This window comes from Geotrypetes seraphini, chromosome 13, assembly GCF_902459505.1.
Source record: "Geotrypetes seraphini chromosome 13, aGeoSer1.1, whole genome shotgun sequence".
Lineage (NCBI taxonomy): Eukaryota > Metazoa > Chordata > Amphibia > Gymnophiona > Dermophiidae > Geotrypetes > Geotrypetes seraphini.
Window position 1 is genome coordinate 36,501,229 of NC_047096.1, and position 288,358 is coordinate 36,789,586.

A 288,358-nucleotide genomic window follows, 5' to 3' on the forward strand; every position below is an offset into this window, starting at 1 on the left:
ATAGGCTGTCTTGAGCAACTGAAGTAGTATTGCCGCTTTAAGCACCCGAAATAATTTCACATTCCATTTATTTCGATATATAGTAACCCTGTTCCGGAGGACGGGTCTTTTCCAGATAAGCCCCGCCACTAATGCAAAAAGTGCGGAGCCCCCCCCCCCCCCCCCCTTGTATATCACTTTCCCCAAGTATTCACTTAGCATGGTGTTAGCTAAAACTGTGGCGGGGGTTAACTTTTTGGCGGGGCTTATCTGGAAAAGATCCCGGAGGACAATCAATTATATAAAGGTAAAACATGATTATAATTATTACTTTTAGAAGTCCCCAAAGATTGCAGTTTCCTGTTTGACTTGTCAGGGCATAATTATGGAAGCCGTTTGTTAGAAGAAAAATCCTGGGTGTAAGGATGGTCGTGGGTACAATCAAGCAATACAAACAGGAACTCAAATAGCCATCTGACCGCACCCACGCTTACCTCCAGTGGTAGAAAGGTTTCAACTCTCAGTTAACCGGCACTTCCCACAACTAGAAAAAATTGTCGGCATTAATTAAAAAAAAAAAGTGTCCTGCACTTCTCAGACAATGTTCAAAGTCGTGCTCCTGACCCAACACTCCCCTCCCCTCCCTCCAGCCCCAGAGGCATCAGCAGTAGAGGAAAGGTCCTGACAGGGCTGGCCAGAAGCTGACTGTTTATGGGCACTTCCTCTGCTTGCCTGTAGGAGGAAGAAAAAGTGGGAAAGTGACATAGAAAGGAATGGGGGGAGAAGGAGGAAGAAAAAGTGGGAAAGTGACATAGAAAGAAGGGAAGATCAGATGGGGTGGGGGTGGGGGTGGGGGGAATGACAGAATAAAATGGGAAGGGATACAAAACTATTTTTTACAGTAACTCTCCAGCAACCAGAAACTACTGTTATGTGGTTTCCACCAATCCCCCAAGGTGCCGGATAGCTGAGAACCTATTGTACTTAGATAAATGATTTTTGGGAAACTGCACTTGTCCAAGATTATTCTTGGAGAGATGGTGTTTGATCAAGATTGTTAGGGTTGGGGTGGGAGAAGAAACCTAAAGATTTAATGGAAGGAGAGTCAGCGCAGTCTTCAATTGCCCTGGTTATGTGTATATTAGGCCTCAGAGGAAGGCTGAAAGTTTGCCAAGGGTGTTTAATATACTTGCACCAGTTCTAGATAGATTAATTATATACTGTGCTATGTGACCAGGTAAGACCTGGACTGGAGTAGCCCGAGCCCTGACCTGGGTCAACCAAGCCTCAGCCGAGCAGTTGAATGAGGCCTGGAGGAGTAGAGGTGTGTCTGCATTAAAATAAAAAGGTCCAGTACAAGTGTTTAGTGTGAATTTTAAGATGACTTTATTTTCTGGCCTTATATTGTAGTGCAATTCCAAAACATACAAAACAAAAATTCTCATTGGTGGCTAAACAGCCTGTTAGCCCACGTTTTATTCATTACTACAGTATAAGCAAAACACAAAAATAACTTTTCAATTTCAAGTCCTGGAACCTGCTTGCCCTATTTGAATAGGTTCCCCACAGTTCTCCTGCAGTATGAAAATGCAGAAGCAGTGATTCTTAACTCTTCTGTTCACTTAATTCAGGGGTGTCCAATGTCGGTCCTCGAGGGCCGCAGTCCAGTCGGGTTTTCAGGATTTCCTCAATGAATATGCATGAGATCTATTTGCATGCACTGCTTTCAATGCATATTCATTGGGGAAATCCTGAAAACCCGACTGGACTGCGGCCCTCGAGGACCGACATTGGACACCCCTACCTTAATTACATCAGAGGCAGCAATTCTTAACTCCTCCAATATTCTTAGTCTTGTGAGGCAACACCACCTTATCAGAAACAGCATTTTTACTTTCCCCAAACTTTACTCTGTAATCATGCTCTTAAATAAGCATGACTCCTCAAGTTCCATTTCAACATCATTTGTAAGCATTTCTTCTGAAATTTCTGTATTAAATTCATTATTACCTTCAGAAGAATAATTAGAAGTTTCAGTCCTGAGGTTTACTCCTTGCATTCTGTGGGGAATGCTGGTTTCTGTCCTCTGAATCCTGGCTGGCACAGGTTTGCTTCTTTCCTAGGATACAGGTATCCTGTAAGTGTGTGGCTCTCTCGGCCTTCCTTGGCCTAGAGAACACACCTTTTTCCCTAGCATGGGCTGATTGCCCCTCACACTACCTGTGATTCTCCGGTGCTTTCCTAATGAGCCTGGATAGTGTCTCTGCTCATTAGCCCTGACCCCAGCAGAGCTGATTGCATGAGCTAATCCCTTTGTGGGTTTTTGCTATCACCTTCCGGTGCATGCTGGTCCTAGTAGTTTTTTACTTTTAGTATTCCCCGCATTAGAACTGGGCAAGTATAATTGGGTTCCTTTTAGGTTACCTTTCACTGGGGATAAATTCTGCAGGGCAGTTTCTAGGGATAGTTTTAGAGCACAGCAGGGTTTCTTCCAGCATGACAGGACTCTCCCTGTTACAACACATAACCAGTGCAATTGAAGACTATGCTGACTCCCCTCCCATTAATCTTTAGGTCTCTTGCACCCCCTCCCCCCCAACAATCTCAATCGAACACGATTCCTCCAAGAATAATCTACCTGGTACCTTATTTCTTTGAATTTGTACAGTTGTCACAATCTATTATTTTGCTCTGACCACGGGTGTTCCTTTGGAACCCCTTCAGAGGCTGCCACCATAACAACTGCTTAGTCTTGTCTATTGGTTGTGCTGGTCTATCTACAAGAGTTCTTCAAAGAGTTTCCGCACTTTCATATTTTCATGGGAGGTGGATGGGGCGGGAGAAGTGATGGTATTAAGAAGTTAGTAGGACGTTGGAAAAAATGTATCGCAAAGCAGGAGGAGTATGTGGAAAAGTGATGTAATTTGCTTCTGAGATATTTAAGTGTTTAAAAATAAGTGTGGAAACCTTTTGAAGATCCCTCGTATATACAAAGTTTAATATTTAAACGTATGATGCCTAATTTTGTATTTTTGCACGATTGTTGTGAAGTAATAATGACTGTAGAATTTATTATGAAAGTATTGGGGGGGGAGGGGTGCCAGGGTAAGTTAGGGGCCCAGAGGTTTTAACTGATAGAGGAAAAACAAAGAACTTGTGGAGAGCTGATGTCCAAGTTGATGGCTTTATTAAAACAAATAAATCATCCACATAAATACATCTATGGCCGGAACCTCTAGAAACATTTGGACCCTACACGGTCCATGTTTTTACACAATTGTCTTCTTCAGGGGTCCCTTTAGTGGCCATCAGAGGTTTCTTGTATTGTTGGAGACCTCTGCGATAGAGGGTTATAAAATCATGAATGGTGCAGAACAAGTTAACTGAAATCAATATTTATCCTTTCAGACAATGCTAGGTCGAGGGGATATGCAAAATTTAAAAATATATCTTTTTCATCAAACACACAATCAAGTTTTGGAAGTTGTTGTTGGAGGATGTGTTCAAGGCTATTACATAGTATTGGCGGTTTTAAAAGGTTTGTTCACTTAACTGACCACTAGCTGTAATTTTTGCACAGAAAAACAATGGCCTTTGAAGCTTTGCAAATTTAAAAAAAAAAAAAAAAAGCAGGTCAGAAGGAGGTTTGATTTAATACAGGGGTCTCAAAGTCCCTCCTTGAGGGCCGCAATCCAGTCGGGTTTTCAGGATTTCCCCAATGAATATGCATGAGATCTATGTAATTTTAATATGATATCAAAGTGAATACTGATGCTGCAGTATTTTCATCATTTACCCCTAGAATATAAATGATGATTGAAGGAGCCTATTTACAAAAGTACATTAAATCAGTGGTTCCCAACCCTGTCCTGGAGAACCACTAGCCAGTCAGATTTTTGGGATATCCCTAATGAATATGTATGAGAGATTTGCATATAATGGAGGGGACAGGCATGCAAATCTGCTCCATGCATGTTCATTAAGGCTGCCCTGAAAACCTGACTAGCTAGTGGTCCTCCAGGACAGGGTTGGGAACCACTGCATTAAACAGTTGGCTTGGGCTATACAGTAGTACACTTCTCCCTCCGTATTCACGGTTTCAGTAATCGCAGCGGTACCACTTTTCTCTTTTTCGGTACCTGTGGTGCAGCTCTACGCTCAGGAGAAGTAGATGCTGATGACAAGGCAGTGACTTCAATAGGAGCGGAGCATTTACAGGGCCGGCGCGCGGTCTGCAGGACTTGGCTCACTGCTTGGTCGACCGGCGGGCCTAGAACAGTAGGGGATGGCTTCTTAGCCGGCTTACCTGGGGGATGCGACACCGAAGACACGTCCTGCGGTGTCGAAAGGGCCGGCGCTGATTTCGAGGACGCCGCCGATGCCGGGGTCGATGCCGGTGGACCCTCCATAGCGGTACCGAAAAGAAGCTGTTGTTGAATTTGGCGATTTTTTAAAGTTCTCTTTTGAAGAGAAGCGCAACGGGTGCACGTCGAAGTCCTATGATCCGGACCCAAGCACTGAAGGCACCAATTGTGCGGGTCGGATAAAGATATAGGGCGTGCACACCGCTGACACTTCTTAAAGCCCGGTGAAGGGGGCATGAAGGGAAAAACGGCAGTTGCAAAATCGAAGGTCGAGGCTTCGATGTTGCCAACAGGCCCCGCCAGGGCCGACCGAAAAATAAAGAAAAAAAGATATATATTTTTTTTTAGTTATGGAAAACAAGAAAAGGAAAAAATGTGAACAATTTCATGAAAAAACACGCGAGCGGGAAGGCGAAGAAAAACTTTTCAACAGCCGTTGAAAAAAAACGCGTCTTCTTAGCTCCGCGGAAACTAAGAAACTGGGGACCGCGCGCCTCCGTCGGGTGGGAAGGCACTCGCACATGCGTGGTGCGGCATAATTAGAACTTTTTAAGTTCTTAGAGTGCAATCACTCTAAAATTGTCCGTACCGGGGCTCCGTCGGTGCCGTCACCCATCAGTTAAGAATATGCTGCCTGCTTGTCCTGGGATAATCGCAGTTTCGATTATTCATGGTTTTTAGCTTGCTGGCTTCGCCCCCCACCCCCACCCCCAACTTATGTCAGCTTGTATAGAGAAATCGCTGATTCCTAGCACATTCTTCACAGTGTTTTGCCTCTCCTTCAGGAACAGGCCAGGTCTCCCACCATGTTATTCGCGGTTTCACCATATTCACGATGGTTTTTAATAGAAAACCGCGAATAACATATGAAAAAGTTATTTGCGGTTTTTCTGTATTTGCGGTTCTGTTAATTCCCTATCACAGCGAATACGGGGGGAGAAGTGTATAAGCCACTGCCATGAGCTAAAACCAGTTACTAAGTTAAAATGCTGCACCAACTCCTTGCTGTGTTGTGGGTTGGAACTGAACAAGTTATGAGTGTAGATATGAAGTCCATCGCACAACTGGCATGGTCTCTAAACCCATATTAGGCCACTTAGCATACCAATTCACCCCTCTGGTCAACATTATCACCCATCTCTAATACCCTGCCCCTTGTCAAGTACCTGAACCCACTATAAGGGGGCGTCGTGATGAAATATAGACCTAGTTGTGCCCCCTAAGGTGTTCCACTGCTCTGCTGGCATGCGCATGTGGCCAATCCATTAAAATGCTGGCTCCTCCCATGTCTAAATGGGCTTGTTTTGGATGTTTTGATTTTTGAAAATGGCCAAAAGAGATAGACGTCCTAAGAGCTAGAATGTCTTGATAGGTCATAAAAAAAATGATGTGCAGTTTCAAAAATGGTTATTTTCTCAATCCAACTTCTGACCGTCCTTCCAGAGATGTCGAAGACAGACTTAGACACCCTAATGGGCAAACTCTACTGTATTCAAGGAGGGGTCCCTTGTGTTATCATTTTGGAAATCTGGCTTCTCTCCAAGAATCAAAAACTGGATGAACTTTATTTTGATGGATCAGCTGCAAAACAAAATAATACAACCCAGACTTGATTCTTCAAATGCAGGAAAATAAGAGCCACCATTCATCCATCCTTTACCTCTGGAAGCCGAACAGTTAGCTTTGTATTCTAAGGGTGGCTCAATTTTCAGGATTTATTTACTCAATTTAATCAAAAAGAAAACAGATGGATTGTTAGGTAACTCAGCAGGATACATGCATGATCCAATACAGACAATGATTACAGTGAAAAATTGAATGGTCAGGCTCAATCTCCATCCATTTTTGTAAAATATGTTTCTTTAATCTCAACAAAGTGAAAAATGGCACATTACGTACACATTTCAGACAATACAAAGATAAAACACAGTTAACCCTCCATTGCCCCAAGTGCCATAGTTTGATTGTGAGCCTGGCAGGAAATTCTTAGAATACCCGATAGGAAAAAAAATTGAACACTGCCCTGAACGTCTCCAAGATAGGGTGGTCTAACCCAGTGGTTCCCAACCCTGTCCTGGAGGACCACCAGGCCAATCGGGTTTTCAGGCTAGCCCTAATGAATACGCATGAGAGAGATTTGCATATAACAGAAGTGATAGACATGCAAATCTGCTCCATGCGTATTCATTAGGGCTAGCATGAAAACCCGATTGGCCTGGTGGTTCTCCAGGACAGGGTTGGGGAACCACTGGTCTAACCAGTGGCATAGTAAAGGGGGTGCAGTCTTCCTTGAGGTGCTGGCACCACTCCTGCTCTCTGCCCACCCCTTCCCACTCCTCCCACCGGCATGAACAGCCATGAACTTGCTGCCCGCGTCAGCTTTGGTGCTCCTCTGACATCACTTCTGGGACTCACAGCTAGGAAGTGGCATCGGAAAGTGCCGAAGCCAATATGGACAAGTTTGTGGCTGCTCGCGCTGAAGTAAAAAAGGTATAGGAAAGAGGGCGGGAGATGGGCATCACCACCACGGGCACCGCTAACCCTCGGTACGCCACTGGGTCTATCAAATCCCGATAAACAAACATCCATATGTCACCCAAACCTAAATACGGATGCTATATAAGCCCTGATTTCTTCCAGACACGGACAAGTTCACATAGTAGAAAAGGGACTTATGGATTCACAGCTCTGTTCTCCAATCACTGCCTTCCATCCTGACAATAGAAGCCTGGATCTTTCAGTGATGAGATTTCCTCAGGTGACAATAGTCCCAATTCTGGCAGTAAGGCCCATGTCTAATTGTGATATCTGCATCTAACGAGGTAGTCTTGTTTTTATAAGACATCCTGAAGCTGATTAGTAGATGAGTGATGAGACAGGCACAACAGGACAGCAAAGGAAAAACAAGCTGTTTTACCCTGCACCTGAATGGTTAACTAAAGCTACCCACGAAAGTGAAACCTTAAATCACAAAACATAACTATGGCAAAGCTCTAGGTTAGCGTTTTGCTCTGCTTTAACAGAAATACTCTCCGTTGCTAAATAAAATAAGCTAACAAAAGTATCACTATCCAACCGGCGACAAAAGGGCGTAATTCCATAAAGGTTACCAAAAGTTAGGTAGTAAGCGCAAATTCTATATTGGCAGCTACACTAGTAATCTGTAACAGCAATTATGTGTGCAAATCAGCATTTTAGCACCTAACTTTAGTCAGGAGAAGTAGTGTTTGGGACAACTTGCTGTTAGCGCAGAAGTGCTGGGAGATGCCCCTGACGTCCTCACCATCACTCCCACCACCACCCCCTAGCAGGCACACGGTAAAGAAATTATGAGCTGCAGTTATAGAATACCGACTAAGAGCAGTTATGCACATAACTGCAAAATAGAACCAATCGGCACTAATTCATTCCGATTATTGTTAAATTGTTAATGGCAATTAGCACCTAAGTTATGTGTGTAACTGCCCTTATTCTATAATTTGCATGGGCAATTTTGTGCACTTAGGGCTAGAATCTATATATGACACTGAGTTGCGCGTGCAAATTTGGGCATCTGCAAATTTACACGTGCAACTTAATTGCTCAACTAGCCAATCAGTGCCAATTATGTGCACAACTTTCTAGACATATTCTATAAAGTGGTGCACATAAATGCCAGTGCACAGATCTCAAAAGGGGGGATGGTGGTGGCTGGGGAGGGGCACGTTGAGGACATTTCTATAAATTAGGCGCACAGTTATAGAATGCACTCAATCTGTGTATTTTCATTGGCCCAAAAGGCTGCATCTAAATGCTAGTCGCAGTCAGGTGCCATGAGAGGAGGAGCAGCCTAGTGGTTAGTGCAGCGGCCTGAGAAACCCGGGGAACTGGGTTTGATTCCCACTGCAGCTCCTTGTGACTCTGGACAAGTCATTCAAAACAAAGCTGTCCAATTAATATTTAATTTGAAAAAACTCAATCATGTATCAGAATATTACTGAATTTTGCATTGAAGCAAGATTATTATTTAAATTTGGTTGTATTTGTTACAAGGCATTGCATGGCCTGATGCCTAATTATTTTTCTGATCACCAAGTTTGTTAATAGAAAGCGATTTACTCATGACTTCAGACTATTTGCCTTCCCGCCTGTAAAAGGTTGTCTTTACAAATGATTTTTTAATAAAATCCTCTCCTATTAGGCTGCCTTGTGGGACAAGAGCGTTAGTAATTTAATATTAAATTCTAGCTCTTATTTAACTTTTAGAAAATTATTAAAAACTTTTTTGACAACTTTTTAAATAACTGAATTGTAATGCACTGTGAACGTACAGTATCTTGGCATTGTAAACCACAGTTACGGTATATAAATGAATTATGTTATGTCACTTAACCCGTAGACACAAAAGGAGTGGAGGAGTCCAAATAAAGACTGGTGAGTTCCAGATGTTTCGCAAACAACCCTCCTTTATTTCTTAATATCACACCACAGACTCGACATGTACATGTTTTGGCCTTACGGCCTGCATCAGGAGTCTTGAAGTTTGATGTAAAAGTAAACAGATTAACATCCGATGTTTACTTCAAAAGTGGATAAAAACAGAATAAAAAAGAAAATCGCTGTGAAAAATGCCTCCAATAGCAATCACAGCAATTTTCTTTTTGTATTCTGTTTTTATCCACTTTTGAAGTAAACGTAGGATGTTAATCTGTTTACTTTTACATCAAACTTCGAGACTCCTGATGCAGGCCATAAGGCCGAAACATGTACATGTCGAGTCTGTGCTGTGATATTAAGAAATAAAGGAGGGTTGTTTGCGAAACATCTAGAACTCACCAGTCTTTATTTGGACTCCTCCACTTTTGTGTCTACATATTGTGATTGTGGATTTGATTCTCCTGTTACTCCATGTCACTTAACCTTCCATTGCCCCAGGTACAAAATAAATATCTGTATATGTAAATCACTTTGATTGTAACCACAGAAAGGCAGTATATTAAGTCCCGTTCCCTTGATTCTTTAAACTGTGCCTAACTCCGGAAGCAGTTTATAGAATCATGCTAAGCTCAGATTTGTTCCGTGATGATTTTTTTTGGGCACTACATATAGAATTTGGCCCTAAATGCAAAATGTACAAACATACACAAGATTATAGAATTAGGGGGCATATGCAGAGTTGAGAAAAATTTCTGTAGACAGTCAAAAGTCAGTTCACACCTACAGTCAAGTGGGATGCTTGCCTTCGTTCTGTAAGCTCCAAGCTCCATCTACACTTATTTATTGTGGGAGGCTGGAAGTAAGATGGTTTCTGGAGCTGAGGGAGGGCAGCCTGATCTGAGCCCCCACTCTGCACAAGAACTGTAGAAGTCTAACATGAACAAACAAGGGGCCAAAGGTGCTTTGGCAATCTGACAACACCAAGCTTTATAATACCTAAACAAGACTGGCAGTTTGGTAAACAGAATCATGCAATTTGGCTGATTTGTGACTATGAAATCTATTTGCATACATGCTTTGCCATAAAAGGACATATTTTTTTACCACACTGCCAGCAAGCCTGAGTTTGATGGGGGAAGTTTACTTTTCTCTTGCAGATGTCACAGGCAGGAGACTTTTGGTTGCTTGGCTTCTGAAGAAGTGTCTTCAATTCTGCCTCGATGGTGGCATCTGCTACATGCTGCACATCAATCACCTCAATTCTATTTGGGTCCCAAACACAGTCCTCCTCTAGGCCACTAGGAACTGCTTTCATGCCACATTGTGGGGGTACCCAGGCAGTATCGTAGCCTTCTGTATGCCAAGTTTTCTGCATGGGATGGTTATCCTGGTCAATTTTCTTGACTTTGCCTACGTTCACTCTGAGTTTCAAAACAACTTTGTCACTTAGAGAGGTGTTCAGGGGGTACCGCTGGGCCTTCTTCTTATCCCTGCTAATGTAGACCCCAGGGCCCAGCATGCCCCCGCTGGACTGCTGGAATCCATTCTGTATGATCATTCTGGCAGTCTGAACTTTAGTTCCATGGTACATGGTGTATATCCTTCCAGACTGAGGCTCCTGGTTGGCGTTTAGGTGATGATTGTCATCATAATGAGCCTCCCAGCCACAGAAATCAACCGACATCATACAGAAGTCAACCCTGAAAGAAAACAAAAACACAGTATATTATGTTATATGTGATCTTACATCCCGCCAAATCCCCCAAAGCAGCATTCAAGATGGGTTACAGCAACATTACCATTTCGTAGAAATACATATATATTGCAAGTTAGGAGTCCCAATCTGATTCTAGCAGAGATTTCTGGTATAGTGGGTTACAAAGAGCATTTTCAATTCACAAAGATAGACATACAATGCAAATCAGGGTCTTCCTAAACCTTTAATCAAGATTTCTGGAAGAGCCTTTCTTTCAAATTTTTGCAAAACAGAGCATACGTACACCATAGTAGCACAAATTTATATGGGTGGTATGTTCCATACTTTTTGTAGTTAATAGTTAAGTGAGTTACACTGAATCATCTCATATCTTACACCTATCATAGATGGAAAAGATAATATCAAACGATCTGAGTTGTGATGTTCAACAGATCTGCCTAAGAGTTTAGTGACTCTGGGGAAACCGTCAGGAGTCTATACAAGTGATCCTTAAGCACAAACCCTCAGATTCTGTATACCATGCCAAGTCATATGTATTCCAAGTTTGGTTGAAGTCTCTCCATGCATTCCAGAGGAACATCATCTCAGCGAGGCCAAAAACTATGAGTTAGTTAGACACTAATAAGCGATATATATTACCAAGTTTGGTTGAAATCTCTCCATGCATTTCAGAGTTATGCTGGACCATACATAAATACCTACACACACACACAGATACATCCGATTTTATATACTGTATATAGATTGTCTCCTGTCCATTTGATTATGTATTTTTTTAATGTTCCTCCTATTTTACCTTTGTAAACCGCCTTGAAGTCTGATTAGGCGGTATAACAATTTTAATAAACTTGAATATGTGAAAAATGACAAAACTTCAAGTTTGATCAATCATGTGGAAGACTTCTGGGTCGCAATGGATTTTACCACAATACCGTAAATAAGATAGCAAAAAGTTATTCGCGGATTTCTTGGTATTCATCTTTGAACCTAACCTCTGCGGATTTGAAGGGAGAAGTGTATTTCCAAGATCCCCTGCCCTGAACTATGTTTTGAGAATTATATTGATCAGAAGATACTATTTCTGTGTCAAACAGTGTTATGTTTGGAAGAGCATCCATTGGGAAACCCCTTGTGTCCTGGATCTTGTAAATATCTTTACTATGGAAAATAAACAGAGCTCTTTGGAACCATATTCTTTTCTTTTTTTTTTATTTACCTAAAGTCAGTTTGCTATCAAGAGAGAAAAAGCTGCTCCTAGAATTCTGCACAAAAAAACACAAAACACCTGAAAATTGCACACAATATTTGGAAAATCCAGCAAAATTCTACACAGGCTATTCGTAATTCTCTTGTACAGAATCATTATGCAGTGGTGTAGCCAGAAATAAATTTAGGGGAAGGGGCAATAATTACCTTTAGAGGAGCCATAGTCTGACCAATTGCCCTCCTCCACCAGAACCATATTTAAAAAATACAAAATTACCAAAATTCCTTAGCTGTTGGGAATCTCCAAGTCCCACCAGCTGAAGAAATCGGGAACCTGTCCCAAGCCAGCTATCCAGCGCAGTGAAAAATTGTGGCAGTCAGTGGAAGCACTTTGAAGTACTGATACTGGCACAGCAAGCATGCTCAATTCTCATGGAACGGGATCCTGCCACTGAACACTGTGCTCCATATTTCTTCGGCTGGTGTGACTTGGTAATCCTTGCCAGCTACACAAATGGCGAGCCAGCTGCTGGGTAAGCTTAAAGTAAAAGTGGAAGGACATAGGCCCATGTGTGGCTATACTCCTGCTATAAGGGCCAACTCCTTCCCTAGCATTCAATGCACCTCCCTCTGCTCCCTCCCAAGCTCCCAGCAAGACTCTAGTTCTGTTTACCTCCAAGATCTCTTCCTCCTCAAGGCTGCCTCAAGGGACTATGGCACCCTCTCACCCGCAACTGATGTCTCCCTTCAATACCCCTCTCCCTGCCAGCTGTACACCTCCTCCCCTTCTTTGCAATAGGAAGGGAGGGAGGCCAAGCTGCTGAGCCATTGTTGCTGCCTTTGCAGAATTCCCTCTGGAGTAAAAGCTCCATCCACAGAGAGGTCTGGTCAAGCCTGTTCAGCAAATGCTTAATTCCCTAGTCTACTATTACATCTGATCAACCAGAAATCTAAAAAAAATCCTAAATGCAGTCATGCCTCAGTACCCTGAATATTCCTTTACACTGAAGAATAATCCGGGCCAATCACTGGATACACTGAGCCTGAGGCCCTAGTCATATAGGGCCAGGTTCAATAAATGGTGCTTATCACTATTCTATAACAGTCACTCTAGGCCAGTGGTCTCAAACTCAAACCCTTTGCAGGGCCACATTTTGGATTTGTAGGTTCTTGGGAGAGCCTCAGAAAAAATAGTTAATGTCTTATTAAAGAAATGACAATTTGGCTAAGTCTTAATAATAATATTGTAATTTATAGCTAAAGAGATATATGATCAAGACACTTTTATTTTACTTTTGTGATTATGATAAACATACCGAGGGCCTCAAAATAGTACCTGGCGGGCCGCGAGTTTGAGACTACTACTCTAGGCTAAGCACCCTTTAAAGCACAGGTGTCAAACTCAAGGCCGCGGTCTGAATTCGGCCCGCCTGGCCATTTATGCGGCCTGCAGTGTGATGCGGCATTTTCATTGTCACCCCCCAGTGTTATCTTCTGGCTGGCTCCCTCTTCCTCACTGTCGCAGTGTGCACAAAGCTGTGGATGGCGCATCCTGCGCCTGAACTGGAAGCCTCTCAGACATCGCAACTTCATAGGGAATGGTTCCAGATGAGGCACGGGACGTGCGAGGAGCAACCACCGCCTGCGGCTTTGAGCACACTGTGGCAGTGAAGAGGAGGGAGCCAGCCAGAAGATAACACCTTGGGGGGGCCACAATAAAAACGGTGCATCGCACTGCAGGCCACATAAAATGGCCAGGCAGGTGCCGGCCAGAAGGTAAGACACCCGCCAGAGGCAGGCACCTAGTTGAGACACAGCATGGAGGGAGGGAGACAACAAAGGTAGTTGAGGCACAGCATGGAGGGAGGGAGACAAGAAAGGTAGGGGGAGATGATTTTATTTTCAATTTAGTGATTGAATTGTGTCAGTTTTGAGAATTTACATCTGCTGTCTATATTTTGCACTGCTCAGGAAGAAATGTACTTGTTTCTTTTTCTCTGGGGTTGTACTGCATGTAGAGTCTTGAATCTTAGGGACTCCTTTGTATATATTAGTACTTTTAGTCCCCAAATTTGCATAGGGGTTATCTGTGTTTTGGTAGGAATGAATGTTGAGAAGCATACAGTATGCTTTGTGTAGTTTAATTTTGTGGTTAACCATTATGTGTTGTTAATAAGATTATATCATGTGTGTATATATGAAAAAAATGAATAGAAAAAATGGTGTTACAATTAGTACTATTAAGGGGTGGGGGTCTGGGTTGGAGATTGGTTCTGGCCTATGACTTAGCCTGTGTTTTGGATTTCGGCCCCTTAATGTGATTGAGTTTGACACCCCTGCTTTAAAGAATAGTGTGAGTGTCAATTTTTGCATCCATGTTTGGGCACCAGAATGTACACCTGCTGAAACTAGGTGTAATTCTAAGAGGAAGATTCTCAAATTTTCGCGGTAAAATCTGACGGACTGCTGTTGCATTTACTACTGTAACAATTTCAAATACCCAAGTCATTCTTAAAACTGCACATGCAAATGAGAGTTGCGGAGGGTCGCTAAATTTGCATGTTCTCATCGCTGGTGACACCAATTGGCATATGCACATAATAAATACACACACACACACAAAAAAAAAAACAAATTGAAGACTGGCAGGGGGGATGCCCATTCCCTCCCGCCGCCGAAATCAAGCAATCGCCACTCCCCTACGGCAGTGAGAGAGATGACTCTCCTGCCTCCAAGCAACTCCCCACCCCCCCCCCAACACTCCTTTGGCAGTGGGAGAGATGCCCATTCCCTCCTGCTGCCGCTGTGCCTCCGATGATCCTAAGGCTCCGATTGGCCCAGGATGCTTAAGGTGTGTAAGACAATCAGAACCCTAGCACTTTCCCGGATGCACTGGGGAGAGGCTTAAGACTCTGGCCAAGACGCCTAAGCAACCTGGGCCAATGAGAGCCTCAGGCCTCTTCCCAGTGCATCTGGGGAGGGGCCTAGGGCTCTGATTGCCCTACACACCTAAGGCCCCTCCCATAGGAGGGGCCTTAAGCAACCTGGGCCAATCAGAGCCTTAGGCCTCTCCCCGGCATGCCCCAGGAAGGCCCACCATTTTGAAGAGGCTGGCCAGAGGGAATAGGCATTCCTCTGACCAGCCTTCATAAACAAGGTAAGTGGGGGCAGGGGGTCATCAGAGGCATGGGGGAGGTCGTCAGGGGTACAATGGCACGGTGGGATGGAGTGAACATCTCTTCCACTGCCAGGAGGTGTCGGGAGTGTTGCCTGGTGGTGGGAGGGAGTGGGCATCTCTCCCGCTGCCAGGGGATGGGGGGTGTCAGGGGTAGAGAGCTGCACGGGAACGGGGACGACGGGAATCCCGCGGGACCCGCGGGCATCCCGCGGGTTCCCCCTTTGGGTCACGGGGATCCCGTGGGGACGCCCCCTAGGGTCGCGGGGATCCCGTGGGGACGCCCCCTAGGGTCGCGGGGATCCCGTGGGGACGCCTCCGAGGGTCCCGGGGTTCCTGCGGGGCTGGATGTACTCAGTCGCGCGGCTCTTCTCCCTACCTTCTCTGCTTGCAGCACAGAGCCGAACGGAAGTCTTCCCGACGTCAGCGCTGACGTCGGAGGGGAGGGAGGGCTTAAACAAAGCCCTCCCTCCTTCCGACGTCAGCGCTGACGTCGGGAAGACTTCCGTTTGGCTCTGTGCTGCAGGCAGTGCAGGTAAGGAGGAGAGTAGCCTCGCGGTTCGAGTGGCTACCAAGGGAGGGGGCGGTCCGCCCCGCCACACCCCGCCCCGGTTGCAGCACAGCCGGCCAGGTCCCCTTACTTTTGTGGCACTTCCCCGACCGACCGACAACAGCCCCGATCCGACAATCCTCCCTGCCCTGTAGCCGCGAATCTAAATTATCTTCTTACAGCAGCTGTAATAAGGTAATTTAGATTCGCAGTTAAGGGCAGGGAGGTTTGTCGGACCGGGGCTGTTGTCAGTCGGTCGGGGAAGTGCCACAAAAGTAAGGGGACCTGGCCGGCTGTGCTGCACCCGGGGCGGTAGAGAAGGAGTGGGGAGAAGGACGCTGAAAGGCCATGGGGAAGACGGGAGGGGAGGGGGGGAAGGACTCTGAAAGCACTTGAAGACAGAGGAGGGAGAAGGACGCTGAAAGCACATGGGGAATACAAAGGGGTGGAGAAGGACGCTGAAAGGCCATGGGAAGGGCGGGCGGGCGGGCGGGCGGGGGGGGAGGACTCTGAAAGCACTTGTGGAAGACAGAGGGGGGAGAAGGATGCTGAAAGCACATGGGGAAGACAAAGGGGTGGAGAAGGACGCTGAAAGGACATGGGGAAGACCGGGGGGGGGGGTGGAGAAGGACGCTGAAAGGCCATGGGGAAGACAGAGAGGGAGAAGGACGCTGAAAGGACATGGGGAAGCAGAGGGGGGAGAAGGACACTGAAAGCACATGTGGAAGACAGAGGGGGGAGAAGGACGCTGACAGGACATGGGGAAGATGGGGGGAGAAGGACGCTGAAAGGAAATGGGGAAGAGAGAGTAGGGAGAAGACGCTGGCAGGGAAGAAGACAAATGCCAGACTATGGGAGGAGCGGAGAGAAGAAGATGGGTGCCAGACCAATTTGGAAGGGGGAAGAAAGGGAGAGGCACAGTAACAGAGCAAATGGAAGATGCAGAAGGAAGAGAGACAGTGGATGGAAGGAATTGAATGAGAACATGAGGAAAGCAGAAACCAGGCAACAAAGGTAGGAAAAGAATTATATTTCTTTTTTTTTATTTTGCTTCAGGATAAAGTAGTATATTAGTTGTGTTGATAAAAATTTATAAACATTAGAGGCTCTGGTAGAAACCCATTTGCAAAGTATGTATTCTTCCCAATTCATATTTTCAAATTAATAAAGTCTTTTTGCTTATTTGTAAATGGGTTTCTACCAGAGCCTTTAATTCAGTAGCATAATTAAATGAAATAACTATTTCTGAAGTTTATAGGGACGGGTGGGGACGGTGGGGATTCCTCGCGGGGACGGGTGGGGACGGAGGGGATTCCTCGCGGGGACGGGTGGGGACGGAGGGAATCCTCACGGGGACGGGTGGGGACGGGTGGGATTCCTCACGGGGACGGGTGGGGACGGGTGGGACTTTGGCGGGGACGGGTGGGATTTCTGTCCCCGCGCAACTCTCTAGTCAGGGGTTGTTGGATGGCGGCGGGAGTGGGCATCTCTCCCGCTGCTGGGATGTGTGTGTGTGTGTGGTTGCTTGGCAGTGGCAAAATTTTCCGGCAGGTCAGAGATGTCAAGCCTTACTTTCCTGTCAATGCTTGAGCCAATCAGGACTCAGTCGCTGACCAGAAAGTAAGGCTACGACATCTCAGACCTGTCAGAAAATTTTGCTCACAAATGTAGGACAGCGAGGTTAGAGAATTGCCCAGGGTGTTTCTTTAAATATTAATGATCTCATCGTAATACATTTGCATGGCAGAGTCGGAGACTGCTAGGAAGCTTGGAAAAGAGCACCATAAGCTGTTTTGATAATCCACCAATAAAATACGTTAAAGTTTTGAGAATCTTCCGCTAAGTGCCTAATTTGGGTGCACATCCCTGGTATTCTATAACACTGTGTGCACATTTTCTGCATGCTCATGCCTCACCGATGCCTTTTCCATTGTGTGCTAAGGGATTTGGGCAATTATAGAATAGCACAGAGTCAGATGTGTGTGTGAATTCTAATTGCTGCCAATTAACACCAATAATTGATTTTTAGTGCCCAATTGCCATTAATTGGCTCATTAACCAATTAAATTGTGCCTGCATCTAAGAATCACATCCAAATTTTGGTTTGCAAATTTGAGCAACCAGGGGATAGGGAGTAATTTTATGTGATCAAAAACGGCAAAAATGGCCTCCTATGAAATGCAGCCTACCATAAAATTATTCCCCTTGCCAAAGGTGCCGGAACGAGGGGGGGGGGCACAGGAGCCATGGCCTCCCCCAAATTGCTGGTGGCAACTGGGCCAATGGTGAATCTACACAGGCGGCACTCCTTGGAGCAGCATCTTCCTGCCGGCCAGCATATCTGATAGTCGGTTCTCTCTGCCGCAAACCATTCCCCGCCATCGACTTCTCTCCCTCCCCCCCCCGCCCCGCATGTCTACTTTATATGTCTCTCAAATGTTTTCAGGAGGAGGAACCAATTCTCAGCGCCGCCCTACTGCCAGCATCTTCTGTTCACTGCCCGCCCCGCTTAGCCACTGCCCGCTTGTCGTTTTCATCTCTCTTGGTGCTAACCGTCCATCTTCCATCTCTTTCCTCTCATTTCCCTTCCCTCCCCCAGAGGCCTGGCATCTTTCCTTTATTTTATCTCCATCCCCACAGCTGCAGCGATGGACCCTACCATCCCCATATCCACCATCTCTCAACTACCCTTTCATCCAGCATCTCTCCCTCTTTTCCCACTACCCCAGGGTCTACCATCTCTCCCTTTCTCTTCCCAACTCCACTCCTATCCAGTATCTCTATCCCATCCAAACCATCCCTTGTGTCCAACTTCTCTCCCTTTCTGTTCATTCCCCTCCCTCCATCCTATTGTCCACCATCTCTCTCCCTCTTCTCTGTTTTTAGACCCATTATTTCTTCCCCTCCCCACCCCTCAGTCCGTCATATGCATGTCGCCCTCCGTGTACTTATACATCGGGGGCCCCCAAAGGCCTGCATGTTTCCCCTTTCTTTCTAGTGTCCTCCGGCTTTCCGGTCTCACCTTCAAACCTAATTACGGCAGCCTGCAGAGGATCACCGGTGCTGTAGTGATCCTAGCAGGCTGCTTGGTTTCCGCAGCACATTCCCTCTGCCGCGGTCCCGCTCCTCCTCTGACGTACGTGCTGCAGAGGTTGATGGCAGCCTGCTAGGATCGCTACAGCACCGGCGATCCTCTGTAGGCTGCCGTAATTAGCATTGAAGTGAGACCGGGAAGCCAGAGGATGCTAGAAAGAAGGGGGAAAACATGCCTTCAAGGGGGTCCCCTAAATCTGCGGAGCTGAGGGTACCCAGCACTGATGCCTATGCCGCACTTCCCAACTGACCCTCCCTTTCTGGCAGGCCAAATATAATTACACTGTGGGCCAGATTTGGCCCGCAGGCCTGAGTTTTGACACCCCTGGCTTAGAGGGAACACAGCCCTTGCCATTAAACAAAGCAGGAAACAGAAACAGTTAAAATGGTAATAAATAAAAAAAAATGCAGCTCTTCCAAACAACTCCCTCCACTCTTTAGCTTTCTGGAAAGTACTTCCTTTTACTGTAGCTAATTTGGGTGGCTCCTCCCTCCCTCTCTTCTCCTTCCTTTCCTTGTGAATTTCTTCTAGAAAAGCTTTATCAAGACCCCCGATTTATACCAAGACCGCAAATGCTTTAGAATCCAGCTTGTTCAGTTCAGATTCCGAAGGCAGCCGAAACGCACGGGGTGAATTCATCAGATTTTGGATACGCACAAGAAGACGCCCCAGAAGTGAGAACTGCTCCACGTTACGTGCGGTTTTGAAACAAACCTCAGTTACAAACATTTCTCTCCTACAGATAAGGGTACATTTTAAACTTACCTTCAGTACAGCTCTACCTGCCTCTCACTCCCCGATTCAATCGAGCCAGCTATGAACTCTACTTTCGCTTTCGGTTCTAGCGAAAACTAATAAATTTTCCCGGCAGACAATCGAAATCTTGGCACCTCTCCAACTAAACTCTCCTGTTTAAGGCAATGGTATACTCCATGGAGTGGTGGTGGGCGGAAGCTGCTTTCGCGGGGGCGGGGCCGCCGCCTCTCTCCTCCCCTGCGTACTTATTTAGAAGTTCGCCTGCTGCTGGCGCTGCCTCGGCTCCCTTCTTAGGTCGCTTGGGGAACATTTAAAGGAAGGGGGGGGGGAATGTCTGGACAGAACTGACAGACTTATATAAAAATAGCTTTACTCAATCAGACCAATGGTCCATCAATCCCAGTTGCCCGTGCTCACGGTGGCCAATCCAGGTCACTAGTACCTTGCCAAAACCCAAGGTGTAGCAATATTCCATGCTACCAATACAGGGCAAACAGTGGCTTCCCCCATGTCTTTCTCAATAACAGACTATGGACTTTTCCTTCAGGAACTTGTCCAAACCTTTCTTAAAACCAGGTTTGGTCATTAAAATGCAACAGATTATACTTATAATAGTGTCAGCACTCCTTTCATAACCAGCAGGGCTGGGACAAGGGAATTCGGTGCTCTAGAGATAAATTGTGCACCCTCTATTAACTTTTAGGTCTATTGGGCACCTCAAACCATCATAAAAGCCAATACCGCCTTTATATTAGAGCTAGGCAGTGTACAACATAGTAACATAGTAAATGACTGCAGATAAAGACCTAAATCATGGGTTCTTAACCTGGGATCCATAGATGGGTTTCAGGGAGTCTGTGAGGGTCAGATAAAAATTAACATTTATATTCACTATACAGCTTGAACTGTAGATTTTTCTTGCAGATAATGAGAGAGTAGAAGTAGTAGTAGTAATGGTAGTAGAAAACATAATACGGTAGTCGTAGATCTGTTTTAATTTGCACAAGAGGATTATATTTCACTAGTCTTATAGCCCATTACATTAACGGGTGCTAGAATATATGTGTGTGTCTGTCTTTATTTCTTTCTTTCTCTCTCTCCTTAGCCGCTTTCTGTATTTCTGTCTTTCTTTTTCCTTGGCTGTCCACAACCACCCCTTGCCTGCTCCCCCTGTCCATTCTCCCTTCCTTTTACCTACCCTGTCCTGCAGTAGGCCTCCCTTCCTTCCCTCCCACCCTGTCCATCAGCACCTTTTCCCCTGTCTATCAGCACCTCTTTCCTGCTCCCCCTTTTCAGCAGTAAGCCTCCCTTCCATATATTTTTTGTTCAAGATGGCATCCAATCAGGATGTCATCTACATTACTCATATTATTTATTGTTCTGTTTGGGTTCTGTTTGGATTGTTTACTAATTATTTTCTAATTTGTTTTATTTTTAAGTTTTTCATTTTTTTATTAGTACAATTTTTAATATATCTAATGATCTAAGAAAATATCATTAATGATTTTGGCCATTTGAATACTACCGTGAGAGACAGTTAGAGGGGCATAATCGAAAGGGACGTCTAAGTCCGTTTATGTCCATTTCGCAAGTCATCCAAAGTCAAAAAGAGCCTAAGTCCCATTTTCGAAAGAGACGTCCAACGTCCTTTGACTTTCGAAAATCGTTCAATTATACGTCCTGAAGATCTGATTGTCCAAGCCACTAAAACGTCGATCTTTAAAGCACATTTTCGTCCAACTGTCCGTCCAAGTCCAAAACGTGTAGAACAAGCCCTGTTGGACGTGGGAGGGGCCTGCAAATTGATGGACAGAACACCCAGACAGGGCACCTAGATAGTGGGGTACCTTGCAGGGCACTGCTGTGAACTTCACAAACAGGGTGTCATGTCTTCTCCTCACTACAGCTCCCTTATAGGTGACAGTGAGCCCCCCAAACCACTCCAGAATCCCCTAGACCCACGTATCTACCACCCCAATAGCCCTTATGGCTGCAGGAGCCACTTATAGGCCAGTCAAAAAGGGTTTTGGGGGTGTATAGGGCAGTGCACATCTTTAAATATCAATGCAGTGATTACAGGGCTTATGGGCATGGGTCCTCCTGTCTATGGGTCCCTAACCCACCCCCAAGACGACTTAAGCTGCCTCTGTGCTGGACGACTAGGCTTTCTTATGCCAGGCAGCCAGATGATGATGGTCTGGAAGCTGAATTTTAAAGTTGTGATTAAAATTTTTAGGGGGGGGGGGTCAGTGACCACTGGGGTAGTGTGTGGGGGTCTGTTTTATGTGTTTTCAGTGCATATCTGGTGAGTTTAGTTGGGTTTTTGTGACTTAGACCATGTTTCAAATGTCCTTAAACATTGGCACATCATCAGATTGACCATGGGGAATGAATATGGCCCGCCTACTTTTGCATTCAAAAGAGCAAAAAACTTGGGGGAACTCATTGGTCATTACAAACATAAACAAAATGAACCCTCTGTAATCAACGGTCATTATAGATGTAACCAATGTCAATGGTGCGAGTATGCATTGGTAGGGGAAACTTGGTCTCACCCCTACACTGGCCAGGTATATACAGCTAAAACGAGAACTAACTGTAAGACTGATCATGTTATTTATATGATTATTTGCCCTTGCCCAAAAATCTATATAGGGCGTACCAGCCGACCTATGCATATTCGACTTAATGAACACAAGTCACGTGTCAACACGGGTGTCGAAACTGCGCCCTTGGTCCGTCATTGGTCCCTAATGAAACATAAAATCACTGACTTAAAATGGCGTATTATTGATACTGTTCATGTTGGGTGGGAGGGAGGAAATTATGAACACAATCTAAACATCAAAGAATTGCGCTGGATGTTTAAGCTTAACACTATGTATCCTAATGGCTTAAATCTAGCCAGTGATTGGCTTACAGCGAGCATATGACTTTGTCTCTTGACATCGGTGATAAATAAGTAGAGAGTGTGGGTGTGTCTGTGGTATACAAGTTAAAGAACTGTGGGTGCAAAGTGTATTGGCCAGTTGTGAGTCACATGATCTAGTGGTTTAATTTATTAGCTTCCATTTTGCCGGTGTGCTTTCACTTCCGGCTCACAAATCATGGATTTAGCATTCAGCTAAGATAGTATACTGCTCTGGTAAGCTCTGTGGCATTGTTTAAATTTTAATATTGGCTGGGTTTTTAAAACTTTAAACTTTAAGCTAACATAAAGTTTTGCTCTTTACAGTGTTCTCCTTCCCCGACCCTGATGAAAAAATGAAACGCGTCGGTGGGGATTGAGCCAGACCCAGTTTACAAAAAAGCTAAGTAACAGCTACATTGGCTACTAGTATAGTATTAAGCAAGAGCACTTTTATAACTTAAAAAGAAACTATAAAATAATATATTGAAAAATCGCATAATATAAAAGTTCCTGTGAGGACAGCTACCATGCGTTAAAATCGTGTGGCACTCTGAGGAACTTTAAGCGAAGAATATGGTGGCTATCTTTAATTAAGTTTTGTTTCTTGATACGATATTTTGTGCACTTTTTTGTTTTGAATTTCAAATGGTCTAAGTCACAACATCCAAGTTCCATCGATCGTGGGCTGTATCACTTTTGGTTATACATGCTGTACGACTAAGTCTAAGCCGGCCCATGTCCCGCCCAACCCCCGCCCTCGACACGCCTCCCGTAACGCCCCGTTTACCTTTGGACGTTGAGTGGCACCATCAGGGCCTAAGTCGTTTAGAAATACGTCCAAAACCCGGTTTGATTATCGGCGCTTGGACGTTTTTGAGAAATGTTCGTCCAAGTGCCGACTTAGGCCGGTTTTTGGACATTTTTCTCTTTCGATTATGAGCCCCATAATGTTTTGTTTAGTAGAGGCCCTAATTGAATCCAAGAAGTGGGGAGAAATACAATAGCACTTGAATCTATTCAATATGGAATACTGAAACTGAGGCGTGTTACCTGCTGTCTGGGCTCGGTTGCTGGTGATTGAGGAGAGCCTGCTGGGCTGCTCTGGAGCACTGAATGCTACATCGAGTAGAAATCCCACCCCAGTTTGACATCATCAGGCTGCTTCTTAAAATCAAGTCTCCCCCACGAAGCTGCTTGTGACTTGTTGCCTTCTGTCAGGGTGCTGCTGCACTGCTGCTGATTGAAGGGAGCCCACTGGGCTGCACAGGGAATACTGAGCACTGCATTGAGTTGAAGTTCCACCCCAGTGGGCTCTCAGAAGACAGAGAAGGGGACAGAGGAAATTTTTTGGTGGGATCATTAGAAGGGCTATCTTTCTGGGCCACTCTGGGTAGGTGCGCCCGGGTAATGGCGTAGGAAGTCCGCCGCAGCCTCCCTCCCGATCTGTGCTGTAGCTTGTCCGTTGGGGAGAGCTCTTCTTTGCCGGCTCCGGAACGAAGGTGAGACGCGAGTGTGGGGCCGTTACTGCAGGGGCACGAGGTGGAGAGCAGGGAGGCTGTGGTGACGTAGTAAGCGCGCATGCGCACTCTTGCCGGCACAGCGCGACAGATCAGGGATCAGGGAAGCACGGGCTATGAGTGCGCATGCGCGCTTAGCGTTTTATTATTATAGATAATTAGAATGAGTGGCCATTACTTTTTGCATAAAAAAGAGTATTTTCTTTTTTTAGATTGTTTACTTTAAAGTTTAATAATACTTTGTGTATGTCATATATGTATGAGATAATCAAAGTTGTGTTTATGTGAATATTTCTGGGGAAGGGAGTCCATAGCTTTCATCAGATTCTTAAAGGGTCTGTGATTCAAAAAGGTTAAGAATCACTGACCTAAATGGTCCATCCAGACTGCCCAACAGTTAGACTCATTATAAAAATTCATGCTTAAATTGATTTTGGTTTTTTTTTTTTTAATTATTACTGCATCAGCAATGGAGCACTTTTTTTTTTTTTTTTGGGGGGGGGGGGACAAAAGCTTCACCCTAGCACCAGCAGGATCCTTCAGCACGACCTCTCTCTCCAGTTCCCAACTCCCCCACTTACCTTCCCCAGTTGCTGTAATTTTAAATCTTCGGGCAGCTGCTGCACAGCGTCAACGAGCAGGCCTGCCCTGGAAGTCTTCATTCTGCAGTGATGCTCACTAACGCTACATGGCAGCTGCCCAAAGATTTAAAATTACAGTGGCTGGGAGGAGGAGGGTGGGGGAGTAGAGCCACCCATAGCCAACCCTTCTGACCATGTTTTTGGAGCCCCTGTGGCTTTCCCCATTCCAACGCCTATGTACTGGGTGCTAGACTGTAGAAGTCTGCCCAGAACTACTGGAGTTACTGTCAAAGCTTGATACCTTGGGTTCCAACTACTGGAGCTGCTGTTGAAGCTTATTATAGCCTATCCAAACCATCACATCATTTGTGGGATACAGACCGTAAAAGTCTGCCCAGCACCTTCCTTATGTACATGAAAAAGGACATAGCACTACTCAAAAGGGTCCAGAGAAGAGTGACAAAAATGGTTAAGGGACTGGAGGAGTTGCTGTACAGTGAGAGGCTAGAGAAACTGGGCCTTTTCTCCCTTGAAAAGAGGATACTGAGAGGGGACATGATCGAAATATTCAAGATATTGAAGAGAATTGACTTAGTAGAGAAAGAGATTGTTCACCCTCTCCGAGGTGAAGAGAACCAGAGGGCACTCCCTAAAGTTAAAAGGGAACAGATTCCATACAAACGTAAGGAAGTTCTTCTTCACCTAGAGAGTGGTAGAAATCTGGAACGTTCTTCCAGAGGCTGTTATAGGGGAAAGCACCCTTCAGGGATTCAAGAAAAGGTTAGATAAGTTCTTGCTGGAACAGAACATACACAGGTAATGCTAGACTCAAATAGGGCACTGATCTTTGACCTAAGGGCCAGTTGGAGCGGACTGCTGGACACGATGGACCACTGGTCTGATTCAGCAGCGGCAAATCTTATGTTCTTATGTTCTAAATTACTGGAGTTTCCATTGAAGCCCTCTCCAGGTAATCCTAAACCGGATTGCCATATATGGGGCAAAGACTGCAAGTCTGCCTAGTACTGGTCCTTGTTCTTAAATTAATGTCATTCACTAATTACGAGGGGATGCTGAAAAGTTCTCGGTCCAACCAACTTCCTAAATTCTTAGTGTTATTTTGCCACTGTAGCTGAAAAATGTTATTTTATTTTGCAAAGTGCCAATTTGCAGGATTGCAATCAGAAGTGACACGGTAGAGGAAATGCCCTGCCAGGGCTGGCCACAAGCAGCCTGTTTACAGCGCTGCCTCTGCTTACCGTCTGCCACTTCGGGGATGGAGAGGGGTCAGATCAGGATTGGCTGCTTCGGGGTCTGGAAGGAGGGAGGAGGGGTTGGCAGGTGAGGACCGGCTGCCGCTGCTGCTGATTCAGGGGCTGGAAGGAGGGAGGGGGGATTGTTGGGTCAGACTGGTTACCACTGCTGCTTTGGGGGCTGGAGGGAGTGATGGGGATTGTTGGATGAGGACCAGCTTCCACTGCTGCTTCAGGGGATGGAGGGAGGGAGGAGGGGTTGTCAGATGAGGACCGGCTGCAGCTGCTGCTGCCGCTGCTTTGGGGGCTGGAGGGAGAGATGGGGGTTGTTGGATGAGGTCCAGCTTGCACTGCTGCTTCAGGGGATGGAGCGAGGGGAGCTGTTGGGTCAGGACCAACTGCTACTGCTTCTTTGGCGGCTAGAGGGAAGAAAGGGGGTTATCAGGTTAATACCAGCTGCTGCTGCTTTGGAGGCTGGAGGGAGGGAGAGGGGTTGTTGGGTCAGGACCGGTTAATGCTGCTCTTTCAGGGGCTGGAGGGAGTTAGGGGGGTGTCTAGACAGACTTTCCAAAACCTAGCAGTATGTCTGGGTTTTGGAAAGCCCCAAGCTCCAGCCGCATCTGGAGGGCCTCTGAGCATGCACAGATGATGTCACACGCATCCATGTATGTTCAGAGGCCCTCCTGACACAGCTTGGAGGTCAGGAAAGAAGAGACAAGGCTTTGTGGGGGGGGGGGGGGCTGGGGGCAGAACAGGGTGGGGCTGGAGGTGGAACAAGGCAGGCTAGGGCAGAATGGGTCAGGGCCATGTTATATTGCTAAATATAGTAACCCTAGGTGCACAACAAATCGTCCTCTTCCTCTCTTGTGATCTATTACAGACTGTGACCTGCAGCGGTAAGACTATTCTGTTGCATCCCCACAAACTGTGCAGCCCCCACCCACACATGGGCTCATCCATATACGTTGCTACAGGGATGATAGCAATTGGGGCTCAAGGACAGGAGATGTATGGGAATTGAGAAACAGACAGGTGGGGCTGAAGAGAGTACAGGAATTTTATTTTAAAATTTTCTATACCGCTTAAAACTATACGGTTTACAGAATTACATACATAATTAAAAAACAAAATCATCATAACATAGACATACAAATCATCCTCAGAAATCATATGTACAAACTAAAACCATGTTAATAAAGATCGTGAATAGTTCATCAGCTTTGCCAGGAAGGGCAATTATTGACTAGAAAAAAGGCATCTACAAATAGTTGCGTCTTGAGTAATTTCCTAAACGTGCGCTTTTCACGACAGTTTTATATTTGACCTACAAGGGAGTTCCCTATTTTAACTCCTGCGCAGCAGAAAGTCATTTTACCAGTCTCAACAAGGAATATGAATCTGTTCAACAATGCCATGAATACATCAAATCACCTGAGAAGAATATGTTTTCATAATACACCTCATTCCCTACTCTCAGGAAAAGAATAACAGATACAACACTCACATTTGCTGTTGATCAGAGGAAGTGAACATTTTTGATGCACAACCTTGACATCATCCATATGCACCTAGGTGCCAGATTGCCACTGGAAATAAAGGCTGGCAGCTTAAGATCTGTCCTGGGGTTTCTGACCATATCTTTGTTTGCCGTGGGTTTGAACCCACCATCTAGAGAAGACGGAATAAGAAGCCATAACCAATGAGCCAAGTCAGCTCTCTGATGCCTTAGGAGACTATAGCCATCTCTGTGTAAAAATTACTTTCCCTCTGGAGGGATCTCAAAAGTCCCTCCTTGAGAGACGCAATCCAGTCGGGTTTTCAGGATTTCCCCAGTGAATATGCATGCACATAGATCTCATGCATATTCATTGGGGAAATCCTGAAAACCCGACTGGATTGCGGCCCTCAAGAAGGGACTTTGAGACCCTAAGTTCTGGACAAAGGAAACTGTAGAGTGCAGACACAAACAACAAAGTCCTCTTAATGCCTGCCCACAAGCCCCAATCTCTTATATGGCAAAGAAGAGGCTGGGAAAGTATGGGGGGGGGGGGATTATATCTTGGAAAAAGAGACCGAGTAGCACATGTACCAGAGTTTCCTGTGCATATCTGTATGTGTTAGAAGATATGTAATAGTCCCCATGGGGAAGGGGACCCTTTCTATTATGGTTTTGATCAGTCTGATAGCACCCCCCCATACCCTCCATCTATGAATGCGTACACTGCTACAAAGAACCTCATTTACGAGGGCTTTTTCCCTTCCGAGTATGCAACGAAGAGGCTCATTTTCAAAGCGTTTAGACAAAGCTCCATAGTGACCTGTGATACTTTGTGTGTCTAAGTGCTTTGAAAATGAGCCCCTAAATGTTCATGCACTCTTCTACCTCCTTCTCAGATTACCGCAACAAGTTCTTGGTGGGTCTGCCGATGAACTGTCTTTCTCCACTACAATCGATTCAAAATCCAGCTGGGGGCCTCATCTTCGTTCAGTCGCTAATATCATATAACCCTTCTCCTCATATGAAAAGAAAGTAGGGGGGAGGACCAATAAAAAGTAAATAAAGGAAACCTTGGAATCAAAGTTTATTATTTAAAAAAAAAAAAAAGTTGCCAAGTTTACATAGACCCCCCCTTTTTTTTTTTTTACTAAGCCGCGGTAGAAGTTTCTACCATGGCCCGGGGTGCTAATGCTCCAACGCTGCTCTGACGCTCAAAGGATTCCTAGCATTTAGTGCTCCCGACCACTATAGAAACCTCTACCGCAGTTTAGTAAAAGGGAGGGTTAATTTTTTATTATAATCTGTTTTTGACTCCAAAGTTCTATTTTTTGTTAGCCCTCCCCTCCTTCCTTATCTTCTGTATTTTTTCTTAGGGGACTTTTTCTCCTTTTCAGTGGATTTTCATAGTTTCATAGATTATTAAAATTTGATAACACACTTAACATAACATTGCAAAGCGTCGTACAGTTAAAATAAAAAATAAACAAAAAACAAAAACAGTACGAAAACAGACTTACTTGGGGGGGGGGGAAAGGGGAGAACAAAAAGGATAGAAGGGGAGAAATTACAATTCTTAAAAAAAAAATAAAAACAAAGGAAAGAAACAGAGGGAAAGGATTGGGAAATCTTTTAAAATTGATAAAAAATGAAGATAAATTAAAAGGGCGTGGGATACATCAATCGTATGCATCTTTAAAAAGAAAGCATTTTAAGGTAATCTTGAATTTAGCCAAACTTTGTTCTGCTCTTAAATGTAGTGGAAGTGAGTTCCAAATAGAGGGTGCCGTTACTGAAAGATGTATGCACGGGGAGTGCCAATTATTTTTAGTGAAGGAACATTAAGGGTATATTGGGATAAGGAGTTCTGGGGGGATCATATGGGATAAGAATTCTGTCAATGAATGCTGGTGCATTGGTCTGTAGGGTCTTAAAAGTAAGAAGGGCGATTTTTTTAAATGATTTCCAAGTGTATAATTACAGGTGCTTTCACACGTGTTCTTAAGGGGTTAGTTTGGGTGATACAGATGTGGAGTTGCGATATACATGTATATTTTATATAATTCAAGGATGCACACAGAGAATAAGTACATTTATACTAACTTTGGAGCAGGTTTAAATTTGGGTCTGATTCTACAAGCGAATTTTATACAGGCATGTAAGTGACTATTTTGCCTTTCTAAATTAGGCTTAAAATATGTATTTTTTTGGATTTCAAGCATAGGCCTCCTGTACTGTCTCAAAATCTTTCTTCTTTTTTTGCACCAACACCAAAAGCAGACCCAGTTTTCCTCTCATTTGAAGTGGGGCCCTGGTTGTTCCTTGCGGAGCCCATTACTGCTTTTTCTTGCACACATGCTTATCCAGGAACGGGCAAACTTTCTTCTTGCATTGCCAGCAGTGTATGATGATATGGTGCCCTCTGTTCTCCTTCCTGCAAATCTTGCAGCTTCTTTTGATGTTCTTGTGGTTCTGTCTTGGATCTATCTTGTCCTGCTTTTTAATTAATTTTCCCAATTCAGTCTTGGCCTGAGAATCGGAGCAATGGGCAAGTCCTACAATGGTGATTCTTTTGGGATCCCAAACACAATCTTCTTCCATTCGTCCACCGACAGGAGGCAGCCAGGCTGTGTCATAGCCATTTTGGTGCCAGGTTGTTTGAAGGGTGATACCAACACCATCAATCTTTTTGACTTTTCCAACTCGAACTTTCAGGATGAACACAACTCTGTCAATATCGCTGCAAAAAGCAGGGTACCCCATGGCTTTGTTCTGATCTCTGCTGCAATACACGCCTGGCCCTAAAGTGCCACCGCTAGATGGTTGGAAGCCGCTAGTGATGATGGCCTTAGCATTGTTTTTATGAGTGCCATGAAACATTTTGTATCCATAGCCCCTCTTGGGCTCTTGACCAGATTTCAACTTCTTGGTGTCATCAAAAACTGTTTGCCATCCAGAAAATTTGAGGTCCATTTCACCACTTACTGCAAGAAATATGAAATATGAGACATGATAAATACCCAATATTTCCCCCCACATTTTGAATTACGACATAGGGTCAAAGGTTCATCAGAACCCAATTAGGCTCATTATATAGAAAATTTTTGATAGATTGCATTATTACATTTTGTAACGTAGGAATTCAGCAGAAGATAGCAGGTCACAATAAAGTACCACAGTGCGTATGTGTTGGGGGGGGGAGGGAGAGGATCAATAGAAAAAAGAAATACAAAAACAAATCATTGTCAAGGTAGAGGAAATACTACTTTTATGGAGAAGGTGGTGAATGCCTTGAACAATGGAAGGAGTGGAAGCACATGCTCAACGTGATTAAGTTTAGGAATGCAGGAGACAATTATTTATTTCCAATTTACTATACCGCCTCTTGCAAGGCAGTTTACAATCTTAACCCCCCCCCCCCTTTTTTTTTTTTTTTTACAAAAGCGTGGAAGAGGTTTTTAGTGTTGGCCGGCATGCTTAATGCTCTGTGCTGCTCCGATGCTCATAGGAACTCAATGACTGTCGGAGCAATGCAGAGCATTCAGTGCGCTAGCCGGCGCTAAAAACCTCTTCCGCGCTTTTGTAAAAAGGGGGGGGTAATTTTCTTATTATAAAGAAAGGAATTAGAAAGGTTGATAGGAGAGACATCATTCGTAATAACTCACCCTTAAAGCAATTAAAAAACAAACAAACCTCAAAACAAAATGTAGTCATGCCAAACAAAAAGTAGCAAAGGGGTGGGTGAGCAGTGCAGTTGAACCTCACATGACTCAGCCTGAAAATGCCTGCCTAAATAACTAACCCCCTCTTTTACAAAGGTGCGCTAAGCTTTTAGCGCACGCTAAATATTAGCATGCACTAAACATGCGCTAAACGCTAACCCGTGCATGTTATCCTATGGACGCGTTAGCGGTTAGTGCACATGTTGATTTAATGCATGCTATATCTGCGTTAAAACGCATAGCGTGCCTTTGTAAAAGAGGGCCTAAGTCTTAATTTCTGCCTTAAAACAATAAATAATAATAATAGCTTTATTTATATCCCATCATACCTTTTCAGTTCAAGACGGTTTACAACAAGAGAGGCAGTATGGTATACAGTGAAATGACAGCGAAATGACAATCCCCCTTGAACTGTCATAGGCAATGAATTCCAAAGCATAGATTTTCTCTTCTCTCAGGGTTTCCGCAGCTGGCATCGTGCTTGTTGCAGGTTTCTGGGTCTCGTTGCGTCTTGTCAGGTAGAAACCAACGTTTCAGCCACCATGCTGCGGTTTTCTTCAGGGTATGCTGTGACGTCTGACCCAGCAGAGGCATTGCTTATGTTCTTATAGGACAGACTACGCTACTGGGTTTCAAGAAGGGATTAGATGATTTCCTGAAGGAAAAGGGGATTGAAGGGTATAGATAGAGAATTACTATACAGGTCCTGGATCTGATGGGCCACCGCGTGAGCGGACTGCTGGGCGCGATGGACCTCTGGTCTGACCCAGCAGAGGCATTGCTTATGTTTTATAGGACAGAGTACGTTTATGTTCTTGTCTTTGTAAATAGTGGGCCCACTGACCTGATTGGGAACAAGGCAGTCCTTTGGTCACAAATTTGAATTTTAGTGGGAAAATCAGTTGGTCTCTTGTTTTTCATAGAATGGAAAAGTCTCTGGTCCAGAGTTTAAAGATGTTCTCCCTGTGAAGCTGGGTTTTATGTTCTCTTGTTTTTTTAGCATGAGGGCTAAAAAAAGAATGCACAGTGTTGCATGGACTCAAACTGTGGCACACAAGGATTGGGTAATACCAGGCAATGATCATTAATGGATCAAAATGTACATGAGGGAGTGTATGTTATTATCAGTTAATGTAAGTAGAAGGAAACTCTAAATCAGGGGTATCCAACCTTTTGGCTTCCCTGGGCCGCATTGGCCGAAAAAAATGTTTCTGAGGCCGCACAAACGCGCAAATGCTGCAGCAACACAGAGGAGGGAGCCGGCAAGACAGTAAACACCCAGGGGCAGCAGAGGAAAACACTGCATCGCCCTCGACCGAGGCCACACAAAATACTTCACTGGGCCACATGCGGCCCTTGGGCCGCAGGTTGGACACCCCTATTCTAAATGATAGGCCTTGAAAGTCAAGAGCAAAACCTTGAATTTTACTTTGTACTCAACTGGTAGCCAATGATGTAAGTAAAGGAGTCATATGAGCAGTATGACTGGAGCAGCGAAGAGAATAAAAGATGCTATCATAGACAACATTACAGTAATCAAGTCTTGACATAAAGTAGGCAAATATGAGAGAATGGAAGGAGCCATGGTCAAAAAGATAGCACAAGGAACAAAATTGCAGTAGGGTAAAAAAAAACCCAAAAAACCCTTTGCTTTGCAAATGGATGAAACCTGAGGGACAAAAGAAAAATGAGAATCAAAAATAATTCCAAGATATCAGAAGAAATCAGCCAGGGTAATCATTGTATCTAGCAACTGCAAATTAGAAGTTGGGCATGGTAAATGTCCTGTAAGCCAACCGATTTCTGAATAACCACTGAGAAATGTTAATAAGGGAAATGTGTAAAGGTTGAATATGTGAATTGTCAAAATTGGTAGAATGAAGGATAAGAATCACACAGATATAAAAGGAAACATTACATTCCTGGATAAGCAGAACCAATGGGCTTAGAAACAGATTGAAGAGTAAAGGAAAGAGGACAGATCATTAAGAACAGTGTAAACGATGAACAGCTGATTCAGATGATGAAGTAACAACAACAGAGGAAGTCCTATCTTGCAGGAAGGATCAGAACCATTGCCAAACAGCATCTGGTTAAGCCTAAATCTGCCAGTTGGAGTAATAATAATGAATGGTCAACCTGGAAGAATGCAGCAGATAAATCAAAAGAAATGGCAATTGCTATACAATTACGATTCAGCTGAGAGTTGTGGAGTGGCACTGGCAGACAGATGGCGCTGTGGCATGCTGTACTGGAATGGATAGTGTGCAAGAAAAAATTTGAATATGTTGTAGATTTTTTCTACATATAAGACACCTACTTTTCATATGATTCTGGGTTAATCTAGTTAGTAATACATTTATGGAAGATAAGGCCCAATTAGAAGCCTTTGAAAAGTGTGGTACAAAGAGATAAAAAATTTGAATATGGATTGCAGCAAAGGTCAGAAAAACACTAGAGATTATTAGTAAGGAAAAGTATAATAATATTCTCTTTATGTACTTTGCTGGATTAAGCAAGTCCATATATATATATATACATAACACACTTATAGAGAGAGGTATTAATCTCTCTATCTCTCTGTTCAGTATTCTTTTGTTTCTTTGTCTAAAATTATGTTGTGGTTTAATTGATAGCAGATGTTAGCTAGGACAATATCTGATTTCATATTCCAGTGCTGGGTAAAGAAGAAAACCTATAAAAAGTTCTTAATGCTCTAAAGCGGTAACACAATTATTATGGGATTATTATGGGAAACTTCAACTATCCCGGGATAGACTGGAGTCTTGGAAACTCAAAATGTGCTAGGGAGACCGGATTCCTGGAGGCTATACAGGACTGCTTCATGGATCAGCTTGTCAGAGAACCGACGAGAGGGAATGCCACTCTGGATCTAATCCTTAATGGGCTAAGAGGACCTGCAAAGGAAGTGGAAGTAGTGGGACCATTGGAAAACAGCGATCACAACATGATCAAGTTCAAAGTTGAAGTAGGAATATCGAAGGGAAAGAGAACCACAGCGACAACTTTCAACTTCAAGAAAAGAAACTACGAAGCGATGAGGGTAATGGTAAGAAAGAAACTTAGGAACAGCTCAAAGAATTGGCAGACTGTAGAGCAAGCCTGGTCTTTATTCAAGGACACAGTGAGTGAGGCGCAAAATCTGTATATCCCTAGATTCAGAAAAGGGTGCAAAAAGAGCCGAACTAAAGACCCGGCTTGGATAACTAAAGAAGTAAAGAAAGCGATAGGTGATAAGAATTCATTCAAGAAATGGAAAAAGGGTAAAACCGAGGAGAACTGGAAAGAACACAGGAAGTATCAAAAAGAATGTCACCTCGCGGTTAAAAAAGCAAAAAGAGAATATGAAGAGAGGCTAGCCAGGGAAGCCCAAAATTTCAAACTGTTCTTCAGATACGTTAAAGGGAAGCAGCCGACTAGGGAGGAGGTGGGACTGCTGGATGACTGATATAGGAAGGGAGTGGTGAAGGAGGAGAAAAAAGTGGCAGAAAGACTAAACACGTTCTTTTCATCAGTATTTACAAATGAGGACACATCCAACATACCGGAACCTGAACAAATCTTCAAAGGAGAACAAGCAGAAAAATTAACATCCTTAGAAGTAAACCTTGAAGACGTACACAGGCAGTTAGAAAAATTAAAAACTGACAAATCAGTGGGCCTGGACGGAATCCACCCTAGGGTACTGAAAGAGCTAAAGGAGGAAATAGAGGAACTACTACAGCAAGTTTGTAACCTATCCCTGAAACAGGTGTGATCCCGGAGGATTGGAAGATAGCCAACGTTACGCCCATCTTTAAAAAGGGATCAAGAGGTGACCCGGATAACTACAGACCGGTAAGTCTAACCTCGGTTCCAGGGAAAATGGTGGAAGCGCTGATAAAAGATAGCATCGAGGAGCATTTAGAAAGGAATAAACTTATGAAAACAAGCCAACATGGCTTCTGCAAGGGAAGATCGTGCCTACCCAACTTATTGAACTTCTTCGAAGGAATTAACAAACGGATGGACAAAGGGGATCACATAGACATCATATACTTAGACTTCCAAAAAGCCTTTGACAAGGTACCCCATGAACGCCTACTTCGGAAACTGAAGAACCATGGGGTAGAAGGAGACGTACACAGATAGATCAGGAATTGGTTGGTGGGTAGGAAGCAGAGGGTAGGAATGAAGGGCCACTACTTGGACTAGAGGAGGGTCACGAGTGGTGTTCCGCAGGGGTCGGTGCTTGGACCACTGCTATTCAATGTATTTATAAATGATCTAGAAACAGGGGCGAAGTGTGAAATAATAAAATTCGCAGACGACACCAAACTATTTAGTGGGGCTAGGACTAGAGAGGCCTGCGAAGATTTACAAAGGGACCTGAACAAACTAGGGGAGTGGGCGACGAGATGGCAGATGAAGTTCAATGTAGAAAAATGTAAAGTCTTGCACGTAGGAAACAGAAACACGAGATACAGCTATAAGATGGGAGGGCTGTTATTGAGTGAGAGTACTCAAGAAAGGGACTTGGAGGTAATAGTGGCCAAGACAATGAAGCCGTCGGCACAGTGCGCAGCGGCCGCTAAGAAAGCAAATAGAATGCTAGGTATAATCAAGAAGGTTATTACAACCAGAATGAAAGAAGTTATCCTGCCACTGTATCGGGTGATGGTGCGCCCGCATCTGGAGTACTGCATCCAGTATTAGTCACCATACCTAAAGAAAGATATGGTGATACTCGAGAGGGTTCAGAAGAGAGCGACACGTTTGATAAAAGGTATGGAAAACCTTTCATATGCTGAAAGACTGGAGAATCTGGGGCTCTTTTCCCTGGAGAAGCGGAGACTTAGAGGGGATATGATAGAGACTTACAAGATCATGAAGGGCATAGAGAAAGAGGAGAGGGACAGATTCTTCAAACTTTCGAAATCTACAAGAACGAGAGGGCATTCTGCAAAATTTAAAGGGGACAGATTCAGAACCAATGCTAGGAAGTTCTTCTTCACCCAACGGGTGGACACCTGGAATGCGCTTCCAGAGGGCGTGATAGGACAAGGTACGGTATTGAAGTTCAAGAAGGGATTAGATGATTTCCTGAAGGAAAAGGGAATAGAAGGGTATAGAGGAATACTATACAGGTCCTGGACCTGATGGGCTGCCGTATGAGCAGAATGCTGGGCATGATGGACCTCTGGTCTGACCCAGCAGAGGCACTACTTATGTTCTTATGTATTGAATGTGACTGAAATATGAATGAAATATGACGTGTGAGTGTGAGGCGTGTGAGTGAAGGGATGGATCCCAGTATGATTGTATGTATATGTGTTTAAGCATAAAATTGGTTTTGCAAACTGTATTTTTATATATTTTGAACCTTGAGAAATCTTGAGAGGTAACATCTGCAGTCTGATCTATCTGACCTTTAAGCTAGCCTACCATAGAAACTCTCTTAAGTCTGTAGATGTGAAGGGAGGACTCCTTTAAGCCTACATAGGAATTCTCATTAAGGGGGGGGGGCTCACACACAGAAAAAGCCCAAACCGACAGCATTTGAGTTCCTGACACAGAGAACTGTTTTGATTTTAAACTTTTAAAGAATTACTGAGAGGAGTTTGTTTTGAGTATATTATAATGTTTTATGCATATTCAGAAATTGCTTTAAACAAATATATAATTTGTGAAACTTTTCTTTAAGCCTGAGCTAAAAAGAATTTCTTTGTTCAAACATAAGGACAACCTCTGCTGGCTGATGATTGGTAGACTGAAGTGATGTCATATTTGGTCATTGCGAAGGTACATAAATGAACAAACCAGAATAGTTTCTCTCAGACCATATTGTTTCAGGAAAGGTGCATTTTTCACACCTGATTGTATTTGGCTCCATTGTACAAATGCCTTTTGATACAAGATTTCTGTTAATTTTTAATAAACAATATTTGATTGGAAATATTTGTACAATTATCATTATTCACGGGCATCTAAGGGCAGATGTTAGGCTAAAATCTCTGTTCAGAGTGCACTTTACCACATCCTGCGTTAGATCACTTTTTTTCACATTAAGTATTTGGTATTTATTTATTTAAAAAATTTTCTATTCCGCCTATCAACTAGGTGGATTACACATGAATGTACACAAAATGAGACCTACAGAGAATACAAATTCAATTAAAAACATAGTAAGAACATAACATCGGAGGGGATCCAAGATGGCTACAGTTGACTGAAGCTGTGTAGATGCCCCGGGATTTTCGCATCATAAAGCTAATTTCTTGGATAGTTTGATGCTCCGTTGTGAGCAAATTGCCTGAAAATGCTGAAGAGGCGCTCTGGGACCCCCTCTTTCGCTACAATTGATGCATACCTGAGATGCCTTCAGAATGACCCATTGATGTCGGAGCCTCGCCCGCTGGAGCCGCGGCGGTAAGCAGAGCTGGTACGGATCTCCCTGGGCCAGATACAACTTTGAGCCCTGACCTTAGAGCTCAACCTCCACAGCCCCAGTATTCCAGCTCACCTCGGGGTCAGGATGCGACGAGAGAAGCCGCATCTCTGTTCCAGGAGGCTGAAAGTTCTAGAATGGTGAGCGTGGACTCGGTCCCATCCCTGACGGAGGTGAGCCCGAAGATTCCTAAGCAACTATCACCGGAGGAAGTTGAGCAACCTCAAGCAGGGATTTGCGGGTGAGCAAATAGCAGCTACGCCTTTACAATCCTTTACTATGTTGAAGCCAACTGAAGTGACACTAGATTTCCTCTGGGATTTAATGATAACACTAGGGAAATCTTTAATACCGCAAACACAGGCATTGGAGCTTAAAATAAAAGAACACAATGAAGAAATAAGAGAATTTAAACAAGAAATGACTTCCTTTAAAACCCAAGGAGACAAATTGGATAAAGACCTGGTAGATATTCGTCGTGTTCAAGACACATTAATTAGAGATAATATTTACCTAAGAAGAAAATCTGAGACACTAGAGAATAACTCCCGTAACAATAATTTGCGATTTATAAATTTTCAGAAACTGTATACCTCGATGTCAGCATAGCTATTGCTAGCAATCAGCATTTTCAGTTGGCATAACTAATGTCAGCAAAGGCCTATGGGAAATTATATCAATCTGACTCTGGCATGTGAATGCAGATAGACCCTGAGGGCAGGGAGACGGTTTCAAGTAGCCCTGATTAAATCATGATTAGCTAAAAGGTGTTACTGTGTTAATGTCTGATTAAGAGGGTGCTTAGGACAATGGGTTCAGGTGCACAGATAACTAAAGTTAATCAGAAACTATTGTCAGAGACATATTGGAAATCACATATGACTTCAGCCTATTCTTCTCCTGTCTAGCATGTTTAAGTTCTGTTAAAGCTCAAAAGATTCTGGTTTTTAGAATAAGTTTCCAAACTATAAAAGCCCCCTCGCAGCATCACTCCCCTCTCTTGGCTCTTGGCTCTCTGGTCCTCTCTTGAGCTATCTTTCTATCTATCTGTCTCGCTCTCTCTGGCCTATCTCTGGAACCCGAAGCTTGGGACCATCACTTCCATCCCCCTTTTCTCTCTCTCTGTCTCTCTTTTCCTCTGAACTCTGTAAGGCAGGGAAACTGCTTTGCTCTCTACTTAATTGTAATGCCTATGAATACTACTTTTCTGTAAGCCTATTTCTATAATATATTCTTTATGCAATCACCTCTGGCTGTGTTTCTTATTTGATTCTACTCCTGGTGAATCTTCTGTGAGGGAACTGAACCTGGGACCTGGCGTGTGTAAGGGCGCCTCTCACATAACCCCACCAACCATACATTGTGGGGACCCCACTACAAACCTTACATTTTGGGGGCTCGTCCGGGATTTGAACCCGGGACGACTCATCACCTAGGGAGATATTAAAGAGATATTTCTTGGAAATACTGGGGATAGCAGAAGAATTAGTACCGCCCTGTACACAAGTATATTACCTACCAACTAAACTCCAACAGCCAGAGCAAGAGGAAGAAAAATTAAGGGCTCCTTTTATCAAGGTGCGCTACGGGGGTTAGCGCATCGGACATTTCATCACGCGCTAACGCCCACGGCAAGCCAAAAAACTAACTCCTTGTCAATGGAGGCATTAGCGACTAGCGCGGCACACGGTTTAACGTGCGGTATTCCGCGCCTTGATAAAAGGACCCCTAAATGTTACGGACATTTTGGAGAAATCTGACAGTGAATTAGTTCAACCTTCTACTTTATTGGTATCAGTAGCATTACTGTCAGATAAGATATGGATTTTGAAGTTATTTTTCAAAAATAGAATGAAAGATTTCCTGGGTCTCCGCATACAAATATTTCCAGATGTTTCTCGTGAAACCCAGAAATGTAGAAAGCAATTTTTACTTCTAATACCAAGAGTCATTTCGATTGGTGGAACTTTTTTTCTTACGTACCCATGTAAATGCTTAGTTAATTTTGGTTCTGTTAAATATGTGTTTCTTGAACCTGCACAATTGACAGCTTTTATATTTTCTAGACGTCTTGAGGGGAGTAATAACTAGAACATAGTTTATAATTTGGTCATTCTTTCAGCATTCTAGTCAACTTTGTTTGCTTTTAATAGTTACCTGATAGAGGAATAGTCTGCTTTATTTTATTCTTTGATCCTGCTTCTGTTTTTGTGGACTTTAGAAGGATAATTGATCGTTTTCATTTCTTAAGTAAATGTATAAATCCTTGCTTTAATTTGTTATAGACTATTATCCTTTTTTTCTGTACAAGAGTTAATTCTTGGTTAATTTTTGTAAATCTTATAAATAATAATAATTTAAAAAAAACATAGTAAAATACAAACTTAGTAAAAAATAAATTCAGCTAATAAAAACAAATTCAGCAAATAACAAGATCCTAGAAGTATATTAAAGCTGACATGACAGTACAGCTGGCCAGTGGCGTAGTGAGGGTGAGAAGTGCCCGGGGCGGTGGCACCCTCCTCTCCACTCCCCCCACCTCCCGCTGCTTCTGCACCTCCATGCCACACTCGCACCTTCCAACCCCTGTACCTCTAAATCTTTGTAGCTTCTCTGCCTGCTGCTGGCTCTTCGACCCAGAAGTGACTTCAGAGGGAGCCAGGCCTGCGCGAGCAACATGCTAGAGTAGTTGCTCGCGCTGGTGAAGATTTTAAAGAGGTATGGAGGGGTGGGGAAAGGAAGGCATAGAGGTGCCGGCGCCCTCACCAAGATGGTGCCTGGGAAGTCCCCCCCCCCTTAATACGTCACTGCAACTGGCAAACACAATGAACAAACTGAGTAGACCAAGCGGTAAGAAGTGGTCCCTGTTTCCGTTACTCGTATCCGCTATGTTCACCAAATATCCCCATCGTTCACAACCCAAAAATCAGAGCTCAGGATAATAAATTTGGTTTAACCAAATTTATGCCCCTAAATATTCGGCTGGTGGCGTGTTGAACCTATTCAATGCCGGGCCATATCCAGTCACTGGTATTGAATATCAGGTTTTTCTTAAAGCCACCCAGTTCATGCCTCTTAACTTGATATTCAAAGCTAACTAGTCATTCATTAGTGCATAACCCCCCCACCCTCTTTTACAAAGCTGCAGTAGCGACTGCCATGCAGCAAATGCTCCGACACCCTTAAATCCCTTTAAGTGCTGCAGCGATTATCACAGCAACAGCTGCTACTGTGGCTTTGTAAAAGGAGCCCAAAGATACTTCTGCTATATATACGGTCTTATTTATATGCTAACACTGGCTGGTTAGCTCTGGATATTGGGAGCTAACCATACTATGCCCTCAAAATAGCCGACTTGCACTTCAGTGCAAACTGGTCATTTCAGCAGAGATAACTGATTAAGATAGCTGCCAATAAATGAGTTAACTGGTCAGTCTGTTCCTGGCTTTGAATATCAGTTGCATAGACACTAAAGCTTGGCTAACATATGTATATTATTAATGGAAGAACAAACGCTAGATATGCATATTACCGGGGGTGGGGGGGGAAGGAGGAGGTGGCTGAAAAGTACTCAGCCAACCAACCAACTTCCTAAATTCTGAGCAGTCATTTTGCCATTGAAGTTAAAAAGAGAGTTATTTCATTAAGTGCCAATTTGTGGAAATGAAATTCTGCGGTTTTTTTTACATTGTTTCAGATCATTGATTGAACCATATCTACGTCATTCTCTTCTTGGTTGGGCAGAGAATTTTTCAACACCCCCTCGTACTGATGGAAGACTAAATTTATGATACTGAAAACTTAATTTTATGTTATTGAGAGAAGAGAAGATTTGAATACGATTCTGTGAGGTCTGCAAGAATTAAAACAAGGGTCCATAGAGTGAACGGGATCTGTGAGACAAGGATCCCTGCGGACCACACTTCATGGCTGCTTTTCTTTTTAAGGCAGAAGGCATTTGGGACACTGGGGTGCAGAAAAGCTGGGACAACAAAAGGGAGAATTAGGGTGAGACTGTAGTATTCAGTACTAGCAATCCCAACCACAAACAGAAAAGAAGCCAGCAAAGGTAGAAGTTAAAAAGAGGATCTTGCGGACCCTACAGAACTAAAATCGTATGGCCTTAAAAAGAAAGTGGCCATGGCATGGAGTCTGCAGAGATCCTCATCTCATGTTCACGCTGTGGCCCCTTGTTTTAACTCCTGCAGACCCAACGGATCCCGCTTGAGAGGGGTAAGATGAGAATACATGAGGTGAGTGAGATCCATTGGCGTAGTAAGATGATTGGTGCCCCTCCCCGCCCGAGCCCCCTTCCCTTTCCCCCGTACCTTTTTGACTTCTCCGGCGTGAGCAGCATGCCCACATTGGTGTCGGCTCGCTCTTTGATGTCACTTTTTGGCAAGGGTCCCAGAAGTGACATCAGATAGAGCGCTGATGCTGAAGCGAGCAGCAACATCACACCAGGAAAGTAAAAAAGGTATGTAGGATGATAAGGAGTCACGCACAGCAAGGAGAGGAACAGGGTGGGGGTGGAGAGGAGGAGGGGTGACACACCAGGGGCGGACCACACCCCCCTTACTACGCCACTTGCAGGATCTGTGAGTTCTGCAGGAGTTAAAAAATAGGATCCCTGCAGACCCCACACCACAGTCACTTTCTTTTTAAGGCCATGTGCTTTTAGTTCCATGGGGTCCATGAGATCCTCTTTTTTAACTTCTACCTTTGCTGGCTTTTCTGTTGGTGGTTGGGATTGCTGGTACTGAATACTGCAGTTTCACCCTAGTTCTCCCTTTTGTTGTGCCCAGCTTTTCTGCACCCGTGTCCCAAATGCCTTCTACCTGGAGGCCTCAGGGATCCCTCGGCGCTAAAGCGCACAACCTTAAAAAGAAAGGGGCCATGATGTGTGATCTGCAGAAATCCTCATTTTAACCAGGGCCGGATTAAAAGGTAGGCCCAGTAAGCACATACCTCGGGCCTGAAAATATCCAGTGGGCCTGCCGGTGTGGTGCTATGACCAGGGTTGGCGTTAGGAGATGGGCCCTGTTGTCCAGGCATCTCTTCCCCTTGTCAGGCCATATCCCTCCCTTCCCCTCACCTTCACAGTGCTTTTCCATAGTAACATAGTAGATGACAGCAGATAAAGACCCGAATGGTCCATCTAGTCTGCCCAACCTGATTCAATCTAAAAATTTGTTGGGGGGGGGGTTCTTCTTCTTCTCCTTCTTAGCTATTTCTGGGCAAGAATCCAATTCTCTGCCCGGTACTGTTCTTAGGTTCCAACTACTGAAGTCTCCGTCAAAGCTCACTCCAGTCCATCTACACCCTCCCATGCCCATCCTCCCCCAAACGGCCATATACAGACACAGACTGCAAGTCTGCCCAGTACTGGCCTTAGTTCTTCAATATTTACTATTATTTTCTGATTCTAGATCCTCTGTGTTCATCCGTCACTGTTTTCATCTCCACCACCTCTCTCGGGAGCACATTCCAGGCATCCACCACCCTCTCCGTAAATAAGAATTTCCTTGCATTGCTCTTGAGTCTACCACCCCTCAACCTCAAATTATGTCCTCTGGTTTTACCATTTTCCTTTCTCTGGAAAAGATTATGTTCTACCTTAATACCTTTCAAGTATTTGAATGTCTGAATCATATCTCCCCTCACGGGAACCCTGATGCAGCAGCCATTCTCACTAGCTGCACGTGCGCGGCTGCCCGAAGCTTCTCCTCTAACGCATTCCAGCAGAAACCGGAAGTCGCATCAGAGGAGGCACTTTGGGACAGCCACGTGCAGGGCCCATCTGAGAGAGAACTTTGGATTTTGAAAGCATCCGTGAAGTTGAGAGGAAAGGAGGGAGATGGCCAGATAAGAGGAAGAGGTTGAGTGGCGCTTTAGGTTTATTGTGTGGAGAAAGAGGAGGACAGATGCTGAATGGAAGTGGGGAGAGGGGTGAGAGAGGGGGACAGACACTGAATGGAAGTGTGTGTGTGTGGGGGGGGGGGTAGTGAGAGAGGGGGACAGACACTGAATGAAGAGAGAAAAAAGGGCACATGCTGGATTGGGGAAAGAGGATAGAATACTGGAAGGGGTGAGGGAAAGAGGTGGCAAGCTGTGGGCACACACAATGAAAGAGGGAAACTAAGGATTGAATAGTAAGAAAGAATTTAGACAAAGGCCTAGGGGCCCTCAAAATATTAATCCTGTCCTGGTTTTAACTCTCACGGATCCCGCTCACCCTCGAGATGCGCAGATTTTTAAAGGTCCGTGTTTTGCCCAGTACCTTGTCCCAGCCCGGACACCGCTCATGCTATATAGCCTGTCATTGCTGCCCTTATAACAAACTCGTCACAAACTTGGTATCTTACCGAAAGTCTTCAAATTCTCGAGATCTGGGCTGGGGCGCCGTGAGAGTCCTCTCCGGGTTAGTGAAACAGTCGCTCAGCTTTCACTTTCGTTCTATCGAACATGAATTGTACTTCCCGGAATGCAGCGGCCGGGTCCCGTGATCAGCGATGTCTTAATTTTTGCTGGATTAGAACGCATGCTGGGCTGGAAACTCCTGCTCTGTCCCGGTTTATGTTTCCTGTCAACTCAAGACAAGTTTTAAGGGGAAATGCGCCTGCAACACCTGTCAGCCCATGAATGAGTCTCTGGAAGAAGGTAGCAGACATTTTTTAGGAACGACTGTAAATAATTAAATCATCCATCTTTATATTCAGTTAGAATTGGAACACGGTAAAACCAGGATTTGCAGGATTCTCAGGATCTCCAGGATGTAGGGCAGACCACCTTAAGAATAGATTGCTCATTTTTTTAATGACTGCAAAGCATCAGATTCTGGCTATATTAAAACATAAAAGATTAAATAAATAGGAGAAGAAATCTTTTATAAATCAATTCACCTAATAAATAATATAACACTAAAAGTGAATCAAAGAATTTAAATTCTTTGATTCACTTTTAGTGTTATATATTAAAACATATACCTATAAACTATGCAATCAGATAGATACTAGTTATATTAAAACAGGCTCCTTGCCCGCCATCCTACCTCGAGATTTTGATAAATTCATCAGTCATTTATGATCAGCCTAACCCCACCTTTCCTGAATCCTCCTATAAGTATATATAATTGCATATCATACTTTTGAATTTGAAGTAGTAAACGTTGTTTCCTAGTGTCACTACTGTACTTTATGTGCCTCTGGGTTAACTGTAGGGGTAGGGGATGGAAATGCTAGGAGGCAGAGAGAACAGGGTTAGGGGCATGTGCTAAATTCTCCCTATCAAAAAATGCTCCTCCTCGGTATATCTGTATTGACGCCTATGTGTTTATGAACCATCTTCTTTGGAAACATTTTAGAACATCAAGGGACATTTACTGAATTGTGGTTAAGTTTTTCCACTTACTGCACATACAACACTTGAGGTGTAATAAATGCACCGTCTGTACCCTAATGCAGGGACCATGGCCAGCATCTGCCTTGCATTTACCACCCAGGGCAGTCACTTACTGCACAGGTCCATGTAACATGTTTTGGCCGATAAGATGCCTGTACCAGTGCTACCTGCCAAGGGATTGAAAGTGAGCCCTGGTGCTAAAAATGCAAGTCTTCTCCTCCCTACCCCAGCACATAACTCTTGATTGGCCTGCGTTCGAGGTTACCCCCCCCCCTAATCCAGATCCTTCCCCTGGACAGTACCCCTCCCCCAATCAGCACCCTCCTGGATGGTTTTCTCCCCACAATCAAGACCTCCTTATATGGCAGGTTGACTCCTGGCAACAGTGCCATTTTGAAATTCAATGACTTCCAGGTCAAGACTGGAGGAGAACTCTCTGCTCCACTAGACTACCTGGGAGACTCCTCGGTGAGTTCTTGAGTTGCTGGGAGGTGGGAGAAGGATCAGGAAACTGGGGGGATTCCTGTTGGGGTATGATCATGGGGCTCTTGATAGTGGGGAGGGGTACTGTCTGCAAAAGTTGCTGATACTCTCCAGGTGGATGCTGAGTGGAGGGAGTGGTACTGTCTGGAAGGGATCTGTATCATGGAATTGTGGGGGGAGGATTGGGTTGGGAGGCTGATTGAGATTTTTTTTTTCTATCTGCTTGAAGCAATTGCTGTACTTAACACCCTGTCTTGGTAGTCATAACAACTACATTGCGATAGTCGGTAGAGCGGTCCATGCCCAACCTCTGCCCAGAACCCTCCCCAACCCCACATTACATTACAATCTGACTTATATGCTGCCAAAGCCCTTACGAGTTCATGGCGGATAACAATATATTTCTATTACTGGGAACAAACCCAGTTAAATATAACGCAATGACAAATATTTAGGGGGGGGTCACGTGATGACGCGCTGCTGAGCGTTGGCTCTTCGCCTGAGCTCCGACCTTCCCCTGCTCTTAAATGCACTTCTACCATTGATGCAGTGCTAATTTCTGCCTTTTTTGCAGCGCATTCTGTGCCGCCTACCCAGCTGTGTTGGCGGGAGCGAGTACAAGCAGGTGGACCGAGTTTGCACGGTGTTATGCCGATCAAACTGAAGCCAACAACGCTGTCTCCCAAAATGGCGTTGGGGGAGACTCCGCCGCATACTACAGGAAGAAACTTTGCGGGAGCTCACGAAACATCTCTCTGCACTTATAGATGACAAGCTCACCAAATTCCAAATGTAAAAGTATTCTAAAAATAGTATATTAACCTACTGATCTTATTAAAATAAGGAGATCATTCCAAATTAAAGGAGCCTGATAAAAGAAGAAAGCCTTACCATGGGATTTTTACCATATGGTGGTCATTAGCATAGGCAATTCCGGTCCTCGAGAGCCGGAGCCAGGTCAGGTTTTCAGGATATCCAAAATAAATATGCATGAAATAGATTTACATCTCAAGGAGGCAGTGCATGCAAATCCATCTCATACATATTCATTGTGGATATCCTGAAAACCTGACCTGGCTCTGGCTCTCGAGGACTGGAATTGCCTACCCCTGGCATAGGCCTGTGCTAATGGTGATTATGTATTAAAATCCATGATACATACTTAATGCAATATCTTGAATATGCCAATAAGTGGGATCCAAGTACAAATCAGTTTTATGCAAGTCTCCTCTGGGGTCTAAATGCTCTAAACAGGAATATTGGACAGCAGTGTTTGCATGATTTTGTTTTGATTATTTAATAATTGTCTCCTAAATCTAAGTTAAGTTGTTTTTTCATTTGTTTTAGTTTGTTTATTGCCTCAGATTTGTTGTATGTTTCTTTTCATCAAGTATGGCTGGTATAAATTTTCATTAATTTGCAATACCTGCTCCCACCCCAGCCCTAGAAACACCCCTTCATCCTACCCCCTCATTCAGTCTCACCTCTCCCTTCCCTTCCCTTTCTCACCTCTCCCTTCCCTTTTCTTCTTCTCCCTGATCAGACTATTTACCTCACCAGCCAGTGATATAATTCTCTACCGCAGCTTGATAAAAGGAAGCCTAAGTTAGGTGTCACAAGGCATCTGTGATTAGGGCACCTAACAGCACCTAATCCAGGCACCGTTTATAGAATCAGTCTCGGAAATCAAAAACTGGATGTCCGTCAACAAACTGCCAACTGAGCACCTCCAAGCCCAAACTCCTTTGGATCCGCAAAGAATGCTGTGACCATGCTGGGACTCGACTACTATAACTGTGAAAGACCAAGTACGCAGCTTAGGAATGCTCCTTGATTGTAACCTGTCACTTTCCGACCATATTTCTCAGGTGGTATCTTCCTTATTTTACTACCTGCGACAACTCTGAAAAATAAGGAACTACTTTTCAGAGTCTAACTTTGCCCAACTACTCTATGCCTTAGTACTCTCCCGCATGGATTACTGCAATGTTTGTTCTCACGGTGAAGAACATACGTTTCCAGCATGTTCAAAATGCGGCAATCAGGCTTCTGATAAACCTCCGTGCCCGCGACCCAAGCTCTAGCGTCAGTTCACTGGCTGCCTGTAGCCAAACGTTATGTCTTCAAGGGCCTGATGCTAGTGTTCAAATACTTGCATGACACTGCAGCAGCCTACATGATGACTAAGCTTCCTCTGTATGTACCGAACCGGTCCCTTCTCTCCCAGGACAAAATATGCCTCAAAACACCTCCTGGTTGTGCCCTTCAACTGCAAACCACAAAGCAACAGTTCTACTCCCACTTCATACCGAGTCACTGAAGTCGACTGCCCCTGCAGATTAGATCCCTCCTCAGCATTAGAAAAGTAATAAAAACATACCTCTTCACCTAAATCCCTACCCTTGACCAATAGACTACAAAGAGATGTACAGTAAAACCTTAGTTTGCGAGCATAATTCGTTCTAAAACCATGCTTGGAATCCAAAACACTCGTATATTAAAGCAAATTTCCCCCTGAGAAATAATGGAAACTCAGACGATTCATTCCACAACCCAAAAACTTAAATACAAAATACTTTACGTACTTGTATTGCAAGACCTTGCTAGTTTAGAACAGTCACTACGCTCCTGCAGCGTCAGAGAGAGAAGAACCATCGCCTCTGTTGTGTTGATGTATACTGTATGTACTTGTTTTGCAAGACCTTGCTTGTTTATCAAGTTAAAATTTAATAAAATATTTTGCTTGTCTTGGAAAACGCTTGCATACCAAGGGCTCTTTTTACGAAGCCGCATTAGCGGCTTTGTTGCGCACGACTTATAATCATGCGCTAACCCCCGCGCTAGTCGGGAAACTACCGCCTGCTCAAGAGGAGGCGGTTGCGGCTAGCGCGTCCTGCAGTTTAGCGCGTGCTATTACGCACGTTAAACCGCTAACGCGCCTTCATAAAAGGAGCCCCAAGTTACTTGCAATCCAAGTTTTTACTGTATATTGGTACCAGAACAAGTATGTGTCACATAAGGATAACTTGTATCATACACTGTAACTTTCTGTGTGTCAAACCTTGAATTGTAAGGACAACCATAGCAAATTGTAACCAGTAAACGGTATATTATCATTAGCCTCTAGCATGTATGAAGTTAGGATAAAAACTTGTATCGTAAACTTGCACAGAAATGATGTATGTTATGTTACACCTGTAACCCGTTCTGGGCTCTTTGGGGACAACGGGCTAGAAAATGAATTAAAATAAATAAATATTATAGACTACTACTGTAGTACAACCCTAACATTTGGGTGGCCACATCAGCCACAGACCAGGAATATGCATTATCATACAATATTCTAGAAGTTACACATATAAGTGGAAGTTCTACCCATGTTCTGCCCACGTATATGCCCTCTGCATTTACATGTTCATGTTTATTTAAGATTTGACATACCGCTCCTGCATTTTATTGACCTAAGCGGTTTACAATGTATCAAACTAAAATGAAATTAAGTACAGTCAAACCTTGGTTTGCGAGCATAATTCGTTCCGGAAGCATGCTTGTAATCCAAAGCACTCGTATATCAAAGGGAATTTCCCCATAGGAAATAATTTAGAACAGTCACTACACTCTTGCAGTGTCAGAGAGAGAAGAACCAAGGTCTCAGTTGTGATGATGTGACACGTGTATACTGTATATACTCATATTGCAAGACCTCGCTCATTTAGAACAATCACTAAATTCCTGCAGTGTCAGAGAGAGAAGAACCATCGGCCTAATTGTGATGATGTGACACGTGTATACTGTATGTACTCGTATTGCAAGACCTCGCTCGTTTAGAACAATCACTAAACTCCTTCAGTGCCAGAGAGAGAACCATCGGCTCAATTGTGATGATGTGACACGTGTATACTGTATGTACTCGTATTGCAAGACCTCGTTCGTTTAGAACAATCACTAAACTCCTGCAGTGCCAGAGAGAGAAGAATCATTGGCTCAATTGTGATGATGTGACGCGTGTATACTGTATGTACTCGTATTGCAAGACATTTATATATCAAGTTAAAATTTAATCAAATGTTTTGCTTGTCATGCAAAACGCTTGCAAACCAAATTACTTGCAATCCAAGGTTTTGCTGTACTTGAGAAAAACTACCCTGTCTGTCCCGAAGGCTAAAGTACCTGATTAAAATAAAAATATGTAATACATTTCCAAGATCAAAAACCAAAGAAATAGAAATAATGAAAGAAGATAAAAAAAAAAAAAAAAAATTTAAGAGATAGAAAAGTCTCTGAGGTGGCTTGATAGTAAGTTCAGTCTGCAGAACCAGGTCAACCGGCCGCCACTGAAGAAGCAGGAGCAGGAGCCACGCCAGTGAAGACCACCATGACACCAGTCACCGGACAGGCAAGGCCAGGCGCTGCCGACAGCAGACCCCTGAAGTGAAGTTCAGTTTCCCTTCGATGTGTCCAATAACGCAGCTGCAGGAGTGGAAGTCCGCCGAGGAGAGGGGGAGAAAGGGCAGGCCACAGGAGATCCTCCAATGCCGGTATCAGTCCACCGCTGGTGATCATATTGAGGCCTTGCTGTATCGCGTCAATGGCTTCCCCCTTCTGCTGCTGGACAAGAGCCTGGAAAGGGAAAGCTGTGTTGAACCAGCTGATAGAACCCCCAGGAAGGGCGGCAGTTAGGAGAAATGAAAGAAATGCAATGTCACTTATGCAGAACAGCATAGAAGAACACAAAACTTTTAGTGTCATTTCAAATAGAGGAACTGTGGAACCAATGTTTTTAATGACAAAGTCTATTATAAAAACTACGATAAAAACAATCAATATGGCTAAAAATGCAGGCAGCTGCTGTGTACAAACATACATATAATCTAAAATGAACACATTGATGTATAATAATACCAATCCAATGAAGCTGCTATGAAAAAATTTGTATAAATGATGTGGACACAGCAGCAGTTACTTGCGTTTTTAGGCATATTGATTTTTTTTTATTATTGATGTATATTTTAATATATTTTTTATAATAAACTTTATCATCAAGAACATTGGTTCCACAGTTCCTTTTTTTTGTTTTGGATCTTCATCTTCCCTGTAGAAATTTTGGTGCTGTTTTTTGTTGTGGATTTCAAATAAAGGCACATCCTATCCTCTGCCACCACTAGCAGACTCAAACATTCGGTATATGATTTTACATTAAAATATAGAATTAGAAACGTCATAGAGTAATTAAACAGTTTCATACTTCCAGAAAGCGATACTTTTATTTTCTAAATAGTTTTTTAAAAAAACACAAAACTTCAGATATCTTGTGTGCACTGGAAATACCCCTTGTCACAGCCACCAATCTGCTGATGAAGTCATGGCAAATCCGTCTCCCCCTTAAAAGAAAGTGAATGTGGGTCTCTGTGTGCAGTGCAAGAGGAAATGCATAAAGCGTCTCAGGTTCAATACCAGACCTCAATGGCTTTGCTGAGAGTGATGTGTGCGCTGGCCCTGCTCCTCGGGAAAGGTAAGCTCGGTGCCTGTCATTCTTATACCCCTGCTGGATCTTAAAGCTTCTTCAAGAAACTGCTCTACAGATTCTTTAGCAACTCTGACATTTTTTTGTTAGGATGGGCCAGATGCTGTGTACTCCCCAGCTGCACTAAACCACAGTTCAGCTGATGTAAGAATGGCAGTGTATAAATATGAAAAAATGAATGCAGAGTATTTGGGGTTTAGCAGTACATTTAATAGAGTGTGGAGTCCATTGACTATATTTGTGACATCATAATAATTGTAATGTATTTATTTATTTATTTAGGTTGGTAGAATTCCTTACACATCCAGAGAAGGGAGGGGGGGAGGGAAAGAAAGATATTTTGTTTATTAAAATACTTAATTATAATAATATAATTACATAATTTGTCTTATTGTAGTAATTTGGTAAGGGGGGGGAGAAAATGATTGTTCTAAGTATAAATTGTATGTTTAATAATGCGTTTTATGAAATATTTATGTTTAGATAATTGTATTGCATTGTCAAAGTTTAAAAATCAATAAAGATTTATAAAAAAGAATGGCAGTGTTATAGACACAAAATAGCTGGAGAGCTAACTTAACTTAGAAATGGAATATGATGACAGATAGGACCAGAAAGCCCATCTTCACTGTCCGGTTCCATTCCTGTCACAATGCTCCAGACCTTGATATCTGGCTTTTCCTTCACTTCTTCATCACTAGGAATCCTTCGTGCTTATCCCAGGCTTCTACTACTGTTTTGTCCTTACCACTTGCACTGGGAAAACATTCAATAAAAAATATAGAACAATAACAAACAGGATATTAATATAATACTGTCTCATGCAGTTGACTCTAGAATGGCTTACAATAGGGAGGTAGAGAGTTCCACATTAAGGGAACTGCTGCATCAAAAAGATATAACAGTCATGGTACATGGGCTTGGCGTGCCACTGGGGCTTGCACGCATCTGTGAAGCTGAAAGCTAAGCCGTCGGTAGTTTCACTACCATCAGGGCCTCCCAAGACAGACAGGTTTCATCGGAGATGTCAGACTGATGATGACAACCTCAAATTTATACTGCGCAGAAGAAAGGCCCAACAGTCTACTTTTATATTCTGTATTCTGTCATTAGGACTCAAAGACGAGCGATTGCACCTAACCTAACCTGATAAAGCTAAACAAACGAGCCCCTTTTACAAAGCCATGGAAGCGAGTTGCGACGTGGCAAATGTGACGCAGCCCATAGGAATTGAATAGGCTGTGTTACATTTGCTGTGCGGCAATAACGACCACGGCTATATAAAGGGGTCCCTAACATAAGACAGTAAAAGCTATACTTACCATCCTCTTCATGCCAAAATAATTTTTAATGTTGCTCCCGAGTCTAGCTCCTTGGAGTTTCACATTGAAATCTTCAGTTCTAGAACATTCTTTTATCAGAAGGACTTGTGGTTTTTGTGCACTATTTATATCATGCAGATATTTGAATGTCTGTACCATATCCCCTGTCTCTTCTTTCCTCTAGGGAAGGAGTTCGTAACCAGTAGTGCTAGCACTGCCAAGGGGTGCAGAGAAGGGTCTTGAAATCTAGTACATAGTAAATGGTCATTTTAGTCAACAACGTTATGTACAATTGATGTAGCATTGTTGCTTTAAAGCATGACTTCATTGGTAGTATAAACTACTGTACTTTTAGCACCATATTGGCATTTAGTATGAATGCCTAATTCTGGTGCCAGGCAGTGGCATAGTAAAGCGGTGCTGGGGGGGAGGGACTGCCCCAGGAACTGTCTTCAGGGGGTTACCAGCGCTTCTCCACCCCCCCCCCCCCCACACACACATATCTCTTTAAATGTTCGCCGGCACGAGCAGCATCTTCCACTTGCTGCTCGCACTGACCTCGGCTCCCTTCTGACATCACTTCCTGGTCACGGGACTAGGATGTGATATCAGAAGGGAGCCAAAGCCAGCGCAAGCAGTAAGTGGAAGATGCTCGCACAGGCGAACGTTTCAAGAGGTATGCGGGGGCAGGGGCGCTCAGGCAGCAGGGAACAGTGGGGAGCGTCAAGGCAAGGCACCGACCTCCCTTGCTATGCCACTGATGCCAGGAGAGATAAAAGGTGGTTGGGGTTAGGTCCATGATACTCTCTGGGTGGTTGGGGTTGTGATTCAGCAACATATGTAGCTGTCAGCAGTCACTAATGAACATGTGGTTTAAGAAGGGGGTGAAAGGGTTTCAATGGTCAGTTAAAGGAGTGCAGGAATGAAAAGGTGAAGAAACCCTGCTCTAGGATATCGATAATGGCTTCCTTAAGTTTCGTCTCACATGACTTTTGGTGTAGATTGTGTCTGGGTTTGGTAGCCTCTCTCTCAATTGCCTCCATCCTGTGTATATCCTGTTAGAGGTATGGCTTCCAGAATTGGACACAATATTCTAGATCAGTGGTTTCCAACCCTGTCCTGAAGGACCACCAGCCTATCAGGTTTTCATGATAGCCCTAATGAATATGCATGTAGCAGATTGCATGCCTGAAACCTCCATTAGATACAAATCTCTCTCATGCTATCTAGGGCTATCCCAAAAATCTGACTGGATGGTGATCCAGGACAGGGTTGGGAACCACTATTCTAGATGAGATCTTATCAATGGCCCAACAGAGGCATCTTTTTGCTCATTATAGTTCTCCAAATACATATTCGTGTGCCTTTGGCTCTGCCCGGTGGCTGTTCATATTGTTGTGTTACCTGGGCATAGTCAGATATAATCACTAAGAGATCTTTCTCCAGTGCACATGTTTCTCAACTCCCTCTGCATACTGCTCCTTTAAAGTTTTGCAGCCCAAATGTATGGTTCGACATTTTTTTCTGCACTGGGCACTCCTCAAGTTATCTTTGGTCAGTTCTTATGTTGTTTACTCCCCCCCAGTGGTGTTTACTCTTTTGCAGACCTTAATGTCATCTACAAAAAGGCAAACTTTTTTTTCTTGTCTCTCTGTAATATCACCTACGAAGATATTGAACACAACTGGCTCCAGATCGATCTCTGATGCACTTCATTAATAATCCTTCTTTCCTCTAAATCAGGGATGTCCAACCTGTGGCCCCGTGAAGTATTTTGTGCGGCCCCGGTTGAGGGCGATGCAGTGTTTTCCTCTGCTGCCCCAGGGTGTTTACCGTCTTGCCGGCTTCCTCCTTTGTCTTGCTGCAGTGTTTGCACGTTTGTGCGGCCCCAGAAAAGGTTGGTATATTTATTGTAGTATTTGTTGAAGGTTTGCCAGTCGATAGTTGTGAATTGATCCCAGTTTAGGTCCGTTCTGGACCCTGGGTCTGGTTTGGACCTGTTCTTGTCTTGGAGGGTTGGAAAGTCCCCGTGGGGATTGGCAGGGGCAGTTATCGATTATCTTAATTTCTGTATTTTGGAGTTAAAGAAGTCTGCTAGGGTGTTGGCGGTTAGTGTGGGTTCTTCATCGCGGTTGGCAGTGACTGTCTCGAGATTGTAGAGATCGTTGACCAGTTTAAAGAGGTTACTATTGTTAATTGTGACATTTCCAATTTTTTGGGCATAGAAATTTTTTCGTTTATCCTTGGTTAGGGTTTTGTAGTTTTTTAGTTTGAGTCTCCATGCTACTCTGTGCTCTTGGGTTCCAGATTTAGTCCATTGTCTCTCTGATTTTCTGAGGTCCCTTTTTGCCTGTAGTAGCTCTAAGTCAAACCAACCCTCCTGGTTTGAAGATCTAATTCTGCTGGTTTTTAAGGGGGCTATTTTGTTTAGAATGTTTGTGCTGTCTTTGATCCAGGAGGTCATGATTTGGCCCGCTTCTTCGTTTTGTTTTGTGATGGTTTCGTAGTGGGACCAGAATTCGGTTGGGTCGATCTTGCCTCTAGTGGTGTGGGTTTTGGTGTTTCTTGCTTTTCTATTTTTGGTGGTTTTTTGTTGGTAGTGAATGGAGAAGCTACATAGTTTGTGGTCGGACCATAGGGAGTCTGTCCAGTTGTCTTGTTTCCATACGAATTTCGGAGTGGTTGGTTCTTTGGCGGAGAATGTCACCAGGTCTAACTGGTGACCTCTTTGGTGGGTTACGGTGGGTGGGGGTTTGAAGTAATCTAGCTGTGAGATTAGTAACCAGAGGTCAGATATATCTGGCTGATCTGTTTGCTCTAGGTGAATGTTGATGTCTCCGCATAGAAAGTTGTATGGACTTGCTAAAGAGTTGGTTAATAAAAATTCAGCAAAGTCCTCCCTGGCTACTGTCCATTTTTTTGGGGGGGGATATAGAAGAGGGTGATTGTTAGGGAGGAGGCAAAGGCCTTTGAAGTTAGTGAGGCGGCTAGTATTTCTAGGTTGGGGGAAGATTTGGTGTTGAGTGTGGTGCAGTTTAGTTGGTCTCTGAAGATTATTGCTAGGCCTCCTCCCCTTCCCCTGGTTCTGGCTAGGGACAGAATCTTGAAGCCTGGAGGGAGACAGTCTTTGATGATGATATCTGTGTCTGATAGCAGCCAGGTTTCAGCAAGTAGGACAAAGTCGGGATTGGTTTCGGTCAGCCAGTCTTTAATCAGGATGGATTTATTTCTCATCGATCTTATGTTTAGGTAGAAACCTTGAAGGTTCTGGTAGTTGGTGGGGTCTGTTGGGGAATTGTGGGAGTAGGCTAGTTTTTTCAGTGTTCTTTGTTTTTTCATGCGAGGCTTGGTTGGTTTGTAGGGGGGGGGAGGATTATGGGATGGGAAAGGGCCTGTATCTAGGTGGTCATGTGGTGTGTGAGGTGTGAGTGTGTGAGATCTGGATTTTACCAAGCGGTATGAGGAATAGTAAACTGGGATGGGGGCAGAGTGTATTGGGTCGGCTGTGCAGATCTTAATGGTGATTAGGTAGAGTAGAGCAGTATAGCGCAATGGTGAGAGTTGGGCCAGGCCATAGTGGCGCACTTGAAGGGGAAAGGGATTGTTGATGGAAGTTTGCGAAGGGGTGTTCTTACCATTTCTATAATGCTGAATGGCGTACGCAGTGCTGTTCATTTAACCCCCCCCCCCTTAAATTTCCACACAGGGTCCTCCCTTCCCCTTACCGGATTACCTTCTACAATTTGTTCCCTCCTGCTGCTTTTTCTAACCTTCAGCTGTAATGGCAAAACAAGAAGAAGCATGCACAGGGCCGCAATGCTCAGGTGCAAGCTGTCGGCTCTGCCAGTCTTCTGCCCCCTCTGGCATCAACTCCTGTTCCAAAGCAGAAGACCGGCAGAGCCGACAGCATGTGCCTGAGCACTGTGGATCTGCATGTGTTCCTTCCTGTTTTGCCATTACTGTTGCAAGTCAGAAGAAGCAGCTGTAGCAATGATGGCAGCAGAAGGGAGGTGACACCGGTGGTTGGAAAATGAGCACCCCTAGACAATTGCATCCTATGTGGCTGCACTGCTTGCGCAGCCTTTGGGAAGGCCCTGGGTTGACCTTATAATACAGTAGATTATGGTAACAGTTTCACAAACTATGAATTAAACAGCAGCGAGGAAAAATAGTCATTTGTACTATAGGTATTCTGAAAACCAGTATGCTGGAGTGTCTTCCTAAATTCGGAGTGTTATTTTGCCATTGTAGCTGAAAAGAGTGCTATCTTATTTCGTTAAGTGCCAATTTGTAGAAACAAAATTCTATGTTTTGACATTGTTTCAGATCACCGATTGAACCATATCCACATCGTTCTCTTCTTGGTTGGGCCGAGAACTTGTCAGCAGCCCTCATATAACATTCTTACATATGCAAAGGGGCCGCTGAAAGTTCTCGGCCCAAACAAGAAGAGAATGATGTGGAACCATGAAACTCACGTCATGCCACATTTTTTTTTTGACCCTTTTCATTTCATATCATGACTCCACACATCATTCTCTTCTTGGTTGAGCTGAGAACTTTTCAGCGGCTCCTCGTATAGCGACACAGTAATGTTGAGTAACCAATAGACTGCAAATTAAATTATTCATGCACTGTGGAATCGGTCTATATAAGATTTTAAACAAAAGACAGCATAATTTAAACGTTACTCTGGCCTCCTTTGGAAGCCAGTGTAAAGCTATATTCAGAGCCTGATATTTAGCCCATGCTGGCCAGTGATTTCTAAGGCATTGGCCAACATGAGCAGAATTTGTTCTGAATATTCAATGCCAGGCATAATCTGAGCATCAGTACTAAAAATCTGGATCTTGTCTGGCTGCTGGAAGGTATCCTGGTACTGGCAGATATTCAGACTGATATCTGGATAACTTCCTGGAAAAAGATTTAATTGATTAATCAAGGCGAAGCTGACTCCTAGCGACCATATACAGTCCATTGACTTTCTCCAGAATGTTCTGTCTTCTGTTTGTGTGTGTAGGCTTTTTAATAAAGCATACATTGTTGTTGTGATTGTATCAGTCCATCTTTTTGCTGGTTTTCCACACCTCCTTTTTCTTTCAACTTTTCCTAGCATAATTGGTTTTTCTAGGGACTCCAGGCGTTGCATAATATGACCAAGATATGATCATTTTAGTTTATTCATGCTAGTGAGAATTCAGGTTTTATTTGGAAATTGGTACGACGAGTGAGGTGATTAAATTTGCAGACGATACAAAGTTATTCAGAGTAGTGAAGACGCAGGAGGATTGCGAAGACCTGCAACGTGACATAAACACGGCCCTCTCACTCCTACTTCCTTTCAGCTTTCTTCTGAAATGGGTGCCATGACGTCTCGCAGCAGCTCGCGGTGCTACAGGAAATGCTGCGAGCAGCTGCAAGAGGTCGTGGCAGCTATTTTAGAAGGCAGCAGCGAGGAGGCAGGAGCGAGGGGGGCCGCACTCCACTTAGGCATCCTAAGAGTTTGGTGGCAAACTCTTAAATTGTTTAATTAATCTATTTTTGATTGGCTGAAAACTAGCCCAGTTAATTATCACACCGACTGAGCCAATGAAAACGACCCAGTGTGGGTAACTGTCAGCTCTACCCAAACTCCAGCCCCCAGACTTGCCATGGCACTTGTTGGATAGTGCTGTGGTGGTCTTCCCAGATTTTCAGTGGCACTGCCTGGTTATGGGCTGCAGAAAATCTGTTCAATGAGATTTAACTATGCAGAAATTTCTCATGCTCAGTTCAATCATTATAAATATCTGACTCTTAATTTTTTGCACTGGTACAGTTTCACTGGAATTAATGATGGACACCTTTTTATTATAATTTACCAATAGGCACTCTCTGAGGATTTTACAGATCTCCTCTGAGCTCTAACCTCAGAAGTCTGTGCTCATTGCCTACTTTACATACAGGCAGTCCCTGGGTTAAGAACGAGTTGCGTTTTTAAAGCTGTTCTTAAGTCGGATTTGTATGTAACTCAGAACTTGTAGATTTTAAGATTCTTGCTGCTTGCCTCTGCTCCCAGCTGACAAAAGGGCCAACTGTCCCTCTAAGGTACAGCATGCACAACCACGCACTGTTCTTAATGTGGCCATGCATCATTCCTGAATCTGCTGCAGGTGAAGTGTAGGAGTCTATGCCACTGGAAATACTGCTTAGTGAAATCAAATGAAGCCACAACCGCGTTCTTAAGTATGAGTCGTACTTAAGTCAGGTGTCTGTAATTTTCAAAACCATTTACCTGGGTAAATTAGTCTGACTGAAAATTGCCCTCCTTCACAATAAAGCTCATTTTCTAAGGGTATTTTCACTTTTATATGATGTTAAACATGTAAAATGTCTATTATAAACTCATCCCACGTGTAAAAGTAAAGCATGATGGTAAGAATGTGTGTGCTTCTAGGTGACTCAGATGTACGAGTGTGTTTGAGAGTGGGAGTTGGGTAGATTTGCGAAGATTTGCACCTACTCCCAAACAGATATAAATGTCTCTAGTTTCATTTTAGCTGCAATTTCTGCAGCTTTGCTGGGGCAGTTTTGGTCTGCTAAAAACACATACAGTAGGTCTTTATAAATAGGCTAAGAACAGTTGCCTTCCTGTCCTCTCAAACCTAGGTGACCTGTTTGAAAAATACCCACATCAAAAGGAGCATTTAGGGTGTATTTAGACTGAGGGAGGAATATAGCACATGCATGTGGCACAAGATATTTACCCCCTCTTGTCTAATCACATAGAAACATGGGTATAAATTGCACGGTAGTCTTAAGGCACATTCTACACATGAATTTTCAAAGGGAAGGCACCTACCTGTGCATTTTCCTTTTGATTATAATCTGCACAAAGTACATATATTAAAAGTGCTTGCAACTATCCTAGTTGTTTGAAAAGTGCTCGCTACAACATCCACAAGAGGGTGTTGATGACAATCAGCATAGCAACACCCCTTAGTCACTTGCTGGGCTAAGACCTAACCCTGCAAATTCTATAAATGGCGTCCAAAATTATACTTGTAATTGGATACGCAGGTTAAAATAAGGTCAGTTATGTACGTAACTTAGTTGTCTAATTAGCGCTAAATGTGCACTTAATTGGCAATATGTATCAATTGGCCTTAACAAAGACTAATTCGCAATAATTTTAGTTACACTTGAAACTGATTTATGCCCGTATTCTTTAAACTGAGTGTCTAATTTCCATGACGTGCAACTCCAAATGGGGCATACACCTGGGAGGGGCATGGGCAGGTCAAGGGCATGCCAAGTAATTACACATGATGTTATAGAATCAGTGTCATAGTAAGGGGGGGAGGCAAACCGCTCCAGGTGCTGTCTTGGTGGAGGCACTGGCACCTCTCTCCCCCTCACGCCATGCTCCTTCCCTCCATCCCTCCCCCTCCCCACCGTACCTCTTTAAATCTTCGCAATGCGAGCAATTTATCCGGCCTGCTGCTTGCACCGGCCTGGCTCCCCTCTGAAATCACTTCCTGTTACAGGGCCAGGAAGTGACATCAGATGGAAAGCCAACGCCAGCGTGAGCAGCAGGCAGGAGAATTTGCTCGCGCTGGCGAAGATTTAAAGAGGTATGGGGAAGGGAGGATGCAGGTGTGGCATGGGGGATGCAGAAGGAGTGGGGGGGAGGGTGCAGGGAGTGCTACCACCCCAGGCGCCTCCTACCCTCACTATGCCACCTTATAGAATACTGTCATTTATGTGCCTAACTGCCTTTGAGCGGGCATAAATGCTTAGGCATGAAAATACGGGCTCACACTGATTTTCTATAACAGCAGTTCCGTGAAGAACTGCCATTATAGAATTCACGCTTATCACACGTGATCCTAGTGCTTAACTTTAGGCAACCTGTAGAGAATTTATCCCTTGAATTCTTGACCTACCTTCTGAGCACAGGACTGAGGCACGTTGATGGAATGGAACATGGTATGGGGAAGTTTTGTCTATGCTCTCTCTTCACTATACCTGTAGATAAACGGGACACTACTGTTTTCAGTTTTGCTGGTCTGTCTCTTTATGAATATCCAAGCCGGTAGAAGAATCCTTATATATCTCATGGAATATATAATGGAATTATAAGTTCGGGGCTCTGAGCATAATTACTTGTACTTATCCCAGTTGCTAAATGTTAGCTTGGATTTCTTTTAACAATAAATTATAATGTGTAGCTCGTGCTGGGTTTAGGTAATTCTTCTTTTTGTAAAATGAACACAAACATTACCTTTGCACCAGCAGTCCTTGTAATTTATAGGATGTCTATTTATAAAGAGCATTGTAGCTAAAGGCGCATTAGCTGAGACTGAAATTAATCCTTGGGCATCCGAGAGTGATTTAAAGGACGCATAAAGAGCTGCAAAAGCCTGCCTGCCCGTAAGAGATGTCGAACATAAAATAAAAACCATAAGACCAAAACTAAAAAGTACATTAAAAAAAATAACCCTTTCCACTGCAGACTATGACTAACCAGCTTGGTGACTTCATATGCCACAACTCAAGATGGAGGGGACATCCTGGGCCATACTTTAGTCTTTTTAAGTTTTCTTGCCTGTGTAAATATGCTGTTTTATGTGAGGGGAATTCAATAAATAAGGTCAATTTAAGCATAGCATAAAAAACAGGAAAATCTCACCTTCATTATTGACTCCCTCACTTTGTAGAGAATTCAAGAGAGTGTGTACTTTCCTGATAGTGCGCACTATTAATGACATTGCCTCTCCAACAAAAACATTTTATAAAACCAAACACCTAATTTCTATGGCACGCACCTCCAGAGAGATTGCCTCTTACTCCTCACTTTCTCCCTACTTGCCACTTCCAATATTGTACCTACTCACAACCCACAGTACAATCTCTATCACTGATTGCCACTCATACTCTACTGTGCCACTTCTGGTCCCTGTCACTCTATCTGTATCCCTCCCTTCTAAGAACATAACATAAGAATTGCCATACTGGGATAGACTGAAGGTCCATCAAGCTTGTTTCCAACAGTGGCCAACCTGGGTTCCAAGTACCTAGCTAGATCCCAAGTAGTAAAACAGATTTTATGCTGCTTATCCTAGGAATAAGCAGTGGATTTCCCCAAGCCATCTCAATAATGGCTTATGGATTTCTCTTTTAGGAAATTACCCAAGCTTTTTTAAAACCCCGCTAAGCTAACTGATTTCACCGCATTCTCCGGCAACGAATTCCAGAGTTTAATTACATGTTGTGTGAAGAAATATTTTCTCCAGTTTGTTTTACTCACACCCCTTTGGATCACAAGTTGAAATCGTAACATTTGGGCCTTGGCAATGCATTGTACTGACACTCCAAGTCCTTAAGTGGCATGAGAAGATTGCATTGGGGGAGGGGGGACGTAAACAAAGCTGCTGTTGCTGGAGTTTCCTGGTTTCTCCACCAAAGTTTTGGTCTGGTTCAAGATCTACGTTGGTAATTCCATGCGATTGAACCATTTTCCAGCTGATTCTGCAGGGACTGCCTAATTCTGTGGCAAACATTTGTGGCTATGGTAGCCTGGAAACTCTGGCTATAGTTTTCTTATATTACACACCAAGTTCAGCTTTCAATTATTGGTTTGGCCTGTATATCTTCACAGTAGGTATGTTTTCAGCTCACGTGTGACTCTCTAAATGAGGATGTTTCTTGTGTCTGACCTTGTGTGAGATGTTTCCTACTGTTTGATGACTCACTTGTGCTACTACTGGGGAGCACACACAGGTTCACAAATACATTTGCATTTTTTTTTTCCAGGGGAATGTCAAAGCTCTCACACAGAAAATATAACTGTGGAGGAGGGAGAAATGTTAGCACTGAAGTGTCTGGTGTCTTTTGATGCTGAAGCTGCTCTGCAGTGGTCGACCCCTCTTGGGTTTGTTGTTTTCTTTAACAACCAGAAAGGTAGGTTGAAAGTTCAGACCCAAACTTTCCCTTTGTCTTCTGCGGGTCCAGATGAACATAAATGTTAACAGACAGTGGGGGGCTTCTGCCCACCCAGTATGATAGTGACTCATCCATTGCTTTACACACAGAGGAAATTTACAAACTGGAAATCACATCTCTGACCTGCTGGTTTAGCTCAAAAAATGTCCTGACCAGAATTATCTTCAGTCTTCTTCATAAAGTTAATGTTAGTGGTGGTACTAGCTGAGGGAGGAATAGAATGGTGGTTAAACTTATACATGCCACATTTCTAAATTTAAGAAGTTGGGAAGGCTAGTGAGCTGTAATGCATTCTGTTGGACTTCCACATGTAAAAAGCTTTTTTTTCCTTTAGAAGCTCACATGCTACATCTTTATGCTGTAATGGAAAGTATCAAAAGACTATTTTTCCAAGACCAATACAATTATTAGAACTTAAAAAATGAGAACCCTCATAAATACTAAAAATATATATTTTTACAATTACATAGAAACATGAAGGCAGATAAAGGTAAATAGCCCATCCAGTCTGCCCATCCACAGCATCCACTATCTCCTCTTCTCCCTAAGAGATCCCACATGCCTGTCTCACACTTTCTTGAACATGGACACAGTCTTTGTCTCCACCACCTTTACCGGGAGACTATTCCACGCATCTACCTCCCTTTCTGTCAAAAGGTATTTCATTAGATTACTCCTGAGCCTATCATCTCTTAACTTCATCCTGTGCGACATAGTAACATAGTAAATGACGGCAGATAAAGACCTGAACGGTCCATCCAGTCTGCCCATAAGTTATACCCATTAAAAAAAATACATGATTAAATTAACTTGTCTCTTCTTTGATGTTTCTGGAAAATAGACTGTAAAGTCCACTTGGTATTGTCCTAGGTTCCAACTGCTGAAGTTGCCATCTAATCAAGCCATTGTGACATCACTGCTGAGGTTGACTCTTAGGCATTGGTGGAATGAGGCATTATGACATCACAATCTCAGCTCTGGAATGTTGCTACTCTTTGGGTTTCTGCCAGGAAACATAGTAAATGATGGCAGATAAAGACCTGAACGGTCCATCCAGTCTGCCCATTGGTTATACCCATTACAAATACATGATTAAATTAACTTGTCTCTTCTATGATATTTCTGTAAAGTCCACCTGGTATTGTCCTAGGTTCCAAATGCTGAAGTAGCCTTCCAAGCTCACTCCAGTCTATCTAATCATCCCGTTGTTTGCATGATATCTACTGTAAAGTTTGGCCTGTAACGTCCTCATGTTCCAAATTAATGGAGTTCCCATTGATGCCCTCCCCAGCCCATCCTACACCGAATCACCATATATGGGACACAACTGTACAAGTTTGTCCAATACCAGCCTTAGCTCTTTAATTTATGCGTTAGTTTTCTAATTAGTTAATTAATTAATTTTCTAATTAATGCGCTCTCATTCCAGAGCTTCCTTTCAAATGAAAGAAACTTGCCTCATGCACATTTATGCCACGTAGATATTTAAATGTCTCTATCATATCTCCCCTCTCCTGTCTTTCCTCCAAAGTATACATATTGAGATATTTAAGTATACATATTGAGATATTTATGCCTTATGACGAAGACCATCTACCATTTTAGTAGCCTTTCTCTGGACCGATTCCATCCTGTTTGTATCTTTTTGAAGGTGTGGTCTCCAGAATTGTAAACAATATTCTAAGGGCTCCTTTTACAAAGGTCCGCTAGTGTTTTTAGCGCACGCACCAGATTAGCACGCGCTACCTGAAAAACTACCACCTGCTCAAGAGGAGGCGGTAGCGGCTAGCGCGCGCTATTCTGCGCGTTAAGGCCCTAATGCACCTTTGTAAAAGGAGCCCTAAATGTCTCAGCAGGCAAGTTATGTGCCTCCTTGCTGCATTCTTGCATCTGTAGTTGCACATGACCTATGGCTGGTATATCTGAGGGTGTGCAAATGTCAGCCATGTCAATGGTGGCTTACGCTAGTGACCACAGATTGTGTTTAAATGTAGGAAAAACAGAGGTGATATTTATTGGAAGGAGTGGGGAAGATTTATGGCCTGATTCCTTAATGTATTAGGAGTGACATTATCTGTGAAGAAAGAAATGACTGTTATAGGAGTTGTGTTGGATTCAAGATAGCGTAGCTGGTTTTAAGAAAGGTTTGGACAATTTCCTGGAGGAAAAGTCCATAGTCTGTTATTGAGAAAGACATGGGGGAAGCCACTGCTTGCCCTGGGTCGATAGCATGGAATGTTACTACTCTGGGGTTCCGGAATCTTTTATTACTCTTTGGGATTCTAGAATCTTGCTATTCTTTAGGATTCTTGCTACTCCTTGGGTTTTGGCCAGGTACTAGGGACCTGGATTGGCCAATGTGAGAACGGGCAACTGGGCTTGATGGACCATTGGTCTGACTTAGGAAGGCAATTCTTATGTTCTTAACAATGAAATGGCAAATAGTCAAGACTGTTTTAGACAACTTCACATGCTATATTGTTTGAAATAGTTGATCTCCCCTTCTGACTTCAGAACTTTTCTACAGGGAATGGTTTTGTCCAGACTGGACTACTGTAAAGCTCTGTATCTTGGGATTTTTGAAAAGCGAGAGAGAGAGAGCATTGCAGTTAGTACAAAATGCTGCAACTAGACTGGTTATAGGGTGTTGATTGGATGGCATTTATTATGCCGGTTTTGAAGAAATTGCATTGGCTGCCAGTTGCATACGGCATAAGGTGATTTTTGTGATTCATCAAACTACCATCAAGCAATATGGTATATTCGCCAACTTGTGGTTACCTTATCAGCCAAATAGATCTTTGCGATACAAAAATCAAAAGTTATTGTACTTGATAATGCGGGGGAGATATGCAGACCACTAGGCCAATGACTCTTTGTACTGCTGGCGCTAAGTTGTGGAATGCTATGCTAAGACTATGTTCAAACCGGTTACAATTTAAGAAACAGTTAAAAACCCAGCTGTTTGCTACAGCATTCCTGTAATGTATCTGGTTGATTTTGGAGTAGAAGAAATTAATTAAGAGTGAAGATTTTAGCATTTAATTTTGCGATGTTTATCTTATGTATCTTTATTGCTGTAAATCATTTAGTAGTCCTTTTACTAAGGCGCGGAAGCCGATGTAGCGCATGCTAAAAATTAGCGTGCGCTAAATGCTAACACATGCTAATGCGTCCACAGGATATAATGGACGTGTTAGCGTTTAGCGCACGCTAACTTTTAGCATGCGCTAAAATGGCTATTGCGCCTTGGTAGAAAGGACCCCTTAGTTTTTAGATGGTATATAAATTTTTAAATAAATATTGTATAATGCAGTGTCTTGCAAACTGTTTCCAGCCGTGGCACACTAAACAGGTGGCTGTGGCTCGAGGGCACCCAGAAGTGTGCAGCGTCGACATGACGACATCACACACACATGTGACATCATCATGTTGACGTCTACGCATGCGCAAAGACTCTGCAGATGGGGCCTTCAACCGGCAGTGGAGGGGGGGGTGCCGGGGAAGAGATGCACCGGCTGTCTACAGGACATGCCTCTCTCCGCAAGAGGCACATCCTGTGGGCAGTCAGCTGGCGCCAGCGACTCTCCTCCTCCCCAGCATCTCACAGAACACTTTGAATCTCAGTGTGGCACACCGTTTGCGATTCTCTGGTGTAATGGAATCTGGTCTATAACATTATAGAATAGGTTCCTAGCACATGTCCTTTGGGCACCTAAATCTAGGGATGCCAAATTTCCTTTTTACAAAAAGAGGATACCTGGCCCCGCCTCCAGCTCCACCCTGATCTGCTCCAGCCCTGCCCCCAACACGAACCTCCCTGAGGTCGAGGCTGTGTCTCGAGGGGCCTCTGCTGATGCATGGACTTCGACGCGATAACATTGTGCGCATGCACGCGTGCATGTGACTTCATCGTTTCGACATCTGCACGTGCGCAGAGGCTCTCCAGACGCGGCCCCCGAGCTCGGGGACTTCCAAAACCCCGACAAACTGCCGGGTTCTGGAAATCCCTCTGGACACCCTAACAGTCCTCTAAAAAGAGGACATGTCCGGATTTTCCTAGACGTTAGGTAACCCTACCTTAAATGGACACCTCCAATTGTAGGACTGATCCTAAATTCTGAACGTCCTTCTAGAATACCAGACCTGTGGTATCCCTTGGCAACATTGTGTATTTTTTAAGCTCCCATAAGATGAGACCCTAGCAATGTGCTGTGAGCCTGTGTGGCGCAGAGGTGGATGCAGGCACGTTTCTCAAGCACAAAATTATAAGTACTCTGGCATCTTGATGAGGTGTAAAGCAAGACAAAAGTCAGATTGCTACTAAAAGAAATCCTTGCCGTAGATGAATAACCGATCACACTGGTGGTGACATTTACAAAGTCCCTAGCAAGCTAACAAGCTACATATTGAGTTCACTTGCCTGCAAGCATTTCCTGTTACAGTCCTATACATAGAGCAACTTTGGTTCACAGTCTTAATCTTTCTTCATGGCATGCATTTCCTGTAAGAGCACTTATTATGACAATATTGGCTCCAGGTCTTGCTCCTTCCCGTGCATGCAGTTCCTACAAAGAAACTCACCTTATGTGAGCTGTTCATTTCTACCACATAAAGCGCACTGTACTCACAGGATTTCTTTTCTGCCTCCCCACAGTTTTAAAAGACAGAAGATATGAACTTATCCACTATTCACAGAACGAGCTATCAATCAGCCTGTCTAACGTAACTGTACAAGATGAAGGCCTCTATACCTGTTTCCACTATACTCATCCATTACAGAGCAAGAAAGTGTATGTCACCGTTGTAGGTGAGTTGTAATCAGCGAGAACAACATTAAGCTGTGTGGTGTGCCTCATATCACATTGCAATTTGGTCTGCAGCCACAAGGATCTCTTTATAAATGCTCAGCTGAAACACATCATAGAGGACTGGTCCAGTGCTCAGCGGTAAGTGCTGAAAGGCGCAATGTAGAAGAACTGGAATCAGTTTTTGGGTAGCCTTTTGTTAGCCAGAGCTGGGGATGTTGAAGAGGTAATGCTCACAGCCCTGGGACAAAGGAATCCTAGCCATCAAGGAACAGTGACATCTACTGGCGAGGTTTAGGACCCATAATTACATGCTTCCAAAAGTTGAACAGCCTTCACCAAAGAACATTCCGTAACAGAGCTGAGGCTAACAATGTCTATGGATAGTGTATTCCATTGTAAAGGGCTTAGGAAATGGAACAGTCTCCCTGAGTACAATCATTGGCAACAGAATATTCAGAATTTTAAAAGATTTCCGAAATGGCTTCTTTTTTGCCAGATGAAATACAGGGTGTGAGACTGTGTTGTTTATAAGGAAGAGATGATGACAGTAAGGTGCTGGTCACCTATGTATTTTATTGTTTGTATTTTTGCTTTGTGTTGTTATTATTGTCTGCATACTTATTGTTGATTTTGTATGTAATTTTACGGGCGGGATATAAATAAATAAACAAACAAACAAACGTTTGTTTACAAGGATGAGGGTAATTTTCTATTTATTTAAACCAGGGGTGTCCAACCTTTTGGCTTCCCTGGGCCGCATTGGTTGAAAAAAATGTTTCTGGGGCTGCACAAACGTGCAAACGCTGCAGCAAGACAGAGGAGGGAGCCGGCAAGACGGTAAACACCCGGGGGCAGCAGAGGAAAACACTGCATTGCCCTTGACTGGGGCCACATAAAATACTTCACTGGGCCACATGCGGCCCTCGGGCCACAGGTTGGACACCCCTGATTTAAACCTTTCTTTTATGCTGCTAGAATGGACACAGTCCATCCAGAGTGGAGTAGGAAAAAAAACACAACTCCCTCTCTCTATCGATTGAGTTGGGAGTGAATACAAAACAGGAAGAAAAGTGCATAAGTTATTGTGAATGAAGGTTTGTGGTGCCAGATCCTAACAGAGACTCATTCTGGCTGAGCAGGAGAAGCACTGTGAGAGCTCCAGTGTTGTGGTGTTTACTTTTAATTTGCGTTTTACAATTGTTTTTGTTTTAAAGATAAAGCAGTCGATATTCAGCCCGTGGTGAGCAGCAGCTTTGAAGCTGCTTATTATGGTCATGGGCTGAATTAACTTCTGATATTCAATACTAGGCCATGTCCAGGCTTCAACATTGAATAACCCAAGTATGTGCAGTCACCTGGATGATAACTGGGCACTGGCTGATATTCAAACTGGTACCTGGTTAGTTAAGTGGGTAAAGGTTGCATTCACTATTTTCACTGAGGAACCACATGAAGCAGGATCAGGTAGAATTTGCTCCTGCCCCACAAATTATAGTTAGGCTGGGGTAGGGGAGCCTATTATAGTGCAGAGTGAGGGCAGGAAGGGGGTTCTGATGCTAATTGGGTGGTGGGATGGGGGTTCTGAAGGTAAGCAGGGAGCAGATGGATGTTTTGATAGTGATCAGGGGACTGGGATGGGGTTTGAGGGGAGGTCGGATTGTGGATGGGGGCAAGAGCGGATAGCGTAGCTGGTTTATTGAGAAAGACATGGGGGAAGCCACTGCTTGCCCTGGATTGGTAGAATGGAATGTTGCTACTCTTTGGAGATTCCACATGGAATGTGGCTGCTATTTAGGGTTCCGGAATCTTGCTTAATCTTTGAGATGCTGGAATGTTGCTACTCCTTGGGTTTTGGTCAGGTACTAGGGACCTGGATTGGCCACCATGAGAACGGGCTACTGGGCTTGATGGACCATTGGTCTGACCCAGTAAGGCTATTCTTATGAGAGGGGTTCTGATGATAATCAGGGGGATGGGAGGGGGCTTAGATTGTGATCAAGGCCATGAGGGTGGTTTTGATGGTGCTTGGGGAGGGGGCAGATGGGGGTTTTGAAGGGTGATTGGAGGCAGGAGAGGACTTGGACCTTGTTTCAGGGGAGAGGGAGGGCGATGAGCTTTGGGCCACTACTGGGTGTTGGCTGATATATTAAATGACCAAGTTAAAACTGTGGTTTATGCTTACCTATATGGACAAGGACACTGAATATTTCCAGTACCTATAAGGCTCTCAACTCCTCCCCAGCTCTGCTTTCTGGAACACCCCTGGCCTGCCCATTTTCGAAATGGCTGGTTAGTGTTGATATTTATTGGCTAGCAGGCTGAGTATGATTTAAGCAGGCAGGCACCTCTCTGGATGCTTAAATCACTTTGAATATTGACTCCCTATGTTTCCAAAATCATAACACCTTTACAGAAGCTCATGTATTGTAGCGCCTTTGCAGAGGCTCATGTAGGCCTTTCTGAATTGACTTCCAAGTCATTAGTAGCGGTATAGAAGCTCTCAATAAACAATAAACAAAATGGATATTCCCGCCACACAAAGCCTATGCATTAACATTCATTTCTCCATGTATTGTAGAGCAGGCCAATTTAAGAGCATAACTCTCAACAGGCGATAGAATAGGTATTGTAAAGGATTTCAATCTCCTGGGCTCTTTCATAAATAAAGAAGCAACTAGCAGGGAAGAAATACTCTGCAGAATAGCACTGGGTTGCTCTTTAATGAAGGCTCTTGACAAAGTATTCAAAGGCAAGGGAATAACACTCCAAACAAAGATCAGACTTGTCCACACACTCATTTTCTCATTGGTCAATTATGGATGCGAAAGCTGGACACTACGGAAACAAGACAGAAAGAAGATTGACTCATTTGAGCTTTGATGCTGGAGAAGGATTTTATGCATGCTGTGGACTGCCAGAAGAACTAACAGTTACAACTATCTTATTTTGGTCACACCATCAGAAGAGAAAGATCATTGGAGAAGGACATTATGTTTGTGAAGATCGAAAGGAACCAGGCAAAGAGGGCGACCTGCATTCAAATGGTTGGACATGTTGAAAACAACCGTGGGGAGGACCTTACTGAACTAGCACAAAACCAATCTCTTTTTAGATCTGTAACTCATCAAGTTGCTAGGATTCGAGCACAAGTTGATGGCACCTAACACACACATAACTCTCAAAGGGGCCCTTTTACTAATGTGTGTTAAGCTGAATTTTTAGCCAACAACTTATGATCCTAACTTTGGTTGAAAATTGGGCACAAATTTAGGAGCTTAACTTACATAAAAACATAAGAGCCTTACTGGATCAGTCCAATGGACCTAGCCCAGTATCCCTTCTTCATGGTGGCCAATCCAGGTCACAAGTACCTGGCAAAAACCCAGATAGTAGCAACATTTCACACTACCGATCCCAGGGCAAGCAGGGGCTGCCCCCATGTCTATCTCAATAGCAGACTAAGGACTTTTCCTTTATGATTAGGAGCTCAGGTTTTTGTTTTTTTAAAAAATATATCAGGCCCTTTATTTTTTGTTGAAAAATAATCATACTAAAAGCTTGTATTTTTTTTATTTTCACTTTTTGGGTTTCAACACTTGTACACAAGAGTTAATGCAACTGTTTCCTAAAAACAAAACAAAAATATTTTGCTTTCTTTCATTTCATTTTTTTTAAATCATGCATAAGCATAAAATGTTATAGAGATCATTTTAAAAAATCTAATATTTAGCCAGCGCAGGTTTTATTGTGGCTTTTTTTTTTCTTGTTATCCTACCTGAAAACAGCAACTGAGTATTCATATACTTATCCAGAAATATGAAAAGCATATTTTTATTCTTGACTACTAGTTCAAGTTGGTGTACGTTAAACATATTGCTCAGAATATGACGGCCAATATGAATGGCAACAGCGTTCCTATCTGTCCATTTTCCCTTCCTATAATATCTATAATATCTCAAAACCTATTCTCTGGAGCCACTCACACTTCCAATTCACTAAGGCTCTCTTTTACAAAGGCGCACTAAGCGTTGTAGCGCAGATTTAGCATGCGCTAAATCAACGCATGCGCTAACCGCTAACGCATCCATAGGATAACATGCATGCATTCGCGTTTAGCACATGTTTGGCGCTTGCTAAAAAGCTTAGCGCACCTTTGTAAAAGAGGGGGGCAAGAGGCCCTTTTACTAAGCTACATTAGACACTAAAACTTGCCTAATTTGGGTTACCAGATTTTGCATCTGGTAAAGGAGGCCACGTGGCCCCACCCCATTCCGTCCTCAGGCCCACCTCATTCCACCCTAAGGTCCGCCCCATTCCATCCCTGGCTCCGCAACATTCTGCCTCCCAACCCCACTCTGGAATGATGACATCGTGTGACATCACCACGTCGCATCTGCGCCTGCGCAGATGCATGCCAGACTTGACCCCGATCTTACCAGCTTTTCAAAACCCGGTCAAAGTGCCAGGTTTTGAAAAGCTATCCGGATGCCTGGACAGTCCTCTGAAAAGAGGACATGATGTCTGGGTAAATCCGGACCTCTGGTAATCCTCTGCCTAATGGAGCAAAAATGGCCTAACAAGGGACATGAAAAAGTGTTGCACCTTAATTTTGTCATCAGTGCAAACTATGCATGTGGTATTTATTTTTTACTTTTTGGGGCAGTGGTTATGTCAGGGGTGGAGAATGGGAATGGACTCACTATTCCGCTAGTACACTAACATATAATATGGGAGCCCTTAGCACCTTCTAAATAGGAGGCAGTAAGGCATAAATTCTGTAACCAGTGCCTAAAGTTAGGCACCTATTTTGGAGGCGCCCAGCTAGATAGGCTTCATCTAAGGCAAGACAGTTGTTAGGTTGCATCCGTAGGAGTTTCGTCAGCCGGAAGCCTGAAGTCATAATGCAGAACCATGGTGAGACCTCATTTGGAATACTGTGTGCAATTCTGGAGGCCACACTACCGAAAAGATGTGCTGAGAGTAGAGTCGGTGCAACGGATGGCCACCAGGATAGTCTCGGGGCTCAAGGATCTATCGTACGAGGAAAGGCTGAAAAATTTGCGGCTGTACTCACTCGAGGAACATAGGGAGAAAGGAGACATGATCGAGACGTTTAAGTATATTACCGGCCGTATCGAGATGGAAGAAGAGATTCTCTTTCTCAAAGGACCCTCAGCCACAAGAGGGCATCCGCTCAAACTCAGGGGCGGGAAATTTCATGGCGACACCAGGAAATATTTCTTCACCGAGAGAGTGGTTGATCCTTGGAACGAGCTGCCGGTGCAGGTGATCGAGGCAAACAGTGTGCAAGAATTTAAAAGCAAATGGGATGCCCAGTGGGATCCCTTAGGGTTAAGCCAAGGGAACCTGTCACCAGGAGTGAGATCCCTAGGATAGTAGACTTGGGGTGGGTCAGTAGAGTGGGCAGACCTGATGGGCTATGACCCTTATCTGCCGTCATCTTCTATGTTTCTATGTTTCAATTGAATATCAAGCTCAATTAAGCTTTTTAATCAGCACTGATTGAAACCTAGGCGCCTATCAAGAAAGCTTGATTCTGTAACAAGGTGCCTCTAAAAATTTAGGCGGCCTTCCAAAAAATAGGCACTATACATGTTAGGCATGGGCGTGGCTACGTTTTAGGTGCCTTCTTACAGAATCACCGCTCTTAAGCATGCTTAAGTGCTCGCATGGGCGCCTACCTTTTAGTTGTGCCTAAAGCTGGTTCATTTAATGGGTGCCTCCAAAATAGGTGCCGCTCAGCGTGATTCACTAAACAGCACCCAATTTTACTTGAATCACACTGAAAAGTGCCTTATTCATTCTTTTTTATGGTCACACATTAATGCTATGAAATGAGAGTTTGACTGCTATAAATATATTTTTACGGAGTTTTTTTCGGACCAGTGATGAAACGAGTGACTTAGGGTACTGTTGAGTTCTGGTCACTCGTGGATAAGGCCTGTTTTTCGATATCTTATATTATTATTTCGATTTTCTGTCCATTGACTAATGATTGAGTGTGAATAAATTTTTCTGGTAAACTAATAACAATATGCATTGTGACTTTTTTTGTTGACTTTTTTACGACTGTACCCTTTTTCTTTTTTGAGTCACATTAGAACAGGGCCAAAAGAAAATAATAATAATAATTTATTTCTTATATACCGCTATACCGTGAAGTTCGAAGCGGTTTACAATAAAGATATAATTTTATGGACATTCTAGACATGTTCTTAGTGTACAGGAAAGACCCACATAAGGATGTGCTCTCCACTTACAGTTCTGCTAGTAGGAGGTGCTATCACATTTCCAGTGAAGGGAGCAGGCAACCTCTGCATGACTCCAGGGAATCTGCCTGACCCTAGTGACTGAAAACCCAATATTGAAGCATCAGCCCCCACTGGCAGTAATACAGTTGGAGGACTTCCGCTCAGCTTAGAGTAGGGGGTCTCAAAGTCCCTCCATGAGGGCCGCAATCCAGTCGGGTTTTCAGGATTTCCCCAATGAATATGCATGAGATCTATGTCCATGCACTGCTTTCAATACATATTCATTGGGGAAATCCTGAAAACCCGACTGGATTGTGGCCCTCAAGGAGGGACTTTGAGATCCTTCCCTGGCTTAGAGGGAACAGTGGATGTGCTAAGCTCATTTCTTAGCACAGCTTAGTGAAAGGCCCCTTATGTCCGCTACGCTTGCCCCAGACTTGCATGATTTCCAGTACTGAGGGTAATTGTACTGTATAACTTGGTGTTTGTATTTAGACATCGTAATGGGTCACACCAATTACATAATGGCACTTAAGCGTGCTCGAGCCATTACAAAATGCTAGCCCAGAACTGCTTTGATGTGCTGAAATTTAGATGCACTCACTTATGACAGGAGATTAATGACTGGTATAAGTTGGGGTGCCTAGGTGCAGGTGATATGCCATGGTCTACCTATGGTCCAAATGTATGCTCTCTCGCAGACACGAACTGTAGAACCTAGAGCATTTGTATGCGTAAGAACATCTATTAGTAGCAGCCAGCCAGCCATGGAAAAGGATAACAATGAGGAATTTATTTGAACTGCACAGAGCAATAGAAGCAATCTGAAACATATAATCACATAAACTATAAGATGTTTCTTTCCTTTTTTATGTTGCTTTAGCTCCTCCCTCTAAACCAATGCTGGAAGCATCAGTGCATGATGGGGAAGAGACAATAACACTGACTTGTTCCACTTTTGGAAGCAAACCTCCTCCTAAGATGAGCTGGCTCCTAGACAATGGAATAGAAATTTATGGTAAGCAGTGTCTAGGTTCTCATTAGCACTAAAGTGAACTAAAAGTCTCTGTTATAATGTTCACTCTTACTAAAGATGCAACTCAAATGATGGTGTATTGTAGTTGTGACTTAGCAATTGGGGATCAAACAAATTGAAGAAGTGTATGCTTCCAGTATAACACAAAAAGGTGGGTTTGCCTAGCCTTTGTATGTGTTAAGAGTTGCTCCCAACCATGTTTTCTGATTCAGGAAGCTACCTCACTCTCTTGACACATAGATGAGTTTAAAGGAGGTTTGGATGAATGTCTGCTGGACAAGTCTACTAATAGATATTAGCTGGAAAGATGTGAGAATAATCATCTCTCACTTTTGTGAGTGAGTGACATGGAATAGATCACTATACTGTATATATTGAATATCTGGTCTAAGCCAACCTGGCATGTATTACTTCTGTTGGGGGCTCTCTCCTTGGATGGGTAATGGGTTTAGTTGAAATTTGGCAGAAATGTTGCTCCCTGTCACAGAAAGACGATATATCAAGTGCATCACGCATACCTATAAGTGAGGGGGCCTCCCTCGCTTCCCTTCCTAACTGGAACTCTGAGGTGGGCCCTTATCCCTTGTCTCAGGCAGCAGATTGCCTTCAGCCACCCCTGCAATACAATCGTAGTCAGGATATGACAGCATCCAAGCAAAATGCAAAATGAACTTGACATGAGTTATTAATCACCTATGGTGGGTTGTTGGGTTTTTTGTTTTGTTTTTTTTTTGTCATTTTGCTATCCAGGTGAAATGGAACACCGGTTTGAGAGGGATGGGAAGAAATGTCAGACAAGTAGTGCCTTAGTGATTGGTGCATACCACAGAGGTGCAGTTGTGACTTGTGTTGTTCAGCACGAAAGCCTGAAACCAGGAACTCTCATAACAGACTTCAGGCTCACGTCTTTCTGTAAGTTTGCATTTAGCAGTACATAAACAGAAACATAGATGTAAGTTAATAGATGCCAAAACTACATCTTTTATAGGACAATCCCCCCCCCCCCTCCCTCCTTTGGTTCAGTGTGAGAATGATGACGAAATCTCAACAACTTGATCTAATGCAAGATGACCCTGATAAAAGAAGGATAGTGGCTAAAGAGTTTTGATATCTTACTATGAATCATATGAAAGGATTCATGTGAAAGGATTTTATTTCTGATAATGAAAAGGTGTGTTGGCCGTGTTATTCCACTCTTCAAGGTAATATGTAGAAATAAAAACATAAATAAAAAAATATATACCTTTTTTATTGGACTAAATTAATGTAGTTTATGATTAGCTTTCGAAGGTAACCCCTGATAAGAATGGGAGATAATTCTATTGTTGGGCCTCTATCTGTGACATCACAAAACTGCAAAAGAGAATAGGTTTTACAGGAATCAGAAGTTCTTTGTAAGATAACTCTGTAAAATTACACCAGATGAAATAACTCCCAGTATATATTGGGAGCAAGTGTGAGTCGAGGTATGCCGCCGTGAGGAAACACGACCACATCACGGCGGCATACCTCCACTCACACTGGCTCCCGATACAAGCAAGAGTACAATTCAAATTCTACTGCCTACTATTTAAAACCATAAACGGAGACAGCCCAGCCTACCTAAACAACCGCCTAATCCAAACTACCTCAACCAGACATAGGAGAACCCACAAACCGTTCACGCATCTCCCAATCAGAGACGTCAAATGAAAAAACTGTACGATGGCTTTCTAGCCACACAAGCAGCAAAACTAGACTACCAGCTCTCCAATTTACTGATAACGACCCCAGACTACAAATCGTTCAGAAAAGAAATAAAAACCATGCTATTCAAGAAATCCTTGAAGACAAACTAACACTGAAAGGTCACTTTGGGCAGCCTCAAAACTTAGAGACTTGAAGAAAGCACAGATGTTTATTAGCATACATATGTGACTCCTGAGCTCCAAGCTGGCTTCAGAAGTCCCGAAAAAAGGAAGTTACAGAGATATTTATACATTCTTCTGGCTATACAACTGAATTCTAGAAAAAACTTTTCACGTGTTACTTTTCTTAACAATCATTGGTGCTAAGCTCACACTAGCAGGTCATTAGCAGGTCACTTATCTAAGCCCTGCAGTCTTTCTGTTACATGTCGTTTATGCTGAGATAGCCATAAGAAGTTAGAATGTCCAAGCTAACACCCAGTGCAGGCAGGCTAGAACATGAGATAAGTTAGGTCTGCAGCTAAACATAATTCAGCATTTTATTAAAGAGAAAACTTAGTTCAACACTTAGGAAAACCAGTCCCAGATTCCTTCAACACCGCAAGACTCTTCCCAATTCTCTGAAGCAACTCACTCTACTCTTCAATTCCTCTGGAAATGGCCAGATAACTCCTTTTGTAATCCGCCTTGAATCGCAAGGTAATGGCGGAATAGAAATCACTATTGTAATGTATACCAATCTGTCAAAATGTGGATTAAAAAAAGTGGAAACCTTTCATTTACTTTGGGGGTTTTTCTTGATTTACAGCAACAACCGAAGTGCTGACAGATGTCCCAGAACTTGTCCCAGCCACTTCTCCCAGTCCCCAAAACTATACTGGTAGGTGCCAGAAATTCTACAAGCCTGCTACCATTATTTTCTGTTCTTTTAATGCAATTGTTGAGCAGCTGGTTCTGTCTTTGTTTTGCTTGTAGCGCATGTTCCTTCAGAGTCAGCACATACAGCAACTACACGGTCTTCAACTGAAGAGCCATCTATCAGCAACGCACTCACAAGCAATACCCAGGGGACAATTGAAGAATCCAGCCTTACCATCTGTACGTTCACATCTTTATATATATATACAGAATGGGACTTATATGTTAGGGTACTGGGTCCCCTAGGCCAGTGTTTCTCAACTCGGTCCTGGAGTACCCCCTTGCCAGTCAGGTTTTTAGGATATCCACAATGAATATGCATCAACTTGATTTGCATGCACTGCCTCCATTATTTGCAAATTTCTTTCATGCATATTCATTATGGATATCCTGAAAACCTGACTGGCAAGGACCGAGTTAAGAAACACTGCCCTAGACCAATTTTCAGCATTGTGTTCCCCCTAGCCCAGGGGTAGGCAATTCCGGTCCTCGAGAGCCGGAGCCAGGTCAGGTTTTCAGGATATCCACAATGAATATGTATGAGATGGATTTGCATGCACTGCCTCCTTGAGATGCAAATCTATCTCATGCATATTCATTGTGGATATCCTGAAAACTTGACCTGGCTCCAGCTCTTGAGGCCCGGAATTGTCTACCCCTGCCCTAGCCTTATTTACTTATTAGCAGCAATCTAGCACTCTCCTAATGGCAGTGGAGGCTCTAGCACAACACTTCCTCCTTTGAGAGTAGAAACTCTAGTACTGCTTCCTACTCTGTCGCTCTCCCTGCTCTCTTCCCAGCATTTTCCTCTACCATCACCCCCTCTGCCCAGTAGCATACTCCTTTTTCTCTCTCTTCTCCAGTCTTATCCGCCTCCCTCCGTCTCTATCACCCCATCCTCTGTTTAGCCCAGTGAGCTATTATTCAAATCAACTTTTTCAAGAGAGCAGAAGCCTCCCTCCTTTCAAATTCTTATCTCTTTAGCGCGCATCTCCCTCTCATTTATTTGCTCAGCATCATTTCTCTTGTCTTTTTTTTCTTTCCCACTGCATACTGTCTCCCCAATCCTGTTTTTCTCTCTCTCCACAGTAACAACCCCACCTCTCCTCCCTCCTTTCCTCAAAATGTGTTCCTTGCCTTTTCTCCCTTTCCCAGCATCCATCCATCGCTCGACATCTCCATTTTTCCCCAGCATCTGGACCCTGACTGCCTTTTTTTTTTGGCAAATTGAATGGTAGGAACTTTTGCCATGGCTGTCTAGCACTTTTCCTCTTTTTCAATGCTAACTCAAGACTAATGATCACGGGCTAGCACTTCTCAATTCTAATCTGTAATGCATGAGATCGGCACCAGAAAGTGCTAGTTTTGTGACCCTGAGTTATGAATATACCAGCATTAAAAAGGAGGAAGAACACTGGGGAGCCATAGCACAAATTTCCATAATTTTGTCCACCCGACTCCTTCACATTTTTCGCTGGTAGGACTCAGGAATCCCCACTAGCCCAATTCTTCCACCCTACTGCTCTGTCCTGAGCAACTTAACTTTGTCTACCTGGGCTCAGATGCAGCATTTTTTTTTCTACCCGCAATATTTTGGTGCTTTAGGTGTCTGCCTAGTTCACCTAATAGTAAAGCCAGTCCCAGTACACAGAAGCAAATGGTTTGAGTTAAAATGTGATGTGGCCAAGAGCAGTGCGTACACTAAATCCAAATCTGCCAATGAGCTCTGAAGGAGTGAATTTAGAAAAGCCCAGAGTGCTTCCTCCACACCACCACTGCACACACATAGAATAAGATAGATATTGGATCTGAGATGCAGTGTGAGTCTGGCTTTTCTTTTTTTTCCACTATATTATATCTGGGAGGCAAAAGTGTAATTGGATCATAGGAATCAAATGCTGCGGCTCATGTCTGAGCAGTATGAGTAGCTACTTATTCTAAAAAAAAAAAAAAAGATGGGGAACTTTCCTTTCCTCCTGTAAAGCACCCTAGGAAGTGGGATATCTATAGGGAGAGGGAGAAGCCCTTGGTTAGAGGACTGGTCTGGGACCTGGGGTTAAAATCATATTTCTTGTACTATTAGTGATCTTGAGCAAATCACTAGCTCCCATTGCTTCAGTCAGCCCTCCCTTCTCTCCCACTCCCAACTTGACCTGCATGTAATTTCTGATAAATTGTACTGATGTAGATGTCTATGTAAATGCCATAGTAAAACTATGTCTGCCAAATATATGCAGTTAGGTAAAAGACAAAATCATTTTACTTAGCAAAGGCCAGCAGATGATCAAAATGGCTCATCCAGTCTGCTCAGCAGTAGTTTGTCAACTTTGGGTCGATGCGGGTGTGAAACCCAACATCCACTTACCCCCTTCTTTCCTCGTTCCCTTTGCATCTTACCCAACCTTCAAACAAACCATCATCTTGTAATTGCTACTCTGTGCAAGAGACTCCTTTGCTTTGTTTACATCCTCTTGCCACTAAGGTTCTCCGGCGTTTATCCCATGCTTTTTTGAAGTTCATCCTTTCTGGGAAGGCATTCCTAGCATCTGTCAGATTTTTGGAGAGAAATAATATCCGACATTGCTTCTGAGCTTCATATTGTGACTCACTTCCCTCTCCTCCCCAGAATCTTTCCCCCCCTACTGGAACTTTTTTGCTTCTTTCAAATTGGTACATAGTTTCATAGTTTATTTAAAATTTGCTTACACGCCTATCATAAATTCTAGGCAAGAATACAATGCTAAAAAAGGTAAATACAGAAATTTGAGACAGAGACATATACAACTGACTACAAAGATGAAAAATAGACAAGACAGATTAACAAGAGGGAAGAAGGAGGAACTACAATATAGTCAAGAAAAGATAATATTGAAGGAATGAATGAAGGGAGAAGGGTAACATATTTTGAGCTGCATTAGTTCATTGGAGGAGAGAATCAGAAGATAAAGGAGAGAGGAAAAAGAAGAGGAAGGGATAAATGGCCAACAGCGTTAAAAGGAAAGAAATTAATGATCAAAAGCATTTTTATACAGGAAACATTTCAATGCACCTTTGAATTTCTCCAAGTTGGTTTCAGGTCTTATGTGTAATGGCAAAGAGTTCCAAATCGTATGTGTGTGTGTGTGTGGGGGGGGGGGGGGGGGGTGGTCACTGAAAATAATGTTATATGGTGGGTACCAATCATTTTCAGTGAGGGTACAAATAAATAGATGTTGATTTGTTGATCTTATGTTTATTAAAAACTTTATATACCACATAACAGCCTAAAAATGATCTAAGCATTTAAAAATAGGAAAGGAAAGAATAAGAGCAAAAGTTAAAATATTTTTTCATAAAATACTATAATAATCAACATCTCAATAATAACAATTCTAATAATAAAACAATAATACTCTGGGTGGATCATGTGGTATGATTAATTTATCGATAAATGCCGGTTCATTGGTTTTGGGAGTTTTGAAAATTATCATGGCAGGTTTATATGTTATTCTATGTGGAATGGGTAACTAATGAGCATCCTTTAACAGCTGCATATCTATATCCCCCAATCCCTCCTTTCCTCTAAGATATACATATTTAGACTTTGAGACTCATTTCATAATTCGTAGGAATTCTTCTGCAAACCCTGAGATAGGCACAATACGCGGAACACTTGAAACAGTAGCAACATGGATGAAAGAACACAAACTAAAACTTAACCCGGATAAAACAAGCTTCATCCTCCTTGAAAACTGCAAAACATAGAAATAAACTCGATCTCATACTCCATTAAACCCACGGTAAAACTCTTCGGAGTGCTGATAGACAGAGGTTGTACCATGCAACCATAAATCAACAAAATTATAAAAACATCATTCGCAACTATAAGAAACCTAAGACAAATTTGAAAATTCTTTGACAGAAAACAATTCCAACTCGTGGTTCAATCACTAATCCTAGGCCTAATAGACTACTGCAACATACTATATTTCCCCTGCCCAGCAACAAAGATGAAACAACTTCAAACAATACAAAACATAGCCCTAAGACTTATCTATTCATTGAAAAAATACAACCACATCACAGAGGCATACCACGACTCACACTGGCTCCCAATACAAGCCAGAATTCACTTCAAATTCCATTGCCTATTATTCAAAGCTATAAACGGAAACAGCCCTACCTATTGGAACAATCAACTAACTCATTCCACCTCTAACAGACACAGGAGAACCCACACAATATTCACACACCCGCCTACCAAAAATGTCAAACAAAAAAAAAAAATATGACAGCCTACTGGCCACCAGAGCAGCAAAACTGGACTGACAACTCACCAATCTGCTGACTTCAACCACAGACTACAAAACTTTCAAAAAAGAAACAAAAACCCTACTCTTCAAAAAATACATAAAACCAATATAACACAACCAATAATGTTCCAAACTCCTCCTGCATTACCAATCTACTCCTTAGCAAATTAGAAAATGTTCAAACTATTCCTCAAATACTTCTTAATATGTACTTCTTAAGATCATAACAATTCTTGTGTAATCTGCCTTGAACCACAAGGTAAAGGCGGAATAGAAATCACTAATGTAATGTAATACTGCCTCCAAAACCGAACACAGTATTCTAGGTGAGGTCTCATTTCCCTTATTCTATATCTGCCTATGGATCCCAGCATTGCTCTGGCTCCAGCCACTGTGTTAACTCATTGCTTTGTTACCTTGAGATTGACGGAAGCTCTGTGACCTCAAGATCTCACTCTTGGTCAATGTGCATTGGCTTCTTGCCTCCCACTGTGTATTGTCTCTTTGGATTTCTGTGCTGAAAGTGCATGGCCCGCACTTAAGAACATATAAATAGCCTTACTGGGTCAGACCAATAGTCCATCAAGCCCAGCAGCCCGTTCTCACAGTGGCCAATCCAGGTCACTAGAACCTGGCCAAAACCCAAGATGTAGCAATATTCCATGCTTCCAATATGGGGCAAGCATTCTCTGAAGTTAAAAGGGGATAAATTCTGAACAAACGTAAGGAAGTTCTTCTTCACTCTTCCGGAGGCTGTTATAGGGGCTAACATCCTCCAGGGATTCAAGACAAAGTTAGACAAGTTCCTGCTGAACCAGAACGTACGCAGGTAAGGCAAGACTTAGTTAGGGCACTGGTCTTTGACCTAAGGGCTGTCGCATGAATGGACTACAATGGACCACTGGTTTGACCCAGTAGCGGCAATTCTTATGTTCCCCCATGTCTTTCTCAATAACATTTAAGCGGGTTCTCTTTACTCATTTTGCTTGGATTCCTTTCTTCCTCTTTCCTACTGCAAGCACTAGATGGCAGCACATAATAGGCAAAAACATTTCTCCAAATTTACGAGGCCAGTGCACATAACACAAAATGGTCCACAAAACTACAGAAATGTTGTCTCTCTTCATTATCGTAACTCTTTACAGTCCCAGCTCCATGTGACTCCATGTCTCACTCATCCCTGGCTGGATCAGACTTCAACACCATGCATTTCACATTCATCATTCACTATAAGTTGTTAAAGAGAGAATCTGATTCCTTTGGTGAGGAACAATTAGAGGAGAGGGGAGTAAGTCTTATGAGCTACTTGAATCAGTTTGCTGACTTTCCCCACTTATGCTCACTCCTGTCCACCTCATGCTCTGTGGTTCAGGACCTTTTTAGTGCTTGCTACAATCAGTAGATGTTCCATCAGTAATCTTGAGTTTCACTGGAAATTAAACACTGATCTCTTGCATGATGGTATCAGGGACCTGTCAGAGTTTGCTTAACTATTGGATAGACAAGGCGATTGCCTAAGGTGACAGTTTCTGAGGGATCAATTACAAGTATTTTGACTATAATGGACACCAGATGCCTATTTATAGGCCGAATCACATTTATACAGAGTGTTCAGAGATTTTATTTATTAATTCAATTTTCTATACTGTTCTCCCAGGGGAGCTCAAAATGGTTTACATACATTTATTCAGGTACTCAAGCAGTTTTCCCTGTCTGTCCCGGCGGGCTCATAAGAACATAAGAACATAAGAACTGCCATCTCCGGATCAGACCTTCGGTCCATCAAGTCCGGCGATCCGCACACGCGGAGGCCCTGCCAGGTGTACACCTGGCGTAATTTATAGTCCACCATATCTTTATATGCCTCTCTTAAGGAGATATGCATCTAGTTTGCTCTTGAAGCCTAGGACGGTCGATTCCGCAATAATCTCCTCTGGGAGGGCATTCCAGGCGTCAACCACTCTCTGAGTGAAGCAGAACCTCCTGACATTAGTCCTGAACCTGTCCCCCCTTAGCTTCATTACATGTCCTCTAGTCCGTGTCAAATTGGACAATGTAAATAATCTTCTCTGCTCTATTTTGTCGATTCCTCACAATCTATCTGATGTACCTGGGGCAACGGAGGGATTAAGTGACTTGCCCAGGGTCACAAGGAGCAGCATGGGTTTGAACCCACAACCTCAGGGTGCTGAGGCTGTAGTTTTAACCACTGCGCCACACTCTCCCTAAGTGAATGAGACCAGTGGTGGAGGATCCTCTCTCAATCATAGCACTTCTGTCTATATTGGCTTGTACAGAATGACAACTGAAAGGCTTACTGCGATTGTACAATAAAAGTACAGTGTCACTTAGCTGTTGTGGTTCTTGAATCGCAACTGAAAAGCAATCTCCAGAAACTATTTAGCCAGGTAAATGGACTATTTTAAACCTTCCAACTTCTCTCCTTCAATCTAAAAGTTGCATACACTGACGGTGCGATGAGAGAGATAGGAAGAAAACCAGGAGAGAGCAGAATCTTGGAATCTGAGCGAACAGTAGCTTCATCGCATGCCCCCTAGTTCTAGTATTTTGGGAAACAGTAAACAAGGTTCCTAAAAGATAAGGGGATTGAGGGGTACAGATAGAAGTAAAGGTAGGTTATAGAAATGCTCAGAAACCACTTCACAGGTCATAGACCTGATGGGCCGCCGCGGGAGCGGACCGCTGGGTGCGATGGACCTCTGGTCTGACCCAGTGGAGGCAACTTCTTATGTTCTTACATCTGTCTGTTCCCCTCCACTCAGTATTTTATAGACCTCTATTATATCTCCCCTCAGGTGTGGATAATTTCATAAAAGAAAAGTCCATAAGTTGTAGCTCTATCAATTGATAAAACGTGGTTGTTGAAACTTTTCTTTAAAAACAGGCAAAAAGAATTTATGGGTCTTAAAGTACAAATGTTCCCTGATTTGGCATGGGAGACGCAGAAGCGTCGCCGTGAATTTTTAAAAAATGAAATCTGGGGTTACATCCATGAGTGCTACTTTTTTCTTACGGCATCCTTGTAAGTGTATTGTTTGCTATCGTGCTGTTAAATATGTCTTTTTTGAACCAAGTCAGTTGACAACTTTTTTGTCGTTATCCCGCTTAGAGAAGGAAAAAGCTTGAGCCCTAGTAAAATGAAATATGCACCTTCGTACTCAGCTCTATAGCCAGTATCAATCTTTAATATATTTTCTTCTTTGCTCGCTAAATCTTAACATTTTGGATCTCATTGGAGGACTTGAGCATAGTTAGCCAAAGTTTATTTTTCTTGTTCACTACTGTTAAAGTGGATACTTTAATGAAATATGTAAATGACTAATATTTGCTTTCTGTACAAGTTATGCTTGGAAATTAAGTTTGAAAATTAATAAATAAAGAAAACTCCATAAGCCATTATTAAGATGGATTTGGGGAAATCCACGGCTTATTCCTAGGATAATCAGCATAAAATCTATTTTACTCTGGGATCTTGCCAGGTACTTGTGACCTTGGTTGGCCACTATTAGAAATAGAATACTGGGCTTGATGGATCTTTGGTCTGTCCCAGTGTTGTAACTCTTATGTTATCTTCTCCAAGCTCTTTATCCTTTCCTCATAGGGAAGTCATCCCATCCCCTTTATCGCTTTTATTGTCTTTCGCTGTACCTTTTCTAATTCCACTATATCTTAACTTTGTTATGTGAGGGTATGTGTACGAGTGTGTGGGCTGATACAGGATTATTAGATGCCCTATTAGACCCTTAGATCAATGCTTCTTTACCTGGCCAATTAGGTTTCAGGATTTCCAACATGAATATGCATGTTGTAGATTTGCAAACGGTGAGTCTCCAGTACAGACAGAGCTATGCTCTGAAAGTACACTTGGGCTGGGTGTGCCTCCAGGAGAGGGTGAAGCTGCATTGTTCTAAGGGTCTGAAAGTTAATTGAGGGGTGACACTAGGGCACCTAATAATCTTTTTAAAGATGCTTTTAGTGTTTAAATTTTTAGACACGACATAATGCTCCAGGTTTTAACTCTCCCCCCTCCTCACCGTTTTGCCCTGCTTTGTTTTTTCCCCTCTCAGAAAGAATTGTAACTTTTCCCTCCTTCCCTTCCCGACGCATGTCTGTTTTATTTGTAAGAATTATGTTTCTGTTTTAGAAGGTTGTACACCGCCTAGCAAATTGAATAAGCGGTCCATCAAATAATAATAAAAACTTGAAACTTGTATCAGCCCTGGTGCCTGAACAATGAAATCCTCAAGAGTAAATACCCAATTCTAGCTCTTTGAGAGAACTTGTTCAAAGGTAAACAGAGAGCTTCAGAGTCATCGCTGAAAGTAGGAAATGCTGGTTTGTGTCTTAAAATATCTCTTTAGTCTGCAAATTGAATATTGCTATTTTAAATATTACTAGTGTAGGTATGTATGTTTTGTACTCATTTCCATGGATGACACATAAAAGCAATCTTTCCTTTTGTTTCTGCCCAGGGCCTGAAAAGAGCTCTGATGTAAAGCAGCCAAAGGAATTTTATCGAACAGACAAGCCAAGATCATATAGCTCCAGCACCACAAGCAGTAAGAAACCAGTTGTGTTACACAGCATTGTTTAATCTGTGAATTAACTGAAAGAAAACTGGATGTTCACGCAAGGCACTTATTGGTTTGGCATTTGAAAAAAGAGATACCTAATATGAATGGCATCATATTAGGTCTCTTCCTTGGTTGTACTGACACTTGTTAGTCTCCTTACTTTTCCTTTTGACCACTCCACATTATTAATGGTCTAATGTAGGGTTAACATTGATACTTTTTGGATGTAATTTACCCTTTCTTTTTATATATTTTTCATCCCTGTGTTTCTTTAACAAGAGTTTTGTCTTGTGAATTAAGTTCAAATACTAATAAAGTAAAAAAAAAATGTTTACATACCCATGGCAGAATTTGTCTAAGATGGTGTGTACCATTTGTGGAAAATATGAGTGATCGGGCAAAACATATTTCTTTTATTTTGAATGTGTTTCAGTTTAAACCATTATGCATCACAGAATAGCATAATCTTTATACAAACCGTAGCAATAAAGGAAGTAATAAAATGGTCCTTTTCAAAAGTTTGCATACCCTTTGTTCTTAATATTGTGTATTATCCCCATTTGCATCAATGACAGTTCACAGTGTTTTCTGATAGCTATAAATGAGGTATTTTATGTAGTAAAGCTGCCCATTCTTCTTGGTAAAAAAGCCTCCTGATCCTGTAAATTCTTTGGTTGTCTAGATTGAACTGAGTTCTTACCAAAATGACTCAATGATGTTGAGGTCAGGAGGTGATGAGGGCCACTCCAGAACCTTCACTTTTTAATGCTGCAGCCCCTGAAGGGTCGACTTGGCCTTATATTTCAGATCATTATGCTGGAAAGTCAGAGTGTGCCTTTCATGTGCAGCTTCCTGGCTGATGAACACAAATTCTTCTCCAATATATTCTGATATAATACTGCATTCATCCTGCCATCAATTTTGACTAAATTCCCTGTGCCTGTTTAGCTTCCCCTCCACCCCCCCAAAATACCCCAGCAGAGATCTACCGCTGTGCTTTACAGTAGGGATGGTGCGCTTCTCTTCATAGGTCTTGTTGACTCCTTTCCAAACATATTGTTTGTGGTTATGACCATAAACTTCAATTTTGATCTCATTACTCCATATTATTTTGTTCCAGAAGTTTTGAGGTAGAGAATGACATGGTGACAAAATTAATCACCGTTCCCGTCCCCGCGGATAACCGCGGCAAATAATCCCATGTCATTTTCTAGTGTCTATTTCAACCTCAGTCCTTCTAGACCAGCATTCTTCAAAGCAAAGCTTGCGGGTCAGTGGTTGTGGCCATTCATACTCTGATTCTTATGTGAGCCAAGGATAATGAAGCCATTGTGACATCACTGATGTGATTGGCTCTTAGGTACTGGTGGAATGAGGCATTATGACATCACAATATCTGCTCTGGATACCAGAGACTGTCATTCTTTAGTGTCTATTTCAACCTCAGTCCTTCTACATCAGCATTCTTCAAAGCAAAGCTTGAGGGTCAGTGGTTGTGGCCGTTCATACTCTGATTCTTATGTGAGCCAAGGATAATGAAGCCATTGTGACATCACTGATGTGATTGGCTTTTAGGCACTGGTGGAATGAGGCATTATGACATCACATTATCTGCTCTGGATACCAGAGACTGTCATTCTGTAGTGTCTATTTCAACCTCAGTCCTTCTACACCAGCATTCTTCAAAGCAAAGCTTGTGGGGCAGTGGTTGTGGCCATTTATACTCTGATTCTTCCCTCTCTCCTTAAAGAATGACATGAAGATGGTTTCCCGCGGTTATCCGCGGGGACGGGAACGGTGATGAATTTTGTCACCATGTCATTCTCTATTTTGAGGCTTTTCAGGCGCCGTTTTGTATATTATAAGTGGGCTGTTTTGTGCTGCTGGTGCAGCAATGGTTTTTTTTTTTCTGGCAGCTCTATCATGCAGCTCATTTTTCTTCAAGTATCTCCTTATTGTGCATGCTGAAACAGCCACACTACTTTGTTTCAGAGAAGCCTGAATACCAGTAGAAGTGTCTTGCTTGGTTTTCTTTGCATCCCTACAAAGTTTCCTGGCAGCTGTGTTTGAAATCTTTTTTTTTTTGTTTACCTGTGTCTCGGTATTAACATAACCCATAATTTTCTACTTCTTGATCAGAGTTTGAACTGTACTTATTTTTTTTATTGTTTAGGGCAATTTAATAACCTGTGTTTCATTGATTAATAGGGACCGGTACAATATTGAATACAGAAGAAACAACACTGATAGTGGAAAACACAACAGGTAGGTTTATCTTAAGTTTTTGATAATAAAGTCCCGATTAACCGCACTGGAAAATGAAACTTGGAGCAAAAGAAAGTCCATGGGTTGTTGACTGACTGCAAGTTCAATTTATTTGATACACTGCCAACATAAAATCAAGGTTAAAATTTAAGCAGTTTACAATATAATAAAAATATATAAGGGGATAAAAACTGACACTACAGACACCACTGAAACATGAGGAAAAAAGCAAGGAAAGATTACAATAAAGTCAAAGCATGGGAAAGAAAAGGGAAGGGAAAAGAAAACATGGAGGATATTAGGGTAAAAATGTTCTTATTCAGTAGTAAGTTCATTCATTAAAACTATGAACAATGGGGAAGATTCTGTATTGGATGCCGGTCTCAGCAGCTGCCTAAGAAGCAGCTGAGAATCGCACACCGGCGTCCTATACAGAATTGCGTCTGCACTAAGGGACAGATGCCTAACCCTGCCTAACTACCCTGATTCTCTAACTGGCGCCCATGTCACAGGCCTCCGGTTGGCCTCCTATAGGAGGGTCCTTAGGCATCTGAGCCAATCAGAGCCTTAGGCTCCTCCCTGGTGCATCCCAGAATGCACTAGGAAGGGAAAGCCTGCCATTTTGGAATGGTGGGCCTGCCGGCCGGAGGGTGTAAGCATTCCTCCAGCCGGACTTTCAATTAAAAGGTACAGGGGTGGGGATAGAGTTAGAGGTGGGGGGCCTGCAGCCTTAGGGGTGTTGAGGAGAGTTCAGCTTTGTGGGGTATCGGTGGTTCAGGGTGTTGAGGGAAGGAGGAGGTGGGCCTCTCTCCTGCCCGGTGTACTGGGGGGGGGGGCAGGGGTAGGAGGGAGTGGGCATTCCTCCTGCCCAGCTGCTTCCTGAAGGTTCAGGAGTTCGGTGGTAGGATTGGGCATCTCTCCTGCTGGGGACTTCGCGGGAAGTCCCCTGCCACGGCCACCACTCAGCTGATCGCAGCAGGGAAATTTCCTTGCCGTGATCAGCTCAGCAGCCACATCTATTCATTTCAGGTGTCTAGCATGACCCCAGGGAGATGCCTAGGGCCGCTTAATCTTATCCAAGGCCACTTCTGGGCGAAACCTTGAGTGAGCTTAAGTGTCCTGATGCGTCTCCCGTAACCATGATAGATGCTTACAGTGTTGGCGCCTACCTTGGGGTTTTATTTTTTAGAAAACGTGCATCCGGATTGCCTGGTTAGACAGCGGTAGGACACCTAAAAGAGGAAGGGAAGGGTTAGCACAGCTGTTGCAGTTGGCATTTCAATCATTAGGCATGTAGATAGCTGGGTGGCTGGTGGGAGTGAGGATCACCTGGTCACTTGCCTACCTGCTGCAAAGGTGGCGAACCTCATACGTCACTTAGATAGGATTTTAGATAGTGCTGGGGAGGAGCCAGCTGTCATGGTACATGTAGGTACCAATGACATAGGAAAATGTGGGAGGGAAGTTCTGGAAGCCGCTCTTAGGTTGAAAGCTGAAATTCAGATCCTCCAGGGTAGCATTTTCCGAAATGCTCCCATTTCCATACACAGGATCCAAGAGGCAGGCACAGCTCTGCAGTCTCAATGCATGGTTGAAATGAAGGTGCAGGGATGAGGGATTTAGATTTGTTGGGAACTGGGCTACTTTCTGGGAAAGGAGGAACCTATTCCAAAAGGATGGACTCTACCTTAACCGGGATGGAACCAGGCTATTGGTTTTAACGTTTAAAAAGGAGATAGAGCAGCTTTTAAACTGAGATACAGAGGAAAGCCGACAGGAGCGGATGGTTCGGTGTGAAGTATCCTTGAAGGATACCATTGAAACAGGATATTTAGGGAGTCCCAGTAGAGAAGTTTCAATAATGGTGAAAGAAAGCCAGGAGTGTTTAAGAGGAAGGCAGAGTAAAAGACTCAAATTTTCCCTGTCTTCTCAGCAGCCTATAATTACAAGGAAAAAACACAATTTGAAGTATCTGTATACAAATGCTAAAAGCCAAAAAAATAAAATAAGAGAGAGTTGTACTACTATGAATTATTTCTATAGCACTACCAGACGCACGCAGCGCTGTACAGAGTCACAAAGAGAAAGAAAACAGTCCCTGCTCGAAAGAGCTTACAATCTAAACAGGCAAGACAGACAAACAAGATGTCATGGCTACATTTAAGGGGAACAGTTAATCAGCTGGCTGGGTTAGAGGGCAGAGGAGTAGGGTTAAGGATTGAAAGCTAAATCAAAAAGGTGGATTTTCAGTCTGCTTTTAAACAAGGGAAGGAAAGGGGCTTGACGGATAAACTCGAGTAATTTATTCCAGGCATAGGGGGCAGCTAGATGACAGGAACGAAGTCTGGAATTGGCAGTGGAGGAGAAGGGTAACACTAAGAGTGATTTATCTGAGGAACGGAGTTCTCTGGGAGGTGTATAAGGAGAGAGAAGCGAGGAGAGATATTGAGGGGCAGCAGAATGAACACACTTGTATGTCAGCAATAAGATCTTGAACTGTATGCAATGGCAGATAGGGAGCCAGTGAAGTGACTTAATGAGAGGAGTGACATGAGCATAGCGAGGTTGGTAGAAGATGAGTCACACAGCAGAGTTTTGCACAGATTGCAAGGGGGAGAGGCAACACTGAGGGATACCAGTTAGGAGTAGATTGCAGTAATATAAGCATGAGGTTACAAGAGCTTGGGAAGGATCTGGGTAGTGTGCTCAGACAAGAAGGGGTGAATTTTGGTGATATTGAAAAGATAGAAGCGGCAGGTCTTAGCAGCTTGTTGGATATACGTAGTAAATGAGAGGTCAGAATCGAAGACGACTCCAAGGTTGTGAGTAGAGGAGACTGGAACAATGACAGTATTATTTACAGAGATGGAGAAAGGAGGAGGAGGATTTAGGAGGAAAGAGGAGCAGCTCAGTCTTGGACATATTTAGTTTCAGATGACATCCAGGGAGCAATGTCAGCCAAACAAGCAGAGACTTTTTCTTGGACTTTAGGTGAAATTTCAGGTGTAGAGAGGTAGAGCTGGGAGTTATCAGCATAAAGGTGATACTGGAAGCCATGGAAGGAGATCAGGGCACTGAGGGAAGAGGTGTAGAGAGAAGAGAAGAGGTCCTAAGACAGAACCCTGGGGTACACCAACTGCTAACAGGGTAGCAGCAGAAGAGGATCCACAAATACATACACTAAAGGTGTTTTGGGAAAGGTAGGAGGCAACCCAGGAGAGGACAGAATCCAAACGAGGACAGCATATCAAGGAGTAAGCTGTGATTTACAGTATCAAAGGCGGCAGACAGGTCAAGAAGAATAAGGATAGAGTAAAGGTCCTTAGATCTGGCCATGAACAAGTCACTGCAGAACTTAGTGAGGGCAGTCTCTGTGGAGTGTTGGGGGCAAAAAACAGATTATAGAGGATCGAGAATCTGTCAAGTTGAAAGGAAATCCAGGCAGCGATGGAAAATAGCATGCTCGAGTATCTTGGATAGGAATGGAAGAAGGGCGATAGTTGGACGGGCAGGAGGGGTCCAATGATAGGTTTTTGAGAAGCGACTTAACCATCGCATGTTTGAAGGCAGCAGGGACAGTTGCAGTGGAAAGAGATAGACTGAGAATATGGCATATGGGAGGGATAACAGTATATGAGACGGGGTCAAGAAGAGGGGTGGGAATAAGGTCTGAGGGTTATGTAGTAGGCTTGGCTGAAGACAGAAGTTGTGCAGTTTCTTCCTCTGTGATTATAGAGAAGGCATAAAAGTCAGCAGTAGTTGACGGGGGGAGAGGGGGAGGGACAAGTGGTCGGGGCCAGACAGGAGAAGCTTCCTGAGCTATTTGGGTGAAGGATGAAGGGGAGGTGCGAGGTTGAAGTTCAGGAGAGTGGATGGTAGGTAGGGGAGAAGGATGTGACTTTGTAGTGAACTCAAGGGCGATCTTGCGGACTTTATCATGGAAGTAATCAGCCATAATCTGGGGAGAGAGAGAAGGAGGGGTTGGAAGTGGGGGTGCTGTATTATATTGTTTGTCACTTGCTGATTTTGTATGTATGTATACACGGGTTACAAATAATTTTAAATAAATAAATTTGGTCTGGACTTCCACAATGGTATTTTTAAATAACAAAAATATATAGCCTACTCTGATTGAGAGGGGTCACAAAACATAAGCTAGTAAAGAAATGCCTGCTCTCGATTCTTACTTGCTGAACATTTTTTGTTAAAAAAGAAGAACCTAGGAAATTCAAAATCACATTGATTTAGTTGTTCCCACAGCACCTCTATTTTACCAATGTGCAGATTTCAACATGCTGTGTCTAGATTTATCAGGTGATATTCCTGCTTCTATAACTATACCAGACCTATCCCCCCCAACCATCTTCCTCCATGATCCTACCATTGTCCAAAGTCAGGGAATCATAGCTATAACTACATGCATGCTTGCACACACAAACATCTAAACTTCAAAATAGACACAGATACTCAGTAAGTCTCTCTATCCTACTGAGCTGAGGTCACTGAAAAAATACAATTTCCATTGCAGCAATAACAAATCATAACGCAAGGACTTTGCAGAAGAAAAGTGGTGTGCTGTTAATCATCCTTGTGGTTTTCCTGATTTGTGCTCTGCTCATCATTGTCCAGCTCTTTGCAAGGAAGTTAAGGAAAGCGCATCTTACCTGGAAGAGAGGTGAGTCATTCCCAACTAAGGAAGATCAAGTGATCTTACATGCTCTAGGCACATTTCAGAAAATAATACTCAAATTGATTAATGTTGAACTGTGCTAAAAATTATCTTCATGTTATCATTCTATTGCATTAATTATTACATCTGCCCTCTTTGAAGTGGCATAGTAAAGAGGGCAGGGGTGCTTTTGTCTCTCCTCCTCGGGCGCAGGGGGGGGGGGGGGGAAACATGTCTTAAATGCACTTTCTCCTCCTGTACATTTTCAAGTCTTCACTGGCAGTGAGCCAGAACTCCTCCCTGCTGCTCTCGCTGGCCCCAGCCTCCCTCTGACATCACTTCCTGTTCTCAGGATCAGGAAGTGATGTCAGAGGGCAGACTCAGCCAGTGCCAGCAGTGGGTAAGAGTCCCTGCTCACTGCCAGTGAAGACTAGAAGAGGTATGGGGGAAGGGGAGAATGCATTTAAGAGATCTTCCACCAGGGGAGGGGGATACTGGACGCCTTTGCCGCAGGTGCCAGCTTTCCTGCTGTGCCACTGCCTCTCTGATAGGATTTAAGTTCATGTTCAAGTTTTATTTCATTTAATATAGGAATCAATCTACATTCAGGTCAATCTTAAGAGGCACCTATCTGGGTTGGGGGAGTGGCCTAGTAGTTAGAGCAGCTGATTCAGCATCTTGAGGTTGTGACTTTGGGCAAGTCACTTAACATGTAAATCATGTAAACCACTTTGTGTAAACTACACAAAAAAAGCAGTATATCAAGTCCCATCCCCTTTAGTCAGTGGCACCTGCTATCCCAATAAGTAGTACTGACCAGGATATTCAGAAGTACTATGGGGCAATTCTATAACAAGCACCTCCTTATAGTTACCCTGATGTCATGCAGTAAGTGCCTAATTCTATAAGAGTATTTGGATGCCTAGATTCCATTATAGAATACCAGTGTAACCCAGCATTGGCGTACCTTACATTTATATGCCTGCAACTACATCATAACTGCAGTCACGTGAATGCGGCAAGGGGAATAGCTGTGGAGTCGGTACATCAAACCTTCAACTCCAACTCTAGCTCCTACTGATATTAGGCTTTAAATTTTTTGCTCTGGTACTAAAGTAATGGTAAATATAACTCTAGATCCAAAACAAAGATATGTATAAATAAGTAAAAATTATAAATTTGCCATATATTATAATGTTTTTGTAATTTTGAAGCTGGAGGCGGAGTTGGTACATTTCTACCGACTCTTGACTCCGCAGTCCTATGTAGAATTACAGTATTCTGTAAGTTGCATGTGCAAGTGGCAGCCCCGCCCATCCCCTTCTCATGCTCCGCCCATGTGAACACTCCCTTGCATTTACATGCTAGGCTATTTATGCACACCCTTACAGAATAGCACTTAGTTCTTTGCTGTCACTTATGCACACACGTGTTACATTTACTTGTGAAAGTGACAATATTCTATAGATTTACACACTCAAGTTGTGCATGAATGTTATAGAATTGCCCTTTATCTGGATAATTCTGCTGAATATCCTTACAGACTTATCTCATCACTACCCAGATAGAGCATGGAATTCCTTCAGAACTATTCGTTTTGATAAGTTTGAACTGAGATCTCTTCTTTTTTTCAATATATAGTTATTTTGATAAAGAGAGATGATTAATTGAGGTTTATATATTTTGCATTTAGAAAAACTATGTTAAGCTTTAACACAGGTTAATGTGCTTTCATGAAGAAGGTTCAAAGTCTTAGTTTAGAACGTAAGGAAAAAAATTCCTATATTTAAATATTCATTTCATTAATGAAATCAGGAGAAATAAAAATTGCCTGTTCCTTATGTAGGTAATCTATAATAATAAACTGCTAAGCGCGCATGCGCACTCTTATTGCTGTGTTGCTTGATCTGTAGTTCCATAACCAGCAGAGTGCGCATGTGCGCTTACCGTGCATCTCTCTGTCTCGCAACGGGCTTGCCGGCTCCGGCCACACAAAGTTCATTTTTTTGTTCAAAGCCCCCACCGTGGCTCCTCTATCGAACCTCACCAGAGTCGGAGAAGACTTCAGATTCTGGCGGGGATCGAGAGAGGAGATGCAGCGTCGGCTTTGAACTAAAAAATGAACTTTGTCTGACCAGAGCCGGCAAGCCCGCTGCGAGACAGAGAGATGATCGCATCTGAATATTAACGGAGCGTGGACGTAGGGGGCCTGGCTGGCTGGCTCCCCGGCTACTGTGTCCGGAACATGACGTCAAAAGTGGAAGATGGCGGTGGGTTGGCTCACCTCACAGCAGATGCGCAGGAACCGGCTCTAACAGGATCACCCTCCCTCTTCCCCGTGCTCTGCTCCTCTTCCGTGGACGGCATGTGCTACGGGGACAACGCCTGCTTCGTGGCCCGGCACCCGACGGCAGACGTGCTCGGTGAGTTTGTCTTCTAGGGACAGGGGAAGCACGGAAGAGGTGCTGCTGGACTGTGGGAGCAGGGAAGAGGGACAGAGGAGCACCGAAGAGGTGCTGCTGCACAGGGAAGTGGGGTGGGGGAGGGAAATGCTGCTGCACAGGGAAATGGAGGGGGAAGTTATGCTGGTACTGTACAGGGAAGTAGGGTGGGGAGGGAAATGCTGCTGGTGAGAAAAGGGGGCTGGGGCTGAAAGGGAAAAGATGGGAGAAGGGGGCTGGGGGGGGGGGGAAATGGGGACATGTGAGGGAAGGAGGCTTTACTAGCACCCGTTAATGTAATGGGCTTAAACACTAGTATCATTATATAATGTTAATGAGGTTGTGTGATTATCTATTAAAGAATATCTTTCAGTAAATGCTTCAAGTGCAACATGTCATATAATTTATATAACTTACCCAATACTAGAGAATGACATAGAGACAAATGTTTCCCCATCCCGTCAAGTTCTTTTCCAGTCCCTGCCCTGTTCCTAAAAGCTCTGTCCTCATCTGCAAAATCCTCAAACAGTTTAAAATCATAAGTGATCGAGGCTTGTGCAGTTAAGGCAGAGCTTACAGGAATGGAGCAGAGATAGGGACAGTGACAAAACTCACAGGGATGGGACCGGGAAATTGAGTTCCTGCATGGACTGGGACAAATTTGTCTCCGTGTCATTCTCTACCCAGTACCCTAGCTACTGAATGTCTTTACTATATTAAGTGGGTTCAAGCTTTTGTGAATCACTCTTGTCCTCTCCATGCAGACATGTTATAAGTGATAAGAACGTTCTCATTCATTCATGTCCAATCAAAAGAACTAAAATAAAATTAAGGAAGGAAAATGAAAAGCAGCAAGGTACAGATTATAATAAGGTTGATGACTTGTTCTACAAAAAAGGCAGTTTTTCTGCGGAGTGGGGTTCAGCAGGTGTCACAGTGAAATGTAATTATAATACTGAGATTAACAACTTCATGCTCCTGCTAAAACAGAAAAAAAGCAAAAATTATTTCTGTATGTTAAAGAGAGGTTATCGTAGCTGTATTGTGAAATATTCATAACTTACTGTGGGAGATTAACATATACGTACGATAGCCTCTCTTTAACATACAGAAATTTTTTTTTGCTTTCTTTGGATTTTGTGTATTCTTTTGTTGTGGATTTTCTCTGTATAAAAATACTCCCGCTAAAATAGAAACAGAAACATAAGGCATATAAAGGCCAAATGGCCCATTCAGGCGGCCCATCTGCAGCATTCACTATCCCCTCATCTCTCTAAGTCTAAGAGATCCCACGTACTGGTCCCACGCTTTTTTTAATTCAGATACTGTCTCCACTTCCATCACCTCCATCTGGACACTATTCCATGCATAATCAAATAACTAAGCCACAGGGCAGATATGAAATCAACTGATTCAAATTTTAACCAGGCTAAAAGGTCATGGATTTGATATACTTTTTCTGTGGTACAACCAAAGTGATTTACATTTATTATATTTAAGTACTTTCTCTGTCCTTAATGGGCTCGCAATCTAAGGGTTTTTTTTGTACTTTATATTCTAAATAAAGAGATACTGTGAAAAATGAAGTTTTAAATCACAGAATACTAACTGCCAAGGTATTCCTATGCAGAAACTGATTCTGATCAGACAGTGGAGAGCAACAAATCCCGATCCAATGAAGACAATCCTTGTCAGGACAGAAACGTACAACGTAAGTAGCTTGTATGCTTCTTTATCTGGACTGACTAGTGCTGCCCGATCCAATTCTGGTCCAATACATAACTATAACCGACGTGGCAGAGGAAAGACCCTGCCAGGGATGGCCAGAAACTCTCTGTTTACCGGCGCTTCCTCTGCTCGTCAGCTGTGTGAGGGAGGGAGGAGGGAGAGTGGGGGGTTGTCGGGACCGGCTCTGCTGCTTTGGGAATGGAGGGAGGGGGTTGTCAGAACCGGCTCTCCTGCTTCGGGTAAGGGAGGGAAGGAGGAAGAAAAAGTAGGGGGGGGAATGGGGAAGAGAAAGTGACCAAGAAAGAAGGGAAGAAGATGCTGGACCTACAAGTGGGGGATGATAAAGTGAGGTGGGGAGATACAACTATTTTTACATTAACTCTGAAATGACCAAAAACTACATATATCCAGCATCCACCAATACCCATGAGTGCCAGATAACTGAGGTTCTACTGTAATGGGTTTAATATGCTTGCTCATATGCAGTACTTCTATAACTCAATAAACAATTAAACAGAGGAAAAATAATGGTAATTTACTGTTAAATATTGTAAACTCTAAACAGAAATTCTTGAAGCTTTCCAGTACTTTGATTTTAAAAGGTAGATTAAAGTGTACCATCTTAGAATACACAAACTTGCGTCTTGCAAAGTACTCATTGCATAACCAAGGAAAATACGTGGAAATTTGCTATATCTTTTACTAAGAATACTGCATAAAAATAATATAAATTCTATTTCAAATCATCAGGAAAAGTATAAAAATGGTCTTATAAAATATTCCTTTATTCACTTTAATGCCAGCATATTCTTCATTTTCTTCCAGTTACCAATCACAAACCAATATCGTATGTTAATGAAGTATTTTCAGACACCATACAGAGGAGTTCAGAGGAGAATGTGGATCCTGTGAAACCTACTCCAGCAGATGAAACCATAATATAACGTTATCATTTATTGTTGCTCATGTTGATTGTTTGGGTTTGGCACTGTAAAACATTTTTGTTAACATTGATGGTTTTTATACTGTCACAAAAATATATCAGTGCTACAAATCAGAAATATGGCTAGTAGATGGTACCTAAATTGTACTGGCTTGGCGGTATGTGTAACTTTCCTTTACGAACATCATCAACTACCGTATATTTATTTCAAGTTCTTTCATGTGGAGGTCTAATAGCTGTATTGGTTCTAGAAAAAAAAAATGGATTATTTGCTGTCTTTTTTAGACTATTCAAATGCTGCACACCTGCAAGTTCATTTTGAGAAGGGAAGGTGCACAAGGGGCTGCCTTTTGAAAATGAAGGCCAGTGCACACTCTTCACTGAAACGGGTGCAATGTACTTTTCTTCATGCAGGCAAAAGAATACATGTTGTGAGATGGTGAACTGCAATTTTCAAAGGGGCTTTCTGTTCTGTAAACATCTGCCTAAATATTTTTGAAAATTGCCTCCTACATATATTGACATATGCAAATTTTCAAGATCATCTTGGTTCCTTCTCCAAAAAGTGTAAACAAGGAAATTATGTGAATGAATGCTCAGGTGGCTCAAATCGCTCTATACAATCTTTTGTTGATTAAATTAAAGAACCAAATTAACTTTGAAATGTATAGTGTGCTGCTGATGTGCATAAGGACACAATAGCTTACCTAGGCCCTCTTTTACAAGCCCGATTACCGCAGTAATTGCACTGAAGCCCATTGGAAATTAATGGACTTTGGCAGCAGCTGCTAATGCAGCTTTGTAAAAGGGAGGGTTAACTATATACATCTGCAAAGAATACATTCCTTATACACTACATTTCCTTTTTTTTTCTTTTAAATCTTTATTAATTTTCCTTTCAACAACAGTGCTTTAAAAGTATACATACAATTGGCTTCAAGATAGCACTATATACTGACAAATAAATATTACAATACATTTCATTCCCCCCAACCCAATGTAATTAGTTATTTATTTTAATATTTTAATATAATAATCATTATAATCAAACAAAAACTATTTCAGAACCTCAAAATATACCCTCCCCCCCTCAGGATCCCACCCTCCCCTACCCTGGATATGCAAGAAATACACTACATTTCCTGATCCACTGTTTCTCCAACCTCAGCCATTTTAAATGAAAGTAGTAAAACTATCATTGTTACACATAAATATACATCTGCAGTATCCACTATCTCCTTCTCTCTCTAAGACAGGGGTGTCAAAGTCCCTCCTCGAGGGCCGCAATCCAGTTGGATTTTCAGGATTTCCCCAATGAATATGCACGAGATCTATTTGCATGCACTGCTTTCATTGTATGCTAATAGATCTCATGCATATTCATTGGGGAAATCCTGAAAACTGGACTAGATTGCGTCCCTCAAGGAGGGACTTTGACACCCCTGCACTGAGATCCCACGTGCCTGTCCCATGTTTTCTTGAATTCAAACACAGTCTTTGTCTCCACCACCTCTACTGGGAGCCCATTCCACACATCTATCACTCTTTCTGTAAAAAAAGTATTTTCTTAGATTACTCCTGAGCCTATCACCTTTTAACTTCATCCTAGGCCCTCTCAATCTGAAAGAGACTTGCCTCTTGCCATGTAGGTATTTAAACATCCCTATCATATCTCCCCCCTCTCCCATCTTTCCACTAAAGTATACAGTACACATTGAAGTAGCCTTATCTGGACCAACTCCATCCTTTTTATATCTTTTTGAAGGTGCGGCCTCCAGAATTGTACACAATATTCTAAATGAGGTCTCACCAGAATCTTATACAGGGGCATCAATCCCTCCTTTTTCCTACTGGCCATACCTCTCCCTATGCATCCTAGCATCCTTCTAGCTTTTGCCATCACCTTTTTGACCTGTTTGGCCACCTTAAGCTTCTGCAGTTTTAAACCTGATGTCTAGAAAGATTCAGTATTTATAAGACTAAAAGCTGCTACTTTCTGTTTGTGAAAGGCATAAATACAGCAAAACTTTTATGCAACCATGATATCAAGTACAAAACAGGCCACACAAATGATCAAGAAAGCATGGGACATGCACGTGGGATCTCTTTAGGAGAAGAGGAAATAGTGGATGCTGTGGATGAGTAGATTGGCTAGGCCATGTGTCCTTTATCTCCAATCATGTTTCTAGGAGCATTATTAAGATTACTGGATTGTACTAAATTAATAAACTTATTAGTGGAGCTGAAGGCCTAAGAACAGAAGGCCAGAGACCAGCTGCCAAAAAGTGATCCCCTCACATCCCCAAAGGAATGTTGTTTTATGCAATTTGTTCATGGTTTTAAATGCAAATCAGTGAAACAGGGCCTTTTTCATGACAATGCTCTGCTCCAACCCTTTGCACTGCTCGAGATCAAATTAAACATTTTAGGGCAGATATACTAGGCGGTTAATAAATCCCAATAAATAAATGCATGCCTTTGTAAACTTGATCCAAATTTCACTTATATCACTGCATAATTCTATCCCTTCAGATGCATTCAACCTGAATAAAACAAGATAGGGTAAAAAATGAAGTCATAAATGCTTCAATGCATTCATGCTAACATGCACAAATGCAGAAAAAATGTTTTCAAAAAACCCATAGCTTTGAGCCTGGAGTTGTGCTCTTAGTAATTTTAAGAAAAGTTTTTTTTCATTTCCTTGGAAATGACAGCATATCAAATGTAATTGTACTGAAATGAAAGGTATGGAGTTGGAGAGAAGCAAAAGATGTGCAGGAAAAACTCTGCCTTTGATTGAATAGTCTGGGATAATCAATGGAGATCCTTTATATATGCTGGGCATACCATTCAATTGTTTGTTTCTAGAATTTTATTTTTTGTGAAATATATTTATATAAATGTATCTTTTAATAAATTCATTGTATATATGGAATGATTTGATATTTTTTCTGTAATTTTATATTCCTGTGATTATATATTTATTTTATTTGGATTTAGCTCCCACCTTTTCAGTAGAAGGTCAAGGTGAGTTACTGTCAGGTACACTAGGTATTTCTCTGTCCCAAGAATTTACTAAGGGGCCTTTTTACTAAAGTGTGCACTAAGACCCAGATTCTATAAATGGCACCTGAAGTTAGGCGCCTAGATTATGCATCTAGGCGCTTGTTTCCCTCACTCGCCACCAGTTCGTCACACACTGCTGCGGTTGCGGCAGAGGTAGTGCTGAAATATACATCTTTGGGTGGCGGGGCCTTTTCTCTATCCCTAATACTAGTACATGTTTTGAATCATATTGTGGCGGGGTGCAGGATCATCCAGAACCAAGCCCTGCCCTCAGCATAGCCCAGCCAAGCGGTAACTGGAGTGGCCAATGGGAAATTGCAAACCCAAATAAAAGAATTCAAAACATGTATCATTCAAAATCAAAAGTTCTTTATTGTTCCCTCTCAGGGATAAAGCTTCAAAGCAACTAAAGTCCATGAAAGTGCTTTGTCCTGCACATCATTTTTTCAAAAGGCAAAACATAACATGACAAAATATTTTGTAGCTTTTGTCCATATCATAATCAGGTTTCAGAGGTTACTTTGGCAGCACTGTACTTGTGCAGCTTTGCCACCTGTACTAATGTCCAAATGTTCAAGCAAATATTGCAATGTAGCTTTGAGGAACTCTCCTTCAAACACTGCTACTGCAATACTTTTAAGCACCTTAACTTTTGGTGGTTTTATTATCACAGTGCATTCCAATTATACATTTCACTTTGACTGTTATTATCTTATTGGCTTTTAAACAGGCAATCCTGACAGCAAGAGGCTTAGGTAGAAGGCTACTGAGTTTCCCTTCCCCCTTCTCCATAGTACTAGTTCTCCATAGTACATAGTACATGTTCTCCATAGTACTAGTTCTCAGGGTGTGATCTAAAAATGCTATGGGCTGGATTCATTAATCTGCCCAATCGGGCCCGATCCGGGCAGGTCTGATGAATTCACTAAAGTAAAATATGCATTGATTGAACCATATCAATGAAAATGTGGAATTTTCAAGTGTGGAACTCTGAACAATCATGAAGATTCTATTCCTGAAGAAGAAAACTCCAAAGGAAATCCATGAATGCATAATATAGACATTGAGTGACAAATGCCCATCATACTCCACAGTGAAGAAGTGGTGTGCAAACTTTCAGCATGGAGATTTCGAGACCGAAGATGCAGCCAAGTCTGAGAGGCCTCAAATGGTGTAAATTTCTGAAATTGTTGAACATGTCCATGACCTGATTTTGGAAGATCGGTGAATATCGGCTAAAACAATTGCTGAGACACTACAGATACCCAAGGAATGTGCTGGGTGTATAATCCATGAGCAGCTGAGTATGCAGAAGCTGCCAGCCAAGTAGATACCCAAATGTTTGAATGCTGATGGGACACGAAGTCGAGTGGACACTTTCAAGTTGATTTTGCAGCATTTTCAGAGAGCTGGTGCCAGCTTTTTGGAATGATTAGTTACTGTTGAAATATGGTTACACCACTATGATCCTAAGACAAAACAACAATCCATGCAATAGTGGCATTCAGGTTCTCCAAGGCCAAGGAAATTCAAGACCTAAAAGTCAGCAGGAAAGGTCATGGCCACAGTGTTTTTGGATCAGGAAGGTGTTGTAATGACTATATTCCAAGGGCCACACAGTTAATGCAAAATACTACTGTAACTTGATTGAAGGAAGCAATGAAAGAAAAAAGAAGAGGGGAGCTGTGGAAAGGAGTTTTCTTTTTACAAGACAATGCACCTGCTCACAAAGCTGACAAAACCATGGATGTTTTGACGCAGTTGGGGTTTTGGTGCCTAGACCATCCATCCTACTCACCAGATCTTGCTCCATTTCACAATTTTCTGTTTCCAAACCTTAAAGAGAGTTTGAAAGGGCAACAATTTTTAAGTGATTAGAGGTAATTGCAGCAGCGGAACAGTATTTCAGTGACTAGACATCAGAGTATTTTTGGAAGGGTTACAGCAACTTCAGACATGATGTGCCATATGTGTGGAACTAAGAGATGAATATGTAGAATAACTTGTAAGTTTCATGGCTCCACATCTTTCGCTTCTTGATTGGGATGAAAATTTTTTAGACCCCCCTTGTATCTCCAAAATCCAACCCTTCCTCCCTGAGCTTACTACCAAAATCCTTTTCACTTCTCACCTAGACTATTGCAACTTGCTTCTCATAGGTCTTCCATGTAACCATCTCTCTCCCCTTCAATCCATTCAAAATGTTGCTGCATGACATATTCTGACAGATTCATTATGCTCACATCACTCCTCTCAAGTCACTTCATTGGCTTTCTATCCATTTCTGTATACAGTTCAAACTCCTATTGACTTACAAGTGCAGCTCCTCAATATCTCTCACATTTTATCTCTCCCTATACTCCTCCCCGAGAACTCTGTTCATTGGGCAAATCTCTCTTATCTGTACTAGGGTTACCATATATGTTAAGTCAAACAAAGAGGACACATAACCCCACCCACACTCCACCCATATCTCCACCCACATCAACCATTTCCTTAGTCCCCCTTTCCATCCTTTGTACCCTTTTAGTGTTTATCTTTCTCTCTCTTCCTCCAACCCTCCTCCCCCATGGGTGCTTTTCTCTCTCTCTCCTTCCAATGTTCTCTCCTGCTATTTCTATCTCTCCCTTCCCATCCAGCACTACCCTACTCCAAGCTCTTTTCTCCAGCACTCTCTCCTTTACACATGCTTCTCCAGCCCTCCCTCCATGATGTTTCTCCCTCTCTCTCCCTCCCTCCATTCAGTTTCTCCAGTTCCCTCTCCTTCTCTCCCATATCCTCTCAGCTCCCGACTCCCCCACCTACCTCCTCCCTGAACCTGGCCGCTGTAACTGTAACAGCAGCAACAAGGTAAGCCTCCTACCGCCAGCCTGCTTTGAAAACCGCCTCTCTACAAGTTCCGCCTACATAGGAACAGGAAGTTGCTGCAGAGATACGGCTTCTGGGACAGGCCGGCGGTAGGAGGCTTACCTCATTGCTGATGCCAGCTGCCCGAAGATTCAATTATAGTGACTGGGCATAGGGAGGAGGTAGATGGGGGAGTCGAAGAGCCAGCTAAACCCAGACTCCCCCATTTTGAAAAAAACATCCGGGCACCCGGACAGTCCTTGAAAAAAAAGAGGACATTTCAGGGTTTTCCTGGATGTCTGGTAACCCTATTCTGTACCCTTCTCCTCTACTGCCAACCCCTGACTATGTTCTTCATCCCTTGCTACACCATACACCTGGAACAGACAGCCTGAATCAGCAGTCAAGCTCCTTCTCTGGCAGTATTCAAAACTAGACTAAAAGCCCACATTTTTGAGGCTGCTTTTATCTCCTAATCCCCCCCCACACACACACACACACTTGCTTGTATAGTACCCATATCTGAGAAACTATAAGCTCTACTGAGATTTCTTGATTGTTTTAATGTTCAACGTTGCATACGCTATATGTGATAAGTAGTAGTAATAAGTATACACTCACCAACCAATCGACTCCCTCCTCTGGTCTCTCGCGCCCCCAGCCCAGTTGCCTGTAACCAACCCCAAAGCTCTGCTTTTCCAGCGTCCCGCCCCCTGTAACGCAGCTTCTTTTCCTCCGCCCTTCTGATAGGGCGATAGGCGGCCGAGGGTAAAAGTGCGTCAGAGGGGGCGGAACGTCGAAGGAGGAAAGCGTCGCGCCGGTGCTAGGCAACCCCCACGAGCTGCTGCCATTGCTGGCGACCTCGAAGACAAAGTTAAAGGTAGGACGCAGGAACGGAGAGTTTAAGAGTGAGGGAGAGCTGGAGGAAGAAATACTGCACCGTGGATGGGGAGTAGAGGGAGAGTAGAAGAGAGCTGGGGGAGGGGCCTCGCCCCTTGATTACATTTGAAGAGAAGTGCTGTCTGCGTGTGGGCGGTCAAATGCGTGCGAGTTGGTATCTCTGGAAACTCGAAAGGCACTAAAAAGCCGGATCGTATCCATAAGGGTCGGATTCCTGGGCTTTGTTGTCTCCAAATCTTGCCCTCCCTCATCTTCTTGGGTGCCAACCAGGCCTTCTAGACCCTCTAAGGAAGGTGGACTGTAAGTCCCAGGATGCTCTTGGGTGCCGAATTGGAAACCCAGAACTGGCTCAGAGCGCATAACTGATGACTTAAGTCTGCCAACTGATTCAGTGTCAGTCGCAGTTAATCTAGGTCTGTCTTTATCTCCAATGCAGTTCTGCAAATAGGAAGGGTACATTCCTGCATGCACTTGGGTAAACTTGGCCTGGAGATAAATGACTGATTGCTATGGATAAACACTTTTCAAAGGGATCTGTCTAGATACATTTCATTATAAAGGATTAATGGTCCCTTCATCCCGTAATGGTAAAATATATTTTTGTCTGTGCTAGAAAAGAATAAGGTTAGGATGGAAGTGGAAGAGTACCTGTGAGGATTCCTACACTACAAGGGAGCACTAATTTTGGCTTTACTTCTGGCTTTTGAACCTTTGAGATTTCTGATACTTCTCCTCTTCCCCCTCCCCCCCACAATTCTTTGGGATCTGCTGTCTGGTGTTGACTGTGGCACCAACATTTTAATCCGGCTCTGGTAGCAGACCTTCAATTTATTCAAAGAGCTTTCTTAAAATTTTCCCTTTGTTATAGTTGTTTTCCACCTAGTCCTTTAGTATCCTCTAGGGCAGGGGTAGGCAATTCCGGTCCTCGAGAGCCGGAGCCAGGTCAGGTTTTCAGGATATCCACAATGAATATGTATGAGATGGATTTGCATGCACTGCCCGCATGCATATTTATTGTTGATATCCTGAAAACCTGACCTGGTTCCGGCTCTTGAGGACTGGAATTGCCTACTCCTGTCCTAGGGTTATCATATTTAACGACAGACAAACTAGGACACATGACCCTGCACTATTCCACCCACAGCCCTGTTTTGTTCTGCCTCCAGCCCTATCCCCAAAAAGCATTGTCTTTTTTCCTGATCTCCAGGCCGTGTCTGGAGGGCCTCCAGCATGCGCAGATCATGTGTGTGACATCATCCATGCATGCTTGTTGAAGTCCCTCCAGATGCAGCCAGAGCTCAGAGCTTTCCAAAAACTGGACAAACTGCCAGGTTTTGAAAAGTCCGAGAACATATCCGGGTTTTCCCAGACGTCTGATAATCCTACATTTACCATACCTTCAGTTTGACTTTTAATGCATAGTAAGGGCAAAATTTATTGCAAAGGGCTCGTAGTCTTACGTTTTGTATATTTCATTATTGCTCTCTTCAGAACATTTTTGGTAGTTATTACAGGGTTTCTTGGCTAGAACTAGTACAGTTACCATGGGTGATCATCTTTACATGACTAGGCTTGATAAGGTTTTTCTAAAGTATATAAGGGCAATTGTATTATGAATAGAAACACAATCTGTTGCTTTGGTTTGTTTTTTGTCATAGGTGTTGTTGGTAAACCTCTTGGAGTAGATGTCCTGCCATGATATATTGCTAAATCAATCCCTTTGGAAGTGCATTTTCCATTCATTTGCTTCTGCATATTTGAAACATGAATCAAAGTGGTCCCATGGAAAATGGTCACAACATCAAATCAGAAGCCACTGCCAATGCTGAATTTCTTTTTGGTGAAGACGTTCATCTAAGTTTGCACAGTTCACACGATTCTGAGTCAGAAAGCCTTGCTGAAGAAATAAAATACCAGTCTGAACTGCAGCAGTGGATTTTTGAAAATGGGGAGCTAGTGGACCACTCTTCTGATGAGCTTTATGACAGTTTAAATGAAGATGATGATGTTGCTGAACGTGTAAAGGAAGAAAAGTTAAATGCTCAGGGACATATGAAGATTTCAGGAAGCAGCAGCAGAAGAAGGTAATGCTGGGCAATATACAAACAAGTACCATTAATGTACACAACTGTGTTGAAAACATTTCAGATTGTAACTGGATATAAAAATACTATTTTATTTTAACCACTGGTTTAAAAATATAATAATTTAGAAAGCAAAGCATTTGGCTTAGTCAGATCCAGACTCCTGGACATCTATGGGTAATTTTATGACTGTCTGGATGCATAAAAAATATTTACATGTTTCTGAGCAAATATCAGTCAAAGATGTTATTAAAATCCAAACAGTATTGAGTAATAAAGGGGAGGAGGGAATGATCAAGGTATGTTAGAGCAATAACCAATGTTATTTGCTCCTTAAAATGACTTAAAGAGATAATGGTTACTGCGGATGGACAGACTAGATGGGCCATTTGGTCTTCATCTACCATCATGTTTCTATGTTAAAGGGCACTAATGCAATTGTCTTGCCATAATTCAGTATTTGCCACTGTAGGGTATATAGTAACAAGATTCAAAACATTCAAATGCTCAGTACTATATAAATGCTATACTGCAGCTTGCGGTGTGTTCCTGATGCACACTGCAAGCTGTGGTACAGCCTATGAAATAACTCCAGCTAGAATTTGGGTTATTTTACCACAGGAGTGCATCATGCCACAAAACCATAGACCAAGACATCTATTAAGGTCATCTCCTATGTGCCCCACCCCCATATGATAAATTTTCCTTGTTTCTAGTGGGAGGACAGTCCTTCCCACTTTCACCACTGCCAGGATCCAAAATGTTGCTTGCAACCCCTAGTCTTCTGGTCCCACCACAGGGGGTCATGCTTAGATGGTCAAAAATAAAATAGTGTTGTTAGCAAACAACTGCAATTGATATTCATCCTCCTCCTCAACTTGACTTTAGCCTGTTCTGTCTCTGCCCTTCTTTCGATCCACCCCAGGTGTTCTATTTAATAATAATAATAATAATAATAATAACAACAGTTTATATACCGCAGGACCGTTAAGTTCTATGCGGTTTACAATGATTAGAAATGTTACAGGTTGAGTGAATAAGCAAAGGTACAGATTGAATGAATAAACAAAGTACAGATTTAACGACAGGTGGTTCTTGTGCTCAGTTGATAAGGACTAAGATTGAATAGGTTGGTTTCCTAGGTATTTTAGGAATAGATGTGTTTTCAGGTGTTTCCTGAATTCTCCATAGGTAGTAGGCACAAGCAATTGTTCAAGGTCTTTACCCCATAATGCTACTTGATGTGTGAGAAGATGTTGATGATGACTTTTAAATTTACAACCTTTAACCGGTGGAGAAACGAAGTTCAGATGTGAGCTTCGCTTGTGTCTGTTGGTTGAGAAGGAGAAAAGGTCTGTTATGTATTTAGGGGCTAAGCCATAGAGTACCTTGAAGCAAAAACAACCAAACTTGAATTTCACATGTGCCTCCATCGGTAGCCAGTGTAAAAGTCGATAGGAAGGTGTCACATGATCAAACTTCTTCAGTCCACAAAGTAGTCTAACCGCTGTATTTTGAACTAGTTGCAATCACCGCATGTACTTCTGGGGGAGTGCCAAATAGGCGATGTTGCAATAATCGAGTTGAATCAGAATAAGGGATTGTACTAGAATTCGAAATGATGAGGCATCGAAGTAAGTATTTCTCCCTTGCTCTCCACATCACAGCATTCTTTGTTTCTCCTTCCCTTTATTCTCCCCATGCCTCCCAGCTCTATCTCTTTTTCCTTCCCTCTCTTTGTTTGTTGCCTCCCCTGAAGTATTCTGCCCCTTTCTCACCCCTCCCTTCCCTCCAGACACTTTCACTCCAGAAGGCATGCACATACTCGCTCTCTGTCTCTCACCCCCTTACACTCATCCTCACCCTGTACCTAAGTATCCCAAAGCATCTTGCTCTACTTCCCTTGTCAACCCTCCCTTCTCTTTGGTTTCCATAACACACCTATTCCATGTTTGAGCCAGGTTCTTTGGAATGCTACGGCTTATAGACTTCAGCTCGCAGTAGTAGAATGACTAGGGTAGAGTGCTCTCCAGTGACAGAGGCAGCCTTTCCTACCACTATTTTATATAGATTTAAAATAAGGTTGACTAACCACATAATGCTAGTACATACTGTTATGTCAAAATCCCCTATATTTTTCTCTGTGCAGGAGCAAGGAAAATTTCAAAATAAAAGTATGCACATACCTCCAATTTACTCCCTGGAATTTAGTACATATATTTATACTCACTCTTGACATGCATTAGTTTAATGGGTTGTGCAAATAGGGCTAAATGATGTATATGGTGTTGGAAAAATCAGCGTTAAATAAAAATGAGTCTAGTGCTATTCTATAACCACACCTAAAGTTAGGTGCAGTTTATAGAATATGTGTAGCGCCAGACTTGCAACTAAAATTTAAGTGCGACTATTTACGCCAACTAAAACCTAGTGTAAATGCAGCACTTAAATTCTGTATGGATTGGACATATTCTGTAACAGTGTGTAATATTTAGAAATGCCCATGGCCCACCCATGCCCCTCCCATGTCTACACCCCCTTTTGAGACCCATACATTAGAATTTACACGTACCACTTTATAGAACGTAAGAACATAAGAATAGCCTCACTGGGTCAGACCAAAGGTCCATCAAGCCCAGTAGCCTGTTCTCAAGGTGGCCAATCCAGATCACTAGCACCTGGCTAAAACCCAAAGAGTATCAACGTTTCCTGCTACTGATCCAGGGCAAGCATTAGCTTGCCCCATGTCTTTCTCAATAACAGACTATGGACTTTTCCTCTAGGAAATTGTCTAAACTCTTCTTAAAACCAGCTACGCTATCTGCTCTTACCACAACCTCTGGCAATGCATTCCAGAGCGTAATTATTCTCTGAGTGAAAAAATATTTCCTCCTATTGGTTTTAAAAGTATTTCCCTGTAACTTCATTGACTGTCCCCTGGTCTTCATATTTTTTGATGGAGTGAAAAAAATCGATCCACTCGTACCCATTCTACTCCACTCAGGATTATGTAGACTTCAATCATATCTCCTCAGCCATCTCTTTCCCAAGCTGAAGAGCCCTAACCTTTTCAGTCTTTCCTCATACGAGAGGAGTTCCATCCTCTTTATCATCTTGGTTGCTCTTCTTTGAACCTTTCTAGTGCCGCTATATCTTTCTTGAGATAAGGAGACCAGAATTGAATACAATACTCCAGGTGAGGTCGTATCATGGAACAATGCAGAGGCATTATAACATTCTTAGTCTTGTTAACCATCCCTTTTAAAATAATTCCTAGCATCTGGTTTGCTTTTTTGTCCGCTGCCACATATTGGGCGGAAGGTTTCATCATATTGTCTACAATGACACCCAGATCCTTTTCTTGGGCGCTAATCCCCAAGGTAGACCCTAGCATCTGGTAACTGTGATTTGGGTTATTCTTCCCAACGTGCATTACTTTGCATTTGTCCATATTAAATTTCATCTGCCACTTGGACACCCAATCTTCCAATTTCCTAAGGTCTGCCTGCAATTTTTCACAATCTGCATGCATTTTAATAACTTTGAGTGGTTTAGTGTCATCTGCAAATTTAATCACCTCACTTGTTGTTTCAATTTCCAGATCACTTATAAATAACTTAAATAGCACCATTTCCAGTACAGATCCCTGTGGCACTCCACTGTTTACTCTCCTCCATTGAGAAAAATGGCCATTTAACCCTACCCTCTGTTTTCTAATTCGATAACCAATTCCCAATCCACAACTGAACTTTACCACTTATCCCAAGACTCTTTAATTTTTTCAGGAGCCTCTCATGAGGAACTTTGTCAAAAGCTTTCTGAAAATCTAGATACACTATATCAACCAGCTCACCTTTATCCAAATGCTTATTCACACCTTCAAAGAAGTCAAGCAAATTGATAAGGTAAGATCTCCCTCTACTGAGCCCATGCTGACTCTGTCTCATTAAATCATGTATGTCTACATGTTCCACAATTTTATTTTTTATAATTGTTTCTACCATTTTGCTCAGCACTGAAGTCGGGCTTACCGGTCTGTAATTTCCCGGATCTCCCCTGGAACCTTTTTTAAAAATCGGCGTAAAATTGGCCACCTTCCAATCTTCAGGTACTACAAATGATTTTAGTGACAGGTTACAGATCACTAACAGCAGATCAGCAATTTCATTCCTTCCCTTCACACATGGAATTTCTATCCATATGGATTCCACACTGCTATCTATGTCATGCTGAATGTTTAGTTTTTTTGATTCAAGTCCCTCTGTAATATATAGCGCAACCCCTCCTCCAATCTGAGCTACTCCTTGCAATATAATTTGTACCCAGAATACACTTAGAAAGTTGTGCGCATAAATTCTAATAAGTTCCAATAATTGCTTGTTAGTGGCCAAAATTATTGGTGTCGATTAGTGATATAGGTGCTTTTTTTTTAGGCGCCAGTAAGCACCTATGTTGTTTTTTTTAAACTGATTTTACTTGTTTTTAAATGGCATTTTGCACTTTATTAAAGCATCGGTAGAGTGCCTACTAGTACCTAACTTTAGGCGCCATTTATAGAATATGGGTCTCTCTTCATTTACTGAGAAATACCTTGTCCTTCAAACAAGTGGCTCTTCCCCCTATCTACTTCACCCTTTCAGTCCTAAACCTATGTACACAATCAGAAAGTAGCAGGAAAGAAAGCATAAAGATGATGGGGGCCACCATAGAGGTTTCTAGGGGCCACCATTTGCAAACACTGGCATAGTGCTTTTGGGTGGATGAATGATGCTATTTGGTGCTTTTATGTGTATGAGGTAGAAAAGCGCACACTTGCAATTACAGAATTACCTTTATAAGAATATTTTATAAAGTCTGCACTTAAATGCTAATATTTCTCGTCTCCCATCTGAGAATATTTCTGCTCAGTCCAGGTAAGCTAATGTATATATACTGTAGCTCATGCTTTGACTGGTATGAATACTGTCTCTTGCCTTTGCCCATTGGCTCAGGTACTATCAAATAATTCAAATAACCTTCAAAAGATCTTAATTGCCTTTCACAACACATACAATTTCACACTACCAGTTGTTTAAAATCAGTTTAAACTTGTAGGTTGAGAGATATGTTTATAGTAAATAAATTTACAAATTGTTAAATTAACAATGTTTGCAGATAGGCTGTTGTGCACTATTAATTTCTCATTCTTTAAAAAACATATTCAATTAAGTCTTAATAATTTTGACTTTGCATTCCTATGTGTATGAGATTTTAATACTGTATAGGCTGGGAATAGTTTGGTCCGACAAAAAGATTATATTAAAACCCAATCAAAAATATAACATGCAATTTCAATTTAATGGCCTACTTTAAATAAAGTGGTGAACAAATCAAGGCTTAATGATTTATGGCATGTTTTGATTCGCTTGTCTCAACAAGCAAAATGGCCAGTTATTGAATATTTTATTGAGAGTGCAAAGGACATTAATTGTACTGGAAATATGCTCTAATTGTATTCATTTTTTGACTGAGGGCCATGTTGAATTGGAGGCTCTTCATTAAATGGAAATTTGATTTTATTTTGTTGGAAGTTATCATAGAACATACTCCAGTATAGTCTATTAATGAGTGAATATCATAGCTTATGCATATGAGCTGCTGTACTCATCCATTAAAACCCAGGAATTTGAATAGGTGGTCTCTGCATCTGTTGACTTGTTTGGCAGCAAATCTATTGTATATGTATCGTCCATCTAGCATTTATTTTGTCAGGAAAACAAAGACTGGTTTTTTTTTGTGTGCCAGTGATTACAGATATAAGGGGGCACTTCATATTATTCCAGTGCGGTAACCTGATGTGCTAGCACAGGCGAGTGTTGAAGCACTGGGCCTCTAAGAGGCCTGTGAAGAAACAAACTGAAGTATCTTGGCAAACAAAACCCCCTTTGCTCAGCTCAGGACATTAACGAAAATAGAGGAGCCACAGCTGAGCAACAAAAGGGTTCCTTGTGCCTAGATAGTCTTGTTTGGGCCTTTCTATCTTTTTCCCATCTCTGGGTTTTTATCTTTCCTGGCTGGAGGATGCCCTTCTGCCTGAGTTCTCCAGCCTTAGCTCTTTTAAAAATATCTTCCATCAGGCCACATTAAGGAGGATAAACGTTCTCTTATATGTTCCCTTAAATTTGGGTTTCTCAATGTTTCTCAATGTACTTGGACCCATTTGCAGCATTATGCAAAACAGAGCTTTCTCCAGATTCATAAATATTCTGTTATATGAATCCTTCCGTTTGTTACTAAATGATATAAAAGGCAATACCATAACTGGGTGCTTATAATTTTAAGTGCTTTCCTATGTAGAATATGTATATAAATGTTAGAGGGTATGAACTGAATCTTTTATTTTATGATACTCTGCAAAATTCTTATGCTTTAAAATCACAGGATTAGTACTCATCTCCAACTTAAACATTGTGTGCAGTCGCTTTTATGGAACTATAAACAGGACTTTACTGAATCTAAATTTGATGACCACTAGCCCCTGCAGACTGGTTGATAGTAACATAGTAGATGACAGCAGATAAAGACCCAAATGGTCCATCCAGTCTGCCCAGCTTGATTCAATTTAAATTTTTTAAATTTTTCCTTCTTAGCTATTTCCAGGCAAGAATCCAAAGATTTTCCCGGTACTGTGCTTGGGTTCTAACTGCCGAAATCTCCATCAAAACCGACTCTAGCCCATCTACACCCTCCCAGCCATTGAAGCCCTCCCCAGCCCATCCTCTCCCAAACGGCCATATACAGACACAGACTGTGCAAGTCTGCCTAGTACTGCCTTAGTTCAATATTTAATATTATTTTCTGATTCTAGATCCTCTGTGTTCATCCCACGCTTCTTTGAACTCCATCATTGTTTCCTCTCCACCACCTTTCTCGGGAGCGAATTCCAGGCATCCACCACCCTCTCCGTAAAGTAGAATTTCCTAACATTACTCTTGAATCTACCACCCTTCAACCTCAAATTATGTCCTCTGGTTTTACCTTTTTCCTTTCTCTGGAAAAGATTATGTTCTACGTTAATACCCTTCAAGTATTTGAACGTCTGAATCATATCTCCCCTGTCCCTCCTTTCCTCTCTAGGGTATACATATTCAGGACTTCCAGTCTCTCATACGTCTTCTGGCGCAAGCCTCCTATCATTTTCATCACCCTCCTCTGGACTGCTTCAAGTCTTCTTATGTCCTTCGCCAGATACGGTCTCCAAAACTGAACACAATACTCCAAGTGGAGCCTCACCAACGACCTGAACAGGGGCATCAACACCTTCTTCCTTCTACTGGCTACACCTCTCTTTATACAGCCCAGCATCCTTCTGGCAGCAGCCACCGCCTTGTCACACTGTTATTTTGCATTTAGATCTTCAGACACTATCACCCCAAGGTCCTTCTCCCCGTCTGTGCATATCAACTTCCAGTATATATGGTTCCTTTTGATTATTAATCCCCAAATACATTACTCTGCATATCTTTGCAATGAATTTTAGTTAACATAAGAACATAAGCAATGCCTCCACTGGGTCAGACTCGAGGTCCATCGTGCCCAGCAGTCCGCTCACGCGGCGGCCCAACAGGTCCAGGACCTGTGCAGTAGCCCTCTATCTATACCCCTCTATCCCTTTTTCCAGCAGGAAATTGTCCAATCCTTTCTTGAACTCCAGTACCGTACTCTGTCCTATTACGTCCTCTGGAAGCGCATTCCAGGTGTCCACCACACGCTGGGTAAAGAAAAACTTCCTAGCATTCGTTTTGAATCTGTCTCCTTCCAACTTTTCCGAATGTCCTCTTGTTCTTTTATGTTTTGAAAGTTTGAAAAATCTGTCCCTCTCTACTCTCTCTATGCCCTTCATGATCTTGTAGGTCTCTATCATGTCTCCTCTGAGTCTCCGCTTTTCCAGGGAGAAGAGCCCCAATCTCCCCAATCTCTCAGTTGCTAGGCATTAGACCATTCCTCTAACTTTTGCAGATCCTTTTTCATATTTTCCATTCCCTCTTCGGTGTCTACTCTGTTACAAATCTTGGTATCATCCGCAAAAAGGCAAACTTTTCCTTCTAACCCTTCAGCGATGTCACTCACAAACATTTTGAACAGGATCAGCCCCAGCACCGAACCCTGAGGGACTCCACTACTCACCTTTCCTTCCTCCGAGCGACTTCCATTAACCACCACCCTCTGACGTCTGTCCGACAGCCAGTTTCTAAACCCCCCCTCCATAAAGTCTAACACCACAGGGACTCCATCCATTGCATGGAGTGTTGGTCCTCTGGATTACAGACTTTGGTTATTATGATATTGAGAAGTTTTTGAGTAGTTTGTATTTGGTACCACAATTGGCCAAAAGTATGCTGTTACAGGAACTCCACTATAAATTCTTGTTGTGTATGTATATTCATCCTTCCAGGACAAAAAAGATGGGTCTCCCTTCAGATGGGACCTGTCTGAAATGTGGTGTAACAGAAGCTTCTTAAAAACATGTGTCAGATTGTGAGCATATTCAATGCTTTTGAACTGTCATATGGTCTCATTTGAGTGGTCTATACCGTTCAACGTGGAATCTGACCCTTAATATCTGTCTATTGGACAATACCACAAATGATGGAACTAGTACCTGAGACCTTTTCTTGCATAAATCTGCTCTCATTCCCAAATGTTGCATACTGCAGCAATGGATGCATGTCACTCCACCGACTTAGTAGAGGAACTATATGCAACCCTTTTTGTGCAGAGGAACAGCTAACGTCGTTCCTCTGCACAAAAAGGGTTGCAGAGCGGAGGCTGCAAATTACAGACCAGTGAGTCTCACATCAATAGTGTGTAAACTCATGGAAACACTACTTAAATGTAAATTAGACACGATTTTGGATGAGGGGAATCTAAGGGATCCTAGTCAACATGGATTCACTAGGGGTAGGTCATGCCAATCCAATCTTATCAGCTTCTTTGATTGGGTAACAGGAAAGCTGGACTCGGGAGAGTCTCTGGACATAGTGTACTTAGATTTCAGTAAAGCTTTCGACAGCGTCCCACACCGTAGACTATTAAACAAGATGAAATCAATGGGGTTAGATGAGACACTAATTGCATGGGTCAAAGATTGGCTGAGTGGAAGACGTCAGAGGGTGGTGGTCAACGGCACCCTCTCTGAGACATCGGAGGTGACCAGCGGAGTGCCACAGGGCTCGGTCCTGGGTCCACTCCTTTTTAACATATTCATAAGAGACTTGACCCAAGGGCTTCAGGGTAAAGTAACTCTATTCGCTGATGACGCCAAACTATGTAATATAGTAAGTGAAAGCAATCTGCAGGATAGTATGACGCAGGATCTGCTTACGTTGGAAAACTGGTCCTCGACATGGCAGCTGGGCTTCAACGCTAAGAAATGTAAGGTTATGCATCTCGGTAGCAGAAATCCATGCAAACCTTACACCTTAAATGGAGAAACACTAGCTAGGACTTCAGAAGAAAGAGACTTGGGAATAATCATCAGTGCAGACATGAAGGCCGCCAAACAAGTAGAGAAGGCATCATCCAAAGCAAGGCAACTTATGGGATGTATCAATAGAAGCTTTGTTAGCCGCAAATCTGAAGTCATAATGCCACTGTACAGAACCATGGTGAGACCTCATCTGGAGTACTGTGTGCAATTCTGGAGGCCACATTACCGTAAAGACGTGCTTAGAGTTGAGTCGGTTCAGCGGATGGCCACTAGGATGATCCCGGGGCTCAAGGGTCTCTCGTACGAAGAAAGACTAAACAAATTGCAGCTCTACACTCTAGAGGAGCGCAGGGAGAGGGGGGACATGATTGAGACATTTAAATACATCACGGGGCGTGTCGAGGTGGAAGAAGACATCTTCTTTCTCAGGGGACCCTCGGTCACAAGGGGGCATCCATTCAAACTCAGAGGAGGGAAATTCGATAGTGACATAAGGAAGTATTTCTTCACAGAAAGGGTTGTAGATCACTGGAACAAGCTTCCAGAGCAGGTGATCAAGGCCACCAGCGTTATTGACTTTAAGAATAAATGGGATGCCCTGGTAGGATCCTTACGAGGGTCGAGTTAAGGAACTAGGTCATTAGTACTCAGACTTAATGGGGTGGGTCAGTAGAGTGGGCAGACTTGATGGGCTATAGCCCTTTTCTGCCGTCATCTTTCTATGTTTCTATGTTTCTATGAGCTATTACATGTGCAGAAATGACCTATTCAATGGAGATTTTTGAAATTATGGATGCATTTTGTTAATGCACTGCCTTTGAGACATTCATTCTTCAATTATAAATGATTTAGAAATGTAATTTAAATGCAATTATTTACCATTTATATTTTTAATATAAAATTTTGTTTGACTCGACCAGGGAAAAATGAGGGGAGAGGGTTTGATTGAGAAGTGAGCGGTGATTTTTCTGGATGATTAGGGGTTCTGAAGAGGGGGAAAGTGGTGTTATGGATGTCTCACGGGGTAGGGGTGGAGTCAGAGGGGAAGAGGCCAGACCCGCACGAGGGAGAAGGAGGGGATGGGGAATTCTTCACAAATTCTGCGCTGCACAGTTGCACAGAATTCCGCCAGGAGTAAATTTTTTTAAAAACTCCCTTCAAACATGTGAACACCTGTGCATTAGCTTTTGCATCTAATTACACCGCATTAATGTAGGGGTTTAAAAATACCCTACACTCAACAAGCACTCTTTCCATCTTCTAAAACTCAATACTGATGTATGACCTTTGCTTCCTGCATGAGCTCCAGGCAAGGCTGGATTAAGGCATATCTGAGAGGTCCTCTCCAAAACCTTTGACCTTAGGCACTTGCCTAATTTGTTTGCCTTAATCCTGCCCTGCCTATGATCCTCTCATTCCACAACATCTATTCCAATGAAGTATGTCTGCCTGCCTCTTTGTGCCTTTATAATGTGGAAATAGTTAAATGAATCTACTATCTCTCATTTCTTACCTTTCTTCTGAAGTATCTCTCTATGCCCAATTTTCCTCTTTCTTCTTTTCCCCATGTGCCACCATCTCTTTCCCTCTCACTCACGCACTCATGCCCAACAGTTCTCTCTTTCTATTCCCTCCCTCCTATGTCCCAAGTTCGTGCCCCCTTCCTCCCTCCCTTCTGTGTCCCATGTTCATACCACCTTCCTTCCTTCTGAGTCGAGTTTGTGCCCCCTCCCTGCCTTTCAGTCGTCCCAGAATTGTGCCCCTCCAATGCCCCAACATGCTCCTTCACCCCTCTCCTTTCTCCCTTTGTTTCCCAGAAAGATCATGTCCTCTTATTTGTTTGAGCCTCAGTCGACCCAGAAGGCTTTCCTCTGACATCAGTTCTGACATCAGAGGGAAGCCCTGTGGGTTGGCTTTGGGGTGGGCAGGGATCTCCGGCAGTGGCTTCAGGGGGTGGGGCGGGCAGCAAGGATGGATCCCCAGCAGTGGCAGCGTGGCTTCAACGGACAGGTGGGCATGCAGGAAATATTCTCTGTGGAGGCCATGCCGCATACACCCAACAAGCGGCCCGCATACCCCTAAGGGTACGCCTACCATGTGTTGAGAAATACTGCTGTAATGTTTCTAATGCCACCTTTCATGCTGTAGCCTATGCATCTCCTCTTTCACTATTATATAAAGAAGAAAGGAGCTAGAATAAATGTAGTTCAAACTCCTAAAAAAGGCTATGCAGCTAAGTGATTCAACTTATTTTATTTACATTCAAAATACATGAGTCATCTTTTATAATTCTGAAATATAGAAGTTAAAAAGTCACAACCCAGAGTAGATATTGTATAAAATTATGATATTTGGCATCTCTCTTGGCAGGCATCAAGTTGTGGATCATTATGCAGAGCTGAGATATGACCCCAACTGGAAGACAAAGAAGGTAGAAGCAACGTCTCCAGATCTTGGAAAGTTGAGGCAGCTGGAGCTTGAAAAAGGGCTGCAGGACTCATTCCAGGAATCAACGTCTTCTACTGAAGAAGCAATGCATGAGAAACTGCAGATGAACCAAAAGCAGACAGGCCAAGAACAAAGAGGAGCCGGAAAAGACTTAGTTTCAGGCTCTGGAAATGTAAGCATTATCATTACAAATGGACTGAACCTTCAGCAGTTACTGTTATCACCTCAGATCCCTGAAAATAAGTCTGATTTTGAAGTTGATGACTCTGCGTTATTTTATTCCAGCAATCGGCTTAATGAAGCCAACCATAGATCTATTATGGTACACAGAGACAATAAGAAAGTTCAGAAGTCATTAATTGATTCTCAGCAGGATAAGGTTCCAGACCTGTATAATCACGATGTTTCTTCTTTTGGATTAATGCATGAGCAGGGTAGTCAGTCTACAGAGGACTGTAACAGTGACACGCAAGGCAAGCTCAATGATGCAAAGGGTAAGGACCTAAAAAGGATTCACCCCAAACGCAACATGTCAGTAAAGGACTTTATAGAAAAAAATAAACTAACATTGGGGGTAGCTGCACAGAAACGGATTTCTTATCTTCAGATGCACAAGACAAAGAACAGAGAAACCAAGCAAGAGCAGGTGGGTATTTTCTATTTCATTTTTACTTTTTGACTTGGCAACTTCTTTCTGTTACCTAGGCTTCCAGCTGCTTGAAAGCAGCTAGTGCCATTACAGTGCTATAAGTCTTAATTTACACTTAAACCAGCTTCACTCCTATTAGTTTAATCAAGTTTCCATTCCCATCTAGCCCAGTCATAGCAGACCTCAATTCCCTCTGGACCCTGGTACATCTGGACTCTGAGTCTGAATAATTGATTTAGTTGTTGTACACTAGTTGAGCTTCTCTCTCCTAAATTGTGAAAATTTCATGTAGAATTGTTGCTGAGTCAATGGGGTTCTTCAGTTGTAAAAATGAATGTTATAGACTGGAAATGGAGTGCCATATATATACTCATCTATAAGTCAGGAAACTTTTGCTCTAAAAATATATCGGAAAAATCAGGGCCATCTTATCTATAGCTAATGTCCTATAGCATTAAGAAAAGTAATCCCTCCCACCCCTGTCAGTGGCACAATCTGGAATCTCTTCCTCCACTTCTCTACCTGTGCCAGTCTGTGGTTCAACATCTCAGTCCCCTCCCCTTCCCCCTCCCTCCGTCTTGTACCGTCAAACCTCTCTTCCATAGAGCAGTAGCAGTACAGTGGTACACCTAGGCTGCCTGCAGTCTGCTCCAGAGTACTCCCTCTAACTTGTCCCACCCCCCTCTGACTCAACTTCCTGCTTTGGCATGGATGGGACTGGTCAAAGGAAGAACTCTGGAGCAGACTTCAGGCAGTCTAGTTGCACCTTCGTACCGCTTGCTGGAGTGCTTCCTGTCAGCTGGGGGGTGGGGGTGATGCTTTAATATTTTGTTTTCAGTCACTAGGGACAGGCAGGCTCCCTGGAGTCCTACAGAGGCTGCCTGTTCCCCTCACTATTGAAAATGTAATAATAATAATAATAATAATAACTTTATTTTTCTATACCGCCACAATCTTGCGACTTCTAGGCGGTTCACAAAGAAGAAGAGCTGTACAATCAGCGAACTACAGTAGATGAATACAAGGTGGTTGAAAGGAAAATTATACATAGGTTGAATTATAAGAAATTAACTATTTTACATCTTACAATTGAAAATAGTCGGACACTAGCGAATATCAGGATGCAATTATGAAGAGGGAATTTTAGCAGACAGGGAATGTGGATACCTAATGTGAGGAAGAAAAATTCAGGATAAGGTGTGGAAGTTATGTTCGCGGGAGAGTGTCTGGCTAGGAAAAGAATTTCTTAAACAAAGTGGTCTTTAGTTCTTTCCGGAAGATGCTGTAGGTCAACCTAGCGGTATCGATGAGATAGCCTAGCCATGATTGCTGTCTACCAGCTTGAAACTTGAAAGTTCTGTCCAGGAAGGTTCGATATCTGCAGCCAGCGATTTTCCGGTATGCAAACAGGTTGTGGTTTCTGGTAGATCTAATGGAGGAATAGAATTCGAAATGAGGTAGAAGGTAATTGGGGGCCATTCCCCAGATTAATTTATAGCAAAAGCAGGAAAACTTGAATAGAATTATTTCTTCGATTGGTAACCAGTGCAGCCATTTGTAGAAGGGACTAACGTGATCACTTTTCTTTAGTCCGAATATTAAGCGGACGGCCGTGTTTTGAACTATTTGCAGTTTTCTTACGGTTTTTTAGGTATCCCCAAGTAGATGATGTTACAATAGTCCAGGGTAGAGGGTCGAAATATTTTTTTATGGTTTTCAGTTTCCAAAAAGTGGAGAAGCATTTTTTTGTCACTGAGTTTATGTGATCGGTCATAGTTAATTTGGTATCTAGAGTGACTCCTAATATTCTTATAGTTTTTAATATTGGGTGAAACTTCCTCTCCGACGTCTAAATTGACGTCGGGAAGAAGGCAAAGAAGTAGCGGCGGTGGTCCAGGGTTTGAATCGGCGTGGCAGGGAGGGAAAGTGATCGCCCGTCCTGGTGTCCCCACGCACAGCTTCGGGACGCTGTCCCTGAAAACGGGACATTTCGGTGTCCCGAAGCGGTGGGTCGGGACAACGGGACGGTCGGTCCGAAAACGGGACTGTCCCGTTGAAAACAGGACGTATGGTCACCTTAGGCATAATGGGTATCTACCTAAAGGTATTCAAAAGGGAGTGATCTAAAGGGAGGAAGAGCTTCCTGGATAGAAGCACCTACTGACTGTGATGCATAATCTATTACCCCCACCCCACCCCTTGGTTTGTGAAGGGTATTCCTCTCCTGTGGCTTCACAGGAGAAGGAGGGAGGTCTTCTTGCCCCATCCTAAAGGCATAAGAAAGATAAATCCAACCCCAAGTATATTGCCAGATTACGTGTGCACATATACACCACACACACACACACACACACTTGTGAGTAATATGAGGACTTCATATCACAGTGAAAAATTGTGGCACTGTCCAAAAAAAAAAATTGTTTCAGGCCTGGAGGTAGTGATTTGCTTACGTCTATACAAGCATATCTACCTTCCCTGGACCAAAATTGCCTTTCAGAGGAAGGCTTCCATTTTCCCAGCTATTTTATGAGCATGTTCATAAAATTATCCTCAAAAAGTATGTAAGTGGCACTACAATTTATAAAATTGCTGTATATGAGTGCAAAGGATCTACTTGTGCAGATTATTCCTGATCTGGAAGCACAAATTTGGGTATTTTTGTTTCATTAAATCACCACCACTTTTTTGAACTCACCACCTATGAGTACCTTCAACCTGTGTGAGCCCTTTGCTTAGATATCGATAAAATATTTACCAGTTTACTGCAAACTATCCACAACTAGACACCCTTTTTGATACTCAGCCTACTTTTATAAAATTATCCTCCAAATGAATAAAAATTGTCTTGGAATTGAGACAGACAACTGTGTTATGAAACTGTAAAGTCACACAGGTGTAAGGATAACAGTTGATGTACTGTATTTTTGACATTCACTTTTTGTTCTGGGACTGTGACTAATATAATTGCTTTTATCCTTAAAAAGTGGTTAAGGCCATTTTTTTTGCATAATTGTTTTAGTTTAAGTGTGCTCTGCAAGGGTGGCATAGCTGGAATGTGGATTCATTATTGATTTATCTTTTTTTTAACATTGGTGTGTAGATGTACATTGCAGAACACTTCTAAAAAAAACTAGGTTAAAATGCAATTGCTGACCCCTCTAATAATGCTGAACCCCAGCTGAAAGAATAAATTTGTACACTAGAGGACAGTATAGTATCAAAGTCACCAAAATAGCTCCAAAGCATTAAAGATGTTCAGAAGCTATATTACATATTGAGTGAAATATCAAAATACCTTGAGCTCAATAATGAGTGAATGCAAAATATGTAACCTGTGATAATATGCATATAAAATGAAATAGTTTTACTTTCTATGCAATTTTGTTATTCTTTTAGCATACAGTTTCAGCAGTTTCTAGGATCTTAGGAAAGGTGCAGTATTCTTCAACAGAGTTTTTTGAAGATCTGCTAGATCGTCATCAATCCTTTTTTAACTTAATTTTCAACTTTTTTTTATTTTTTATGTATATAAATATATTTTTTCTTTTAAAAATATTTAAAGCTTTTAAACTTTTATCATCAGCTTCAACCTCGTTGGCTGGGAACTTCAGCCGACATGTTTCGCCGTACTGGCTTTTTCAAGGTAGTCTCCTAGACAGAAAATACTATTGCGGTTACAATGCTCTAATACCTTCATATAGCATATGTTTAAAAATTAGATGTTATTTTCAAATGTTGAAGAGGAAAACTAGATAAAATTTCAGAAAAAATATACTCTCCGTTTTACTAAGCTACGGTAGAGGTTTCTACCGCAGCCCAGGGCACTAAATGCTCTGATGTTCATAGAAACCGCTACTGTGGCTTAGTAAAAGAGGCCATAATGTGGACTTCTGGCTTACCAGGAATTAATTAAGGGGCCTCTAGCGCCCATTTCACAGCTTAAAATGGCTTACTGTGCACCCTAATCGGTATGCTAATAAGTTTTTAAATATTTTATTGGAGGGAGCATGTCATGGTTCAGAGAATGGATGTCCCTGTGCAAATCAGTTATAGTTGTATTACCAGTAAGTGCTTACGTGGTAATTTTTTAATGGCCGCTTTGCCATTAATAAAAAGAGTAGAAAATTGATTATGTGGGATTTGTCTTACTGTTTGATTATTATGTGTTTATTATAGATGTAACCTGCCTAGGTTGTAGGCAGAATAAATATTTTTAAAATAAATAATAAATAAAATTTTCAGCTGTGGTAAGAATGGCTTAATATGTGGTGAAAAATCTGTATAAGGGCATGCTAAGACCGCTTTTTACCTCAGCGTAGTAAAGGAACCCCTAAGAAAGTGAAATCTGCAGTTTATATTTAGTCTTCTGCCTCATAATATGCTTGAGGCAATGGTAGGATAATTCATACCCAGTTCAGCATTAAATGACCACTCTCTTAATTTACTGGTAATATATATTACTTTGTAGCAGAGGAGTATAAAAAAGCACCTATTGATTAGAATCTTGGCAGATCTGAGTGCTTAAAAATAACAACCTCTACATACTCAACCACTTTGGTTTAAATAAATGTCATCTTTAAGTAGTTACAACAGTCAATAGGCAATATGTGAGAATCCATACCTTTAAATGAGTTTTATCCACCCTCTCAAAATCATAATGAATGGCTTAGTGGTTTTTTTCTGTTGTTTGGAGATAAATTCCTTTGGTTTTATACAATTTAGGGCTTGATTCATCAAGGTCTTGCCATAGACACAAAATAGGAGAAATGCTTTAGTGAGTCAGGTCCTTAGTTTGTGCTTTCATGTTTATATATTCTCTGCAGGTTGTGGGATATTGTATTGTATAATTATTCAAAGATGTTCTACATCAGCTTCTGAGACCACATGGGCTGTATCTGAAGAGAGGATCTATGTGGTCTCTTAAGTTTATATACATTTTTGAATAATTAGTGTGTTGAGCCAATAAAAGGGTTCACATCCTGCAGAGAATTCAACTCCTTCCAGAAGCAATAGAGCTCTGCATTATATGTTTCAGTGCAATTACTTACTCCCTATCCAAGATGTTTATAAAATCATAATCATAATCAGGCAGGGTTTAATAGTCTCAGTATATAAGTAATAATTCTTCCTCCCTCCTTGCTTGTGAGCAACTGCTGAGCGAGTTAGAATGGCTCCTGGCACATATTGATTCACACATTGTCTGAACTTTGAAAGGTAATTTGAAATCATAGTGTGCTTACACTGGTTGAACTGTTAGGCAGTGTTTCTGTTCTAGAAAAGCCCCTCGCCATTCCTCAAGCCATTCACTGCACGGTTGTTCACTTTTCAGATTACAAACTATAGTAATTCAGCAAACTGTGGAATGAGTTGAGGATGCCAATCTTGAGTCTAGCTGTTGTGAATCTTTTGAGCCAATATTCTGGTGTCATAAGCTCCATGTGGAGCCTAGCACTGCATTTAAATTCATCAGATGATGTGGAGACTAGAAGATAATAATAATTTCTAGTGCAACAGACAAATTATTTCTGAACCTTCGGGTAATCAGTTCATTCCCGTGAGAATTCTTGTGTCTGTCTACAAGAAAGAAGATTACCAAGGTAAGAATCTAATTTTTCATATGTAAGTTTAAAGAAGTACTTCTTCACTTTAAGCAGCATAGTCAGAGCGTCTAAGCACATTTCAAATACTCGAAGAACTGACTTTTTGAAAAAAAAAATAATGGGAAGAGGATATTACAGTTTACCAAGGTAGGCACGTATTTTGGGGCTCTTTTATCTAGTACCAACACATTATGGGCCAGATTATATAAACTCGGCACACAATACTATTCTATAAATGGCACTTTGGGATGAGAAATCTTTATAGAATAACATTGAGTATTGAATATGTCGCTTAACTTCAGATGCCAAATTCAGTGCCTAACTTTAGGCGCAAGGACTGACACCAGCTGAAACCTAGGGTACATTCTGACATGCAAACTGGGCATAGATCCCTGCCATTCTGTAACATTGCACGTATCTTTTGTGAACACCCCTGACCCACCCATGCCCCTCCCATGGCCACACCCTTTTTTGAGTTGCGCGCAATCCATTGTTACAGAATAGTGCGTAGCTAGATCGGTGCCCAGATTATAATTAGTGCCAGTTAAGTGCTTTGTTAACTCCAATAACTAAATCACTGGAGCCAATTATTTTGGGCACCAGTCTGGGATCCATGCTCAGTTTTAGGCAACCTTTATAGAATCCAGGGGTATCTGCAGAAATAGCAGCCACAGTGCAGCTGCATACATTTACACCTGCTCAGGAGAAGGTGTAAATATACACAGCTGAAGTAAACACTTAGATGTATATTTTGACAGAAATTGACAGAAATTGAAGCGGGTGAATCAATGCTCAAATTCCTGAAGAAGCGCACCAGCAAAACAGGGAACCCTGTTGGATTATGCTAGTGGTGATATTTAGTAGCTGCTATGCTCTGAGTTTGTCTCCTATGGAGTGATTTTCTCCTGCTTCCAAGCTCCAGGATCAAGTTCTTGTGTTTGCAATTTGATTGAGAAGACAACAATTTTCAGATAAGTGTTTTTTTGAAAACTTTTTGAGACTTAGAATTAAGACTGTTGAAATTCACGGTGAAATTGTGTCCTCAACTTTTTGGGAGTTTTTGACCGAGGATGTGTCTGCTGGCAGCAAGTGATATTTGCAACTAGCCTGTCTATATGGGTTGCTTTGATTTTCCCTATTAGACACTGAGGTCTTTTCTCCCTTAAGAGTAACACTTGGACTTGTTATTCTATACTCTTGAGGTTGTGCTATGTGGATATAGATTTATTTTATAATCTATACATGTCTTCATGACTATTTCTCTGGATAAACCTGTTTTATCCCAGGACAAGCAGGCAGGTATTCTCACTAGTGGGTGATGTCATCCGACAGAGCCCCAATACGGACATCTTGCAAGCATGTCTTGCTTGAAGAAACTCAGAAGTTTCGAGATGCCCGCACCGCGCATGTGCCTGTGCCTTCCCGCCCGATGCTCCGGGCGTGTCTCCTCGGTTCTTTTTCTTCCGCGGAGCTGAGAAGTCTATCTTCAATTTGCGCCCATTGAATCTCTTTTTTTGCCTTCTTTTTTGCCGCGGGTTGAGTTCTTTTGGCTCTCCTGTGCATTTATTTCTTTCTTTGATTTCTTTTTCAAAAAAAAAAAAAAAAATTTTCCTTCCAATACCGGGTCGGCCGCGTGGCTGGGGCCCCGCGCCTTCGACCTTGCGGCGGAGCTTTTCCGGCCTATGTCCCGGCCGATCACCGGTTTTAAAAAGTGTAGCAAGTGCCAGCGCGCGATTTCGCTCACGGACCCTCATCGACGCTGCTTACAGTGTCTGGGACCGGATCACTTCCCGAAATCGTGCCGGCCTTGCTCCACTCTGACGGCGAGAGCGTTTAAGCGTCGCTGTGGGAGTCCATGTTCAAGATGGAAGCTTCATCGGATCCTGCAGCTTTGACATCGACATCGACAGGTGCTTCGACTCCTTCTGCGAAGCCCTCTGCCTCCCCGGCTGCTTCGGGCCTCCTGAAACCGGCGTCATTCACACCGGTTTCGGCCCCGGCTTCGGCGCCGGTGCCTTCATCCGTCTCCTCGGAGCAGGTATCGACCCCGACAGTTCCTCCGGTGGTGCTCAAGGTGCCGAAGACTGGCAAGCAGAAGCACGTAGCACACAAGGAGCGCGGAGACCGTGCGGAAGGGCCCCCTTTTGGTGCAGATCCCTCCATATCGGCTTTGTTGCGGTCCATCCTGGAGGCTCAGTTCGTGGAGCTCATGAAGACCATGGGGCCTCGGCTGATTGCCACCATCCAGGGTGACCTTCCAGCTTCGGCTTTGAGGGGCGGACCGTCCCCTCCTCGCCGCACTACCTCGTTACTCGAGGAGGAGCGGTGAGCGGTGTCCGGGTCCTCGAGGAGGTCCTCCGTTAGCGCTGTACCTCCTTTGGAACCGATTTCCTCGAGGAGGGCCTCCCTTGGAGCCCATCCCCTCGAGGAAAGCCTCGTTTATTATTATTATTATTATTATTATTAGGATTTTATATACCGCCTATCAAGGTTATCTAAGCGGTTTTACAATCAGGCACTCAAGCATTTTCCCTATCTGTCCCGGTGGGCTCACAATCTATCTAACGTTTAGTGACCTGCCTCCCTTGGAACCGATTACTCCGCCCCATGACTCAGTGTGGCGTCCACCTTTGGGGCCACCCAGTCCTGGGCATAGCAGGAAGCAGGACGAGTTCTTCCGAACCCCCTATCAAACCTGGGCGTCGTCGGGGGAGCCTCCGACTCTGCCGCCTCTGCGATCGACGGCATCGAGTCCAATCTGCTCCTTGGAGGCGTCTGAGCCAGTTTCTCACAGACGGGCTCGATCCCCTTCCAGGCATCGGGAGGGGCATCGATCCAGACATTCTTCGAAGCATTCCTCTCGACACTCGACCGTCTCGCCTCAGAAGAAATTGCCTCGGTTGGGGTATGCTGCTTCGACTGGGTCTCCTCCTCCGGGCCCGGAGTTCGAGGACCCCGAGGTTTTCTACTCGTCCTGTTGCTCGCAGGCCTCTCTGGAGCCTGAAGCCTCTTCTTCTTCTAGTCCGTCTCGCAGACCGGCGACGGCAGACCAACTGTCCTTTTCATCGTTCCTCAGGCAGATGGCGGATGACATGGACATTACTCTCGATGCTGGGTCTCGATATTCCAAAGAGTACCTCGATACCATGCACTTGCCTCGTCCTCTGGCAGAGTCCTTGCGGCTTCCCTTGCACAAGCTCCTCGACCAGACCTTCATGCGATGCTTCGAGTCTCCTTACTCTATCCCTGCGGTCCCTGGAAAATTGGATGCTCGGTACCGCACGGTGCATCATAAAGGCTTCGAGGGTCCTCAGCTTTCTCACCAGTCCCTCCTGGTCGAATCCTCGCTCAAGCGGTCTCATCCTGGCCAGGTCTATGCTTCAGTGCCTCCGGGCCGCAAGGGCAGAACCATGGATAAGTTTGGTCGACGCATCTATCAGAATTCGATGATGGCATCTCGAGTCCTGAATTACAATTTCCACTTTGCAGCCTACTTGGAATTTTTTCTACCTGTGCTTCGGAAGTTCACACCATACATCGAATCCCAGGCTAGGTTTGAGTTTGAGGAAGTGGTTGCTTCGCTGTCCCAACTTCGGCTTCAGTTAATGCAATCTGCCTATGATGTGTTCGAGCTCTCCGCCCGAGCGGCGGCCTGCTCAGTGGCGATGCGCCGGTTGGCCTGGTTGCGGACCATTGATATGGACCCGAATCTTCAGGACCGCCTGGCAAACGTCCCGTGTGCTGGGGCGGATCTTTTTGACGAATCCATCGAGACTGTCACGAAGAAGTTGTCTGACCACAAAAAGTCCTTCCAATCTATCCTTCGGCTGAAGCCTAAGCCTCAGCAGTCTCGACCTTCTCATCCGCCGTTGATTTATCAGAGGCGTTATCAGCCGAGGCAAACTCCTCCTGCGAGGCAACCGGCGAAGCGTCAGCCTCCCCAAAAGGGTCAGCTTAAGTCTCAATCGCCTGCTGTCCCTAAGACCACTCAGCCTTTTTGACTGTCTCGTCGAGGGCATAACCAACCTCGTTCTGCCTCCCCCTGTTTTTCCCATCGGAGGGCGCCTCCATCATTTTTATCATCGCTGGGAGGCCATAACAACCGACCTCTGGGTCCTTACTATCATCAAGGAAGGATACTCTCTTCATTTCCATCGGGTCCCTCCGGACCACCCTCCAAGAGAGTATCCTTCCAACTTGACTCAGACCGCCCTTCTTCTCCAGGAAGCTCAGGCTTTGCTCTGGCTTCGTGCCGTGGAGCCGGTCCCGACGGACCAACTGAACCAGGGGTTTTACTCCCGGAACTTCCTTGTTCCGAAGAAGACGGGCGACCTGCGACCCATTTTGGACCTCAGGGCCCTCAACAAATTCCTAGTCAAGGAGAGGTTTCGCATGCTGACACTTGCTTCTCTCTACCCTCTCCTCGAGCAGAACGACTGGTTATGCTCTCTGGATCTCAAGGAGGCCTACACTCACATTCCCATTCATCCGGCCTCCCGCAAGTTCCTCAGATTTCGGGTGGGACATCTACATCTGCAGTATCGAGTGCTTCCATTCGGCCTGTCCTCGTCTCCCAGAGTCTTCACGAAGTGTCTGGTGGTGGTGGCCGCTGCACTCCGGAACAGGGGTCTTCAGGTATTTCCATACCTCGACGACTGGCTCATCAAGGCCCCGTCAGCTCCAAGGGTCATTTTGGCGACCTTGACCACGATCTGCTTCCTGCAGAGCCTGGGCTTCGAGATCAATTTTCCCAAATCTCATCTGCAGCCTACCCAGTCCCTTCCCTTCATCGGGGCGGTACTGGACACCATCCAGCTTCGAGCATTCCTTCCTCCTCAGCGCATGGATGCTCTTCTTCGTCTCTGCCAGTCTGTATCTTCTCGCCAGTCCATCTCAGCGAGACACATGATGGTCCTCCTGGGCCACATGGCCTCTACAGTTCATGTGACGCCCTTTGCCAGGCTCCATCTCAGAATTTCTCAGTGGACCCTAGCTTCTCAATGGACTCAAGTGTCAGACCCGTTGACTCGACACATCATAGTCACTCCTGCTCTTCGGCAGTCTCTACTTTGGTGGATGACCTCTTCGAATCTATCCAGAGGTTTGCTGTTTCACACTCCTCCTCATCAGAAGGTTCTCACTACCGATTCCTCGACCTATGCCTGGGGGCTCATCTGGATGGGCTTCGCACTCAGGGATTCTGGACCTGTGCGGACCGACTCCATCAAATCAATCTTCTGGAGCTCAGAGCCATCTTCAATGCTCTTCAAGCTTTTCAACATCTGCTTCACGACATGGTGGTCCTCATTCGCACCGACAATCAGGTCGCCATGTATTATGTCAACAAGCAAGGGGGCACGGGCTCGGCCTCCCTCTGCTAGGAAGCTCTCAGAGTCTGGGATTGGGCGGTTCGCCACAACACCTTCCTCAAAGCTGTCTACATTCAGGGGAGGGACAATGTCTTGGCGGACAAACTGAGTCATCTTCTCCAGCCTCACGAATGGACACTCCACTCCAAGCCCCTTCATCAGATCTTTGCTCAGTGGGGAACGCCTCAGATAGACCTCTTTGCGGCTCCCCACAATTTCACGCTGCCTCAGTTTTGCTCCAGGATCTACGCTCCTCATCGCCTCGAGGCAGATGCTTTTCTGCTGGATTGGGGGAATCGCTTTCTGTATGCGTTTCCGCCATTCCCTCTCATTCAAAAGACTCTGGTCAAGCTGAAGTCCGACCATGCCACCATGATTCTGATAGCTCCTCGGTGGCCCAGGCAACCTTGGTTCTCCCTTCTACTTCAACTCAGCAGCAGGGAACCGTGCCTACTTACAGTGTTTCCTTCACTGCTTACTCAGCATCAGGGGTCTCTGCTTCATCCCAACCTGCAGTCTCTCCAACTGACAGCTTGGTTCCTCTCAACGTAACTCCGCACCAGTTTTCCCGGGCGGTGAGGGATGTCTTGGAGGCTTCCAGGAAGCCTGCTACTCGTCAATGCTACTCCCAAAAATGGACTAGATTTTCTTCATGGTGTATTTCCAATTCTAAGGAGCCTCAGCGAGCCTCCCTATCCTCTGTTTTGGACTATCTTTTACATCTGTCTCAGTCTGGTCTCAAGTCGACATCTATACGAGTCCACCTGAGTGCTATTGCGGCTTTCCATCAGCCTCTACAAGGGAAACCTCTCTCTTCTCATCCTGTGGTTTCCAGATTTATGAAAGGACTTTTTCATGTCAATCCTCCTATCAAACCGCCTCCAGTGGTTTGGGATCTAAATGTCCTTTCTCAGCTTATGAAACCTCCTTTTGAGCCTCTGAGCAAGGCTCCACTAAAGTTTCTCACTTGGGAAGTGGTTTTTCTGGTGGCCCTCACATCTGCTCGCAGGGTCAGTGAGCTTCAGGCCTTGGTGGCGGACCCGCCTTTCACAGTATTCCATCATGACAAGTTGGTCCTCCGCACTCACCCGAAATTCCTGCCTAAAGTGGTCTCTGAATTTCACCTCAACCAATCCATTGTGCTTCCAGTGTTCTTTCCAAAGCCTCATTCTCATCCTGGAGAATCAGCTCTTCACACTCTGGACTGTAAACGTGCTTTGGCTTTCTACTTGGATCGCACCAAACCACACAGAACTGCTCCTCAACTTTTCGTTTCCTTTGATCCAAACAAGTTGGAACGACCTGTATCGAAGCGCACCATCTCCAACTGGATGGCGGCTTGTATCTCTTTCTGCTATGCCCAGGCTGGATTACCCCTTCCCTGTAAGGTCACAGCCCATAAGGTCAGAGCAATGGCAGCCTCTGTAGCCTTCCTCAGATCGACACCGATTGAGGAGATTTGTAGGGCTGCCACTTGGTCCTCGGTTCATACGTTCACCTCTCATTATTGTCTGGATACTTTCTCCAGACGGGATGGGCAGTTTGGCCAAACTGTGTTACAAAATTTGTTCTCCTAAGTTGCCAACTCTCCCTCCATCCCATTGAGGTTAGCTTGGAGGTCACCCACTAGTGAGAATACCTGCCTGCTTGTCCTGGGATAAAGCAATGTTACTTACCGTAACAGTTGTTATCCAGGGACAGCAGGCAGCTATTCTCACGTCCCACCCACCTCCCCTGGGTTGGCTTCTCTGCTAGCTACCTGAACTGAGGAGACACGCCCGGAGCATCGGGCGGGAAGGCACTGGCGCATGCGCGGTGTGGGCATCTCGAAACTTCTGAGTTTCTTCAAGCAAGACATGCTTGCAAGATGTCCGTATCGGGGCTCTGTCGGATGACATCACCCACTAGTGAGAATAGCTGCCTGCTGTCCCTGGATAACAACTGTTACGGTAAGTAACATTGCTGTTTGGCACATGCACCCAAATGTATATATTAGATGCATTAGAGCTCAATGTCTGCGCCTGTACATTTAGAGTAGGCATATAATGAACTCCATCCCAGAAAGCAAAGCTGCTTACCTGTAACAGGTGTTCTCTGTAGACAGCAGGGGAGTACAGCCACACTTGTTGGTGAAGTCCTTTGACTGAGCCTGTGTGTTAATGCTTTTTGGCTTGCTGAGCATGTGCAGGATGCCCTACACCTGGAATCCTTCCCCTCATCTGTCCGTTTTGTCTCTAGCAATATAACAAGTTGAGATAAGGGGATGGTGGGCAGGCAAGTGTGGCTACATTCCCCTGCTGTCTGCGGAGAACATCTGTTACAGGTAAGCAACTTTGCTTTCTACGGAGACAAGCAGGAAATACGCAGTATCCAGGTTACTTAGGCACGATCCTAACAATGAGAGGTAAACATTAAATAATGTGGGTGAAAGAGGAGATCCCTTGGGGACACCACGTGGATTTTTCCAAATCGAAGAGAGCTGAGTCTTAAACCTAACTTGATAAAGTCTGGTTTCTAGGAATCCTTTAAACCACAAACAGATCAACAAATTAGTATGGTCTACCAGGTCGAAGGCACTACTGAGATTGAATTGGAACACCAATGCACTACTGCCCTTGCTTAATAAGGATGTCCATTCCAACTTCCATCTCCACTAATTACCATAACAACCAATGCTTCCAACCGGGGCTCAAAACTCAGGGTTAGTGGTCAACAAATGAAAAGACCCTGCATATAAGTCACTTAGAACTCAGCAATTTCTTACGCTCTTCCTTAGCAACAGAAGCAGATGAATCCAGAGACCAATAGGATAGCATACATCTACCAGCAAGTGGAGATAGAGAAACTGATTAACAGGTGGTCCTATTGGCTGGCACACCTCCTGCATCTTCAGTATGCTCTATCTCCCAGTAGGTGATGGTCGCTATTCAACTAGCTCCTGGATTCTGGCTGTGACTGGAAAATTATTTTTTCCTGTTGAGGTTTCTCTTCAGTGAGACTGCCATTCTATTTCTCTTGTTGAGGTTTCTCTTCAGTGAGACAGGGGTGTCCGGCTGAACGGTGCCAGCTTTAGGGGTTACACCTGGGCCCCCCCAGGTCCCTGCCTCACCCTCCCTCCAATGATAGAGGGTCTGACTGGGTCTCAATTTTTCTTCTTTCTCTTCATTGTTTAAAAAAAAAAAAAAAAAAAGAGAGACCACAGTGACTATTAAACAATTCTGCCCTCATAGTGCTGAGCAACCAGCATCTCTCGGCACTATCAACAAAGTTCTGAGTATATGTTTTATTTGCACTTCTTTTCTGGTTTCTGGTTGTAGTGGAGCTGCAGGTTCGGTGTGAGTCTACAGAAGGAATATATTTTTTATCAAACGCTATATTTTGTAGAGTTGTGGAAATGGTTTAGTGACTGACAAGTAAATTTACACTTGTATGAACTTTATTCAGTAAAGGGCTTTGGGTGTATGGATAGAGCTCCGTTGATGAAACTAGTGTCTTCCCGTGTGTTGTAGACACGCGCTTGTTTTCATACTCTGGCAGCAGCGCCACAGCGGTAGTGGGATTTCTCCCCGAGGCGGACTTTGCTTGGCATTTCCTGCAGCCAGGTGGAGGTAAATATTTGGATGGCTCCGGGTGTGTTCTTCACATAGCCAGTTCCTGACTGAGCACATAAGGCGTGTGCTTATTTTCCTAAGTTGAGAACGAAGCAGCATTCATTTATTTCTCTCCAATGTTTATTTTAAGCATTTTATACCATGACAGTGGTTGGCTCCGGGTTGGTTTTTTAATGCATTGTTGATATAGAGCCAGCTCATTTCAGCATGAAACAGGCATGCGCTTGGGTTTCCGGTGCTATTGGGAGCACCGCAGCGTTCACGGAGTTTATTTTGCAGCTGACTTAGGTCACTATCCCGCAGCTTCCCTGTTTTCGGGGTTCTACACGTCAGGAGTGTTTCAACAGCTTTTGCCACTGTTGCGGTGATATACTTTGTGTGTGTGTTTCCCCACTCTCTCTGCTTGAAAAGACTTAACTACTTTCATTGCGACTGTACTGTTATGCCTCACAGTGCTTAAGAAAGAGATTCTGCCCTGTGCTCAGCCGCCCAATCTCGTTTTTTGCCGTTATGAGTCGGCAGAAGGTAAATTGCTGTACAGTGATGTCAGCGGCATGAGAGTACCCTGTGATTCATACGGGTATCTTCTTGTCTCTCTCTGCTTGAAAAGACTTAACTACTTTCATTGCGACTGTACTGTTATGCCTCACAGTGCTTAAGAAAGAGATTCTGCCCTGTGCTCAGCCGCCCAATCTCGGTTTTTGCCGTTATGAGTCGGCAGAAGGCAAATTGCTGTACAGTGATGTCAGCGGCATGAGAGTACCCTGTGATTCATACGGGTATCTTCTTGTCTCTCTCGGTGTCCCTGAAGGATGAGTCTATTTAGGTTTAGAGGTTTTCTTATTCTTTGTGCCTCTGTGCAGCGCTGTGTGTGTCTGGTAGCACTAAAGCGCTGTGTGTCTGGTAGCACTATAGAATTGATTCCTGAACTGTCTTTTCTATTTCTAGTGTGCCAGGGACTGCAAGTTTCAAAACTTCTCGCACAGATTTCTCAGGTCGCCATCTTCTCATGGCACCTGTTAGACAGCCCCTCAAACTGGCAGGAAGAGCTGTATGGCTCCTTCTAACCAGGGACAAGTTATCTATTCTCCCAAACCCACAGAGTAGCAAATGCTATGTGGCTGTTGGAATCATCCCTGAAGCTCTCTTTAGGGATGTGAGCTTTATCTAATAACAATTAGGGTGCAGATTGTTTCCCATGGGGCGGTCAATGCAGCTTCTAGATTACGTCTAGTACAGGGGTCTCAAAGTCCCTCCTTGAAGGCCGCAATCCAGTCGGGTTTTCAGGATTTCCCCAATGAATATGCATGAGATCTATGTGCAAGCACTGCTTTTAATACAAATTCATTGGGGAAATCCTGAAAACCCGATTGGATTGCGGCTCTCAAGGAGGGACTTTGAGATCCCTGCTCTAGTACGTCTTCACTTTAAAGGCAGTAAGTTTTTGGCTAACATTACATGGAGTTAGCACTGTTTTCAGAATTCCAACATACTCCATCTTACATCGCAAAGCTGGATTTTTTGTGGGAAAGTTCCTTTCTTCTTCCAGAATTTACAGCTCTTGTCCAGCCGTTCCCCGACTGTCTGCTTTTCATTCTGAATGGGTCTTCACTTCCTCTGGTAACTCTTTATGCTTTCTCGTGATGGGGGGAGACACTATGATGTCAGGTCAGGGGGCTCTGGGCATTTTTCAGGATGCTTGCAACTTTGAATCTTCTTCCCATTTCAGATTCTTTCTTGGAGTAAACCGTGTATTGAGCTTCCAAAGGTTACGTTCGTGTGAGATCCCTTTTAAGTATTACTGGTACTTGGGGCAGTAGTTTTAGTTCTTCCGGAACTAAGGGAAGTTATTCCATTTACTTCATAGTGCCTAAGATGGGGGAATTGGTCAGACGGGGGCTGGATCTCATTCTGGTAAATTAGTTTCTCAGAGTTACACATTTCTGGAGAAAAACTGTGAGAATATTTACAATTTCCCTATGGACACCGAATTTGCACTATCTTCGTTTAGCTCTAATCGAGCAGCGCTATCAGTTTTGGCAGATGTCATTTGGCCTAGCCACAACTCCATGAACATTTTTGAAAATGAGGGCAGTAGAGGCGTTTTGGTGCAAACAGGAGATTCAGGTACTTTCTTTCTTAGATAACTGCTTGATTCGGATGTCTTCCAGCCAGGTCAATTTGTCAGACACAAACGGGTGATTTCTTTTATTTGAACTTCTTTTCTTCAATTCTTCGGATGTGAATCTTCAAATTTCCAAAGAGCTCTTTTCTCCTGTACTAATTATTGGAATATCAGGGGATGTTGTTCACGTAGAAGAGGAATGTGTTTCTTCCCAGAGACTGGGGCAACAGGTTACAGTCTCAGGTTTGCATTCATCAGTCACCAAGAACAAGAGTATGGGATTCTGTACAGGTTCTAGGATCTAAGGTGGTGATTCCACTGGGAACTTCGGCTTGCTTTCACATGAGAATGCTACAGCAGTCGCTTTTGTTCCAATGGCTCTCGGTATCTCAAGGCTCCAATTGTAGTATCTAGTAGGCTCCTCAAGCATCGCTCAATATAATTTGGTGGCTCTGCGAGATTAATCTTTTCAAAGGCATGCCTCGGTCTTTGCTGGACTGGCTCAAAGTCACCAATCATCCCAGGCTGTCGGGTTGTGGGACTCAGTGCCTTCAATCCTCAGTGCAAGGAATCTGGTATTAAGAGGAGACTCAGTACTCGTTCATTCTTCTGGACTGAAGCATGGTCAGGTTATCGTTTTTCAGTAGTTTCAGACCATTCTTCCAGAAAGATGATAAAGGTCTTTTAGGACAGTGTTATGACAGTGGTATTTCTCTACAGCCAGGAAAGTACGTGATGTACTCAGTTGGCGAGTAAAGTAATGGTTCTACTTCAATGGTTGGAATCTCATCTTCCTCTTCTATCAGCGCATCATTTTACAGGACAGGAAAAGGGTTTAGATAGACTTTCTCACCACAAAATCTGAGCATGGACCATCTATTGTATGTTAAAATGTACAGTGCTGTGTATACCTTTCATCGCTTTAGAAATTATAAATAGTAGTAGTAGTAGTAGTAGTAGTAAAATCTTCTACATCTTGGAAATTGAGAGCTATTTGCTCAGGCATTCCAGCTCTTTGTATAAAGATGAGATCTCCTAGAACTAGACCTCATGGCATCATCTCAAAATTCAAAGCTTCCTAGCTTCTTCAGCAGATGCAGGGATTGGCAGTCAGAGGGGGTAGCAGCGTTGCTTCTTTCTCGCCTCTGGTTTCTCTTTTTAAGTGTTTTCCCCTGGCTGATGATTGGATGGATTTACCATCTCAAGCTCGCTTTCAGGGCACAGTAATTAGAGAATCTCCGGATTGGCTGTGCCATCCTTGCTATGCAGATCTGATGAGTCTTTCGACGGCTGAACTTTTGAGATTCCTGGTATCTCCGGATTTACTCACCTAGGGTCCGATCAACATGGATATTCGTCCTATTTTGGTATTACGACCTAGCTTTTGAAAAGACATGGCTGATGTGTAAGGTTTCTGCGAAGCAGGTTATTTCTTCTCTTCTCCAAGCAATACAGACGTCTTCACCTGTGGCTTATGCTTCCGTTTGGAGGCTTTTCCTTTCTTGGGTACTTCTCAACATTGACACCCTTCCAGAGTTCTATGATTTATATTCTTTCTTTTTTGGCACAAGTGTATTGCCAAGGGCTTAGCATTCAATTACCTTCAGCTTCAAGTGGCAATCTTAGCTTGTTACAAGGGCTAGGTATCTCGCTCTTCGCTTACTTCTCAGCTTTATGTAGTTCAGTTCCTAAAAGGAGTACAGTATATTCTTATACCTCTTAAGCCCTGTCTGGAGTACAGTCTTAAGGTACTTCTTTGCAGTTTACAGAAGGCTTCATTTCAACCTTGTCTTTTGAGACTCTAAAAGGCTGTGACGTTGAACACGGTGTTTCTTGTGGCCATGGCTTCAGCTTGGCGGTTTTCTGAGTTGCAGGCCTTGTACGGCAGGGATTCTTATTTCTGATTTACAAATTCTGAGGTGTCAGTTCGGACAGTACCACAATTTCTTTCTAAGGTGTGTCATCCTTTCTTTTATGCCGCTCTCACTTTTCCTTCCTTATTCCTGGGAGGAGGAATGGGGAGACTAGCTTTTCATCATTGCATTTTTAAAAAGTGCATAGCATTCTCCGCAATCTGTAGGTTTCTAATGACTTTTAGTCATTTAGATCACCTCTTTTTCAAGGGATGTGACAAACGTATTGCAGCGTCCAAAGCCTCCATTGCTTGAAGGGTCCAGGAGGACATTCTTTTCGCTTACTTGGCGGAAGAACTTCATGACCATTCAGTCAGAGCAATGGCGGCTACTTGGACATAGTCCACAGGTTTTTTCCTTGGAGGAGTTTTGTCATGCGGCTACTTGGTCTTCCAAGAATACTTTATCTCAGCATTACTGGTTGGATGTGGGGGCGCATGTGGAGGCAGCGTTTAGTGCTTCGGTTGTTGCGGAGGCGGTGTTTACTTCCCACCCAGATTGAGGATTGCTTTGCTACATCCCATTGGTCTCTGGATTCATCTGCTGCTGTTGCTAAGGAAGGAAAAATTATGTTCTTACCTGTTAATTTTCTTTCCTTTAGACGCAGCAGATGAATCCAGAGCCCCACCCTTTCTGGATATTGACTGTCAGTTTTTTCTTTTGCAACTTTCAAAGTCTTGTTATTATTGATAGCTGTATTCTGTATTATTACCTTTTGAAATTTGTTATGGGAAATAAGTTTTTTACATGCTAAGCATATTGATGGTTAGGGATGCTTGGGCAAGGAGCAATACTTAAGATGCAGGAGGTGTGCCAGCCAATAGGACCACTGTAAATCAGTTTCTCTATCTCCACCTGCTGGTAGATGTGTGCTATCCCATTGGTCTCTGGATTCATCTGCTGCGTCTAAAGGAAAGAAAATTAACAGGTAAGAACATAATTTTTCCTTCAGGCCTTCTGTCCTTGGATTTCCAAAAGAAACATTCTCGTTTAAAAGGACAATCAAGTGGCTAGGTTTTTATGCCAACAAGCAGGGAGGCTCGGGATCCCTCAGACTCTGCGGGGAAGCTTACCGTCAATGAAACTACGCTCTCTCTCTTCCAGTGGATCATCTTGCAGTCTATATTTCAGGGGAACCCTATGTCCCTGCAGACTCCCTTATCAGGAAACTCAATCCTCATGATATCTTTTCTGAGGATGATAGACCCTTTTCCTTTTTTTTTTTTTTTTTCTGAGGTGATAGAAGTGAGAGCTGTGACTGTACAGGAGCGGTTGAAGAAAAAACTGACAGGACAAGGGAGGGGCTTCAGGTTTAGGGCATCCTGCACATGCAATCTCAGGAGAAAAAGTCTTCATCTTCGTTCCCCCTCCTCTCCCCTCCCCGCCATCATGCACATTCCTACTGGAAACAGAATAATTGTGCTGGATTTAAAAAAAACCAAAAACAACTAACACAGTTGTTTACAGTATTTTACTGTAATTTTCCATGGAGATTTTAAGAACAAAATTTCCCCTTCCCAAATCTCAGTGCATAGGAAGACATTGCATCCTCTTTTTTTGAGTCTCCTTGGAGACTTATGAGAAGTTTATCACAATGTTTTAAAAAAACATAGGAAAAAGCCATTCCTTATTTGAAGACAAAGCTAAGGTTACCATTATTGTAGCTGACTGAACCAGCTCAGAATCAGATATTTCTAATGGGGCAAAATCATCTACCGTAGAGATTAGTGGTTTTATTGCTGCTGGCTACTGCAGGCTGAATCTAACCCAAATATTGAGTATTTGGGTCAGTTGTAGATCCGTTAGTTATGCGGTGCCAGCAGATATTCATTGCTGTCACCTACATAGCTAACTGAGCAAAGTTAGGACTGCCTTTAGTATGGAAGTATTTATCTGGTTAGCTATATAGGCACCAATATTAATATTGCGGGTGCCTGGATAACTGCTGGCTTCTCCCCAACTCAGAAGAAAAACAATGAAGGTGACTGAATGGTGTTCAATCTCGTTTATTGAATAAAAAGACTAAACACTTTTTAAAACCCGTCAAGGGACGGGACATGAAAAACGAACCGACCGACAAGGAGGCCGGGTCGCGGCTCATGGGAGCCCCCGGGGCCGACAGAAAAACTTTTTTTTTTTTTTTTTTGAGTAAAAGATGAAGAAAACTAAAAGAAAAAGAAGGCAAGTACCACGACCGAAGAAAAAAACACCGGACGCGGCGACAGAAGGCAAAAATAGCAGAGCTCAAATTCCACAGGGCTTCTGGCTCCGCGGAAAAAACTGAACTGAGGACCACGAGGTGGGATGCGCCCTCTAGTGGGCGAGAAGGCATGCACATGCGTGGTGCAGTGTAGCAAACTTGAAACTTCAATCAAGTTTGCTTGAAAAGCTGTCCGCGCTGGGGCTCCGTAGATGACGTCACCCACATGTGAGAATATCTGCCAGCTGTCCCTGGATAACACCTGTTACGGTAAGTAACTGTGCTTTACGGTAAGTAACTGTGCTTTATCCCAGGACAAGCAGGTATGATATTCTCACATGTGGGTGACCTCCAAGCCAACCAAAAAAGGGCAGGTGGGAGGATGGCAATTTAAGAAAACAGGTTACGTAACACCGACTGGCCAAATCGGCCGTCGCTTCTGGACAAAGTGTCCAGACAGTAGTGGGAGGTGAACGTATGAACCGAAGACCAAGTGGCAGCTTTACATATGTCCTCCACAGGAGTAGACCGGAGGAAAGCAACAGAAGCTGCCATAGCCCTAACCTTATGCCCCGTGACTCGACCATGGAGCGTGAGACCAGCCTGAGCGTAGCAAAAAGAAATACAAGCAGCTAGCCAGTTGGACAAGGTGCGCTTGGAAACATTGAACCTTTAGGTTTGAACACAATTACATGAATGGCAGCCTTTTTTGTGAAAACGAAGTTCTTTTGGAATGTATGCTTATTTTGGCCTATTGACCTATTATTTTGGACATTCTGGTGTTTAGCCTATCCGACATCACGTTGCCGTGATGACGTTATGACGCCCGGCTCCTTCGCCTTTTTGAACGAGCCGGGCGCGTCTCGCAGTCCTTCATCCATTTTGTGAGGAGCCAGCTGTAATTTTGTTTTGTTAAGAAGCGTGGAGTATTCCGAATTATATGGATCCCCTGAAGTAGCTGTTTTCGGGCGAAACAGAAAGCCTTTTCTGTCGGGACTATGAAGTTTCACATTGCCAGATGAGTGATATTTGATCTTTCGGTTTTTTAAAAGTCACGCAGCTTCACGAAGTTTATATACTTATAGCTGAGCTGATTGCCATATTGTAGGTGTTTGGGAATGAATTCTCCTGTGTGTTTTGGACAGAGTTAACAAGTGATATCTTGAATTATATTAAGAATATTGAAGAAAACGTTAAAAGACTGAAAAAATTTTTGAAAAAAATCTAATACTTTGATGAATGAAAGTTATCTATAACTGTACGGAGTTTTTTCATAAACCCGTGATGATGAGAGCGGCTTAGGGTACTTGTGTAGTCCCGGCTGCTCTCAATTGAGGTTTATTTTTCTCCGTTTTGTTTTATGATTTTGTCTACAGTCTTTTTCTGTCCGTTTTGGTATGAATGAATCCCTTCTACCTAACAACATTTACAGTACGTGTTGAATTGACGTTTTTTGTGACTAAATACGATTGTACCTCTTGATATATTTAGTAGTGTATGTCAATCAGAATGGTGGCACTAAGAGTTTGGAGGCCCAAATGCTGTTTCATTGGGCAGAGAACCATCTATTGGCAATCTCAGCGGCATACATAGTGGGAGCAGACAATGTAGAAATGGATTTTCTCAAGGAATGGCTCTATTTAAGGAGGTATTCGACACATCGTAAGTTGCTGACCGAAAATTCCTAACTAATAACGGTCACATTATAATTACCCCAATTCCAAAAAATCGTAAACAATCCTTAGCATCAGTAACCAACTATAGACCAGTAGCATCCATTCCACTCTTCATAAAAATAATGGAAGGTCTGGTACATACCCAGTTGATGGATTACCTTGATCAGTTCTCTCTTTTACATGAAACCCAATCTGGCTTCAGACCTCTGTTTAGCAGCGAGACAGTGATTGCGGTGACCCTGGATTACTTATGCTCCTTATTTAGTAAGGGCCATAACGCCCTGATCATGCAATTTGACATGAGTTCAGCCTTTGACTTGGTGGATCATGAGAAATTGTTACAGTGCTTAGACACAATTGGCATCAGAGATGAGATATTTGATTGGTTCCGAGGTTTCCTTATGTCGCGCACCTATCAAGTACGTTTCAGTTACAACCTCTCTAATACCTGGAGAAACCCATCTGACGTTCCACAGGGGTCACCATTATCCCCACTGCTCTTCAATGTTTACATGTCATCACTAGGCGTGCAACTGGCCCAGCGGGATATAAAATTATTCAGTTACACAGATGACTTTACAATCATTATCCCTACTTCTCTCTCTGAAAAGCACTAAACTTGATGGAACAATGGACAACAGAATTCAGACTGAAGCTTAATTCAGAAAAAACGAAATTCTTCGTAGCCTCGACACACCCACTTGTCACTACACCATCACTATGCATCAACAAGCTCAGCTACCCTATTCAACCTACAATGAAGGTTCTGGGGGTAGTACTGGACCAAGGCCTAACCATGAAAGACCAAGTGGACTCCCTAGTCAGAAAGGGTTTTTTCACTCTCTGGAAGCTTAGGTCCATTAGAGCATACTTTGACGCTTCATCATTCAGAATTCTGGTTCAATCCCTAATACTAAGCCATCTCGATTATTGTAACATCGCCCATCTGACAATTTCCCAGAAGAACATGCAGAGACTGCAACTGGTATAGAATGCAGCAGTCAGGTTGATCTTTGGGTTGAAAAAGTCCGATCACATAACCCCTTCCTACCGACTCCTACACTGTTTGCCGATGGAGGCACCTGTGAAGTTCAAGTTTGCTTTAAGGTACTGTCCGGTTTAGCCCCTAAATATATAACTGACCTCTTCTCCTTCTCAACCAATAGACATAAGAGAAGTACACACCTGAAGTTTGTCTCCCCATCGGCTAGAGGATGTAAATTTAAAAGACACCATCAACATCTTCTCTCTTATCAAGCAGCCTTATGGGGCAAAGACCTGGAAAAACTAATTATACACGCAAATAACTATGGTGAATTTAGGAAACACCTAAAAACATACCAATTCTGTAACAAAAATATTAATAAAAATGATTGAACTGAAAAAAAAAACATACCTGTTCTTGAAGTACCTAGGTAGTGGATCTGCACAATCTCTCACATCACAATCTCCCATCTCAATCTCTCCCATAACAACTGATCCCTTAAACTGTTAGCCACTAATCTCCAACTATGTAAGTTCCATTCAATTTGTAGTATCTTTTTAATCATTGTAAACCGCATAGAACTTCACAGTCCTGCGGTATATAAACTGTTATTATTCTTAATAATCAACCTTATGGCATTGGAGTCAAACAGGAAAACAACTCAGTTTTTCAACCAAAGATACAAGCTCAGAAGCAACAGCTTGGATGCTCTGGTGCAGCCATGGCCCTGGAAGAGGCTGCTGTATGCCTTCTCTCTGTGGCCCATGATAGGCTGGGTCCTGTGAAGGATAACGGATCTTCAGGGACCAGTAGTCCTGATAACTCCGGATTGGCCGAGATTGCCGAGGTATGCCGATCTCATCATCCGTTTAAAGCGGGACCAGGGTATCAAACTAGCTTATCATCCATGATTGCTAACATATGGCTCTATTGCTCTGGAAAATCCGGAACACTTTGGCCTTAAGGCATGGCTCTCAAGCGTGTAGCATTAGCATGCAAAGGCTTTTCAGAGGTGGTTATTACCACTTTTTCATGAGGCCCAAGAAGTAGACAGTGCTGTAAGCCTATGTGAAGGCCTGAAAAGATTTCCAGAGCTGGTGTGCGCAAAAGAACGAGGACCCGGCTACAATCCCGATTGCAGTAGTGCTAGCATTTCTTCAAGAAGGACTTGAAAGTGGCCTAGCAGTAGGCTCTCTCAAAGTACAAATCATGGGTCTCTTGTGCTTCAGAGTCTTGTGCTTCAGACCTTGGACTAACAAAGAAACATTGGCCTCTCATCCAGATTTTTGAAGGGAACATTATGTCTGCATCTGCCAATATAACACCCTTTTCCAGAGTGGAATCTGAATCTAATCCTGCCATCTCTAGCCAGAGATCCATATGAGCCGTTGGAGAAGGCTTCAATAATGTACGTCACTGTGAAAGCAGCATTTTTGGTGGCTATCACATCTGCACAATAAGTATCAGAGCTGTAGGCTCTATCCTGCAGGGAACCTTTTCTCACAATATTGGAGACGGAAATAGTACTCTGTACAGTCCTGTCCTTTTTACCGGAAGGTAGTGTCCAGTTTTCATATGAACTAGGAGTTCTAGTTGTCTGCGTGTACACCTTCAGGATCTAAGAAGATGGACAAGATCATGAAACTGTTAAATGTGTATAGAGTATCTCTACATTACCTAGAAGTGACTAATGAGTTTCGGCTGTTAGATCATCTTTTTGTGTTAGCGGGTACTAGCTTCTGGAGACAGCCAGCATCAAAGGTGTGACTATTTCCAGATGGATTTGAAAGGCCATTTCATCGGCTTATATTGGGAGTGATAAGATACCTCTGAATTCCCTGAAGGCCCACTCTACTAGGAGCGTGGCATCCTTCTGGGCAGAGTCAAAAGCAGTGTCCTTTGGCGCTATTTTCTTTAAATTATTTAAACACATCCGACGCTGAAAGCATTTCGCGGCTCGTAGTGTTGCTGTGTCAGGGATTTTCTCAAATTTCAACCCAATTTCTCAACTCAACATGTCCTTCAGCAGTAAGCCACAACACATAGTGTCGGAGGTGTTTAAAGAAAATAGCACCGAAGGAAGCACAGCAAGTATCCAAATAATAAACAAAAGATAAAATCTAAAAATAAGATGAATGAGCAAAAAGGACAAGTGAATAAATATTTGTAAAGATAAAAGTTTGTAAAGATAAAAGTTTGTAACATTTTTGATGAAAGAAAGGGAGCTTGGAGAAAATTCTCTACATGACTCCCGATGGTGCTCTGAGGCTTTTCCTACCCCTGGACTCTTTTCAAAAAAAAGAATATTTCAAGTTCTAATCATTATCTGTGATCTGAAGTCAAGATTAACTCTAATAGATTTACCTTAATAGTAAAAGAGAAAGTTATAGTAGGTGGTTCCTCCTATTCTGAGAGTTAATATGGATAAGTATTTGTTCCCTACTACCCAGGATTTAATGTATTGCTATTAATCAGTCATACTTAAGCAGCTCCCCTCCCTCCCCCTTACCTTTGTGGCCAAGTCAAAATGATCTACCAACAATAAAATTTTAAAAACAAAAAAGCACGCTGTACGCAGAGAAAATGTTAATTATCATTTATATTCCACGGGTTTTCAAAGAGGTCAAGGCAAATTATGCAATGTCACCTCAGTAACAACTATACAAAAATAGACAAATATTCCCCCTCCCTTTTTACTAAACCGCGATAGCGGTTTTTAGCGCAGGGACCTGCGCTGAATGCCCCATGCTGCTCTTGAAGCTCATAGGCTCCCTGCGCTAAAAAACGCTATTGCGGTTTAGTAAAAGGGGGCCATAGTGCAAAATATAGACAGCATATATAAATTCTCAAAACGGACACATTTTGATCACTAAATTGAAAATAAAATCATTTTCCTACCTTTGGTAATTTCATCAGTCTCTGGTTGCACTTTATTCTTCTGACTGTGCATCCAATATTTCTTCCCTTCTTTCAGCCTCCTGTATGCTTCCTCTCCTCCAGACCTCATTCCCTCCCCAAACTTTTTCTTTGTTTCACCCTGCCCCCTTCTTTCTTTTTCTCTCTTTCCATACCCCCTTTCATTCTGTATGTCTGTCTTTCTCTCTCTCTCCGTGCCCCATTTTTCTTTGTTTTACCCAGCCCCCTTTCTTTTTTTTTTTCTGGCTCCCTGTCCCCCCCTTTCTTTCTTTCTCCTTGTCCTCCCCTATGCCACCACCATTGGGAAAATGCTGCCACCGCCACTGGGGAATAGGCTGCCACTGCCGCTATCGGGAACAGGCCGGCGCTGAGTTCGCCCTGCTTCTCTTCCCCGCGGGGCCAACCAACTCTCGCCACTCGACGTCAATTCTAATGTCCTCTCTGACAGGGAAAAGCAGGGAGAACTTGGCACCGGCCTGTTCCCAATGGCGGCGGTGGCACTCAAGTGGCTAAAGAGACGCAGTTTGCCAGCCTAGGGAGAACACTGCAGGGTGGACAGCTGTGCACCCCTTTGTAGCTTAAATCCGGGGCAGACCGCCCCCACCACCACCCCCACCTTGGTATGCCACTGTCTGTACCTCACTCCCTCCCTATGACCAAAAATTCTCCTTTCTTCTATTCCCCGTGTACACAACCATCTCTTTCCCTCCCTTCCTCTCTCCCAAGTCCTTGCCTTCTGTGTCCAAAAACCCATTTCCTCCCCCACCTCAGCATCTCTTTCCCTCACTTCCTCTCTCCCAAGTCCATGCCTTCTGTGTCCAAAAACGCATTCCCTCCCCCACCTCAGCATCTATTTCCCTCCCTTCCTCTCTCCCAAGTCCATGCCTTCTGTGTCCAAAAACCCATTCCCTCCCCCACCTCAGCATCTCTTTCCCTCCCTTCCTCTCTCCCAAGTTCATGCCTTGTGTCCAAAATGCACTCTCTCCTCCTTTTTGTGTTCCCCGTTTGCCTCCCAGCCCATCTTAGCAACTTTCTCAGCAAAATGTAGCTCGAGCCGCGTAGGCTTGTCTTCTATTTCCTGCCTGTACCGCCGCGCACACATAGCCGACCAGAAGTCTTCCCCGACTTCAGTGCTGACGTCGGAGGGCGGGCTTTGCTTAAGCCCTCCCTCCGACGTCAGCGCTGACGTCGGGGAAGACTTCCGATCGGCTGTGTGAGCGGCAGGGCAGTCAGAGTAGAAGACGAGCCTCGCGGCTCGAGTTATATTTAACCCCGCGGGTCCCCCATCGTCCCCGTTCAGCTCTCTCTGCTGTGCACCCCCTTGGGGCGTGCACCCGGAGCACACCGCCCCCCCTAGGTACGCTACTAGCCCGGGCCCCTTGTCAGCTCCGGGCCAGTAGCGTACCCCTGTCAGCTCCGGGCCCTAGTAGCAAGCAACCCTCAGGACTGTTATACTGCAGGTTGGAGACTACTGTGGTAAATCAAGGTGCAGTAAAAGCTGGCATTTTACTGCACCTTGATAACTTTTCCCCTAAATCAAGTGCAGACAATATATTGTGTAGATGCTAATACAGTAGGTCAGCAGAGGCAGCACTGCAAACGGGTTATTCACGGCCAGCCCTGGCAGGGACTTTCTCCTGCTGCATCACTTCTAACTGCTGCTGCTGCTGCTTGGGAAGGGGTAAAATGTGGACCTCACGGACCTGATGGACCTCGCGGATCTAAACCTGCATGTCCTTAAATATCTGAGGTCCGTGCCGCTTGTAGTTAGTTTCTGGCTCTGACAGACCTCGGTGACAATTTAGCTCTGATGGATCCATCTCAGCATAGGGAGGAAAAAGTATTAGGATCCATCAGCGCTAAAATGTCACCAAGGTCTGTCAGAGCCAGAGACTAGTGCTGGAGCGGCTCTAAAATGAATCCTTTAAACCGATTTCCTGCAGCCCCAGTAAATTTAAAAATCTGAGGTCCGCGGCTCAGACAGACCTCGATGATATTGTAGCGCTGACGGATCTTAATACTTTTCCCTCCCTATGCTGAGACAGATCCGTCAGTGCTAAATTGTCATCGAGGTCTGTCAGAGCCAGAAACTAACTACAAGTGGCACGGACCTCAGATTTTTAAGGATGTGCTGGTTTAGATCCGTGAGGTCTGTCGGGTCCGTGAGGTCCGCGTTTTACCCCTTCCCCTGCTGCTTTGGGTAAGTTAGAGGAGGCCAGGGGGAGGGAAGAGGACCAGAAGTATGTGGGGAGGGGAGAGAGTGTCCAGCAGGGTGAAGGGGAGGGGAGATGGATGGATGCTGGACCCATAAGTGAGTGGGGGGGGTGAGGGAGGAGAATGTGACCCAGACCAGAAAGAAGGGTGGGAAGGGAAGAACAGATGCTAGACCTACAAGTGGGGCTGGGGGGATGAGAGGGAGAGGGAGAGGAAGAGAGTGAGGTGGGAAGGGAGACAAAATTATTTTAGAGTAACTCTCAAGCAACCAGAAACTACAGTTATCCGGCATCTACCAATCCCTATGGGTGCTGGGTAACTCAGATTCTACTATACATTAAATTTATAGAATATTGTAAGTTAGGAGTCCTAAAATCCAGTCCTTGAGATCCACAACCCAGCATAATTTTCTGGATTTCTGGATTTTCTGGATTGCAATAGAAGCAGTGAATGAAAATAGATCTCATACATATTCGCTGGAAAAATCCTAAAAACTATGCTGGGTTGTGGACCTCAAAGACTGGATTTGAGGACATTTTCTATAAATTATAAGTGTTCCAGCCACATTTAGGTGCACATTGTTATGCTAGGTCATGGTACATTAAGACCAGGTTATGCTAGTATTCTATGACAACAGCTGGGGGCCCAGGTGTTTGACTAGAATATGCTCCTATCACACGTTATCAGGGCACCTAACTGGAAGTGTCCCGTTAAAGAATTGCCCCCATTTTTCTCCATGCCACATTTTGGCAGTAAAAATGTTCTATATCTTTGAATATATGTGGGGGTTTCCAAATTATCTTGCCTCTATATTTGCCAATCTACCTAACATTCTATCAAACATCAACTTTTTTTTAGTGCTGCCTGATTCTCTAAGAACCTGATGAGTTTCTTTGAGAGAGGCAGAAGTAGCTGCCCAATCTAGCTTGGCTGTACTCAATATGAGTTGCTTTACTACCTACAAACCCTCACTTCAAAGCGAGGAACATAATGTACAATTTTTTAATGGCTCTAGACCAAGGCACTCAGACTTTCTGTGCAGTGCGCCTTGCCTCCGTGTAAACACCTAATCAAGATTGCCTGCGCTTCAACAATAGCAGCCAAATGCAATTCGAGAACCTACAAGCCTTTGAAGTCCTTGCTGCAAAGGCCGGTTTTCTAGTCCAGGATAATGACATGTCATGATTGCTGTCTTTGTTGTATCTTTTCAGTAGAGAAGCAATTATAGGCCTCAATTTAACAGAATAGACATTACACAGCTTATGATGCTCAAAATGCAATTTCATTTGATCATTTTCTCAATTTGATTGGTATTAATAGAATAGTTCACAAAAAATGCTGGCAGAGGTTGTGTTCTGTTCCACTTTCAAAGAGATAATGTAGAAGTATGCTTTACCTGCTCAGTAAAGCAGCAATACAGTTGAATCAGTGAGTTCTCACCAAAACAGCACATGAATGAAAGACAGTGCATTTCAGTGTCCCTAAAAAAGACAATAACAAGGCAGGACTTCTTAATCTGCTTGCTTATATGGAAAGTGAATACCATGATTACTTGCTGGACCAATACAAATATTACCATTGAAAGACAATTTAAAAAATATTTCAAAAGTATATTTCTAGTGCAACAGACATTCTATTCCTGAACTTGTGATAGTCAATCCCTTCTCGCGAGAATTCTTGTAGAGAGCTTCATTAGCATTTTTTTGCTCCACCTCCCATCCCTCTAGGCTGTCCTCCAATTCCACAGTTGTCTCTCTGTAAGTGAGATGGTAGGAGCCTGTCTTTTCTGCTCATGTTTATTTTCAATTAAATTCGCTCTCTTTTTTTGCTAATAGTTTGAGTCTTTTTGGTGCTGCAGAGGATTCCACTCTTGGAACAGCTCTGGCTGCGGGAAAGTACAGACTCTAAGGTCAAGGGTCTGCTTCCAAGAGGCAGACTGCTTTGCAGTGCACCCACTTGGACAACTTGTGCTAACAGTTCAGGGGCTCAGGGTTCATTATCTTGGGAGCAAGGTTCACCCCAGGTTCGTCCACAGTGGGTTTGAGTGCAGGTTGAGAGGCTCAATTGTGATTTTTCTAGGATTGGAGCCAACTGTTTCCTCCCCCCGTTTGCATGCGTGAGGTCCATTGGGGGTTGAGGTCTCTGGCTGGCTTGTTGGGCTAGAGATGCAGTCCAAAGACACAAGCAGTCTGGATGCCAGGCTTGTTGAGGCAGAGGTTATCCCTGTAAGGTATTTGCAGCTTCCACATTTGCAGCTCCCAGCATACAGCATGACACAGTGAGTAACAGACTGACAGTCTGGAAAACTAATTTGGGGTGTCTTTAAAATTGACTTTTTGAGGTTCTGGGGTTAGAGCTAGGTTCTCCCACCTCTAAAATTCCCAAATTGCTAGTTTGTGAACCTTAGTGTAATTCCCCCAGACTGTTTTTGGTGCTAAAATTGCTGCTGTAGCAGCCATCTTGAATTTCCAAATTTGAAAATAAAAGCCTTTTTCTGCCTCAAAACACCTCAATTTATTTTTTAAACAGTTGTGATGGACTTCTCAGGCCTGGATACCTTGGATGCATGCCGAGTTTGCAATGGATGCAGGATAAGGATAGTAAGTGTTCCATGTGCTTTGCAGCGCATGAGGGGGAGGCGGGAGCAATTGGCTTAGCCTTCTCTGGTCCCTTGGGGACATTATTGCTCAGTTGGTCCAGGGGCCAGGAATCCTGATCTGGTGGAGGCCCTTGATTGTGGGGAGGACCCACCTCTATTCAGGCTGTTTTAAGACTTCAGCACTTTTGGAGGTGATCACAGAATCCCTCCAGGAATTAATGTTAGATACTCCAAAGTCCTCTGCTATACAGTGCTTGTTTATGAGCAGCACAAAGGCACAGACTACCTGTTTTCCCTCTCATTACCAAAATGCTCATGGACCGTTGAGAGGTTCCTTAGAGTAGCCAAAGCCATGGCAAAGCTCTATGTGATGGATTCTGAATTTAATCAACTCTTTGTACCTCCAAAAGTGGGTTCACTGGTGGTGCAGGTTACAAAACATATTTATCCCAGGACAAGCAGGCATGATATTCTCACATGTGGGTGACGTCATCTACGGAGCCCCAGCGCGGACAGCTTTTCAAGCAAACTTGATTGAAGTTTCAAGTTTGCTACACTGTACCACGCATGTGCATGCCTTCTTGTCCACTAGAGGGCGCATCCCCACCTCGTGGTCCTCAGTTCAGTTTTTTCCGCAGAGCCAGAAGCCCTGTGGAAATCGTGCTCTTAGCAATTTGCCTTCTGACACCGCGGCGGAGTGTATTCGCTCGGTCGCTGTGCTTGTTTTGTTGTTTTTCTTAGTTTGTCGGTTGTTTTTCGTCAAAAAAATAAAAATTTTGTTCCGTTCGGCTCCGGGGGCTCCCGGTAGCCGTGGCCGTGGGACCTCATTCGTTCCCGGCCTTTTTGGTTTCATGTCTCGTCCCTTGACGGGCTTTAAAAAGTGCTCTCGGTGTGATCGGTTGCTCTCGATTACCGATCCACACCGGTGTTGCTTGATTTGTCTTGGTCCTGAGCACCCTACGGACACCTGTGATAGGTGCTCGACTTTTCAGTCTAGAGCGCTCCGCCGCCGCCTTGCCCGAATGGCGGAGCTCTTCGCTGTGGACCCCGCGGCGGGGAAGGCCTCGACGTCGGCCTCGGCTTCGGCCCCGGCCTTGACCTCGGCCTCGGGTCCCTCGACCTCGCCGCGCGCTTCGACTTCGTCCAAGCCTGCTACCTCGACGAAGCCTGCCCAGGGTAAGTCCTCGCTTCCGTTCTCGACTCCAGGGTCTGCGAAGAAGCCATCCTCGGGCTCCTCGACGGCGGGTGGGTCGTCCTCGGCCCCGCCCCGAGTGCCGAAGTCGGGTACCCCGAGGGAATACTCGAGACCGAGGTCGCCCTCCAGGGAGCACCCTACGGCCCCAGACCTACCCGCCATGATGGGGGTTCCGGCCTTCCAGGACTTGCTCCGAGCGCTGATTGCCTCGGAGCTGTCTGGGGCCCTCACGCACCTGCAGCAGGCTTCGGCCTCGACTGCCCCGGCGTCGACCTCGGCTGCCCCGGCGTCAGCGGCCTCGGTCTCGGTGCCCTCGGCTTCGGCCCCCGGGGTGCTCCCGGCCTCGACCCCGACCTTGCCCTCGACCTCGGCCTCAGTCGACCAACCTGAGAAGAGCGTGCGGCCTCGGGACAAGGTGCGTCGGGTTAGGAGGATCTCTTCCATTTCGTCTTCGTCGAGGTCCTCCCGGGGCTCCTCGCCCTCGGGTCGGCCTCGGGCGAGGCGCTGGCCGAGGAAGCCCAAGTGTTCTCGGGGTTCTCCTCGGAGACGCGGTCGCTCCTCGCCGACCGGGAGTGAGACATTGCGTGTCTCGGAGCTCCGCCTCGACAATCCGAGGCTTTTCCGGTCCTCCGAGGGAAGGGGTTCGAGAGACTCCTCGCCGAGACGGAGGGGGCGTGCCTCGGTGCCTCGTACCCCGGGGACTTCCCCCAAGGGCTCCTCGGGGCATAGGCAGTCCCCGACCCCCTCCAGGTCGCTGGGTGTGGCCTCCTGGGGATCGGGGTCTGGTGGGGAGCCTCGATATTCCCGCGAGGCCTCCCCCTCTTTCTTGGCGGCATGGGTTTCGCGAACTCCTTCCCCGCCTTCCAAGCCCTCTTCCTTTTCAAAATTCGTGCAGGATATGGGATGTGCTTTGGACCTGGACTTACTCGCAGGCTCTCAGTATACGAAGGAGTTTTTGGAGGAGCAGGACTTGCCCTCTCCCCCGAGAGAAACTCCTTGTCTGCCTCTCAATAAGGTCCTACACCAGACCTTCCTGAGAAATTTGGACTCCCCTCTTACAGTCACAGCGGTGCCGTCTAAGATGGAGTCCAAGTACCGGACCATCCCATGTAAGGGCTTCGAGAAAGCAAAACTGTCTCACCAGTCGTTGCTCGTTGAGTCGGCGCTGAAGAAATCACAGCCCTCAAGGGTCTCGGCGGCGGTCCCTCCCGGACGGGAAGGGCGGACCCTGGACAAGTTTGGTCGCCGCCTCTATTCCAATTCATTGATGGCTACTAGAGTCCTCAATTATGCCTTTACATTTTCCTCCTATCTTCGACACATGGTGAAAGACTTGCCTCGCTATTATGGGGTCATGCCAGATTCCCATAAGGAAGGTTTTGCTACTTTCATGGCCAACTTGTCCCAATTGCGTCTGTACTTGTTCCACGCAGTTTACGACGCATTTGAACTGGCCTCGAGGGTCTCCGCCTTTGCAGTGGCGATGCGCCGGCTGGCATGGCTCCGTACGGTTGATATGGACCCGAACTTGCAGGAGCGTCTGGCCAATCTACCGTGCGTTGGCTCGGAATTGTTTGATGAGTCCCTGGAGGCAGCGACCAAACGACTGTCGGAACATGAGCACTCCATCGCCTCTTTGGTCCGTCCTAAACCTCGGGCCCCGCCGCAGAAACCATTCAGACCTCCCCCGCGGCGGTACCCGTATAAGTCCACGCCGGCATTCTCTAGGCCTCCACCCCGGCGCCCCCCGCAACAGGGTAGAGCGGGCCAACCAAAGCCTCAGGCGCAGGGGGCGTCTAAGCCGGCGCCGTCTTTTTGACGTGATGTGCGGATGGGTGCGGGCCCCCTCCGCACTCTCGCCAGACCCCCTGCCCATCGGGGGTCGGCTGCGGGCCTTTCATGCGGCCTGGACCGAGATCACCTCAGATGCTTGGGTGCTCCGGATCTTCTCCGAGGGCTACTCGTTAAATTTCTCAGCCACGCCGCTGGAACATCCGCCGGGGGCCTCTCCGTGCAATCGAGCCCAGCTTCCTCTTCTCCTCGCGGAAGCCAGGGCCTTGTTGAGCCTTCGGGCGGTGGAGCCGGTACCCCCCGACCAGCGGAGGCGGGGGTTTTACTCCCGTTACTTTTTGGTCCCAAAGAAGACCGGGGACTTACATCCCATTTTGGACCTCCGGAAGCTCAACAAGTTCCTGGTCCGGGAGAAGTTCCGTATGTTGACGCTTCCGGGTTTGTACCCTCTTTTGGAGGAAGGGGACTGGATGTGCTCCCTGGACTTGAAGGAAGCATATACTCATGTTCCGGTGCATCCTGCCTTCCGCAAGTTCTTACGGTTTCAGGTGGGGGAGTCGCACCTTCAATATCGGGTCCTCCCCTTCGGACTAGCTTCGTCCCCTCGGGTCTTCACGAAGTGTATGGTGGTAGTCGCTGCAGCCCTGAGATCTCGGGGGCTACAGGTCTTTCCCTACCTGGACGATTGGCTGATCAAGGCATCGACCAGGGAGGGGGTTATCTCAGCGACCCAACAGACTATCATCTTCCTTCAACGTCTGGGGTTCGAAGTGAACTTTCCCAAGTCTCAGTTGTGCCCGGCTCAATCCCTTCAGTTTATCGGAGCCGTGCTGGACACGGTTCGCCTCCGTTCGTTCCTCCCCCCCCCCTCGGTTGGAGGCCCTGCTTCGATTGAGTCGCCAGGTTTCGCTGATGCCCGTAGTATCGGCTCAGTGCATGATGATTCTTCTGGGCCACATGGCATCGACGGTCCACGTCACTCCGTTCGCCCGCTTGCATCTGAGGCTTCCTCAGTGGACCTTGGCCTCGCAGTGGCGTCAGGATCGCGACCCAGTCTCTTGTCCGATAACGGTGACTCCTTCTTTGAGACGCTCGCTCCGTTGGTGGACCAACTCTTCCAATCTTTCCGGGGGTTTGCTCTTTCTCGTTCCTCCGCATCGCAAGGTCCTGACCACGGACTCCTCGGAGTACGCGTGGGGGGCTCATCTCGACGGTCTGCGGACTCAGGGTCTATGGTCGGCAGAGGACCGTCTTTGTCACATCAATGTGTTGGAGCTTCGTGCCATTTTTATGGCGGCTCGAGCGTTCTGCCACTTGCTACACGATCAGGTAGTCCTCGTGCGGACGGACAACCAGGTGGCAATGTATTATGTGAACAAGCAGGGGAGAACGGGCTCTTGGTCCCTGTGCCGGGAAGCCCTGTGCCTTTGGGAATGGGCGGTCTCCCAGAACATCTTCCTACGTGCGGTTTACATTCAGGGAGAGAGGAACTGTCTGGCGGACAAACTCAGTCGTCTTCTCCAGCCGCACGAGTGGTCGCTGAACTCCCGGGTTCTGCGCGAGGTCTTCGACCGCTGGGGAACTCCTCAGGTGGATCTGTTTGCCTCCCCGGAGACTCGCAAACTGCTCCTCTATTGTTCTCGGATGTACTCCCGGGACCGTCTCGAGGCCGATGCCTTCCTTCTTGACTGGGGGGGGGGGGGGAGGTTCCTTTATGCGTTCCCTCCTTTTCCTCTGATCTTGAGAACGTTGGTACATCTCAAATCGACCAGAGCCACTATGATTCTCATTGCGCCTCGTTGGCCGCGGCAGCACTGGTTCTCCCTGCTCCTTCAACTCAGTGTCAGGGAGCCTTTGCTTCTGCCTGTCTTTCCCTCTCTGCTGTCTCAGAGTCGGGGTTCGCTGTTACATCCCAATCTTCAGTCTTTACATCTGACCGCTTGGTTCCTTTCCCCTTGACTTCGGTTCCTGTTTCTCAGTCTGTGAGGGAGATTTTGGAAGCCTCGCGCAAGGTCTCGACTAGGCTTTGTTATTCCCAGAAGTGGACCAGATTTTCATCCTGGTGTTCCTCGAACCATCTGGACCCGAGTTCGGTTCCAGTGTCTTCGGTGCTGGAATATTTGTTGCATCTGTCCAAGTCTGGGCTGAAGACGACTTCCATTCGGGTGCATCTCAGTGCCATTGCGGCGTTCCATCGGCATCTCGAGGGTCGGTCTCTTTCTCTTCATCCTCTGGTAACTCGTTTCATGAGGGGTCTCGTGAATGTTCATCCTCCTCTGAAACCTCCTCCTATAGTTTGGGATCTTAATGTGGTCTTAGCTCAACTGATGAAGCCTCCTTTTGAGCCTATCGACAAATCTCATCTTAAGTTTCTCACTTGGAAGGTGGTCTTTTTGCTTGCGCTCACGTCCGCTCGTCGGATTAGTGAGCTGCAGGCTTTGGTTGCGGATCCACCTTTTACTGTGTTTCATCATGACAAGGTGGTTCTTCGCACTCATCCTAAATTTTTGCCTAAGGTTGTGTCTGATTTCCACCTCAATCAGTCCATTGTTCTTCCGGTGTTCTTCCCGAAGCCCCACTCTCATCCTGGGGAGGCGGCGCTTCACACGCTTGACTGTAAGAGGGCGTTGGCCTTTTATCTCCAACGTACCAAGTCTCATCGGAAGGTTCCTCAATTGTTTTTATCCTTTGATCCTAATCGGTTGGGACATCCTGTTTCCAAGTGCACCTTGTCCAACTGGTTGGCTGCTTGTATTTCTTTTTGCTACACTCAGGCTGGTCTCACGCTCCATGGTCGAGTCACGGGGCATAAGGTCCGGGCTATGGCAGCTTCTGTTGCTTTCCTCCGGTCTACTCCTGTGGAGGACATATGTAAAGCTGCCACTTGGTCTTCGGTTCATACGTTCACCTCCCACTACTGTCTGGACACTTTGTCCAGAAGCGACGGCCGGTTTGGCCAGTCGGTGTTACGTAACCTGTTTTCCTAAATTGCCATCCTCCCACCTGCCCTTTTTTGGTTGGCTTGGAGGTCACCCACATGTGAGAATATCATGCCTGCTTGTCCTGGGATAAAGCACAGTTACTTACCGTAACAGGTGTTATCCAGGGACAGCAGGCATATATTCTCACAACCCGCCCTCCTCCCCGGGGATGGCTTCTTTGCTAGCTATGGAACTGAGGACCACGAGGTGGGGATGCGCCCTCTAGTGGACAAGAAGGCATGCACATGCGTGGTACAGTGTAGCAAACTTGAAACTTCAATCAAGTTTGCTTGAAAAGCTGTCCGCGCTGGGGCTCCGTAGATGACGTCACCCACATGTGAGAATATATGCCTGCTGTCCCTGGATAACACCTGTTACGGTAAGTAACTGTGCTTTTCCTCCCCAGTGAAGGTGGCATAGTATTTAAAGATACCCAGGACCATAGGCTGGATTTTGTTCATAAGAAGCTCTTCAAGGCTGTGGCCTCAGGTTTAAAAGCAGCTGCGGTGGTGTCTTTTATCATCTAGGCTTACCACTCATGCTGTGCCATGATGCGGAGATAATTGTCGGGAGGGATCACCAATTCTTAATGTCTGGAGTGGATTATATAGCTGATGCTCTGTATGACCTTTTCAGAGTTGTAAGCAAAATGTCTGCTTATTCCATTTCCACCCACAGCATGCTGTGGATCAGACAGTAGATGGGAGATTTCTCCTCCAAGGTGACCTTGAGTAAATTACCATCTAAGGGACATTTTCTCAGGAAAGATCTGGATGATCTTATGGCCAGCGTGCAAGATTGCAAGCCAAAGTCTTTACTGGACAGCAGACATTGAATCCCTATGGGGTCAGGTTGGGTAATTTCTGGTTTCCAGATGATATCATCAGTTCTTGGGAGGGCCTTTGAGCCAGAGATCATTTCCAAGCTTAAGATAAAGATTTGGAGGGGCCAGGCACCCCCATTCTTCAGGATCTCGCTCTGCAACTGCTCCTAAGAAGCAGTTAAAATGCCAAGCTGTCAGCCATCACTCATCGGAGTGAAGTTATCAGCTTGCTGGGAAGCATGGACGGAGATCACTACAAACCCCTGGGTTATACAGGAGGGGTACAAGCTTGAGTTGTTTCTGGACTGTCTGGCCAGAAAGCTGGACAAAGTGGTCAAAATTCAAGCAACAGTGCAAAGGCTACTAGATCTGGAAGCCATAGAGCCTGTACCAATGAAAAACTCAGGCTCCGGCAGATATTCGATATACTTCATAGTACCAAAGAGCGACTCAGAAGACTGGAGACCGATTCTAGACCTCAAAGCAGTGATTGCGGCCCTCAAGATACCCCATTTCTGAATGGAGATGGTGAGGTTGGTAATTGCATCAGTGGCACTGGAGGAATTTCTTGCCTTAATGGATTTGATGGAATCCTATCTGCACATTCCTATTTTTCTAGAGTACAGGAAGTTTTTGCATTTCCATGTGCTGGAACAACTCTTCCAGTTTGCAGCTGTGTCCTTAGGGCTAGCCATGGTGCCATGAACCTTTATCAAAGTAATGGTGGTTGTTGCAGCACACTCATGCAGAGCAGGCCTACAAATACATCTGTATTTGGGCAATTGGCTAAGAGCCCAGTACGAATCCGAAGGCTGGGCTGGGTGGTCAACTTCCGGAAAAGCCGACACAGATCTTAGAGTATCTTGGAGTCTGGTTCAACACAAGAGAAAACAAAGTATTCCTCCTGGAAGTCCACAGAGAGAAGCTTCTGCATCAGATCTGGGAGTTTCGGAGCAAGACTGCTCCAACAGCCTGGTATTATTTACAGGTGCTGGGATCAATTGTTGCGAACATGAATGTAGTCTTGTATTGGGACTTGTATACTGCCTTTTTGTAGTTTTACATCCACACTCAAAGTAGTTTACACACAGATACTTCAAGCATATTCCCTATCTGTCACAGTAGGCTTACAATGTATCTAATGTACCTGGAGTGGTGGAGGATTAAGTGACTTGCCCATGGTTACAGGGAGCAGCATGGGATTTGAACCCACCACCTCAAAGTGCCGAGATTGTAGCTCTAACCACTGTGCCGAACTCTCCTAGTCCCCTGGGCAAGGGCGCACTTGCATCCACTCCAAGATGTGCTCCTCTCCTGATGGTGCCTAAAGAAAGAGGCACTCCAGCAGCAGCTGCCTTGGAACGTGGTTAGCTCATCACAGTCTAGCCTGGTATTTGGAGCCTCAGTCTCTCACCCTAGTAGTTCCCCTTCGCATCTCTGCATTGAAAATCCTGACATTAGATGGCAGCCTGTTCGGCTGGGGGTTACATTGCGAGGAGCATCTGGTTCAGGGATACTGGTCCCCTTCCCAGAGGAAGTCAATAAACTGCTTGGAACTTTGAGTCTTACGCCTAGCACTAGTATTTGGGAGTGTGCTGCAGAGCAAAGTGGCACGAGTTTTCTTGGACAATGCAACGGTGGTAGCCTATCAGTCGCTAAGGGGGCACCAAAAGTGCTGCTCTATGTTTGTAAACCCAGATGCTGTTTTGATGAGTGGAGACCCATCTGTTGGCATTCTTAGCTGCACATGTGGCAGGAGTGGACAACATGCAAGCAGATTTCCACAGCTGGAAGACCCTAGATCCCAGGGAATGGTCACTGTCTCAGGAAGCCTTCACCTGTATTGTGAATCGGTGGAACATCTGGCATTCAATCTGATGGCATTGGCAGCCAACTAGAAGGTGGCTTAGTTCTTCAGTTGAAGATACAAACCAGAAAGCGAAGGCCTGGATGCCCTGGTGCAACCCTGGCCAAAGGCAGGTCTGTACTCCTTCCCTCCATGTCCCATGATGACAGACTTATGCACGGATCATTAGGCACTAGGGACCGGTGATTCTAGTAACACCAGACTGGCTGAGGCAACCGTGGTATGCAGACCTGGTTCATCTATAAAGGGATCAAACTTCCATGTCATCCATGGCTGCTCATGCAGGGTCCAATTGCCCTGCAGGATTCAGAACGCTTTGGTGTTATGATATGTCCCTTGAGCACATGGCGCTAGCGCATACAGGCTATTTGGACAGAGTATTCTTCACCTTCTAAGATGTAGGAAGAAGGCAACTATTGTAGCATAAGCAAAAGCCTGGAAGTGATTCCAAGCTTGGTGCGCTCAGAGGAGTGAGGAGCCCAGCTCGGCACTAATCTCTTTGGTGCTTGCCTTCCTGCAGGAAATTCTGGAAAAAGGACTAGTGGTTGGCTACCTGAAAGTTCAGATCACATTTTTTTAAAGGCACCTTGTGCCTCCGTTCTTCGGTGTGACAGCCTTTTCCAGCATGGAGTCTTATTCTGGTGCTATGGGCACTGGATAGAGCGCCCTACGAACCTCTGGAGCAAACTTCTTTGATAGATCTTTCCATCAAAATGGTGTTTTTGGTGGCGATTACCTCAGCCTGACTAGTGTCGGAACTACAGGCTTTGTCATGCTGAGATCCCTTCTGCACAGTCCCATTTTTCTTACCGAAAGTTGTTTCCAGCTAGAGAATGACACGGTGACAAAATTCATCACCGTTCCCGTCCCCGCGGATAACCACGGGAAATAATCCCATGTCATTTTCTAGTGTCTGTTTCAACCTCGGTCCTTCTACACCAGCATTCTTCAAAGCAAAGCTTGTGGGTCAGTGGTTGTGCCCAATTATACTCTGATTCTTTCCTCTCTCCTTAAAGAATGACATGAAAATGGTTTCCCGTGGTTATCCGCGGGGACGGGAACAGTGATGAATTTTGTCACCATGTCATTCTTTATTTCCAGCTTCCACATCAAGCAAGAGGTTTGCTTGCCTGCCTATTGAAATTGTTGGATGTGCACAGACTATTACTGCAGTGTCTGGAGGTTATGAATGAATTTCAACTGTCAGATCATCTGTTCTTATTGGCGACCATTTTAATATGGATCCATATGGCCATGTCTTCAGCCTATATCGGAAGTGGAAAACATCAACTATATCCCTGAAGGCACACTCCATTAGAAGCGTGGCTTCCTCATCATCGGCAATATCACTGGAAGAAATCTATAGAGCGGCCACTTGGTCACAAAGTTTTACAGAATGGACGTGGGAGCCAAACAAGACTCCGCATTTGGATCTTCAGTTCTGTCAGTAGGCTTGTCTGTCCCACCCTAAGTTAAGGGTACTGCTTTGGTACATCCCACAAGTTCAGGAATAGAGTGTCTGTTGCACTAGAAGGAAAGATTAGGTTCTATTCCTGAAGCCCGCCCTGTCAGATATTCATTTGCCTCCTTACTACTTCAAATGTGCCAGAAATCTGGACATCTTATTTCTTTCCTTTATCCAGCCTTGGCAAGGATAGAGGATGCACCTAGAATCTAGGGGGTATCTATAGAATCTCCCACACTCTTAGTGCAGATTGAACTCAGGTTGGTGATTTGTTTGTTTTTCACTTTGTTATGTGTGGCAAATGGTTAAGATTTTTGTTTTATCTGTTATTATGTTTAATGGTATGAGTAGAACAGATATGTTTTTCGGGTAGCGTTCCTGTACCCCTCCCTATTCTATTTCCTCTCCAGGGATGACCATCTGCTTTGGTAGGAACTGAGGAACTGGAGGACAGCCCAGAGGGATGGGAGATGGAGCAAAAGAATGCTAATGAGGCTCTTTACAAGAATTCTCGTGAGAAGGGATGAACTACCACAAGTTCTGTCTACTAGAAAGAAGATTACCGAGGTAAGAACCTAATCTTTCTTTGGGACTTTCTTTTGCCACACCAAGATCATTTTTATTATATTGGTCATTTCAAAGCAGACTATAACATTCAGCAGTCTCTTGTTACATAAGCACATAAGCAATGCCTCTGCTGGGTCAGACCAGAGGTCCATCACACCCAGCAGTCCGCTCACGCAGCGGCCCATCAGGTCTAGGACCTGTATAGTAATCCTCTATCTATATCCCTCTATTCCCCTTTTCCTTCAGGAAATCATCTAATCCTTTCTTGAGCCCCAATACCGTACTCTGACCTATCACACCCAGTGGCAACACAGCCTGAATTATTGCTGAAAGCCAGGGGGGGTGGGGATGGCATCAGGGATCTGAGGGTGGGAATGGATAGGAATTGGATAAAGGAAGAAACATTCATATCTCCCACAACATGATAAATAAAATATAACAGGAGCAGACACTCCAAGCAAAATGTGTCACTTTTGATTAATGACTGCTACCTCCTCTGGTACAGCATTAAATTAAATCAGATTTTAAAACAATAGAAATCTGGCATTCTAATACAGGCATGTACCATTGGAATATTTATTTTTAAACAAGTACACACATACACACACATGCAAACGCACAATGCACACACACCTGAGAACTGGTGCTAGTTTGGCCAGTCAGAGAACTGTGGTGATCCGCTGAACCTCAAACTGCATTAATCAGACAGGCTGTATTGGCCTGTATGCGTCTCTTCCCTGATTTTCTTTTCGTCAGGACTGCTTTATTACTTTAGGATATAGTTAGCTAGATCCTTTCTAATGTGAGATAATGCACAAAATATCTCTCATGCACGTGCACAGAACTAAGCAAACATATAGTGAATTTTAGTAATTATTGTGATAATAATTTATATTGTTACTACATATATTCCAAACTTTAATTTAATGAGTAAACACATAACTCTTAACTGTTTCAGGCAAGTCAAAACAGAGGAATAATAAAAGTTTGTAGACAAATATTGTGGGTATTGTATTTATTTAAAAATATATATACCACCCAATCAGACGTTGCTAGGTGGTTTACAAAATGAAGGGCATAGCACTTTTCTTGCCTTTATTAACTTCTTGTTCATTATCTTCACCATCACAGGGGTTTAAGAACATAAGAACATAAGCAGTGCCTCCGCCGGGTCAGACCACAGGTCCATCCTGCCCAGCAGTCCGCTCCCGCGGCGGCCCAAACAGGTCACGACCTGTCAGAATCATCAGAAGGGGCTCCCTTGCCACCTTGGCTTCCCATTTAAGTCCTGCCTTCCTATCGAAGCCCTAGCCCTCCGGTCTTTCACATGCACGACCTGGTTGGTTTTTACTCATTACCTGGTGTTACATCCCAGCACCTCTCTCAGTATCCCACGATCCCTTTATCCCTCAGGAATCCGTCCAATCCCTGTTTGAATCCCTGGACCGTACTCTGCCTGATCACTTCCTCCGGTAATGCATTCCAAGTGTCCACGACCCTCTGGGTGAAAAAAAAACTTCCTTGCGTTTGTTTTGAACCTATCTCCCTTCAGTTTCTCCGAATGCCCCCTCGTACTTGTTGTCCCCTTCAGTCTGAAGAATCTGTCCCTATCCACCCTCTCTATGCCCCTCATGATCTTGAAGGTTTCTATCATATCTCCCCTGAGCCTCCTTTTCTCCAGAGAGAAGAGCCCCAGCCTATCCAGCCTCTCGGCGTATGGGCAGTGTTCCAGCCCTCTTACCATTCTCGTTGCTCTCCTTTGGACTCTTTCAAGTACCGCCATGTCCTTCTTGAGGTGCGGCGACCAATACTGAACGCAGTATTCCAGATGTGGGCGCACCATCGCTCGATACAGTGGCATGATGACTTCCTGTGTTCTGGTTGTTTCACTTTTCAATACATACTACTACTACTATTAAATTATTTCTATACCGCTACTAGACACATGCAGCGCTGCACAGAGTCACAAAGAGTAAGAAAACAGTCCCTGCTCATAAGAACTTACAATCTAAACAGCCAAGACAGACAAATAGGATGTCATGGATACAGTTAAGGGGAATGGTTAATCAGCTGGCTGAGTTGGAGGGCAGAGGAGTAGGATTAAGGATTGAAGGCTAAGGTGGGTTTTCAGGCTGCTTTTAAACAAGGGAAGGGAAGGGGCTTGACGGCCAAACTCGGGTAATTTATTCCAGGCATAGGGGGCAGCTAGATGAAAGGAATGAAGTCTGGAATTGGCAGTGGAGCAGAAGTGTAACGCTAAGAGTTACTTATCTGAGGAATGGAGTTCCCTGGGAGGTGTTTAAGGAGAGAGAAGCGAGGAGCGATATTGAGAGGCAGCAGAATGAACACACTTGTAGGTCAGCAATAAGATCTTGAACTGTATGCGATGGCAGATAGGGAGCCAGTAAAGTAACTGAAAGAGAGGTTTGACATGAGCGTAGCGAGGTTGGTAGAAGATGAGTCGTGCAGCAGAGTTTTGCACAGGTTGCAAGGGGGAGAGGTAACACTGAGGGATACCAGTTAGGAGTAGATTGCAGTAATCTAAGCGTGAGGTTACGAGAGCTTGAACAAGGGTCCAGGTAGTGTGCTCAGAGAGAAAGGGGGCAGATTTTGGTGATATTGAAGAGCTAGAAGCGACAAGTCTTAGCAGTTTGTTGGATATACATAGAAAATGAGACGTCAGAATCGAAGACCACTCCAAGGTTACGACAGTATTATTTACAGAGATGGAGAAAGGAGGAGGAGGAGCAGAGGGTTTAGGAGGAAAGAGTAGCAGTTCAGTCTAGGACATATTTAGTTTCAGATGACAGCAGGACGTCCAGGTATCAATGTCAGCCAAACAACCAGAGACTTTTTCTTGGACTTTAGGTGAAATTTTAGGTGTAGAAAAGTAGATCTGGGAGTCATCAGCATATAGGCAATACTGGAAGCCATTGGAGGAGATAAGGGCACTGAGAGGTGTAGAGAGAGAAGAGAAGAGGACCTAAGACAGAACCCTGGGGTACACCAACCGCTAGCGGGGTAGCAACAGAAGAGGACACACCAACACATACATATATAGCACATATACTTACTGTTTGCCACTGATTTTGTATGACCTGTGGCAAGTTACTATGACCCCTGTTTACTAAACCATTTTAGGTGTTTTATATGAGTTTTTCTGTGTGTGAACTGTGAACCTGGATGAGCATTAAACTCCTAATGCAGAAATTCATGGGCAAGGGAGAAGAAGTACACTTTTTCAGTTAATGCTGATATAGTTAACACATATTAACTGCTAATGCAGTCATTAATGTGGAACAGTAACACCTCCGGGTGCCAGATTGAATGCGGCATTTCATAAGGCTTTTTCTAATGTGCAGGTCATGTGCTAATGTTCCTTTTAATGTGCGGTATTTACAAAGAATGAATGCTGGAGCACTTACAGCTTCCTGTATAGAAGGTACTAAATGCTCATGTGCTCCTGTGTTAATCCTGTATTATCGGTTAGCACACACTAATCATAATGCACTAGCTAGATAATACGGGACTGTCCACTCTCTGCATATAACTTGACATGCGCGCCCCTCCAAAAAAAAAATGTTTCTAAAAGACATCAGTAACACTCAGGTTAGTGTGTCTGTCAAGCAGACAAAATACTAGAAATTTTTTTTTAACATGATCTGCAGTAGCCTGTTAGTGCCTTCTTTACAAGATATTGTATTCATTCATGAGTTTTTAGAGTTACAGGTCCGCAATTGTGGAATGCACTTCCTGAGCAGATTCATCAGATTCCTGTACCATTATCTTTTTATAAGTGCTTGAAGGCTTATTAATTTCAAGAGGCCTTTGGTAGTGTACAGGGGAGATATTAGTTTTATAGATATTTTCCCTTTAGGGGAGATATGAGAATGTTTTGGAATGTTTTTTGTTAATGTGTACATGTTTGGTTGTTTGTCTATTTATGCTTATGCATGTTGATTGTAACCTGCATAGATTTTGGGATATGCGGGATATAATTGATTTAAATAAATAAATGATATCCGCACATTAAGGGATTAATACCCTATAGTAAATTGACCCCTATATGTTTCTTGTCACTACAGGTAAGAATAAAGGGAGCGGGCTATAATTTCTTTAAGATTCTTTCCTCTTTTTACCAATACTACCAATCGGGGCCTTAGGCCTCTGTCCAGTGTATCCTGGGATGCACTAGGAGGGGCCTACAGCCCTGATTGGCTCAGGTGCCTAAAGCCCCATCAAGGGGAGGGGCTTGAGCCAATCATGGCCTTAGGCCCCTCCCAGTGCATCTCAAGATGCACCGGGAAGGAGAAGGCCCACCAGTTTGAAGATTTGGACCTGATGGCTGGAGGGAGTGGGCATTCCTCTGGCAGTCCTTCAATTTTAAGATATGGAGGCGGGGGGGGGGGCTTTTGGGGAGTTGTGGGGGGGAGGGGCAGAGGACACTGGCAGCAGGATAGAGTGAGCATCCCTTCTGCTCTCTTTCAATTCAAAGATATGAGGGGTGGTGGGTTTTCAGGGGTCAGGGGACCCCAGCGGTGGGAGAGAGTTAGCCATCTCTCCTGCCATCTTTCAATTTAAATGTATGGGGGAGTGTTGGTTTGTAGGGGGTGGCCGGGTACCTCAGCAATGGTGTTGGGGGCGGGTCTGGGCAGCAACGGGCGTGGGGGGTGTCGGCGGGAGAGAAGCTTTGAGAGAAGGGAGGAGCTGTGCTTAGCGATTGCTCTATACCAGCAATTCTCTGCAGAAATAGCGTGCATATAATTTACATCCTATTATGCTAAGAATTGCCCATAAAATAAAAATTGCTCCTACTATGGCCACTACATTGACTCATCAGATTTTACCTGTGAGTTGTCAGAATACGGCCCTTAATAATAGCTACAGTGATAACTACCGTACTTCTCTCATGGGTGAGATAAATGTTAAAGGGCAGAATATTTGATTGTTCTTTTTTTTTCCTTTCCACATTTTATTTAAGGGAAGTTGTATCTGTTTTCTTTGCTCTTAAATATCCCTTAAGGATAATTTGCTTAGGATAACCTTCATTATAAAATCTTTTCCTCAAGTCCTGCAATTTTTCTTGAAAGTCTGTGTCTACAGATCACACTTATCCTAAACTAAGAAACTGGTTTTCTGACAAGTTTTCTTTTGTTTACTACGTATTAGATTCTTGATCTAATCTAATCTAATCTAATGCTTGACTTTATATACCGAGTCATCATTCAAGGAATGCTCGACTCGGTTTACAGTAGTTATCAAATAAAAACCCAGAAAAGAATAAGACTTAAGTTTGATAAAATTAATTTTCAAAGTGTTTAGCAAATAAAGTAGTTTTTAAGGATATGCCGCCTCTCTGTCAAAGTAGTTTAAATACTACATATAGGTATTTTCTCTTTCCTTAGTGGGCTCACAATTTAAGGATCTATTGTGAAATCTACTAAAATGTAATAGTTTATTCATATCTATGGCTTATGGTAGACTGAAGTCTTAAAACTGTAAGATACTTTTAGAATAAGATAGCACCATGGTAATCTGCTGATATTCATCAGCAGTAACTAGTTAAGTGCTGCTTTCAGAGGCAGAGCCAGGCAGCACTGTTTAACTGGATAGGAACCTTTCTTGCCCCATGAAACCCCACTGAAGCAAGGGAGTGTTAAATGGCTTGGCCAGAATCACAGCCTAGCTTCCCTGGTTCTCAGCACAGTGCTCTAACCATTAGGCTACTCTTCCACTCCAACTGGATGGAATTTGAAGAATTTTATAAAAAAAGAATGGTCTAATATTGGCAACTCTAGGTGTGAGTGTGTGTGCACGCGTGAGCGTGTGTGTGTATGTGTGAATTCTGTATCGTTTTAGACTGAGAAGAAACCAAGCGCTTGATCTGAGTTCCATAGCAATATGGAGGCATATCCCATTATTTAAAGTATGTCTTATTTCTCAAGGTAACAAACTCTAGAAATAGCCCACTTAATCAAGGTTTTTGTTGTTGTTGTTGTAATAGATAGCTTCCACTGCTGAAGCTGTTGCTGATCCTCTTCCCCAGAATATAAGAGAAGATGAGCTAAGTGTCCTGGATCCTGAAACCAAATGGAAAGAGAACGCTCAAAGACTAAAGGTTATATTATGCATCTAATCTACATGTAACTTTTTTAGTATTTCAGTATATAAGAACATTTCTTAAATATGTCTTCTGTTGGAAATGTTCACTTTTTGGACAGCTTCTTTTCTTTTTCAGATTGCTTGAAATGGACTGATACACGATATGATTATGGCAAATAATAATGTTAACTTATCACAGGAAAATTGGGTTATCTACTTTTTTTGCAGTAAATTTATAATATATACTTGAAGAAACAGCATTCTTCTCTAATTGAAGTAAGGCTTTGGGGCACTTTGACACAAACATTTTTGACAACTGGCTAATGAGAAAACAGCTTACGCACTCTACATAGAGAAATTGTGTGGACTCTGGGACTCTGGGAGTGTAATTTTTTAATGGTTTGTTATCCTAGGACAAGCAGGCAGTGTGTTCTTGCATATGGGTGACGTCATCCACGGAACCTGGTACGGACAGTTTGACATGTGAACTATCAATTTAAGAACATAAGAACATAAGAAGTTGCCTCCGCTGAGGCAGACCATAGGTCCATCCTGCTCAGCGGTCCGCTCCCGCGGCGGCCCATCAGGCCCATTGCCTGAGCAATGGTCTATACCTATCTATACCCCCCAATCCCTTTTTCTTCTAGGAATCTATCCAAACCTTCTTTGAAACCATTTAATGTTTTCTTGTCTACAACAGCCTCTGGAAGCGCGTTCCATGTGTCCACCACCCTCTGAGTGAAAAAGAACTTCCTAGCGTTTGTTCTAAACCTGTCCCCTTTCAATTTCTCCCAATGCCCCCTTGTGCTTGTGGTGCCCCTTAATTTGAAAAATCTGTCCATGTCTACTTTTTCTATGCCCTTTAGGATCTTGAAGGTTTCTATCATGTCTCCTCTAAGTCTTCGCTTTTCCAGGGAGAAAAGTCCCAACTGCTTCAATCTGTCGGTATATGGGAGATTTTCCATTCCCTTTATCAGTTTGGTTGCTCTTCTTTGTACTCCCTCAAGTACCGCCATGTCTTTCTTGAGGTACGGCGACCAGTACTGGACACAGTACTCCAGATGCGGCCGTACCATTGCACGATACAGCGGCATGATGACTTCCTTCGTCCTGGTCGTAATACCCTTCTTAATGATACCCAGCATTCTGTTTGCTTTCCTAGAGGCTGTGGCGCATTGCGCCGATGCCTTCAGTGTTGCGTCTACCATCACTCCCAGGTCTCTCTCCAGGTTACTAACCCCTAGTGGTGTTCCCCCCATTTTGTATGTGAACATCGGGTTCTTTTTCCCCACGTGCATGACCTTGCATTTCCCCACGTTGAAGCTCATCTGCCACTTTTCGGCCCACTTTTCCAGCTGCGTTAGATCCTTTTGGAGATCCTCGCAGTCTTCCTTGGTTTGAGCCCTGCTGTATAGTTTGGTGTCATCTGCAAATTTAATGACTTCACACTTAGTTCCCGCCTCTAGGTCATTTATGTAGATATTGAACAAGAGCGTGTACCCCGTGGTTCCATATCTTTTTAAGCAGTCTCTCGTGTGGCACCTTGTCGAAGGCTTTTTGGAAGTCAAGGTAAATGATGTCTATAGATTCCCCTTTATCCACCTGGCTGTTCACTCCCTCAAAGAAGTACAATAAGTTTGTGAGGCATGACCTACCCTTACAGAAGCCATGTTGACTCGGTTTTAGCTGCCCATTTTTTTCGATGTGCTCACAGATGCTGTCTTTAATCAGTGCCTCCATCATCTTTCCCGGGACTGAGGTCAGGCTCACCGGCCTGTAGTTTCCCGGGTCCCCCCTTGCGCCCTTCTTGAAGATGGGCGTGACATTTGCTATTTTCCAATCCTCCGGGATCTCTCCGGTTTTTAAGGATAGGTTGCATATCTGTCGAAGTGGCTCCGCTATTACGTCTTTTAGTTCCTTGAGTACCCTTGGGTGAATGCCATCCGGACCCGGCGATTTGTCGCTCTTTAGTCTGTCAATCTGCTTGAGTACATCCTCTTGGCTTACCTCTAAATCGACCAGCTTATCGTCTTGGTCTCCTATTACGATCTCCTCGGGTTCCGGAATGGTGGTTATATTCTCCATCGTGAAGACTGACGTGAAGAACTCATTTAACCTGTCAGCTATCTCTTTCTCTTCTTTTACAACTCCCTTTCTGTCTCCATCGTCCAATGGTCCCACTTCTTCTCTCGCCGGTTGCTTCCCCTTGACGTATCTGAAGAACGACTTGAAGTTTGTTGCTTCCTTTGCCAGTCTCTCTTCGTATTCTCTTTTTGCTTTTCTAACCACTCGGTGACACTCTTTCTGGTGTTCTTTGTGCCCTTTTTGGTTCTCCTCTGTTTGGTCTTTTTTCCATTTTCTGAACGATGCTTTCTTGTCGCTTATCGCCTTCTTCACTGCACTTGTTATCCACACTGGGTTTTTTGTTCTATTTTTTTTGCACCCTTTTCTGAACTTGGGGATGCATATGCTTTGTGCTTCGTGCACAGTCTCCTTGAATAAGGTCCAGGCTTTTTCTACAGATTCCGTCTTCCCTATGTTGCCTTTGAGCTTCTTTCCCACCATTTTTCTCATGGCATCATAATTTCCTTTTTTGAAGTTGAGTGCCGTCGTTGTGGTTCTTTTCCCCTTTGATGATCCAATTTCAAGCCTGCACTGGATCATGTTGTGATCGCTGTTACCTAGTGGGGGTAATACCGCCACCTCCTTTGCTGTCCCCCCTAGTCCATTGAAGATTAGGTCAAGAGTGGCATCGCCCCTTGTTGGTTCCGTGACCAGCTGCTCCATGAAACAGTCCCTCGTGACTTCTATGAATTTTGTCTCTCTTGCGCAGTTTGAGTGCCCAATACTCCAGTCTATCCCAGGATGGTTGAAGTCCCCCATCACCACCACATTTCCGCTTCTGCATACCTGCTTCAGTTCAGCCTCCATCTCCTGGTCGATTTCTTCCGGTTTAAGTTGAAAAACTTGCCAATGCCTGTACCACACATGTGTGAGTGCCTTCCCATCCGACGCCAGCACGAGCCCCTCAGTTCTTCATTTTCCATGAAGCGAAGAAGTTTGTTTTCACTGAAGTCCATTCAGTTTTTTGTTGCCTTCTCGCTTCGCGCTTTTTATTTTCTATTCTATGATTTTTCTTTCGAGTTTAGTAATTCGGTTTTATTTTTGACAGGTTTTCTAAAAATAAAAAAAGTAAGAGAACTTTTCCGTCAAAGACGTTATCCTTCTGTGGTGATGGCTTGTGAAGCGGTAGTTATGTTGTTGCTGACCTTTTTCAAAGGTTGGCGGCTTTCTACTGCAACACCTGTTTAATTTACTTATTTATAATAATTTCTTTCTTCGGTGCCTTTTTTTTCTGTCAAGAACAGTTCTTCTGTGCGAACATGGACGGTGCCAGGTCTTCGCAGCCATTGACATCGAAAGCATCAGCATTGGCATCGCAGGACATTCTGGCATCAGGGAAGCTAGCTAACAGGCCATCCACTTCCCAACAAGCGTCACAGGTCTCTACAGGATCGATGCACTCGATGCAGACCAAACAACAATGCCACCTCTCCCTAGCTTGCCAGCTCTGACATCGGAGGGAAGCCTTCCAGATCTGCTTTGGAGGAAGGGGGTATGCAGCTGGAGGGCAGAAAGGAGGGCATGGGATCCCCGGCAGTGGCGGCCATTAAGGAGGAAGGGGACAGGAGACCTACGCAGTGCTGCGTACCCCCAACAAGCGGCTCGTGTACCCTTAGCACATGTTGAGAAACTCTAGCGTACAGCATGTACAGTTTAACATAAAACTTACAATAATAAAATGATCAAATATAAGCATAAATACAGTCAATTAAGTGAACTTGAAAATGACAGATTGAAACCTTGAGTATTATTTATTTTAAAAATTGCTGCTCTGCTTAGCCTAAGCAGATTACAAGTCACATACGTAAATTAAATTAACAAAACATTAATACATTGCAACCTTTCACAAAACCTTTCAGCACTGCAAAGGTTCACCTCCTTCCTGGATCCAAGAACACAATCTGTGCTACTAGGGACAGCTAAATCAAACCCCAAATCAATTAAATACGGAGTTCCCCAAGGTGCCTTGCTATCCCCTCTCCTCTTCAATCTGTATATCAGGCCAGTCATCGACATTACACACAAATACAACATTAAGATTCACTCCTATGCTGATGACCTTCAACTATTGCTCCTCCTAGGTGACGATCGTCCAACCCAACTCACTAACCTCCTACACTGCCTTTCTCATATGAAAAACTGGATGACAGCCAATAAATTCCAGCTGAATGCCTCAAAGACTGAATTACTCTGGATCAGGAAAAAGAACACTACTTTCACCTGTCCGACACTATCCTGGGAATCCACCCCCTTAACAGCAAAAGACCAGGTATGAAGTCTTGGAATTATACTGGATGGCTACCTGTCCCTCTTCGCCCACATCTCGCAGGTAGTTTCCACATCTTTTTACTACCTACGCCAACTGCGAAGGATCAAACCCTACCTCCCAGAAACAGACTTAGCCCAACTGCTATATGTCTACATACTCTCTAGACTAGACTACTGCAACTCCCTATTCAATGGCATCGCTGCAAGAGATCTAAAACGCCTCCAAAAAGTCCAGAACTCAGCAATTCGACTACTTTACAACCTCAGCTACCATGACCCGATTACTCCAGCGCTCTATGCAGCTCACTGGTTACCAGTCAAAAAGTGATGCATCTTCAAAGCCCTGATCATGACACACAAGAGATTCTATCAAAAAACCCCAACCTATATAGCATCCAAGCTACGCCTATACACCCCTAACTGCCCCCTCCGCTCCAAAGCAGAACAAAGACTCAGCATTCCCGCAGAGAGATCCCTCCAAATGAGTACGGCGTACAAAAGATCCTACAGCTATTTCCTACCTCGGCTATGGAACAGACTACCCACACAGATCAGGTCGCTAGACTCACTAATAACCTTCTGCAGAGCAGTAAAGACTTTCCTCTTCCGCCAATTGGGCCATTAAAAACTGCCTCCTCATTATACTTCTAGTACTCTTCGCTATGACCAGTCTGGTCTCTAGAATAAGCTCTGTTATTGTCTACTGTAACCTATTTGTTGTGATGACTAGTGAGCTTCTGGGAGAACGGGATAGAAATTGAAATAAATAAATAATAAATAATCATCCATACAGTCCTGCAAGGAGAAGGACTATTCATCTAAAAGAATGCAGAACATGGGTTAGAATTCTTTATAGATGGAAAAAAAAGTATAAAAATCTTTGAAAAATTGCAAAAGTATCTATAAATATGACTATAGAGACACATATCTGCTAATGGTCTGAAACGTTATAGCTTGTTGATATAATAATAATAATAATAATGATAACAATTTATATACCGCAATACTGTTAAGTTCTATGTGGTTTACAATAGATTAAGCGAGGTACAAATTGATTGAATTTAAGAGGGGGGAAGAGGAGAGTTAATAGGACTGGAAATGCGTTGTTGAGCAGAAAGAGATTAATAGGACAGAGGAATCACTAAGGAGGAGAAAGAAGATGAGTGGGTCAGTTGTCTAGATACTTTAGGAACAGTTGAGTTTTTAGACGTTTTCTGAATTCCTCATAAGTAGTGGGCGAAAGCAGATATGGTGAGATGATTTGTATGATGATTGATGTATTGTGGCGCAGTGGTTGGAGCTACAGCCTCAGCACCCTGGGGTTGTGGGTTCAAACCCTGCACTACTCCTTGTGACCCTGAGCAAGTCACTCAGTCCTCCATTGCCTCAGGTACGTTAGATAGATTGTGAGCCCACTGGGACAGATAGGGAACATACTTGAGTACCTGATTGTAAACTGCTTAGATAATCTTGATAGGCAGTATATAAAAACCTAATAAACTTGAATTTACTGCACACATTTTGCTGTTCTTGGAAAGGCCTATATAAAAGAAACATAAAATAGTTGCCATTTTGTTACTTTGACGATAGGCACCTTCTTTTTAAATTTCTTTTCTGCATATGTGGATTTTTAGATTATCCCCCCACTCAGAATTACTTACCCCCTCTTTTATAAAACTGCGATAGTAGTTTCTAGCGCGGGAGCCACGCTGAATGGCCCGCGCTGTTCCCGATGCTCATAGGAACTCAATGAGCGTCGGGAGCAGTGCGGACCATTCAGCGCGGCTCCCTGTGCTAGAAACTGCTATTGCAGTTTCGTGAAAGGAGGCCATAGTGCATAATCAGATTTATTATAATGTATATGACCTTCATAACTCATTCCTGATATGCCAAGTTTCTTTTCTGATGTCTGGAACTGGGCACAGGAAATGAGGGTGACCATGCTCACAATGTGATGGCAACTAAGAGCAGGAAGCGAATATCACTCCCTCTTATTACAATTATTATATTTGGCTCATTAAAATTTTCTCTAAACTGTTTGCTCCAAAAATGGATTTAAAAAAAAATCTACAGATTAGAAAAGAAAGCAAAACAAATGTGCAGGTTACGTTTTGCTGTGTACCATCTTGAGTTAGTTTCTTCAAAAAGATGATAAGTCTTAAGACATTAAAAAAATATATAAAAGCTAAAAAAGACTGCATTTTTATAGTTATTTTCCAAAGTTTCTGTTTTCTTTTCTCTTTTAATTTTAGGACCACAAGAACACAAATTTCCAATCAGATTGGACAAGTTCAGACCACATTCAGCAGAGCAGGTCTTCCAAGCTCAAAGACAAACATCATCCAGCAGGGAGACAACTGCAGAACATTTCAAATCAGAACCAACTTCTTGGAAACTCTAATAGGAAACCTAAAACTTCTCAAGAGCTAGAGCTTGTAGCAGATGACAGTGGGTCCTCTTGTTATTTGTGGAATGCCAATGTCTCTATACATCCAATAAGGCCAGCCATCAAGCACAGCCTTCCAACAACACACTGGAATTCTGATTTAAAACCTTTAGCAAATATAAATCCTTCAGTAATTCAGAATCACAAGCAAGCCACCATGAACTTTGTTTCTTCTAAGTGTCCTCCTGAAGAGCGATATATTTTATCACAGGCATTTATTGGCAGACACTTTGAAGAGTTACAGCACTTACCATCGTACCTTTCCCAAGATGTGCACAAATATTTGAATCCCCTTGATGTTGATAGACATGTTTTGCTCAACCAAAGCAGGGCTTTGGCCACTCTTGGTGCTCATAGCTATGAATCTCCAACTGAAAGCCACATAATGGGTGTGTCTGCAGGGAACAGCCACCATGGCAATGCTGGCTCATGGTAAGGAGACATTTCAGAATGTAGTTAAATTTCCTTTTACACAAGAATATAGGAGTGGGAGTAGGAAATTTGGTGAAAAAAATTAAATATTGTGATATAATTTTCTGTAGGCATTTGGAAATTTAAAATCTATAAATTCATGGGAAGTTAGCTTAATAACAACAAGCAGTTTGCAAATTTATGAATAATTATTGACACGTTCTACTTTATATGTATTTATCTGTGAGCATTCCACCATTTTTTGTTTTCTTTTTCGTTGGTATAGAAGTTAGAAATTGTTCTTAATTGCTTAAAAGTGGTGTCTTGATCTAGTAATGAGCGTAGGCCAACAAAGCAAGGTGTTCATTTCTTGCTGTCCAAACTTAAGTGAGGTAGCCGATGTTTACATTTCTAGCTATTTTGTAATATTTGGATGTGTTTTCTTTTTCACCACTGTGGAATAGTTATGACCAATACTCCCATTTTTTCTCATGTGAGCAACATTTTCTAAAAAAATTTTTTTTCATGTGAGCAACAAGTTCTAAAAACCAACAATTTTCCAGATTTGCAAGTATTTTTGTGAGCGACCAGGTAAAATCTGTGAGCGACAGTTGCTCATGTGCTCAGCTTAGATTATGACCACAATGGAACTTGTCCAAAGCAGAAATTTTCAGAAGATTTTACTCAAGTAAATACTTCTGGCTGAGAATCGGGATATAACAGTCAACATTTGATTTAAGTACCAACCACCATGATTTTTACATACCTGGATATTCAATACTGGTATCCGGATACTAGCCAGTGCTGAATATTTGTCTATAACTTGGCCAGTGACAGTTATCCAGATATTGATAATATTCAAAACAATACCCACATAGTTTTGCCTAACTTTATCTAGGTAGGTAACCTGATTAGCAAACTGAATATCACTACTAAATAGATAACTAAAAACTCTACCCAGGCTCCACCTCTAGGCCATCCTTGGTATTAACTGGGCAGTTAAAACAAATTTTTAGTGACATTACCTGGATAATTATGTAAATACAAAAACACCACTTAAATGGAGCTGAGAGTCAGCTCTACCGGAAGAAAAGCCTCAGGTTTTATCGGTAGAACTCCAAGGTCAGACCACTTCCATCCACATCATTGGCCAAAAACTTCCGTTGAGAGCGACTATGTGCCACTAAAATTATTGTTATGGGGACTGAGATCTTTAAAAAACAACTCTATTGCCACTGTATTTGGAATTAAAGGCATCTTCTGTACTGCCAACGTTTCACGGAACTAAGCCATTTCCTCAGGGCTTTCAGACTTCCTGATTCATTTACACAGCTCTGTGAAAGTAATTATAAAATTCATGTATAACATCTCTATCTAAGTATTATTCCTTAACAATAGATGCAAACCAATTTTTACTCACTGGGTTGTTGTATTCACGGTCTCACCAGCGTCCTACTTCCATAACTTTGGCGTGTCAGCTTTTAAAGAGAGAAAAATCGCATCCCTGTTCATCAATGTTTGGGGAAAACATTAGCTTCTCTTCATTGGACAACCAACACAGTCATCACAATCATGGGCGTGTCTTCATAAGTAGTGGTAAAATTTAAAACTCTAGATATTTAGCATGGCAGGAGAACTATAGATTAGTAAAAATAATACCAATCTATGCGTACATTTAATCCTTTCAGTATCATGGTTCCTAATTCATAGATCCAGCACTGTTCTTTTTGTTGGAAACATAGTTGTCTATTGCCTCTATGCATATTATATTCTACATGAACTAACACACAGCATTTCAGTTGGAAAAAAATCATGGTTTTGGTCCAGTGTTGTACCATTGGTGCTTATAAGATCTTTCTGTTTAACGTGCTTCTGTGTTTAAGTCGCAGTCACAGTTGTCTAGTGGTTTGACCAACTGCGATTTCAATATTAATATCAGTTTCAATATCATGAAGCCAGATCTGCTCCAGTGTCAACCTGTGATTAATCTCCTTAAACTTACATTTCCTGTATACTGAAGAAGCTTTTTTCCCTTGTCTTTTGGAAAAAGTGAAGTTACTTACCTGTAACAGGTGATCTCCATAGACAGCTGGGGAATGCAGCCATACTTGCTCACCTTCCATCCCCACATATCAGCTTAATTAATGAGCTAGAGATATACAGCAGTGGAGCTCATTTACTAACAGCATGCACAAATGCTGTTAACATGTGTTGGGGCCCTTTCACTAAGTCTGCACTAAGGCCACATTTAGTATGACTGCAAAATGGCTGCATTTTCCATTTTCTGAATTAATGGCCATACAGTAGTCTCCCAATTAGCACTTGGCCCTTACCACCACCTAATTACAATATGTTAGGAGCTCCCACACTAACCACATGCTAATTGATTAGAATGTGGCGATGTGGCTGCGGCAGGACATGCCTACTTTCTGTATCCAAACACGCCCCCATGCTAAAAAATAATACCTATTTTTTAGTGTGTGGGTTGCATGTGCTGATTCCAAAATTACTGCAGGATGCCTAAGTGTGTTCTGCAGTAGTACCTTTTTAACCTGCAGAAAGCACGCATTAGTGCTTACCACATCTTAGTAAAAGGACTTCATTATTTGGGCCCTGCAACAAGTAATACACCTTAACGGCATTTGCACATACTGTTAGTAATGTGCTAAATCCCTCAATTTCCGTTAATAAAGGTAATTATCACATTTAGTAATCATAAGACCTTAGGGCTCCTTTTACTAAAGTGCGCTAGCGTTTTTAGCGCATGCACAAAATTACCGCGTGCTAAACTGCACGGTACGCTTCTAGAATAACGCCAGCTCAATGCTGGCGTTAAGGTCTAGCGCGCACTATTCTGCACGTTAAGGCTCTAACGCACCTTTGTAAAAGGAGCCGTTAGAGTTTTCATTATTGTTTTATCAAATTCTGTTTGTAGGTCTTACACCAATACTGTTATCACTCCTTTTTTTAAAGGCAGTTTCTGTCTCCATCTTTCAACCACCTCATGGCCTCCTCCTCTACCATGCAAGTTATGCAGACAATGGGACAACCATTTTATCAGGTCCCTCCAATAACAGATTTTCACCATGGTGAAACCCTACTTTCCAATCCTGTATTGCCACCCATTTTGTCCAGGGAGGAGAGTGACTCCACATTATATGGGGAGAGGAGCAGCGAGAGGAGCCAAGCGACAATAAGCCACATTAATTCAGAAGACTACCTCCTGCAAATGGAAGCACAGAAGCAACAGAAAGATAGAAGTAATGGAAAGGTAAGACAGAAGCTTTCATAATATTGTGAGTTTGGAAATACTGCTTCTTAAAACATATCCTCTTTATAGTCATGGGAACAACAGCATATTTTAGGCGATTTTTGGATAGCTGATAAACTCATCCAGATGCATTATAGGACCTTATGCACTGATTTGAGTGTGAAGAATTGGGGATTACAAATCCCACACTGCTTTGGGATCGGTGGTGTAGCGAGGGAGGTTGGCACCTGGGTCGGTTGTGACTGGCATTGCTGCGCTGTGCGCCCCTACTTTTCTCCGCTGCGCTGTGCTGTTTCCATGACCAGGAAGTGACATCAGAAAGGAGCCAAGGCCAGTGTGAGTAGTGGGTGGAAGGTGCTGCTTGCACCAGCAAACATTTCAAGAGGTACACAAGGGGGAGGAGAGGTATCGGTGCTCCCATGAAGATGGTGCCCGGGCCGATCCGTCTCCCCTTATTACACCACTGGTTAGAATGCAAATTTAAAAGCAAGATTGGGCCATAAAGTCTCTCTCCTGGAACTAGGTAACTTGGCAGCTCTGCAGTAGAATATGTGAGCAGGCATTAGTATGTCTCTCAAAGATGACAGGTGGCAAGCCAAATATAACATGGTTTATTCCCCAGAATATTACTAGACCATATTCTGCTTCAAGATATATGCAAGAGAAAGCAAAAACAATTAATGTTTCTGGAATTATGAAGCCAGGAGACACTAGTTCAGAATTTAGTCACTGTATAATCTTGGATGATTGTATGAACTCTGTATGCTTAATTTAGATATGGGGGTGACCATGCAATAAATCTTGTACTGCATTGTGTGCATTCATGGTACTTATAAGTATGAAAGAAATATTTTTACTATAGTTTTAGAAGGCTTAGAGGGCCATTTTCGCAAAGAATGTCCAAGTCAGATTTGGACGTTTCCCACAAGTCATCCAAAATCAGAAACATGTAAAAGTCCATTCTAGCTGAACCACTAGATGTCCAAAAATATATATTTTTGAAAATCACCTAATTGGATGTGTTGGCCGACAGGACGTCCAATCCTTAGGATGCCTAACTTTATACCCCTTTTTCAACCACAAAAACATCCAAGTTGAAAATGTACAAATCCAAACCATTTGGTTGTGGGAGAGGCCATTATTGTGATGGACTGGCTACATAGACATGCCAACAAAGCAGTGGGACACTTTATAATAATAACTAGTCTTTAAGCCTGTTACATTAACAGGTGCTAGAGTAGATGTCTGTCTGTCTGGGTTTTTTTTTCCTTTGTCTCTCTCTCCTTGCACGCTGCCTGTCTGTCATTTTTTCTGTCTGTGTCTCTCCCTATGTCCTTAGTGCCCTCAGTGCTTCCTTCCTATGTCCTTAGTGCCCCTAGTGCCTCCTTCCCATGTCCTTAGTACCCCATCCTATGTCCTTACCTTAGTGCCCCAGTGCCTGCGTACTGTGTCCTTAGTGCCCCAGTGCCAGCGTACTATGTCCTTAATGCCCCCAGTGCCTCCTTCCTATGTCCTTAGTGCCTCCAGTGCCTCCTTCCCATGTCCTTAGTGCCCCCAGTGCCTCTGTCCCGCTTAGTGCCCTCAGTGCATCCTATGTCCTTAGTTCCCTCAGTGCTCCTTTCTATGTCCTTAGTACCCCCAGTGCCTCCTTCCTATGTCCCCATCATTATCTTCCAGACTTTGTCCCACCCCCACCCCCGATGCCAGCCTGCCTGCCTCCCACCCCCCTGAACAGCATGTTTCCATTTAACCCCCCCCCCCCGCACCCCTGATGCCAGCCTGCCTCCCATCCCCCTGAGCAGCATGTTTCCATTTAAACCCCCCACCCCCCCATGCCAGCCTGTCTGCCTGCCTCCCATCCCCCTGAGCAGCATGTTTCCACTTAAACCCCTCCCACCCACCCCCGATGCCAGCCTGCCTGCCTCCCATCCCCTTGAGCAGCATGTATCCATTTAACCCCACCCCACGCCGATCCTATCCGGTACACGCGAAACACTCGTTGACCCTCCCAGCTGATCCTCCCACCGCTAGACGGCTGACAAACCTCCCAGCTCCAGCAGCGTCCAAGGCACAGTAAACACGCTGCCTCGCGGTCTTCTACTGGCCTAATTTCCTCTGCCGCGTCTCTGATGATGTGCCGGGTGCATGGCTTGGGGGGGTGTACAGCTGGCCAGGTCCGGGTCTTCCTGCCCTTCCTATCCCAGGGCCTGCGCCGCTGCAATCTTAACCCCCCTGCCGACAAGAAGTCTTTCCAACGTCAATTCTGACGTTGGAGAGGACGTTCCGGGCCAGCCAGGCAGTGATTGGCTGGCCAGGAACGTCCTCTCCGACGTCAGAAAGACTTCTTGTCGGCGGGGGGGAGGTAAGATTGCAGGCGCAGACCGGATGAAAGGAAGGGGAGAGGCGCTTTTTTTTTCTTTTTCCGTGGCAGGGAGGGCAGGATGTAGGCAGGCAAGCTGGCTGGCTTTAGCACAGCAGGGAGGGAGGGAGATAGGTAGACAGACAGGCAGGCTGGCTTTGGGGGTCGACAAAATCTGGAAGGCAGTGGAGGGGGGACATAAGGAGGCACTGGGGACACTAAGGGCACTGGGGGCACCATGGACACAGGAAGGAGGCACTGAGGGCACTAAGGACACGGGAAGGCGGCACTGGGGGCACTATGGACACGGGAAGGAGGGACTGGGGGCACTATGGACATGGGAAGGAGGGACTGGGGGCACCAAGGATACAGGAAGGAGGCACTGGGGGGCACCAAGGACACGGGAAGGAGGCACTGGGGGCACCATGGACACGTGAAGGAGGCACTGGGGGCACTAAGGACATGGGAAGGAAGGAGGGAGGGAATAGAAAGGGACAATTGTTGGGCCTGAGTGCAGAAAGAAAGAAATTAAAGAAAGGATACACAGTCAATTAATAGATGTCCCCTTTTGATGAAAAAAATAAATGTCACGTTACCTCTGACTTACTTTCTCTGCAGCAGAGTCGGCAGCCGCGCTAAGGTGCAGGAAGGTCCCGCGATGACTCGTCTGCCGGCTCTGCTCCGGAAGAAGTAACTTACGTCAAAGGGGGATGGACCCATCAGACGCAGTCATTGCGAGACTTTGCCACAACTCCCTGCGTCTGCCGGAGCAGAACCAGCAGACGAGTCATCGTGGGAACTTCCAGCATGCGATTGCTGAGTCCGCTCCAGAGCAAGTATGTCAGAGTGGGGTGGACTGGCAGCCGGCAGCTACAGTCATCGTGGGACCTTGCTGCATGAAGGGAGAGAAAGGAGCAGGATTGCTGGAATGGAAGAGTGGTGGAGGGAAAGAAAGGGGGCAGGGTGGTATGGAAGGGTGGTGCTGATAGAATTGATGTACAGAGAAAGGGAAGAGACATAAGGGGGAAGGATATTGGAGGGAAAGAAAGGGGGCAGGTGCTGATTGAAGAGGGATAGATGGTGAGAGAAAGGGCAGACATTGGATGGTAGTGGGGAGCCTATGCTGGATGGAAATGCAGATGGGAGAGATAAGGGAGCAAATGCAGGAAGGAAATGGGAGGAGAGAAAGAGGGGAGCAGACGCTGGATGGAAGTGGACAGAGAAAGGTGAAGGTACTAGATGGAAGGGTTGGAGAAAGAGGGTACATGATAGAAGGAGGGGATAAATAAAAGGAGGGCACATGATGGGGAGAAAAGGATTGAGTGAGGGAAAGAGGTGGCAAGCTTTAGGTAGTCAGTAAAAAAGGACATTGATGAGAGGGTAGTAAGAACGTAATCTAGACAGATGCAGAAAATAAATTGAAAAGGAAAATGAGGGAAAAAAGGGAAAGGGATTGCAGAGGAAAGGTGTGGGAGAGGGAAGGAGAGGAGAGAGATGCCAGACCAATGTGGGTGAAAGGAGAGATGGAAGGGGGAGGCATACAGTTTCTGGAAGGGACATAGAAGAAAAGAAGATGCCATATAGGGGAAGAGAGACGGCAGACAGTAGATGGAAGGAAGAGAGTTACAAGAAGATGAGGAAAGCAGAAACCACAGAAGACAAAGGTAGAAAAAAATTTTCTATTTATTTATTGCTTTAGGAGACGTGTCACTGTTTCTGTGGTGCACTGTATGCAGAGTCCAGCTTCTTACTGGTTCAATTTAACCATTGTCTATGTATTTCTATTTTATCCCCCCTTTTACAAAACTGTGGAGCATTTTTTTATCACCAGCCGTAGTGGTAGCAGCTCTGATGCTCAGAATTCTATGAGCGTCAGAGTTGTTACCAATGTGGCTAAAATCCACACTACAGTTTTGTAAAAGAGGGAGGGATTAGTTTGTGATTACATATTCCATACTAGGCGAAGGTGTTTTGTGTGTTCGAAAGACATGGTTTTTTGTTAGGCTTGACTGCAGGATTGATCTGTACTAGTCTGGCTTGTTTAGTTTTACAATGGGTGTATTGATGTTGTACTGCTCACTGCAGTATGTAAGATGCTGCCTTTTCCTAGGTACTCATGTGTGACATGTGGCTTGTTACTAAAAATCATGTTTTTCGTACAGATGGGGGGGTGTCAAAAAATTATAGGCCCCGGGTGTTGTATATGTTAGGTACGCCACTGTCTAGAGATAAATATGTACTTTTTCGTTCAGTTCTTTGTGAGGTGGGAGGGAGTTATTGACCACCAGGTGAGTGTGTGGGAATCCATTACTTAATCCCTCCAGTGGTCATCTGGTAAATTTAGGTAACTTTTGGGCACTTAGATGCTTCTAAAATAGGTCTAATCCAAAATGTCTAACTTCCTTCTGGGATGTCCTCAGCAAGGTTCGTTCACTGCAAAATGTCCAAGTGTAACCAGCCCAAAGCCAGTCCATAACATGCCTCCAAACATGCCTTACAAGACAATCCAGAAAGTCGGCTTTGAAAATCGGCACTTGGACGTCCTGGCGATTAGGACGTCCAAATGCTGACATGACGTTTTTTTGGTTCATAGTCAAATGTGCGAAAGACAACAGCGTGCGGACAAGTGAGCGCAAAACAACTGAGCGCCAAGAGCGATGAATTGTGGTTGCGCTGAGTTGTCCCTGCGCTGAATTGTCTTGCACGCTGTTATCCTTGCGCTCAATTGTCTTGCGCTCACTTGTCTTGGCGTTTTTGTCATCGCGCTTTTGTCTTGTGCGCATTTGACCTGCCACCCAGTTTTTTGGATGTCTTTCTTTTTTGATTATGAACTCCATAGACAGAATCTACCATATTTTTAGCTCCATTAGATGCACTTTTTCTCCCCCAAAAGTGGGTAGAAATAAGGGTGAGTCTAATGGAGCGAATATGCAAAGTGCCTCCCTCCTCCCCCCCCCCCCCCCGTTAACTTATTTTAAAGCTGCCACCCTCCCTTTCTTGCCAGCCCTCTTCTTCCTCCTTCTTCCCCCCCACCCCCCCGTATGTCCCTTTTGTTAAAAAAAACTTCTGGTGCCTCTCTCGCTGAGAGCGGCACACATGGGTTGCTGGCTGCCTGGTCCCCACCGCTTCTGCAGAGAACGACAGACGTGGTTGCCTCCTCTTCTGTTCTTTTGTGGCATAGTGGTGCACTAGGATGCCTGCCTGGTCCTGCAAGAACTGAATTGATAGCGTGGGGTCAAAATAGTGCTGGGGGAGGGGTGTGGGATTTGTGCTGTGGGTCAGGATTGTGTCAGGAGCAGAACCTGTCCCAACACAGAGTTACTGTGTTGGGAGGGTGTCAGAATGTTGATTGAGGGGTTCTGTGATGTGGGATGTTGGGAACCTGATAAGGGGGGATTCTATTATGTATAGGGGTGGTGGTGGCAGAATTGGTACTTATGCCACCGCATGAGTAGTGACAGCATTAGTGCAGCTGCAGTTATTGCCATCTCTTGAGGTAGTGGCAAGTTGTGATAGAAGCAGCCGTGACAGCTAGCACATACTACTGACCTGTGCACCAGCTATTACAGCTGGCCCCACCTCCACCTGCTCATTTCATACCCAGATTCTACCCACTCCTGTGTTAGGCAGCCAACAAGATTTTTAAAGTAAAGGCTTCCTTTTTTGCACAGTAGACACTGTGCCCTACTGCCCACTGCTAAAAACTCCATGTTAGCTGCAGCTTAGTAAAAGGGTGCTTAAATGAGCTACTACTAGCAGGATGTTGTCTATATAATAGAAGGAGGAACTTCTTCCTTATTTCAAGTAGCAACCTGTTTAGTCAATTATTAGGCCCTCAGCGTCACCACTCAGAACTCAAACATATCACCGTTCTGAGCTTTACGTGACAAATCGTCACTGGGTCTAATTTTTCTAATTTTTAAATTTTACAAGAGCTTTATATATTCACATGTTTATGACATGTTTATGACTTTCTTATAATTTTCATGTAGTTCAACTTATTTTACTTAGCTTTAATGTAGTTTTCTCTAGTAGAGATGTTTTTTAATCAGGTAGGGTGACATAGCCGACATGTTTCGCGGGAAACCGCTTTATCAAGGCACCACCCCTAGAAGAGATTAAAAGAAGTGATTAAAAGATTTCTATTGAACTGATAGTTAAGAAATAGCCACCTGAAGTGTTATATGCTAGAAATCTTGGTCTATATAATAGAAGGCACTTATGTCTAGATCCTGTACTATGATAGCAAGGGGGGCTTGATTAAACCATCTGTGCTGTATATATTGAGCTGCTGAATATTGCCACTGTATATATAGCTGCTGCATGTCAGAGGTCTCCACATAAATTCAGTGCTCCTAACTATACACATAAAGGATAGTTCTATAAAGTATTCTAAAAGTTAAGAGCCACAGGCCAATGGTTCCCAAACTTTCTAAAGTTACGGTTCTCCTAGGCTACACATTACATCTCAGATTCCCCACCACCACCATCACCAACGATGTTGGGCCCTATCTTTGCTGGCAGGGATTCCCACGGCCCACCAGCTGAAGAGGTCCAGTGTCCATGGCCTGAGCTCCATGCTGCCTGTGCAGTGAGCAAATCAATGGTATACTTCAGCTACTAATGCTGACATTCCCATGCATGCCCTCCTTCTTTCTCGTCCCCCTTCTATCCAGCGTCTGCCCTCCTTCTTTCTCTTCCCCCTTCCATCCAGCGTCTGTCCTCCTTTATCTACCTCCCTTCCATCCAGCGTCTGTCCACCTTCTTTATCTTCCTCCCTTCCATCCAGCGTTTGTCCACCTTCTTTATCTTCCTTCCTTCCATCCAGCGTCTGTCCACCTTCTTTATCTTCCTCCCTTCCATCCAGCGTCTGTCCACCATCTTTATCTTCCTCCCTTCCATCCAGCGTCTGTCCACCTTCTTTATCTTCCTCCCTTCCATCCAGCGTCTGTCCACCTTCTTTATCTTCCTCCCTTCCATCCAGCGTCTGTCCACCTTCTTTATCTTCCTCCCTTCCATCCAGCGTCTGTCCTTCTTTATCTTCCTCCCTTCTATCCAGCGTCTGTCCACCTTCTTTATCTTCCTCCCTTCTATCCAGCGTCTGTCCACCTTCTTTATCTTCCTCCCTTCCATCCAGCGTCTGTCCACCTTCTTTATCTTCCTCCCTTCCATCCAGCGTCTGTCCACCTTCTTTATCTTCCTCCCTTCCATCCAGCGTCTGTCCACCTTCTTTATCTTCCTCCCTTCCATCCAGCGTCTGCTCTCCTTCTTTCTCTTCCCCCCTTCCATCCAGCGTCTGACCTCCTTCTTTCTCTTCCTCCCTTCCATCCAGCGGCTGCCCTCCTTCTCTCTTAACTTCTATCCAGATTCTGCTCCCTCTATCTCCCCTCTTCCATCCAGCCTAAACCCACTTTCTGTTTCCCCCCAATCCAGTGTCTGCCTCTTCGTTGTCCCTCTCTCTCCCTACACACACACCCATCCCTTCTGCTGCTTCTCTTGCTTTACCATTATTTTGATTGCTGCATCATATTTTGAGGAGTCTGCTATGTATGCACTTTTACATGCTTTGTGTGTGTCTAGATTGGAATATGGGAATGTGGTTTATTGTGGAGTAAGTCGATATCTATTGAAATACCTTCAGACAATACATAACTCGGGACTTTGCATATTGACGGGGGCCTGTAAATGGGAGCATGTGACCCATTTATTCCTCTGGTTTCACTGGCTGCCTATAGAATTTTGGGTCCCATTTAAGATTTTGGCCTAGACCATAGGGCTTTGTATGAAAAAGATCAAAAACATTGATGTTAAATAAAAAGGTTCTATCTGCCATGTAGGACTGTATGTTCTAGTAGTCTTGGTACCTTTGTGGTTCCTTTGTCCTCTTAGGCTCATCTAGTTTCTACCTGTAAAGGAGCCTTTATTTGGTTTGCTCTGACATTGTGGAATCTTCTTCCTTTGATTATTAGGTGGAATGGACTTTTAAGACATTTAAATACAAATAAAAGCTTACTTTATCCCAGGACAAGCAGGCAGCATATTCTTGACTGATGGGTGACGGCACCGACAGAGCCCCGGTACGGACAATTTTAGAGTGATTGCACTCTAAGAACTTGGAAAGTCCTGGTAGGCCGCATCGCGCACGCGTGAGTGCCTTCCCGTCCGACAGAGGCGCGCGGTCCCCAGTTTCTTAGTTTCCGCGGAGCTAAGAAGACGCGTTTTTCAACGGCTGTTGAAATTTTTTCTACTTGCCTTCCCGCTCGCGTAAACTTTTTTGGCTCTATTGCCTTTTTTCTTTTATTTCATTTTTGTAAAAAAAAAAAAAAAAAAAAACTTGTATTTTTTTCTTCATTTTTGGTTTTTCCCCGGCGGGGCCTTCTGCCACCATCGAGGCCTCGGCCTTCGATTTGGCTGAAGCCGTTTTTACTTTCATGCCCCCTCAGCCAGGGTTTAAAAAGTGCCAGCGGTGTGCTCGGCCTATATCTCTCACGGACCCACACAACTGGTGCCTACAGTGTTTGGGTCCTGAGCATCAGGCTTCCACCTGCACCCGCTGTGCCACGTTAAAAAAACGTACTCTAAAAAATCACCAGATACAACAGCGATTACTGTTTGGTGCCGAGATGTCCGACCCTGTTCCATCGACACCGGCTTCGGCACCTGCTCAGTCGGCACCTTCCTCTTCGACACCGCACTGGCGTCCCAGCACTCAGGTAAGCCGGCTAAGAAGCCTTCCCCGCTAGAGCGTCCTCCGGTCTTGAGTGCAGCGAGCCCAATCCTGCCGACTGTGAGGCGCCAGCGGAAGCGCTCCGCCCCTATTGAGGTGAGTCCCTCGACATCGGGCTCCTCATCTCCGGGACGTCGAGCGGCACCGCAGGTACCGCAAAAGAAAAAGGCGGTACTGGTGCCATCCCTGGATGATCGCATTGAGGCCATCCTCCAGGTGCAGCTCAAGGAGCAATTACAACATCTCCTTCCAGCTATCTTGGCACCGAACCTTCCGGTGCCGGTCCGCACTGAGCCGCCAGTACCGACAGTGGAACAGCCTGTACTGTCTACATCCACTGTTTCGGTACCGCTTCACTCGGCCTCATCGGTATCGATGCCAGTCCTCGCACCGGAGCCGAGAGCTCAACATCAGTCGGTACAGACTTCGGCACCAGTGCCACCGATTACATCCCCTGGTTCCATATCGATGAGGTCGGGTAAGTCGGTGCGCAAATCCCGACACTTAGAACCATCTACCCCAGAGTCTCGGGACCGTACTTCCCATGTCAGGGACCCTGATCTGTGGGGAGATTCAGAGGAACCCTTTCTCTCTGAGGGTGAGTGTTCCTCAGATGAGGATGACTCTGCTGCACCTGACCCATCCTCTAGGCATGACACTACATCTTTCTCTTCTTTTTTGAAAGACATGTGTGACTCTCTGTCTATTCCTTTGGAGGCTGAGTCTAAAAAGTCTAAAGCCTTTTTAGACGCCCTTGACTTTGACCAGCCTCCAAAGGAATTTTTGAAGCTCCCTCTTCATGACATCTTAAGGGAGACTTTCTACAAGAATCTAGAGACTCCCTTAACGATTCCAGGTGCTCCACGTAAATTAGATTCTTTATACAAAGTAATTCCCATTCCTGGATTCGACAAGCCTCAGCTTCCACACGAGTCTCTACTTGTGGAATCTACGCTTAAAAAATCCTCAGGAGCTAGTGTATATGCTTCTGTACCTCCTGGCAGAGAGGGTAAAGCCATGGATAAATTTGGTAAGAGGCTCTACCAAAATGCAATGTTGGCTAACAGAGCTAGTAATTATGCTTTTCATTTTTCATTCTATCTTAAACATCTCCTTACCACCATGGCTTCATTTGAGAAGTACCTTCCTCAGCGTAAACAACAATCTTTTCATCATTGCTTGTCTTCTCTGTTTCAACTTCGTAAGTTCATGGTTAGGTCCATTTACGACACTTTCGAACTTACCTCCAGAGCGACAGCAATGTCTGTGGCAATGCGTCGCCTGGCCTGGCTTCGGGTATCCGAACTTGATGTTAACCATCAAGATCGGTTAGCCAATGCCCCATGCCTAGGGGATGAGCTCTTTGGGGAATCCATGGACTCGACCACTCAAAAGCTCTCTGCCCATGAGACACGCTGGGATACCCTGCTTAAAAATAAGAAAAAGCCTCCTCCAACAAGACCTTTCAGGCAGCAATCGGCCTATCAACGCCGCTTCACAGCTCGCCCATTACCAACAGCTTCTCAGCAACCCAGGCGTCAACGGCAACAGCAACGTCAGCCTCCCAGACAACAACAACAGCAACAATCTGTGAAGCCAGCTCCACAGCAGAAGACACAGCCCTTTTGACTTAATTCTCCAAAGTATAGCCAGTATTCCTATATCTGCTCACCTGCCTCAACCTATAGGAGGTCGTCTTTCTCTGTTCCTCAGTCGGTGGGAAGTTATTACTTCGGACCAGTGGGTCCTCAACATCATCCGCCACGGCTACTCTCTCAACTTTCAGACCCTTCCGACCCAAAACCTGCCAAAAGAGTCTGCTTTGCACAGTCCTCAATCTGCCCTCCTTATTCAAGAAGTTCAATCCCTTCTCCTTCTGAACGCTATAGAGGAAGTTCCTCTAGATCAAAAGGGGCAGGGATTCTACTCCCGTTATTTTCTAGTTCCCAAAAAAACGGGAGATCTCAGACCAATCCTGGATCTTCGCGATCTCAACAAATGTTTGGTAAAGGAAAAATTCAAGATGCTTTCTCTAGCTACTCTTTATCCTCTTCTCAATCAAGACGACTGGCTGTGCTCCCTCAATCTCAAAGAGGCATACACTCACATACCGGTCAATATGACCTCCAGACGGTATCTCCGCTTCATGATCAATCATTGTCATTACCAATACAAGGTGCTACCCTTCGGTCTTGCTTCCTCTCTAAGAGTGTTCACCAAATGTCTCATTGTGGTGGCTTCATTTCTACGCTTTCACCACCTTCAGGTATTTCCTTACCTGGACGACTGGTTAATCAAGGCCACTTCCGCTCAAGCAGTACTCCTGGCCACCAACTAAACCATCCTGTTTCTGCAAATACTGGGGTTCGAGATCAATCTACCCAAATCTCATCTCATCCCCACTCAGAGACTTCAATTCATTGGAGCCGTGCTAGACACAGTCCTCATGAGAGCATTCCTGCCATCCAACCGTCTTCAGACTCTTCAATCTCTATGTCAGCAGGTGCTTCCGCAACGTTCCATCTCTGCCAAGCAAATGATGATTCTCTTGGGTCACATGGCATCCACAGTCCATGTCACACCCCTCGCACGTCTTCACCTGCGCACTCCTCAATGGACCCTTGCTACTCAGTGGTCCCAAGCGACGGATCCTTGCTCACGACACATATCTGTGACATCATCTCTTCGTCAGTCTCTACAATGGTGGTTGGTATCCTCAAATCTATCCAGAGGTCTTCTGTTCCATCTACCTCCTCATCAACTAGTCATCACCACCGACGCCTCCCCTTATGCATGGGGAGCTCATTTGAACGAGTTCCAAACTCAAGGCCTTTGGACAGCCCAGGAAAAGAAGCATCACATCAATTTCCTGGAACTCAGAGCGATGTTTTATGCCCTCAAGGCTTTCCAACATCTTCTCTTCCCTCAAGTTCTTCTACTGTGCACAGACAATCAAGTTGCTATGTACTACATCAACAAGCAGGGTGGAACGGGCTCTCGCCTCTTGTGCCAGGAAGCCCAGAAGATCTGGACTTGGGCCATAAGTCACCATCTATTCCTGAAAGCTATTTACATTCAGGGAGAAAAGAATTCCTTAGCGGACAAGCTCAGCAGAATTCTCCAGCCTCACGAGTGGACAATCGATCCTTTCACTCTACAATCCATCTTCGCTCAATGGGGCACTCCTCAGATAGACCTCTTTGCAGCTCCTCACAATCACCAGCTGCCCCTATTCTGCTCCAGACTCTACTCTCCTCACCGTCTGGCAGCGGATGCCTTTCTCCTCGACTGGTCAGATCTGTTCCTGTATGCTTTTCCTCCTCTACCTCTCATGTTGAGAACCTTGTTCAAGCTCAAGAGGGAACGAGCCACCATGATTCTGATTGCTCCGAGGTGGCCCAGGCAGCATTGGTTCTCCCTTCTACTTCAACTCAGTTCCAGGGAACCTTTTCTTCTTCCTCTGTATCCTTCTCTGCTTACACAGCATCAGGAGACCCTTCTGCATCCCAACCTCCAGTCTCTGCACCTGACAGCTTGGTATCTCTCGGGCTGACTTCTCATGATACGCTTTTGTCTCAGCCTGTTCGTTCAATTCTGGATGCCTCCAGGAAACCGGCCACTTTGCAATGTTATCGTCAAAAGTGGACACGATTTTCTTCCTGGTGTCTTCTCCATCATCATAATCCCACTTCTCTTGCAGTGGAGACCTTGTTGGATTATCTTCTTTCTTTGTCTGACTCTGGCCTCAAGTCCACTTCAATCAGAGTCCACCTCAGTGCTATTGCGGCTTTTCATGAGCCAGTCCATGGAAAACTCCTCTCAGCTCATCCCCTGGTATCCAGGTTCATGCGGGGTCTTTTCAATGTGAAACCACCTCTTAAAGCCCCTCCTGTTATCTGGGATCTCAATGTGGTTCTTTCCGCCTTAATGAAGTCTCCTTTTGAACCTTTGGCTACCTCTCCTTTCAAATTTCTCACTTGGAAGGTACTTTTCCTTATTGCCCTTACCTCTGCCAGGAGGGTCAGTGAGCTACATGCACTAGTTGCAGACCCACCTTTTACGGTCTTTCATCATGACAAGGTGGTTCTGCGTACACATCCAAAGTTTCTTCCTAAGGTTGTCTCTGAATTCCATCTCAACCAATCCATTGTTCTGCCTGTCTTCTTTCCGAAACCTCATTCTCATTCTGGGGAACAGGCTCTACATACTTTGGATTGTAAGAGGGCTCTAGCTTACTATCTAGAGCGTACTAAACCCAACAGATCAGTTCCCCAACTCTTTCTGTCCTTTGATCCGAATAACTTGGGACGTCCTGTTTCTAAACGTACGTTGTCTAATTGGCTGGCAGCGTGCATTTCCTTCTGTTATGCTCAGACCGGACTGACACTGGAAGGTTCTGTCACGGCCCATAGAGTCCGAGCGATGGCAGCATCTGTAGCTTTCCTCCGTTCCACTCCTATTGAGGAAATCTGCAAGGCTGCTACTTGGTCCTCAGTTCATACTTTTACATCTCATTATTGTCTGGATGCTTTCTCCAGACGGGATGGACACTTCGGCCAATCTGTTTTGCAAAATTTATTTTCCTAATGGCCAACCTTCCCTCCATCCCTCTTTTTGTTAGCTTGGAGGTCACCCATCAGTCAAGAATATGCTGCCTGCTTGTCCTGGGATAAAGCACAGTTACTTACCGTAACAGGTGTTATCCAGGGACAGCAGGCAGATATTCTTGCGTCCCACCCACCTCCCCGGGTTGGCTTCTTAGCTGGCTTATCCTAACTGGGGACCGCGCGCCTCTGTCGGGCGGGAAGGCACTCGCGCGTGCGGTGCGGCCTACCAGAACTTTCCAAGTTCTTAGAGTGCAATCACTCTAAAATTGTCCGTACCGGGGCTCCATCGGTGCCGTCACCCATCAGTCAAGAATATCTGCCTGCTGTCCCTGGATAACACCTGTTACGGTAAGTAACTGTGCTTTACGGTAAGTAACTGTGCTTTTTCAATATGTTTTTGGATTATAGGGCTCTCCCTCTCTCGCCTCTACAGGGACCTATGATGACCTTCTGTTTGTTGTTGGAGTGTGTCTGCATGTTTGTTAATGCTTTCATATATTTATGGTGTTCTTTTCCTTTTATTATTGTTTTTGTGAATTGCTTTGGTCTGTATATTGATAATGTGGTATAATGTGCTAATTAATTGTAATTGTAGACTAGCAGCAAAGCAAGCTACAACCACTGTGGGGACAAACATGTTCCCCCATGTCGCTTCTGGCTGTGCCCCAGAACAGGAAGTGACATCTTGAGGGAGGCAGGACCATCAGCTGCACCTATGGAGAGTCCAGCCTTTGGTGGCTACAGCTTGTTTTGCTGTTCCTGCTGTTCTTCTAGAGAAGCAGCAGGAGTGGTTTGGGTGGCAGTGAGAGGGAGGTAGGGAAAATATGTCACGGCATCCTGCGAATTCACTGTGGCGCTCAGTTTGGGCACCACTATCTTAGGCGTTAAGTTAGTATTCTATAATAGCAAATTTTCACACCTAATCCATTATAGAATACTAGTTTTTTAGCCCGTTACATTAACGGGTGCTAGAATAGATGTGTAGACTTAGGCATTTCTTTCTTTCTGCCCTCTGTCTGTCTTTTTTTCTTTCTTTCTCTCTGCCCCCTGTCTGTCTTCCCTTCTCCCTTACTTTTACCTCCCCCATGTCCAGCAGCACCCCTTCCCTGCTCCCCCTGTCTAGCAGTAGCCCTTCTCTGTTCCTTTTACCTCCCCCCCTGTCCAGTAGAACCCCTTCTCCCTTACCTGCTCACTGTCAAGCATCCGCTAGGTCAGGCAGCCTCGGGGCTTTTGTTAGACTGGCCTGCTTTGCATTATCAAAGTGTACCGGCCTAGCAAATGCTGGTCCAGGGGTGAGAAGGAGAAGTGTTGTCAGAAGTCAGCCGGCGTCGAAGATCAGGGCAGGAACGTTGCTGGGGAAACCGCCGCACGCATCGCAAACCGCTGAAGGCTCCTACTGCGTATGTGGCGACACGGAGCCACGAATGAGGGATCACGGCCGCACAAAGTTTCAACTGCGCATGCATGCTAAGGGTTTTATTATAGTGGACTAGCATAAGTCAACAATTAGGCACCTAAATTTAGACGCCACCACTTAGGCTTGCTCTATGGCAGGCGTAAATGGGTACAGCTAAATGCAGCAGTTGGGTGCCTAACTGACTGTATTCAATAAAGCATGTGCTTAAATAGTGGTAATGCCCATGCCCCTCCCACTCAAACACCCCTTTGCAGTTAAGTGCTAGAACACTTATTTGCCGAGTTATAGAATCTAACTGCCATTTCACCCCTATTTTAGTGCTCAACTTCTGGTAACTTCTGTTTGGGCACCAAAATGTAGGATTCTTTTGTTGAATTAGGGAGATAATGGTGCTGCATAGGTGTTTTATTTAATGTTGTAGCTGGTATTTAAAAACCTACTGGCCTCCGTAGTTGAAAATTGGCCCAATTATTTTCAATGAACACTGTTCGCACAGAAAAAGGCATAAATGTTTGTGGGTGCTGTATTCGTGTGGCAAGTTTCAGTGAAAGTAGTCATGGATTTTGTTCCATTAAGTGCAGTTTGAAAATTGCTTCCTTAATATTCTTCATGGTGTCCATAAGTCCAAAGTTTTTTCCCTTTTCATATCCAGTGCTCCTTTGACAATGAAGGAAACCTCAGTGCCATGTATATCCTTAATTCTCTGTCTCCCTTTATATTTTTGCAGCCTAGATGATTACACTTCTGGTGCTTTGAATTATAATGAAGAGTAACTTTGCACAATTACGCTTACAGCCGTAGTACTAAATGAGACTCAGATTTGCTGCTGTTGTAATAGAAAGTATTTTTCTAGGTATTCATTCAAATTATTTCTATTAGCTGCCAGTGTCTGTGGAGAAATGGGAAAAAAATCTGTTACATTTTCTAATGACTAGATCTACAAAAATGAGTTCATTTAGCCAAATTTGTTTTGGACAAAAAAAGTGCATAGCTGGTATGAAATTAATCATAGCTGCTTGAGTGACTACAAATCAAATCTATTAAAGAGTTTTTCCCCCCATTTTGTGTTTTTCGTAAAATATTCAGCTTTACATTGTGAGGGCCTGTGGGCACATGGCCACAGGCCAATGGTTCCCAAGCATTCTCAGGTTATGGCACACCTAGGCTACACATTTCATCTCAGATTCTGCTCCCACCAATGATGTTGAGCCTTACCTTTGCTGGCCATTGTGCTCGTTAATGCTCTTTAAACAAAGAAATGGCCTTACGTTACTTGTGGCAACTTCAGAGTCACTGTATAAGACACATTCTATCGTTTACACTTCTGAATCACTTAAGCTAAGGGCTATCACATTGACAGAAATTTTACTGGCTATAAGGGAGAGAAAGGTAAAGACGGAAAGCAAACTGGCAGAAGACTTGAGGTGGTCCAGAGGAGGGCGACGAAAATGATAGGAGGCTTGCGCCAGAAGACGTATGAGGAGAGACTGGAAGCCCTGAATATGTATACCCTAGAGGAAAGGAGAGACAGGGGAGATATGATTCAGACGTTCAAATACTTAAAGGGTATTAACGTAGAACAAAATCTTTTCCAGAGAAAGGAAAATGGTAAAACCAGAGGACATAATTTGAGGTTGAGGGGTGGTAGATTCAGGGGCAATGTTAGGAAATTCTACTTTACGGAGAGGGTGGTGGATGCCTGGAATGCGCTCCCGAGAGAGGTGGTGGAGGGTAAAACTGTGACTGAGTTCAAAGAAGCGTGGGATGAACACAGAAGATTTAGAATCAGAAAATAATATTAAAGATTGAACTAGGCCAGTTACTGGGCAGACTTGTACGGTCTGTGTCTGTGCATGGCCGTTTGGAGGAGGATGGGCAGGGGAGGGCTTCAATGGCTGGGAGGGTGTAGATGGGCTGGAGTAAGTCTTAACAGAGATTTCGGCAGTTGGAACCCAAGCACAGTACCGGGAAAAGCTTTGGATTCTCGCCCAGAAATAGCTAAGAAGAAAAAAAAAAAAATTTAAATTGAATCAGGTTGGGCAGACTGGATGGACCATTCGGGTCTTTATCTGCCGTCATCTACTATGTTACTATGTATGCAGGTAACTTCAACGTGAACTCTTCAGTTTCTTTATCCTCCCACCTCATCTTTTAGCAGCAGCATGTAAAGAAAGATTTGTAATGTATCCCAAAGGGATTGGTCATTCTTGCTGCTCAGTAATACAATCTAATAAATCTAAAACTGAACTTTCAAGACCAGCCATTTGTGTGACTGATCTCGAAAGGGAAAGGGGAGGTGTAGGTTAAGAATTGCTTCCGGTCCAGACAGGTCCCTCTGTCCTAGTACAGGGTGTCTTATCTCTTCCTGAGAGGTATGCATCCCTTCGATGTAAAAATTCAAACAAAGGTCACTGCAGGTTACATAGTAATAAGAAGCAAAACATGCAGAGCAGCTCATTACTATATAAAAACCATACATGACTGGTAATAAACACTGGGTGCACACTTCAAGTCATATTATGGCCATACTATACTATAAGCTGTGTTTAAAGTTAGGTTCGGTTTGTAGAATAGCATTTACACCCAAGAAACGCATCTAACTTTAGGCGCGGTCATTTGTACCAATGAAAACGTGATGCAAATGCCTGCGCCTTGCCTTATTCTATAAATATGCATGTAACTTAAAGGAATGCCCCTGATCTACCCATGACCCACCTATTTTTGCACCCTCATTTTTGATTCATGCACAAAATTTAGATGTCTAATTAGCACCAATAATTGCTTGTTAAAATGTCAATTATTAATACTAATTAGCTTGTTATTCAGTTAATCTGTGAATGTAAATGGGGTAGGTACAGTATTTTCAGCACATCTTGTAAAATTAGGGGGTAAATGCTAAGAAACCCATAAGTATAAAATTATTTATTTATTATTTATTTAAAAAATGTATATACTGCATACAACTATGTGGTTTCCATATCACATACATAAAATCTTTCTCTACGATTATCATATATAACATAGACATGTCTAAACAACATCATTAATCATCCCTGTTATAAACAGGGATAGAGCGCAAATTCAAACAATTCAGAAATACAAGCAAGCTTTAAATCATACATTGCTGTCAAAAAAAATTCTAAAAGGCGATTATCAACTGAAATATACCTTAGCATAAGAAGGCATTGGCAAATAATTGAGTTTTCAGCATTTTCTTAAAATTCATCCACCCCATACTAAACCGCAGAATACCAGGCAAAAGGCATTCCATAGTTCTACGCCAGCCACAGATATCACTGATGCTCCGATCCTAGCATGCATAGTCGACATTCTACCCTCCAAACTTTATTTCATCCCATTTATATCTCTAAGCTCTCTTCTCAGTTTATAGATCTCAAAGAATTCTCGTAAGATCTTTGGGGAAGCATGATATAATGGGCTTCTTAGCATTTAGTATGTATTAAGCTTTAGTAAAAGGATCCCGGTATCTGATACATTTTTCTAGGTTTAGTCAAAAACTTGCAGGAAGACTGGTTTCCAGGAGCCCCTTGATTGTTTGAGCTTTTATTGTGCCTGTGTTATAAGCTGAATTCTCTGTGCTTTATTTTTAAGATCAAATTTTAAATCTGAAGGTATTGAAACTGAGTTTGAGAATGTACAAGAGTCTTTAGCCATTGCTTGGTAAAGTGATTTAAAAAAAGCCATTTGTAAGGGACAGCAGGGTAGCCATCACAATCCTAAGGAAAGCATTAACCTTGTCATGCCCATTTGCAGACAAGGCCAATTCTTTGTTTTATTTCTTTGAAACATGAATAAAGGCATCAATCCAAAGTACTCAAGACATAAGAGGCCTGTGTGGATAATGACATAATCTTTACTCTGATTCTTTTGTTATAGTCTTTGTCCATATCAAACTTTTTTTTTCATGCCTATTTGTCTGTGTATTAGATAGTAGCCAATTTAACATAGCTTAAAATGTGATGGAATTATTTGTGAAAATGTCTTTCTGCCACCATGACAAATTAAATTTTACAGAAGTTGGCTAGAAGTCGCAGTGTAGACATTCTAAGCTGGCATATGTATCACTGTAGATTTTCATGGCCAAAAGGCTTGTTTATTGCTGCTTGACCACCTCTAAGAAGCTTGATTTGGATTAGTTTACTGTTTGCCTAGCAGATTTCTTCTTCAGAGTCCTTAGTAACTTTCTCACACTATACTGTATATCTGAAGAAGTTCTTGTAGAATAGATGGAAATAAGGATTAGCAAACAAAAAAGCTGATATTGTAGCTGTATTATTGGACTTACTTAAAATACTTATGACTATTTTTCCAGAATTATTGTTTACTCATCTGGATAAGTCTTGAAAGTTAGTTACAGTTATATTAAGTTAGTTTTGTAAAAGAATAGCACCTACATCATGTTTGTGGTCCTTATTTCCACATATCCAAATGGTCTAACACATCAACCATAGATTTTTGCATGAAAAATGGGCACATTTATGCATCATGATTTTTATTATAATGAGAGAATTTAAGCTTCTTTTGGTTGTCTGTTTAACTAATATCATGCTTATGACATTTTAAAACAGGTTTTGCTGGTGTAAGAGTGCCAGTTATTGATGGCGGATCTGTCTGTTTTTCCGTTCATCTATCTATTTGCATGGTAGAAGTCAGACACTGCTTAAATGATTTGGATGGAATTCAGCACATGGGATTAAAGTTGTTGGAATGTTAATTTGTGGCTAGAATCAATACAAAATCACAGTTGCATAATAACTGTGCATATCAATCCCCTGTGCCAAGTTCGACTTGCTATCAGGAAGAGATGTGCACTGTTTCACCATGCTTCCAGCATGAACTTTTCTTTTTGTACTGGAGCCCACCCAGCACTGGTTTCACTTTGCCCAATGTCATCACCTTCCATTTCATCCTACCTCTCAATCTATCCTGTGACCTCATTAGTTGTCCCCTCTATCAGCTCCATAGCTTCATCTCATTTTCCCCCTTCTATCTTGGCTACATAACTGCCTTTTTTCTTACCCCACTGGTATCATGATTGTCCCTTCTCACCCACACATTTTGGCATCACCATGTATAGAAATGCCTTATAAAATTATCCCTTGTGTGTGTGTGTGTGTGTGTGTATGTGTGTGTGGGAGGGGGGGTTATGCTGTAACAATGTACCTATGTATAGGCACCTACTTTTTCTTTATAGAATACTAGCGTGCACATAATTTAGACAGACATTTAAGCTGAAAATATGTTCATAACTTAAAGTAAGAACAGGTTATGTGCATAGGTATGAGTGTTGTCCGTGTCCCACCCAGATTCTGCCTATGTGTATGCCTACCAATGAAATATGTGTTATGTAGACAGATTTATAGAATATCACTTACAGAGGATGGATTTATATGTACACGTATGCCCTTATATGCTGTGAGTTGTTTTGATTTACATATATATCTATGTGATTGGCACATAAATGTTAGCACCCACTTTATAGAATTAATCCCATTATAAGCATAAACATATACAGTATGCCTACAACCTGTATGTTCAGAGCATAGAAATATTCTGGGGGTGGAATCTGATAGTATTATGGTTTTCTTACATATTTTTCGATTTTATAAAGTATGTGTGTAAGTTTCCTGAATATTTTTCTGTACTCAAATCAGCAACTGTAATTTTTGGTGTAATTTTTACATGTTTGGTGGGTTAATTTTCAAAACAAAGGGGCTATCATACTTAAATCACATTAAGCATAAATGCACATTTAACATGTAGTAATTTTGATAGGTAGTGAATTCCATAAACCTGGCTACGTGTTAGTGTTTTGTGGTAGTTTGCCTCTTAGGCCCCCTTTTACTAAACCGCGCAAGCGGTTTTAGTGCCAGGAGCTGTGCTGAATGCTGCGCACTGCTCCCGACGCTCATAGGAACCCTATGAGCATCAGGAACAACGCGGAGCATTCAGTGTGGCTCCCGGCGCTAAAAACTGCTAGCGTGGTTTAGTAAAAGGGGGCTTTAGTGTGCATTAATTATATGCTATTTAATTTTTAAAATATTTTTTGAGAGGGGGCATGGTATGGACAGAAAATGGGAAGTAACACATGTGCTAATTAGCACTTGCTAACTGAATAATGTGGACTTTACATGGGAGCACTTAATCTTCCTAATTAGACCTAAGGACCAGATTCTATATATGGAGCCTAAAAATTAGATGTTAACTAGTGCGGCACTAAGCCAGTGCTCTAAAAGTTAGACTCACTGTATAAAATCATGCTTAGCATTGCCTAAGAAGCCTTAGGTGTCGTTAGGAATCCTAACTTTTAAGCACACTGTATTTATGCCAGGGTTTTCTTGGCCTAAATACCTGCGCCTGTTAGATGTGTTAACAGTGCTTAAGTAAAAAAACAGGCACCTATATGAAAAACACACCCATGATCCACCCTCCTAACCACACTCATTGTATGATAGGTGCTTTGGACTAGACACCTACCATCTAATTAAATCCAATTAATATCAATTATGAGGTGCTAATTGCCAATTATTGGCACAGATTAAGCCTATTGATCAATTAAGTTAGGTACCTACATTGGTTAAACACACTGATATAGGCACCTAACTTTAGGCAGACTGTATGGAATTTGGGAGTAAGTGCAGCCCCAGTACAGGTCTTGCTTATTACTGGGGGGGGGGGAGGGTAGGAGGAGGACATCTTATAGAGGAATGAATAAAATGAATAATTACTGGATTGTTGTTGGTTCAACATTACCTTGATGATAAGTGTAACTGTTGGACAGACTGGATGGATCTTGCAGATCTTTATTTGTCATCATTTACTCTGTTACTATGTTGGGGGGGGGGGGTTTGCAGATACTGTGTGCTAATGCGAACATTAGCGCACAACCTGCAAAATAAAAAAATATGAAAAACTTTAAAAATTGGTCATTGGAAATTTCTAAATTAGCATGCACTAATGCCAGATTTTGCTGCAGCTTAGGAAAAGAGCCTCATAATAATGTGACTACATTTCTTATGGAAATTGGTGTATCTTATGCAGGCATCCAATGTATTGGGCAGATTATTAAAAAATTTCCTTCGTACTAAGTTTATAACAGGCCACCTTTTATATGAAGTTCACATAGGTGCTTAAGTTATAGCCTATTTTTATAAAGATAACATTGATATCTGTGAAGGCCATATAGGTGCCTATTTTGGGCCTATTTTATAAAGCTACATTGGTGCCTATAGTGCTCAATTTCGAAGCAGAAATGGCCAATATAGTGTCCCTATACTCCCTTTGCAGAAATGTGATTTGGACATTTCAAGTAGCTGGATGTTCATATGCTTTGAAAATTAGCTCCTTTCTGTAGTAGAATGGAGAGCTCTAGAAGGTGCATACTGTATGAGTAAACAGTGTCAAATCAGAGTAATATATTTTTATGTAGAAGGATGATAATTTTAAATACATATCTAATGTGATGCTCAGCTCTATGTAAAGGTGTGATGTCAAACATACTAGCATCTGTCATAAGCTTGACCAGTGGTACAGTGAGGGAGGTTGGCACTCGGCATTGCCACACCATGTGCCCCATATTCTTCCCCACCACTCCATGCATCACACCCACCCCCTGCGGACCTCTTGAAATGTTTGCTGGCGTAAGCAGCATCTTCCACCTGCTGCTTGCACCGGCCTCTACTCCCTTCTGACATCATCCAATAGATTTAAGCGACTTAACTGAAATAAATCTTATAAACAAAAAATTGGAAAAAAAATCAACGCCTAGTTAGACCTACATATGCTCTCTTTGAACATTGAAAAGTCTAAATTAATGATTTTTCCCAACAAAGAAGGACTTTCCCTTTTATCTCCCATTACTCTTAAAACTCAATCTCTTCAAGTTGTGTCATCCCTAAAATTACATGGCATCATTTTCGACAGTAAACTCAATTATCATCTCCATATCTGCACAGTTGTTCAACGCTGTTTTCACCGGCTACGAATGATTAGATCTATATCCAAAATGTTAGAGCCCACTTCCCTGAATATCTTGATTCACTCCCTTGTGATTTCCTGTATTGATTACTGCAATGCGCTCTATAAGGGCATAATTAAAAAAGAAATAAGACTCCAAATTATATAGAACACTGCAGTGAAGATCATATTCAACGCAAAGAAATTTGATCATGTTACACCCCTCCTTTATAAAGCATATCGGCTGCCGGTAGAATATAGAATCACATACAAAATTATTTTACTGACCTTTTAAAACTAGACAAAATAGTCAACTAGAATTTATCAATAACCTTCTTATTCCCTATAGTTCTTCTAAGTCATTAGTAAAAGGTATCGAGAATTTGAGCTACACAGAACGCCTCGGAAAACTGGGATTGTTCACCCTCGAGAAGAGAAGACTGCGAGGAGACATGATAGAGACTTTTAAAATACTAAAAAGATTTGACAAAATAGAGCAAGAAACATCGTTATTCACATTGTCAAATGTGACTCGGACAAGAGGTCATGGACTGAAACTGAGGGGCACCAGGCCCAGGACAAATATTAGGAAGTTCTGTTTCGCACAACGAGTGGTGGACGCTTGGAACGCTCTCCCCGAGGAGGTCGTGATGGAGACCAGCATTCTGGGTTTCAAGAGCAAGTTGGATGCACACCTTCTTGCAAATCACATTGGGGGATATGAGTAAACAAGGTTTCTCATCAGGGAACACCTGGCTTGGCCTCCGCGGGTGCGGGTCGCCGGACTGGATGGACCTAGAGTCTGATCCGGCGAAGCCATTTCTTATGTTCTTATGTTTAAGATCTGTGTCTAAAAATTTACTATCAGTTCCATCTCTGAAGTTTATCAATACAATGAGGTCTAACATTTTTTCTCTCAGCGCGCCATCTCTTTGGAATAATACTCCTGTCCACTTACGGGAAGAATCAAATCTTAACCATTTTAAAATGAAACTAAAAACATTTCTTTTTCTTGATGCTTTCGAGACCTAAATGCCCTTTTTAGGGCTATGTAGTTTTAATCTATTTTTTGTTACCCTCCCTTTTGTCCTTTCCCTATATGTTCTCTTTCTTACTTGATAAATTGTAGTTCTATCCTTCTCTCCTTTTTTGTTCCTGTTTGTTTTTGTATTTTTAAATATTTTGAATTATGACTATTGTTTTAAAGGATGTATAGCATAATGTTCACCGCCTAGAAGGCCAATTGGGCGGTGTATAAAATTTTTGAATAAACTTGAAACTTGAATGTCCCACAACCTGGAAGTGACATCAGACGGGGGCTGAGGCTGGTGCGAGCAGCAGGTGGAAGATGCGGCTGGTGCGAGCAGCAGGTGGAAGATGCTGCTTATGCCGGCAAACATTTCAAGAGGTATGTGGGGGGGGAGGGGGAAGAAGAGGAGGAGAGGTGCTGGTGCCCCTGCAAAGATGGTGCCCATGGTGGTCCCCCAGCTGCATTCTGGATATTTTGAAGATGATGCATATACAATACAGTGTTCTCCCCAGAAAGTTTTTCACTAAGCAAACCGATCGTGTACTGATCAGTTTGTGACCTGATTTTCCTCCAACCTGATTCACTAACCTGTGTGCCGATCCGATTCCAATCCATGCATGCAAATTGAGGGGAAATGGCATACAAAGTAGGCAGGCAGCGATTCACTAAACAAAAATCTTGAACACCGACTGGGCTGGCCGATCAACAAGAAGCAACATCCTTTCCGACTGTCCTGCTGGCCCTGCAGCCCTGAAATAAACCTGCTCTCTGCCTCCCTGACTCTCTCTCTCTCTGCCTCCCCGGCTCTCCTGCTCTCTGCCACGACCTGCTCTCTGCTGCCCTTCTATGCAGTGCGAGCCCATGGTTTTAACCCGCTTTAAACCTGTGGGTTAAAACCACAAGCTTGCACTGCAGGAAAGGGCAGCAGAGAGCAGGAGAGTCAGGGCCAGTAAAAAATAAATAAATTTTTTTTTAAACCAGACAGCAAACACATGCGCAGACCATCTACAGGCAAAGTAGATGGTCTGCACATGTGTCAGGATTGCTACCCATCGATCCGTTTTGTCGGATGGGGCCTCCAATTGCCCCCATTTGCATGAAGATGGTTGGTGAATCAGTCGGCCTGCCTCCAATCGCCCACAAATTGGATACGGATCAGAAGGTTAGAGAATCTAACCCATGGTGTGACTACAGAGTATTTCCCACGAGTTAACATTCAATGCCCTTACTTGAAGTTGTTGAAAAGATAACCCGGATGTTTGACTTTCTCCCCCTTTTCAGAACACATGGAACTGAAACCATATATTCTTCACATCTGACAGCCTTTCCCTACTGCAGCCCTTTCGCAAAACAGCTTTTTTTTAATGACCCCAGCAAGCAAAACCGTTAACATCGGTTTGGTGGGATAAGGCTTTAGAAACTTGGTAAGCCCTACAAATTGTTCGCTGCTAGGTGTGCTGGGACAAGGCATGGAGGACGGGGTTTTTTGTTTTCCATTACAGAGGTTGCACAGGCTGACAGGCACATACAGGCCACACAGGTAGCAGCCTCCCAATACCTCGAACATGAGTCCCAGCAGGATGACCATGGCCACACATCACACCATATCGGCATGATTTTGAATCACGAACTCATGGCTAAAGACCGAGGGGGCTCTTATTTTTTTTCCGCAGCCCCTTGCTGGCCGGCCGAGGGGCTCACCACCTGCCCTACACCGCATCACAACAACAAGTGCCAAGAGGGGCCAAGCAAGCAGATGCCAAACTCCCCCTCCTGTCCAGAGGCAAACCAAAAACCAACCATCCTACCAGCCCCTCCACCTCCTCCTCCTGCTCCTCCTCCTCCTCCTCCCTCTCCCTCCTTAGGCACAACTCACCGCGCACGTAAGCTTGCTTCCCTTCTTCCCTTCCTTCGACTTGCTGCCCTATTTCCCACCTTAGCCTGTAGCGAATTGAACCCATACTCCAGGGTTTAAAAAAAGTCGACAGCCGGTCGTGCACCTAAATTAGCCGGGAGGAGCGTCCGGCAAAAATGCGCTAGGGAGAACACTGCAATAGTCAGTGGTTTAAGTTCAAGTGAGAGCTCTGCAGTATAAAGTCGCCTTTGTGCACCCTTTTGGGGGTTTTTCCTGTACACTAAGGCCATTTTTACTGCAGCAGTAATATGGCTGATTTTCTATATCTCCTATTAATGGCCATGTATTAATGTTGAAAAATATAACCAATTCCAAAATATGTTAAAGGATATATATTAGTTTATCCAAAGAATACTATGCTCAGATAATTACATATCCAAAAACTAAACTTTCAAACATTCCTTCTCTTAATTTTATGGACCATCGGAAGTAAATTTCCCAAGGCAATGTCAACGAGAATATTATATCACCAAAAACTCTGCATAAGTCCATTTTCTCTGTTTATTAATTCATTTTCTCCATGTTATATATTGTTTCAATATGGGGGTCTCGGTTTATAAATGACCTCTTCTACTCAACCCCTGACGGGCTGTAGGCATCGGTGTGTAAGCTCTCTCCCTGCCACCACGATAACCACCAGAGTGGCTACACCCTCCTCCCCCTCCCCCATGCAATTAATACAGGCACCACCATTCTTCATGGACATTCCCCCTCAGCTGGAATTACTTTTATGATTTTTACAAAGCTGCTGCTGCTCCTGCTCCCGACGCCAAAAATGATGTTGCTGCAACCACCAAACCTGAATTAAGGAGCTGCCGACAACACTGTATGGTGATCTTTGAGCATCTGCGCATACTCATGGCCTGCCTTCTCACACCCTCTCTGAGGTTCTTCTGGTTCTGAGGGGGGAAGTCCTTGAAGGGTAGTGGTGCCTTTATTAAGTTCAGTGGTTTCAGGAACAGCTTTCTTCAGCATTGGGGGCGGCAACAGCAGTAGTAGCAGCTTTCTTCAACAGTAAGCATCATGGCTGAGGACATGGAGACCACTAGTTTTCCAGGCCACACTCAGTTAACTCCTGCTAGGGTTGCCACCTTTCCTCCTTTCTACTCTCTTTTATCTCTCTTTTATCTCTCTTCCTCACCTGTCAACCTCACCGACTACAACATTTATCCCAGTTCAGGGATACTGGGTTGAAGGATCAAGTTCTTAATGGCTGGCTGAGGGGGGAGCATCCATGAAAGATAGTGTGTGTGTGAGGGGGTACTGCAAGTGCTGCTATTTACTTAATACATTGGGGGTAAGGCGGGAATTATAGAGTTAAGCAGTTAGTATGGATGGGTGGACTGGATAGGGCATTGTTTGGGTTCATTTTTCTGTTCTAGTTTCTTACTGCTTCTTACCTTCAAGCTCATGTAGCCACTAGGGAACCTTCATGGGCAGACCCCCAAAATACATTTTTCCCAAAGGCTTCTCAAGCTACTAGGAGATGTGGGAACGAAAACCTAAAATCAGAGGAACTGTTTAAATTGCTATTATTGCAAATGTGTGGTTTTGTGCTAATAAAAATATTTAAAGTTAAAAAAAAATTGTGTTAAAACCTATAGTAAGAATGTCTAATCTTTGTAGACTTTCTCACCAGGATCACCCAAATTTCTAATCTTGGTTTATACTCTAGTCAACCTTAATTTTGGGGGGAAAATTTCCTCAATTTTGGGGGGAAAAAGGTCACCTCAGTTTATATTCTGATTGGTTAATATTTGAGTATGTACGGTGCATTATTTAAAATTAATTTATGGGTTATTTTACTTAATTGTAAATATGATAGAGTGGCTCCACTTTTGAAGTACAGGTATTTTACATTGGCTTGCTGTACTCGTAGCCGCCCACATTGAGTTCAAAATGTTATGTTTTGAAATTATTATATGGAAGCTATCCTGTCTGCATGTATCCTGGAAGAAGGTCATATTGGCCACCTCTTTTTCCAGGTTTATGGAACTCGCTACCTATGAAAATGAGGTTAGAACAAACCTATGTGAAATTTCAAGTGTCTATGAAAACTTAAACATCTACAGTTTGGTTTTGTAAATTATATATTGAGTTGCCAAACAGTTTTCTTTTTGCATAAACCATCCTGAGCTAAGGGTTGTGACTTTAAAGAAAAATCCTGTTTATTATTAATATTAATAATATTACATTTAGACCTGATTTTTTTCCTTCTAGATCATTAGGCTGAAAGGTTACATGAACCAGAAAGTGAAACTTGGAGGTCTAGGGCCTGATTATGAGGTCATCAAAGAAAAAGTAAGTATCAAAATGTATGCCATTCGTTATAAAGCAAGTACTTTTATGCAAAATAGACAGAGAGAAATAGGCATATGGGAATGCATCAGGTCATCTGGACCTATTTTCAAATCAGAAACAAGAGGCAGCAACATTCTGTAGCATCAGATGGGATAGGCAGGCACAGATGTGTTGGTGGTAGTAGTGGGGATATTGGGTTCAAAACCTCTTTGAAACTTTAGGGGTGAAGGATAAAGGAGGAGTCAGGCTTGGATTTAAGAATAGGCAATTTAGGCAACTGTCTCTGATGTCAAATTTTGATAGGCACTGGAGTGTTGCCACTGCATGCATGCATTTATCTGAACCTAAGGCTACTTACTATAGCTGATCCTGAGTGACAATTTCTGTTGCAGAGTGCAGAATGGGGCCTAGGACCCCTTCAATGCTGACTGGACCTGAGGCGCCATGCCCTCTCTACTTGTATAGGCTTTCTGTTACTATAGAAACCTGTGTGTGCAGAAGGGGCAGGAACTCTTGTTATCTGAGAGCTTGCTGGCCCTGTGCTGTATTAGATATTGCCTTCTTATTACTCAGGATCTGTTACAAGGTAAGGGGCACTGATAAAAGAAAACATCGATCAACATTTTGAAAAAAATGAACTTCTGATAACCAGCCAGCATGGTTTCTGCAAGGGAAGATCGTGCCTAACGAACTTATTGCACTTCTTCGAAGGGATCAACAAACGGATGGACAAAGGAGACCCCATAGACATCATATATCTAGATTTCCAAAAAGCCTTTGACAAGGTGCCCCATGAACGTCTACTCCGGAAACTGAAGAACCATGGGGTGGAAGGAGACGTACATAGATGGATCAGAAACTGGTTGGAGGGTAGAAAACAAAGGGTAGGAGTGAAGGGTCACTACTCCGACTGGAGGAGGGTCACGAGTGGTGTCCCGCAGGGCTCGGTGCTCGGGCCGCTGCTATTTAATATCTTCATAAATGATCTAGAAACAGGAACGAAGTGCGAGATAATAAAATTTGCGGACGACACCAAACTATTTAATGGAGCTCGGACTACAGAGGACTGCGAAAAGTTGCAAAGGGACTTGAACAAATTAGAAGAATGGGCGGCGAAATGGCAGATGAAGTTCAACATTGAAAAATGTAAAGTATTACATGTGGGGAGCAGAAACTCGAGGTACAACTATACAATGGGAGGGATGTTATTGAATAAGAGTACCCAGGAAAGGGACTTGGGGGTAATGGTGGACATGACAATGAAGCCGTCGGCACAGTGTGCAGCGGCCGCTAAGAGAGCGAATAGAATGCTTGGTATAATCAAAAAGGGTATTACAGCCAGAACGAAAGAAGTTATCCTGCCATTGTATCGGGCGATGGTGCGCCCGCATTTGGAGTACTGCGTCCAATATTGGTCGCCGTATCTTAAGAAGGATATGGCATTAGTCGAGAGGGTTCAAAGGAGAGCAACACGTCTGATAATAGGTATGGAAAACCTGTCATATTCTGAGAGATTGGAGAAGCTGGGTCTCTTTTCCCTGGAGAAGAGGAGACTTAGAGGGGATATGATAGAGACTTACAAGATCATGAAGGGCATAGAGAGAGTAGAGAGGGACAGATTCTTCGAACTTTCGAAAAATAAGAGAACAAGAGGGCATTCGGAAAAGTTGAAAGGGGACAGATTCAAAACAAATGCTAGGAAGTTCTTCTTTACCCAACGTGTGGTGGACACCTGGAATGCGCTTCCAGAGGACGTTATAAGGCAGAGTACGGTACTGGGGTTCAAGAAAGGATTGGACAAATTCCTACTGGAAATGGGGATAGAGGGGTATAGATAGAAGATTACTGCACAGGTCCTGGACCTGTTGGGCCGCCGCGTGAGCGGACTGCTGGGCACGATGGACCTCGGGTCTGACCCAGCAGAGGCATTTCTTATGTTCTTATGTTCTTATGTTATGGGCTTTGTCTGATTGGGAGAGGGGATGATTATGATTGGACATTTTGGGGTGGGGATTGCAGAATGTCTCCCTCCTTGCTTATACACAACCTCATTTGAAATCCTGCCCTGGGAGGATTGTCTTGCTCATCCCAAAGAAGGGCCTTTCTTCTCCAGGGAGGAGACTTGTGAATTTACTTTAGAACTGTTACCCTTTAGAAAATGCTATGTTAAACAGCAGTATGGGCTAGATTCTCTAACCCATTTTTCCTGGGCGATCCGTGGCCGATCCTCTCAGGCCCGACGAATTCACAGCATGAAAACATTCAAATGAGGGCGCTCGGAGGAATGCCCTCATCTGACCTACATGGATCGCTACTGTGTGATCCCGCGCATGCGCTGACCATCTGTAGATGGTCTGTGCATGCGTCAAGAACTCTGTGAGATGCAAGTTTTTTATTATTTTTTTATTTTAACTTTTTTTTTTTAACTTTTGTAGACCAACGAGTCCGTGGTTTTAACCCGCTTAAACTCGCGGGTTAAAACCACAGGCTCGCAGTGCAGGGAAGGGCAGGAGAGATGGGGAAGAGCAGGGTGGCGATCAAGGCAGAGCAGGGCAGCAGGCAGGAGACAGATCGGGACAGAGCAGGGCTTCTATGGAGCTGGAGAGTCGGAAAGACGTTTTCAACTGGTCTCCAGCAGTCGCTTCTTGGGTTGATCGGCCAGCCCAGTCGGTTTTAAAATTTTGGTTGGCGAATCGCATCCTTGTCTACTTTGCATGCGTTTTTCCTCATTTGCATGCACGGATTTGAAGCGGATCGCAGGAAAGGTAAGTGAATCAGGCCAGAGGGAACTTTGCTCCTAATGGGGTCGCAAACCGATCGGTATACGATTGGTTTGCTTTGTGAATCTAGCCCTATAGGACACAATTTAGATATTGGTAGTAGTAATTATGTAATGTGTCACAGAAGATGATTTTACTCTAATAAAAAATAAAGATTTAAGTGAACCAGTTGCGATATTTAGTGGCACTTAACCAAGCAAAGTTGATGAATATTGTCTTTGATCACTGTGGCATGGTCTCGTTTAGTGCTAGGGTGATCTGTGGATGGAGCCTGTACTTAACCAGTTAGTGAGGATATTTAGTCCATTAAAAGGTTATGTAAGGGCACAAATTTAGAATAACAAAAAGGCTATCCTATCTTTATCCGGAAGCTAACTAAGCACTGGTCTGAATAAGGCTGGTGCCTGGTTAACTTCCAGGTATCCATGCTAATCTAGATATCCTATTTTGGTGCCTGGACATGACTTGGTATTTAATATCTGGGCTTCTGGCCTTAATTCTGCCTGCCAGCAGTGCAGCCAATGATGAGTCTAGGCCCACTCACTTTGGGTTCAAGGTCACCCAAAATTCTTATGCCCTTGTTATGGCTGGTGGGGATCCCCAAACCCCATCAACAGCAGAGGTCCTTTGGTGGCCAGAATAGTTCTTTTTCCTACTTGTTCCAGCCGGCAGCACTATCTACGCATTACTGTTGTGCTGGCCTCCCCTTGCTGCACATGCTTAATTTTCATGCCTTTGACAAAGCCTTTGACAAAGTACCCCCCAAACGCCTACTTCGGAAACTGAAGAGCCATGGGGTGGAAGGAGACATACATAGATGGATCAGAAACTGGTTGGTGGGTAGGAAACAGAGGGTGGGAGTGAAGGGCCACTACTCAGACTGGAGGAGGGTCATGAGTGGTGTCCCTCAGGGCTCGGTGCTCAGGCCGCTTCTATTTAATATATTCATAAATGATCTAGAAACAGGGGCGAAGTGTGAGATAATAAAATTTGCAGATGACACCAAACTATTTAGTGGAGCTCGGATTAAAGAGGACTGCAAAGAATTTAAGAGAGACTTGAACAAACTAGGTGAATGGGCGACGAGATTGCAGATGAAGTTCAACGTTAAGAAATGTAAAGTATTACATGTGGGAAGCAGAAACCTGAGGTGCAGCTATACAATGGGAGGGATATTATTGAAGGAGAGTACCCAAGAAAGGGACTTGGGGGTAATGGTGGACATGACAATGAAGCCGACAGCACAGTGCGCAGCGGCTGCTAAGAAGGCAAATAGAATGCTAGGCATAATCAAGAAGGGTATTACAACCAGAACGAAAGAAGTTATCCTGCCGTTGTATCGAGCGATGGTGCGTCTGCATCTGGAGTACTGCGTCCAATATTGGTCACCGTACCTTAAGAAAGATATGGCGTTACTCGAGAGTGTTCAGAGGAGAGTGACACATCTGATAAAAGGTATGGAAAAACTTTCATACGCTGAGAGATTGGAAAAACTGGGACTCTTTTCCCTGGAGAAGAGGAGACTTAGAGGGGATATGATAGAGACTTACAAGATCATGAAAGGATAGAGAGAGTGGAGAGGAACTGATTCTTCAAACTTTCGAAAAATAAAAGAACAAGAGGGCATTCAGAAAAACTGAAAGGGGACAGATTCAAAACCAATGCTAGGAAGTTCTTCTTCACCCAACATGTAGTGGACACCTGGAATGCACTTCCAGAGGACGTAATAGGCAGCATACGGTACTGGGGTTCAAGAAAGGATTGGACAATTTCCTGCTGGAAAAGGGGATAGAGGGGTATAGATAGAGGATTACAGTTCAGGTCCTGGACCTGTTGGGCCACCGCGTGTGCGGACTGCTGGGCATGATGGACCTCTGGTCTGACCCAGCGGAGGCACTGCTTATGTTCTTATGTGCAAAAACTGAGCATGAATGAGGGAACAGAGCAGCGACAGCACATGGACAGTGCCATGACAGGACCTCTGCAACTGGTGGAGTGTGGGAACCCCTACCAACTCAGATATTTAATGTTTTGAGATGGTGGTTGGTGGGGGGGGGTGCATGGAGACTACATGTGCCCACCCAGTTTACCCAGTGGCTCATCCAAAATTTGAGGTCTGGCCTATGCCTCTGCTGCTTGCAGCTGTTTGCATCTTTAAAAACTGCTGCAGGCTGAATGTAAAGCCTAAAGGCCCTGATTCTATAAATGGTGCCTAAGATATAGGCACTGAGGAACACGGCACATAGCGCCTGCCAGTCTTCAGTTAGGTGCCTAAAGTGGACTTAGGCACACCCTATTTATGTCAGAGTTTTCTTGGTTTAATTACTGGTGCCTAAGTCCACTTTAGTCACCCACATGCAATACATGCCCATGATCCGCCCCTATCCATACCTTGGGCTAGGTAGCCTGCACAAAAGTGGTAGGCACCTACGGAGTTAGGTGCCTGCTACTCAAAATAATTTTAATTTAAGCCAATTATAAAGTGCTAATTGTTAGTTATCGGCACTGATTAAGCATTTGCACCTGGATTAAGTTAGGCATCTTTTATAGAACCAGGGCCAAAGTATCTAAGATTTTGTAAAGAGCTAATATTTAAATAAAAAGTTCATTGTCTATTTTCTTTCAAGTCAGAACAATTAAAGCAGCAAAAGGAATATGCAAAACGAGTTAATGAGCACAATAAAAGGAGTATGCTATTCACGTCAAAACCTCCAGCCAAAGCAGCGATACAGAATGAAAAGAAATCTTCAATATCCAGATTCAAGGTACCACACATACCATTTGAACGTCTTGATATTAACCTGTAAGAAAAGAAATAAAAATATGGGAATGCATTCAGGGTGAGGAACAGGGAATTTGTTTTACTCCTGCTAGATTAATTCAGATCAGTGGATTCTGCTTCACAAGTACCGTGTTTCCCCGAAAATAAGACCTACCCCTAAAATAAGCCTTAGCAGGATTTCGGGGTAGGTCTTAATATAAGCTCTACCCCCAAAATAAGCCCAGGATTCGCTGGCAGTTTCCCTTCCCTCCCATCCCTTGTGCAGCAGAACCCTTGAGCGAGCACCACCCCCTCCAAGCACCTGCACCACCCCCTCCAAGCACCCGCCAAATCCCCATCCTTCCCTCCCATCGGAATCCTGCTGTGAGCTCTACTTACCTCCTTAAGCAGCATTGGGCCGGCAGCACTCTAAACAGGCTGCTTCGGCCTTGTCCACCCATGAATTCATTCTGCCTATTTAGAGTGCTGCCGGCCCAACACTGCTTAGGGAGGTAAGTAGGGCTCGCGGCAGGGTTCCGATGGGAGGGAGGTAAGGATGGGGATTCGGCTGCGCGGTGGTTGCGGGAGCAGGTGCTGGGGGGGCGGTGCTCGCTCAAGGGTTCTGCTGCACAAGGGATAGGAGGAATGGAAGGGAAGCTGGGTAAGGGTCCTGTTGCACAAGGGAGGGGAGGAAAGATGCTGCACATGTGAGAGAGAGAAAGGAAAGAGGAAGAATTGGGGTGAAGGAGATGAAGGGAGAGATGATCATGTACATACCCCGAAAATAAGACCTAGTACCTTTTTTGGGCCTAAAATTAATATAAGACACTGTCTTATTTTCAGGGAAACACGGTAACAGAAGGAGGCAGAGAACACTGAAGTTCTGTGACATCACTGCCAATATAAAGGGTTGGTGCATATAATTTTAGACATGTTTTGCTGGTGTAAGAGTGCCAGTTGTTGATAGTGGATCTGTCTCTTTGTTCATTTATCTATTTGCATGATGGAAGTCTGAAACTGTTTAAATGACTGTTTAAAGGACTAGGTGGGGAAATGTATTCTCTGCCTTCAGTAGATGGTTGCAGATCTGATTCCCAGATACTGGGCTATGACCCTCTCCTTAGCTAGATTGGGGAGACAAAATGGTAGCTCTGAGAGGTTGGTTCAAGGACCTTCCTATTACTGAGCTTTGGCAGATTTGTAGTCCCTGAACCAGGGCTAGGTTACAGTCCTCCCCGATGGCTTTCTATCTAGCATTGAGGGTCCCAAGGGATCCTACAGGGGGTGGTAAGTATGGAGGGGTTCTCCCTGATCATTGTTTGCGTTTTTGTCTACTTGTGGTCTTCCATCTCATATCTCTCTCATTTTTGCCCCTCCCCCCTTTTTCTCCCCATTTCCCCTGTTTGGAAAGCTATAAAAATTAAGACCTAATGCATACAAGCAAAGCTTCAGGGGAAGGATAGCTAAACTCGGGAGGAGGAGTTAGCTCTTCAATCATGAGAGCACAGCTATTGCACAAAATTACAAACTGTGTGAAGGGGCTGTGGACTGGAATCTAAAGATACCCATAGGGACCCCAGAACTGCAAGAGAGTAATGGAAGTTCTCCTTTCACCCTGGGAAGTAATAATGAATGGTGCTTGGGGGACAATGAGGACCTCTCACCCTAAGGGAGCTTTGTTGCTGGAGCAGGAAGAATGCTCCCCTTTTGGAGGCAGATGAATTCCCTGTAGTTCACCTGTTTAGACAGGAAAATATTCCCTCTCTAATTTCCCGGTGATATCCTTCTCAAAGAGAGAAGAGCAGTGCCAGTTGAGAAGTCTTGGGATAGGGACCCATTCTAGAAGCTCTGAGGAGGGTTTTGAGGTTCTTTCCACATCATAAGAACCCTCTAGTGGATGGTACTGGAGGAGTGGGATCTCAAGGGTATCGATTCAGCATTGAAAGTCTTGAGGTTTTGCATAGAAACTCTGTAGTTAGTGATTGCAGTGGTCAGGCCCAGCAATGGTTTCTGAGGTTCTGTATATTAGGCAAATATTTCCAATTCAGGCTGATACCTTTTAGGTTGGCTATAGGCCTCCCAGAACTGTTCTGACGATTCTGGTAGCCTCCCTTTACAAGGAAAGTATTTGAGTAAATCCTTACACAGACAACTGGCTGATCTGAGGATGACCTTGTTCAGAATGGTCCAGATTCTGGAGTAATTGAGCTGGATGATCAATTATGCCAAGAGCCCGTTGCTGGAATACTTAGGAGTTTGCTTCAGCATGTAGGTAGGCAAGGACAGGATACAAAGGTTTATGCCTCAGCTATGGAGTTTTCTGGAGTAGTTGACACCAAGGGTCTCGGACTACCATCAGTTGCTGACCTCCTGGTGGTGACCCTTGAAGTGGTACTATGGGCTTGAGCTCCGCAGTGGTCTCTTCTGTTCAAATGGTCACCACAGTGCCAGAAGTATGAGGTTCAATTAGAGCTGCAGCTGGAAGCTTACATATCATTGCAGTGTGGCAGTACCTATAATATCTCTTCAAAGGCATGTCCCATGATCCCTCCCTATGGGTGGTGCTTATAGCAGATACCAGCATTCACAGGGTGGGATCTCTCAGAAAGATAAAGAGATAATGGTTACTGCAGATGGGCAGACTAGAAGGGCCATTTGGCTTTTATCTGCCATAATGTTCCTATGTTTCAGGGGTAGATGGCCCAAGGGGTTTGGATGCAGCAGGAAGCTTCCTAATCTTTTCAACAGAAGCCTGGGCAGTGTGGCTGGTATTGTTGTCTATCCATAGCAGGTTGCAAGGAACAGTAGTAAGCGTGTTTGTGGAAGGGATATTTTATTTCTCTCCCAGATTGCCTATGGATCCCTAAATATGTAAAGAGTCATGTAAATCTGGCCCTTCTTATGGTTTGTGTTAGCTAAGTTCTGGAGGTCAAAGATTTTGGGGAGAGGTTATAAAATTAGGCGGGAGGGAAATCCCAGGTATTGTGAATGAAGGCTTATAGCACCATAACCCAACAGAGTCCTGATTGACCTAGAAGCCCAGTGGAGTAGGAGGGAGCTGCCAGACCAAAGAGGAAAGCTTTGCTGTACCTTTATATAAAACAAAATTCAATCTGCCAGTGTATTCTTCAAGGCTAGCTAGTTCTTGACTGCTTATAGTATCCTTATTGTATTTTCTTTCCTTAAATGTGGCAGGTCGACCAATTGATAGAGTAGTATAGCCAGACAGTGCACCTGCAATGCCATATATCCATACTTGTCTGATCCATTGGCCTCTTTCTAGATCAGATAAGTGCTCCACAAGTGCTCTGTTCGGCAGTTTTTGTTGCTTTGAGTTTAGAGTCTTTCAAAATGTCAAAGCACCCCCAGAGCTTGAAAAGCTCTATAAAGAGGACCTTCTCAAAGAACCTCCCTTCCCCCAGCATAGGGAAACCAGATGGCTTCATAAACACCAGGGCATTTTTATCCTCTCCTGCTTTCTTTTGTTGGTGTTTTGTGTGTCTATGGTTTTTGTGTTTGTTTTTGTTTTTTTTTTTAAATTTCCCCTTGTAAAGCCTTCTGGGCTTTGTGATTTTACTGTTTCACTAGAAGTAATACAGGTTTAACAGTCCCACAGTGCTTTGAGGTAAAGATTAAATAAACCAAGACTGGAAGAAAATGGCCTAGTTTCACAGATTTATGGTTGCTCTAACTTAGAACTGCTCATAGTAGGGAAAGCAGATATATTTGTGGGTAATTAGGATAATTAGCATTATATATTAGGACTGTAGGATCCTTTATTTCCAAGTTTATTTACATTTTAATATACCGACCATCATCATGTATCTGGCCGGTTTACAGAGCTAAAAACGTTAAAATAAATTTAAGAATGGGATATTTAGACTCCTCTCTTTCAGGATGTGGACTTAACTAGCATATATTTTTCTTCCTTTTTTTGGAATATTTTTACTTCTGTATAATAATGTATTACATATTTTCTTTTTCATTTGTCTGATATAAATTGAAATTAAAAAAGAACTGATAATCATGTTACAGATCTAATTCATGAAAGTTATAACTTTTTTCTAGTGCAACAACTAATTTTAAACAAGACTTCTTCATTCTATAACAATACAGTTTTGTGGCATGTGCTTTAAAAATTCACATTTTGGTTGAATGAAGACACTTCACCATGATGTGAGTTGTTACATATGGATATGTATTCTGTGTTAAACAAAAATTCAAATGGAGTGAAGTAGAAAAAATAAATGTTTCTCCAAGGACAAGCAGGCATTATATTCTCACATTTGAGTGATGTCATCCACGGAACCTGGTATGGACGCTGCCAAATGCACTGTCACTTAAATCTTTAGGCATTGCCCATATCACATTTGTGCCAGGGCCTTCTCACCTGACGTCGGCTTGCGGAACCATCAACTCTTAGTTTTCTGCACAGCTGAGAAGCTGTATCTTTGGTATCTCCTTGGCACATCAAACTTTGAAATCGTTTTTGTGCCTTCCCACTATTATTTTCTTGTTGTTTTCTTTATAGTACTTCATTTCTATTATTTTTCAGTATTTTGTTTGATTTTGGTTGCATTTTGTTAATTTTTCCATTTTGGGCCTTTGAGACACTTTGAAGCCCTTTTTCAGCATTAACATTTTTTGGCTTATTTTTCATGGGCCATTAGACTATTACCTTTGGCTGCTCAAAATACTATGACACCAAGAAAGAATCTAGATTATGAGAGAAGGATTCAAAGTTACAATCATCCAAAATAATGTCATCTTTCCCCCTCATTGCAAAAAAACCTGATGAGCTGGCAGAGGGAGTCAAGAGCTCTTCAGAGGAAGTGTGGGAGGATGTTACATGAGCTAGATGAGAATTGTAAATTCTTTAGCACTCTCCAGACCAGTAGAGGTTAATCTTTATGAGTGGGTATATATCCAATCATGACCAGCAGGTGGAGACTGAAAACAAAACTGTGGAATAGTACATAAGAGATACCTTTCCCTATTCTTATCAGTCTTCTTTCAGTCTCCAGCAGGTGTTGAGTGAGCTGTACCCATCTCCCTTGGTAGGGCTGTTGGAATTTGTTTAGGGGGGTTTCTAGTCCCTGTTTTTGGCCGGACAGAGCTTGGGTGAGCCCTGTTTGGGGGTCCGTCCGACCTCGGGGGTGTCAAACCCGGTGGGTCTCAAGCGGGGTCCCTCCCCTCACTTCCTCCACCTCCCCACATTTTTTTTAGAGGAACCTCAGCAGTAAGCCTTGCCCCCTAAATCAAGCAAGGCATATTGCTTCGAGAGCCTGTGGAAAAAAAATACTGAGGTAGTGCCGGTCTGCAGGGTTGCTTCCCTGTCAATTTACTGTATTTTACTATATTTTTGCACTAACTGGCACTTTTCTTCTAGCTAGGTTGCGTATGGAGCAATTGTGTCCTTCTCCGGGGGAGTGAGATACAATTTGGTCTAGCTGTGAGGCACTCGTGGCCGGCCTGAACTTGACGATTTGGGCCGGTGCAGTCATGGAGCTCTGTCTGCAGCAGCTTCAGGCGTCCAGAGCTTCCCGGCCTTAGTGCCTCGTGAGCCGGCTGAAAGCAGTGAGGCAGCCCGGTCTTCTGTCACTGCCTCCGGAGGGATTCCCTGAACTGCTGTTGTTGGCTTGCCTGCTTTAGCGACTGGGACAGTTCAAGATTTCCAGCCGCTACAGGCCCTGGAGGGGTTATTTTTGGTGGGATCTTTGCCATTTTGACAGACAACTTCTATTTTGTCTGCAACTTCAGGTGACCTTCCCCCTGTATTGCAAACACATGGAAAGGTTTCAGCAGGGACCCCTGCTGGGGTAGGGTGTCTCTGGGGACCCCCATGGGGGTTTCCCTTGATTTATTTTCTTTCTTTGTGCAGAGCTTATTGCAGGGTCCCACGTGCGCCCAGGTGGTTTCGGGAGTAGTTTCCCTCCGCACCCCCTGTGGCTTTGCCTCTCTCTTTTCTTTTGGCATCTCCTCTTCCTCCTCCCTCATCCAAGCCCCCGCGGGGGGCTTGGATTGCGGATTGGTGGTCGGAGGAGCGTGTTGGCGTGGATGCAGACCTGGATGCTTTGGAGGGCTTCCAGGATCCTCTAGAGGGGATAGCCGTTGGCAGTGGGGCATCGGGTTTCCCATCTTCCAGCGCAGAGGCATCCGTAGTGCACCTTTTATTCAGAGGGTTGCGCTTTTAGACCTGATTTAGCAGGTCTCCTTGGTGCTGCATTTTTGAAGATGCACCACCGGAGAGCCCGTGTATGAGGGACCCCTGCTTCAGGGGGATCTGTCCTGTCTCCTGCTCTTTTCCTATGCTTCAGGATTTTCGGGATATCTTGCAGGCGCAGTGGAATATGCCGGGGGCGCCGTTTCAGTTGGTGCGCGCCCTGGCTCATGTTTATCCTATCCCGGAGGGGGATAGGGCTACTTCACTTTTGCCAATTGTGGATGCGGTGGTCTCAGCGATTGCAAAGCGGCTTACCGTGCCTGTTGAGAGCGATTCTGCCCTTAGGATCTCTGCAGAGTGTACATTAGAGACACTTCTTAAACAGAATTTTGATATCTCTGCCTTGGGGGTCCAGGCGGCTATTTGTGAGGAGGCTGGTGGCTCGCACCGTGTTTAATTGGGCTGAGCATGTCCTGGATCGTGAGTCTGATGACTAGTCCTTAGTGGATCAGAAGGTGGCGAAGATTGAGATGGCTGCCTAGTTCCTCTCAGATGCTCTTTATGAACACGTTCTTCTCGTCGGTTTTCACGAGCGAAGACACATCTAATATACCGGACTCGGAGGATCTCATGAGTGGGGAACAGGCTGAAAAATTGGAGCACATAGAGGTAAGTAAGGAGGATGTCCTCAAACAGACAGGTTAAAATGCGGCAAATCACCGGGCCCGGACGGGATCCACCCAAGGGTTCTGAAGGAACTAAGACAGGAAATAGCGGGCACAATCCAGCATGTTTGCAACCTATCCTTGAAAACTGGTGAGGTACCAGAGGACTGGAAATTGGCAAATGTCACACCTATCTTCAAGAAGGGATCGAGGGGTGACCCCGGGAACTACAGGCCGGTGAGCCTGACTTCAATTATAGGGAAGATGATGGAAGCTATGATCAAGGACGGCATTTGCAAGCACATCGAGAGGAATGGCCTACTGAGAACAAGCCAGCACGGATTCTGTAAGGGAAGGTCGTGCCTAACGAACCTTCTGTACTTCTTTGAGGGAATAAGCAGTCGTGTGGAAAATGGGGAACCCATAGACATCATTTACCTAGATTTTCAAAAGGCTTTCGATAAGGTGCCACATGAAAGGCTGCTTAGGAAGCTGTGGAACCAAGGGGTGGGAGGGGATGTGCACAGATGGATCAAGCACTGGTTGTCGGGTAGACTGCAGAGGGTCGGAGTAAAGGGTCAATATTCTGACTGGCGGGGAGTCACAAGCGGTGTGCCACAGGGATCGGTGCTGGGGCCGTTACTCTTTAACATATTTATCAATGACCTGGAAAAGGAGGCAAAGTGCGAGGTTATAAAATTTGCAGACGATACCAAACTGTGCGGCAGAGTTAGGACCAGGGAGGAGTGTGAGGACCTACAAAGGGATCTGGACAAGCTGGAAGACTGGGCAAACAAATGGCAAATGCGCTTTAACGTGGAAAAATGCAAGGTCATGCATATAGGGAAAAAGAACCCGTTGTTCAACTACAAATTGGGGGAGGGGTATTGTTGGGAGACAGCAGACTTGAGAGAGACTTGGGTGTGCTGGTGGATGCATCACTGAAGCCATCTGCACAGTGCGCAGCAGCCTCGAAAAAAGCCAACAGGATGCTGGGCATCATAAAGAGGGGCATAACAACCAGAACGCGGGAAGTCATCATGCCATTGTATCGAGCGATGGTGCGTCCACATCTGGAATACTGCGTTCAGTATTGGTCGCCGCACCTCAAGAAGGACATGGCGGTACTTGAGAGAGTCCAAAGGAGAGCAACGAAAATGGTAAGAGAGCTGGAACACTGCCCATACGCCGAGAGGTTGGATAGGCTGGGACTCTTCTCTCTGGAGAAAAGGAGGCTCAGGGGAGATACGATAGAGACCTTCAAGATCATGAGGGGCATAGAGAGGGTGGATAGGGACAGATTCTTCAGACTGAAGGGGACAACAAGTACGAGGGGGCATTCGGAGAAACTGAAGGGAGATAGGTTCAAAACAAATGCAAGGAAGTTTTTTTTCACCCAAAGGGTCGTGGACACTTGGAATGCGCTACCGGAAGAAGTGATCAGGCAGAGTACGGTACAGGGATTCAAACAGGGATTGGACGGATTCCTGAGGGATAAAGGGATCGTGGGATACCGAGGGAGGAGCTGGGATGTAACACAAGTATAGAAAGCTAACCAGGTAATAAGTATAGAAACCCAACCAGGTCGTGCATGTGCAAGACCGGAGAGTTAGGACTTCGATAGGAAGACATGACTTCAATGAGGAACCAAGGTGGCAAGGGAGCCCCTTCTGGTGATTCAGACGGGTCGTGACCTGTTTGGGCCGCCGCGGGAGCGGACTGCTGGGCAGGATGGACCTATGGTCTGACCCGGCGGAGGCACTGCTTATGTTCTTATGGTGCAGACTTAGGCTAAGTCTGGCGCTTTTGGTGTGGCCACGCACTGTTCCTTGTGGCTTTGCGCTTAGTCGGCGGTTGCCACGTCTAAATCTAAACTTCCCAAATTTCCCTTTAGGGGGTCGTTTTTGTTTGAAGAGGACTTAGATAAGTTGGTTCAGACTCTGACGGACTCTAAGGTGCCCCATCTGCCTGAGGACTGTGTCCGCCCGGCGTCTTGGGGTGGCGCTGCCCGGGGCATCTGCGGGAATTTCACAAGTTTCACCCTGGGTATGGGGCTACTTCTTTCCAGGCTTCCAGCTTTTCCCCGGGGTTGGTTGGCTCAGTACATGCAGTCCTTTCGGGGGGCCCGTCGGGGGGCTGTGAATCCCCCACCGGTTCCCCCGCTGCCAATCCTGCACGATGGCTCTTTGCCAGCGCCCCCTTTGGTTCTGGTAGGTGCCCGACTGCGTGACTTGTTTCCCAAGTGGGCCGAGATCACATCTGATCAGTGGGTCTTGGAGGTGGTGCGGGACAGTTATGTTCTGGAGTTTGCCTGCTCTCTGCCAGATCATATCTAGCATCTCCGTGTCAGTTGGCATGGAAGACGCTAGCCTTTCTCCAGACCCTTCAGTGCTTGCTAGATCTCAAAGTGGTTGTTCCAGTGTCCCCTCAGGAGTGCGGCACTGGCAGGTACGCCATTTCCTTTGTGGTGCCCAAAAAGGAGGGGACCTTTCGGCCCATTCTCAATTTAAACAGGGGTCAACAGGGCCCTCAGAATTCCCTCTTTTCGACACACTGCGGTCTGTCATTCTGGCAGGTCAGCCGGGGGAGTTCCTGACTTCTCTCGCTCTGACGGAAGCTTACTTGCATGTTCCCATTTGGGCCTCTCATCAGCGCTTCCTTTGCTTTGCGATCTTGGATCAGCACTATCAGTTCTGTGCGCTTCCGTTTGGCCTGACCACGGCTCCCCAGACATTCACCAAGGTGATGGTGGTCTTTGCAGCATCCTTGCGGTCGGAGGGCATTCTGGTACACTAAAACAGTATTGAAGATGAAAAGTGAGGCAATTTGGAAACTACAACAACAACTATGGACCTCACTGATTGGGGTTCATCTTGCGGCCTTGTTAGCCTTTCGTGGGTTAGTGAAAGGGCAGGGTTTTATAGCCATCCCTGATGTGATTCTCTTTTTGTGGCGGCCAAGTTGATCAGGCCTCCCTTGCGGCCCTCTGTTCCTTCTTGGGATCTCAATTTGGTTCTGTCTGTTCTGGTGTTCCTGCCTTTTGAACTGTTGGGTGGCTGCTCTTTGAAGGACCTTACTCTGCAGGCGGTCTTTTTAGTGGCCTTTACGTCAGCTAGGCGTGTTTCTGAGCTGCAGGCTTTTTCTTGTAGGGCTCCCTTCTTAGAGTTTTCTAGGGAGCGAGTTCCTTTCTGCCAAAAGTAGTTTCTCCTTTTCATGTCAATCAATCTGTAGTCCTCCCGTTGTTGGGTAGTCGGGAGGGCTCTTCTGAGCAAAGACAGCTGCGCAAGTTGGATGTCATTTGGGTACTTTACTCTTATGTGCAGCGGACCCAGGAGATCAGAAATTCAGATCGTCTTTTTGTCCTTCTGGCGGGTCCTCCTAGGGGGCTGGCACTTCTAAGGCTTCTATTGCACGCTGGATCAAGGAGACTATTGCTTCTGCATATCTTCTGAGGCAGAAGCCTGTTTCGGAATTTCTCAAGGCTCATTCCACTCGGGGTCAGGCGGCTTCTTGGGCTCAGTCTTCGCTCGTGCCTCCAGTGGACATTTGTAAGGCTGCAGTTTGATCTTCCTTGCATTCTTTTGTCAGACACTTCCGGATAGATGTTCAGGCACGTCGGGACACGGTGTTCTGTGAGCATGTTCTGGTGTCGGCCATTCGGGGGTCCCACCCATGATGGGGACTACTTTGATACATCCCACTCATAAAGATTAACCTCTGCTAGTCTGGAGAATGATAAAGAAGGAGAAATTAGGTTCTTACCTACTAATTTACTTTCTTTTAGCTTCTCCAGACCAGTAGAGGTCCCCACCCTGTCTTGTTGGGGCTGTTGTGCAGGCAGTTTTGTTTTTTGCTGTGGGTTCTACCGTGTTTCCCCGATGGTAAGACACTGTCTTATTTTTTTTGGAAGGCCAAAATATGCTCTAGGGCTTATTTTCGGGGGGATGCCTTATTTACCCTTTCATGTCCCCTCTGTATCTCTATCCTTATTCAGTAGGTCCTGCTTACCCTTTCTCTTCTTTGTGTCACTATCTCCATTTTCAGCTTTCCCCCCCTTTTCCTTTGTTACTGCACCCTGTAGCTAGAATCTTTCCACCCTCCCTTCACTCCGGCCCAGCCCAGTATGAAATATTTCCTTTTGTTTCCCTCCCCTCTCTCTCTCTCTTCTCCTCCCTCACCCACGAGTCCTGCATCTGGCCCTCTCCCTTCTACCTGCACCTGGCAACACCCCCCTGCTCCGCGGCTCTCTTCAGCAACTTGTCAGCAGCGGTGATCAAGACAAGCTACCGACATCGAGGCCTTCCCTCTACGAGTCCCGCCTTTGTGGAAAAAGGAAGTTGAAACAAGCGGGACTCGCAGAGGGTAGGCCCCGACGTCAGAAGCTTGTATCGATTGCTGCTGCTGAGTTGCCGAAGAGAGCCGCGGAGCAGGGGATGTGGCCGGAAGCAGGTAGAAGGGAGAGGGAGATAGGAAGGCTGTAGATCTCCGGAGCATGACACCGACCCCGGCCAGGATGATTTCTTTTTCAGGCGTGCATCTTACAAGTCCGGCGTCGCGGCGGGAAATAGCCATGCTGAGCAGTGAGCTCAGCACTACACAGATGAAAGCCTTGCTTGCTGATTGGCGGACCAATCAGCAAGCAAGGCTTTCATCTGTGTACGTGCTGAGCTCACTGCTCAGCATGGCTATTTCCCGCCGCGACGCCGGACTTGTAAGTTGCATGCCTGCATGACACACTACCGGAGCCACGGCAAAGGTGGAAAAGAGCCGCATGCGGCTCTGGAGCCGCGGGTTGCCGACCCCCGCGGTAGACGGAGGGACCACACGGAGTCACCCACCGTACCACCCGATTCGGGTAAGCGCAGGTATCGGTGGGTGGCTTATTTGCGGGGGGGGGTGCCTTATTTTACAATTTTTTCTAAAAAGGGGGGGCTGTCTTATTTGATGGCCCTGCCTTATCATCGGGGAAACACGGTAGTATTTTTCTAGGGCCGGGGAGAATTAAAGAACAGTGGCTGTGGCTTGACTGGCTTAGCTGGCGAGCTGTGGGGACATTTTCCTTCTGGTATCTCTCCTCTGCATTTTCCAACAGAATTTGGGTATGTTAGTTGTTACTCCTGTTCGGAGTATTGTTTATTTCTGTTTCCAGTTCTTAGTTCTGCTTGGCTATTTGGCAGACTGATAAGAATAGGGAAAGGTATCTCTTATGTACTATTCCACAGTTTTGTTTTCAGTCTCCACCTGCTGGTCATGATTGGATATATATCCACTCGTAAAGATTAACCTCTACTGGTCTGGAGAAGCTAAAAGAAAGTAAATTAGCAGGTAAGAACTTAATTTCTCCTTCTGGAAGGAAGAAAAGACTGTGCTATGAAAAATCAATTTTTGCAGAAATGTTTTTGGAGTTCGGGGTCCATTCCCCTTGTAGCATTGCTCACCTACTGTATCGCAGGGGCTTCAACTAAACGCCATAGAAGTAATACCCCATTCCCAGAAAAATCAGGGGTTCTACTCCAGGTATTTCCTAATTCCAAAGAAGATGGGAAGTCTTTTTTCCATTCTCAACCTCCGAGCTCTGAACAAATATTTAGTGAAAAAAATGTTTTGCATGTTATACCTGGGAATCTTATACCCACTTCTAGAATGAAACAAAATCTTGGCTGTGCTCTATAGACCTCAAAGAGGCCTACACACATATATCCATACACCCATAACACAGAAAGTTTCTTTGTTTTCATGTGGATCATCATCCAGTACAAAGTTTTGCCATTTGGCTTTGCGTCATCTCCAAGAGTATTCACAAAGTGTCTTGTGGTAGTAGCAGCAACCCTTCATACTCAAAGGTTTCAAGTGTTTCCGTATCTGGATGATTGGTTGATAAAAGCTACATCGCCTCAAGCAGTGCACTCAGCAACACAAGTGACTATAGCTTTTCTGTAGCTTGGGGTTCAAAGTCAACTTTCCAAAGTTTCATCTTCAACCCTCTCAAGTGTTGGAGTTCGTAGGGGCCATGCTCAACATCACTGTTCTACGGGATTTTCTACCCCAGCAAAGACAAAACACCTTGCTTCACCTTTACAATCATGTATCCACTCTGCAAAACATCTCAGCAAGACAAATGATGCATTTCATGGGTCACTGGCATCCACAATTCATGTAACTCCCTTTGCTCGACTTCATCTAAGTGGACCCTGGTGTCTCAGTGGTCTCAGGCCATGGATTCCTTTTCCCAATGGATCAAAGTCACCTTGCCTCTTCATCAGTCTCTCCAGTGGTGGTTGAATACGACAGATCTCTCCAGAGGCTTGCTATTTCAGATCCTTCCACATCACAATATACGACGGCTGCGTCCATCTATGCTTGGGGAGCTTACTCAGGACTCAGGGTGTGTGGTCTGCTCGAGAAAAGACATTCTACATCAACCTGTTAGAGTTGTGGGCAATTTATAATGCTCTGAAAACGTTTCAAGATTGTCTCTCCAAACAGGTCCTCCTTGTTCACACAGACAATGAAGTAGCCATGTACTACATCAACAAGCAGGGAGAAACAGGCTCTCTTCCTCTGTGTCAAGAAGCCAAACACATTTAGAACTGGGCAATTCCTCAAAATATATTTCTCAAAGCCATATATGTACAAGGGAAACAGAATGCTCTAACCCAGTGGTCCCCAACCCTGTCCTGTCCAGGCCAATCTGGTTTTCAGGTTAGCCCTAATGAATATGCATGAAGCAGCTTTGTATGCCTGTCACTTCCATTATATGCAAATCTCTCTCATTCATATTTATTAGAGCTAGCCTGAAAACCCGATTGGCCTGGTGGTCCTCCAGGACAGGGTTGGGGACCACTGCTCTAGCCGACAGGCTCAGCAGATTTCTTCAGCCATACGAGTGGACTCTCAACTCCAAAGTCTTACGCCATATCTTCTCACTATGGGGATTCCTCGGATATACCTGTTTGTGTCTCCCTACAACCACAAGTTTACTCAATTCTGCTCATGACAGTAGTCTGGGGGCGGATGCTTTTCTTCTGAATTGGTCGCACAAGTTCCTGTATGCCTTTCCATCAATTCTTCTAGTTCTGAAGACATTAGTCAAACTCAAACAAGAGTCAGCCACCATAATCTTAATAGCACCTCCATGGCCCAGACAGCCTTGGTTTTCTCTTCTACTTCAGCTGAGTGTCAAGGATCCAGTTCCATTGTAGATCTTTCCATCTCTACTCACTCAGAGTCAAAGATCTCTTTTGCATCCCAATCTGCATTCTCTGCACCTAACAGCTTGGTACCTCTCGACCTGGCTTCAGCAGATTTCAATCTTTCTGAACCAGTACAAGCCATTATAGCTGCTTCCAGAAAGCCTTCTACTCAGCAATACCATTGACTCAAATAGACACACTTCACTTCATGGTATAATCTCCATTCTTCCACATCTTCTATTCCTTCAGTATTGGACTACCTTCTCCATTTATCCAACTCTGATCTTAAGACCACTTCAGTCAGAGCTTACCTCAGTGCTATTAGTGCTTACCATGCTCCTTTCAACAATAAACCACTGTCCACTCATCTGCTTCTTTCCCAGTTTATGAAAGGACTCTTGAACTCGAAACCTCCACTAAAATCGCCTCCAGTTATCTGGGATCTCAATATAGTTCTTACCAGTCTGATGAAGCCACCATTTGAACCTCATCTTAAGTTTTTAACTTGGAAAGTGGTCTTCTTGATCTCTGTCACTTCTGCTTATCAAGTGAGTAAGCTTCAAGCACTTGTTTGCAATCCACCTTTTACAGTGTTTCGTTACAATAAAGTGATTCTTAGAACTCATCCTAAATTCCTTCTAAAAGTTGTCACAGAATTTCACCTGAATCAATCTATTGTGTTACCTGTGTTCTTTCCAAAGCCTCATTCTCACCCTAGAGACACTGCTCTTCATACATTGGACTGTAAATGTGCCTTGGCTTACTACATATATTACATTACATTACTGTTTTCTATCCCGCCAGTACCGTTCAGTTCTAGGTGGTTTACAATAAGAATTGGTCTGGGAATTCCCAGGGAATTTACAAAGTTGAACAGAAAGAGTGAGCTTACAAGAATTGATAGATAGCATGAGCGAAGGGATCTGGGGAGGGTTTATAAGGTTTAGCAGATCATTTGACAATTTTTTTAAAAAGCATAGTTTTCAGTTCTTTCCTGAATGTTTTGTAGTTGGTTGTCTTGGTCAGTAGCTTGGAGATGTGGTGGTCTTTTTTCGTTGCTCTGGTAGCTACCGAGACCTAATCTGCACAGATCTTCACCTCAACTGTTCATCTCTTTTGATCCTAACAGATTGAGTATGCCTGTAACCAAACAAACCATTTCCACATGGTTAGGGGGCCTGCATTTTCTTCTGCTATGCTCAGGCTGGGCTGCAGCTCGAGGGATGTGTTACAGCACACAAAGAGCAAGCTATGGCAGCTTCGGTGGCTTTTTTGCATTCCACTCACATTGAAGATATTTGCAAATCAGCTACTTGGTCCTCAGTTCACACATTTACATCTCACTAATGTCTAGAATCCTGTTCCAGACAAGATGGTCATTTTGGCCAAGCAGTTTTACAGAATTAATTTTCTTCCTAATGGCCAACTCTCCCACTATCTCATTCAGTAACCTAGGAAGTCCCACATGTGCGAATATGCTTCCTGCTTGTCCTAGGATAAAGCACAGTTACTTATTGTAACAAGTGTATCCAGGGACAGCAGGCAGATATTCTCACATCCCTCCCACCTCCCCTGGTTGGCTTCTTAGCTTGCTTATGAAACTGAGGAACCATTGGCTGACGGGCAGGAAGGCACTTGCGTGTGCGCTGTGCAGGTAGTCTCGAAGCTTCTTAAGAAGTTTAAAGTGACAGTTCACTTTTAGCACTTTCCATACCGGGCTCCGTGGATGATGTCACCCACGTGAGAGAATATTTGCCTGCTGTCCCCTAATAACAACTGTTACGGTAAGTAGCTGTGCTTTATGTCCCAAAAAGTAAAAGCACCAAAAAATACAATACTTACCCTGTGTTCCAAAGGCAAATTTATCTTCAAAGTCATGAAATACATAAAATTTCTTCTCTTTCTCAGATAGTTTTTGCATTTGATTTCAAACACGTTTCAATCTTGGTTTTATAGGCTCTGGAGTATGCTAAGAAAATCCCTAAGCCAAAACTGCATTCATCTGCTATCCCCTCAGTTCAAGAAGTACAAGAAGAACATTTTATGATGTTGGCTTTAGAAGAGAAGAAGCTGCCTCCAATTACCTTGTTGGAGGAGCTTCAATATCGACATGAGAAGGAGAAAGAAGCTGTGGCAGCTTTAAGAATGATTCACATTTTATAGTAAATATAGATGGCTATAGATGTGCCCTGCAAGTCAGAAGATACAATGAAAAATTATTCAATGGAGCAGCTGTTTCTGTCTGAAGGCCATAGTTACAGTCTGTCTGAAGAGATAGGTGTCCATATCACTAAGTTCACCAAAGTAGTTGACATTAATTAGTGATCTTATTGGCCACCTCAGGATGACAATGTAGATGAAATTAACCTTTCACCTCTCTGGAGCAAGGTTGAGGCACAGTTGTGCTTTTGCTACTAATGGCAGAGCAGTATGATAAGGCCTGCACTGCCACACTTATTGTTCCACCTGTTCTGTGGATAACTGGAGGGATACATTTTCCAGTCTTAGTTCAGCATCCTTTACAATCACCAAATTCATTATAAAGCATGTCCTCCCACCTCACAAAATATTAGTTCAATGTTAATCAGTAAAACTATATGTATATTTATTTTTTTATTTTTAAAAATTGTATAAACCACACAAACTACACTTCTTGGTGATAATAAAACATACATAATTAACTGCACAACTAAAATTGGCATGCAATAAAAACAATATAATATGCTTCAAAATGTATGGATTCTTAAATGCTGTTCTACCTCCATTTTTCCTCAGATACTTTTTCAACATAAATGTCTATTTTTCCTATTTTTTAACAATTTAACTCAAAACTTAGATATTTCTTCCAATTTATCTTTTCTTTTTATGTTTGTTCCATAGCTAGGGATGTTTAAAACATCTATCACTGCATCCAAACAAAAGTATTTTGTTTTAATTTTTATTATTATTTATTATTTATTGAATTTCAAATTTTTTATGATAAACAACAATCATATCGTAATCAACAGTATCCATGGAAGTACAAGTAATTATTGGAAACAATAAAGGAAAAATAAACATTTTTCTTTCAACTGTTTGTTAGTCCACAATATTGGAGAAGGAGTTTCAAAATCGGAGCATAATTCAAAGAAAAATTAATTCATAGGTAATATAAATGGAAGATCTTAAGTGGACCTAATGTATTAACTATAAGCGCTTATCCTTGTTCCTCTATAGGGGTACTAGCTGTCCTAACCTCTTTATCCATAATAAATCTATATAGCTGCGAAGAATCAAAGAAAATATATCTAACTCCTTAAAGTTAATCAAACATTTGCATGGAAATCGTAGTACAAATGTTGCGCCCAATTTTAAAACCTGGGGTTTCAATAACAAAAACTTTTTTTGAGTTAATCTAGACACATCCGGGTACATCCTAATATTATGATTCAGAAGTATTACATCTTTATACTTAAAAAAACATCTTCAAAAGCCATTCTCTATCTGAATCTAAAGCTAACTGAAGAAACAGTGTGGCTGCACTTATCTGTTCTGTCTCTGATGTTTCTAATAAGTTTGTCACGTCCAATACATCCATTACAAGTTCTTGCTGATCTTCTGAAGTTTTCTTCTTCCCCATGGAGATATAGTATATTTTTGAAATAGGTGGAAAAGAATTTTGCGGAACTTCTAAAATCTCCGAAAGCTAGCGTTTAAACATTTCCAATGCAGGAACCACAGGTGATTTTTGAAAATTAATTACTCTCAAATTCTGTCATTTTATTTTAATTTTATTTTTTGAGATTTTTGTTCACACATTTTTTACCATGACTCTTGTGTATTTCATTCATGTACATCTGTATTCCCTCTGTAAGTACAGATCATAATAAAATTCAGTTCATGTGCATCTATATCTTTAAAGAATAAAGGAGATCAAGGATCCCAAATAATTAATATTTAAGTTTAAAAATGAATTAATAGATGAATTATTTTTGCTTACTCGGCATCTGTGCTACAAATATAAAGAAATCTCAGTTTAAAAGTTCCCTACTTTCCATACATATTAACTATTTTATTGTTTTCTTTTTCTGATTTAACCACAATCTTCTTTGAGAAAAAGCAAATGACTCACACTTGCATGCCTGTCCTGTGACTATTTTGTTTGTAAGTTGTTTGAACTAGGTCTTAATTTTTGTTTTACATTGCTTGGCATATATTTTAAAACATAACTATATATACCGTATTTTTCGCTCTATAAGACGCACCCAACCATAAGACACACCCATCTGTAGAGGAGGAAAACTCAAGAAAATAAAATTCCCATCGCCCTGCCCTGTATCCCCTCCGGTGGTCTAGTGGTGGGCTGGGACAGGGTCTTATAGAGCGAAAAACACATAGGCAGTGCCCCTGGTACCTTTAAAAAAATCTGTTGCCCCACCCCCTGCCACTGCTGTTATTGTTGTACCTTTTTAAAACATCCCGGTGGTCCAGCATGTATCCCTCCCTCAATAGACGGCTGTCTCGTCCTATTTCACGGCCAGCGGTGTACATGTGAGGAGCGCGGAGGTCAGGAGCGAGCTTTCCGCGCTCCTGCTTGGCCCCGTGCCGCTCTTTGAATGGCTGCCGTCAGTTCTCGCGAGTCAGTTCTGATAAGAAAGTTGGTCAAACCACACTTGGAATACTGTGTTCAACACTGGTCTCCATACCTTAAGAAAGATATAACTCTGCTGGAGAGGGTGCAGAGGCAAGCCACAAAACTGGTCCAAGGTATGGAGAATTTGAGCTACAAGGATCGTCTAAGAAAACTGAGACTGTTCACCCTCGAAAAGAGAAGACTGCGAGGGGATATGATAGAGACTTTTAAAATATTAAAAGGATTTGACAAAATAGACCAGGAAGTATCATTACTGACTTTTTCAGATGTGACACGGACAAGAGGTCATTGCCTGAAACTGAGTGGCAGCAGGTTCAGGACAAATGTTAGGAAGTTCTGTTTCGCACAGAGAGTGGTGGACGCTTGGAATGCTCTCCCGGAGGAGGTTGTGACGGAGACTACTGTTCTGGGTTTCAAGCACAAGTTGGATGCACACCTTCTTGCAAATCATATTGAGGGATACGGGAAATCCGGGTCTCCAATAAGGAGCACCTAATTGGGCCTCTGCATGCGCGGATCGCCGGACTAGATGGACCTAGGTCTGATCCGGTGAAGGCGTTTCTTATGTTCTTATGTCGCACCAGACATTGCTTAAAAGCTGAATTTTAGGTTTGAACTTATCTTTTGCTTTTTTCCTACCAAACAATCCACCGAGCAGCTTGCTTGCTCCTTTTTTGCCCACTGGTTCAGATTTGACAGATTTTAAACCCAGTCAAATTTTTTGTTAACTCCACCAGTGGCAGCCTCTGTTTCTTTCTTTTTCTTGCTCTTCCGTAGGCCCACCATGAGCTTGAATTTATTTTTCAGCACGGCTGCGGTCTTCTTTTTCTTGGCTAGCAAAGACAGTGCTATAATTTTGTTTTTTATCCCCATGAATAATTTGAAAGCTATTTTAAAATGTCCCTTCCTAAAACTTTTGGGATTGAGGCCTTGGAACTTCATGATCAGCCTGGAAGCAGACTTTAATTTCTTTTTGGATTTAGTTGGCTCGTGTGGCTTTTTTGCGAGGCCTGCCATGGCCTTAGTAGCCCCTTTCGCGGCCAGGTCAGGAGCGCAGAAGTCGGGAGCGAGCTTTCCACGCTCGTGCCTAGCCCCGTGCCGCTTTCTGAATGGCTGCCATCAATTTTCGTGAGGGTGTATGTGTGTTTTAAAAAGGTACTACGGGGGGTGTTTTAAAACGGTACAGGAGGGTAAAAATTTGTATCTTCGCTGCATAAGATGCACCGACATTTCCACCCACTTTTAAGTGGAAAAAAGTGCATCTTATGAAGCGAAAAATTCGGTAAATGTTTTAGGGGCTAACTTACTAAACTGTATTAGCTGTTAACATAGCAATTAACATGTGCGTGAGCAGTCAGGGGCTGATTTCTGTATATGTCGCAAAAAAAATTGGTGTCAACTAGTGCGGTAATAAGTGTGATTCTATAAAAGTTAGGTACATTGTATAGAATATACTTCTAGTGCAATATGTCTAATGGTCCTGAATGCTAAGTCTTGTACTGAACCCACAAGTTGCTAGCAGAAAACTGTCAATCATGTTTTCCAGCTCCACCTCCTTCCCAGGAACCTGCTCCTGCCCCCTCAGTGTTTCTACAAGCAAGTTGCTCAGAAGTATTTTTGAGTATTTTTGTTCAATGTTCTTTGGAGGCATGATGCTCAGAGGTTCCCACTTGATGAGACCTCTGCCTGGGAGAAAACACAGACTCGCACGGCAGAAATCTGCTAGCAGGATCAGCCTCTTGGGATAGCCAGCCTGCAAGTATTTTTTTATAGCTCAGGGACCGTCCCCTGCATAGCTGCTCGCATCCTTAATTCGGTCAGGAGCTTGAGTTCAGGTTGTGTGAGCTCCACCCTGGCTTGGCCGGAACTAACATTGGACCAGCTACATGGTCCTCCCCCCCCCCCCTTTTTGCGGCACGGTTTCTGGGGATTGAGGTGTAATTTGCTGATTGTCCAGCCTTCTTTTGATGTGAACCGCCTAGAAGTCATTTGACTATGGCGGTATAGAAAAATAAAGTTATTATTATTGAGGATCCGTATTACCTCTGTCCAACTGGCAGCGAGAAGACCAGATTTGTACAGTGAATCTGTGAGGCAGATTTCTTCTCCCTTTGATTCCAGCTAAAATCCTATGCTGAAGCAAGGCTATTGAAGCCTATAGGGAATATCAAGGGGGGGTTCCTTAAAAGTTGAATTTTAGGGATTCTGACCACAGAGCTCAAGTCTCCCACCTCCAAAACACCTTTCCCTGTGATTTTTATTTTTTTATTTTTTTTTCCTTCAGGGAGGTTTCCACGGACTGTTTTTGGTGTGATTTTACTGGCAGCGGCCATCTTGGATTTTAAATTATCTTTTTTCCTTTTCCTCCATCTTCCTCAAAACCCCTCAATTTTGTTCAAAATAGACTGCAGGTCCTTGAGTCGATGGCAGAGATCACAGAAATGATTTCTTGGGCCAGAGTGCACAAGAGACCTCTCTAAGACTCTCGTCTCTCTCGCTGGTCCCCTCTGTTTGACTCACTACAACAGCCATTCCCTTGGCTACCTACACTGAAGATCAGCCTGCGGTAGCTGCAATTTCCAGGGGCATGTCTCTTCTCATCTCCTCCTGGGAGATACTAATGACAAATACCAGCCTTTATGGTTGGGATGGTCATTGCAACAGATACCCAGTCCAGGGGTGTTGGACTCCAGCTCGGCAGAAATGGTCCATAAATTGCCTGGAACTCAGAGCCATTTGTTTAATGCTTCAAGCACTGTAGAAGTCTCTGGAGGGCAAGACAGAGTCTTCTCAGACAATGTGACAGCGGTAGCATATGTCAACAGGCAAGGAGACACCAGAAGCGCCCCATTGTGTCTTGAAGCTCCTCTTCCCTTCTGGTGGGCAGAGGCTCATTTGTAAGCTAGCCCTATACATGGCAGGAATAGAAAATGTGTAGACCAATTTTTTCAGTTGGCAGACTCTCGATCCTGGGGAATGGTCTCTATCTCCATAGGTATTCAACACCATAGTTTAGGGTTGGGGGCCTTCACTGATGGATCTGATGGCCTCGGCAGTGAACACTAAGATGCTTCATTTATACAGCTGAAGATCTGAGTTCAGAAGCAAGGGGTTGGACGCGTTAGTCAAACCTTGGCCAGAGATCAAGCTCTTTTAAGTGTTTCCCTTGTGGTCCATACTCAGTTGAGTCATTTGCAGGATTGCGATCTATCCTGACTTGGTAGTCCCAGTGGTGCCTGGTATGCAAACCTGTTTAGTCCCCAGAGGGACGAAGGCCTCAAGCTTCTGAACCAAGTGGATTTTCTCACTCAGGGACTGGTTTTTATTAAGAATCCAGAACACTTTGGGCTTACGGCATGTCTCTTGAGCGGGCGGCCCTGACATGCAAGGATTATTTGGACATGGTTGTTACCAGGTTGCTTAGAGAGAAGAAGCTGTTCATTTTGGCAGCCTATGCTAAGGCCTGGAAGTTCTTTCAGCGCTGGTGTGCGGTGAAGAACAAAGAGCCCTGACAAGCTCTGATTTTGGTAGTCCTGGACTTTTTTGCAGGAGGGACTTTAGAAGTGTACAGGTTGGTACTGTGTGCTATCTATCATGATTACCAATAGCATGATTGCACTTTCTGCCACATCAAGAGGATGTACTAAGTATAGTCATGCTACCAGCAGTCCAGTAGTGTGGCCACAGATGCACAAGTTCTCACTGTCCCTTGGCATTCCTGCCAACTTCCAAATCTCCCTCTCCAGCATCCCTGTTATGTCCCAACCCTTCTGACATCCCCAATGTCATCTCCTGACCCCTAAAACCTTTAAGGTGACCTCCATATCTCTCAACATTCCTGTTATGGCCTTGAAATCCCCCAACACCCCTAATACAAATTTTCAACCCCACAGATCCCTTAACATGATAAGCCCTTCCCCAACCCATGCCCCACCCTCATGTATCAAAGTAAACCCATCCCCCACCTCTGATACTTACCCAGAGGTATTTTCTGATGGTGTAGTGTTCTGGGATGGGAGCAGTCCCCTTCGCTTCTGCCCAATCTGGTTCCAGAGATCAAAATGACACCATGACCCCTAGTGGCAGTCTCACAATACTACTAGACAGCATCCTTATCTGGATGGATCATTATATGGATAGATGTCCCAAAGTGATTGTACTGCAAGTCTACTGCTAGGGGTCACGGTGGCCATTTTGATCCTCAGAGCTGGATGGGGGGGGCACCATTTTCAGTCCACTACACAACGAGGGAGAACCTTCAGGTAAGTCTTGTGGGTCCTGGGTTGTGAGTTCTCTGATACATGTAGGTAAGGGAGGGGCATATTACAGTACAGAATCTAGAGGAGTTGAAAGTTCACATCAGGGATGTCAAAGGATTTGGATGTCACATTGGGAGTATTGGGATATGACATCAAAGGTGCCTTTGGAGGGTCAGAGAATGGATAGGGTGTGTGAGGGAGAGCATCACCATGACTGATCCATTTTCATTCTTTATGCTTGGCCAGCACCATGTTATCTGATGTGGCAGATAATGCAGGTACCCATGCTATCTGGCACTGCAGATAACACAGTGCCATGTGGTATGGGTCTGCTCTGTTCAATAAAAGTAGGGCAGATGCTGGGCATGACCCCTACATTTAGGGCACCTTTTACAAAGCTGCGCTAGGGCCTTAATGCGTGGAATAGCACGCGCTAGATTGCCGCACGCGCTAGCCGCTACCGCCTCCTTTTGAGCAGGCAGTAGATTTCCGGCTAGAACGTGCTATAGCGCGCGCTAATCTGGTGTGTGCGATAAAACTGCTAGTGCGGCTTTGTAAAAGGACCCCTTAGTGCATGAGCTTTGCACTTATCACATGTTAACAGTAAAAGTTAACATGCAATAAATTCAAAATCCTACCGCACTTTAATAAAAGGGCCCCCTAAGTCATCAGCTATAGCTTCACTTACAGTTTGGCTACATAAGACTTTGCATACGTCAGTGGCACTAAAGAAATAATAAGTACCGTAGTACTAAGTAATATATAATCTTCCCACTGCTGTCGAATCAGTAATTAAAGCATGCTTCACAAAGTGGCAGTCAGAATTTTGCCTCACCTAAAATCATTACCAAGGGGGAATGAAAGGGAGATCACAGTGGGCAGTAAGCTGTTAGTGAGTTCATCTTAATGTGAAATAAAGTTATGCCAGAAAAAAAGTACACAGTTCCAATATATTCATGATACAGGCCATCATAATAAAATACCCAGTTTGAATCTATGGAAATAGCTAAATAATATTATGTCAGACAAAATTAAATTGGTTGACTAATTGTTTGCAGTTGTTACCAGCCTGATGTTAAAAATACCATTATGGTCACAGTATATCATTTTAGAGACAAATGGGAGTCCAGCAGGTTGGCAATAATTTTAGTAATAAGTTGAAAATCATTGTTAATCCCTTGACTGCAGGAGTCAGGATTTCCCAGGGTTAATGCAAAATGCATTAGCAATTAATGGCCAGAGTTCTAGATACAGTCATGCCAAATGGTAAGTAGTCTGAATTGAGGTCTGCATAAAGAACAAATTCAGGCTTCAGTTGTGTAGTATGCTATTTTTTGACACAAAGAAGGATGAAAAAAGCCTGCAGAGTCCTAGGAGCTAGAAAGATGTTACCAATGTAATTCAGCAGAGAGAAGCTCTGGGCCCAACAGCATTTTCAAGAACTTTCAAGAGTTTAGCGTATTATGCAGAGCCATTAGCTTTGTGCTTTCTTGCTTAAAGATCAAGTATGATGACCATTGCTGTATTTCACATTATAAAAACATATACTTTGAGCAAGACTAAAAAGCACTAAGGCTTGGATTCCCTAAAAAGCACCATTTTTTTAGGCGCAGGTAGGTGCCCAAACAGTTTAAAAAAAAAACGCTGTTTAAACATTTTTAACTGAGTTTCAATGTGCTGGAAAAGTGCCTCTGTAGGTGCTTTATACTGCATAATGTCACTGTGGGCATGGCTAATGCTGCAAGTGACGTTATGTGGCCTAAAGCACCTATGGAAGCATGATTTATATCAAAGGTAGGTGTCGAAATTGTAGGCCTGGAAAACCCTGGTGCCTACTTTTGCCAAAGGCGCGATTCTGTAACCGGAACCATCACATGATTGATACACTATCTGCAGCCGCTTTTAAGGCAGCTACCAAAGAAGCACCGGTTAGAGAATCTGTCCCAAAAAGCCTTCAAGTTCCGGGCAATCAAACTCAGATTTATTAGACCTGACATGGACCGTGATTTGGTGTACCCATTGTGTCAGATCAATTGATGGTTTATCAAATCAACAAAATCGCATATGGTTTCAACAGATAAACTAATGAAGACATTACAGGTCCTCACACGGAGCGTATAAATATACATTAATACAGCAAAGTTAAACTCAGGTGATTCAATGGATAAATGGCATCCTCATCATGCCACAGGAGGGGCCTAAGGCTACTGGGCCGATTCCAGTTGGCCCAGGCACCTCAGGCCCCACCTGTGGGCGGGATTTGAGGCGCCTGGGCCAATCAGGCCCTAAGGCCAGCCATTTGTGGTGGCGAACATGGGGGGGTGTCGAGGGCAGGAGGACCTGGGATCCCTCCTGCCTGTATCTTATTAGGGGTGGGGGTAGGGGGTTCTCCTGGGCAGGAGGTGTTGGGCTCCCTCCTGCCTAGATCTTTGTCGGGGAAGGTCGAGGCTGGCGGGGCAAGAGAGCTTGGGCTCCCTCTTGCCCCAATCTTCGTTGGGGAGGGTCACGGGGCAAGGGGGCTTGGGCTCCCTCTTGCCCCGATTGGATCAGCGGGACCAGGAGGGCTTGGGCTTTCTCCTGGCCCGATCAGATTGGCGGGGCCAGGAGGGCTTGGGTTTTCTCCTGGCCCGGATCGAGTCGTGGGGGAAGGCTGATTGCTGCAGGAGAGATGGCTCAGCTCGCCAGTCGCGATGGTGATCACCCATGCTGCAGGAGAGATGGCTCATCTCTCCTGTCGCGATGGTGATCGCCCATCCCCCTCCGAACCTCAGCACTTCGGGGTGAAGATCGCCGGCAGAGGAGATGCCCTGCCGTGATGCTCACCCCAAAGTGCCGCGGTTTGGAGGGGGTGGGCTATCTCTTCTGCAGCGATAGTTGCAATAGGCGGTAGGCAGGTTGCGGGGGCTGCTGAGCTGCAGCGATCAGTTCAGCAGCCCCTTTTTCAGCACTTATACCTGTTTTGACTTGGTCTAAGTCAAAACGTATAAGTGCCGACTAGACAACCTGCCTAAACTTTTGGTTATACCTGCTGTACGCCTATGTCTAGGTCGGCCCACCTCCCGCCCTTTCCCCTCCTCTAAAAACGCCTCTTTTCACTCTATGCATTTAGAGGCTGGGGAAAGGCTTAAGTTGGTTTTAGATACATCTAAAACCTGCTTTGATTATGGGTACTTGGACGATCAGGCTTTTTGATCGTCCAAGTATCCATTTAGGCCACTTTTTAGACATTTTTTTTTTTTTATTATGAGCCCTATATACTTTAGCATGCTTGAGCCAAATTTCCCTTTTAATTTGTATTACTGTATTTGTATTTTATGTCTGTAGTTTTATGTTATTAATTGCTTTAGAAGATTGATATAAATATGTTGGTTGTAACCTGCTTGGATTTTTAGATAATGCCAGATATAAATCTTTTAAATAAATAAATATGGGTTGCATGAAATTTAAGGATAAAAAGAAACCTAGTGGGTTTATTTTGGCTGAATGACTCGTGTATGTTTATAGTAAACTCAATTGTAATTATTTAAAATAGAGTTTGGATCTAATATTTAAAGCATTAATTTACTACCCCTCTGTAGATGCCCATAGTCTGCTAATGAAAAGTAAGGGGTTGGTATTCAAAAATAATTTAACCGGGGGGGAGGAGGGAGGAGAGAAGCTCCTGCCTAGTTAAATTGCCTGTGTGGGGCTGTTTATTGGTGCTTATCTGGATAGTGCTATTGAATATGTCTTCTAACCGCCTAAACTGAAACTGGCTATGTTGTGGGTGGTCCAGGGGCAAAGTTGGGTTGGAGCCAGCATTTATGTGGTTAAGTGCCAATGTGGATAAGGTAACCAGACAAATTGGGCTACATAAAACACAGCTCCATCTTTGTCTGATTTCACTTATCTGTTAAGGTTAAATACTGGCTTTTAGCTGGATAAGTATCTGTCATCCACATATACCCAGATAAAGCCGGCGACAGCTAAAAATCGCTGACCGTTGCTGGCTGAATATTTACTCCTAATTTGCTAGAATTTGTTCATCTACAGAACATAAATATGCTACTATAGTACAGACAGCAACTTTTCAAGATGGTAATTTTCAAAGTCTTATTCTGGGTAAAACAGTGCTTTAAGGACATAAATGGACTTTTATAACACTGGAGTTAGAGTAGGCTAATGGGGAGTCCAGCTCAGCCCCCCCTGCAGCAACTTGTGATCTTGGGCAAGACACTTATCCCCTTATTCTGTGTGCTCCTCGACCAAATATTTCTTGATAGTTAACATTTTCGGCAGGACTTCTTCCGCTTCTACTCTCTTTGGTAGTCTCATGGCAACTCTCTTGGTTAGATTGTTGCTTGTCTTTATGTATTTATCTGACTTTCAGGGTTGTTTTGTTCTCTGTTTTCTTTCATTACTCTTTTTTTAAAATTTGAAGTCAAACCTACCTGTTAAGCTACAGAATACCACAGGTGTCAGTGTGAATATGTACTAGGACTGAGACTGACATATAGGCATGCAACAAAGGCCCTGCACTAAGCAAGTGGTTCAGAAAAAGGCATTTTACAGATGTTCTTTTCTTAGGTACCGTATTTTCACTCATATACCGCGCACCCGTGTAAAACGCGCACATGGGTATAGCGTGCGGGAAACTGTAATTTATGTAAAGAAATTTTTATATACCGCGCACACCCGTATACCGCACATGCCGCCCCGACTCTCCCGTCGCCGCCCAACTCTCCTTTCACCCGCCCTGACTCTCCTCTGTACGCCCCAACTCTCCTTTCGTCTGCCCCGACTCTCCTCTGGCCGCCCCAACTCTCCTTTCACCCGCCCCGACTCTCCTCTGTATGCCCCAACTCTCCTTTCGCCTGCCCCGAATCTCCTCTGGCCGCCCCGACTCTCCTCTGGCCACCCCGACTCTCCTTTCGCCTGCCCCGACTCTCCTCTCCCCCTTGAAGTCCTGTCCTCCTTGAAGTCCTGTCCCCTGAAAGCCTGATCCCCCCCAACGTCCGATTCACCCCCCCCCCCGCAGGACCGCTTGCACCCCCACCCCGAAGGACTACTCGCACTTGCACCCGCACCCCCACCCCGAAGGACCGCTCGCACCCCCACAGCCTCCCCCCCCCCATCATGGAGAAGCTGCCTACCGTTGTCCTGCTTCTTCCTCTGCCGGCGGTCCCGCCCCTTCTCTGAGCCCTGAGTCTGCGCTGCTTCCTCTTCCGGCGGTCCCACCCTTTCTCTGACATCAGTGGAAGGGCGGAACCGCCGGAAGAGGAAGCAGCGCAGACGCAGGGCTCAGAGAAGTGGCGGGACCGCCGGCAGAGGAAGCAGAAGGACAACGGTAGGCAGCTTCTCCATGATGGGGGGGTGGGGAGGCTGTGGGGGTGCGAGCGGTCATTCGGGGTGGGGGTGCGAGTGCGAGTGGTCCTTCGGGGTGGGGGTGCGAGCGGTCCTGCGGGGTGAATTGGACGTCGGGGGGGGGGAACTATGTAAAAAAAAATGTGTACAACGCGCTCACGAATATAACGCGCATGGTTATACTCGGTTTGTAAAATCGTGTATAACGCGCGCGTTATATGTGTGAAAATACGGTATATTGTTGGAGACCTATGGTGAAGAGCTTTTTGATGGTATTAGTCAAGGACAATGCATGTTAGACATATGGAAACAAATGGAATGGAATGAGATGGGTAAGCGAATGAGTAAAGACTGAATTTTCATTTCTAAAAAGGGAGGAAGACTTAGGGCTCCTTTTACTAAGGTCCACTAGTGTTTTTAACGCACGCAGGAAATTACCGCATGCTACGCTTCTAGAATTAACACCAGCTCAATGCTGGTGTTAAGGTCTAGCGCGCTCGGCAATGTAGCACGCGCTATTCCCCGCGTTTAAAGCCCTAGCACACCTTAGTAAAAGGAGCCCTTTGTGAAGATGACATAAAACCTCAACTTAGTGATTTCCATTGAAGTCTATTATTTCAACACATAAAGAACTCCATTGGGACAAACAAGGTGGGATGTTCAGAGATGTCACAGAATTGTAAAAAGACTGCTGAATTCAGAGCCTTTTGTAAAATATGTATAATGAAGCTGCAAAATACTGTACACATGTATTTCCCTTTCCCTTCAGCAGGAGCATCGATTCTATAAAATTATACACTCAGAAAAAAAGCGACATCATTCGATGATTGCATATGTAAGTGCCCATATGACTACTACAATATAATAGCTGGCATTTATATATGGAACCCACTTTCCAAAATTTGTGTACCACACTGAAATCTTATAGTAATAGGCTATCATACAAATGTATAGTCACAAAGACAGGTATTTCAGAGAGAAACCAGGGGCCTCAAGTGCTCCCAGCCAAAAGCCCGATGTATATTACAAAGCTAATGGCTTATACGGTGAGCTATCATCGATCCCGTTTATACTCTCTATACCAATTTTTTGGTATAGAGAGTATAAACGGGATCGATGATAGCTCACCGTATAAGCTTTGTAATATACATCGGGCTTTTGGCTGGGAGCACTTGAGGCCCCTGGTTTCTCTCTGAAATACCTGTCTTTGTGACTATACATTTGTGTGATAGCCTATTACTATAAGATTTATATATGGAATACACATAAAATATAAGGGACCTTATTTCTTCAAAGGTGATAACCATATATAAATTCAAAAAATAATCACCTTATTTCCACATAAATAAACAACCAAATACTTTTATGGTCACACAGTGACTCTAGATTTCTAAGTGAACGCTCAGACCCATAACCAAACTCTAGTGAAAAGTCACCGAGTCAGTTATAATAGAGACCATCACAGCAAGTTCACTGTCTCTGCCACCTGCTAATAACATGCAAGGAAAAGATAGATAGGATGGCACTGCTGTTGCTCTTTCACTGCTACTAACACATTGGGGGATTTAACAGCTTATGGCAGTTGCAATTTGTTAATACTTTAAATATGTTCTTAGAAATCTAGAGTCACTGTGTGACCATAATGTTTATTTATGTGGAAATAAGGTGATTATTTTTTGAATTGTTCTTTGAAGAAATAAGGTCCCTTATATTTTATGTGTATTCCATATATAAATGCCAGCTATTATATTGTAGGAGTCTTACCCCAGAAAATTGTATGTGTAAGTGCAGCCAATTAAGGAGCAAAGCCTCAAAAGGCATATGTTTACATTTTTAAAAGATTATAAAGTATCTGGGGAGGGGTTTCATCACAATTGCCCCCTCAATCAGTCATTTCATGCCCTGGACAAAATGAGCACTTTGCTGAAATGTATGCGTAGCTTGAAGAAAGTGCAAAAGCTGATGTGGGAATTTTTAAAATGTTGTTCTCTTGTCTCTTTATCTTCTCTGCAGCATATTCATTTCCCCATTCACATTGTGGGGCATACCCTTGGCTTGCTTCTCTCTCATCTACCCAATTCAATTAATGTCTCTGGCATTCAGTCAACAACTCTCTCATGGTCAGATCATTTCCTAATTGCATTCTCTAACTCTGCTTAAATCTGCCTCTAGTAGTCTCTCTTCTGCTGTCTCCATTTGCCCAGATTTTTAATCTTGTGATCCATCTATTCTTCAGTTTGTGTTCACATTCCTTCTTCCTGACCTCATGTCATCTTCTTTGGCGACTCGAGCTATATTTCCTCTGAAGAAGCCCCGTCAAAGAGCTAAACATCAATCTTGGGATTTCGGTACCTGTTGCCAACTTAAGTCTAAGCTCTGCTCTTATGAACGAAGATGGTGTAAATCTAAAAACCTATCAGATCTTCAAGCATTTTACTCTTCCTATTCTATTTATCGCTCACATCTTAAAACCACATGTTGTGACTATTACAATGAACATATTTATGAAGCTCCCAATTGCCCTAGGCAACTTTTTTTCCCTGATCACGCACCTATCCTGCCTTACCCTGACCCCAGTAGTTTCTACCTCTCTCTCAGTGCAAGATTTTGCAAATTTCTTTACCTTAAAACCTTCCTCTGTTACAGAGTCCCATCTTCCCTATCCCCTCTCAATTTCCTGCCCCTCTCAATTTCCATCATCAGTTTTATCAAACTCTGTGAATAACTCCCCATTAGCTTCATGCTGGTCAAAATTAACTATTCCTTCATATATAACTTTTGAAAGGTCTCTCTTGATTGTTCGTAAAACCACCTGTTTACTAGACCCTGTACCTTCCTCTTGGCTCCTTGAACTCCATCATGGACTCTCCCCTCTGGCTTACAATATGATTTCTGCTAACCAGTCTAGTTTTCAGGATATCCACAATGAATATGTATGAGATAGATTTGTATGCAATGAAGGTAGTGCATATATATTTTATCTCATGCAATTTCTTTATAAATATCCTATAAACCTGACTGGTTGTGTGTCTTCTGAGTACAGGGTTGACAACCCCTGATCTAAGTGTATTTGTGGGACAACATTACATCCACTTAAGCTTGTTCATACTATGATAAAAAGGCATTTGTTGTTGCAAAAAGGATATTTCTGGTGGGGCAGGTGCCAGTCTGCTCAAATAAGGGAATTTGCAATTGTGTTCTATGTCACTTATGTGGGAGCTTAGAGGGGCATAATCAAAAAAAACATCTAAGTCCCCTTTTGGCATAAGGCCCTAAATGTTGAAAGTAGAAGCAGGGAAACCGTCCATTATAAAAAAAAACGACCAAAAGGAGGTTTTTTAAATAATGGACTGCCTCTACGTTCAGCTGTTTAAACGCCCAGACCTCCTATGCCCATGTGCTTCAGGCCCTGCCCACAGGAGGGGCCTAAGGCTACTGGGCCGATTCCGGTTGGCCCAGGCGCCTCAGGCCCCATCTGTGGGCGGGGTTTCAGGCGCCTGGGCCAATCAGGCCCTAAGGACCACCATTTGATGGATGGTTGGCCTACCAGACGGACAGGCTTGGGACCCGTCCGTCCGTCCAACTTATTTCCAGGTGCGGGGGATGTCAGGAGTGGGGGCGTCTCACGGGTTGATGGGTGGAGGGCTGATCGGGGGCTCCCTCCTGGCCCGATCGCTGTCAAGCACCGGGGAGTTGCAGGGCCAGGAGAGCTTGGGCTCCCTACTGGCCCGATTGTTGTCGGGCACCGGGGAGTCGCCGGGCCTGGAGGGCTTGGGCTCCCTCCTGCCCAGATTGTGTTGAGGGGAGAGGTGGATCACTGTAAGAGAGATGGTTCATCTCTCTTGCTGCTTTAGCAATCTCAAGTGCCGCGTTTGGCGGCACTTGGTGGAATCGCTATTGCGGCAGGGGAGATGAGGCATCTCTCTTGCCGCAATGGTTGTGGTGGGGGGTGGGTAGGTTGCTGGGCTGCTGAACTGATCGCACCAGCCGCCATCGGCTCAGCAGGCCCTTTTTCAGCACTTATACATGTTTTGACTTGGTCTAAGTCAAAACGTATAAGTGCTGACTAGGCAACCTGCCTAAACTTTTGGTTATACCTGCTGAATGCCTATGTCTAGGTCGGCCCACCTTCCGCCCTTTCCCCTCCTCTAAAAATACCTCTTTTCGCTCTATGCATTTAGAGGCATAGGAAAGGCCTAAGCTGGTTTTAGATACGTCTAAAACCAGCTTTAGTTATGGGTACTTGGACAATCAGGCTTTTTGATCGTCCAAGTACCCATTTAGGCCACTTTTTAGACGATTTTTTTAAATTTATTATTATGAGCCCCTTAGAGCATAGTGCTGTGGGCAAAAAGGATATTGTCATAAAGTTTCTGACTTTTGCTATTTTGAACTTAAACTACGGTAATAAGGTACATTAAGGATGGCAATACAAGCACAATTAAGCAATCAAATGAAACACTATTCCATGTTTAAGATATAACATTTTTAGAAGAATGCCCATTTGTTTGAGTGTCAGAGAACATGTCCTCACCCCAATAGTTATGCTTAAGGCACATTAAAGTGTTAAGAAATAATAGAAATTAAATTCAAATGAGCATATCTAATGGTCATAAAGTTTGATACCTGTGAGCAGAACCGCTGAAGTTCATGTTATTAAAACCTTAAAAGTTGTTGAATATTTTTGTTTAGGGTTCCTGTTTTTGTGGTTATATGTGAATATTTGGAACCTAGTTATTGAATTACAGTCTGTCCTTAAAGTATAAAAATGGAATAATCCCACATACTAACTGGAGGCACACTTTTATAGAACTGTCATCTATTGGTGTAGTTGCAATGATAAATTTACAGGGATAGCATTAATCAGCAAGATCACTTGTTTATGATGGAACTTCTGTTAACTATGGATGAAGGAAGCTTTCCATTTTTATTTGAAATGATTTCTTAAAAGCACTTGTTCTGGAATATATTCTGTGTCACAGTTCAAAAATGGGAGTGACCCCAGTCTTCTGTTTTTTAAGGACATGGTACCCAATTGTTGGGCTCACTTCAAACTGGGGCTGAGGCTGAGCCCACTACATGGCCAGATGGCTTTCAGTCCTCAATGCAGAAGGAGATTGTGATGAAAGAACAGAACTGGCCAATGGCCTTTGCATTTCATTGGCAATGGGAAGGATGCCAGAGTTGTGGTGTAGGGCAGATGGTGCAGCTTTTTAAATGGAGAAAGTGATCAAACTGACAACTCTAAACCTGTTAGCTTCATTTTAGACTATTTACCAAACTATATCTCCCATAGGCAAAACAGAGAATTAATTTCTATTAATACTACTTGGATTGTGCCTTGCAGACTCCAGTTTCAGCTCATAAACAACCTTTAATTAGCAATTACAGTCATCTGAGGCATACCCCTAGGTACCAGCCTTGAAGAACTGGATAAAGTAATTGCAAAAACAGATGAGCAGTACACACAGCTAAGATCTTTTATTTTGAAGGGTACCAGCCTATCATTGCTCCCTTTATGAATACATAATTCTAGTTAGTTTGTGTTTGTTTTTTTACCACTGTCATCTTAAAATAGGGATAAATGCATTTTTCTCTACCAGGCTTGCAGTAAGGGCTAGGGGAGGTCTCTCCATCTTGGTGTCACAGCTAATGGGGGTGGGGGGAGACTGACATTTGTTGGTTTAGATGTGGAGCTCAAGACAAGCTACATTTAGATCAGTGGTCTCAAACTCGCGGCCCAGGGGCCACATGCAGCCCCCGCCAGGTACTATTTTGAGGCCCTCGGTATGTTTATCATAATCACAAAAGTAAAATAAAACAGTTTCTTGATCATATGTCTCTTTAATTATAAATTACAATATTATTATTAAGACTTAGCCAAAAGGAAAGATTTATAAACTATAGAGAGTTTTACCTCATGCAAAATTGTCATTTCTTTAATAAGACATTAACTATTTCTTTTGAAGCTCTCCAAGTACCTACAAATCCAAAATGTGGCCCTGCAAAGGGTTTGAGTTTGATACCACTGATTTAGATGCATGAGCTATACCTAAATTGTACCTAAAGCAATGGAGAGTGTAGTGACTTGCCCAATGCTGGATGGAGAGGGAGAGAGACAAAGGGGCTTGCATCCCAAAGATTTTAACTTGTTAACCCCCCCCCCCCCCACCGATATCGCTACACCTCAGCCTCAGCCTGTCCCACCCCACTCCACTTTAGCTTCCCCAAACATCTGAGTTACTGTCTATGGAAATGAGGGGGTTTTCCATTAAAAAAACACAAAATATTGCTCAGTGAGTGTTTGAAAGAAAGAAGTCAAAGCTGGATTGAAACAGCAAAACAAAACTAGAACTTGTAGAAATATCAGCGATTGGAGGGAGTGGATTCTGTTGTCCTCTGTTTCCATGTTTCACTGTTCATAACTATTTTCACTAGTTTCTTTATATATTTTTTACATGAAATGGGGATACTTCCAAGCTGTTCCGAGAAGCCTCTAAACTTCTTGTCTGTACTTAAAAGTGATAATGCCCCATAATAGAAGCCTCAAGCACCTTATTTTAATGAGACCTTCAGATGAATATCAAAGAGCTATTTACTCATACCTAATATTTTAATTAGATTATATTCTCAATTTAACCCATTAAGCCCCCTTTGATGATCCCCATTTTTAGTGTTTAGCCTCAGATGCAGGAGGTAATGAATACTGGACCTTTTGAGTTAATGAGAACTCCTGCCTTTTCAGCCCCTTTCTCTGCCTATCCTTTTATTTCCCCCAGCTATAGAATTCAGTTAATTGAAGGAGTCTCTTACCACCACACATTAAGGAGACCAAATTAGCATCCCTTTTCTGATTAGAAAATGCAAGCAGACATTTTCGCTTTGATCTGAGGATTGAGCTGAAGTAGGCAGTGGCCCCTGAAAATGAGCTGATGGGTCTTGTTATTAGAATGATACACAGTTACTTCCGTGTGTTAGAAATTGCTTAATTCCTTAATTGATCACCTTCTGCAATACCTATTCACCTAGTGCCTTCTCCATGCCTCCCCCCTTCCCATCTCTTCTTTGTTGCATTACTAGCATTTGAAAATGGAATAATTGCTTTTAAAAAGAGGAATTAATACATCCTCCCATCGTACACACAAACACATACACACAAATACACACTCATGTATACATATATACATACAGTATACTGTCCCACAGAAATGAATGGAACCCATTACAGTAGCAAATGGGATTTGAGAGGCCCTGAAGTAGAGATGGTTGTAAAGGATGGTTCCAGTACAGAGAGAGGTGTTGATCTGCATTATTTACAAAGGGGACCCCCCCCCCCCCCCAATATTTTGATCTGCCTTGATAAGGATGCAAATTTGTTTAGCACTATACAGATAAGTGTGATCAATTGAATGGAAGGTGGTCTGAATTTAATGTCTAATGTGATGAATTTTGCATGATTTGTGCACTGAAGACACAGGGCTTTAAATCATACATAATATGACATTAGTTGTTAAATGTATTAATGAATTACAACAGATAAAAGCAATTATGTAGGAGACTGAATCTCAATGAAATGAGCTGAAGAAAATTCCCCCGTTATAAATCACATTTACCATGCAGGCACTTGAGCAACATTTATTGCATTGTGCTTGCAGATTGATTTTTAATGGATTCTTAAAATTTCATGTTTAGTTTTGCTTTTTTTTTTTTTTTTTTTTTTTTAATGTTTCCAGACTTTAAAAAAATTATCCAGTTGTGGACTGTGATTCAATAAACCCAGCACAAGAGTGGCTATTCACACTGTGGGTACGTTTTACCATTGCAGTTTTTCAGTCCACCTCACAGAGGGGCTGGTATAGAGCCATGGCTCTACAGAGAGGCTTTCTATCTTGAAATTAATGTTGCAAAACTATTATGGAATGCTATAAGCAACAAACATGCAAATTATTGCTATGTTAAAATTGCAGGAGTAATCCACAGCTCATTGCAAAATGACACCTTTTAGTACCTAAGTAGAGAATGACATGGGGACAAATTTTTCCCTGTCTCCACTGGAACTCATTTTCTCGTCCTATCCTGGCAAGTTCTTTTCCTGTTCCTGCCCCATTCCTGTAAGTTCCATCTTTTTCTGCACAAGCCTCAAACAAATTATAAGTGTTCAAGGCTTGTGTGGTTAAGGCTGAGCTTACAGGAATGGGACAGGGACAACGACAAAACTCACAGGACAGGGAAATTGAGTTCCTGCGGGGTTAGGGACAAATTTGTCCCCGTGTCATTCTCTATACCTGAGCAGTGATTAGCTCAGGCATTATCAGGAAGTGTGACACTGAAACAAACTCTACTGTATACATTGCATGACATTAGTGACTTTTATTCTGCTTTAACCTTGCAGTTCTAGGCGGATTACAAAAGAGGTATTCTGGATGTCGCCAGGAGATTTACAAGATTAGGAACTATTAACAGGCTCAAAGATAATTAATGTAAGGCATTAGTTTGTCTTGACAAATTTTCTGAATAGCAGTGTTTTTATAGCTCTTTGGAACGTTTTATAATCTGGTGTTATTATCAGTAGGTTGGAGAGGTAATGATCAATTTTCGCTGCCTGAGTGGTAGGCCATCGTATATCTTCTTACGCTGATTGGGGGGGGGGGGGTGAATAAATGGAATCTGAGTTCTCCTTAGCCTGGTTGAGTTGTTCCGGATAAAGCAGTCATTCAGCCATTTATGGTTTTGAATAATAGAATGTAAAACCTGAATAATTTTCGTGCTTGCATTGGGATCCAGTGTGTGTCTAGGAATGCAGTGGTGATGTGATCATATTTGTTTAATGAGTAGATCAGTCTGAGGGTTGTGTTTTGTATGGTCCATAATTGTTTTATCATGCCTGTGGGGTATGGTAGGTAAAGGATTTTGCAGTAGTCTAGAAGACCCAGGACAAGGGATTGGACTAGGAGATGAATTTTCGAATCTGTCATAGGTTGTGCATGACAGTGAAGGATTTCTGAATGGTCTTGTTGATTTGTAGCTGCATGGTGCAACATCTGTCTATCATCACTCCAAGGAGTTTTAGGGCGAGTTGTATGGAGTATTTGATGGAGTTTATTTCTATTTCTGTTATGGTCGTAGATTTGTCCTTTTCAAGCAGTAAGAATCTTGTTTTGTCTGTGTTCAGCTTTAGTTTGTGGTCTTTGTGGTGTATAGTGGCAAGCTGCTGGTATATTTAACTTGGGAAAGGGAAAAGTGTATAAATGGCATTTTATATTCTACCTGTATGACTTTCTATGAACAAAAAAAAGAAATCCAACCAGATCTGCAGAATAAACAGCGAAGCAGGAGAACAAACAAAAACTGCAGACAATGTACACGATGCAGGCAAAAATTTATTATCCCAAAATAAAATGCAGTAATGATGTTATGGTTTTATTTGATGTCTTTATGTTTTTTATGACAGTTGTTATCTTCATTTCTTGCGGTATACTTTATACCTTATTTACCATGATAGGTGCCCTCTCATCACAAAACAATGTTACGAATCCGGCACTTTTTGTAAACTGTGACTCATTTGTTCGCCTCTGTGTCACGTCTTTCTGTTTTTCTGTTCTTTTAGCTTTCACTTTTATTTCTCATCAACCTTGTTTCACTACATGTTTCTTTCCTTGTGTTTAGTAAATCATTTTGTTCTATTAACTTCATGTCTATTACTTTCAATATGTTTTTCAAGTATTTATCTCCTCTTCTCTTTGTCACATCATCACACTTCTCTTAGGCATGGCATGACAACACCATCCTTTTAGTTTATTTTATATTATTTTTATTATTTTTTGATCACCATATATTTTTTTAGTGTTTATAAGTTTTTAAATATTGCCAATATTGTTTATATTATTTCAGTATTGTATTTTATTTATTAGGACCCCCTGATGAAGGTGCTTGTCCGAAACACGGACCGTGTAAAAAGGGTCCCTTGGTTGGTAATAAGGTTTTTATATTACTGCATTTTATTTTGGGATAATAAATTTTTGCCTGCATCGTGTACATTGTCTGCAGTTTTTGTTTGTTTCTATGAACAAAAACATCTGTAGAAGAAGAAGGTGCAAATGTCCACTGGTGCTTTATATCCTGTTAAAATTAAAAGCAAACATACTCAGAAAATGAATTGGGGGGGGTCCAGAGTGTGCTGCCCCAGGTGTGAAAAACGCAGCAGTCAAGAGAAGCACTTTCAACTGTTGATGCCTGCAGTGTAGGCATGCTCAGTACTCATTCATAAACTGAGCATGTAAGAGAACCAAGTACGTCCACTGTGCCAGTGGCAGAAGCTGAAAGTGCTACCACTGACTGCTGAGATTTCCTGTCTGGGGTAACGGATTCCAGATGTCTTCATCTGGTGGGGCTTGGGGATCCCTGCCAGCTACATGAATGTGGCATCAGCTGATGGAGAGACACAGGGAACTGTGGGTTAATAAGGGGAGGGAAGAGAAGTGGGGGTGCTGGTATTTGGTAGAGAATGAGTGAAACAGAGGAGGATGCTGGATGGCCCAGCTGGAAGAGAAAAGTAGGTTATCCCCCTACCTGCTAAGCATCAATACCTCTGCAATTCCCCCACCTGAGCACTTGGGGGGTGGGGGGGACAGCATGCTGACATTTGAGCGGACAAACGTGCACACTGCTGAGGCCTTCTCTTTTGCACTTTAAGGAGTGGGGGGGAAGCCCCCCAGTACACTTAGAAGTCCTTGTGCTCCCGTTGGGGGTGTGTGTGGGGAACCCCCCACTACACTGAAAACTCCTGAAGAGCGAAAACGAGGAGAATGGGAGTTTTCAGTGTACTGGGGAGGTTCCCCTTCCAAACCCCACCCCCCTCCCCAATGGGAGTGCAAGCAGTTCTAAGTGTAGTCAGGGGTTCCTCCACACACACACCCCTCAGAGATTAAAACGGAAGGCCTCAAAGCGGCAGAAGCAGTGGCATGCATTTGTCCTGCACTCAAATGTCGGTGTGGGATTGTCGGTGCACCGTTGTCCTCCGCGCTTTTGACGATGTACCAGTTTGTCTCTCTTGACTAGATTGTAAGCTCTGTTGAGCAGGGACTGTCTCTTCCGCGTTTTGATGTACAACGCTGCTTATGTCTAGTAGCGCTATAGAAATGATAAGTAATAGTAGACTAGACAAAGGACTGGCAGGGGGAAGAAAGAAAGAGAAAGGAGACTGCTACTGAACAGGAAGTGGAGGGAGAGAGAGAAGACAGCTGAGTTACTGAATAAAGATTGCCTTTCCCTCAGACCTACTAGAATGAATGTTTTTCTAGTCTTTTACAATTGAAGGAGTAATGAAAATCACCCAAATTCCTAGGTGTCAGTTATTCATCATAGCTGGAGAAGTCTTTACAAGTTACCTATCCTATAAGCAGATTGTAGAGCAGTCAATTTACACAATTTCAGGAGTGAGTCTTTTTGGCTGGTTTTAAATTTGCACTCCAGAAAGAAGTGTGGTATTTCTGGTCCCTGATTATACCCATTGAAATCAGTGCTGCAGGTCCTATAATGTGGCAGAAATCACAACTAGCCCAAAATCTCCCTTTTGAAACTGGGTAACTTGGAAGTTCTGATACTGGGGTACAGCTTCTGTGCTAAGTAACTATAGGCTAATCAGCAGGGCAGGTTTAACCCATAGATAGTGGATTATAGTGGTCATTTTTGGGGGTGGAAAATATCTGTCAAAGCAGAACAATAAGTCCAGACAGTCACTCAAACTCAAAGAAATAAGAATTATTTTTACCTGTAGGGAGGTTGGCAGTTTCCAAAAAGCTCATTTGCCTAGATTACTTTCTGGAGGGAAAAAGTTAGGGTTATCATGATGCATTTTAATCATAATCTTAGTGGAGAGCTTGGAAGTTAATCTTATATCTTACACTTTTCTATTTCCTCTATTCCTCTTTTCCCAATCAAAGGGAATCAAAGGTCCAAAATGGAACACACAAAAAGAACCAGGTAAACACTGGGAAAAATCCATCAGTCAGTTAACATATACTCAAATCTTTAAAATAAAACACCAAAATTATAAGTCTTAGATAAGATATTTATGAAATAAAAGTGTCTTAAGTTGCCTATAAAAAAGACTAGGAGGCTCATAATCGAAACAGAAAAACGTCTAAAAAACGGCCTAAATCGGCACTTGGACAATCAGTAACAAAAGTCGTCCGAGTAGCGATAATTGAACAGGGTTTTAGATGTATTTAAAAATGACTTAGGCCTTCACTGTGCTGCTGAACGACAAGAGCTAAAAGGGGCGTTTTAGGAGGAGTGGTGAGGGTGGGATTTGAACGGGACGTGGGCCATCCTAGACTTAGTTGTTCTCAGGGCCGCCATCAGAAATTTCTGGGCCCCTTACTGAGCAATCCTATTGGGCCCCCCATGCACCCCTTTCCCCCCCCCGCCCCTCCCCCCTTCTTCCATGGGCCGAATACACACATACTTTTCTCTGTCGCCGCACTCTTTGACCAAAATATTTGTAAGCCTGCAACCACGTCAAGGTAGACTCTTTCAGCAGGGCCCTAACCTAACCTAAACTAAACTAATCTCTCCTATCTATTCTAAACTAACATATGTCTAATACTGAACTAATAACAAACTAACAAACATCTGCATAATAAATAACTAATAAATAATAGTGCTAGTAGCTATAATTCACTTTTGAATGTAAAATCTCAGTTAAGGATTTCTTTTGACCTTTGTAGGCCAGAAGTAGATCACAATTGCACAATATTTTTTGTAACAAGTATTAAATGTGTTTTTATAAATACTGTAAGCTTAATAAATATATCAGAAAAAACTATACATCTGAGCGCATATCTGAACATACACATCTGTATGATCCCATCCTCCTCAGCTTGCCTATAGCTGCATCATGCATGTTAAAAATGTATATGTTGATATGTGCACCTTCCTTCCTTCCCATCCATCCTCCTCAGCCTGTCCTTACACATCCACAGCTGCATGTTAATGATGATGTATATGTTATGATGATAAATAAGTGCATATGAGCACATCATTAACATGCAGCTATGGATGAATATAAAAAGGAAACAATATTCTGTACAATTGTCAATTTATAAATCAGCGTCTTCTCCCCACTCTCTCTTCCCCATTTCCCTTCAGCGTCCTCAGCCCACTCTCTCTCCACTTTCCTTCAGCGCACGAACATAAAAACAAGCAAGTAATTTATATCATTTTCATTCTATTCATTCATAGAAATTAAAGTCTAAATAATGCCAGTCATATAACAAAACATGATTTTACAAAAATAATTCCCTGCACAGTCAAGCCTGCAAGGATTACTAAATGTCTTTCAGCAGCTCCCCTCCCTCCCCCTTACCTTTGTGGCCAAGTCAAAATGATCTACCAACAATAAAATTTTAAAAACACAAAGCACGCTGTACGCAGAGAAAATGTTAATTATCATTTATATTCCGCGGGTTTTCAAAGAGGTCAAGGCAGATGACTTTATGCAATGTCACCTCAGTAACAACTATACAAAAATAGACAAATTTTCCCCTTCCCTTTTTACTAAAACGCGATAGCGGTTTTTAGCGCAGGGAGCTGCGCTGAATGCCCACGCTGCTCTCAACGCTCATAGGCTCCCTGCGCTAAAAAACGCTATTGCGGTTTAGTAAAAGGGGCCATAGTGCAAAATATAGACAGCATATATAAATTCTCAAAGCAGACACATTTTCATCACTAAATTGAAAATAAAATCATTTTTCCTACCTTTGGTAATTTCATCAGTCTCTGGTTGCACTTCCTGTCCTCCAGACCTCATTCCCTCCCCAAACTTTTTCTTTGTTTCACCCTGCCCCTTCTTTCTTTTTCTCTTTCTCTATACCCCCTTTCTTTCTGTATGTCTGTTTTTCTCTCTCTCTCACCCTGCCCCCTTCTTTCTTTCTCTCTCCACACCCTCTTTCGTTCTGTATGTCTGTCTTTCTCTCTCTCTCCGTGCCCCATTTTTCTTTGTTTCACCTTGCCCCCTTTCTTTCTTTCTGGCTTCCTGTCCCCCCCCTTTCTTTCTTTCTCCCTGCCCTCCCCTATGCCACCACCATTGGGAAAATGCTGCCACCGCCACTGGGGAATAGGCTGCCACTGCCGCCATCAGGAACAGGCCGGCGCCGAGTTTGCCCTGCTTCTCTTCCCCGCAGGGCCGACCAACTCTCGCCACCCAACGTCAATTCTAACGTCGGAGAGGACGTTCTAGGCCATCCAGGCAGCGATTGGCTGGCCCAGAACGTCCTCTCCGACGTCAGAATTGACACAAGTGGCGAGAGTTGGTCGGCCCCACAGGGAAAAGCATGGAGAACTCGGCGCCGGCCTGTTCCCGATGGCGGCGGTGGCACTCAAGTGGCTAAAGAGCCGCAGTTTGCTGGCCTAGGGAGAACACTGGAGGGTGGCCAGCTGTGCACCCCCTTGGGACATAAACCCGGGGTGGGGCAGGGTGGACCGCCCCCCCACCCTCCCCCACCTTGGTATGCCACTATCTGTACCTCACTCCCTCCCTATGACCAAAAATTCTCCTTTCTTCTATTCCCCGTGTACACAACATCTCTTTCCCTCCCTTCCTCTCTCCCAAGTCGATGCCTTCTGTGCCAAAAACCCATTCCCTCTCTCACCTCAGCATCTCTTTTCCTCCCTTCCTCTCTCCCAGGTCCATGCCTTCTGTGTCCAAAAACACATTCCCTCCCCACCTCAGCATCTCTTTCCCTCCCTTCCTCTCTCCCAAGTCCATGCCTTCTGTGTCCAAAAACCCATTCCATCCCCCACCTCAGCATCTCTTTCCCTCCCTTCCTCTCTCCCAAGTCCATGCCTTCTGTGTCCAAAAACCCATTCCCTCCCCCACCTCAGCATCACCTAGACGATTTAAAAAAAAAAATGCTGGACATATTTTTTGAAAATGGCCCTTTTCCTGTGTCCGACTTTGGGCGACTTGCAACTTAGGCCAAAACGGACTTAGGCTTTTTTTTTATTATGCCTCTCCACGCCTAATGCTCAGAGGTTGATAATATGAGAATGAAGTTTCTAAGGCTAGCTTTTGTTTTATACCCCTAATAGAAGGAAATTAAGCAAAAAAAAATTATCTGAACTATGATGAAAGATCAGATTTTAATAATTCAACAATCTTAGGTATGTAAAATTTTAAAAATAGAACATCTGGTATGTGTTATAGAAATCATGGTGATAATGACAGGTGACTGGAGGGGAAGAGGAAAGGGCAGAAAGAGAAAGAGAGGAGAAAGGTGGGACAATAAGTTGGCCAAAGAGAATGAGAGAGGCTGGGCAAAGGAGAAGGGAGGGTAGATGCTCCAAGGCCCCAAGCTATTATTGATAAGCATCAGAGCAAGACACATGCAAGAGTTCTGCTGAAGACATGAACATAATAACCTCTGTTGGAGCCTTGAGCAACCACTGGTAGGAGAGAAGAGATTAAAAAAGATGGATGAATCTGGACTAGCTAGGAATTGAGGGGAAAAATGGAGGATACAGGGGAGAGGAGAAGGGGATGGAGAGAAAAAGAAAAGGATGGATTCTCCTAAGCAGGGTTGATCCTAGGGGATGCTGAGGGGAGGGGTGCCAAGGGTGAAGCTTGGAGCAGTTATCTGGACTTACCCCTTCAAAGAATGACCCTGCTACTAAATTGAAGGGAGGAAAGATTGGATGTTGGGGAAGAAAAAAAAAAAGAGAGAGGTATTATGCTGTATAAGGGGTGAAGATAGAGTGAAGGGTGGTGGTACCATGGCACATCACTACCTCCTTTGTCTTCCATAATTTTCCCCTCTCCTTCCCCCTCTCCCCCCGCCTTCCCCCCACCCCAAATCCTTCCCCATTCCTAACTCAGGTTCCCTCTCTAGGGTGAGGGCTAATTTTAGTGTTCAGATAAGTCACTGATTAGTTCAGAATCAACCCTGGCCTCGTGTGCTGTGCACAGGCTTCCAAGGGCACATCTGGCAACAGTGCTTAACTTAAATGGATTGAGGACTATAGCAGAAAATCACAGACTGCTCGAGTATCCCCAAATTTCATCAAAACGTTCTTCTTATCCTTTGTTGATTCACTCTTGTTCTTTATTAGGAGCCAGATTTAAGAAAGCAGATAATGATTTCAAATTTTTGGATACCAGTTGCCTCTCTGCTGCTTAAAACCAATTCAAACCATTATTTTCAAAGAGGTTTTGGGTTGGGGTTTTTTTTTCCCAATGATGGTGCATCAGAGACTTCTCCCCGATGTATGTTATTTCCTTTCTCGTTAATTGTTACATCAAAGCATCCATCAGTCTGCAAGATTATGGCCAGCAGCTGAGATTCAAAGCACTCCAGGGAAAAATATTTCAACAAGCGTTTTGCGGTTTCCAACATAAGGCAGTGAATACCCAGACATCCAGACATTATTAACTGATTTCTCGTACTGTACTAGTTTCATACTAATCGTTCTGACTAGTTAGTTTCCATATTTTATTGAAGGGCAGGGGGGAGTAACCGTAAGGCCAGACTAGCTCATGGAAAACAAATATTTACAATCTCATTACTATGACTATTAATGGAGTCACTCATTACTATGACTATTAATGAATTGTCTAAACAATTAATGTATTGATCTGGAAAATAAATTTAATGTAGACACTTGTCTTTAACTAAGTCCCAGAGGGATAGGAAGATAAAGAGATGTGTCCAAGGTTATGCAGGGTGAGTGCACAGGTATGTGCTGAATACAAGACTTCTCTTGGATCATCTACCAAGGCCACCACTTTCACCACCCCTACCTCCACTGCCATTTAAAGCAAAAAGAAACTCTGGTGTAAGTCTCAGAATCTCCAGTCTCCTGAGACTTGCGCCGTTTCTTCCTTTCCGCACCGCTGAACTGAGCTCTGCATACAAACAGCACTAGTCCAAGCAGTAACAGAGTGATTTTCATAGCAGGGTTTGATACCCCCATTTGTCAGCACCCTGCTGTTAGGTTTACTATATTTACTGTGTTATGCAGCCTCTGGCTAAGGATGTGACCACTAACAAAGCTAACCTTTAGCCATGTGCCCCACCCCACCCCCATTCTGGTATGGATCAAGGCCTTTTCCCACCCCTCTCATATTCTAAAATCTCTCCTTCCTTTTTCTACCGCTTTGCAGTCTAGCATCTATGTTTTTTTCTCCCCTCCCCCACTGGTGTCCAGCATCTCTCTCCACACAATGAAGGACCAGGAGGACACAACGCATGTGGTCATTGTTCTGGTTGTAATACCACCATAGAAGAAAATATTTGGACCCATCCTCAAACTAAATGCGAGTACACCTTGAGGAGATCCACCACCTGTGCTTACACTTTTGTGGTGTATGCTATATACTGCCCTTGTCTATTGTATGTGGGCAGCACAGTACGGACAGTGAGAGTGAGGATGACGGAACATCGTAGCTGTCTTAAAACAAAGAAACAAAATGCGCCTATGGAGGCTCACAGCACAGAAAAAGAACATACCTTTGATCACATGTGTTGGTGCATTATAGACCAGATATCTCCTAACTTTGATGGCGACAAAAAAAAACAAAAACCTACTGTCCAGAGAACAATACTGGATCTACACCTTGCGTTCATATAAACCACATGGTATGAACGACTCAGTGGAATGGTTAATAGCAGGGAGCAATAAATGATGAAGATACAAAGGTTATATTTTACCATAGACTGTTTCATTTCTTACGTCTTCTGCAGAACAGCATAATGCCACTTCGTGATGTTATGATGTATGTTGGAGAGGGCGTGACCAGGGAAGCTTCCTGGTTATTTAACTATCTTTTTTCACTAGTTCCTCTGTCACACCATTGGAGCTGGATGTTTTGATGGCAGCAGGTTGAGCTTCTGAGCATGCCCTTGAGGAAGAACGCGAAACAGAAGTCTCTGTAGGGCATCCAGTTAAGGCACCCTTTTTTTTCACAAGATACAGACAGCTGCGATCAGCTCCAAGATAAGTTTAAGCACCTTTAAATTTGTGGTTGCTACTTTTTTGAAAATTGATTTTTTTTATTTATTTTTTCTCCTTTCATGGGGGAATGAAGTGTCACACACATTGAATGATAGAAATGATTTTTTTATTGCACAGGGATATCCTGAAAGTCTGGTCTGTTTGTGTCTCTCAAGGACTGAACTTAGACAAACCTACTATAAAGCATAAGCATGATAATCATACTGTATTCTAGCACTTTTATGTATTTTTTATGAGTAACTATTGTATGAAGTCTCATCTGGCAAAATATTTTCATCTCTCAGAGCAATTTAACAGGTTTAGGAAGATGCTTGTCTTTAATTTCATGAGCTCTAAAGAGAATGACACGAGAACAAATTTGTCCCTGTCCCCACACGAACTCAGTTTCCCATTCCTGTCCCCACATGTTTTGTTGCTGTCCCTGCCCCATTCTTGTAAGCTCTGCCTTAACCGCACAAGCCTCGAACCCTTATGATTTGAAAGTGTTTGAGGCTTGTGCAGATGAGGACAGAGCTTAGACATTGGCGGAATGAGGCATTATGACATCACAATCTGAGCTCTAGAATGTTTCTACTTATGATTTGAAAGTGTTTGAGGCTTGTGCAGATGAGGACGGAGTTTACAGGAATGGGGCAGGGACAGGAAAAGAACTCGCTGAGACGGGAAAATGAGTTCCCGCAGGGACAGGGAAAAATTTGTCCCAGTGTCATTCTCTACTCCAAACTTCTGCACTGCACATGATGACAGAATTTTATTTTTTTATCTCTTCCTTTTAGTTTCAGAATACAAGAAAGCACCTAAAGAATAGTCTTTCTGCTTATTATGTAGTTTTTACATATTACAAGAAAATTAGATTTTTTTTTTGTACAAGTGTTTAACATGCTCCACTTGAAAGGATAAGAATAGAGCTAGAAAGGAGTATTTAATGAGCAACAAATACGTTGATTGTTGACTGAAGTGTTGTTCCAAAGAGAAACTAATTGCTGAGTAAGTGATGTGGAAGGATCCTTCTGCTGTAGTGATAAAGTTGGGCATCTACAGAAGCACAATAAGAGCACATGCTGGCCATAGTGATACATTTGACCAAACAGCACAATAGTTCAAGTTAAATTTTCTGTGAGAGTATAGCCCAAACTTCAGATTTATCTTACCCCTCCGAACTCTCTTCACAGTAAATAGTGCAACGTTTATAGATCCTCAAAAGTACCACCTAGCACACATACAAATTCATTGTGTCAGGCTTTATGTACTACTTCCTCACCGGATCGTCCATACTTTGCTATTAAATTTATAAATACTTTTTTTCACCTTAGTGTATAAATAGTTTAAATACTTAGCTTAAAACTTGTGGTCATGCTTTCAGGGATTTATATCGCCAACATGTTTCACCCGAAGGGGTTTTACAAGGCACCATATCTCTTTCTAAAGCTTAACGCCGCTGTACCCGACCACTGAATAGTATTTATAAATTTAATAGCAAAGTATGGAAGATCCGGTGAGGAAGTAGTACATAAAGCCTGACACAATGAATTTGTATGTGTGCTAGGTGGTACTTTTGAGAATCTATAAACGTTGCACTATTTACTGTGAAGAGACTTAGGAGGGGTAAGACAATATACACCCTTCCAATCTGAAGTTTGGGCCATAGTGATACATACACAATCCTTTGTAGCTCATAATTAATAAGTAATAAAAGACTGGACTTCTCTATTTCTTGGTTCTTCTTTCAGATTTATCCCTTTGCTGTTCTTTTTTTTTTTTTTTTTTTTTAATCTAAATATATCTTTTTCTTATTGGATATTTGAATTTGATTATTCCTCCAAAAACAAGTGAGGAACAGTTCAGGTACAGTTGGTACTGCTGTTTATAAAAGTTTATGCTTTGCTGTCAAATGTTCTACTACTATGTTTATTATTTCTATAGCACTGTACATTCAATATGTAATAGACGGTCCCTACTCAGAAGAGCTTACAATCTAATTAGAACAGAGATAAAACAAATGGGACAAATAGGGGTTGGGAAGACATTGACACAACCTTTGCATGCTACAAAGTTAAGCCATGACATCCTTCTGCAAACTTTAAAGCATAATTATTATTTATTTCCACTTCTTTACAGATTCAAAATAAGAGAACAATGAATTTGGTGTAAAAGATTTCTTGCAACTTTAAAATCTTTTCTATTCTTGCTTTTGGAATCCTGGCTGAGTTGTTAAGACAATGGACTAGAAAGTTATTGGGGTCTCCCTGTATAGGTTCAAATTCTGCTGACCATGGGCTGCTCATTTCTCTTGTCTGCTATTGAGACAGACACGGGGGAAGCCACTGTTTGCCCTGGGATCAGTAGCATGGAATGTTGCTACTATTTGGGGTTTTGCCAGGTACTTGTGACCTAGACTTGCTATGGTTGCAAATGAGATACTGGGCTAGATGGACCATTGATCTGACCCAGTATGGCCATTCTTATGTTCTTAATTATTTTCCTATTCTTCCTTGTACAGTATAGCTTTCTTCCACCTTAGAATATATGTCATTTAATTCAAGTAATATATACTTGATACAGAAAATATAAAAGGAAGAGAAAACAATTACCAATCAGGAAAAATGAATATTTCTCTCAGTACACAATATACGAGGGATCTTCAAAAATGTCTGCACTTTTATTTTTTTAACATTAATTATTAAACATCTCAAAAGCATAAGAACATAAGAATTGCCGCTGCTGGGTCAGACCAGTGGTCCATCATGCCCAGCAGTCCGCTCACGCGGTGGCCCTCTGGTCAAAGACCAGCGCTTTAAATGAGACTAGCCCTACCTGCATACGTTCTGGATCACCAGGAACTTGTCTAACTTTGTCTTGAATCCCTGGAGGGTGTTTTCCCCTATAACAGTCTCCGGAAGAGCGTTCCAGTTTTCTACCACTCTCTGGATGAAGAAGAACTTTCTTATGTTCGTACGGAATCTATCCCCTTTTAATTTTAGAGAGTGCCCTCTCATTCTCCCTACCTTGGAGAGGGTAAACAACCTGTCCTTATCTACTAAGTCTATTCCCTTCAGCACCTTGAATGTTTCGATCTTGTCCCCTCTCAATCTCCTCTATTCGAGGGAGAAGAGGCCCAGTTTCTCTAATCTTTCACTGTACGGCAACTCCTCCAGCCCCTTAACCATCTTAGTTGCTCTTCTCTGGACCCTTTTGAGTAGTACCGTGTCCTTCTTCAAGTACGGCGATCAGTGCTGGACACAGTACTCCATGGCCCGGTACAGCGGCATGATAACCTTCTCCGACCTCTTCTTGATCCCCTTTATCATTCCTAGCATTGTGTTCAGCCTTTTCACCGCAGCTGCACATTGCGTGGACGGCTTCATCGACTTGTTGATCAGAACTCCCAAGTCTCTTTCCTGGGAGGTCTCTCCAAGTACCGCCCCGTACATCCTTACCTGCAAGGTGAGCCAGCTTGCCTGACCAACTAGTCACATGATATTCTATGACACATCCTCTTACCACTTCTCCCACCCCAACCATTCCCGCGAAAATATGAAAGTGCAGAAACCTTTTGAAGAACCCCCTTTTTACTAAACTGCGATAGTGGTTATTAGCGCAGAGAGCTGCACTGAATGCTCCGCGCTGCTCCTGATGCTCATAGGAACTCTATGGGCGTCAGAAGCAGCATGGAGCTTTCAGCACGGCTCCCTATGCTAATCATGGTTGAGTAAAAAAGGGGGAGGGGGTAAGTGACATAACATGTAGCAGGAAATTTCAAAGTAAAGGTAGCACCCAATGCCAAAACTCTCAACCTATAGACCAAATATTATTTTCTCTGCTTCTGTGTCACCTGAGCAAGATCAGGAAATATACGGACTGTGAACCTAAATACAGATCTTATAAATGTCTGAAGTAAAACCACAAAATATAATTCCTATATTGCGCCAAAGTGAAAATCAAAAGGAGAGTTGCTCTTTCTGTTATTACTTCAAACGAATTCTCAAAAAAAAACAAAAACACAACCCTGTCAAATTCAGAGTCCTGAAATACTTTAGCCTACCTTGTTGCGGTAAATGTACTAAGAGCTCTTCCCATTGATAAATATTGAGCTCTTACAATAGGTGGCATGTTATCAGATGGAACAGATTAAATTTTATCAAAGTATTTTCATACCATCTCAACTGGTAAAACAAGAGGGGATTTAAGAAAGTTTAACATTCTCATTATTTCTCATTTGATTTTCCATAGACTCCAGCTACGAAGAGGTGCTATAAGTTCTCAGCCCAACCAACCAACTTCCTAAATTCCACTTGTTATTTTGCCACTGTAGCTGAAAAGAGTATTATTTTATTTCGTTAAGTGCCAATTTGCAGAAACAAAATTATATGTTTCAGATCACTGATTGAACCATATCCACGTTGGGCTGAAAACTTTTCAGCATCCCCTTGTACATTGCATTGTCTCTCTTTATCTCATTAATATCCTCTCCACTTGCTTGGTCTCGTTAAGCTTTTTCTCCTGTTTCTCCCATTGTTTGTCATGTTTCATCAAGATTAAACTTTGTGGTTCCACCTTAGAATCTGATAAAAAAAACAGCAAGGGAATATATTTATTCAAGGTGATGCTTATAAAATCACTGTTGTACTAATCACCTTTGTTTTACTTCAAGCACTAATTTCAACACAAGACTGATGTGGTTAAGTGAACACTCAGACCCACAGCTGAGGTCCGGTGAAACAAGTTCACGGGGCAGCTGTTAAGGAGACCATCATAGTAACATAGTAACATAGTAGATGACAGCAGATAAAGACCCGAATGGTCCATCCAGTCTGCCCAACCTGATTCAATTTAAATTTTTTTTTTTTTTCTTCTTAGCTATTTCTGGGCGAGAATCCAAAGCTTTTCCCGGTACTGTGCTTGGGTTCCAACTGCCGAAATCTCTGTTAAGACTTACTCCAGCCCATCTACACCCTCCCAGCCATTGAAGCCCTCCCCTGCCCATCCTCCTCCAAACGGCCATGCACAGACACAGACCGTACAAGTCTGCCCAGTAACTGGCCTAGTTCAATCTTTAATATTATTTTCTGATTCTAAATCTTCTGTGTTCATCCCACGCTTCTTTGAACTCAGTCACAGTTTTACTCTCCACCACCTCTCTCAGGAGCGCATTCCAGGCATCCACCACCCTCTCCGTAAAGTAGAATTTCCTAACATTACCCCTGAATCTACCACCCCTCAACCTCAAATTATGTCCTCTGGTTTTACCATTTTCCTTTCTCTGGAAAAGATTTTGTTCTACGTTAATACCCTTTAAGTATTTGAACGTCTGAATCATATCTCCCCTGTCTCTCCTTTCCTCTAGGGTATACATATTCAGGGCTTCCAGTCTCTCCTCATACGTCTTCTGGCGCAAGCCTCCTATCATTTTCGTCGCCCTCCTCTGGACCGCCTCAAGTCTTCTTACGTCTTTCGCCAGATACGGTCTCCAAAACTGAACACAATACTCCAAGTGGGGCCTCACCAATGACCTGTATAGGGGCATCAACACCTTCTTCCTTCTACTGACTACGCCTCTCTTTATACAGCCCAGAATCCTTCTGGCAGCAGCCACTGCCTTGTCACACTGTTTTTTCGCCTTGACATAGTTGTTCACAGTCTCCTCCACCAAACAAAGACTAAATAACAGAAAATAAAACTTAAATAAAAATAAAATCATAAATTTCACAACAACTTAACTTTGAATGGTGTAGATGGTACACATAACTGCTCCGGGCTCCTCCGTTTATTCACAATACCGACCCCCCAACCTAGGTTTCACCTGCTGGCTTCTTCAGGAGGGGTACTACAATTACAAGATAACTCAAATCAACACTGCACCACACAGCTTGCTAACTAATAAACACTACATTTGAAATACTCAATGTACACACTCTCTCTACAACTTACCGGCACAAACACTCCATACTGCTCACACACGCACTACTGACAAGAAGAACTTCCCAGCAGGCCACGCTTTAAATACACTCCCCTTTTACTACCTACTACATCATCACTTCTGACATCATGATTGATTATAATTGAAACCATTCAATATCATTGTTTAATCCTGTGGGGGCCAAGGTATGCCATTGGAATATAAACTTCTGCTCCAAATAAAGAAGATGTTGAGTGATATTTCCAGATTCTTTATAAGCACACATAAGAACAGTATATTGTAATTCCTCAATAGAGTGTTGTTGCTCAATCCAATGGCTCACCAGGGGGGCAGTTACACGTTTGCATCTTATATTGCTCAAGTGTTCGGCAATGCGGATTTTAATAGCACGCCGGGTATGTCCTATGTAATACAGCCTACAAGGGCAAATAATGCAATATATTACTGCAGATGACAAACAATTAGTGCCTGTTCTTAAATAAAATTTCTTACCCCCTGTTTGAGGAATTACCACTTGGTCAGTGTTGAGGACATGAGGGCAATACACACACTGATGACAACGTACGTGAGGACCCTCTCTGTTCTGTTGGACAGGGTCACGATGTTTCAAAATCTGACCTAAATTCCGGCCCCTAGTATGGGCAAATAAAGGGCTGTCGTTCAAGCACTGCAGCACTGGCCAGTGTTTCAAAATGATTTTTCTAATTTGTTGACTTCGATTGGAATAAGGCAATACACATACCACGGCTCCACTATTCTTCCTTTGTTGGGGACGAAATAGCCACTCCCGCTGACAGTTACGGGCTCTCTTCCATGCCCGTTTAACTACCCGGGGAGGATAACCTCTCTCCATAAACTTTGTGTATAAAAGCATGGCCTGCTGCTGAAAATCCCACTCGTCAGAGCAGATCCTCCGCAACCTTAAAAATTGTCCCACCGGGATACTATCCCTAAGGGGTTTTGGATGATAACTGTGATAATGTAGGAGAGTGTTCCGATCGGACGGTTTCCTATAAAGGGTAGTATCGTAACACACTTGAGAGTTGATCTGAGATTTTACTACTCGGATATCCAAAAAGGATACCTTATCACTACTTACTTCATGAGTAAGAGTTATGTTGGGATCTGCCTGATTCAACTCATTTAGGAATTCCCCCAATTCGTCACACTCCCCATTCCACAAAAAGAAGATATCGTCTATATACCTTCTCCATAGACCAACTTTACTAAACCATCTAGAAGTGTAGACATGTTTATCTTCGTATTCAGACATGTAGAGGCAGGCGACGGCGGGGCCACCATGGCCCCCATGGCCACCCCCTTAGTCTGAAAGAAGAACCTATTTGCGAATTGAAAATAATTTTGACACACCACGAATTCAGCTAAAGTTCCTACTAACTCCTTCTTTTGAACTGAAATATTGGATTTACTGACTACCTGCTTGATAATTGCCAGGGCCGCCGATTGTGGCACGTTGGTATACAGGGCGGAAACGTCTGCAGTTACTAACAGTTTACAATCTTGACCCTCACATCTCTGCAAACATTGCAGGAAGTGAGAAGAGTCCCTTACATAGGACTGAACAGTACCAACATGTTTATAGATAAAACTATCTATAAACCTTGACAGAGGTTCCAGCACTGAACCAATTCCAGCCACAATCGGACGGCCCGGAGGGCACGTGAGAGACTTATGGATTTTGGGGATGAAGTATATATATGGGATTTCAGGGAATTCTTGTCAGTAGTGCGTGTGTGAGCAGTATGGAGTGTTTGTGCCGGTAAGTTGTAGAGAGAGTGTGTACATTGAGTATTTCAAATGTAGTGTTTATTAGTTAGCAAGCTGTGTGGTGCAGTGTTGATTTGAGTTATCTTGTAATTGTAGTACCCCTCCTGAAGAAGCCAGCGGGTGAAACCTAGGTTGGGGGGTCGGTATTGTGAATAAACGGAGGAGCCCGGAGCAGTTATGTGTACCATCTACACCATTCAAAGTTAATTTGTTGTGAAATTTATGATTTTATTTAAGTTTTATTTTCTGTTATTTAGTCTTTGTTTGGTGGAGGAGACTGTGAACAACTATGATGGTCTCCTTAACAGCTGCCCCGTGAACTTGTTTCACCGGACCTCAGCTGTGGGTCTGAGTGTTCACTTAACCAAACCAGTCTTGTGTTGAAATTAGTGCTTGAAGTAAAACAAAGGTGATTAGTACAACAGTGATCCACCTTAGAATCAATAGTTGCAATCTCAGTTTTCACAACTTAAGAGAAGAATCTAGAGTTTTTATTGCATTCCACAAGGTATTCATATCCACCATGGCTGGCTTCTTAAACTTCCCGAGCAAACTAGGAGTTTGTAAAGAGCATTGAGTCAGATTATCAGAATCTCCCTTCCACAAAAAATCTGCAATACAAACGTGTTTTCCACTCCATGCTCACCTTTCTAGGCATAAAAACTTGGAATGACCTTACTGAAATAACCAGGATGGAACCTAACCACACCAAATTCCAGAAGACTCATCTATTTGGCACCTAATCACTTGTATCCTCTTCTCCTCCTGTATCTTCCTTCCCTCCATTGTCCTCCCTACCCTCTTCTATCCCCTTCCTCTGTAATGTCGCCAAGAGCTTGTATAGGTATGTGCGACGCACAATTGGAATAAATAAATAAAATTATCTTCAATGTCGGATAATTCTCTCAATGAAAATTTCTGACCCATTGCCTCTTCATATTCAGAGAGAAAGCCACACAACTGATTTTGTGCATGTCTTTCTTCAAATCCACTCCTCTTCCAGGTCTCGGAGCCCCATTCTCTGATGCAGGCTCAATGAGATCCAGTCAGCACTGAGGTCAACCACCAAATATGGCTTCCATCCCGAAGCAGGGTCCAAAGTTACAACTTGAGTTTTCATGGCACTTGAAATATTTGTCTGCATGAAGCACCTCTGGGCAGTCATGCCTAGAACATAAGTTACTCCTTTGCATTTTCCCACTGAGGAATCCAAAATAGAGGCAAGGTAGTGCTCAAACTGATTAGAATCTCAGGAACTGATCCACTAAGTGCCCTTACCACCATCTTTGCTCCTCCCATCTACAATAATATTCAAGTCTGGAGACAGTGAAGGCCATTCCAAAGCTTTCACCTTTCTAAGTCCTCCACAGTTCATTTTGATGTATGTTGGATCAGTCTAGCTGAATTATCCATTTTCATCTTCAATTTTTCACTGACTGGAGGATATTAGTTTCTAGGCTATGTTGATATTTAATTGGATCCATTCTTTTTTCCACTTGCACAGTATTTCTTTTGCCACCAGCTACCACCTAATCTCAAAGCAAAATAGATCCACTCCTATACTTAATGTATTTTGTGTGATTATGGCCAAACAGTTTAATTTTAATTTCTTCAGTCCAAAGCACTTTTAGAGAAATTCTATAAAAGGCGCCTAAAGATAGATGCTAAATAGACGCCTAGATGAGGCACCTAACTTAATTAGTAAATTGGTTTCAATTATGAGCTTTAATAAGGTCATAACTGAAAAAAATAAAAAGTAATTGGGTGATAGGCACTTATTTTCTTAGGCATGGTTCTACATATGAAAGGCGCCATGGTTGTTCAAGATATACAGAATAACTATCAAAAGCTACAAGGTTAGAACTGTCATAGTATTTGTTCATGGGATTGTCTTTGCCTAGCTAATTGAAGGCCTAACTAGTCAATCACCTTTCTAGCTCTTATTAATCACTATTAAAATGCACAAGGTCACAAAAGTATCGGTGAGAGCTGCAGGATTTGACTGCTAGCTTCCCAGACCATTGTAATCATTAGGCTTCTTCTTAACTGCTTTTACACTTTTCTGGAATACATTTTCTTTCTTTCTTTCTTTCTTTTTATTTTGGCCATACACTAAAAAATTCCTATGTATGCTGTGAGGCTGTATCAGTTCCATGGTTCCATAGGGGGTTTTGTGAGGATCATTATTGAAGCATTTTGATTTGCATAAACTGAAAATGGTAGAAGGTGACTGGCTGAATTAGCTGAGACTCTGGCCCCTTGTATACCATCTTATTTTCTACAAGGGGTCGCTGAAAAGTTCTCAGTTCAACCAAATAAGTTGGGGCAGTCTCCACTGAGGGCTATATATTAGGCCAGTGATATTCCACTTTTTTCATTCCGTTTGGAAAAATGCAGAATGAAAAAAAGTGGAAAATTGCTGGACTAAGTGTATAGGCCTCGATGGAAACTGCCTCAACTTTGTTGGTTGGGCTGAGAACTTTTCAGCGGCCCCTCGTACAGTCTTTGGAACCCTTCACTTAAGATAGCTTGCCTAGCAGTTACTCGTAATTGTGCTGTTTTTCTTGTTGGTCCCAGATTGTGGACCATATTGCCTGCCATTATTAGAGCTAAGACTGGATACTTGGCATTTCAAAGTTGAAGACCTTTTATTCTCCTGGGCTTTTGATATGGAACTTTAGGTCAGGATGCCTCTCATTTAAATTTGTTATTTTAAACAGATTTTACTTGGATATCATATTTTTAATATGCTTGTGCATTACTATGATTATCTGTTGCCTTATTTCATTTTTATTTAGAGATCTGCACATAGTCAAGGTACTGACTGGATTGGCAAAATATCAGATTCTTAAATAAATGCATTTAACAGTAGAAAGAGCTTTTCTTATTTAAAAAAATTGTGACCACAACTATGCTATAGAAGTTATTTTATAACAATTGTTTGCAATCTACATGTGTATATATTATAACTTGCATGTGTATAAAAAGATGCATAGTTTTAAAGGTGTGTGTTCTGGGTATGGATTATATGATCCAAGAAAATATAACTCTATTTGCTTATTTTACAATGGGGATGAATATGTATTTTAAAAATTTTCCCTACTGGCTATCTGCGTGTGTGAGTCTGGGTCTTCATCAGTGTTCTTAGCTCACTAATGTCTAACACCACCTCAAAAAGTCCAAGGATTTACTAAAAGCTTATTTTATTCAATTTCTTAATTGGGTCTTCTTGTACATGGTGTTTTGTACAAATCTAACACTTTGGGGAAAATTTTAGATACTGGTAGCCACCCTACTGACTCCTAAGTTAATCAACAAACACAGTTTAAAATGGCAAAAGATGGCACCATTAAAGTGCCTACCAGTGTCTAAATAATACACAATGGAATCATGCCAACATAGACTCTTTAGGCTGCCGAATGCCACTATGGGGTGTGGCTAACACTGGAAGTGGCATTAGGCCTTCATATCTGGCGCCTCTCTTTAGCAGAGGCGCATTTCGCTATAGGGCATGATCACGTGATTGACACATGATCGGCAGCGGCAGCTTTTTAGGTGGCCGCCAATATCGGTACCCTCTAGAGAATCTGGGTCTAAGTGCTAGCAAATCCATGATGCAAGATTAGTATGTGCACCCCAAGTGATGCAGTTCTTTTATGAATTTTTTTTGTGAAATGAAAGCTGCTGCCAGATGTACCAACATGAATATTTGCTGGTGGATATATATTTTATCAAATACTCTGCATTCAGCAGAGCCCTTGGCAAAATCTTGGGAAACTGTAAATGTCCTGACTTGGACATTACAATTCTTGCCTAAACATTCTATGATAAATGGGGCTTCACATCAGTCATAATAAAAATAAAAGTGATCCTAATAAACTTTGTTAACAAGTCAACATAAGAATAGCCTTACTGGGTTAGACCAATGGTCCATCAAGCACAATAGCCCGTTCTCACGGTGGCCAATCCAAGTCCTTAGTACCTGGCCAAAACCCAAGGAGTAGCAACATTCCATGCTGCCAATCCAGGGCAAGCAGTGGCTTCCCCCATTACTTTCTCAATAACAGACTATGGACTTTTCCTCCAGGAAACTGTCCAAACCCTTCTTAAAACCAGCTATGCTATCCGCTCTTACCACAACCTCTGGCAACGTCCAGAGCTCAATTGTTCTCTGAGTGAAAAAAATTTCCTTCTATTGGTTTTAAAAGTATCTCCTTGTAACTTAATTGAGTGTCCCCTAGTCTTTGTAATTGTTGATGGTGTAAAAAAATTGATCCACTTGTATCCGTTCTACTCCACTCAGGGTTTTGTAGATTTCAATCATATCTCCCCCTCAGCCGTCTCTTGTCCAAGCTGAAGAGCCCAAACCATTTTTAGTCTCTCCTCATATGAAAGGAGTTCCATTCCCTTTATCATCTTGGACACTCTTCTTCAAACCTTTACTAGCACCACTAATGTCTAATATTTAATGCTTTTAAATACAAGAAATTTATATAGCGGGGAGAGAGAATTATGGACCAAGCCATTTCCATAGAACAGGTCACTTTATCTCCCAGTGCCTCAGGTACTCGGTTGTAAGGCAGGGATTTTACCATACCATATAAAAATGGTTTTTTTAAACCAACTTGAAGTAAAATTAGAAAGGTAGTCTAGAAATTGTTATTAATTATTTATTAAAATTATTAATATTTATATCTATATTGTTGTTCTTGTTATTTTCAACTTCCTCTGAATCAACCACTAGGTAAGGGGTGGAACACAGTAGCCATGATGGTAGAACAAATGAGATAGGCTAAGATATATTTTCTTCATCCCTTAATCTGCAATTATAATTTTATATGCTGAGAATACATTCAGCTGAAGCAAATATTGCTGTTGTATGACCAATATCTTCAGATGTTTGGGTCATTTGCATGATTTAATTTTACAGAATAAAAATGTGCAACAGGTGACATCTCCGTTGCTGGAGAATCATTGTTTCATATTGAAAACAGATGGGAAGGAAATTACTCTTCAAGGCATTTTCATTATAAGAAAAAGTTTCAATAAGCCAGAGGTCTATTTGTCCTAGGAGTGTGAGTAAATCAGTTATTATCATTTTCAAACATGTTTCTTTAAAGACAGTGTGAGAACTAAACCCTAACGGCAAGCTTCACTAGAATCTAGAATCTTTTTGAAACAATTATTTTATTAAATTATGTCATTGATTGTTTTCCTGTACAGAATATTTTGAAGCTAACAGTTTAGGAATCAATATTCATTAATGTTTTGTGCCATTTTTTACTTCACTTCAATAATTTTTGCAATGGTGGAAAACTGACTCAAAATGTTAATAAAGTCTATCTATCTATCTACACATGAATGGGTGCTGAAATGTTCTGAGCCCAACCAAGAAGAGAATGATGTGGATATGGTTCAATCTATGATCTGAATCAGTGTGTGTGTGTGTATATCTGAATCAGTGTGTGTGTGTGTGTGTGTGTATATATATGTACACACACACATACACACACTGATTCAGATCATAGATTGAACCATATTCACATCATTCTCTTCTTGGTTGGGCTCAGAACATTTCAGCACCCATTCATGTGTAGATAGATAGATAGACTTTATTAACATTTTGAGTCAGTTTTCCACCATTGCAAAAATTATTGAACCTTTCAGCACCCATATGTATATATACACACGCACTGATTCAGATATATATATAGAATAAACAAACCCACAACAAACAATTTATTATGAATTCAGAATAAGGGTCTCACAAAAGAAATGTGGATATGATACACTTGCTGGGCCCAGAACCAGACTCAACCAGGAGATCTGGGAAAATTTGCATTCCGCGTTTACCAGTACAAATAAAGAAGGCATTCTGCTGTATTAAATACTTCAAATGAACTTCTTGTTCCATGTGTCATAGTACTTGTGGATGACACTTGTGATTGATTTTGATCCATTTAGATTGCTTTTTTATTTTTATTTTTTTTTTGCTTCCAAAATGATCATTATAATATGTCTTGTATTTAATTTCTCTCATGAGCACCAGAACTGAATCTGTATTATTTGGTTCATGCCTGCTAAACCAGTGAACATTTATTGGACTTAACCAAACCATAATAACTTTTGTGTCAGCTGAACTGGGAGCTGGAACTGAACCAAAAATGTGAATTAATTCCCTGGGATATTTATAGGTTACCTAGTCTATTGCCATTAGCTTTTAAAAATTCAATAATTATACTGGTAGGATGGAATCTGCTGAATAGTATAATGAGGGTTGGACGTGTCTTAGGGCTCCTTTTACTAAGCCGTGGTAGCATTTTTAGCGCAAGCTGAAGATTAGCGCGCACTAACCCCCGTGCTACATGGAAAAACTAATGCCAGCTCAATGGAGGCATTAGCGTCTAGCGCGCGGGGCACTGTAGCACATGATGAAACCACTAGCGAAGCTTAGTAAAAGGAGCTCTTAATTTTCTTAAATCTTAAAGAATGTCCTATTGCAGTCAATGTATCAGTAATGCTGAATGAAGATAATGAAAACCTGAGGGTGATTTTCTTCAAAATGTTGATGAACACTCCAAGAGACTTGTCTTAACAGATTATTCCACACACACAAAAAAATACAGATTTATTTTTTAAATGTACTGCAAAAGGCCAAGAAAGAGGAAACATTTCACCCCAGCAGCCAATGATGCAGAGATTAATTTGTGGAAAAAATTGTAGGTGAAATGATCTGAACAGGATTAAAACCTTGAAAAAATAGAGTTGGCCAGTAAAATAAAAACTACAGACTATGCATTATACAGTGGAACTATGTTTATTTGCACAAGACCGAGTCATATACACACATTTAGAAGACTTAATTCAATCCGAAGAAGTTTCAGATCTTGTATTAACTATGAAATGAGGACCGGAAATGTAACCAGACTGACAAGATAAGAAATGAAACCAAATCCATCTGACTATAAATTATTCATTTTTTGGTAGTACAGGAAGAAGTCACACAGGCAGAGACAAAACCAAAAATGGATCTCAAATCGTTGCCATTTTGTGCCTAGTAGATTTTACATTGTGAAAGTTTGGAAAATGACAAAAGGGAAGATGAGAGAAGAAAGAACAGTGAAATGATGGAGGGTGAGTAGTGAAGGAGGAAGAGAAGAGACGAAAGGCAAAGAGGAAAGGTGTCTATATGGAATTATTACTAGATGAAAAATATGTAAAATGAGGATGCAGAACATTTGGGGGGGTTGATGTTTGTGTTATGGATACCAAAATGCTCAATAAAATTGAAGTTTAAAAGAATGGTATGAAATGCTTGACTTTGCCCATCCAAAGCTGCACGATTATAGTAGACGTCTTTATGCAGAACATTCCCTACTGTCCAGCCTGTCATATGCCAGATATAGCCTTACTTGTACGTGCTTCTGTGAGTATTGTCAAAGACTTCACCTGATTGTAGTTATTCTTTTGCTTAATAGTTTCTTCTCCCTGGTATTTTATTGTGCCTAATTCAGTAATACAGTATTTATGAAGTGCAAGTGTGGATCATGAGTTAAAATTTTGTTCCGTTCACTCTGCAGGTTCTATTCAGTAAGGGCAACTAGCATTCCCACACACTCTTCCCCCCCCCCCCCCCATACACACTAGCTTAACTTACCTAACCCTGGGGTAACCTCAACAGTGAAGAAAAGTCCCATTCAAAGTCCATCACAATCACCCGTCTCCACCATTCAAATATTGAACAGACAGATACAATCTCACAAAAGAGACCGGTAAAATTCCCCAATTGCACTTGGATGGAAAAGTCTTTAGAACGGTCACATCAGAGCTAAAATCAATTTAAAAAAAACCCAACCAAACAAACACCTGAAAGATTTCTGAGGATTCAGGTCAAATTCTGGTATGTTCTGAACATAAAGCTTCCCGGAAACCCTTCGGAAACATCTTAATTTTTAAAAACACTTAAATAATCTATCCTTTTGAGTTCATTTGGCCACTGTTAATGTGCCCCTGCCATGTTATGAAAGCTGGCATTTGGTTTAAATTCATGATTAAGTTATTGGCTGATAGGTTCATTATGTACTTGTTACTATATGTTTTGGGCATTTAACCTTTGGATCTCCTATTACTTCTTAACCTCTTTCATCATTAAGATTGTCACTTTCCTGAGACTTTGTTCAGGATGCTTTCAAACTGGGGGGTTTGGGTGGGTTAAAAAAAAATTGGCCTTGTATATTTAAGCATGTTTATGTATCTATGCAGCTTCTGACATTTTATCTAAACCTATGTGCCTATATAAACACACACACACATAGTTATACCCTGCATGTATAAATTAATAATGTAATCAGATTACTAGAAGTCTATGCTGCCATGCACAGTACCAGGTTACTTTGACCAATGAACTGACTTTTGCCAGCTCTATATCTTATTATTGGACCAAATAAAATCCTAAAAACTGACTCCTTGTATCACCTTCTTCAAAGTCTTTGAACAATTGTAAGGTTGGCCCAACCAAAAGTATTACAATTTGTAACAAATCCATTAAAAAAAAAAAAAAAATCCAGAACCAGCAAGGCTCTACACTCAAGAAAATGTCAGACTGTGTCCCCCCCCCCCTGATCTCGCTAAAATGCATCAGGATTTCATTTCACTTGGTCGACTGCATGTGCAATTTACAACGCAAGAGTTCAACCGCTCCCCCCCCCCCCACTCTTTATGAAGTGAATATACAATTTTAAAAGTGTATCAATCAAATACAGAACAAAAAAAAGGGGGCGAGTAATTAAGGATTTTTTTAAAAGAACCTCAGGAGTAGTTATTGTAAAGTAAACTGGACATTAGATAGCATTGTAGAATTCATATAAAAATAACCAAATATAAAGTAAATGTTTTGCTTTCGTAACTGAAGGTTTACAAGGTTTAGTTTGGCTAATGGATGCTGGCGTGGGTGCGAATTAAAGCATTACTTTAACTCTGTACAGAATTAGGAGACTAAGTTCTTGATATGTCTTGGTTATTGATCTGGACTCTGAACAGTGATTTAGAGTGCAAGACATCTGGCAGGTCTGTTGCATGAATTCACAGATTATTTTAATTTGTAATGGAAATTGCCTGTAGTTTTTATATACTCTGAAGACAAAGAAACGGAACTGTGCTCTTTCCAGAAGTACTAAAAAAAAAAAAAAAAAAAACCCCCCCCCCCCCGAAAAACAAACAAACAACAAAAATAGTCTCTTCATGGTTAGAGGAAAATAGTGTCTTTTTTATATTAAATGTTGAGCCGAACAGATATATCTTCTTCAATAATGTCAACATCGTCTTCCGTTTCTTCGGCTAGAAATGGATTCTGGCTGATGATTTTTGCTGTTTCTGGGTCCGATTTCTCACTGAGTTCCGTTTCACTGGAGCTGTGCTCCAAACACCCTTCGCTGGACGGATTTTTGGGGTCATCTTGTGTTTTTCTCAATTGCTTTTTATGCTTCATTCTTCTGTTTTGAAACCAGGTTTTTACCTGAAAATCAAGGAAAATGCCAGGGTCATGAACATGGATGACAGAAAACCTGATAAGAGAATTTAAGACCGATTTCTCTCTTGCTTCCGTGCGACAAGAGGAGAAAGGGACATAAGGTGGATATGAACAACTTATCGGAAGACGTACATTGTAGGGCATAACAAGGGAGAGTGGAAAAGGATCCAGAAAGCGAGACCGAGATCATTATTTCCAGATTCCCATGAGGGGATCCTTGCATCTTCTCGGCAGTTTTCCCCAAACTAAGAAAGCAAACCCCAGCATCCTTATTAAGTAGAGGAACTGCTCTTCCGAATTTGAAAAGGATCCCATGTTTCAAATCTCCCTTACGCGCCTTTTTAATGCTTTTAAGCAACTAATGCAGAAAACAAAAGAAAAATAACTTTGCTGCGGTAGAGTAACACGACCTCAAAGTCTCGTCTGAAGATTCCTTTGCAAGACAATGAAGCCGTTATAGCCAATGAGGCTGGACCCACGGACGAGTCGTGGGCACCAATTCTGAAATTCCTAAAAGCTAAAATGTTGCTAAGACTAGTAAAAAGGGGAGGTTAAGTGACTTACCTCAGGTTAGACAAAGTTTGTGATTTAAATAAGAATTTTTGCATGCAACACGATTTTTTTTTTTTTAATTATTCATGCTTTTACTAATAACCAATGCACGTCCCATTATTATCATGGTTGATGGACAGCGCCAATAGTCCTATATCTCGCCAACTGCCCTCAGGGAGTCGGACCTTACCTGTGTCTCGGAGAGACTGAGCGCCGTGGCGAGTTCCACTCTCTCGGGCGTGGACAAGTAGCGTTGCAGCTCGAAACGCTTCTCCAGCCCCGAAAGCTGAGAGTCCGAGAAAACGGTGCGGGCTTTGCGGCGTCGACAGTGCTTCCCGGGGAGTTCGGGGTGATGCGGAAAGAGGGCAGGCACGGGCAGACCTGCGGGAAAAGGAGACGAGACGAATCACAGCTCGTGCAGGGCAATTTAGGACTGGCAATAATGTCATAAGGAAATCCCCAAAAACCCGAAGCTGGGAAGAAACCCAGATAATGAAAAATAAAAATATTCCCTGACCCTGAAACGGGTGAGAGGAAGAGACAGCTGAAACCAACAAATTAAATTCATAATTTTTTTCACGTATTATTTCATTCGTTGGTTTCAGCTGTCTCTTCCTCTCACCCCTGCTTCAGGGTCAGGGAAGATTTTTCTTTTTCATCAATGTCATAAGAACATAAGAATTGCCATACTGGGACAGAGCGAAGGTCCATCAAGAGTGGACAACCAAGAAGTACCTAGCTAGATCCCAAGTGATAAAACAGAGTTCTCTCTAACCCCTGTTTTACATGTAAGAATGTTTCAAAAGAAATATTTTCCCTTTCACAGTTTAATCATTAGTTGTATATAATAAGTTATTTGATGATACAAAGAACCGTGGTTGCTATGTTAGTCCACTTGGATATGTAGCAAAAGGGATCCACAATAAAGTTTTAGGTGATACCTTTTTATTAGACTAACAACACACCCGGAAATCTTACAGATAAGCTAGTCCAGTGAAAAAAAAAAATCACTTACAACTTTTTTGTTGATCCTTATTTCTTGAGGCTAGTTACATAGAAACCAATCTTTTTTTTTAAGACTTTAGTGTCATTAATTGTGTCTTCTTACTGGTTTAGAAACGTTCACTAAAATTAAAGCACACAGATGTTTTCTTAAAACGTTCCATGCACAGGCAAATAACACATAACAAGAAGAAAATCTTTTCCCTTCCCCCCAAGCAAACATTTTTAAAGGGTCCTTCATAATAGTGAAGAGGGTAGGAACTGGAAATACATCGACCAGCTAGTTCAAAAGCAAGAAATTCAAGTTTAATGAATGATTTGAAAGATGTAAAGAGTGACAAGAGAAATAATTTTTCCCCTTTAGTATTTGCACTACTCTGTCAGATGGAAAAAGCCCAGACCACTTTTAGCCCTAATAATTCATATTTGTTTTGGCTTAAACACCCAAAGATATAGATATGGGACTTCAATGCATATGAGGGGGTGCTGAAAAGTTCTATCCAACTTCCTAAATTCCGAGCGTTATTTTGCCACTGTAGCAGAAAAGTGTGTTATCTTATTTTGTTAAGTGCCAATTTGCAGAAACGATATTCAATGTTTGTTGATTGTTTTTTTTTTTTTTTTTTTTACATTGTTTCAGATCATTGATTGACCCATATCCACCTCATTTTCTTCTTGGGTGGGCTGAGAACTTTTCACCATTCCTAAAACTACACCCCACTGAATTTTTATCTACTGCTGATTAAAAGAATGTGTAGCAAAAAAAAGTAGAAAATATTAAAAAAAATGACTTCTGTAAAAAAAAGAAAGAAAGAAAGAAAGAAAGAAAACAATGTGGCATCGCTTTATTTTTGAATCAGTTTTAAAATGCTTGTAAATATTAAACTTCCAATACAGTATAAAACAAATCTACCTCTCTGCAGAAGCAACATTTCTAAGAATTTTTCCATTTTTCTATTCAAATTTCCATTCGATTTAACTTCAACAATATATAGTTTAGAAGTTAATATGTGATTATGATTTTCTCGGAATTTAATAATCAAGTGTAATTTGCAGTTAAACATCATTTGATAAATTTAAAAGAATCAGCTTTATTAAACAAAACAGGAGCCAGATTATCATCGTTTAATTAGCCAGTTTTTAATGCCCCAAATCCTGTTTTAGCTAATTATTATTATTACTATTTTATTTTATTTTTTACGTTAAACATGATTGTTGCAACTGGCGATTGATTTGGGTTTATATAACCCTTTGTCTAAATAGTATTCTACAGCTCACCACAATTACATTTGCTTCAGAAGCTTATATGCATCCATCTCTGGGGTGAAAGCTCTACCTATCTATTGTGGTTCCAAAGAGGATAGAAGAGAAACAATGGTATCAGTAATGCAATTTTTATCATCCTAATTCTGGTGAGATTTTGAGTTCATAACCGTTGCTTTCACTGCCGACTCTAAAGGACATCTTAGGTACAGAATATACCTTCAAAAAGTGACTTGTTGCATAATATAAATGTACTTCCTTCCCCTCAAAAAAGTCTTCCTTCCATAGACAACCGAATAGTGAACAATTTTGTCCTAATATTTAAAAAAAATCTTAATAACAACATATTTGATACAAATAAATTGCGATGAAGGTCGATGCAAACGCCATTAGAAATAATTTCCATTCAAATACACTAGTAAATATCATGTGTATAATAAATCAGATTTTTAATCCAGACACTATCACATCAGCTTTAAGGAACATTATTTGCCAGAGCTTTATTTGCTTTATCAAATGCTGCAAACATCTGAATCCTAAGCAGCAAATGTATTTCCGCTATAAAATCCATTTCCATTTGCCATTTTCTTTGCATAGTGAGTCTGTTGTCGTTTTCTGTTTTATATATGAATATAATGCAGCGACAGAGTTTAGCATTTCAGGAAAGCTGAACAGTATCATTTGAAGATTATATTTAGGTCATGCTCTAATGTCATTATAGTCCATGTTAGCTATAGCCCCGTTTATTCAGACATGCTTTGAGCGTGGAGCAAGTGAAAAAGTACCACATTTATATGTAGGTATTTTATTCCTGACGGGTCTCATATAATTGGAAAACGTTGCTATATGTTTTCCTACCCAACATTGTCTACTCATTTCTCTTCTTTTACCATTTTTCCAAAGAAAGATTATTTAGTTCAGTATTCGTGTTTTTAAATTTTATTTTATTTTAATCATCATCATTGGCAGAATAGAAAATTACTTACCAGACGTAGTGAGAAAATAAGGATGGTGGTGCTCTGGCTTATGAAGAGGATGGTGAGGATGAGGAGTCAGGATTGTAGGTGTTGGCATTAACGGATATGCATACTCCAGAATGGGAACCCTGGATGCAAACGAAGTGGTAAAATGGGCTGGCGGAGTTTCTCTTAAAGGTTTCGGTTTATGCAGTAAAATATCCTCAATAAAAAATGATGTTGGCCTTGGGGCAGACATTGGAGGGGTAAAGCTGAGATTCATTGTCCCGCAAATGTGTGATATGCTAGAGTGCGGTTTTCTTAAAACTTCTATAATGGGCTAAAATGAAACAATTAGTCGGCCCCTTTCCCCCCGTGCTACTGGAAAACCTCAATTTTGGAGAAGCAGTTGATAAAATGAAGGTGGGGTTTGATTCTGGGGAAGCAGATTTGTTCCTTCGGGTGGATGAAAGAGACCTTTATTCAGCCAATGGTAAAGCAGCAGGGCGGGGGAACTGGCTTCAATACTTAGGGCATTAATGGTGAGACAGGCTGGGAGGAGCGCTGGCCAAGGTGCTGAAATTGAACATAAATTGTATGGAGGCCTATGCAAAACCAAATTAATATCTATTTCATTGGCAGAGTTGAATGCAAACATAGCCGAAGGTCTCCAATGTTTAATTTAAACCGACCTTCGGCTTTGTAGGTTAGTGATACTGAAACTAGTGCTAAAAGTAGTTCAGCCATTAAGTGTGATCTAACAAGACTTCTAAACTGCCGGTTTAGCATTTAGCTAACTATAAACAGTTAGTGGTGCACTGGAGGAGAATGCATGGAGAGCCAGATGTAATCCTCTTTTATTTTGGTGTGCGTGATAAAGGAATGGTTTATCATAACATATATTATTTTATATTTATTGCAATAAACAATGGCTTAGATAGTATATAGATTGTATAGATAAATGAATGTTTACAGGTTCGAACCTGCATTAGCCTGGCTTGAATAAAAATGCTTACATTTTCTTTTTCTCGATTTTATTTCTTTAAAACCTGAAAATTGTAGCTCTTAAGTTCCGCTTCATCATTGCCATATCATCCTGCTATTATGTTTTCCGAGTCATTCGCCTTTAATTTTATGCCTAACCCTTGTTATTATCTTTCTGGCTTTTATGTTTGTCTTTTCTAATCTGTAACATTTATTTCCCCAGAGTCAATTTTCCAGAATTAGGGTGATACACTACATCATAGCAGCGATAATTTCAGCTCGCATCTCACAAAATTGCTCTAATTATTGATGTTAAACTCATGGAAATTAAAAAAAGGTACTTCTCATCCATCTCCTGATTTTAGGCTCTAATTTGTCGAGATCGAGTTGTCATCACAATTCCAATCACTCCTGTTAATAGTAAAAGTGTTTTAATAGAGCCAGAATTCTCGCAACCCATGCTATTAGATAATTAGGGAGGATGTTAGAGAGGCAAGTGCTAATCCTTGGGCGCACTGACAAGATTTTCATCTGATCTAGCAGGTAGAACAAATTAATTACCAGAATCAATTAGTCCTAAAAGTACAGTTCTCTAGGAAGTGCAGGCCATGTCTTCCATATGTATGAGCTGGTAAATTGTAAATGGATGTAAAGCCTTGAAAAGAATAGATATATTAATCAGGAGGTTTTTTTAAAAAATGAATTTAAAACTCAAATATAACAGTTTCAAAACACTATTCCAACTCTGTTATTCTGTAACCTCTGTGCTTCAACACTGTGTTTGTGTACCTTTGTATAAATTCAAAATGGAAAATTATAGACTGCAAAATTGCATGCATAACACTGTGTATCCCTTTATCTATCTGCATATAGATAGATACATACTGTAGATAGATGAGCTATAAAGAGAGGGAAAGAGACAGACAGACATATAGAAAGAGATCATATAGGCTATGAATGACCAACTGCAGCTTGTAAGGGTTACAATCAGTGCTTGTTTAGTTGGTAATCCTAAATGCTATGGAAGATATACAAATTATAGGGTATACATCAAGTATAGTAACAGATTATTGTGGCTGCTTGTGCTGGTAGGAGGGCACTGCAAGAATAAAAAGTCCGAGAGCCTGTCTCGATGGACGGCTCTAACGCGGAGCTGGAAGGCCTGCGGGGCCGTCCGTCGGGCAGGTTTTAGGAAAAAGGGGGGGGGGTTAGGTAAAGAAGAAGGGTAGGGGTAGAGGCTGTCCCGATGGGGGGAATTGTGATTGGTGGTCGTCGCGGCCGTCGGTGGGGGCGGGGGGTGGAGGGTGGTTTAAGAGGGTCTCGGAGGACCTTAACGGTTTCCGGTCCTCCGAGACAACTTTTGCACGGTGCATCGCGGCTTCTCGGGCTGCCACGTGGCTGCGGTTCGTGTCGGTCCCTCGGGCGGTTGCGGATTCGGATCGGCGGCGCGTGGCGGGGGTAGCTACGCCTACTACTATATCAAAAAAAAAAAAAAAAAACAAAACAAAATCTTAAACGAACTGCCATGGCGCGTGTGCCCACCTCGGTTGCAGCGGATCCGGCTGAGTTGTCCCTGGTCGCCGGCGACTCATTTGATGAGGACGAGCGGGACCCGGTGAGTGCCTCTGCGGGGGAGTGTCGATCCTTGCCTCCCAGACGCTCGCGTTCGGCTGCCCGAACTGCGATAGCGCTGGAGGTCGGAGGAGAGACATTGCTTAGGAGAGGTGGCGCGGGGTCGGCCCGCAGGGGCCGTGGGAGGCTGCAGGGAGGAAGGGGGAGGAGCCGCAGTGCTCTGCAGGCTGCTGATGGGCTGTCTGGGCTCTTCTCTGGTGCTGCTGCTCGGACAGTGAGGGAGTCGGCGGCGGGGGGCCTTTTAGTTGGTTTGCCTCAGGCGGGGGTGGCGAATGTGGGTGAGGGGTCCGGGAGTGGTAGCCGGGACAATGTAGCTCCTGCCTTGGAAGGGGGTGGAGTCCTAGAGGGCGGTCCGTCGGGGGCCGGTGCCTTGCCCCCTACATCGGGATTGGGTCACGGGATGCCAGGAAGCACGGCGAGCTGGTGGTCGTCGTGGCCACCGGGTCCTTGGGGGTCTCCCTGGGGTCCTAATCCCTGGGCCATGGTTCCTCCTCCTTACCACGGGGCTGTCCCGCCTCCTCCTTGGAGCTTGGGTTTTCCCGCGGGGAGTACCCCTCCCGGGGGTGACGGGTTGAGGGATCAGCGGGTGGGGGTCTGGCCCTCTGGGTTAACTTCTTCTTCTGCTGTGCAGGTTGCTGGCCCCTGTCTTGATTTTTTCCCCCAGGCTTCGGCTGCTGATCGGGAGTGCGTTGCTGGGACTTCTGCGTCAGGAGTGCCTGCCGAAGAATCGGATGCTGCACGGCGACTTGGTATCGTGGAGCCAGATCGGGCGACACGTCGGAGTCCTGCTATGGTGGTAGCTGCGGAGGGCGCCACTCCTGGAGCGGCAGGTGGTGAAGGAAGACCGACTGGTGAACAGAACACGGGTAACATGGCCTTAGCGGCTGGGGTTCTTGGTAAGGGTAGGCGAAAGAAGGGTAAGGGCAAGGGTAGAAAAGGTCGTAAGGGTAGGGATTCTTCTTCTTCATCTTCATCTACTGTATCATCCTCTTCTTCTTCGACGTCCTCTTCCTCGTCTGATTCACCTCGGAGGGGGACGGGTGCGAGCTCAGTGCGGGAGGGTGCTGATCGGGGGGCCCCGGCCCTTGTGGCGTTGTCGGAGCTGTGGGAGAAGGTTCCGCGGTCTCTTCGCCGCAAGATTAAGAAGCGTTCGTGTGTGGACGTTTTCCGGCTTTTGGAAGGCCGGGTACGAGGTCGGAAGAAAAAGAGTAAGAAGGAGGGGGGGAAGCCTAAAGGGAGTGTTGTGTCCCGGAATATTGTGAATTGGTCGCGCGCGTTTCTTCGGTTAGCCAGTGTTTGGGGCCGCGAGCGTCCTCAGGACTACGGCCTGTTGTTAGCTTACGCGGATTCAATTCTTGATGGTTATCAGAGGTTCGGGGGTTGGGCCTGGCTAAATTATGATGAGGCCTTCCGTGACAAGATGGAAGAGAACAGGCACATGTCTTGGGGTACTCAGGACATTAATCTATGGCTCACCCATATGGCAAAACCTGGAGGGTCTGGCCTGAGCGTTGCTGGTAAGGCGGGGTTTCCGGTAGCGGGGGGAGGTCGTTCCTTTCGTCCCACGGGAGGCCCGGGGGCCGGTGGGGGGCCGGGCCTCTGCTGGCAGTTCAACAAATCCTCCTGTTCCTTTACAGACTGTCGCTTCCGGCATGCCTGCTCCATATGTGGCCAGGGACACTCGGCTCTTAAGTGCCCCAAAAAAGGAGCTGGGCCCCCCCTTGCTCCACCCAAGTGAGGTCAGGGTGCAGGGGCTGCCCACTCCGGTCCGGGTGGGTGCCATGAGACCTTGGTTGGACCTTTACGGGGATAAACAGGCGGCTGAGGTGTTGGCGGGGGGATTTAGCGACGGTTTCGTTATTCCCTGTTCTCTTCCCTTGTCTAATGTGCAGGCTTCCAATGCTTCGTCGATTTCTATGTTGCGGGGGGAGGTTCAGCGTAAGTTGAGTGAGGAACTTGCTCTTGCACGGGTTGCGGGTCCCTTTCAGGTCCGTCCATTCCCTGTGATGGTGTTGTCCCCTTTGGCAATTATTCCTAAGAAAGAACCTGGGAAATTTCGCCTGATACACAACTTGTCCAGGCCCGTGGGCCGTTCGGTGAATGACGGTATTCCTCGTGATCTCTGTTCGGTTCGCTACGCATCCTTCGACAGTGCTTTGCGTTTGGTGAGTATCGCGGGCAGCGGAGCTTTGCTGGCGAAGGTGGACATTGAGTCGGCCTTTCGGTTATTGCCGGTTCATCCATCCTCCTATCCGTTGCTGGGCTTTAGGTTTGAGGGTGCCTTTTATTTTGACCGCTGCCTGCCGATGGGTTGTTCCATCTCCTGCGCGTTTTTTGAGTTGTTCAGCTCCTTTCTACACTGGGTTACAGTTCGACGCGCGGGGAGAGACTCGGTGGTTCATTATCTAGATGATTTTCTGTTCGTTGGGGAAGCGAGCTCAGGCGATTGTGGTCTTTTGAAATTAACCTTCGAGTCGATGGCCGCCGAATTCGGAGTGCCGTTGTCTGCCGAAAAGTCGGAAGGGCCCACTACTTGCCTCACCTTCTTGGGGATCGAGATTGATACGGTTGCAATGGTGACTAGGCTGCCCCACGGTAAGGTGCAACAGTTGTTGACCTTGATTTCTTTGGTGCGGGGTACCCAAAAATCTACTCTGCGAGTCGTGCAGTCTTTGTTGGGGTCCCTTAACTTTGCCTGTCGGGTACTGCCTATGGGTAGGGCTTTTTCCCGTCGTTTAGCGGCGGCGACGTCAGGTGTTCGGGATCGTAGACACTTTGTTAGGATTTCAGCGGGGATTCGGGCGGATCTGCATATGTGGTCTCTCTTCTTGGCTCGTTTTAATGGATCGCTTCCCATTCAGTTCCCGGATATCTCCAGCGTGGATCTGGAGCTGCAGTCGGATGCGGCGGGGGGTGTAGGCTTCGGACTCTACTGTCAGGGGGACTGGTGCGCGGCTGCTTGGCCTGATAGTTGGCGGAAGGCTGGTTTAACACGTAATGTGACCCTGTTAGAGCTGTTCCCCTTGTTAGTCGCCTGTGAGTTGTGGCCGGAGAAGTTGCGGAATCGGAGAGTGGTTTTCTGGTGTGACAACATGGGGGTGGTCGAAGTAGTGAATAGGCAGGCTGCAAAATGCTTACAGGTGAATAGAGTAATGCGGGAGCTGGTCTTGCGTTGTTTGCGCCTTAATCTATTTGTCCGGGCTCGCCATGTGCCCGGGGTTCAGAACAGACTTGCTGATACACTTTCTCGATTTCAATTTTTGCAGTTCCGCCAGTTGGCGCCTTCAGCGAAGGAGGAGGGGTCGCCGATGCCGGAGCATTTATGGGGCTTGTTGGTGAACGGATCTGGAGCTTGTTGCAGCGATCGGTAGCGCCTGCCACTTGGATTCGATACAACCGGGGTTTTGTGACGGTTTGTCGATTTCTACGTACGCGGGGTTGGGTCCCCGGTCCTGTTTCGGAGGTCCTGCTAGCGGACTTCTTAGCGGAATCTCAACGGGAAGGTTGCTCCCGGAGTGCGGCAGCGGGTCACTTGGCGGGCTTTGCATACTTTTGCAGGGCCTTTGGGTGGTCCTGCCCATCTGCCGGGTTTTTGCCCCGTAGGATGTTGGCGGCCTGGGATCGCGTGGCTCCGCGGATGCCGGATACCCGGCTACCCATCACACACGCCTTATTGTCCCGTATCTTAGCAGTATTGCCGGTGGTAGCAAGTTCTAGTTTTGAGGCTTGTCTGTTTCGAGTGGCCTTCTCCTTGGCTTTCTTTGGGGCGCTGCGGGTGGGTGAGTTGCTGGTACACCCGGCGGATGTCCTTGGCTTGCGAGGTCTCTTGTTTAGTCAGGTTCGCTTGTCTGGAGATGCAGTGAGTTTGTTTATTGCCCGGTCTAAGTCGGATCAGCTGGGCAGGGGGCGCACTCTGGTCCTGCGCCGAGTGGTGGGCTGTGCTTCATGCCCGGTCCAGTCGCTAGAAGCCTACATGGCGATTCGACCTAGCTCCGACTTGGCTTTGTTACTGCACGCGGACGGTGCCCGTCTCACTCGATACCAGTTTCTGACGGTCTTGCGTCGGGTACTGGGACGGTGTGGTGTCGAACCGGCGCGCTTCGGCACCCACTCTTTTCGAATCGGAGCTGCCACTAGTGCTTTTGAGGCAGGTGTTCCCGATGGGGCCATTCAACGATTGGGCAGATGGGCTTCAGGGGCTTATCGTGGATACATCCGCCCGATTGCTGCCCAGCAAGTAAATGTTCAGTCCGGTAGATCAGGTTAACGGGGTCTCCTGGGCTTGGTCGGTTGGCAGGGGGTTTTAGTTCTAGGGCAGGGGATAGAGTTCTGGGTATAGATGTTTGCTTCGTGATGTTTGGGCGGGTGCTCTGCTTGACTTCTTGTTACTGCCCTTTTAAGTCTTAGGACGTGGACTTGACTGTTGAGTTTTGCTTTTCAGGTGCGGCGCGGCGTGTCCTATCGGTGTGGATCGTTGGGCACTCCTTTGTCCATTGGGCCGGGGAGCGCGCCGTGATTCGGCCCGGCGGGCAGCACCTGGGGCTCCATCATCGTGGAGTCTACGTCTCCTGGTGGGGTCAGCGCGGGATGCGTTGGCACCAGCTGCTCCCCCTACTGGAGGACCTGCGGCATCGTGCTCGGTGTCCCGATCTGTTGCTCTTCCATCTCGGAGGCAACGATGTGGACGCGATTAGTGGGAAGCATTTGATAGATATGGTAATAGGTGATCTGGGGGTGGTTCAGGGTTGGTTCCCGAGTGCACGGCTTGTCTGGTCAGACATTATTCCGCGGCCGAAGCGGTTGGTGTCTAGACGGTGGACTCGGGGACTTACTAAAGTGAACAGGCAAATTGGTCGTTGGGTGGAAGCTCGGGGTGGGGTTCAGATTAGACACTCCTGGGTGGATGTTAGTTGTTCAGGTTTGTTCTTCCGGGATCAGGTACATCTTTCGGATATTGGGTGGGACCTCTTACTCGATGACTTTGCTACCTGCTGTGAGCGTGTGTTGGACTCTTGATTGCAGCTCTGTTTATTGGGGGGAGCCTGTAACGGGTTACAGGCTTGTGGCGGTATCCCGAGCTACTGGCGGCTGGTCTCATCATGGAGATGAGCGGTGGGCCGGTTGGGAGCCGTGCCTGGTTGGTTTGATGATCTTGGACAATGGGGCATGTGGGGACATGCCACCCCTCGGACCCTTGCTTAGATGGCAGGGTCGGGGGCCATTTACATCTGTGCAGTAGCTCGGGATCTGGGTCGCAATGGTGATACCATTGTGAAGGTTAATAGAAAATGGTTATTTAAAGTTGTTTTGTAATGTTATTTATATTTAAATGTTATTTAAATATGTTAATTTACAATAAACAGGGCTGCGGCCAGGTTTTCTCCACGCAAGTTTACGTGTCTTCTTTGGGGATGTGTTTAAGGGTTTGATGGGTAGATTGATGTTAACAAGAAAGCGGGCCTTTCCAGCTTCCGCTGTTATAAAAAGTCCGAGAGCCTGTCTCGATGGACGGCTCTAACGCGGAGCTGGAAGGCCTGCGGGGCCGTCCGTCGGGCAGGTTTTAGGAAAAAGGGGGGGGGGTTAGGTAAAGAAGAAGGGTAGGGGTAGAGGCTGTCCCGATGGGGGGAATTGTGATTGGTGGTCGTCGCGGCCGTCGGTGGGGGCGGGGGGTGGAGGGTGGTTTAAGAGGGTCTCGGAGGACCTTAACGGTTTCCGGTCCTCCGAGACAACTTTCCCGCCCTCCCGCCCGTTAGTTTCTGGGATGGGAGTTTACTCTGGTTAGCGGTATCCCGAGCTACTGGCGGCTGGTCTCATCATGGAGATGAGCGGTGGGCCGGTTGGGAGCCGTGCCTGGTTGGTTTGATGATCTTGGACAATGGGGCATGTGGGGACATGCCACCCCTCGGACCCTTGCTTAGATGGCAGGGTCGGGGGCCATTTACATCTGTGCAGTAGCTCGGGATCTGGGTCGCAATGGTGATACCATTGTGAAGGTTAATAGAAAATGGTTATTTAAAGTTGTTTTGTAATGTTATTTATATTTAAATGTTATTTAAATATGTTAATTTACAATAAACAGGGCTGCGGCCAGGTTTTCTCCACGCAAGTTTACGTGTCTTCTTTGGGGATGTGTTTAAGGGTTTGATGGGTAGATTGATGTTAACAAGAAAGCGGGCCTTTCCAGCTTCCGCTGTTAGTGTTTTTAGTGTATACTTGGTTTTAGTATAACGTATGGTGCATGACCTCACTGTTTTACTGAGGGCTAGCTAAAAGAATGTCTCCTCATATAATGAGTACTAGAAAAGACTTTTGAAAGGTCATTACTAACTCTCTGAAGTTAATAGTATATCTTCAGTGAGTACATGTGATGTAGCAAGGTTATTTCTTTGATTTTTAACCCTGCACATTTTCTGGTTTTCTTCTTATTCATATTACAGGGTAGATGTATTAAACTGAGAAATTTTTGGAAAATTACTATGCCTGTGTTAACATCATTGTGCAAACAAAACATCAAAACTAAAAACCATGAGCCAAATACCATATTATAAACTTGATGTATTCCTGAGCAAAACCTTTTTCAAATGGCATTTTCTGGACAAAATTCCTAAGTAGGACATTTTTTTTTTTTTTTTTAGCAAAATGCACACTATTTAGGATTTATTTTCAAGATGCTATTTTCCATAATATTTCAGAAATAGTAAAACTTCATGTGTAGTCCAGCATGCTGTAATATAATATCATACAAAGCACTTCATTAGGTCTGAATTCTGTGAAAATCAGTCCATAAAAATATCTTTGCAGGCTGTTTTCTGCCTTTTGTTTTGACATTTTTTAAAATCAGATAATATTGCACAAAAATTTTGTGACCATGGCAAATTTTCAAATGAAATTGCTACTATGCTATGCTATGAAGCTAATGATATTCAGAAATATTGTGCAATAGATTCAGTACACATATCTGTGTAAAATGTTAAAGAACAAATGGTATCTTCACTGAGTGTGACCCAAAAATTATTTTATAAAAATTCAGACCTTCATAGGCACTCAGCTCACTGTCA

At 43.7% G+C, this 288,358-nt stretch overlaps 6 protein-coding genes across 10 annotated transcripts; 3 read left to right on the plus strand and 3 right to left on the minus strand.

Annotated features, from left to right (window-relative positions):
• Window positions 1-9,075: 9,075 nt before the first annotated feature.
• Window positions 9,076-19,524, minus strand: LOC117347637. 2 transcript variants are annotated; one of them, XM_033918819.1, is made up of 2 exons: window positions 17,597-17,749; window positions 9,076-10,459 (listed from the first exon to the last, which is right to left on the minus strand). In XM_033918819.1, the coding sequence occupies exons 1-2, from the start codon at window positions 17,653-17,655 to the stop codon at window positions 9,820-9,822; spliced, it is 699 nt and encodes a 232-aa protein (XP_033774710.1). In that variant the 5' UTR covers window positions 17,656-17,749; the 3' UTR covers window positions 9,076-9,819. The 2 variants fall into 2 exon arrangements, with proteins under 2 accessions (XP_033774710.1, XP_033774711.1); XM_033918820.1 differs by lacking the exon at window positions 17,597-17,749 and adding an exon at window positions 19,267-19,524 and having other exon boundaries at window positions 9,077-10,459.
• A 7,031-nt stretch (window positions 19,525-26,555) lies between these two features.
• On the minus strand, window positions 26,556-43,751 carry LOC117347638. Its single transcript, XM_033918821.1, has 2 exons — window positions 43,550-43,751; window positions 26,556-29,998 (listed from the first exon to the last, which is right to left on the minus strand). Exon 2 carries the CDS (start codon window positions 29,985-29,987, stop codon window positions 29,349-29,351), a length of 639 nt encoding a protein of 212 aa, XP_033774712.1. The 5' UTR covers window positions 29,988-29,998; window positions 43,550-43,751; the 3' UTR covers window positions 26,556-29,348.
• CRTAM (cytotoxic and regulatory T cell molecule) lies at window positions 43,748-98,878 on the plus strand. The gene is made up of 12 exons (XM_033918817.1): window positions 43,748-43,844; window positions 61,710-61,856; window positions 66,556-66,708; window positions 73,865-73,999; window positions 74,768-74,929; window positions 76,514-76,585; window positions 76,681-76,803; window positions 85,409-85,495; window positions 87,719-87,775; window positions 92,304-92,450; window positions 96,516-96,596; window positions 97,439-98,878. Exons 1-12 carry the CDS (start codon window positions 43,823-43,825, stop codon window positions 97,555-97,557), a joined length of 1,305 nt encoding a protein of 434 aa, XP_033774708.1. The 5' UTR covers window positions 43,748-43,822; the 3' UTR covers window positions 97,558-98,878.
• Window positions 98,879-104,200: 5,322 nt separating this feature from the next.
• On the plus strand, window positions 104,201-228,158 carry JHY (junctional cadherin complex regulator). 4 transcript variants are annotated; one of them, XM_033917297.1, is made up of 9 exons: window positions 104,201-104,349; window positions 106,028-106,453; window positions 118,293-119,016; window positions 166,921-167,034; window positions 173,663-174,288; window positions 177,241-177,538; window positions 205,791-205,871; window positions 211,279-211,416; window positions 227,390-228,158. In XM_033917297.1, the coding sequence occupies exons 2-9, from the start codon at window positions 106,134-106,136 to the stop codon at window positions 227,594-227,596; spliced, it is 2,508 nt and encodes an 835-aa protein (XP_033773188.1). In that variant the 5' UTR covers window positions 104,201-104,349; window positions 106,028-106,133; the 3' UTR covers window positions 227,597-228,158. The 4 variants fall into 4 exon arrangements, with proteins under 4 accessions (XP_033773188.1, XP_033773190.1, XP_033773192.1 ...); XM_033917299.1 differs by lacking the exon at window positions 104,201-104,349 and adding an exon at window positions 104,374-104,669; XM_033917301.1 differs by lacking the exon at window positions 104,201-104,349 and adding an exon at window positions 104,676-104,782.
• Window positions 228,159-274,653: 46,495 nt separating this feature from the next.
• BSX (brain specific homeobox) lies at window positions 274,654-278,967 on the minus strand. Its single transcript, XM_033917826.1, has 3 exons — window positions 278,715-278,967; window positions 275,654-275,844; window positions 274,654-274,896 (listed from the first exon to the last, which is right to left on the minus strand). The coding sequence occupies exons 1-3, from the start codon at window positions 278,965-278,967 to the stop codon at window positions 274,654-274,656; spliced, it is 687 nt and encodes a 228-aa protein (XP_033773717.1).
• Window positions 278,968-280,983: 2,016 nt separating this feature from the next.
• LOC117347138 (collagen alpha-2(I) chain-like) lies at window positions 280,984-286,460 on the plus strand. Its single transcript, XM_033917568.1, has 2 exons — window positions 280,984-282,166; window positions 285,742-286,460. The coding sequence occupies exons 1-2, from the start codon at window positions 281,194-281,196 to the stop codon at window positions 286,314-286,316; spliced, it is 1,548 nt and encodes a 515-aa protein (XP_033773459.1). The 5' UTR covers window positions 280,984-281,193; the 3' UTR covers window positions 286,317-286,460.
• The last annotated feature ends 1,898 nt before the right edge of the window (window positions 286,461-288,358 follow it).

Coding starts and splice junctions, on each gene's coding strand:
- LOC117347637 (XM_033918819.1), bottom strand. CDS start 17,655: ATGGCTCCTGTGCCCCCCCCCCTCGTTCCGGCACCTTTGGCAAGGGGA. Junction 10,460..17,596: donor GCAAGGGGAATAATTTTATG/GTAGGCTGCATT, acceptor GTTTTCTTTCAG/GGTTGACTTCTGTATGATGT.
- LOC117347638 (XM_033918821.1), bottom strand. CDS start 29,987: ATGGACCTCAAATTTTCTGGATGGCAAACAGTTTTTGATGACACCAAG.
- CRTAM (XM_033918817.1), top strand. CDS start 43,823: ATGAATGAGTCTCTGGAAGAAG. Junction 74,000..74,767: donor CAATGGAATAGAAATTTATG/GTAAGCAGTGTC, acceptor TTTGCTATCCAG/GTGAAATGGAACACCGGTTT. Junction 76,586..76,680: donor CAGTCCCCAAAACTATACTG/GTAGGTGCCAGA, acceptor TTTTGCTTGTAG/CGCATGTTCCTTCAGAGTCA.
- JHY (XM_033917297.1), top strand. CDS start 106,134: ATGAATCAAAGTGGTCCCATGGAAAATGGTCACAACATCAAATCAGAA. Junction 119,017..166,920: donor GAGAAACCAAGCAAGAGCAG/GTGGGTATTTTC, acceptor TTGTTGTAATAG/ATAGCTTCCACTGCTGAAGC. Junction 205,872..211,278: donor ATGAGGTCATCAAAGAAAAA/GTAAGTATCAAA, acceptor TTTTCTTTCAAG/TCAGAACAATTAAAGCAGCA.
- BSX (XM_033917826.1), bottom strand. CDS start 278,967: ATGAATCTCAGCTTTACCCCTCCAATGTCTGCCCCAAGGCCAACATCA. Junction 275,845..278,714: donor TTATTTTCTCACTACGTCTG/GTAAGTAATTTT, acceptor CTTTTCCCGCAG/GTCTGCCCGTGCCTGCCCTC. Junction 274,897..275,653: donor TCAGTCTCTCCGAGACACAG/GTAAGGTCCGAC, acceptor CTTGATTTTCAG/GTAAAAACCTGGTTTCAAAA.
- LOC117347138 (XM_033917568.1), top strand. CDS start 281,194: ATGGCGCGTGTGCCCACCTCGGTTGCAGCGGATCCGGCTGAGTTGTCC. Junction 282,167..285,741: donor GACTGGTGAACAGAACACGG/GTAACATGGCCT, acceptor TTTGCTTTTCAG/GTGCGGCGCGGCGTGTCCTA.